The following is a 288,358-nucleotide window of genomic DNA, read 5'->3' as shown; positions in this document are numbered from 1 at the left end:
TTATTTTGATCCATAAATACATATATTATGTGTGGTATGCAAATCTTTAAAAAAAAGAAAAGAAATTCCATTCATTTTGAAAAAAAGTGACATTTAGCTGTGCAAGTAGACTAGTCCGATTTAAATTTCACTGAATCAGTCGATGTGGATCAGCTCCAATAACCAATGAAATTGAGAAGTGTGCATATATTCAAAGTAGTTTGTGGAATTGAATCATTCATAACCAGCGTTGGTCTTTCCAGCTCACCCACACTTCCTTTAAACCTGCTAATTTTAGCTGCCGGGGTTTTGGTCGGGGAAACCAAGCAAGCTTGTGGTACGTCACTGTGAAAGAGAAGGAATAGCGTTATGTGTGTCATAGTGTTTATCAGTTGTTTCATTTTGTTTTGGAGTAAAAACAAAAGCTGCTTTTGGCCTGGGAAAGATGTTGTTGATGATAATCTGCATGTCTCTGTCTGAAAACACACACACACACACACACACACACACACACACACACACACACACACACACACACACACACACACACACACACACACACACACACACACACACACTTTGAGGACACCAAGACAGGACGATGCCATAGAGAGCTGGAAATGTGATCAGATCATATCAGCTGTACGTATGTTGGGCCTCTCATGCACAGACCACATGTGACAGGAAAACAGAGAGCGGTTTGCCCACGTGGAAACACTGACAGAGAGCTCCGCGCTGTAGAAACAGAGAGAAAAAGAATTGGCATAAATACAAGACATCAAATCATTTTTGCTGTAATCGACAAACTTTCACCCTGGCTTTCGTTTCTGGTTTCCACCGTAGTAGCTCGAAAAAGAATCGAAAGTAGGCAAGGATATGAATGAAGGTGACAAAGAAAGGTCCTTCTGACAAAAGTCTATGTTTTGCCACTTCACTTGAATTTCAAAAAAAAGATTAGGATCTGCTTTCCCCTTAACATCTGAATGTGATGTCAGTTCCTCTCTTTTTGTATCTCAACACATATGTTCACACATGATATACATTTTGTGATCACCAAGACAATACACAACCTTTCTTTTTAAGTAAAAAGGGAAAAGTGAAAGCAACTTTCTCCCTAAATTTGTAATTTATGAGAGGGATTAGACAAAAAAAAAAGCCAGACAGAAGAAGTGAGGATTGTTTAAGTTTAAAGTCTCCTCAGCTGGCATATTACACATCGTGAATTTCCAGTACATGAAGGGGAGGGTCCCTATCACGTCTCTGCTTCTTCCCCCGCCTCCTCATGTACTTTCAGTCTTTTCAAACGTGTTTCCTCTTTAACACACTCACAGGAATGTGATGTAGCCTACATGACACACGTCCACCGTATGAGTGGTAGAAAAGTTGTTTGCATGAAGCCAAAGTGTGCTCTTCTCAGTGCTGGAGAAGAGGGGGAGGAGGGGAGGGATAGAGAGTGAGAATGGATGGGGAGGCACCTTGTCTTCTCAGAAACAGAGCAGTATGACTTGGTTACTGGGTTACCACAAGCAAACACTGCGGGCAGCGAGATTCTGGGCCAGTTAGGCGGCACCTATACGATATGTAACGAGGATAGTGTGCAGGATTACAGTCATTTAGGGGAAAAGGGTCTCTGTCAAAATCCCCACTGGTGACACTCCCTTAACTGTCGAACAGAAATCCAATTCATTTCACGACCCTGCACAGTCATAATGTTCATTGATTGGACAGGTGGCTTGTTAAGAAATGGGTCTGTAATATCTGTGTGAGTCAATATATGAGACGGTTTCTGGCATCACTGCGACTTTCAATGAAATGGTCGCAGATCATTGAAGGACAAACTGGATGGTTTGGCGTATTTTAGTGAGATATCTCAACAACTAATGGAAGAATTGCCATGAGGTTTGGTACAGATTACCTAAATTCCCAGATGATGAAACCTAAGGACTTTGGTGATCCTCTGTTTTCTTTTCATTCACCAGCAGGTTAAAGTATTCACTTATCCAGTGAAATGTTTTAACGTCTCTTGGATTGATTGGCACAAACCTTTATACAGATAATCATGGTTCCCAGATGATGTCTCCTAATGACTTTGGGGATTTGCTGACTTTTTCTCTAACGCCACCATCGGGTCAACATTACATCTCATCCAACACTTTTGGTTTATTATCAAATACCAGAACTAATGACTTTCATTCTCAGTACTTGAGTTTAGTGCTAATTAGCTAACGCATGCTAACATATGGCTTGACTATGTTGTAATTCTATTATGTTCTGTACACATGACATCTATTGCACTTGTGGCTGTCCTGGGAGAGGGATCCCTGTTGCGCTCCCGGAGTTTTTTTCCCTTTTGTTTCCCGTAAAAGGTTTTTTTGGGGAGTTCTTCCTTTTCTGACGTCGTAATGCTCTACAGATTGTAAAGCCCTCTTAAGCAAATTTGTGATTTGTGATTTTGTGATATACAAATACATTGAATTGAATTAAAACACTAAGATGGTGAACATGATACCTTCTCAAAGAATACTTCCCCCACAAAGTGACCATTTGTATGTCAATTACTCACCCTGTGTTGCCTTGAATTCTTGAAGAAAACTTTGCTTTTCTCGGGTGCTTTCACAGCGAACAAAGAATCTGAGAACAGAGTAAATCCTTACTGAACTGGCCAGGTTTAACAACAGCAAAACTATATCAGAAAATCTGTTTACAAACTGTAACCCAACTTGAGCAGTATAATCCAAGTCTCATTTATCAATGCTTAGTGCTGCGCAAACACATGCATCTTTGTTAAATCATACTATTTAAAACACTTCCTCCTTTACTGTCTCCTGTGTGTGAGTCCACGTCAGTAGTTGTGTCAGAGTTTGCAAACTGATGCTTTGACATAGTTTTGCTGTTGTTAAAACCTGGACCTCATTTACCCATTTAGGCTCATTTTGTGGGTAAAGTACTACTTTAAAGGAGACATTTTGTGCTCATTTAGAAGCATTTGTTCTACAACATGTTTTGATTAATTCACTTTATTTGTCTCACACCGGCTATCTGAATGTACCTGTAGTCAATGACGCAATCACGCGCCCTTTTTGCTTGTTTCAACAGAAGTGCGTTGCTAGGCAACAGCTTGGGTCCATGTTTACTTCCTGTCAGTTGGTGTCATTCACACACAACGCAACCAGATATAAACTGGGACACAATGACAGACGTTTAAAACTGTGAGGCGGTCTGTGCATTGTATAGCTGTGATCACAACCGTACGGAAATCACGAAGGCTCGTTTAAAGGCACCGTTTCTGAATACTGCGTATTGCTCCATGGATTTAGGGTTTCGATACTTTTACAGTATCTATATAGCATCTAGACCTGCTTTATAATAAATTAAAGTCTCATTTTTTACAATTTAATGTGATCATGTTAGCGTGCTGATGTTAACATTTAGCTCATACCACCAGTGTCTCTACAGCTTCAAAGAGCTGCTAGCAAGGCTGTGGACTCGTACGCTGTGTCTCAAATCCACTACAAACTAATTCTGAGCAGGTTTTTTAGTATACAGAGTTTCCACACTGGAAAAGTGACTTTGTTTGTAATAAACTCAAACCAGACCAATGTACACACAGGGGAATGTATGTATTTAATCTCAAAGATATTTTGCTTTCTATTGTTCAGGTTTGACTTGCAGTCCAGAGACGCTTTTTTTATGGATGTCTGACATTGCTCATATTGTGTCACTTCCTAATAGTTTAAAGAAGTGTTAATTATTTTGCATGCTAAAACTGTGTAATGTGAGGATTCGTACTCTATGGATTAGGGACACAGCTTCTGTCTTATTTCTTGAGGGGAAATAAGGAAACTCTTATTTTTTTGAAAGTCCTCTTTATTCATCCATCCTTTCTCTTTCCTGAGGCGATAATGTGAGCAGAGCCGAATTACACTGAGTTTTAACTGTCACATACACACTTAGAATTTGACCTCAAATGCCCTTTTACTTAATTCATCTGCCGTTTTATTAAATCTCTCTGAATAACACATTGAAATAGTTTCATATGAGTTTGAAGAGGTTCATCTTTTACACAGTACATTTCATCTATTTTCCTTTGACTTGTTACATATTTGAATGTTTAATTGATTTCAAATAATTCATGATGTCAAACTGCTATTTTTTTTGACATAGCTGTGAATAATCTGTTCAAAATCCAAAAAGTGAATTCATTTTCTCTTCTGTAGGCAACATTTACATAAAAGATAAATGGCATCTTACTGCAAATTGCGTGCTTTTCTTTTTCTTTTTAATTGTCATTCTGTTAGAAGGGGGATTTCAGATGAGTCACACGCAAGTGTATAAAAGACAAATACAGAGGGTGGAGAGCAGACAGAAGAGAAAGAGAGAGAGAGAGAGAGAGAGAGAGAGAGGCACTCAGCGGAGGAGATGGAGAGAGACACCTGTTGCTGAAAGAGGAATTGGAGACCGGTCAGTAACTACCTAACTACCTAACTACCATTACAACAAACAGACAAAATTACTGTCTGACAACACCTCAGCTCAGATTAGTATCTCCTCAACCAGAATCGAAAGACAACCGCACCTGCTACATCCTGCTAGACCTCGTGACAACTCTGGAGGGAGATGATAGAAACAAAACTTTGCTGATAGTTCCAGCTGCTTCGTCACACCTGGACTGTTTCAGTCTTTTAAAACTCGGTGAACACTCGTTCACATACCGGATTTAAACTCTTCAATCTCACAGAACCCTAGAGGGTCGCAAACATATTTCAAAGCTACATAAATGTATTTAGGAATTTCAGAAGGTACCAAACATACCGGGGTGAATTACAGGGAAAGGTAACACTGATGGTGACAATCCTTAAGATTTCAGTCCTGGTTGATTTAGAATTTCTTCTCGCAGTTTTTAGAATAGTGTGCAAAGTAAAAAATTTTGTTTGTATATGACAAAGAAAAACTGTAATACAGCACAAATTCTGGGAATGTTGCAGTAGACACCCGGTTTGTAATATTGCAAATATGTAAATATTGCAATACTGTCATCAGTTCACTACAGGCTCAATCAGCATTGTGTTACCTCCTTTGGCAATAGATAATGACCTAACAGACATTGATTTAAATGAAAATCTTCAAGATTGACACTTTAAATGATGTCTCTTCAAACTTCAAACTTAAGTGGTTTATTAAGTTAAGGGAAATATGAGGAGAGTGGTGGGAGAATTGGGGTTCAAATTTGCTAAATGTGTATAATGTGTATTGTTTTCTAATGAATGAGGCAGTGGGTGAGAGTGTAGAGAAAACAGAATTTCCCCCTCAAAGTCTTTTTTGTTAATATAGGTTAATCATTCTGATTGGATTTTTTTAAGTACAAAATGTTAAAATTGTTTTATTCATTTAAATGAGAGGCAGTTTACTAGTTCGTCAATACCGTTGCTGTTGTTACTGTTACCTAGGTTACCACAAAAAACAACAACAATGGCCAGTTATTTTCCCAGCATGATGAGTGCAGCGGTGGAAGAAGTACTCAGATCTTTGATCAAAGTAGCAATACTCTGTTACAAGTAAAAATCCTGCTTTCATAATGTCATTTCAGTAAAAGTATAAAGATACAAAAAGTGAATAGACTTTAAATGTTCTGTGTACAGAATGATTTACTTGAATCATAATTATTGAAGCATCCGTGTGTACATCACTTTAGTGTTGCAGCGGATGAAGAAGGGGCTTTAAAAAAAAATCTCCATAATGATACTTGTGAATGAAACAAATGCAAATCTCCTCTTAATGCCAACCAATGCTAAGTGTGTCTGTCACCCCCTGCAGGATGTCCTCAACAGCCTGAACACCAACAGTGAGGTGGGCCCGTGGACGATGAAACAGCCTTCAAATCTAGTCCCAGGTTGAGGTTAATGCTAATCGTGATAGGGGTTGTTCATTACCAGACACCTAACATGTTAGCATTAGCTTCACTTTGGGAGATCTCACTTAAAAAACAAGCCACCAACGACTACATCCAACGCTTTTACCTCTGATGCTGGTTTACTGGGACGAGGGAGTCATCATTCAACCGAGGAACGATGCCCAAACAGACAAGAAGTGAAACAAGAGTGGACTAACACACACACACACACACACACACACACACACACACACACACACACACACACACACACACACACACACACACACACACACACACACACACACACACACACACACACACACGCACACACACATACAGGGCTATCAGGATCTCTGTAAAGATGTCAAGATGCTGCAGTCGTAGTACATTTAAAGTTCACAGCATATCTTTTTAATATATTTTTATTTGATGCATCACAGATTGGAGTTGCAACCTTTGCAACATGATTTGTTTGTAAACCCACATACAGCACTTTGGTTTATCTAACCTCCTCTCAGGCATGTGCAGATTGACTCCTTTGTGATTTAATGGAGTATATGTTTCAGGCTTACAGCACAACGCTGCACATTATAGCCTACACACTTAAAGAGGTCTGATCACACAGATTAAATGTATAGCTGTCTTGCGTTAAAATAATGTATCCTTTTGAAAATCATATATCACTACAAGTGTTTCTTTTATTGGTTTACTTCATAATCTATACGAAATCATGTGACAAATGTGAAAATAAATGCATCGTCACAAAGTTGAAAACAATTACTGACACATGAAAATGCCTATGTTTTTCGAGATATATGGCTTTCACAATATGATATGAAACAGACCATAATCTGTCCTCTGTTGTGCTCAATTTACCTATTGCGAATAAATTAGCTCCACCAGAGATACCTGTATCTAAAACTGAGACGTGCAGAGATGTGTTTTGTGATTCAGGTCCCTTCGTTTCATATTGGATATATTCATTTTTTTTATTGTGGGTCTTTTGCTTTTGGTAAATTGAGAAATGCTTTGGACAAAAACTGGGTTTGTACAGTTCCCCTGACACCTGAATGAGCCTGGTTATTCTGCTGAATGAATGACAAGTAAAGCAAATAAAAATAAACATCTGAAGTTTGTCGCACTCTGACCTGTATCATTTTGTGTTTACATGAGAAAACATCTCTGCATCTGTTTTCTTCTGTCCAGAAAAAAAAGAATTATAAATATGGAAAGGTGCTGCACTTTGAACTCACATGCAGCCCAGTCAGTCAGTTCAAGACACAGACTTTGTGGGGGCTTTTAGTCTTAGTGCAATCTTTCAAACCACTTTGTCAGTTCTGATTTTCTGAAAATGAAGGGATTACAGCCATGGCTCTTTAAACGCAGAATACACAGGGTTTTAAAGAAAATACACTCATCCCAGCCCATCCATAATGATGATTTTACATACATTGATCCACAAAAGAATGAAGCTCGGGCACGCAGTATTTCTCAATCTCATATGGTTAATGTTTTTGTTTTATTTAAATGTATTAAAGTCTGTGTATTCTGGGTAGAGCATGTTCATTTATGGTAATCACTGAGTCAGAGCTTGTCTCTCTGTTTGTCACCACATCAATGCCCCCCTGCAACAGGGGAGACCACCAAATGCACGATCAAACAAATCTGTTCTCCCGTGTCCTGAACTTCCTCAAATGGTTACTTCACTGAGAAGAATGAAAACTTTGAGTTAAAAAAGTAATACAAACAACGTTTTAAAATATATATTTAAAGGCAACTCTGATGAAATGACCATGGTAAATAATCATGAATGCAAACAAGAGTTTTCCAGATAGACATAAAAACCCATAAACTGTTCACAAATCACTGTTTGTCCCCAAGAAATCCCTTATATCATAAACCATCGGTCAAGTGAAGTCGCTTTTATTTATATAATTCAATAAGTTGTCTCAACCGGCTTTACAGTCTTTACTTCAGCTGAGGAACAACTCATAACAAATATTTTAACTTGTAAATAAAACAGTTGAACTATTAGCTCATTGAGGTGAAACTGGTTTTGGGAATAGAAGGAAAGAAATTAAATTGTAGCCAACTCTTTTTGCAGGTGATCTTTTTTATATTATATTTCTAAAACGTATTGAGAGGGGAAACCAAACCCTCTACCATTTCCACCAATGAAATAAAGCCTTTAATTGATCTCATACTTATCTCAGTATCTTAATGTGAAGACAAACTGTGCCAACCAGCCCCGGTCTCTCCAGTACGCATGAGCCAGTGTATATGGGCGGACCGGTCAGTCAGCTGATGACTGAAATACTCCTCACAGTCTCTGTCCCCAATACATGCATTTCGTCACACGAATGATTTTCTAGCCAATTACGCACAATGTGGAAAATCTCTCACAACTGCAGGAGAAAGACTCGCAACTTGGAGGGAATGCGTCCTGTGCGCGCACCTGGAGCCGCCGGAGACATGCAAAGGCAACACATTTTAGCCGCTTTCCACTCTGTTTTATGATACTGAGCCGCTTTGGACCTGCGATTTATTCCTGTTATGGGGAGAATCACATGCAGCTGCGCCGCCGTGATCCTGCTGGCCGTCATCAGCTCATGTCGTGCAGTCACTCTGGAGTCCATCCACTGGAGCAGCTCCAACACGAAGTAAGTGCACGAAGCAGTTTCACACTTGAGAGATGGTGATACTTGATGCTGCTGCTTTGTGCTTGCAGTTGATCCCGTTAATCAGAGGATAAAACCATTTTACTGAAAACCATCAGACCACAGTTTTGATATGTCAAAAGAGTGACTGCGAAAACAATTCGCCCATCGATCACAGACAACTTTGATAATCGATGAATCGTTTCAGTTCATTTATGAAGCACATTCTGTGGCCCTAGCTTCTCAAATGTGATGCTTTGTATCATTGTAAATTGAATGGGCTGCAACTAGCTGTTATTTTCTTTACCAATACATTTGTGGATTCATTTCTTGATTGATTGATTCTTGTTTAGAGTTTTACAACGTCTGAAAATTCCTTGAGTGCAAGCAAGATCTTTATTTAGTTTGAAACGACCTAAATATAATCGGTTTACTGTCACACAAGACAAAGAAAACCAACACATTCTCACGGCCGAGAGGCCAGAGGAATTATTTTAATATTTGCTTGAATCGATTATCAAAATAATTTGTGGTCGACGAATCGTTCCAGCCTTAAAATGTAATGTCTTTGTTTCTTAAACAAAACATTTGAAGGTGTCACCTTTGGGGCCTTTCCTGAACTTGATTAGACATTTTTCTTTGTTGAACGAAACTGATGCTTTTACACTTCATCTTATCTCACACACAGATTTAGTCCGGGTCAGGGTCTGGTCCTGTATCCTCAGATCGGGGATAAGATGGACATTGTGTGTCCCCGGGCGGATGCTTCCTCGGGGGGAAAGGAGGAGTTCTACCGAGTGTACCTGGTCTCCAGAAGCCAGATGGAGAGCTGCACCATCGCCAAGACGGACACGCCGCTGCTGAACTGCGACAAGCCTCACCAGGACGTAAAGTTCACGTTCAAGTTCCAGGAGTTCAGCCCCAACCTGTGGGGTCTGGAGTTCCTCAAGGGGAGGGACTATTATATCACCTGTGAGTCACTGTGTGCAACCTCACGGCTCATGTTCAGCTCGAACATGATATCAGAGTGTATGTTTCTGTGCACATGAACACTTAAAAATCAGTAGAACACCTATCACAAGCCGCTGCTTCCTACAGGTGGATTCAAATCAATGCTAGCAACTGTTTCTTTGTTCCTCGTGGGTGAAGAGGAAGCCATCATCCTTAGCTCCCTCTCAATTTGTCAGTTTGCGTGAGAGTCAAAAACATTGTGACCTCGTTGGGCCGCTGCCGGTTGGGCCGCTGCCGGTTGAACCAGCATCTTAGTGGCAAATGATGCATGAGATAGAGAGCAAGTCTGACAATGTAGCCTCATCCACTTCACCACGCTCTGACAGCACACTTCGCTCTGGCAGGCCAGTGTGATTCCAAGGGCTTACATGCCCCAAATCACACAAGGCTTTTATAGCATCAGGCAGATTTGATGGGAGCTTTCATGGCAACGTGGCTTGTAAACTGTGAGATGTTGTTATCTGACCTAAATGCTGCTAACAAGTCTGTGTGTGTGTGTGTGTGTGTGTGTGGGGGGGGGGGGGGGGGTAGCGATGGGTTGAACAAGAGTTCTTGGTGTGTGTTTGTGTCTGAATATATTTAGGCAATTTCTATGTAAGTTAAAATTGAAAATGTTCTCATTTCACTTTGTCCAACACACGTTTTGAGAGGTGAGGCGATTAGTCAGTTCAACAAGAACATTTTATCTGTAACTATATTGATAATGAATTAATAGTTTATGTTCTTGCAAAATGCTACATCTTCTCCAGTTCCCGCTTCTTAAACATGAGGATTTGTTGCTTTTGTTCTGATTTTGGAGTGCTGATCAGACAAAACAAGGAATATTCAGACATCTATTTGGGCTCTGGGAACTCATGATGAAAACAATGTATTCATTATTATTTGGTGCAGCCCTCGTGTGTGATTATCTGGATACTGCTTGTAACATCACAGTGTAGCTACATTCTGTCGCCAACGTGTTGCAACATTCAGCAACTGGCTAAACCGTCTGCAAAGAAATCATAATGGAACTATGCATTGCTTGATAATCTTATATGATGATGGTTGCATGAAACATAAAATGTGAAACATTACTCGATAATGTTTGCCTCCCCTCTGTCTCTCTCTGCATGTCAGCCACCTCTGCAGGCTCTCTGCAGGGTCTGGATAATACTAATGGAGGGGTGTGCAGAACCAAATCCATGAAGCTGGTGCTGAGAGTCAGCCAAAGTAAGTACTTTGTGTGTGTGTGTGTCTGTGTGTGTCTGTGTGTGTACAGCTGGGTGCGTGGATGAAGGAGAAACTGATTAACTGACAAATGATGCTAAAGGAACAATGACAACAATTGTTTCACTCTGCTTTATAAATGTGTAATGCAATAATATCCCTCCTCTCTGGAATGATTGTTAAGTAGTCAGATAATCTCGATCATCTATTCATTCTCGAAGAGAGATTGCCGTCATGAATTATTGCAAATCCCTAATTCAACCCGCTGGCATCTTAAGGCCATAAGTATTATCCTGCATGCGATCATACGGGCTGTCAATCATCTTTCCCCCGCTGTATAAACTAGCCACTAGTTTTATTTTTTATTTTGTGCATCACATTAATAATGCAGATTATGAATATCTTCACTCCCATTACTTTAAATGTCCAAAAGTTTGATCACAGTATCAACACATACACATTGTTTTCTTTCTTTCTTTAACTATCAATACGTTGTTATGGTGGTGTGGTTTGTTCTTCTATTCGACACGTTATCTTGTATTTGATGAAACAGGCATTTAGCAGATACATTAAACAGATGCTGTGTTTCTGTGTGTGTTGCTAAAAACTTTAAAAGCATTTTTTTACTGCTCCAACGTGTAATTTGTGACCTCATGAATGTGAAGTGATTCATTCAATTATTTAAGGATTTGAGATGAAAAATATGCATTTTGTGTGTCTCTCAACTGATCATAACTGCAGATATGGGGCTGTTTTCCTGCTGTGTTTACAAACCGCAACTGATGTAAACAAAGCTTTTAACAGCAACAGAAAACATTAATAACTCAGATTTACTTGTAATCTCGTTTTAATCTCTCTACACATTCAAATTCCTGCAGTTTCCAGTCTTGTGTTTAGATTCGTGATTGGGTCACGACACTTCTGTTTAGGTCTGGATTTATGGATTCATGGATTGAGCATTTTAAAACTGAAAATCGAATCATGTAGTTAATTTGTACATTCGTGCTAAATGTGGTGTGAGTAAAATTCAACTATTGCCAACAGTGAATGAATGCTACGCAGAAATGTTGATGAATGCGTGTTGTCCTTATAAATTTATAAATTAAATTAAATGAGTAAAAAAATCCATGAAGGAAGAAACTCCAATTTAGTTGTATCCATATCACTTGAAGGCCAATGTATATGTACGTTTACTGCAGTACGTCTCTTGCTTGCACTTGTTCGGGAAACTGCTCAGTGACATTAGAAAATGGTGTTAAATGAATTCCTGCAGTTATTCTGTGATTTGAAAAGTGCTGTGTGTTCCTCTTTTTCTGCAGGCTTCGATCATTTAACTCAAACTTCCATCTTACTACACTTTTAAAGAGACACTCCAGCAATTTACTATTGCACTTCCATAAAGCTGAGGGACTTGTGAGGAAGTATTCACTTGTTTTACTGACGCAAAAGTAGCAACAAAGCAATGTAGAAATACTCCATTACAAGTAAAAGCCCTGTAATAAATATCCTTCTTCAGTAAAAGTACAAAAGTATTATCAGCAAAATGTAAAGTGACATTAGTAGATGGCTAATACCAATGCACCAATGTGTAATCAGCATCTCATATTGTTGTCTTGTTGATGTGGAGCTATACCTTTACCTACTTTATATACAGTTTGATAGTTTTACGCTATCATAAAACTGTAGAAATGGTGGAGTGCCCATTTAGGTTTCCCAAAATTCCTTTCGTAAAAAAACCCATAGAAGGGATTTGAATCGGCTGAATTCTGGTATGAATGCTGAGAAAGTGAATGCATTTGTGATTCCAGTCAAGAAAGAAACGAGAGTCCCAGTCGTGACTCAGAACACAACTTTTTGTGGTCTATTTAGGTTAGTGATGCACTTTTACCTGAATGACTGCCAGTGGAAAATAATCTCTTAAAGGAAAACCTCTTTTTGCTTTGATCCTGACACCAAATACTAATGATTCAACAGACGTCAGTATAGTTACAATAGGAACATTTTGACATAACCCCATCTGCACTCATCACCATGCGGGGAAAATTAGGAGATGCAGCGTTTTGCTGCTAATAGTCATGTGTTGTTTTATTTTGCAGACGCTTCAGATCCAACTTCAACCCTCCAGGAGTCCCCCACTCGGTTCCCACCCACACGACCAAAGTCCAAGTCCAAGGACCCCTCTGCGAAAGAAAAGGAGAGTAAAAGCAAAACTGGTATGAAGACAAAGCAGAAATGTTGCCTGGAGAATACGTAGACGTGTACCATTAAGTTCTGACATGTTTGATCTTTACAATCTTTAAGATTAGACATATTTTTGTATGTTTTAGCCTGTTAACAACATATTGCAAAAAGGTCAACAGTCTGTGTTTAAAAAATAGGCTGAATATTTTCCAAAAATAATGGGGCGCGGCAGTCTTCAGCCATTGTTAACCAAACATGAGTAAATATTTGTTGAGGACTAATTTCAGCCACAAAGCAGGAAAGTATGTGTGGAATTGAGTCAAAATAAACTGCAGTGCCCATATTCATCCAAATGAAGAAGCTCAATGCAACAGCGGGACCGATTAATGTGTTTCTAATTGTTTCTGCTCTTTGGTGCAGAGGAAACAGGCCAATGACATCTCATCATTATTGGTTTCAGTCTTTTGTTTTGTTGACGAACAGAAATGAGATTTATTCTTTAGCTTTACTGATAAACGTCACTGATTATGTTTTTTGTTTTCTTATTTTCCCGACACTGAAGGAAAGGAATAATACATTCAGTGAATTAAAATATTTGTGATTTGGGTTAAACGGGCACAAACATGCAAAAACACGAATATAGTCTTTTACAGACGGATCTTTTTTAATTACATTTTGTTGTTGATTTGATCCAGAAAGGGAAATATTTGTACTTGCTTCTGACATCTCCATCTGCATATGGAAAACATTTATAAAGTATGAAGAATCCTATAAATTGTAACGACGCTGATATACTTAATATATATCCTGTCGCTCGAAAAGAGCCTAATTAAATTACAATCAAACCAGACAGCATACAGACTGAATATGTTTGAGTGCTGTTGATGCACACTATTCTATCACAATGCAGTTCACAAAGGAATTGGAGGTGCAGCCCTTGATGTGTATGTCTGAAATTGAATTGGCTTTCCGGTTTGATTGAAAACCAACATCACCCATACTGTATCATATCTTGTTAAAATGACTAAAACCATTTGCCGGTTCCATTTTCCTGCTTGTTCCAAAACCTGCTTGTCCCCAAACCTTCTTATTCGGAGAAAAGCAACATGTTGTTTACCAGAAAGACACTAAAGATTAGAGCATATATCCTCTGGAGTCGCTTTGCCTGAGGGTTTTCATGTTAACATATACTGATCAAGCTGCACAAACTGTGAGGAATTCATTTTAAATGTCTGTGTCGTGTGCCCTAGTTCACTCTTTCATCTAATTCTCCTCTTTTCTGTCTCTCTTCTGCTTCTTGTGACAGACTCGGGCTCAGAAACGGGACAAACAAATCCCAGTGGCGGCGGTGGCTTCGAGCCAGGCCTGTTGATGTGGGTTGTCTGTGGCTGTGTGATCCTCCTCCTGGTCGTCATAATTATGCTGCTCGTGCTGTGGAGGCACCGTCGCCGTCGCCTTGTCCCAGAGAGCCAGCAGTCTGCCTCCGTGTCCCTCAACACTATGGCCGTGGCGAAGCAGGACAGCATCGGCAGCGACTACAACGACTCGGACCGCAGCGATGTTGTCTTTCCTCTGCGGGCTTCTGACAGCATGATGTGTCGTCATTATGAGCGCGCGAGCAGCGACTACGGGCCCCCTGTGTACATCGTGCAGGAGATAACACCCCAGAGTCCCACCAACATCTACTACAAAGTCTGATGTCTGCTGCTCTAATGCCAGTCTGTGGCTGGTAATCCTCCACTGTCTGGGACACACAGACACACATCCGTTGCTTTAGGTTGAAAGTTTGTAGTGCTTGATGGGAAGAAATGTCACGACCAAAAGTCGTCATACATACATCAGAGAGCTGTCTTGCACTGACCACATACTTCACAAGTGCAAACCTTTTTGTTTTCTTGATATTGTGAAGAGAGACAATCAGAGAGGAGCTTTATGTGTCATATCGTTCCATTCCACCACATTTCAGAGGGAAATATTCTGCTTTTTCCTTCACTGCATTCATATGGCAGCAGCCAGTTGGTCGTTACTTTGCAGATTAAGACTTTGCATAGAAAACATATCATGAGTTTATATAATAAGTTGCAATTTACCCAACAGCATGTAAAGTGGAGCTCCACCTATAATAATAGTAATAATAATAACATAATATAGTAAACATAATATATATCAGTATAACACTAGAGGCCCTTTTTTAGATTACTTTACTTTCAGTACATTAAATGAAGTACTAATAATATTTACAAACAAAACTTATGAAGAACTTTGGATAGTTTAAGTCTGTCATCACTAAAATGAATCAAGGACTGTTTTGATAACTAATTCATTGTTGAAGTCAAACATTTCCTTCTTTCAGCTTCTCAAATATGACGGTTTGCTGCTTTTCTTTGTCTTAGATGGCAGGAAACTAAATCATCTTGATTTGAAGGTTTTCAAGATTTTCTTTTTACTTAGGTAAAGCATCTGAGTACTTCTTCCACCACAGCAAAATGACAATTTGTTATGTTTTTATTTCTCAAACAAAAGAAATATATTATTTATTCACTTCCACCGCCCATGGCAGCCTCATTTGAACAGTAAATGTGCTTTTTATTGATAAATCTGCAAAAAAGACTCCAACACACCAAATGTGAGAGCACTTAAATGGGATTTTCTGAATTGTGTAAACTTTGTTTGAAATGCTGTTCAGTGCAATGGATCCTTCTGTTCCAGGCTGCTTTGTTTAGACAATATCATGTCACCTTCTGAAAACACAACTCTTTTCATGCAGTGCCCAATTTAAAGCTGTCCTTAAACATGGGACATGGTTTTGTTTCTCGTTAAAGGGGTGAAAGTTGCCCGTCGTCTTTTCTTCAGAAAATAATGGAGAAATTAAAGTTTTCAGTTACAGTTTTCCTTGTGGTTACAAAATGACTAAGACTTCAAGCAGCACCACTGTTTGCATACAGCTAGCTTTGCGACCATCATGGTCCCCTGCAGCAATTATAGCCACTGTGTTATATTTAAAGGACTTTCAGATGTTTTCATAAGTGTTTTAGCTGTGGTTGGTGTGACACAAACTTTAAACTCAAAACTGTTTTCTGAATGATTCTGGGTGGGTAGACGCTGCCGAGCATATCTCGTCAGTATTTAATGGTGCTCATGGGATAGTGATTGCCATTCTGCAGTGAACAGCACCATGATGAGTTTTTGTTCTCCATTAGGTTGAATCGACAAAAAAAGGACAAAAGATGCTGAGAAGGCTCCGCATAAACATCTCTGATTGGTTCTTTCTCCGAACCATTCACTCATGAAGATGGTTAACAGCTCTAGTGTCATCTTTGCAGTTCAACACGTTTGTGTAATCTACCTGCAAGCTATGAAACTATCTGCAAAGGTAATGAAAATATTTTGATATAAATATAAAAACACTCAGCATTTCATTGTCCCACAGTGTCTCCTGAGGCTCTGTGCACGGCATCCATGGGTGAACATGTTTCATGCTCCTTCAGCCACATCATGCCGCACATTTTCAACCTGTCAGCTTCCATGAGCTTCCTCTCCACCAGGGACACTGTTGCCTCTGAAAGCCAGACTAGAGGATCTCCAGAACATGTGCTCTCGACTGCATCCGAATACTGCTCAGCTGAAATTAAACCAGTTTGAATCAGAAAATATCAGTAAACTGCCATTTTTTTTCTTACAACTGGCAGGAAAACATTGGAGTGAACTACAGTTATGTCTTCCACAATGCATTACTTTTCTATTTGGCCTGTAGCCTGATATATATACTTGTAATAAAGAGCTGCAGATGACAGGCGTGGATGGCCTCATTCTTAACCTGCAGCAAAATGCAGTTTCCCCTCAGGCGAGTGATGTTTTTAAAATATCTGAGAGAATTAGAAAATGTGTCAAAGATAACATCATTACTTCTTTCTATAATTTACTTCCTTAATAGACCAACGTGTCACTGACAATTTTAAACCACTCTGGGTGTTTTCAATGGGGAAACACATTCGGAGTCGACAATGATCCATGTCCAAATATACCAATTTATTTTTTGATCACTTTGTACAACCGCAACATGGCTCTAGTGTCTTGCTATATTGTGAAAACACAATATAACACAAACAGGCTTGTGACTCTGAAACACTACAGAGCGTGCATGTGTGTGTGTGTGTGTGTGTGTGTCTTCCCACCCCCTCACTTGAAGTGATCCTTGGTCCTGAGAGATGTTTTTGTCCTACGTGAAGCTTCACAGCTGAATGGGCTGTTGTCGGGTGAGGTGAGTTCAGTTGACCTCGGGATCATGCAAAGACAATGGTGGCCGAGCTTCTATAGGAAGAACAAAACAGAGAGCCCCAGGCTCATGGCCCCTGTTGTGGGAGGGGCTTGGCTATGGTTGTCCATTTTGGAGAAAAGGGGCAGAAGTGGACTGTATCAGATGGGATGTTTTGGAAGTACAGGCTTGAATATCACAAGTGCTACCAGCTTGTTTTTTTAAGTTGCCCATTTCACCTGGGAAGTTTGCTCAGTTTTTTAGTGCAGAAATAAAAAGATCCCATGCCTATGTGTTGCTGTATTGTCCATATGCATGGCTGTTTTATCTTTATCTTTGTCCCAAATAATATAAACTATCTAATATAAAGTGTCCTGAAATGCTTTTGCTACTGATACCTACACATCTTTAACTACAATTTTGCAGAGAGCACAGAGCTTTACCAGGAGGAGGGAGGTCTAAAAAGGAGAGCTGTAAGCTTTTATCTGACCCCATGGGACGATGTGAAGTCTGCAACCTCCCTGCATCCACCCACCCCCCAGCCCACTTCCATATGCAGAGGAACTAGCCCCACCACTGACTTTGTGTGGGGGGTTGGGGGTCATGACTGACGCTCCCACTCCCAGAGATGTCAGAGAAGAAGAACAGATATTCTGGTATCAGGGGGTATCGTTTCATATTTGTTGGTCAATTCGAGGAGTGAGCATTGAAGCTCAAATCAAATTCGCCTTTTGTTGAAGTGGACTTGCAGCATCTATGTCTGAGGACAACCGAGTGTGGTTTACTGCAACACCAGCATGCAGCACACAATTGCACACAGCTGCTGAGAAAACACACATCCATCTCCTCTCAGTGGGTTGCATAAAGATTATGTATTTTTCACCAGAAACTCCAGGAATGGGGAAGTTGTGGTAAGTGCTTCCTCTTACAGTTGAAATGCAATCATGTCTTTTCAGTACAGTATTTAGTTTGCCAGTTCCCTCTGCTGGCCAGATACCATACTGAACCACACTCATGCAGTATGTTTGTGACGGTTCACAGGATTCAGCACATTTGATAAAATCACTGACGGTCAGCAGCCGATTGTACACTCCTCACACGATACCTGTGTTTCAGCAAACCTGCATTGAAGCGACTCACATTTGTGTGGCTTCTCAACACAACACATCACGAATAACAATGGGTTGTTGTTATTCCAGCTAATGAAAGGTAAAACCACTTACAGCATTGCATCAAACCCCCATTGTACTCTTAACTACTCAAGGGGGCATTTAACAGGGGGGGGGGGGGGGTTCATGATTTTGAGGGGGATCATCCCTTATTTCTTTGTTATAAACTTCAATGAAAATGGACTGGGGTGTTCTTGATTAACACTTGTTTTTTAATTTATTTAACTGTATTTACATCTTTGTTTTGCCAACAAAAACATAATAGGAAGGATTTGTGTTACTTCTTCTGAAAGCTGCAGGAGACACTCATATATAGCCCTCAGGACTGAGGTTCCACCCACGACCATTTGCTCCAGAAGAACTCTTTTTTGAAGAAAGAGTTTTTCAAGGGTTCCTTAAGACTAAGGGTGTGAATTAAGAACTATTTTCAATAATTCCTTTTGAATTGTTGATTAAAGGATCCTTCCACCCCTCACATCCCCAAAAGATGATTGTTGATTGATGATGATTGTGAACCATGGTTGTTGTGGGTTTTGCTGCACCACATCATCCCTGGCCCTTTGTAAACTCTGTGAAGAACCAGGTAAGTTCTTCTGAAAACCTCTTGGAACATTAGAATATTATGGGTTGGACCTACAGGTTCTTGTTAGCACATCTCGAAGGTTATAAAAGAGATTTGGGGTTGAACCATTCCCTATAACATGGTTCTCTGTAAAAGGGTTCTGCCATGGGGACAAAAGGAAGAGCCTTATATGGTTCTAGTAAGTACTCTAGAAATAAAGGTGCTAACTAGAACCATACAAGGTTTTCCGGCTATTGCCTTCAATGGTGGAAGGATTTTTCAAAACTAAAGTTAGCAACACTGGATACTGTGAAAATGTTTATTATTATTATTTAAATTGAACCACGTGAAAAGTTTAGAGGCTAAGTCTGTCAACTCATACACATCTGAAACATTAAGGGAAAGGATTTCGTATTGTATTCTATAAATGATAAATGGAGTAAAAGGCATACTTCCCACTGAAATATAGTGAAGTGGTTTAAAGCAGCATACAATGGAAGTATTCAAGTCACTCAAGATTGTACTTACGGTAAGTACAGTTTAGAAAATATTCTTTGTTTCATGGCAGCTTTATACCATATCTGATATGTCAATATCGACCTCATGTTCAATCAATCATGTTAATTAGTCAAATGATCTTCAAGATGTTGTCTCGTAAAGAACAGCTGTAACTCTTTTTGATCAAAGTAGATTCCAAATCTCTGCCATTCCCATCATAAACATATTGAAAAAAAACACAGAACCTCGGGCGCTTATATTCAGTATAAAACTCAATTTTGCAGAATGCAGCAAACACCTGATACATAGGAGGCTCGTATGGATTTATACTTTGCATCTCACTGCAAAGTATTTTACAATTCTGTAATTTCAAACATTCAAATGAATCTTGTTAAAGTGCTCTGAGAGATGTTCCCTTGAACGAAATGCAGAAAAGGTGTTGGGTATTGAGCCTGGGCCCTACATCTGAGGCCCCAGAGTTTGTTGTAGTACTCGACTGCTCTTCTGTTGTGGTTTGAAGGCTTTTGCCTTTTGGTTGTGATGCACCACAACATCCAGATGTTTTGTTTTAAATCTGAGAAGAAAGCAAGAAAGGTCAGGTAATAAGCATACGGTGCAGCTGTGAGCACAACATGTTCCAAACATTTTGGTTTATCTCAGTGATGAACTCAGTCAGAACAATGATTGTAAACATTTTATGATCCTAATAATTTGAATTACACTGCACAAACCAAATGTATGTAGTTTTCATCATTTGGGTCTGGTGTATAGCTCCTAAAACTACTTTGAAGGTAAAAATATTGCTGACAGAATATAGTTAAAACATGTTTTACTAATTTAAAACAATTGTTCCATTAAATACATTTAAAAAACTTCTCTATCTGTTTAATTTATGTATTTAAATTATTTGGTCATCAGATCATTTTTTGTATCATTATTTCAGTTATAAATGTTGTTTTGAATCAGTTATTGGAAGCTAATTTTGTTAAAACTGTATCAACATTTGTTGTATGAATTTGCTGTAAAAATATTACTCAAACTAATTAAGTAAATTTAACTTTGCCCCAAAACAGACAAATCTGACATCACTGACAATAGACATTGGTACAGCTGTCTCTTTGTAAGGCATTGCTAGGCCTACGTACTTTTGTTGTTTGTGTCTGTAATTTTATGTATTTGTCTCTCTGGACCATGAGTCTGAAATAAAGTCTATCTATCTATCTATCTATCTATCTATCTATCTATCTATCTATCTATCTATCTATCTATCTATCTATCTATCTATCTATCTATCTATCTATCTATCTATCTATCTATCTAATTAACTGAATGATGTGTCTTTGAACATTCAAGAAAAAAACGTTATTCTATACACCCTACATTGGGTATTTCAGACTGTACAGCTATAACAAGAAGGTCCTTCCCAAACAGAGCTGTTCAGGAATGAGTCCTGAAACACAAAAATAATGGGTTTGAAATCTAACAAGATCTTAAGATACTTTCACGTTTTGTTCTATGCTATAAAATATATCCATAAATATACCTCTAAAAGTTGAAGCTTTGACGTGTCTTTAAAAAGCCACTTGCTAACAAGTGGCTAAAAGAGACATCACACCATCGTCACATCATCACGTGCTACGTCAGATTGGTTGAAAGGGCCGATTAGAGGCAACAAATGACACAACAAACCTCAGTAGCTTGCCAATAATTACTGTAAGAAATGTAGTTATGATTGTATTTTGTGATTTGATCTACTGACATCATAAGATCTTAATACTTGATCTGTAGATTCCTCAAACACAGAAGACAGCATCTCTTGTCATGTTGATGCTGTCACGATGGCTGGTGGCCTGAAAGTCAAAAGTAAACATTAAGCTCATGGAGTAAAAGTCTTCTTCTGACGAAAAACTTGTCAAAGCTGCAATTTTTTAAAACATGTGGCTTATATTACGGTAAAACAAACCCCTATCATAGATCCTTGATGGAACCAGCCTCATGAAACATTTCAATACAAAGTCATCAGTCCCACCCAGCAAAGAAATATTGCGTAGCACGTTTTGTTGACACTGTCATAGAAGTGTTAATAAAGTATGTTTTAGCCAGTGCACAGAAAAAGGGGCATCTCAGGGGGTCCAAGACCCCTCTGAAAGCTTCACGAGCAAAATTTTAGGAGGTCTCCAAAATCATAAAAAATTATTTGTAACTTGCAACTGTCACTATAATGTCCTTTTAAAAATTGACCGATAAGTGAACATAAAAATGAATTTCGAATGAATTGAATATATATTTATGTATATATTTATAGATGTAAAAAACTGAACATTCTAAAGTTATCTATTAAAGTTGCCACAGAGTGTATATGAACTATTCAAAAACATGCAATTATTTCATCCTGTGTTTGTGGAGAGAATCACAGGATAACATACCTCTGAAAGTAGGATAGCCTGCAACCTCAGCCCCAAGGTTCTGCTCTTAAGTGGAGAAGGTCCAGCAGCCTGGGAGTGAATTCATCCAGCTTGGACATTAACTATGATTCAAGGTGCATCGTTGTGATTCTGTGAAACTCATTCTGCGTCTGAAAAACAAATAATCAAACCAGCTATAGCCTCAAATTGAATGAGTGTTCATCATTTTATATAATTTGAAGAGCTCCGTTCACAAAAGCAGCTCAGTGTAATCAGTCAGCATGAGCTGCAACCCCTGTTTAGAAGCATACTGTACACTGAAGTAGGGCGGTAAATCCATCTCTCCTTCTGTGGCCTCTTGTACTGAGGTTAACTGTACAACTTGGTTATAAATGTTTTTTTACCTAATAAAAGTAAATGTCTTACCTTTGGGAGAACAGCAGCCCCTGTCCCTGATGGTGGCAGATTGATGTCCACGTGGAGCAAAATACCGTGGGTTGATGTGTAAGTTGATTAAAATCAAAGACCTCTCAATAAGTGAAATTAATCAGATTTCTGCATCTTTTACGTTCCTGGTGAAATACAATTAGATTCTACTTCGAGATTTGCAGCTGATTTTATTGAAACAAAACTGAGTCAAATCTATTTAATAAATCAATGAAATTTGTTGGATTCAACTCGAAATCAAAACTCCAGTCTTTTTTTTTTATTATGTATAGGTTACTATTTTTTATATATTAAATATGAACGAAGCCCTATCACAATTTTTACAGTGAATACATATAATATATCTATAAAACACACATATATATATATATATATAATATATATATATAACATTACTTTATCCTACTGTGCAATAGACATAATAGTTTATAATGGTTGTTAAATAAATTCAATGATTAAAAGATATGTAAATATTTAATTTTATTAGTTTATTAAGAACACATAAAATACCAAATGTTTTGTATCTTTAAAAGTGACCGAATCAGTTTTCAACATCATGCAAAACCTGTTAGATTCCCGAATGAGAACATTAAATAAACAAACATTTTCTTTTTGTTCTCTTTGTATGGAGGCCAACACAAAAAAACCCGAACTAATTAATATAGATGAGCTTCAGGTCGATACATGTGAAAACAACACACTGTGGGCTAATTTGAATGCGTTGTGGAGCAGCAACAGGTTAATTAGTCGTTTTATTTTATAATTATACAAGCATCGAGGGCATTTAAAGCATAAAATGTGATCACTATAAATATGAATTAGCTTCACTCCTTCACTATTATTTTTCATTGAAATATAAAACTTATTTTGAGATTAATTATATTTTTATTAGCCTAATGCAAAACTCAAAATGAACATAAAACTCAATGGCTTCGGAGGATTTCTTCCCCGTTACGCATGTGTGTATATTTCCTTTATATTTAAAGACGTTAAAGCCGCGGTGATCCCCGTCTGTTTCCCTCTCCTTCCTCCAGAGATGTGGGTCGGAAGTACCGTAGTTTATGTATGCTAATAGGGAGAGTTGGGGGTTGTAGCTCGATATTTACGTTCAGTGGGAGCCGCCCTTCATTCACCCACATGGTTACCAACTGGTCGCCTTCGCGCCACTTTCCCAACCCCGCAATCATTTTAACCAGCGTCTCTGGGTTATAAATCGGCTCACGATCGGCTCGGACCTCACTTTATGTTCCGTTTTTGTCCGCGGGTAGAAAAGTTTTCGGAATAATTGCGTATTTATTTCTCTCTTTTGTCGGTAAGAGACTACACGGCAGCCCAAGCAAGTGAGCGAAGATGGTGGATTTCGGCTGGTGAGTATCTACTGAGCGCATGTTTATCGGCAAGGAAGTCTGGTTTGGGGTTCTGTGGGTATCTCCGTTTCGCTGACTCGATTCTCAAACGATGTGGTTTACGCGTGTTTTTTTTAAAGTGTCTTTAATATCACACTGGCGGGATATCTAAACATAAATGATATGCTGGCGATGAAAACAGTGTAACGTGAGGCGCATGGCAGCCCCCTCTGCTCCACCATTGAGGGAATGAGGGAGATTTGAAAAGCTGTCGGGAGCTTTCTCCGCTGCGCTTTAGCAACTAGTTGACAAAAAAACAGGCCTCCTTATAACAACCCTCGAGTTGGTATAAACATGCTAGTCCGATATCTGAAAAGTAAGTTTGTAAATCTGGTTAATTTGTTGCTCAGTCTCGAGTGCAGTGGTGTGTGAGTTAAAGTGCCCCCCAGAACAAAGCAGCAGCACATGGGGCAGTTTTAGGCCGCGCGTTTTAGCTCAGCTAGCTTAGCCTAGCTGCACACACTGAACTGTCTTATTGTAGGGTAAGGACAAACAATACAATGGTGGGCATCATGTTAACGTAAAGTTAGGCGTAGATAAATACAGCCGACCCAGCGGGACAGATATGCTGTTTGTGTATTTTCAAAAGTGTGCTAGTTTGTTGTTTGCTAAGCTGCTAATGAGTGTCGCCCAAACTCTTTATTTTATGCGCTTGCAAACCACATCTTTAAAAAAGCCAGCCATTTTACTGACTGTATCCCAAACTGCGCCTGCGGCTTCTCTAAGTAGTAATTTAAGTCATTGTAACGTTAAAACGGTTTGCCATGTTTTCTTCGAGCTAGCACATTAGCTCGCAGCCGCTAAGCTACCTTCCCAACCAGTGCACGGCTGCTAGCATCTGTTCCTACATGGATGGAGCAGTGTTTTTGTTTGCGGTCCGAAAATGCAAGCCACTGTGGCTCCGCCAGTCTAAATGGACAACACGCAATTCTACATTGGCGTGTAGCTCTGTTTGGTTTAAAGTAATTTATGCTAAGGTTGGCGCACTTCGAGGCGCCATGTTAAAGACGGGTGGGGGAGGGGTGAACAACACCGTCCCCTGCGCAGGCGCCCCCGTGTCGCAGGGAACGCGGGCCGCAGGCAGTGCTGCTCATTCATGTTTTTCAGTGACCTCGTGCTGCTGCGATAAATCATAACATATTGTACCACAAACTACCGCTCGTACTTATCGACCAATCAGCGATGGTGGTGCACAACTATGACTGATGGAAATGCGAATTCCGCGTTTTTTAATCACGCACGTGCTCAGGCATCAAGCAACCTGCATATGTAACTTGTTGCAATGCCAAAAAGTCGTGTTCGTTATCTTAACAAGCTATCCTGTGTCGTTTTTTTTTCATTTTCAGATCCGCTACGAAGTGCAGGACCTTAATCCAAATGTGCCACCTGGAGCCATGTGGCCATCGCTCTGATGGTGCTGGAGGGCAGCAATGCTGTAATCGGTCTGTGTATTGTCAAAGTGCTTACAGTGCAGGTAGTACTATGTGATACCTACTGCAGTGGAGGCACTTACAGCAATATCCTGACACTGATGTGCCGATTATCTGATGTTACATGTCGTGTGAAGTACTGTCTTTGTGCTAAGGTGCATCTAGTGCAGATAGTGAAATAGACTAGCACCTACTGCCCTAAGTGCTCCTTCTGGCATAAGGGACTGTGATATGCGCCACCAGACCATTTCTAATTTCCAATTGGGCTCAAATATCTTGCAGTTCTCTGCTAGTTTTGCATAGTTGCACTACAAGAATAGATGAGTTGTGCAAATCTATGCAAAACTGATGGTGGCCTGCTTGCTCTCCACCTGTTACGATTTTTTGGTTTTGGGGTCTTCACATTAAACACAATCTGTCATAATACACATGTAACGCTGTTTTGAAAACCAGGCGTGTTTTTTCCGGTGCTCAAGTGAGTCGGTTTCAGCAGTACTAAAGTGCTTATAGTGCAGGTAGTGTATTTATCCTATCTACTGCAATGTAAGCACTTGAAGTACTTCTAACTTACTGCGTCTTTCTGAAACTCTGATGTCCATAATCCCAGAAGATCTTTGAATCGTTGCATGGTCAGTTTTGCTGGTTTGCATTCAGCTTTAACTGGTGTTTGCTGTGCAAATCCATGCAAAACTGACTAGGTTGATGAACCATCTTCCACCAAATGGGCTTGCTTTTCATCAAAACTGGGACGTGTATGACATTTTGGATATTTGGAGATGTCCCTTCCTGTGCAGGTGGGGATTAGTAGCAATGCTGTGTACCTGAAGGTATTGCACTTGTCCCGGCCTGTATAGGAACAAGGAGATGGAGCTGACCCAGGATCACGACCCAAGTGATTAGAAAACTGCTGCACTCATCTACATGTCCTGTAATGTTTTGGCTGTATGAAAAGTGTGTGATTATTGATGGGTTTTAATTGTTGTGTTTCTTGAAATAGAATACATTTTAAACACACTTTTTTTTCTCTCTGACTGCTTTATTATTCAAACCTCTTGATTTTGGGTGAAACTGGAACTACATGCGGTGGCAAAATGTGTTTTGGTCAAGAAACCTGACTTTGACAAACCTTACTTTTGATTTCTGCAACCCGGTGAATACTTTACCAATGTTGCATTACAGGAGTGTTTTTCACCACATTAAATGAGTCACGTTTCCCGACTGGGCCATGTGCAGCAGATCTAATTTGCGACGTGACGTTCAGCAGCATTGATAGTCTGCTATGAACACGAGGCAGGATCACAGCCCTGACGGCAGTCATATGAGCACATGTTCAACAGCAGTTTTGCTTATACTCAGGGGGGAGGGATTTGTGAAGTTGGGCATTCATTTAGCATATTTAGACTTTAATGCGAAACAAAAAACATGCCCATGAAAATAAAATTACCATAAAGTGTATTTAAACTGAATTAGTTTGTCTTGTTAGACATGCAGGTCACAACTTGAATGTGTATAAAGGTTAACTAAATCCTTCTGAATATACTGAAATCTTTAAATTGGTTGGTATTTTCTAAGGAGGAAAACGTAACTGGCACATTCCATAAAACGCACGTTTATCCTTTCTAATTAATCATTTAATGACACATGGTCATCATCAAAACCTCAAATTTCAGTTTCATGTAACTAAGGCGATAGTGGTTTGATAGAATAATTGAAAAAAAGGAAATTGTTTTCAAATGAAGAACTATTTAAGATTGGCAACCTTGTGTCACTTAATTTACTTTAGCGGATTTTTGGATAATGGACAAACAATCTAACCTCGTTGGCATGACTCGACACATGAATAAATCCCTCACAAATCCCCTACACGAAGCCTTATTGAGCTAATTTAATAGGGAAAGAAATTCAGAAAAATATATTTCAGTTCGGTTCTGAGGTGTTTTGGTTTTTAGATTGAATACCTCACTAGCCTACACAGTTAATAGATCTTTAATCGTCATAAAGAATATATCAGTCGTAAAATGGAAGTCGGGGCCAGTCCGCTAGATGGCGCCGTGAGGCCGCAGCTCAGCTGCACGTTGAGCCGCGGAGTGCAGGTACGGTTACGGGTTAGGGGGTACGGTACCGCCTCTGCTGTCGGTCCAGCCAAGTTGGACAACATGCCGCTTTCAAACAGATCCGTCACACCGCTGCAACTTTCTCCCCGCGTGTCCGGATTGAAATGATCTGGAGCGTTTCCTCGATACGAACGTTCACGCCGCACAATCGACGCTGAATCCTGAAACCTGGGATGTGGAAAGGGACTCACCTGAGCGGACTAAATGTTCAGAAGAAACCGTAACTTCTAAACAAGCGTCTTTTTTTTGTAGAGTATTCACCCTGCGTTTTATTAAAATGGGTGATCTGTGGGCGAACTGCGTTGTCTTCCTGGCGTGTTGCTCTGGGTTTTGCTTTGGAAGCCCGAACAGATGTGACGAAGTGCGGAAAGTTTTCCAACTCAGACAAATTGGACCAAATCAATTATTGCCTTTAAGCCCCAGACCAGGTAGGTCATGTTTGAGTTAGTGTGTGTGTGGTTTGTTTTTTTCTTTCTGCAGTTAAAGTCTTCTGAACCAGCCAGTAATACAAATCAAGTCACATTTCTTCTTGATCATTTGCCCATTTTCCTAATTTACATCTTCTTAGCAGCCAAAGCATGTCAACCCCCGATTGAAAGAAATATGCTTGAGAAGTCACTCAACACCTTATTACCGTTCTGTTGAGCTCACTGACTGCACGAACCTGTCATTTTCTGGCTTCTTGAAGTACTCTTTGTAGTCACAAAACACTCCTTTTAAAAACACATTTTAGAGGCGTGTGTGCAGTCATAATGATAACATGGAACACGAGGGCCTTTAGCTGTTTAAAGTGCATCTTACTGTGGGACCTTTCAATGAAGATTGCCTGTTTGGAGGAAATACTGCATCGGTCTTAAATTACTGCAAGAATAAAACTCACAGAAGCTCTTTCAGAGTGATCTCTGATCCTTGGTCACATTATTACTTTAGTTTATGTTCAACACTGTTTCAGGTTGATGATACATGTTATTTGTTATTTAAAATACTCTTGCAACAGGAATATGTTTTTAATTATATGTAACCAGAGTAAAGCTGCTGAGGTTACTTGTTGTTCGTGACGAAAAAGAAACCAAAGTCGGCTCCTTTTGGCTGTCTAAAGCACATAAGTGGCTTGCGGGGATAAACGGGAATTCTTTAATAAAGTTAGGTAAACTAGGCTTCACTTAACTTTCTGAACACCGCCCATAATGTAATTCCACATGACAAGATTTAGGGAGGGGGGGATTATGGGTGTGGATATTTCATGCGGGCCATCATTGACTGGACAGCTTGCTGCTGCTGCTGGAAAAGTAAATCTTAATGGTGTTGACTACCCTGCCACAAACTGCTCCCTAAAAGCTTCGCCACCTCTTTCCTCTGCGAGGAAACTGATTACATTTACAGAAAAGCCCTCAAATGCCTCCTCAAACCTCTAACTACCCCTTAATAATGCCATCACCGCTCCTGCCCCATACAGAAGAAGCACGTGTGGGACTACATCTCTGTGCTGTTTCTCAACTGAAAAGTTCTTCCTCTGAGAGGAATTGTGGGTGCCTCCTGTAGTAGCGGCGATAAGCTCCTGATTCAGTAGCTACTAACCCTGTAAAAACACATGCTCCTGTTTATAGCTGCACCTTCACTGACCTCTCTGGCAACGTCACGCACATCCTCCAAGTCTAAACGCATCTAGACATTGGGAGGATGTTAATCGTTTCCTTGATGGATTCAGATTAAACACGCTGAAATACAGCAGATACTGTAAAGAGAGATAGCGGGAGGTAGAGTCAATCCAAGAGATTTTTTGAAGAAGGTATCTATAATTGACCCGTGGGCTTGTGAAAAATAACCTCCAGATATTCCAGGAATCTGAGGAAGATAGTTTGCCAATAAGAAGAGCCAAACAGCCTTCAGCTTAGGTCAGAACACAGCGAGTCAGACGTCTGTCACCGCAGCAAACAAAACCTGCTCTTTGTGGAGATAGTTCTGAGAGCATTTAGGTGAAGAAAAAGAAAAGGAGAAAAAAAAGCAAGACCTGGGGCTCTTTCAAGTTGTCTTATCTGGGAGAGTTTAAATTCCTCCACGTGTGCCATCGCCTGCACTGCTCCCTCCTCGCTCTTCCTTGAACCTCGCAGGGAGTTGATATCGTCTCTGGCAACAAGCTCTGCACGCTCTGCCTAGGCATGTCAGAGGGGCTTTTGCAGGAGTTTTTGGGTCTCTTTTGAGATGTTTTGATTTTGTGTGCAGATTGCTTCCATTTGTTCCTAGTGGAAAACCTGAGACGTCACTTAACGCTTACGCGACTCAGATCTCCTCTCCGGGTCTACGTGTTGTGGTTGCTCAACTAAAGCGTATTTAAACTTGTTGGAAATGTGCCCTGCTTTTTGTGTAAGGCATGTGTACTACAGTGATGGTTTTAAAATGTTTCATATGACAGGATCAATTTGTTGATCACCAATGTTGTTCATTCAGATTTCCCCATCATGTGCTTTTCATGCACCGTGTTCTTCGTTTATGTGTCTCTAAGATGATGATGATGATGATCCCCTTTCCTCTTGCACCACACGTTGGCTTCTGTAGTTTTGATTGAAATCTCTCTGCATTGGCTGGATTGCATGACTTTAAACTCCTAGTGTTGTTCTCATGCGGATGAATGCTGCTAAAGGAAGCTGCTTGTCACTTTGAATAATTCCCCGTTCGTCATACAGATAATATAGAAGACAGTGAGACACACTCACTTATTCAGGCTCGCCTTCGGGCAGTTCAAGGTGTCAAATCCACCTGACTTGCATGTCTGTGGAATGTGTAAAGGAAATTGGAGCCCCCCTTAAAGAGAGCATGTAAATCCCCCTGCTCAGTTTATGCCTCTCACGCATTTCATTCAAGTCACAGAGGTAAGCATTGTTTTCTCTGACAAATAAATAGCCAGCGATGTTCGAAAAAAAAACTCAGACTGTCTATTAACACCATGTACCTGTTCTGAAAAATCCCAATGATACAATTTTATCTTGTTACATAATATTCAGTTTGCTGCACAATAATAAGATTCTATCCTATTTTCCAAGTTTCTGTTTCCTATTGTAAAGAAAAAGATGGTAGCTATGTTACATATCTTTGCAAACAAGTTGAATCAAACATTTATTGTCAGTTCTATTTGACGATATCAAGGTTATTTTACATTATTGAGTATTTTCTAACAATAACATTCGTTAATATTTCTGGTGTGGAACAAAAAGAGCAAAGACGTATGTCATTTTCGGCTATGTGGATTAGGAAATACTGTCGCACCTTTAGGAACAGTTTCGATCCTAACCCACTTGTCTATAATGGGTTAAGATCATAACATTCAATCTCAATGGCCCTCAGGTTCAGACCTTCAGGTGTGCATGTCCAAGAACCTGACCTGCTGCACCAAAAAGATGGAGGAGAAGTACCAGGTGGCGGCCCGCAGGGACATCCAGAACCTCCTCCAGACGTCCAGCTCCGGCCTCAAGTTCCTCATCTCGCGCAATGTGGCTGCTTTCCACGGTAAGAGTTAACTGCTGTGTGTGTGTGTGTGTGTGTGCGTCGTCATCGCTGTTAAACTTCATAAACGTGTGCTGAGATGAGAGAGCAAATGTTTACGTGGATAATTGTATGCGTGTAGATGTTTATGTGTCTCTTTGAGTTGGAGTACACATTTAGGAGTTCGGGTTTGTGTGTGTGTTGTAAAAACACTGGATGAGTCAGTGAGTGTGTGAGTGTGTGTGTGTGTGTGTGTGTGTGTGTGTGCGCGCAGTGAGGCTCCACTTCAGCTCAAACAGAGGAGGGTCTGTCCTCCTTCCAGATCTACCGCTACACTGTGATCCTGAGATTAGATAGGTTAGCTGTTCTTGTAGCAGACTCAGGAGGCCGTCTGTGAGGGGTGAATGTCTGTCAGGGATATGTACTGGTTTTTTTTTTTTTTTTACTAATAGCTTCTCTTCCTATGCGTCCTGCTCTTCTGTGTCCTGATAAGAAAAAATCAAATCCTCATATTTAGAGTGCTGGGACGCAGTCGTCATCGACGCGTCCTAAGCAGGCTGCCATCCATCCCCGCATTTGTTTTCAACCTCTGACTCTTATTGTTTTCCATTCCTCTCCGTCTTTTCATTCAGCAGCAACTGACAGTTAACATACAGGCAACAACTTGCCTCTGTGTGCTCCCCCCCCCCCCCCCCCCCCACACTTCTAGCCGATGGCTGTCATGTGACGGCTGAAACGAGTGGGCAACAAATACAGAGCTTATGACTTGAATGTACAGTCTCAGTCAGACATATCATTAAGCCAATTCACTTTAACGATGTGTCTCAGTATAAAGGCGGGCTGTTATCCTACTCCTAAAATCAAATGATTTATAGGAGAGCCTCCGCATGATCACGGTGTTTTAGCCGAGGTTTACAGGGGCAATGCCCTGTTTGTGTCCTCTGATGTTTGATGTGTCTACTCAGGCTCAGAAGGTGAACTAAATACTCAACATTTATGATGACGTTCATGAAGCATGCCACCTACTCTTAACTTAAAACATAGTTGCAGACAGCTTTATGTTAGAGGGCAGGGTTATCCATCCATCCATCCATCCATCCATCCTTATGCCAGGCTGGGTCATGAGGAGCAGCAGGCATGGGATGGTATTCCTGACGTCGATTTTGCAGCTCTTCCTGAGAAACCCCGGGCCAGAAGAGATATATATAATCCCTCCAGCGTGTTCTGGATCTATACCTCGGGGCCTCTTACTAGATGGATGTGCCCAACTGGTAGGAGGCTGGCATTATTTTATATATTTAATATTGTCAAATCCCATGAAAAGAACAAAACCAAATGTTAGTTCATCGCTCAATATGTTTTGACTTCTCTACCCTTTCTGAGGCTCTCAGCCCCAACTGAAGATGTAAACCTTTAAAAAATGGCTCACAAATATAGAGTTTCTTCAATAAAATTTCCCAAAACATGACGTTTTTCGCAAATTTTCCTTTAAACAGGGGTATATCTCCAGCAGCAGATTAAAACACATTTAGTGCTCTAGTGAGTATTTACATTGCACAGAAGAGTAAGCTGAATCAGGCTTTGGCTGCCCGGACAATACTTGTTACCATGAGTTCATTGTTGGTTTTGGTCTTTTCATTTCAAGTGATAAAATGCTGCAGGGGCTGGTAGCCGTCTCAAAATACTCCCAAAATGAACAGCACTCACATGGTTTCATCTGTGGAATGGCAGCCAGTGTGCTCTCCTGTCAAACCAAACAGAGTTTCTTGTCAACATCGCCTCTCATCGGTCAACAAACACTGGCGGCTGCTTCCAACATCCAGGCTGCGTAATACAAGTGGCAACAGACGCTCAGCAATTTGAGTCTCATATCGGAGTCACGCCGGCAGCGTACTCTGAATCTTACATTTCGTGGCTTGTACGAGATTTTGGAGAACGTGCCGCATTCACAAATCTTCTCGTATTTAGAATTTCTTCAGTCCAAGCGCAATTTACGAGTGGTCCAGACCTGTCGTGTGCAATTCACCTGCTGTTGTCCAAGCCCAGGTTTTTCACCAATGGATTTCATTACTTTGACTTTGAAGCCATTTGAAAACCGAATATAAATGATCCTTCATAATTATGTTGACATTATCCTGTTTGAATTATAGACTAATACAATCCTAGATCTGTTCTCACAGACACACGATATCACTAATTTAAATTGGCAGTTGTATAACACTGCAATGTCAATATCTCAAACGGCGAAACGATTTAAATGATTTGACGCCCCTCCCGTTGCAGTGATCAATCACCCTGCTGTGGTGAGATGTTTTTCATCTGGAGCCATTTCTTCTTAATTTCAGTGACCGTACGGCCCTCAGGTGACACTGCATGAACAGCACTCGTTATTTATCCACATTTCTTAGACTTTTAGCAGGTCCCTTAATTTTGCCGCTGACGTTGCTAAAAAAACGTGTTTCTTGATGGATCTCTGGAAGCAGGACTTCAAATTAGGACATATGGGGCAGGATGTGTAGCCTTATATGGTATAACTGGGGCGTTGATTATGCAAATTTATAATTATCATGAACGCACGCTCATTTACGCACAGGTGCAATCCTCATGTTGATGCTGTTATCTGAAGTTAGGAGAGTTTGCTGAATCTGACGTGGGTCACTCGTACGAAACCGCCGTATGTAAAATGTAAGAGAAAGTTATACATGAGGTCGACTCAACATGTTGAGTGTTTCCCTCCCCCATTAAACATTTGCGAAACTGTTTTTTAATATTTCAAATCGTGCGTTTACACCCGTGTTTGCTTTCTAGAAGTCTTCTTCTTTGAGTTTGTTGACGCGTTACTTAGTTTGCTGGCACGTTACCACCAACACCTGTTAATCAGGGGAATAGGGTATCCAAACATAACTTCCTGTGTAAGTTATTAGATCACACATATAGTTCATCATAACATGGCTGGTAAAATGTGTTTTTTATTGATCATAAAGTCAATCAAATAACACATACAAATGTGTACGTCAAACCCAACTATCCTTCTCTGCCTGTTCCATATTGTTTGTCCGGTTATTGAAGTAAATCTGTGCTGAAAGCTGATGCTTGTTCAAATGTTGATGCAGACTTTTTGTCTCATAGTCTTATCTGTTTACACACACACACACACCCACACACACACACACACCCACACACACACACACACATGCACAAAGCCAGAGAGAGAGAGAGAGAGCCACCCACGTGGCATTGTTCTATTTGGCCGTAGAGGTTTTAAGAGCCTTTGTCACATGGAGAAAACTCACTGTGGCACCATATGTATGGGAAGCACGGAGGGACAGAAATGTCTGGCAGGTTCCGAGATCTTAACAGAGTGGGGAAAAAAGAGCTGTTCTTCTGTTCATGTGCAGACATAAAAGAAACACAAGTCAAGCATTTAATCCGTCTTTCCTAACCAGGGAGTGTTCAATGATGCTGAATTAATATGACTGAATTGTTTGTCATTCATCTTGTGTGAATGTGAGTTTTGTTTTGGGTGTTTTCATATTGTAATTGAAGTGGAAATGAGCCAAGTACTTTACGGATCATTTTAAAATTGAAAATAAATTTGGATGTTGACTGGCTGCCCTCAGCATCAGGATGACTGTTCTTCTTTATCATAAACAGAACGGGAAGAAATATTTCTCTCTTAGGAGGTGGGTGGGTTGGGGCTCTGAAGAAAAAGTCCCTTGGTTTTAGTCTCTGAAATGAGTGGCAGCCTGCGCTGTAATTTGAGAGACAACAGAGAACAAGCAGAGTGTATACTGCATTACAACCACAGACAGGAAGATGGACGAGTTAAAAAGGGTGAGGCTAATGTGGTCATTTGTTTTGTGCAAAGCCTTCAATTAGGCATCTTTACATGATGCAGCTGAAGGGAGAGGAGGGAGGGAGAAATTAGAGGAATGTAGATGGATAACAGTCTGAAACACTCAGGAGACATGGAGAAATAATACGAACCAATAAAAAGCTATTTAAAATGTTTTTTTCCTGGGGGACTTGATGTTTTTTGCTTGTAATGGGCCATGGTTCTAAAAAAAAAGAGAAAAAATCAAGGGCACATGTTGAAAAAGTGCCCAATGCTTTAACATAATGAGTAATAAAGCGAAAACAAGTGCTTGAGATGTTAATTACGAGTAGAGCTTCAAAGCACAGCTCATCCCACAGTAATGGCTCATTACATCTTTCTCTTTTCTTCAGAGGAATGCGCCTCAACATTTTAATATCTGGTCCTTAAATGAACCGGACCGCTGCCTTTTCATCATTTCACAACCAAAAGATAGCTGAATAACTGCGGTAAAAAAAAAGAATGAAGACGAAGTTGGTGGCATGCTGTCAAGCAGACGGCCTTGGGGCTTTCCAGCACATCGCTTTTTTTCTCCCATCTTGCTCCTGGTCTGTGAATAAGCCTCTCAGGGCTGCATGTTTTCATTCATCGGTTGTGAGGTTCCTGCGTCGTCCACACAATGCACAAATATGCAGCCTGCTGAGCAGCGCTTCGGGGGAGATCTTTTTTTTTCTCGCCCTGTGCAGGTTTGTGTTACATCCATGGCAACCAACCTGTGCAATCCCAGTGCCCCGTGGGGCAGGAGTCAATAAAACTCAGAAACAGAGCCCACTATGAATCAGCTGTTGAGATGCCCGAGAGACTGTCTGAGGAGGGGCGCTCGAAGCATAGCAAAATCACCAGATCAAAGGAGTCCTTTGGGACAAGCTTTGATTTGAGAAACTATTAAAGAAGTGTATTGCCTTGTGCTGACTGCACAACTGAAGAACACTCCAGCTTCTGTCAATAATAAAATGAGTGTCCTTTCTTATGTGACGTTAGAAGGGATGCATTTTGTTATTACCTGGTCCCTTCTGGTGTGACTGTCAGTCATCATCGTCCAACTGAACCTGATTTCACGAGACGATGGGAAGATCAATATCGCACTCCTATCTTTTTAAGTACTGAGTTTAAGTCCTTCGATTGAGACATCAAATGCACACTAATTAACAGCTCTATCTTGCTCATGTAATCTATACAGAAATGATAAAGGTGACCGTTTTCACGTGGGGTTCAGTGCTTTAAATGTTTCTCTGGATTAAACACACAACTAGACACAATGGGTCAATCAGTGAGATGTAGAGGTGTTGGTAGACATGTTTTTGTTTATCTTCGGACAGAGCCAGGCTAGCTGTATCCCCCTGCTGCCAGTCTTTATGCTATGCTAAGCTAACCATCTCCTGGCTCTTGCTCCGTGCATGAACAGACAGAGTGTGTTAGATCTTTTCTTCCAACCCTTGAAGAATGCACTTGTGCTGCATGTGCATACACACTTTGTGCAAACCTAAAGGCTGTAAGTTGATCAGTATTTCTTAAGAACAAAGGCAAACATTTGGAAAATATAAAAAAATAGACTAGAGACAGTTGTCCAAAATGTGATTTTAATGTCCCAGAATTCATCTTAAAGACTCCCCCAGTGTTACATGACCACTTGATGAGACTGGCTGTTATCAATTGAATGCTGCTGTTACTTTACTGTGTGTGGCATGAAGCTGTTGTGACCATTAATACTCTGTGGCTTGTGGTCTTCTTTCCAGTCAATGTTTAATTTTGGGTTCTAGCCTGGGAAAATACAAATGTTCCTGTCAACATGAGACACAGGAATACAGCAGACACAGTTGGCCAAACCTTTGCTTTTCTATTTGCTCTGCTTCTAATTGTGAGCAACTGTTTTGTCAGCAGCACAAGGGGTGCCGATGAATGTAAGATCAAACAGTCTGGCCTGAGTGCTGGTTTTGTTGAAGTGGAAAACTAACCTGTTGTGCGGGACTTGGTATTTGCGCTCATAAATGCTAATTGTGTTTCTGTTTACCAGCCTTTTTGAAGGATCCACTGCTCATCTTTAACTCTTAGAATTGAAAGAGGAACATATTTGAATGGCAGTGGCCCCACAGCTTGACTGAGAGGAGACCACAATCAGCTGTCAAATTACAGCAGCACAGTCTGTGCCAAACAAGGAGGTCTCAGTGGGGGGGGGGGGTAAAGTTGTTTTGATTGCTGCTGATTAGACAGATGATGTTTTAGAGGGGTTTTTTTTGTTGTTGTTGAAGAGTTTCTATTTTAGTGCAGACATTCTGCTTAGTTTATGTCCAGTAAAGTATGCACTCAGTTGGCTAACTCCATAACCACTACATTCGGAGTTTGAATTCTATAAAAGAACATTGTTTATTTTATTGAAAAAAAAAATCATGCAACAGACAGTCAGCAAGTTAAAACAGGATTAAATTTTGACCTCATTGTGTTTTGAAATGGGTTTATTTAGCTTGAGAAGTAGGATGATTTAATCAACCCACATATGAACTCTTCATCCTCCCATTTTTACTTAAAACTTAAAAATCACCAAATTTGGAGATTTGATGCCTCAATGAGATTAGACAGCTCAGGGGAGGTCTGGCACCGTGTAGTTCCTCTTTTAGCATTCTTCATGTGGGATAGAGATAAAGCAACGTTGGTTCTGGATACAACTACATGTTAAAGCTGTTTTGTTTCTTTTTAAGAATTGAAAGGGTGAATCTATTTTCGACATGCTTTGGCCCCGGGTCCTTTGGAGGCTCCCAAAGGCAAGGCCCTACATTCATTATTTGCAAATTAGCTTGAGCCTAGTGAAAGTCCTGTGTCCAAATTTAAATGGCGTAATTTTACATCGACAAAACACTAAAAACACAACTTATAATTGTTATTAAGAGCCAGTTAAAGCTGAAATCCATCAAAGTTTTTGTTAAAATATCATTTTTTTGTAATATATAAAAATCTAAATATCTATTTTGTCGATTAGGTGAAATTAGTGGGTACGACTTTGAAGTTAGCGCAGTTATTGCTGCTGGAGTTACTGTCCGTACTCTGCTATTGAGAAGTTAAGCTCAAGTTTGTCAGGTGGGACTTTTGTGATTTACAATGGCCGTATCTTCTCACTGCATCACTGAAGTAAATTAAATCTTTTCATCCATTTCCAATGTCTAACACATAAAGGGTTCTTTTGAATTACATGGTGCTTTGTGTAATGGGAGTAGTGTGAACTCTGGCCTACTAACTAATGACATCATTTGGATTGTCTCATTTGACTAATTTCCACTGTTGAGTACCGTAGTTCAAGTCTGAATTTTGGATAAGCACACTTCTTCTGTGTTAACTTTTAAATTCCAGCGAGATGACCCCTCTTCAGTGGATATCCCGAAAAACCTTGTTCTAAAAGCAGAGCCACCACACTTACCTAACTGCTCCTTTACAATCCACATTTCTCCAAGAGTTTCACGTTCACAAACAGTCATTTCTTGCCAAGGACAGATATTGTGCTGTGACCAGCCCTGCATCACTGTAACACAGTGTTCCCTTCCAGTAAACTTTCTATGTTGGTCACAAATTGGCAGCTCGCCTCAGTCAGGGAAAATCTGCTGCTTTTTATAGGACTCTGCATTTTAGGATATTTTGTCTTGAAAATTAACATTCCTTGTGTTACAGTCCCCTCTAGAAACACCAGACTGCCTCACATAGAAGTTTCTTTTGCTCCTGCACTTTGTTCCAGAATGAAATATCTCATCAATTAGTGAATGGAGCATCATGCACATTAGTATAGAGGCCTACAGACTTTCATGGTCCCCAGAGAATGAATCCTGTTGGCTTTTATGTTCCCCTTACACCAACAGGTCAACAATTTGTACTTATCCTGTGCGATATCTCAACATCACTTGGATGCACCAAATGTGTGCAGACATTTATGTCCCCTGGATCATGAATGACTCTGTTGACCCCCTGACTTTTCCTCCTTCCATTTGTGGTTTTAAGGGAAATTGCTCTGCAGTGTTTTGAGTGAATTTGTCCAATACTTTTTTGTTTATGACCAATTATCTGCAAAATGAATGACATTCCCATCAGTCTTAAGTGTACTTTATGTTTGGTGCTATTTAGCAGATGTTAGCATGCTAACATGCTAAGTTAAGGTGACCGTGGTAAACTTACCTGCTAGACATCAGTATGTTCAGCGCATTTCCCCCCCGATAATTCAAATGGTATGTTAGCTTGTTTTTATAGCGAGCATGATGTTATCATTTACCTCAAAGCACAACTGTGCCGCTAACACGGCTGTAGACTATTTTATCTTGTTAAGCAAACCATTACAAATAACACTCTGAGTGCTTTTTGTCAAGTATTAAAAATATATATCACACTGAGTCCAATAGTAGCCAAACATGCAGACCGTCTAAGATGAATGTTGAATACATGCATAAACTGAATATATAGTGGTGGTTGGATTTATTTGAAGATTTCATATGTTGATTCTCATAGCTGGTCTTGAAATCCTTTCTAACCTGCTCTCTGCTCTTTTTGTGTTGGACCTTTAGCAGACTCTTTGTCCACCGGGTCTACGGCTGGGCCTTCTTTGTTGTCACTCGTACAAGAGGAGTGTGTGTTGGTGTTGGTGTGTGTGTGTGTGTGTGTTGGTGTGGGTGTGTATTCCAGCCAACGCAGGGGCCTCTCCTCCAGATTTCCACAGAATTTGGGCTTGGCTTTGTGATTCAAGGCTGGACAGTTGATCCAGGGGAGGACAGAGAAGGGTGAAAGAATGCGAAGGAGAAGAAGAATGAGCGAATGACGGAGAGAAACTTGGGAGGATGCCAGATTCTATTGAAAGTCTTTGCATGGTGTTTGAAGTCAGAGGATGAGGATTTAGAGGGAAGCAGGATTATTCAGGGTCAATACCCTTCACAATCCAAGCGTTTGGACTGCTGCGAAGAAACAGCGTGGTCGCACAAACCACGGCTGCTCTTCCCTCCATCTCCTTTCGCAGCCTCTATGTCAGATGTGCTGGTTAGCGTAGCACTTTTTTAATCTTGTTTCTAATCAGTTTATGCACCACTCTCTTATAGGTGATAGTTTAACATTTTGGGAATATGCTTGTTTGTTTTCTGGCAGAGAGTGATATGAGAAGATGAATACAACTCTGTTATCATGGATATATCAAGAGGACTGGGTACAGCTATGGAGGCGGGCACCGTTCATTCCTAAGAAAGTTTATGTGACGTTTGTCTTTCCCAGACCTTCTGCCGATCTTCTGAGATTTTCTGGTTGGTCTCGGGCTCGCTTACATGAACGGGAGTTCATTATAACTCTGGATTCATCTATCAGTAAATTTGACAACTTTTAGGACAGGATTTAAATAAGGGCTATTTAAGTGTTGGTACTAGGAGGTTGAAATACTGCAACAAAGAAAGGAAAAAACTAAATCTGCTGATGTACATATGTGAATGAAGATCTATGGGAAAAAGTATTTTTGGGCCCAATGGCATCATGAGACTGACCCGGAAGTTGTAATAATACGATTTGGTCACCATGTGAAATTGGCTTCAAAGCCTGGAGCTGGCAGCTTGTCTGTTATATACGAAGTTACCACCATTTGGCTTAGCTGAGCACACATACAGAAAACGGGGAAACGGCTAGTCTGGCTATGTCAAGACTAACAACATCTGCTTACACCTCTAAAGCTCACTCATCAACATGTTGCATCTCGTTTATTTCATCCAAACAACAACTGAACACTTAAACACAACAATTTGATGTTTTTTCAAAGGGGTTATATACCACACAGTTTCTTTTCCTGAAGTCTCTGCTGGTTGCCTATTGCAACTGTTCCCGGCCCAGAAATAGTCCGGCACATAACCTCCCATGTTTTTCTCTTCATTGTCTTTTGTACAGATTAAACAATCGAGGAATAACGTGTTAATTACTGAGCTTTAGGATATTTGCTACCATACTCCTACCCGTCTTTATGCTAAACTAAGCTAGCTTCAAAACAAAGATCAATTCTCCTTCAACTCTCAAACCATAAAGCAAAACTGGCTAAATATGTGTCATTAATCAACATGTTTTACTTTACAAATGTTAAAGCATATCTCTCTCACCCTTCTCCTTCAGTGTTCTTTCAGTTTGCGTCTTTTAAACCACAGAAGGCAGTTTTATGTTGTCTTTTTCTATAAATAACTTTTTAATACCCAGTATCCTCATCTGACATTCCAAGAGAAACCCTTGAGTGCTTTTATAGTGTCGGACCTAAAGCTAATTGCTGACTCTCCATCATCTTGCGAGACTGTGTGTGCGGTTGTATTTTCAGTCTACTGCTGCTCAAGAGATCCAGTTCAGTTGACACACTTCTTCAAATCCAGCTGTGTCCCAGAGGTGGACATCAGCAGTCACACACACTTGCTAACATGAACACGCACACTGACTTCCTCTGTCTTACATTTTGCTCCCGTCTCTTTCAGACACACACTCCCCGCACTGTAGCCACTCACTGCATAGAGATGAGCCCTAAAAATACACACACCAGTCAGCACTTTACATTGTTTGTCTCCTGTGTGCCCGTTTGAAATGGAGATTTATGGCTGCTGGCTGTTGTCTTAAGGCCATTTTCTAGATTTGATGATACAGCGCGCTGCTAAACAGGAACTGTATCTGTATGACAGATTTACACCGTTTTTTTATCTCCTTTTTTAGAGATTTACAAAGTGTTGAGCTGTGTGAAGCCCAGCGGAGTCATATTCCGGTGTGATGTTTGTGCAGGAGAGCTGACAGTGCAGCTAGGAAAATGTACAACTGTTGGCAGTGTACCACAGAGACTGAGCTGACACTCACAGCTTTCCACACAAACCATGTCACTTTGATTTGGTGGTATGTTAAGTGAATGGTTCAGGCCATAATGGGCTCTTTTTCTGGAAGTAGCCCTCAAGTTAAACCAAAACTCTCGAAATAATGTAGATGCTCAACTCAAGCCAGACACAAATTCAGGCTGTACTCTGGTACCTCAGAACATTTGACTGTGAAAAAGGACTTTCCATAACTGATCCTAAGAGGAAACTGCTTCGGTTTTACCACAAACGCTGCAGTTTCTATGAAAACATCAGTGTCATGTTTTTCTCTCAGACTCTTGGCTTGTTCCTCGGGATTGTGCTTCTCTGTTTGAGTGTAGTTGGAGAGGAGAAATCACCTTTTCTGCCAGCCTGACGGAAGGAAGTATTTCCCAAGTAAGGAAGGAGCCCCCAGGGATTAGTCTGTAGTCGTCTGGGCGATGAAATCTTAAACACAGCAACACACCAAGCCTACTGTATGCTCCCACTCTCCCCTCTTCTTCTCTTCCTCCTCATCCTGTCCTTCTCCCCCACATAGCAGATATAATGGCATAATGGTCCTTCTTATCACGAGTATCCTGCCATGAGTGACAAATGAATGTTGTTTTTACTGCTGGGAGTCCAGTGTCTGATGGCCTGTTCTCTACAGCGCATGAGACAGTTTGATAAACATATAGAAGTATCTGTTTTCTCTACTTAATTCAGACTAAACATGACACAATTTTACATCAATGATTACGTGATCATTTTGACATGCGTGTGCCACAATTAAAGATGCTTTCACGTAAGCTTTGCCACTTCCCTGTGGATTGTTGACACAATCTAATCAAAACTCCAGAAGCCGCAGTTTATTTCGTTTTATTCATTCGTAAAACATTACATGTTCAATATTTTCAAGTATACATGGTGTTTTACAAAATATGCCCATTTGAAGGAGTCACTTTTGCCTTTTGTGAAATTGCAATACACATTTTCTTTCAAAAAACATAGTACAATGGTGAATCAACAACATAATGGTTCCTCTTTTGTAGGCCAATCAACAAGGTGAAATAACACAGCGTACCAATTTCAGATCCTTGAACCTCATGTTCCATATTGTCTTTTTATGAATCTAACGTAATTATCCAGTTCAATGGAGTAATCGGCGGTGTGCTGTGTGCATTCGGCCTCTATTCAGGCTTCTGACAGCCTTCACTGGCATCTAAGAGCTACCAAAGGCCAGCCACAGGAAATCCTCCACGCAGCCTCACACAGAGACAACATTGAAAACTAATGAAAGCTTTATTATAGTATTATGATTTTCACTCCGGCTCTTAAAACGGTGTGGAGTTCGAGAGCCTCTTAAACTGTGGGAGACCCTACAACGGTGGCAGCTCGCCCTCTGTCTGTCTGGGTTTCTATGTGTGTGAGAGTGTTTTCTCTTTACAAGTGAGCTAAACCTGACCAGTGTTTTTACATGTGCAGCATGTGTGAAAGGGTTTTTGACCTATACACATGCGACACACACACACACACACACACACACAGACACACACACACACACACACACACGTATGTGCGCACTCACACACTTCCCTACAAGAAGTACTTGTGCTCCACTTTATTGACCCTCTCTGCTTCTTTTCCTGAACGGCATATTAAAGGCCATGTTCACAGCGGAGCTCTGTGCTCTTTGAAGTGCTCAAGAGCTGCAACAGATCCTCAAATATTGACTTTAAAGCCTTCTGGAGGAAAGGGAGAGAGAGAGCGCAGCAGAGGGAGAGATGGAGAGGGAAAAGGGTACATGCATAGACAGATGGAGAGAAGTGTTTTTTTCAGTTCAGGTGGGTGTTGTCAGATTCATTACAGGACGACTGAATTTGCTTTGGCTAAATATGTGTTTGTCAGCTGTTAATGTAGGGAGGAGCGTGTTTATTGATGCGGAGGAGGAAGTACCCAGAGATAAGGGCTGATGGTAAGTTGAGCCGGCCTCCAGGCAGGATAGATTAAAATGACTAACAGTCTTAATGTGCCTCTCATCTCCTCTCTTCTCATTTTCTATATTTCCCCCCTTCCTTATCTATCATTCCTTCTTCCATTTCCCTTCCTCGCAAGTCCTCTCCTTGTTTCCTCCCCTCTTTCCCTTCACTCCTCCTTTCATTTTTCTCCTTTCCTACTTTTGCCTCCTTTCCTCCCCTTCTTCCCTTCCCTTCATCCCTTCTTATCTTTCTTTCCTCTCCTCTCCTCTCCTCTCTAGTTTAAATTAAATTAATCATATTTCACCCCCCTCCGTCCTTTTTTGAGAAACCCAGAGCCAAGGCACACTTCTGTAACACCTCTGAGCAGACGACTGTTTTCAGTTATAAAACAATGCCCCCTTTATTGGATCCGAGGACGGAAGGAAAAAGAAAACATCCCGGGGCTTTTAAACGTTTCTCAGGAACCCTTTTCTCTGCCATTTGCAGGTCAGAGTGGTCAGTCTGTTGGTGTTTGCTGTGCTGCTGCCCAGTCGAAATTGGAGGCAGAGGGTCGAAACTTAGAGAAACACTTTGAGATTGGACACTTTGATGCAGACTTTCCCTCTTTATGTATTTCTCCCCTTCCCCCTGAGAACGTGCCAGCACATGTACCAACACACACAAACACAAACGTGAATAAAAGGCCCAGTTTTACCTTGTGGTTTGTTTGTAGATCCGAGCAGGCCGGTACACTGAGCTCAGTCACGCACACTGAATAACGCTTTGTGCTTTACCTCCATCTGCTGTTGAATCGGGACAGTCCTTGTTTGTTTGTGTGTACAATGATGCAAAGTCTGATTCATTTAATCTCATTTTGTGTCATTTCATCATGAATAATTAGACTTCTGAGCAGCTAGATGCAGCCAGGTGGAGTTTTCAGACTCTTCCTCAGCCCAAAAAAAACTCTGTGTTGTGTGGTAACGGCGCTGCTTCCTCTTCATCACAAACTAACACGCTTACTTGTGTGAAAATTTGTCATGCCAGAAAAGCAAAACCTGGACAGTGCAGCATTCAGTGGATACAGAGATTTACAGGCTGGTTTATTTTTACGTCATATCTTTAGCAGCTTAAGAGTCCGTTAGTTTGTTCAAATATCTCGGACCAGACCAGCTTCCAGTTTACAGCTTGAGAGGAAGGCATGTCATGTATTAAAATAGACCTAATGTATTACCAGGTGAATCTAAAGCAACTTTGCACACATTTTTGGAATTGGTGATTCACATAAAGGGAAAATGAAAATATATTCTTCAATCTTAGGCTGGATAAAATGAGAGCCTGATGGACATAATCAGGTGGTAACACTTTATTTTACGTGTCAGTCATTTCTGATTTACTTCCTAATAATTTCGAAGAAGTTTCCTAGAAACTAGAAATATGTAGTTTGGTACAAATCTTTCGGGTAAATAGTGTTCAATTTGTACACTTGTAATCAGTGCACAGCAGCTCTGCTGAACATGTGAAAATGTGTCCACAGACAAATTCAACTTATATCAAGTGAAGTTGAATAATAAGTGAAAATGAATATACAATTGACTTGGGTTGAAAGGGAGCTGTTCTTTTTAAAATAAAACTGCTATTTACCTTATGATTAGTACCAAATTACAATTTATTATTTTTTGGGAAACCTTGAAGTAAATGACCAAGAAATGCTTTGGAAAACGTCAGACCCATAAGATAAAATGAGTCCCCCTGCACCATCAGTGTCGGACCTTTTCAAAAAATGTTTAGCCACCGCAGACATTTGTGCAGAAAACAATCATCATCATCTATCTCCATCCTGGAACAACAACGTGCGGGTGCTCTAATATGCCCCCATGAAGAAGCCATAGTTTCTGTTGACTGTACAGACTGTGCCGCCCTGTAAGTCATTGACTTTCATTGTGTGTCTCTTGCTCTGGGATGAGCTGAACCCACAGAGCCACTGACTCATCCTCCCTCGATGGAGAGTGGCCTTTTCTGCAGCCTATCAGATGTCGCCGGGCTCCTCTGTTGTGGTCGCGGCCATTCACAGAGGATGAATCACATTAATAAAAGCCATCTTTGTTGCTCAGCTGGTGGCATTTGAGTGCTCGAAACCTGGAAACATGGGAAGCTTCAAACGCAGGAGCTGATATCGACGCGATCTGTTAACGCACATTACGGCGCACATGTAGGGATGCGCGATGCAATGTGATACATTTACTGTATCAACAATGCTTCTGCTTATTCTGTCTGTGTCTGTGTGTGTGTGTGTGTGTGTGAGAGAGAGAGAGAGGGGGGGGGGGGGGCAGGAGCTTTGGTCTGTTGTCTGTCTCAAAGGGATCTTTAACTACAAAGGCTCATCTTATTTCTCATCCAGCTGCCTGATCAGTTCCCTCAATGACGTGTCTATGAATACAAATATTCAATAATGTTGATGCCGTATATTGACAATAACTGCACAAATGCTTGCTTAGCCATCATATCAGCTATTGACCTTGTTGAAATCGTTTTACCACTTTTAGTTTTTGGAGTTGTAAATAGTTCGGCAACGCGAGTGTGATATGTAAACGGCATCTGAAGGCCATGTTTCACTATTTTAATGATTATTAAAGACTTGCTTGCTCACTATATTTGGTGGTCACGAAAAGTCTCAGGTAAGTTATTCTCACTGCCAGCACAGTAAGGTGTCATAAATCTATCTTGACATATAAAATAACTCTTCATTTGTTTGAATGGTTAGAATTTCATTTGTTTTATTGACACTCAAAACTAATTTCTTCAATGAGTAACATCCTCTGTGCTAGTTTAGGCTAATCAAGTGATGTGAGTACCTTGGGATGTGTGAAGATCTGCCACTTTAGAAAAGTAATATTCCTTGACTGTACCGCAACGTTTTTACCAAAGTACAAAATACAAATCTGGATAAGTGGTCTGTGTCTGTGTTTGGAGACAGTGGGCAGTAGTTGGAGGGAGCATGCAACACATGTTTAGTCAGTTGCTTTACTGTTTTCTCAACGTCACACTGATCCAATTTCCTACATATGCTCATTAAAATAAAATACACATGTCTCCCTCTGGTGGCGAACTCAACACTCTGCATTTTCTTATTGGTTCACATCTTCAACTGGTTTAATCGATACCTTTTGTGCTACCATCACTGTGTATTGCATTTCTAATGGGGATTAATAATTGTCTAACGTCTGCATCTGATGTCTGATCTGCTAAATACATGTGAAGATATCACCGCTACCTCCCAAACCAATCACATACAGAGATCCATAGAGACAGAGCGAGAGAGAGAGACAAAGGTGGCACAGTGAAGTAAAATAAAACCTATTTTTTTCTAGTTCAGTGCCAACTGCCAGAAGCCCTGCCCTTAAGTGTAACTCATCACTCGGTTAGCTACCCCGTCACAGTTAACCAGATCACCCTACATTAAGGAAAATGAGAAGTGCAACAATTATGGGAGAATGGGATCAAATTAAAAGCCTTTTAGACATGGAGGAAAGCTTGGCTACTGAGGAATTTAACCGATGGGGCTTTGTGATTGTTATATAATAGCCAATATATCTGGATGATAACCGAGCTGTCAAACATTAGTTGTTCATCAATCACAGTTTGTTTGCCGCGCCAGCAGGCGAGGGAGAACCCCATGCAGGTTGATGGGTGGCATGTTGTAATGGTGTCTTATGAGTCAAAATGATGATTGAAAGTTGCACATTCTTCCCTTTTAAATTCTTCCATCCACATTCATCAGAAGGCACATCACATTCAATCCAGTGAAATGTTCATAAAATCGGATTAAATATGAAACTTAAACCTGCATGCATGCTAATTGTTTAAGATCCTCTTTTCTGTTTGTATACTAAAATGACTCATTTATTAACAGCATATTTTAACAACCATTTACTTATCTATGCTTTCATTTCTTAAATTGTACTGTTTGTCTTGTCTTTATGCTTTTTTATCGCGCCAGGCCAGCAGCTGCTAATGTTTTTCATTGCAAAATTAGAGTATATGAAAACACACACACACACACACACACGCTCCACCCCTTTAACTCTTCACCTCACATTAAGCATGATGCCCACCATGTGTCCAGCTGTCAGTGAAGTGAAGCAGACCAGACTCTCAGTAACAGAGTAAGAAGCCACTCCACAGTGTGCGAGTGTTTTCTATCACGCTGGCTCAGCCTCTTCTCAGTGTTCCTCCCGCTGCCAGAAATGCAAACATGTCTGCCCTCCTCTTATCAGCCGGGTCACTGACACTCAGAACACACACAGAACAAAACAGGCTTCCTCATTAGGTCTGTTTATTTTTTGTTAAGAGACAAACACACCAAGAGGTCCTCGAAAATAGGATAACAAAAAAAAGTCCAGTCCAATTAAGGGATTAGAAACATTATGAGAAATATACATACAGAGTGAATGAACTAGGATAGATATCTGCAGGTGTTTAGTTTCAGACCTTTATTAACTGTCTTTTTTTCATTTAATTGTTTATTTGGAGCCAGCAGACATAAGGTGGCAAACACGACATTTAGATATTGTTGTCTAATAAAGTTGATATGGGGAACATTAGCATTCATTTGGAGCCATGTTTGTGGCCACTTCTCGAACGTAAGTCCAATATTTATCTTCTTTTAGCTCTGTTTTTGGTCTCTATCACCTCCTAAGATAAATATCTTTAACTTCTATATGCCCCACTATATTCACCAGCTCGTCACTAACTTTGTCTGGTACTAATCAGGTTCAGTGAGTTTATCAGAGCTCCTCGGCTGTAGACAATGTTGATAACAGCGGTGACGGCAAACCCAAATATCAAAGTAGCAGACTTTAACACCTAAACAATGAGCTGAAAAGCACTCAAACGCTAAGGAAACATAGTCACTTCATTCATTGTTGACACGAAAATATTGATTACAGCGGCTTTAAAGAAACCGGCTTCAAAATGCGAACAGTGTGTCAGATAGGCTTGGATAATTCCATCTAAAAAAGTGAAGAGATATACCTTCTTCCCACTCTGCTACTTTTTCTTCTGTTCCTTTCCTCGTGTTATCTCTGTCCTCAGGCTTACCCAGAAGCCTGGCCGCTGGTCTAGGCCTCCAAGTGAGAGACGCTGCTTCATGCTCTCTCTTTGGTGAAAAAATAATGTCATTAACGCTGCCCGGACAGCTGGCAACTTCTGTGTGGGTGTTCTTCCGACACAGCAGACTTCTTCAAACGGCAGAATTGCTGATCAGCGTATTATCCATGCCGTCTTAAGTTTTGCCTTCATGGACCTGTACGGTGGGGAAGTCGGTAAGTGATGACGATTGCGTCCTAGGAAGCACAGGGATAAACCGGTGAGATAAAACCAGGATAGATCTGTTTACTACTCACACATTCGTTCGGTGGTTTGACAGGTGGGATTCATTAACTCCACAATCTAATGTGGTAATCCCCTCCTGAAGCACGCGCCGTAATCCCTGTGGGACCCTTCATAACTCTGCCTGCTCTGCTTCACACATCCGAGGGCCGTAATCAGCTCTAACTGTACTCCACAGTGTACACATTTCTCTCTCCGTTTCTCTGCTTGTCTGCTCGCCTGTCTTCTATCTGTCTATTTCACCCACACTGCTCTTTCACAGCTGCCACTCTTGTCTTTATTCATTATTTACACATCCCCCCCCACACACACCACCAGACTCTCAGCCCCCCCCAGGCAGCTCCAGGCCTTCACCCTGCCCATTGCCTTGCAACTCATGACAAGCACATGATGTGAGAATGGCCATGGCTCAGGTATTAGCTGAGACAAAAGCAAAAAAAAAAGAGAGGCAAAGGGATAAAGGCGAGCTTGTTGCACTGGTGAAACATTTTCTGTTTCGGTTGTTCCTCCACGTCAAGTCTCCCGTCTCCCGACTGCAAGCGGTCCCACACAATGAAGCAGATGTCGAATGCCGTAACACTTCATAATCCGTACACTTTCCCAAACAACCGCTCCTGAAATATGCACGCATAGAAACACACATTGCTTACCGGGTTACACTGCTGTGGCAGGCAGAAGAGCAACATCATGATACTCTTTTGCCTCCCAATGCAGCGGCCTATTAGTGTCCTTCACACAGACGTTTTATCAGGAGTCGACAGACTTTTTTTTGGTCACATGCAGCTTAGCAGAATTTGCTTGACATTTACTTTCATGGTGATAAAAAAATGTGTGGGAGGAAAAGCATACGCTGAGGATAGTGAATACATGTTTTTAGGTTGAAAGTGAGCATCTTATCCTTGTAAAGCACAGAGTCAGTTATGTGTGTGTGCTTGTATGATAACAAGCGTGGTGTCTTGTCAATTTCTGGTGTAAGCGAATGGTATGGCCATTATTATAATTGCTTCTTCTTATAATTCATTTGTAAACAAAAAGAAATCATCCCCCTTGTCTCTCTGAACATTTCTTCTCCCTCATTTCAGTCTCTTCAGCTCATGTGTGTCTCTGTTTTAGCCTCTTCAATCCAAGAACCCCAGTGACACAATGAGCCTTTATACTTACACGCTACACCAGATACTGTAGCTCTGTTTATATTATATCGCAGCAGCTTCCACACTGATGTGTTGTATCGCCCTTCTTTTCCATTTTTCTTTGTCAGCTCAGCTTTTGATTAGAGAACAAATCGCTTTTCAACATGCACTCTACCCCCTGTGGGAAGACGCTGGGAGCTTCAGCTCCTGCTGGGACCCCTGAAGTCTCTCCTCTTTTCTTCTTTCTGGGTTTATGGAAGTAGAAGCTATATAACGGCACTGTATTGTATTCAGTCTTATTACAGTACACGAGTCTCAGCCTTTAGTGTTACCAGTTGGAGGATATTTGGGTTTTCATGTCTCTTTACATTTCTCAACGCGCAGTAAGAACAACTCTGAAGCAAGATAAAGAGGATGTGTTGAAATCCCTCTGTAATGTTGTCTTTCTTTGTTTCTCTCTCTCTCCTGGTGTCTCCTCACAGAAACCTTTGAGGTCCTGATAAGGCAGGCAGAGAATCACACGAATGCCGTCCTACAGGAGTCGTACGGCGACATGGCTGTCCAGGCCGTGGGCCCTGTGCGGGAACTCTTTACAGATATCAGCCTCTTCCTGCTGGGGTCTGAGCTCAACGTTGATGACTTAGTGCAGCGATTCTTCGACACTCTCTTCCCGCTGGTCTACAATCACCTCATCAACCCAGGCCTCAGCGACATATCGCCAGGCTACGCCGAGTGTGTAAGGTCGTCCAGCCGGGATGTGAGACCGTTCGGTGGGGTGCCCGGCCTCCTGGCCGACCAGATCGCCCGCTCTGGGGTCTCCGGGAAGCTTCTCCTTCAGGCACTGCACCTCGGCATCGAGGTCATCAATACCACAGACCACTTACAGCTGAGCCGGGAGTGCAGACGGGCCCTGCTCAAGATGCACTACTGTCCTCACTGCCAGGTATGCGCGTGTCTCTGAAGTGAAGTTTATCGATCTAAATGAATGAAAGTCTTTTCCAGCATCACTGATCCCGAAGTAATTTGCTCCACAGGGCTTAACCCAGTCCAAGCCCTGCATGGGTTACTGCCTCAACGTGATGCGGGGCTGTTTGGCAAGCATGGCGGAGATTGACAACCACTGGAGGGAGTTTGTTCGCTCGCTGGAGGGCCTGTCGGCACGGATGCAAGGACCTCAGGATTTGGAGCAAGTGCTTCTGGGAGTTCACACGCTGCTGCACGATGCAGTCGGACACGCTCAGAAAAATGGACCGCGCCTCTCAGCACAGGTCAGATCATCTGTGAGGAGAGATTTATATTGTTTAAGATGGTAGACTTGAAACTGTAATGAGGCTCTGTGGGAGGTGAAAACCGGTACCACCAGTAATCGCCAGAAGAGATAAAGGATAAAGCAATGTAACACTTTTCTATAAAGCATTATGAACAAACTAATAATCCATTGAAATCTGCTTATAAAACACTGTATATTTATTGTTATAAGCACTCATAAATACTGATTTATAACAATAATCAGAATGATTATACGGTCAAGTGTCATAATACTTCATGATTGTTATATTTATAGTATTCTCATAGTTGTAAGGTATATAAATATATATATATATATATATATATATATATATAGATATATTATAATTATACAGTGCTCAGCAGATTTGAATGCATTATAAGTATATTTAAAATGTATTATAGACACACAGAAAGTGATACACTGCTATTCCAGCTCCCAGCAGTACCTCAGATAAGTATGTGGTGTTGCGCAAATTACTTGTATGTGCTAACCTACTTGGCAATACACATGATTGTGATTCTGAGACCCGAGATGAATTGCGTGAAAATGCACATATCACACACAATAGGTTGGTCAGACCAGAGCAGGCCCAAACTCTCAAAATGCAGCTCCAAGGCAGTCAGAAACGTTCGAGTTGAACTGCCATGAAACAAAAGTAATCTGTTAAAGTCCAGTCATAAAGCATTAACGTGTAACTCTCTGTTCCCACATTATGGTGTGCTGAAACGAATGCCTCAGGATGTTTTTTCCGGAACTACACTTTCTTTCCTGCTCTGATAGATATGCCACAGCTCCATTCAGTGGTTGTCTAGTGTCACTGCTGCTTGATAGGCTTCACATGTAGTACATTCAGAGAGATGATAGGCTTGGCTGCACTAATGGCCTCAGTATCAACACCCAAATAAATAACTGTATGACAAATGCCAACACGAAAGCATGGAGACCATCCTAATGAGAAGAAGATGGGGATGGATCGGACATGTGTTGAGAAAAGATCTTGCTGATATCACAAGAACAGCCTTACATTGGACACCAGAAGGGAAAAGAAAAAGAGGCCGACCAAGAAACACACGGAGAAGAACTGTGGAGAAGGAGATGCAGAGCCTAAAGCACTCATGGGGCACCATCCAGCGACTCGCCCAGGACAGACAGGAGTGGAAGACTTTTGTTGCTGCCCTACATGCCAAGAGGCATAAAGGGAAATGATGATCAAAACCCTGTCACTCAAGCATTAAAATAAGGCTTATTTGTCATGCACCAGTACAATTTCCCAATCCTTAAAATGCATGTTTCTCCCTCAGTGTTTAGACTTAAATCTGGGTCTGTCTCATCGGGTAATAGGTGCACAAACTGTGTGGTCCACCAAGCAGGCGGCCTGCGCAGTCAGCCAGCATCCAGCGCAGCAGCAGCAGAGCATCCATCCCTCTTAAAGCTCTTGTCAGAGCGTCGGGGGACTCGCTCGCTATAAGGAGGAGGTAAGTGGGTGCAAGACGCCAGATGTGTGCATAGAAAGAAGTGCCATTTTCCAATTTTAGTGCGTTAAATCCACAATCAATTTGTAAAACACCTTGTTAAACAAGTTAATTATCTGTGTGCACCGTCTGTGGATGCTTTTACAGGGAGTTTTTGAACAGTCTACGTCTCTACCGCACGTTCTACGGCGGCCTGGCGGATCAGCTGTGTGTGAGTGAGCTGGCCTCTGGTGACGGGCTGTCCTGCTGGAATGGAACCGACATCGTAAAAAGGTTTGTTTTGAAATGAGTCAATGCTACAGATGGGGCGACACATAAAACAACATCACGCGTGTCTGTATGGTAAGGAGCGAGTCACCACAATCCTTCAGAACAGCTTCAGTGCTTCTTTGCAAAGCTTCACAAAACACATTGGTTTAAAGTCTCCCACAGGTCAGTGGGAGTTTGAAAATGATTCACACCATTGTCCTCAAACCACTCAGTCACCATTCATGCTTTGTATGAAAGTCTCTACATGTGTTATGTTTTTTCAGGTGTTTTTCATCAATTTGTCTCAGAAATAACTTACAAAGCGCACTAGATCGATGCTTTTACTTACTTCACGTGGATGATTGACCCTCACCGTGCAGAATGACATATGTGCACAGTTTCACAGTCGAAGATTGTTTTTACATTCCTCTGCTGAAGGGGAAATTGTACTCACCTTAAATCTGAGTTCCAGATGATGTGCAGCAGGATTTAATAAAATCCCAACTGGTCAGGAAGCCTATTCTTGTCCAGTATGCAACTTATACATCTCATGTCCAGCAGTGAAACTTTTGACTTTTGAAACAATCTTTGAATATTCATAGTTTTTTGATTTTTATGTAAATATGTCAATCAAATATGTCAATCAATGAGATTTCTGATGAGGTAATAATGTGCTGCCACCAATGTAGAATTCATCCATTAACTGTTAGAGCTCACAGACGTAGATCTTGGATATGAATGGTTGTGAACCGGAGCAAACAAACTGTCCTCTTTCATAGTATCAGTCAGCGGCCTTGTCTCCATTACATCACAGCTCTCCATCTCACCCATGCTGTCATCACTCAAGGACCCCCTTATTTATCCTCAGTCTGCGGTTGTTCCTCTTAACTGTCAGCCGCTGTCAGCGCTGTAGAACTGGCAAGTTGGCCCGTATTTCAAACTACGGTGAGGTTGTAGTCGCCAGTTTGGGTTAGACAGCCCATTGTAAAGGATGACAGCTTTGTTGAGATCATTTCACAGCTGCTGTGTGAAGGTAAGAAAGAAGGAGGGTGGAAAAGAAGGAGGCCCTTCACAGCCTTCTTAGCGACCGGAGAGATTCACAGGCATTCTGAAGGATGTGTGGTCGGGTGTTGCTCATCAGAAATCGCATTACTATGAAGACAGAGTCTCAAGGTTAAGTTTCATTCTGGCATTGACAATTTACGCTTTTAATCTTTTTGTTATTTTCCGAAATAACACCTCGAGTTTCCATTACAAAGGAGGCAGCCATCTCTGAGTATAGAGATGTTTCTCATGTGCTGGAGGAAGAGGCAGGCCAGCAGGCTGTCTATCATCTCTGCCTGCAGCTTCTGGGAAATGTTTATGGTCTGTGGGCTTCTCTCAGCTCTCTAACCCTCCTTCCTCTTTTCCTCATTCACACCAACTCTTATTTATTGGGACTCGTTCACCTCAGGTTCACTCACAGGTTTTCATTTTGATTTGGTCATTACCAAAAAAAGAGTAGAGGAAGAGAGCTGGGGAATTGAGAGACATTAAGAATCTGGGGAGACGTGGCTCAGGGGAGCAGAGTCCCTGCAGCTTAGCAGATTTCCTGCAGATCTACAACCCTGTGCTGCTTTCTATTAGCCTAGAACCATAGATGAGTGGCTGGGAGTCAACACAAGCTGAGACAAAAGCGATAAATAACCTCCTGCCTACGGGTCATAACCCAACATCCACCGAGAGAGAGGGGAAATAAAGTCACTGCTGGATGATTTACAGAAGCTTATTGAGGCCTCAGAGACCTTAAACGATTGGTTCAGATTCATTCTCTCTCTCTCTCTCTCTCTCTCTCTCTCTCTCTCTCTCTCTCTCTCTCTCTCTCTCTCTCTCTCTCTCTCTCTCTCTCTCTCTCTCTCTCTCTCTCTCTCTCTCTCTCTCTCTCTCTCTCTCTCTCTCTCTCTCTCTCTGTGTATGTGTGTGCTGGTGCAGATTGTTTTATGGTCTTAAAGGAGTAGTGAGTTGAGATTGAAGGAAGATTTAATGCAGGTCCTCATCTGGGTAGCTGGTAAACAAAAAGGACAATCAGATACGATCATAGAGGAAGGACACAAGTTGCTTTCATCTCAATGTCTGTGTGAAGGAATATGATAGGGTGGAGTTCAGGGGGGAGTTGGTAAACACATTCTTTCTCTTTCTGGTTCGTCCCTCGCTTACACATTCACACTGGGAGGGAAAGAAGATTGGACATTACATTACAAAGAAAATCCAATTTACCAGAATTGCAGGGCAAAGGGCTTTATATCACACCTAAATACTGTTTTGTTACCATCAGAAATGTGTTTGTTGAGTACCGAAAGTTGGTATCTAATGCTGCATAAGATTTGCAGTCTTGTTTACTTATTTAGTAATCCAGTATTTACTGATTTAAAGCTAAATTTGAGCATTTTTAGCAGTTGTTGGTCACTTGTGTTGGGAAAACACAAGCCGTAAACAACAATGACAATTATCAGCCACAGAAATGGCACCAAGTCATTGCCTTGGAAAACACAAGTAAGTCCTAAGTCTTTGCACTCAAGTCCCAATCAAGTCCCAAGTGGAGACTGACAAGTGCTGAGTCAAGTCCCATGTCCTAAACTTTGCGTTTTGAGTCCTACACCCATGCGTTTTGCATCCTGCCACTTTGTTTTTTGTTGCCCATTGCATACCTTTTGTACCAAATTATCTTTGGTCTTTGTCTATTCAATTTTCTCTAAGTAGCATCATGTCAGCTCTTCATGGTCAAGTGGATCTGGGGAATTAAGTGTGGTCTTGCTGGGAATGTCAGTTGATTCATGGCATACTTTTAAGATATTGTGGAGGAAGTCACTCTCCCTCTGTGTGTTGTTGTCAGAGCTTCTCCTTGCTTTGTTAACATAGCCGGGCCTGCTGCGCATGCGTTTAGTGCATGTGAGGTTATGTGAGCGTGTCCCACTGCTCTCATACGACAGTAACGGCCGATAACGCTGTTCCGACCGTCAGCGTCATCGTGGAAGTGTAGCACCCACCCTCCGGTTCCCCCTCAGGTAAGCACGGTTAGCTCTGTCGGCAGGTTTGACGCAGTTTGTACTGTTAGCCCTGTTAGCATCGTCAGTCGTGAGCTCGCCGTTGACATGTTGAGCGCCATTTAGAGGCAATTGAAATGCTCCCAATCTCGTATCGTGCACCTATTAAAGATGCTAAACAATCTCCATAGAGGTGGGTAATCATTTTCTGTGGATTCATCATAAATGAGTGACCTCTTTCACATACAACTTAAAAAACAATTAAAACACAGATGTCAGATACTGTACTGGCACTAGTATCATAAAATAGAATTTGCAAAGATTTATTGGTATGAAGGTTGGGGGGGTATTGTTATGTCCTTGCATTTTTCCCCTTTGAAGTTTTTAAAAAGTTCTTGTGATTTATGTCACTGTACAGCAAGAGGTAAAAAACAACCAGTTAAACGTCCCTCAAACTCTGGAAGTGTCGGTGATCTTCTTTTGTTGGAGACATTGTCCACGTCTTGGCAGAAAGGTTAACGCTTTCCCACATGCTTTCTTTCTCTATCTGTCATGGATACACACACACACACACACACACACACACTGAAGGAATGCCATGTTACCATGAGCTGCAAACGCACACACACACCAGCTACCATCTTTTTCTGTGTTTATCTTTTGCAGTAACAGACTGACAAAGACCAAATTAGTCGAGGGATTACAGGGATCCTCATTCCTTTTCAGCTGCCACAGCTCTACTTTCTAATTCAGTTTGACAACTGATATTAAAACTTATATGTGAGCGTGTACGAGGCAGCACATTTATTTTGGAATGTATTTTGCCATATTCTTGTCACCCATACAATGAGAGACAACAACCAGGAGTTATAGCAGTGCTAAAAAGAGTGTGATGTGTTATTCATGATTACCTCCTCCGGTGTAGACTCGCTTTAATTTATCCCCACCTGCAGTTTGGTCTCACGGCTGCCAACACACACCAGGTGTTCGGCGGTGAGTGTACATTTTCAAAGAGCCTTTTTTCTAATTGAGTACAACAGTTTTTTTTTTTTTTTACAATTTCTACGATAATAAGGCAACTGACCTTGCATGCTGTTGGAATTTAACTCGGGAGGAATGAGCACTGCGGGATGAATGCTACAGTTTTGAAAAGATGCCTGAGGACACGCGAGTAGATTTGAGGGTGGCCTTTCGTTTAACAGGCCACCCTTCATGCTGGAGTGGCTGTCTGAGCACTGACCTTTGACCTTTCCCGTGTCTGTTTGCTGCCCGGTTAATCTTGAAGAGGCTAATCGCATGGTAATAAGAGCCCTGGAGTTGCAGTGCAGGCCTCTCTTCAATGTGTGGCCAGTTGCAGAGGAAAGGTCTGATTCTTTAAATCTAGGTCTATGCTGCTCTGCTCATATCTATTTTATTCTTTTCAAATGGCGGTTTCATCATTTTCCTATTTCGTCATTCGTCTCATTCTCGCTTCCATCCCCCCACTAGACGTGGCGCTCAGGTGATTTGCCTTGGCTTAACTGAAATGACAGCTTTTAAGCTCTGCTAATAGGAATCCACTGAAGAAGCATCAAGAGCTTAGGTTATTCCGGGCTACTCGGGGAATGTGCCTCCTCATTTGAGGGTTGTCTGAGCCTCACTGCGAAACCCACATGGTGTTCCCATCAGGACAGCATGTGTTGAATAATAAAATATATCTTCACTCTGAAACTTTTTCTGCTTTTTTCTGCTTTTTTCTGCTTGTGATCCCCCCCCCCCACAGCTATTGCTGATTGACTGTACTTTTTACACAACAGAAGACCCTCTCAAATCCCAAATAAATGTATTTATATTTCTGTTATTGCGGTCTGTTCACAAGAGGAAGTACACCTTTCCGGGCTGTTATCAAAACTTGTATTGTTGATACATAGCCCATATAACTTTTACAACATGAAATATGTCCTTTATTTGGTGATATAACAATGCTTTATTTTTATTTATGTAACTTGTCAGCTTCGTTGAATGTGCATGCCTACTTTGTGGCAGAGGAAAGGGCATACTATACTCCCAGACCTTCGTATACATCAGGTTATAGAAGATCAAAATAATGATTTTTACACATACAGCAGTGGGACCCCAAACAATTAAGAAGTAAAGCCATTTTCAACAAAACACAAGGGTTAAAAATAAATACTTTATACTACATGTGCATATATTAGAGAATCTCCATATACTGCCTCAAATATACATAAAAACACAGCTGGTTATCTTTGCACAGGGCACATATTAATGCCCTCTCCTCGTCCGTTAATAAACCTGCTGGCAAAGCTGTGGCTTTCTGTCCAGTGAAATGACTGTGGTCATTGCAATCGTAAATCCAAGCACTTTGGACGCTTCGTGTCTGTTTTAGAGCGGTCGTAGCTCTCTTTGACCAGCAGGTGGAGCTCTGCACTTTTGAGTTACACTCGCACTGGAAACACATGCCAGATTGCTGATCACTCCACCACTCCCCTCTGCATCTGTTTTAATGATGTATGGTGGTGGAGAGGTGGTTCTTATCCACGCTGTCCCTGACAGTGACAGACAAAACTGAATTTAGGTGATAGACAGACACACTGCAGAACATCAAGTCTCAACGCCTCCTCCTGCATTCGTGTGATGAACTGACATCATTTTGAACGGAAAGGAATAACCTTTTAAACATGCGCTGTCAAACATATTATGCATAGCTGTCCTCTTAGTCACTCTCATGCGAGGAAGTAAGAGAGTTGTTTCCCCTCCATCACATGAAAAAAACCAACTTGAAATGAATGTGGTATAGAATCCCCAGTAAGGCAACAGTTCATAAAGTGAAATACAAATATAGCTTGAGGTTTTTCCTCTCTCTTCCTGTCTGGGAACAGACTTGGCAATTTAGGTGTCTTAGTACACAAACCGTAATAGCTTTGTTTTGACGCATTCTCAGTCTTAATCTTTTGGTGCAGTCTCTACACACAAGCAGTAATTCAAAAAGTTACACATCTTCAAAGTAGACAAAAGAAAGAATGACAGCGATGGGTGGGCTGATTGGACAGTTTTGATTAAGGGAGAGAGAGAGGAGGGAAAGATGAGTCAGAGGAACAGGAGAGGGGACATTCTTGAAGAGCTCTGTATTGCGACAGCTGGCTACTGCAGATAACCACAAAACCACTGGAGCACTTGAGGTCTGGGTGCTGCATGGCTAGAGTTCCACTCCAACATGACCTTGTATCCTGCCTGGGTTTAGACGCAGGGGCTCGGTCAGAGTACCACATCCTGACGATTATCCCGAGTGACAGAATCAAGAACTGTCTGGCCGACTAAATTGAGTTCCTAAGTCCTTCTTGTATGCACGTATAGATATGTGTGTGTGCGCGCGTGTCTCTGTCTGCTTTAAAGCCCCCCCCCCCCCCCACACACACACTCGAATTATGCATCATTGCTCTGCACAGATCCATTTTCAATCTAGCTCTCTGGAAAATGGATATTTAATTTATTTGTGCTCATAAATGATCCCTGATGTTGCTACAGTAACTTCCAGCGAGGCCACTGCAGAAGAGACAGTAAATTCTGAGTTTGCTGGATGCAGGTGGTGCATGTATCTGTGTCTCCTTCTAGTCCCATTCATTTTTCAGTGTATCCACTCCCTTTTGCTTCTCAAGCATGGATCCCCCACCCCCTCCCCTCCCCACACACTCCTCCACCACAAGTTGGACGCCTGCCTCCAGCATCTGGTGCAGATTGTGACCCTGCAGCATGCCAGGTAGCAGGACATTAACAGCCAAGGCCTTATTGTCCAGTGATGAGCTGTCAGAGCACACACCCTCACCCTCGTGTGTGTGATATCGGCCCTGCCTCCGTCTACCGTCGAGCACACGCGCTCGGTCCCCGCGGAGCACTCTACCTTTTTACCTTGGATATAAATCAGAGGCTGCTGGAAAGCGGGGAACAAAGAGTTGGAAAAAAAAAATTGAAGTTAATGCTCATAAAGAGGGAGCAGAGGTAGCGCGTCTTTGGTGGAAAAACCCTCTGTGTGAGCGGGATCTATTTGTTTCGTCATAAAAGAAATGTTAAGGAAATGGAGGTGACAAAATGTGATTTCATCACAAGGACACAGCCGTATTGTTTTGATGGCAAGAGCTGTTTGCCACAGTTCTTAGCAGGAAGAGTTTGGCACTCCAGAAGTAAACAATAGAATAATGGAGCAATTTTAGTCATGGAGGACTAGAATGAAGCTCCCGATATTTCCTTTCTTGTTTTCTTTTGTGTGTGGAGAGTTGGTTGTGCATCCTAAGTATTTTTCTCAGCGACTGAGACAATCAGAATGTCGGCCTGAATGCAGAAGAAAATGGCTAATGTTGAATTCAACACTTTCATGCATGTCTGCTCATGAATTAGAGTTGTGTGCCGTCCCATCAAGGGCTCCTTATTTCACATCAACTTAATGGCTACATGTTGAGTTCTGCTCCAGAAAATACTTAATTTCTCTCTGAGCGGGAGTGTGGCTGGAAAGAAAGACTCTCATATCTTTGTATCATTGTGCTGGGTTATCTCACAGCTGCAGGCTTTTGACAATGTGTGTGGTACCTTCTGTTCCTTTGATTTTACACTAATTTGTCAACTAAACATGCTTTCCATTTACTGCCACAAAGTGAAAAATGTGGTCGTCATTAAGTATTCATTACCTCTGCAATTTGTTTCTTCTTTGTGCACTTTTAGCATGGAGAACTTTGTGAATGCGTAGGTAGCTCGCATTTGGAATATTGACAGTTTTAGAAGACAACCTTTATGCTGTTCAGCGTTTTATTATTCATGAATCCACAAACAAGCATTACAACCAGTAAATCTGCCCGTTATCCTCCAAACGTTCTTCAAAACGGTACATTCTGCAGTATCAGTTCCTGATATAAAATGATCGTCTTTTCTGTCTTTATCAGGGAGTTTGTACCGACAAAAGACCTCTTTATAAGTGGAGACCACCTTTTAGCTCCGAACCGAAGCTGAAAGCTAGGTGTGAATATGCTCTCATTAATCTCACCTCCCACAGTAAAAAGGTCCGAGTCTGAAGGCTCCCTGAGAATAAATCTAAATCGCTCTTTCATTTCTCTGTCTTAAACACAAATGTCTCCAACAACAATGTGGCACTCTCTTAGCATTGTCCCTGTAATGTTGTCATGCAGTTTCTATGGAAACCAAGCCATAATTTAATAAAAAAAAATAAAAAAAAGTTTCACCTTCTCTGAGTCTGCCCTTTACCTGACAGCCAAGATAAACGAGCAGGGTCCTGGGAGGAAGGCAACACAAACATGCATCTCTGCTCAGTGGCCCGTGCTCATTGGCTCTCTGCTGGAAGCCCTTATTTACCTTAATGCTGGGAGGTGGTGGTAATGGGGGGGGGGGGGGGGGGAGGCTTGAGGAGGAGGAGAAGGTGTGTGTGAGAGAGAGATTGTGATTACTCACAATACCTCCCATCATCAACCTTGAACCGTGCTGCAATAAAAAAGAAGAAGAAAAGGAAGAAAACAACTCTTTCTGGCCCCCATAATGCCAGATAAGGGTCAGATGATGTCATATGTCACCTTCAGCTAATGAAGGTGATGATGACATGCATGAGCGCCGCATACGTTCACCATCTGCTCGGTTCCACCGCGCTGGAGCTGCTCCCCGCAATGCTGCAGAGAGGAGTCGAGGCACGTCTGCATCACAGTGCGAGTGTCCCCCGGCGCCGCCGCCTGCATCCCGATCACTCACCGCGAGTTTAATCACGACTTCACACCACAAGCTGCTAAAGTGACCAGTCTCTGAGGCCACTTATTTCATATGACCTGAGCAACCATTGGCCGGCTGGTATGGCAGTGGTTGCTGCCATACCAAATATTGATTTAGTAAATGATGTGTTCAATTGCCTGGTGGGCTTTCTTTATATATTACACATTAAATACATTTTTTCTGCTTGCCTTTTAAGAGACAATAACAAAATGTCAAAATAAAACACGTTAGGATCCTCAATAAGACGCAAACATATATTTTTAGAATATCAATGTTATTAGAATACACAAGACAATAATACTAGAAAGGAGTCTACAGATGTATCTACTGTAGTAAAATGTAGAAATGTTATCTAACATTTGTGTAGTATGATTCATCTCCACTGAGCATTAGGTTGTTGCAGTAACAGCAGACCTAACGTTTTAATAATTCACGATGTGGCTTACTTTAAAGAAATATGAGTCAGTAAGTAAGAAGACCAGTGTTTCAAACAGTGAAAATAATGTTTTCGTGATCGATCAACCTGCTGATTCTGTTCTGTGTTTGGTGTATAAAATGTCCGGATTTCTTTGTCCAACAAACATCCGGAACTCAAAATGGATTAAGTTCACACTGATATAAAAGCTGGATCTAGAGAATTTAAATGATTAATAATTACAGTTAACACAATTGTTAAGTTTCTATGGATTGGCTGATCGATCACTCAACTAATCATTTCAACTTTATTGTAAAATGTAAATAGGAAATTCAGCGTGTCATGGATTTTGAAGATTATCACAAACTGAGAAAACATTTCAAATTCATCTGTAGCGGGTCGGTCTACTGATACGCTAATATGATTGACTAAAAGCATCTTTGGTGTTAAATATCTGTTAAAACTGATGAATGAATATTTGTCATGTTAGACCCTGTAGATGTGTTAATTTTAATATGGCATGTACTTTGATTCACACATAATGTTGGAGCTGAAAAATTCATTGAAAAGTTGATTGACAGAAAATGTCAGCTGCTAAAATGTGAATCTTTTTGGTTTTCTTCGTGCTCTCTCTATCGAATGGTAGACATGAGGTTTGAATGCTTCGTTTTTCCCTATTCTGACATTTTATTGACCGAACGATGAATAGATTCATCCAAAAAATAATTGGTGGATTAGTTGATAATGAGAGTAATTATTAGTTGCAGCTGTACATAATGTGACTGATGACACATTTGCAGATTTTAAAATGTGCTTAAAGTAGATAAAGTCATCCATTTTTTCCGAAACAAAGCTAGGAAAAGGAGAAATGGCTGAGCACATCTTGTTCTGGCAGCTTAATTATGAAGAGTGACAAATCACAGATTGATTGACTGATTGGTTTTATTGTCTTTTTTACTTCTTAAACATCAGTACATTTCTGCCATATTCTCTTGTTATATTGTCCATTAAACAGAAATGCCAAAGGATGTATATTTTCCAGACTCCCGCAGGTGATTTTTCTTTTGTGAAGTTTGTCATTTTATTCATTGCTTGCGTTATTACTTCAGAGAGAATTGTCTTTCACATTGATTACATTGGGAAGAGAACGCCACTTAGTTGCCGCTTCAGGATATGAACGTTTTGATTGGCAGGCGCTTGACTCCAGCTGTTGAGCAGGGTGTAAAAAGGCGAGTGTTAGTGACTGAAGATGATCTTCAGATAACATCAGGTGACCTTTGAGAGCAGCCGAAACTATCGGTCTCCACAGGGATACTCTTCACCTCTTGCCATGTCTTGCCATGTTTTTTTCTTCCTCTCTCTCGCTCCCTCTTTTTCCCCTCTCTGTGTCTGGTGAGTGGAGTTTCTGCGAGTTGGCAGCCTGTATCTGATCCTGAAGTAATTTACTGGTAGCGATAAGGAAGTGGTGTGCGCAGCCTTTCGCTGTAGTCCTTTCTGACAGGGCAATCTGAAGCCCATAGAGAACAAATTGGAGGAAAAGTTTGACTCCAGATAGAAGGGAAACACGCAAAGTTATTATTGTACACATTCAACAAACTGAGATTGAGTGGGGAAACAATCATCGGCGACTGCTGATTTAATTTTCAGTGGTGTGCGTTTATTCCATTGACTTTGGGAGTGGGAATAACCGCAGAGTGAAAGTGAAGGGTGGAGTGGTGTGTGAATGAGTTGGCTGAGAAACCTCCTGAAGAGCTTTTATTTGCACAGTTTCGTTTGTCCGCTTAATCCTGATTTATAATTTTGTTGTTTACTATGAAGCACATTTTGTGATAAGACAAAGAAACGTTGTCTTTTTTGCCTTTGACCACACAAGCTTGCATCAGCTGATATGTGCGTATCATATGCAGCACGTGTGTGTGTGTGTGTGTGTGTGCGTGAGTTGTGTCGTGTCCAGTTTCGCCCAGCAGAGTTTTTTTTTTTCTTTCTCTCACAGCCAGGCAGAGCGGGGTCATTGCCTCAGGGATATGTTAGAGAAATGCTCCTCTGCTGTGGGCAAGAAGATATATGAAAGAGACCCTAAATCAAGACACAGGGCCCCATGAATCATGTCAGCAGCTGAGCTGAAGAAGAGGGATGAGACCATCTGTAGCAGCATATGAATGGCTAACTGACTCACAGTGGTGTTGACGCAAGCTGAAGAAGTGTGAAGAAGTTGTGATGATTAGCGCTGCCGCTCGCCGCATAGCTTGGACACCTCCTTCAGTCAAAAAGGAGCAAACCCAAATACGCCGCATGCTCCATTTGTCACTCTGACGTTTTACAGAATTGGACGGGGGGATTTTTTTTGTGTTCTAAAATAAGATACATTTTATAACACATCTGTAACACCTAAAGCCAAGTTGTGTGAATTGTTTGCCAGCTTCTTCCTGAAGTTTCTCAGTTTTCCCCCTCTAGCCTTTTATTTATTCACTGATTGATTGTATTGAGGACATTGCCAGGTGGGCTTCTGAGCTACATTAATGTGCTCCTGGAATATGTCTGTCTGGTTGTTTTATTTGACGATGTGTCTGTGACTCCTCTACAGACATATATTTTGATGATTAAGGAGAATGGTGGGATCACATATGCAAAAACCCATCTTGTCAGGCTTCAAGTCACGCTTGTGTGACCAGTAAGCCAGAGCAAGGACCGATCCACGTCCTACTGGCAGCTACGGGCTTGTTTTCATGTGTGCGGCGGCGAGGTTAGCAAAGATGCTGCAACACCATCGGTTGTATTACAACCGGAGAGTATGTATTCTTGTTGAAAGAAGAGCAAAGAACGACACTGAAAGCCGAAAGTGCCAGCCTTTTCCAAACAGTTTACTACACGATGTCTATTTGGATCTGTAGATTTCCTCCAAATTCACGAAAATGTAGCATTAGATAATGCCTCATTTGCATATTTTAACATACAATTTCAGAAATCTTGTAATACCAAAAATAATTGTCTTAATGTGTCAACTGGGGACGTTTCATGGCGACATAGTTCTGTTTTTACCCTATTCACCTGGAGTGTCTTCAAAATGAGGTGAATTTCACAATACATATCTTTAAAGGCAGTTTGCTCAAAATGAGTTTTTTCTCAGACTTTGAGGCAGAAATCTCCTCTTCAGTAGCACTTGCACGCGCCACACTTTCCAGTTTCATTCTTATCTCTACATGTTCACATATCATTCATGCCTGATTTGTAAAATCGACCTGATTTGTTTGCAAATTAGCACATACTTAATTCGATAATGCATCATTTACATATTTAAACATTTTCAGAAAACTCGTACAAAGAATAATTGTCAATTGCAAGTAATCAACTGGGGACGTGTTCATGGGGATATCTATTGGTGAAATTCTTTGCCCTACTCTGCCTGAACTGGAAGTTATCGAGGGACGATTAGGAAACTGTTAATTAGACAAGTAGATGAGGCAGCTTGACGTAAACAACATCATGAAACAGATTAATTGATCACAACACTTACATTGTAATCCACACCCAGATGGGTGTCCATCTCCTGTTAACTTAATCTAAAACAAGTAAATACTAAATTCACACTTAGGTTCAGGCTTGAATAAGAATTAATTATATTATACTGAAGTATAAACTGAAACGAATGATTCCTCTAAAGTGAAATAACAGTCCAGGCATTGTTATGACATTTAAATTGCACAGACACTAACCTGTCGTATAAGCACCTTGTGGCATCGGTAAATGAGTGTCTTTGAGGAGGGACCGATTCGCTGTGCCCAGCGTTGAGGGCATGTTATTAAAGCGCAGTAACAAGACGGAGGATAATCACAACTTCACGGCCAACCCGTGGGCTTATTTTTTTTAAATTGCCACATAAATGAACCCATCAAACTGTTGGCACGCAGTCCACGCTGAGGGAATGAGGTATAGACGTGTAGACAGTTTCAAGCTCGTAAACTGCAGCTATTGTAAAGTGCTTCATGTAATGTAAGTGAAAAGTTGTGGTGGAGGATAATGTACAATCTTCCTCAGATAAATTATGGTGATGAGCTTCACTGAGTGTGAAGAGTAGACCTGTTTAAGGCTGACAGTGGGAGGATGAATTCCCCCCCCTAAAGTCCACAGCCAACAAGCATAACATGGTTTATACAAAGGATCAGCTCAATGTTTTACTTGTGTTCTTACTGTTCGTTGAATATTTTGTTGAGTTGTTCTAATGTATTAAATTTGCTACAAAAGCCCATGCATCAACATTTTTATTTTGGAAACTGCACATCACTCTCACATGAAATGTTGAAAGCGTTTCTCTTTCAGGAGAATGCACACTGCAGCTGTGAGCACAGCATCTTAAAGCTGCTGTTTGTTGAATGCTTCCTTAATTACAAAGCAAGTTAAACAGTGAGCCATACGTGAGGGGAAAACATATTGACTGATTTAGCATCAAACAGAGAGAGATTGAGGGATGGGCGTAATTGTGATGGATCTTGGGGGGGGGGGGGCTGCTGCAGCAGTTGTCTGAAGGGGTGCAGTTGTATTACTCTCCTGTGATTTGCCATACAGAGACGAGTGTGGGTAGATTCTGTGTGGAAGCGTGAACACAGATAAGCCCATCAGAGGATGAAGGGAGAGACGTTACGGCGTGTGATCAGTCGACTATAAAATTGACTTAGACTGAGCAGTTTTACTGTCTCTCAAGAAAGATTGGTGATATGATATCGAAGGAAAATGTTAAACAATCCTACTATTTTTTTTTTATCTCTTTCACTCTCAGCGCCACTGCTCACTTTGTTTTTAGTGTAGCCAGACAAACACCATCAGTTTCCGGGTTTATATGTTTTCAAGTACAACGAATCTAATGCAACGGCCCGGCAATACGTTCTACCTTCATGAAAGTAGTTATCCGGGCTGATGTGGGAAATAAAAGGATCGACCCACCTTTTACCTCAGCTACTGTATCACAAATACGAGGGCCACGGTGGATGTACGTACCAGTAATCAAAATATAACGGATGTTTTTAAACTGCATCACGTGACACTAGAGGGTTACCTAGAGCGTCGCCAAACCTCCTGAGCTGCTTCTGTACTGTTCTGTTTGTTTTGATCCCTGCGCATAGCGAGAGTGAGTTGTGGTTTAATGCTTATACAGTTGTCTCAGTGTTCACACGAATTTGCAGTGTCCAAGCAATGAAAAAAACAAACAAGCACTGCTAGAAATCTCTGAGAAAATGAGTGTCAATAGGCTCAGTCCTACCACAGTAAACGCCGTCAGTTTCATTTTGTTTTACCTGGTTTCGATGTTCAGCTTTGGCTGACACTGTTTGAGAGAAGTGTTGATTCAATTACTGTTTTATTCTTACAGTAAAGTGTTCTCATTATTTATATAAGAACTCTTTTATTTATATCGACTCAGGTAGATGAAATATTGGAAACATGTCTTTTGGATTTTCTATTTTGTATCATGGATATATACTGTATATACCGTTTTTAAGTCATACTGTACTGCTACTTTTGATGTATCATACTCACTCTTGCCATTGAGTGTTTTGCAGTTTTGCCATTGTTTTGCCATTGAGTGTCACTCATCTTGAAGCTTTCAAGAGCCTTAAGCAGGTGTATGAGCTCCTTTACTATTGACAGCAGTTCTTTCCTTTGGCCCATTCAGCCGCTGTTACGCTGAGTGAAAAGAAGAATGAGGTTGAGAGCAAAAATAAATAACCGTTTCACAGGGGTAATTAGGTTGTTGGTGTTTTGGTCCCTTTTGCCAATGTGTTGTTTACTGTTGTGGATCCACAGCGTCTGCAGCTGGAGAAACAGCAGATGTTTCTTCTTGTTTCTGCCACATAGAATCTGAAGCTTTAAACTGGGCCCCAGTAGTGTCTGAGTGGGACCTTGAATTAGAGTATGACATTACATACTGAGTGCGGATCAATGTTTATCACATCTCGTTATGATTATGTAAGTTGAATTCATATTAATGATCTGATTTTTGTCATGCTGCCCAGTGCGTACCTATTCTCCCTTAAAGAATAGGACTGAATGAATGTAGGTTTATTGCAAGCCCTTTTTTTAAACTGTGAACAATGACAACAATAAGCCATGTTATGGTTTTCTTGGCAATGTACAGAAAAGGTAACGGATCTGTCGGCTCACCTCCGTCTATTTTAAATTGCTGCGGAAATTGTGTGCTTCCTCGCGCTCATATTTTACAATAAATGACTGATATAATTTGCAGACACGGAGAGTTGCAGCATAGCTGAGCATAGCCCTGACAAATTACATGTTAATAACCTGCTTAAATATCCCAACACAGTGGTGCAGCATGCTCCTTCAAGCCTTATTACAATCTCTTCGTGCTCCTTTGGTTCCATTGCTGGACTGTTGCCATGAAACGCTGCCATTGTGAGAGGAAGTCCAATCATTGCTCAGGTCTTTACTTTAAACCTGACATCCTGCCTCCGATATTCGACAGCCTGGAAATAAGGGTGTTACTCTAGGCTTGTTGATTTGTGTTTGCGTGTTTACAGAACTCCTCATAAATCCATAATCGTTCTTTAAATATTTCTCTTCTGCATCTCCATGAAGCAGGTGTTGGAATTTGGACAAGCTCGGTCAGTGGATGAGGATGGCAAAGACGACTAAGCCTCTTAGGTTTTGTGCCAGAGAGGAAAATAGTTTTTCATTAGAGTGATGATTTTGATAATCTCCACTGGATTGAGACCAAGAATTCAGTACCAGTACATGAAATTCTGCAGGATATTTGTTTGTGTTTTGCACTAAGTTAAAACAGATGGAAAAGATACAGCATTTATGCATTGTGGAGGAAATACAGAAGAGCATTATTTTGAATGTGAGCGTGTTGATCATTGATATCATAAAAACTCTGATGGCTCTTTCATTTGCTGCCCTGCTCTTACCACATCTGTTTAATCCTGGACATTATTGTCTTTATGGGGCATTAACACCTTTTTAAAAATCCCCTCTTTCGGTGACCATCTGCTTTTATGAGGCCATTGTACAATGATGGCATTGTAGCCAACGTTTCTGTTTGTCGCTATTACCTTCCATAACACTCAATTATTTAGGAGGCGTTCCTCTGCCTCCTAATTTGAGGGCTTCCGATTTCTTTTTGCCATTAACAGCGTGGATGATGCAGTAGCTCATTTGCACACATAGCTACTTAGCTTTGTAGGGGAAATGATCGGTACAATATGACACGGTCTTTACAACCCTAATAATGGATTTCTGTGTGTGAGGTTGGTGTCATTTTGGGCATCCGTGTTGAGAGGTGCGGCGCCATATGCTTGCACATGTCATTGACTTTCATATCATCACTCATTAACACCATCGTGTGCCGGTAGCCTCGTGTTTTTATTGAAGGAAACGGTGTTAAAAAACAAAGTCATGTACTGACTTGAGCCCTGATGTTTCCGCATACTGTCTGTTCTACCAGCTCACACTCCACTCTTGTGCAGGGATCATGGGTCTCTGTGCCATTTAAAGAGCATGTGTCGTGATTTTCCTAATCAAAACATGGATAAACAAATAAAGTGCACCTCCTACGCTGTTGTGTCATTGTTAAAGAGAGCGAATGGGCACATAAACCTGAAGGCAGATGCTTTATATTCAAGTGAATAAGTCAAAGCATAAAAAGTTTAATATTTGATTCATGTGACACTGGTCCAACTCCATCCCTTACAAAACATGTTTATATTAGTACTAATGTGCCTTTCCAAATACATTTGGAGGAAGCATCATTGCTGCCTGCATTACACTTATCGCCGATGGGAAGTTTGTTTTGGAGTTCCACGACAAAATCAACAAATTCAACACACGCAGAACAACACTATCAGAACATAAAACCAGTAACACACATCATAAAACCACCAATCATAAAAAAGAAGACATAGTTTGATGATCCTGTCGAGGAGTCGTATGAATGAGGGTGAGGTGGGTGTTGTGATGCACAGAGAGTTCAATGTGTTGGTAGGTAGCAAGGTTAGGGAAACATTGTGCTTTTGGTTTAGTATGGAAAAACTCATTGTGTCCTGTTTAGTGCTTTTAAGTATTTAACTAAGGCCTCGATATTTCCTTAACCTTTTTCAGTTCACTAAACATAACCATAAACAAATGTTAATCATGCTTTTGTTGCCCTGAGAGGATAAATGGAGGGAAAATAAATCAGATGCAGTAAACATTTTACAGATACTTTAAATATTCATATTCCTTGTGATGTTCAATGTTGATAAAAACAAAATAACAGTAATACCTTTGATATTATGCTCCCTGATTGGTGCTCGGAAGTATGTGACATCGCTATTGCCCAACTGCACCCTGTCCACTTTAGCTCATTTAAAAGAGCCCAGACAAAAGCACAAATACAGAAATCTATCAACTGAAGGAACCCAAACCTTTCTAATTGGAGTAGAATAATAACATTTTTCTTCCCCTTCATGTTGGACCACATTTTTCACATGAAGAAGCCGATTAAGAAAATATATGTTTTGGGCCTTTGAAGCCTAAAAGACATCATTACTTGCTGTTTTGATTGTTCTGCATTGGACATACAATAGATGAAAACCCTGACCCGACTCTTTCGGCTGAAAGCCTCCATAAAGAAAGATCCTTACCTATAAATAAGCATGAATATGAAAACATTTAATATGAACACATACAGTTGTTATTGTCACACACTTTACCCTACAGGACAATGTAGATAGGCATCTGTGGCCAACAGTGTTTTGTCATTATCATAAGCTCATATTATGCAATCTTTTTTGTTTTCACTCTGCCAATCTTTCCTCCATCATTTCTTCAAAATTGCATTTCACCACCTTGAGAGTGCACTTACACATTCTGTCTTTAATTTGTTTTAGTCTTGCAGATGTTTGTGATTATAAATCTGTAATTAATCCGTCTCCTCGAAAGAGCAAGTCCCAACATCTCGGTACAACGGTGCAACTACAGATTCCTCACACAAACTGCCCATTACCCACCGACCAGTTACCAGACCATATTAATTACCGCTGCCGCCTTGCTCACACAGCTCTGTCTGGCTAATTCCGTAGTGTCCTCCTGGCACAAGTCAATGCAGCTTCAAGGCTCAGGGCTTCCTCGTAATTGGAACAAACATGGCAGTAGTGATGTTTGGAGCTAAATATTTGCCAGAGGCACTGTTGACTGCAGTTGTATTATCCTCTTTGTCACAGCTCTCAATAAAGGCACACCGTTCGAGATACACATACTGGCAAACCTTGTAATCCTGATTATAATAATCCTTTATGAAAATACCTTATTACATCCTGTCTGCAGAAGTTTTGTCAGTCAATTGATTGATCTGATTCATGAATTTGTTCATGAATAACAATTCCTCAAACAAACGCTTGACTTAGCGCACATGTTGTGGAATATAAACACCTATTATATATATATAATATACACCTATTTACTACAGGATGTATGTAAATGTTATGTATTATTTAAATGTGTGTTACCATATTAACTCTGGGTTATTGTACCAAACATATGCTTGTTTGAAACCTGGTCCCCTTGTTGATTTTACACATTAAACTGCATATGTTCCATTGTCTTGCCTGAAGAATTTTCTGTCCTTTTGAGCTTAAGTGAACATGCTGCTGCTTTGAAGGGGTAGACTCTCCCAGATCCTCTCTGCGCTCGGCAATTAGCCAGACGGACTCTTGTTTCCTTAGTGACAACTGGAAAGCAGGTATTGCCTTCTAGCCTGCTAACCACAGGCCTGCTTTGTTTCTCACTCAGCCAACCGTGAACATTGTGCATGGTCTACCTCCTTCATCTCCCGAGCCACTGAACTGCTCTCTCCATAACATTTTGATGAAGGTGCTCTCAGGAAAAATACATTTCTGCATTTAGACAGCCTTTTTCCGTTTCTACACCGCCGTGTAAAAAACATTTGATTCAGATTTTAGATGAAAATTTGAATGAGCAGAATTGTCTCTTTCCCTTCTTGTTTCTTTACGTTTGGCCTGTTTCCCATATTAGGCAGGAAATCATTGGAAAAACTGAGTGTTTGTTTATTTATCACCAAAGTAATTATACATGTGAACTCACAATTGAATGCCAGAAGGTGTGAAGGCAAATACCGAACAGGCATGCTCAATTGCAGCTCATGATTGATACCGCAAAGGCAGCAGAAGCATACTAACCTGCTCGTTAAATGATGTCGTGAACATTCGGCAGCCGGCTGTAAACTGTTGACAGAAATCCCAACAAGCTGATTGAAACACTGCATCTTAGTTTGTAAGTGTGTCTTTTAGATTAAGCAAATTTAGAAAAAAAAAAGAAGGGATATATACAGTTGAGTTGATGAACCAACAGAGAATCATCATCTGATCCGCTCAGCTTTACGGAGCTTTATAGTTTCAGCTCATTGTTTCAATAAATGGAGTAAATAATTCCGTCAGCAACAACTCTGGCGTGTACAAACTTAATTCTGCAGAAGCAAACTGCATTATATTTTGGGTGGCCAGTTAGGGCTGCATGCTCAAGGACCTCTCGAGGTTTTGGCGAATCACGCTTTCACAAAAGAGTTCTTATTTCCTGTTTATACTGCCTCTGACTCCCCACTCACTGTTCACCCTACTGAGTACACCTTTGTAGGTATCAATATTATTATAATATGTATTATTCATATTCCCAGCCATTCTTTGCCACAGCCCTAATCAAAGGGATACAGATAAGAGAGAAGTATTCGCAATAGAAAGGATTAAATTTGTCACAGTAGCTTGCATCTTTGTTTTATGCACAATCACAGTATTACAATACACTGGATTGAGGAAGAGCCATGTTCCTCTTGTGTCATGATTAGAGTAAATTACTTTGACGTACCAATCTTACTCTGTCCCGAAGTCAAGGAATAAGACAAAAGCCGCCTCAAATGTCTTTGTTCCAGACGTGAAGGTTTTGCACTTACAGACAAATGTAGTTGGATGGGAGAGGGATAAGAGCCAAGAATAAAATGATTGAAATTTCCAATCTGGAGCTGAACAGCAGTATGAGCAGAGATGAGATGCAAACCAAGAATCCCTTTGGGGGTGAAGAATATGGATTCTAGGATCCTGCTGCTGGTCCACAGGGACGCAGGCAATCGCTCAGCTGTTTGATATCCTGTTGTAGGTTGTGCTTGATGCTACTGTGGGCTTTTTACTCACCCTGAAGAATATCTGATGATATGATCAATGTTGTTTTCGTTATTTTATCTTTGACACCTTTTAAGGAGCAGACCTTTACTTTCAGGGGTTGCAACTCCCGTAGAGTCCTTGTGTTGCATTGCCAGCCCTGCAGCCTGTTACAAGATATTGTATGTGTTCAGGTTATGGATCCCAGTGGCATAATGAAAGATTGCTTACTGAATGCAAGAGGAGCTGCCTGTATGTGTGTGTGTGTGTGTGTGTGTGTGTGTTTATGGATACAAGTGATATTGTATATATTCCTACACATTTAACTGCACTAAATACTCACTCACAAAAATAATCGTACATGTGGTTTTCAGAATATAAGCTTTTGGTTATAACATACAGTTTTTAATAATACAGGCGGTCCACATTTTCATTGAGCGAAACTGGGCACAGATGGCTCTAATGTAATCTCTTAAATCTGCTATTAATCACACTGTTCAGAAATGAGGGAAAAGACTGCATGAAAGGTCATGAAAAGTTGGATTTGTAGGATGGTGCCTCATGGTAACTATATGCAAGAAGTGCGTTTAGCTTAACAGGTTTACCTTTACCAATTTATTGTATTGCCAAACCCAACAGTGACTATCCTCATTCCAATTTCTACGCATACAATCTTCATCTCAGCAGTTGTGACCAGGGATTCAACAGTCATAGCTCCAGTATACACGGTTCAGGTGCAGTTCAGTCCAAACACATCAGCCTCAAGCCGGAGGCACCTCTGCTGCAGTGAGCAAACGGGGCCTTCACTTTCACACTTACATTTTGGTCAATGCGCACAAGGAGCCAATTATTCAGAGAAATCATGTTATGGCAGAAAGAAATCGGAGAACTTGTTGACACGCACTGCAGTAACCTGGTTACTCTAAATTCCAACATGCAGCTGGTCAACCCACAAGGTGTCTCCAGTCTCTTACAATCCACTCTTCTTTTTATATGAACAGAACATTCCCCTAATTTAAGAGAGATGTTTTTACTCAATTTTGTTTAAAGAAAGGTAGAACCACCGTCTTTGATCAACCTCAATTTCCGCAGGCGAAATTGCCGGTCACTTGGCTCGGAAAGTTATTTCCTCTTGCACAACCCTTAGCAACGGTAAAGCAGTAAAGGAAATGTACTGACCATCAAGAACACACACAATTGGAATCATCAGGTTCAATATAGATCAAATACATCATACTATTTCAACCAAAGACGTTTGAAAGGGTTTACGTCCTTGAATCCAGGCTTTTCATGGGATGGTGTCAACAAGCAAAAAGGCCAAGACTATTCCCTGCATGCAGACTCTTCAGATGCAAAAAGAATCCTCCAAGAATACTCCAAGTGCAAAAGATGTTTGCTGATAAGTTCAAGTAGTTGGTAAACGATTGGTCATTGCTGTTTGCCTGAAAGCCTGTTCATGTATGTATACATCTTGAAACCAAAATGTTCACTTTTCTCTCGTCTTAGTTTTCTCTCTTATATCGTCCTCTGATAAGTTTGCCAAAAAAAATGCATTCTAAAAATACAAATTTGGCCATTTGCATCTGCTCTCTAAATTACCAAAGGGCTGTTGTTGTGGACAAATTTGAGATGTTCACTTTAATATTTCATTTGACACAGCTGCCAGAAGAAAGATAGCAGCCACTGAGACTGAGAGGACAACGGCCACACACAAGAGAAGAGTGAGCCTAATAAGAAAAATAGTGGCGACAACACACGAACTGCTGATAACAAATCTAAAGAGACACTGAGTGGCCGCTGTATATTTCCAAAACTAATCACATTGAGGAGTTCCAATTTGCAGGAAATTAACATCAAAATTGCATCTGAAGGACCTAGACATCTTGACTAAATTTGAATTCTGCCACCAACCTTTTCTTTTAAATAAATTAGACACCCAGGCTTGCTGCACTTTATTTATTCATACATTTTCGTTCCCTTTCTGACCTTATATTGCTTGACGAGCTCAACAATTTGTGATAGTCGCTACAAAATCACCCACAAGTCATTTAAGCCACTGCTTGTTTTTTGATGTTTTGATGTTAATTCTCTAATCCAGATATTCAAATTCAAAGAGACGTTGGGCTAACACCTCGTTTGTCTGCTCCGTCTGACACACTATGGGAACAGAAAGGGACACGGAGGACAGGAGTATGTATGATTAGCTACTAAAATGTTTGCGGATCGTTGGCAAAGTGTCTCTCCACACACAGCGGAGGCGAGACTGGTGAAGTGAAGATAATGTGGTTGGTACCGGTAACAAACAGGCTCGGTAGTGAACAGTGTTACATTTGTAGAATTTTATTCCAGTGGTGTCTGCGAATGTTTGTTTCCGACTCGTGTGATCTAACCGTTTCCAATAATTCCACATTACAAACACGATTGTCTCTCAAATACACACACATGAGACTTTTAGTAAATCATCACATGCACACATGTCTTGTCTTCCGTAAACCTTTTTACCCTCCAAACACGTACACACACACCTACACACACACACACACACACACACACACACACACACACGCGCACACACACACACACACACACTCACACACTCACACACTCACAGGGATTTCTGCAATGAGTGACTTTACCTTGATCTACTTTGATGAAGCGATATGCTGGAGATTGAGATGTGATTGAATTGTGCTCAGTCACCGGCTGCCATGGTCAAAGTCATTACAGCTGACAAACTGTGTTCAAGCTAAAGAGTGAGGAGTCCTTGATGTGAACTGACTGAAGCCTATTACGAAGCTATAACAACAATGAACTGCGTTAGAACAAGGATTAATGACGCATATTGAAACGTTAAAGCACAGATCACAAATGAATAGTTGAGTGTCCTGTACTCAGTGTGGTTTAATAGTTTAATTTCTAGGAGAGAGCACCAAGAGCTTGATATGTTGTGTTTTGTAAAACCATACACGTAATGTGCAGCCTTGCAGCACTGCAGCAGAGACACATCTGTTCATGTTTCCCCCACATCACGAATCCTACTTTAACCGCAGGGAGAGCCTACATATGAATAATGTCATCACCTTTGTGTGAGTTCAAAATATTGATCATATTTTAGTATTGCCCGTGACACTACAGTACCTTCAAAGTAAAAGTACCAATCCTACAATGTAAACATTCCACCACAAGCAAAAACTCTGCTTTTAAAATACAACTGAAGTAAATGAATCATATTACTGTTGCATTGGTGTGAGCAGCATTGATCTCTTGTAGCTGGAACTAGTTTTAACTCGTTTATATACAGTTGGGCAGTTTAGTTTAGCCGGTGGTTTCAACATAGATAACGGAGTCGTGAGATGATTAATGGGAGAGCAAAGTAGAAAAGTCAAAGTTCTGCCACACAAATCTGTCTACATTTTCTGTACTTTTCTCTAATCTTTACCCTTCTGTGAAATATTGAAAGGTGTTGCCATTTTGGGCCCTGAGCATTGAAATTATACCACCTGAGACGTTAGAGGTGAAATGTCTCTGAGCTGGAACTGCTAACAAATCACATTAGGCCCAAACTAGACTCTACTTTTGTAACAAACCACAAGACAAATCGTTTGTAGCCACGGGTTTAATCTTTAACAACGCATGGTGTTTCATCAGCTCATCATTTACTCGTCTGTTGCTTTGTGTGTGAAGAAAATTGAGTTAGGTCTGACTTGTACAAGAATGAAACAACGCTCAGTGTGACATTTGATTTTCAGATTCACAGCTCACTCAATAATCGGTGTGTTGGAGTACTCGCAGTATATCGAAGTTTTAAAATACTACTGAAGTAAATTAACAAAGCATGGTGTTTCATTAGCTCGTCATATGTTTTGTGTGTGTCTTAATGTGAAAAGTAACTGGTACCTACTCCTGTCAAATACATGTAGTGAGTAAAAAGTAAAATATTTCCCTCTGAAATGTTGTGGAGTAGAAGTACATAATAAAATAATCTTTCGTAAGTGTGCTTCATTACTTTCCACCACTGGCATTTCAAATGTTATGCTTGAACCTGACTGATAGATGTGTGGAAATACTTACTGTGTCGTTTGTACTTTGCTCACAGCTACACCCTGCGTGTTGTCGGCAACGGGATCAAGGCTCAGAGTGCCAACCCTGAAGTCAAAGTGAAGGGAGCAGACCCTGTGATAAATCAGATCATTGACAAACTGAAGCACGTCAATCAGGTGAGCCCCTCTTGTTGTCTTTAAATACACTATAGGAAATCTCTCTTTTTTTGTAGTTCTCACACCACTTTAAGTGTATGAAAAAAAAAGACGAATGTCTCTAATTCCATCCCTCATTCTATCAAACATATGGTATCTGCCTCCTCAGGCAATATGCTAATTCTCTGCGAGTCTTTGAGTTTATGGAACATTAAGTATCTCTCGGTAAATTCTGGCTTGTTTTTCAAGGTACACAGAAAAGAAACAACTGCTCACAGAGCTGTAGCCTCTTATTCATGACCTTTGAATAATCATATCATCTTTCATATTACCAGTAAATACCGGCTAATAGAAAACTAGCCTCAAATGCAAAAGCATCTCCAGGCAATGAAAAAAAAATCAATCTTTACGCAGTTAGAAAATCATTTTGTCTGGTTTGCGTGTCTTCATATTTACAAAATTCTTTTTCTGCTCTTTGTCAAAATCAATGTAGCTTTTCTATCACCCGGCCTGCACGTTTGTGCTGCTGTGGCTCCTTTCAGTGCTGTTTAACTCTCAGTATGATGAGATTAGGGCAGTTTACTGGAGCACTTTCTCTTCTGCAGCTTCAATAACAGCTGCTGTAGCAGCTTCTGGGTTGTTGTACTGTGACAGCAGCTTCACATGTCTGTTGCTTTGGTTTCCCAAGTGGCAGTCTGAAGGCCAGGTCATCTCTCTTGACCCGGTGCTGGCACCCCCTCCCTGACTAATTCACACCAGCTGTGGGATGTCAGAACACATAAATCGATATCATAACCATTTGAGAGCACCTGATCTGCCTCGTTGACATTCACTGCGTACATGTCTTTCTCTCTGTCTGTTTTTTTGCCAGCTGCATCTTAAATGTGCTTCTTTGCGTACGTCCTTGTGGTTTTGTGAATTTTAACCGAGAGGAGAAAGACTGTTTTATGCGTTTAAGCTTAGAAAGCTATGAAATTGTTCATCTGCTGCACATGATTTACTGTTACCATGAAACAGATCACGATCGTCAGATCAGCAGAGCTTATGTAATCATTTATAATCTTCTGAGAGCAAGTCCTTCAGTGACTGTAAACATACTCAGTCGTCTGTTGCTTTGTTTTAAAACTGTTGCTTTGTTTGAACACGTTTGTGGCGTCACGAGCAGCGATGAAACATGACACTTGGGCTCAACACTTATGTGTAGCTCATTATCAGTTAACTCACCCATCTGAGAGGGAAATATCTGGTGTGTGATGAAAATTGAGTTAGGTCTGACTTGTAGCAAAGATACAAGAATATAACAACGCTCACAGTGTGACATTTGATTTTCAGATTCACAGCTCATTCAATAATCGGTGTGTTGGAGTACTCACAGTATATCGAAGTTGTCTTTTTTTGCTTCAGTTTTGGAATAATTTTTTTCAGCCCTTTCACAGTTGTCTTTGAAATCTGTTGATTTTTTGAAGAAGTCTCTTTAACAATACAAAGACAGTGACAGAGTAGATGCACGGTTTCTTTCAAAAGGTTGTGACTGGCTCTTCCAGCAACATTTCTTCCAAGTTTACTTGGAAATTAATAGATGAATAAAAAGAAAAGTGTGGTATGAATGTAATAAAAGTCAAACACCTTACACTGACTTACTGTCTGCCAATTGTCCTCAAAAAAATCTGCCAATGTAAATACATAAAAAATTTGTTCAGCAAAGGCAACATGGAATTAAATGATAACGCAACCTCAACGGAGTTTCAACCAGAGCTGATTTACAACGTGTTGTCTTTCTTTCTGTTATATGATGTATTTTCTGTCATGAGCCCACCTCCCAATAAGTTGGTCTGAAAACAAATTAATGTTTATTATTAAAAGACATTGTCAGATTCATATTTTTGACATATTTTTGACTCGTGCAGCGTCAGTTGGTTGGTTGATCGACCACTTTGATTCACAGCTGTGGATTGCCGTGACATTTTACACGGACATTAGCCTTTGAACCCTGACTTTCCATCCAACACATATCAAGTTAAAACAAAGCAAAAATAAACACATTTTGTAAAGGCATTTATGGTTCCCAAATGATTTATCCTGATGACTTTGGTTGATCCCCTGACGTTTCCTCTGGTGCCACAATGAGATTAGTGTTTGATGGATTGCCATGAAATGTGGTACACACATTCACATCCCTCTCAGGATAAATTGGAGTAACTTTGGTCCCCTGATTTTCCATTTCACGCTATCATTCGTCAACATTTTTATCGGCCCAATATGACCAAATACCTGCAAAACTAACAACATTTCCATCAGCCTCTGCTGCACTTAGTGCTTAGCAAATAGCACGCTAAACTGTAGTGAACAGGTAGTAGACTCTCAGTTTTGTTTAGACGTGGGGGCTGGTGAAATTTAAACAGTAGTGAAATATATTCACACATAAACAAATTTAGCTATCTTCTAAATACTCTCATTAGCATCCTAACAATTATCCAGCTACATACGATTGATAGCGTCATAAATTGTCAAGGCAGCTGTATAAAATCACTGGCGTGACCACTGTTCACGCCCTCTGTGAAACCAAAAATCAACGTTAAGTTGTAACGTAACCAAAGTTACATGACGTACTTAACTTAAGTTGCATACGTAATGTACTAAATGTGACAAATGTCCATATTTTAACATAAGTAGTTTTGTTGCTTCTAACGAGCGGGAACTGACACATGCAAAGATCGTACGTCACAGTTTGAAGCTTAGGGCCACAGACCAAGCTGCCATATTTGACGAGTTGAGAGTGTTGACAAAAACAGAGCTATCTCACCCATGTTTGACACACTTCAGCAAAGGCATTACACTTATATTACCCACAGCTCCAACAATCCCCCACCGAAGTAATAACAAACTAAAGAAAGTCATAATTAGTCCCTCAGAATATAAATATGAAGTATGAAATGAATTCGCTGACGGAATTAACAACCTGTTAATTAAAAACAACACAAATGCAACACAGGAGTATTTTTAGCTGTTAAACAGATGTTCTTTCAGTAAGTTCATGTTAGGTGTAAGAATAAAACAAGAATCTCCAAAAACCTTCTATATCACTTGAAACACTCGGAGATTCGTGTTTGTTACTCTGTAAATTGCATCCAGTCATTGTTAAAGCTGTATTTCGTGTTTTCATTTCTGAATGAGAGATTCATAAGAGATCTTTGAGGCACCAAATCCATCTTCAACAATTTTAGACAAGATTTGGAGACACTGACAACAGATCACAATTTTACTCCAGCTTCTAGATTTTCCTGCTAATCTTTTCTGTTTAATTTGCTGGTTTAATCTGAATGTGGCCAATTTAAAACCTTGTTCAAAACTGATCGGCTGAGGTGTGATGGCTGCCTTCAGTCGTGTTCAAAAAGCTTCTTTCTTGTAAAATTGAGAGCCCTCAAAAGTTAGATGCTTGTTGTCAAAATCTACTTGTGTTGAATTCAACACTTGCCCTTTTGCACAAGTGCTGTTTGCCAAATCCTCATGTTCTGTGCCAGCACTGCCTCCAGCACATGCAGACAACATATAAATAAAGACACAATGCCTGTTCTGCTGGGTAAACAGTGAACCTTGTCTGTTTTAGTCATGATGAAAACCTACAATTAATTGTTGCAACATCTCGAGTACACTCAAGCCAAATTACACTCAAACAGAAGTGCTTTGTTGTGTTATGTCTAAACCTCATGTCAGATACATATTGCACTGATTTGTTTTCTCCCAGTCGCTCTTGTGGATAAGACACTTTACAGAAGCCTGACACATACAAAGGTTGGGGGGGGGGGGGCTTGATCATTCATTGTAGATATTTGGTAAAAGGTTCACAACATATGGACACAGAGGGCTTCGGTAAAACAATGCAGGGTCGTCCAGCTAAAAACAAAATTGAACCTGGTTCAACTTGTGTCTCATTGGACACCATCTGGTTAGGTACTGCGATGGCCAGTGAAATACATGACAGGGCAGATTCGATAGATTCAAAAATTTCCACAGTGATGACTTTCAGAACCACAAAATGTTCTCTGTGCGTATTAAAAAAGGCTGTTCGGTGTTTTGTCATCTGATACGCCTTTAATCAACAACTCTGTTGCTAAAATTGGACTTCCTGGATTAAATTGCATTGACTCATCTGTGCCTTAAACAACATGTCCCCACCAACGCTGACCCCTCCTGGGAAACCAGGATTGTTTTTTCTGTTTGTAAAATATTATTTTTATTGTAAAGTTTTATTTGCGTAAACTATTTCTAATTATTATAGCTGAGCTTTATGATATATATATATATATATATATATATATATATATATATATATATATGGGCTTATGAATATGGATTGTTATTTTTTGAATAAAAGCACCTCATCAGGCTGGCTGCCTGATACAAAGAAGCGCTGCTGCCTTAAGTACACTCATGTGGTTGAGCACAGGCTTTCTGAAGCAGTGAATGCTTTTAAGAGAGCTAATTAATCAACACGGTCCCTGTGGACTCTGAAGTATACTGTATTGTGCTTTAGATTCACAAAAAGTATAAAAAAATACATCTATTTTATTATCATACGTTGACATAGAGGAAGGTGAAATCTTAAAAGCGATGTTGTGTCTAAGAATTGCAGACTTCTATACAATACATCTGGTCCTATTTATTCAACAGCTTGTGTGTTCACAGTCTTTGAGTCTATTTGCATTATCGTCTCATTGGGACTTGATTTACAAATATTTTTGATTGGCATCTCATTAGCCTGTGATGTGCATCAAAAGTGTCATTTAACATCCATGTTCAAGCCTCAGATGTTATTCCCCTGCTGTCTTCAAGGTGTTTTTCAGACATCTTTTGAGGCACACAGCAAGTTGAACAGAATACATGACAGGAAGTGGTTATCATGTATTTCAATGGCAATGTGGCTGTTTATGATGGAAACTGGGGCTTTAGGGAGATATGTTGATCATGTTCAGGTGTAAGATGCAGCTGGTGTAAAATGGTGATGATTCGACATTTTAATGTTGCGGTTTTTGTTTTTTTGAGTACTGAATGCAAAGGGAGGAAGCATAGAGATGTGTGTGGGGGGTTAATGGCAGCTCGGCAAACATCAATTACCTATACCAGTGCACACACTCATTCAATTGTGCACATGAGTGCCTGGTATACACCACACAGTATATTACTTCTATGAATCACTAAGGTACTGCTGCACCTTGTTAATAAGATGCAACTTACCTTAAAGTACATGTGCACGAATGGCAGGTTGCCTGTTAAAAAGGCCGGAGAGAAAGTCTAGACTGAAATATGGATGAAGGCAAAACGTGAAATTCTGTAACATTTTAAAGGCACCGCTGTGCATTTTATAAGGACAAGAGTGATTTGTCCACACAAACGTTGATATTAATGTTTTTCATGTCAGAAATGTTCTTTACTATTTATATTTATTCGCCCCTGATCTTGACCAACTGAAGTGCAGAAACTGCTCACAGTTTCCCGAGAACCGAATGGAAATGTATCATTGCTATTCCACAGCCGAGGCTGCGGGAAAACACAAAACACCAATGCAGCTATTGACAAATTCATCGTGCAATCTAAGTGTACAAACTCGAGATTTCATCATCTTGCTCATCAGCAGCTCTTTCCTATGAATTATTTGTTGGCTCCTCTCCTTCTTGCCTGTCCTCTCCTCTTGATGTGGTAAAACCCATTAAGAATCTATAAGTAGGCCCTGTCCCTGTGTCTCTCAATCAAAATCAGGAGCAAGCAGCTCCTCACCCCGTCTGCAGGCTGAATTATTTACCAATCATTGATGTGGTGGTTGACCAGCAGTTTTGTTTGTGAATTATTCATGCCCTCTCTCCTCTTAGTCCAAAGCATTAACACTGAGAATGTATTCACATTTTATTTTACGCGCTCCGAATGAGCATACCGCATCGTAACATTTGGCTGTTATAGAAGTCCGGTTAACGAGTAGACAGTCTTGATTATAAACAACATCCTGTTCTCTTAAAAATTATTTCATATTTAACACACCACAGGCGCCGAGCGTGACATGACATTGTTCGATTGAATCATGTTGGTATCCAGCAAAGAGTCTGTAAAGTCCGATATGACAGGGCTGTGCAAGCAAGTCTTAATTGGAGACAAATCTCAAAACCTGCAGTATAGCCTACTATAATTAATTTTTTAACCAAAGTTGTAGCTCATTAATGTGTTTTTGAGGAGGAATGAGCTATATCAGGCTTTACATGCTAGTATGATCCCTTCTTTTTTGGTTTCTGAAAATAGGATCTGATGGTTAATTTGAATTATATTATTCTAAAATTCACATTGCTATCCATCCATCCATCCATCCCTCTACCCATCCATTCATGTCCGGGGCCGGGTCGTCGGGCAGCTTGGAATTTCGGACGTCCATCTCCCTCGCAATGTTTTCCAGCTCCTTTCCTTTCGGATGTCTGAGCTCCTCACCCCGTCTCTAAGGCTGAGCCCAGCCACCCGATGCAGGAAGCTCATTTTGGCAGCTTGTATTCACAATCGCATTCTTTTGGGCACTACCCAAAGCTCATGGCCATAGGGGAGTGGGCTGAACGTAGATGGACTGGTAAATCGAGAGCTTTGCCTCCCGACTCAGCTCCCTCTTCACCAAAACGGTACAACGGCCACATCACCGCTGACGTTGCACCGAACAGCCTGAAAAGGACCCCGAGATTCTCTTAATTCTCTCGATCGGGGCAGTGACTCACCTCCAACCTGGAAGGTGCAATCCGGCAGAGAACCATGGCCTCAGACTTGGAGGTACTGACTATCATCATTACTGTATATTGTAATTTCTAGTCCGGACTCTCACTCACTGATGTGCTTTGCTGCTGCTGTACTGGGTCTGGATCAACACCCTGTCAGTGTTGCTGCTGCAGTGAGGTAGATGAAAAATGACAGTGTGTGTCATGGGAGCCGACTCACGTCCTGACACTTTTCTCCTCTGCCTGGCAAATAAGATCATTGTAAGATCTCGACTCCACCCTCTGTTTACAGATAGTAGAGTGTGTTCAAAGAGAATACCGATGAGCTTAAAAATCCGCACACAGCGTTGTTCATCTATCTCTGAAGGTGTGATTCGTTTTGCCACGTGACACCCGGCACCTCTTTAGGATATGTACCCTATACATACTCTGCTCTGTACATTTTGATAAACTATAAATATATTACATTACTGACGCACAATCAATGTTTGAAACTTTGAATTCTTTGCAGTTTTTTTGGAGCTACCTTCATCTGCGTGGAAAATAGTTGTGTAGGCAGGATAAATGGTGATAATGCCCTTACTTTTACAAGATACAGAGTAACATGGCCATCACCTTGTTCCATTACTGTAGACCCAGCTAGTGTACATACCTTAATGGCTTGAGGTCACAAATTGAAGTTGACAGCTGAAATAACATGGTAAGTATTAGACTGCAGCAAAGGAGACCTGTTTTCTCTAGTGCATGCTGTTGTTTTAGAAATGCTAGAACAATGGCGTGGTTTATTATTTTTAATGCTTCTATATAGAGGTTGGACAAGTACATTCATAGCCAAAAAAACATGATGTAGAGTTCAATTACTCTTATATTTTACATTTATCTGCTTTATTTAGTTTATTCCAAAGGCAGATGCCAATGTTAAGTGAATCTGTGTACTGTTAATAAATAAATAAATACAATTGTTGCACTGTGGCATTCTCAACCTTGGAAAATAAATAAAAAACACAATGGATAGTATAATTATGTGATACCAGGGAACACACACAATAAAAAGCACTATACGCATCATATGTGTGTGTGTGTGTGTGTGTGTGTGTGTGTGTGTGTGTGTGTTTGTGGAGGTACTATTCATTATTCTGACTACCTGTGTGAAGAAACTGTCTCTGAAATTGGTGGCGCGGGATTTAATGCTCCAGTAGCATTTTCCAGATGGCAGGAGTTAAAATAGTGTGCGGGCTGGATGACTGGTGTCCTTGATGACGCTTTGGGCTTTCCTTATGTAGCGGGTAATGAAGATATCATGGATTTGTAGCAGGTCTGTGCCAGTAAATGTCTTGATGCTGGCTTAAAATTGTTGTGCTGCAGGTTCCAGTGCTGGGCAGTGAAACCTGCTTAAGCATACACTGTGATGCAGCCTTTCAGAATATGCTGTCTATGGTGCAGCGATGAGAGTTAAGCCAAGTCTCAGCTACCATCCTGAATCTTTTGAGACACCTCACAGTCTTTGTTGTGATTTCATGAAAAAGCAGCTCGTATTATGAAGAAGTTTGTGATGGGTACCGTGGTAAATATGAAATGTATTAAATATCTCAGGTGGCCAGGGTGGGTATCTGAGGTAACCAAAGCCAGGGAAGACAAGAATGCATAGAACTATAGCTATATCTGTCAAAAAGAAGCAATGGGGAACTTTCTGGTGTGCGATCGCTCTAGCAGCTCTGTGAGGCTGCACCTAGGCAGGCACAGTCGTGCTTTGAGATGCTAACGTCCTCACAAAGATGATGTTTACATGCTGATGTTTAGCAGGTATTCATCATCTAAGTTTATTGTGTTAGCGTGGTAACATTTGCTAATTAGCACTAAACCCAAAATACAGCTGAGGCTGATGGGAATGTTATTCAGGTATTTGATCATAAACTTAAGTACTGGAAAAAGTGAAATTTTGACATGATGTTGACGGTGGAGGAAAGGTCTGGGGTTTGCCACAGTCAATAGGATTCATCCCCAGGGCACCGTGGATAATTGCACCACATTTAATGACAATCCATCAGATAGTTGTTGAGATATTTTTGGTTGATACCAAATTTATGTAAATGTTATTGGTGAAATGACCAAACATGGCCTCAAGAGCATTTCAATCAAAAGAGCCATTTCCAAAAGAAACACGTCAACTGTGTCTTATAGGCTTAAGAAATCATGTTAGTTTGCAGTGGAGAAAGTTCAACCACATTCATCTGCAGGGGGTCCGCGAAAGTTTTGGTTGATTAGAAAATAAAAAAAATAAAAATAAATTCTCTGAACATGAATGTGTCCATTATTTTAATAGTTCAGTATTGTATGCAAGATAACAGATATCTTTATGCATGGCAGTGGTACTAATAGGCCATCACTCATTTTTCGTTTCCACATTAAAATGAAAACATCAATTTGAAGAGCTTGTGTGCAATATCATGCAATTGACAGACAATGTTGATATTGGCATTGGTATCAGCTGACAAGGTATGTTGATAAAAGGCAGTGGCACGGCCCCCCTACTCACTGTACCTGTTTAAAATGAAAACATGAATATATGAACCTGTGTGTTATTTGAATAGCTTAGTACTGACTACTGAATGCACAATAAAGAGGTCTGTTTATACGTGGCACTAGGCCCATTTAATATAAAACACAATTGTATACAATATATATAGTCGGGGGTCCCTGCTCCATCTCTTTATCAGTTTGGGGGTCCTTGGCCTGAAAAACGTTGAAGACCCCTGTGATAATGGAATACTGGAGTGTTTTTTTTGACAATAAGAAAAACAAATATCGTTTGCCTTGTCTTGTTGGTTCCTGTGCAGTGGAATACACTGTTTTGTGTGAGCGAGTAACAAGAAGACAGAGACAGACCGACTGGTCACAATAAAACTCCATCTAAAACATTTCTTTGTCTTGTCTGGGCCTGTAGCCTGGGCTGCTCATATAGTTTGTTGTCTAATCTGTTGGTGTTCCACTCCTCCCGTAGTCATCGCTTCTTTATCCTCATTGTTATTAACGGCAGATTTTTCCCAGATTGTGTTTCCTGCCAGCGTAGTGGTGGCCATGGTTATTTGCTGGTGCAATTAATTGACATTTTTACAGAATTGTGAGGTGGATCACGACTGGGATAACTTAGATTTAAAGAGGTTGAGAACCACATGCTTAAACTGTAATAATTGAATTTCAGTGAAGTGCATACAGAAAAAGGGAACTTGTGTTTATCTACTAATAAAACAGGGTAAATACAGATATAAAGATATATTTCCTGTAATAGCCTGTGTCAAATAATGGTCAGGTTATCCTCTTAGCTCAGATTGATAATTACAACTATTTAAGAATTGTACAGTAAATGGAGGTTTGTGTAACTGAATAGAGAGCTCATGAGATAATATGCTGTGTTCTCTCGTACATGCACGCCCATACGGATGACATTTCCATTCAATTTCAACATCTAGTTGAAGCCATTATCTTGCGTACTGCAGAAAATGTGTTGCTCATCATTATCTCTTGTGGTGTTCGCTCTTAATTGGTGCAGCAATTTAAAAAGGAAATGGCCAAGCAGGGGGTCTCATTGTTCAGAAAATTCCTTCTAAATGCACAGTATTGTTATATGCTTGTAAGCAGTTTTGTTTTTGAAAGGAGTAACTGGTATTTGGTGGTCATTAACTCTCCACACGCTGCAGTAACAGCCAGAAGCCTGCCCAAGGATGCCTACTCAGAGCAGTTTCTCATCTGGAGATGCATTGAACGAAATCAGAGCTCCTGTCTCACAGCCAGTGTTAGACAAAGCCCCATGTCATTCACAGAAGTGAGGCCAATAGCACAGTTCATTGTGCATCAGAGAGAGCAGTACAGCTGTTCAATACAATCAAGAGCTGTTACTCCCCTGGCCCTCAAGAGTAAAAGAATCAAGTAGGCTGGTGATTGACAGACTTATTCGAACACAACAAATGTTTCCCCATCTTTTTGAAAGTGTGTTTGCTGTGGAATATCATTATAGAGGCTTAAATAATGAATTACTACTGTTTCACACAAACCAGAATAGCATTTCTTTTAATATAGTGCTTTGTTTCGAGTCATTTTATTGTCTAATGGACAAGAACAAGAACAACACATTGCTGGTAATGATAATAATGTATTTTTTTAGCAAATGTTACTCCTAAAGGAGTAAATAAGGCAGCAGGACGGTGTATGTGGGATCGACTCAAAATGTAATACAGTGTCCGTATTCATTGTAATAAAGGAACATGGTCCTCAGTGTAATGCTCACTGATGTGTTCTTAAATAGTTTTGGGGTTTCAATGGAGATCTACCGCACAGAGAAATAAGCGATATCAGGCTTTGACTACACAGACAATGCTCGTTAGTGGCATTAATTCATTGCTGTTTTGTTCCTGTGTTGTATGTTTTTGACAATAATGAAAAACAAATATCGTTTGCCTTTTCTTTTTGGTTCCTGTTCCTCCAAAGTGTGTGTGTGTGTGTGTGTGTGTGTGTGTGTGTGTGTGTGTGTGTGTGTGTGTGTGTGTGTGTGTGACAAACCAATTTATACAGAACAAAAAATATTCTTCTGGTAAAGTCAATTTTTTTTTAATATTTCAGGTTTATTAACTCTTGTTATTCCCCTCATAAATATAATGTTATAGTTATGAACTAAATAAAGTTGTAACTTGAGACTTGACGCTCTGAGTGAATGAGAATCGAATTATGTGTAAAATAAAACATCCCTTTTCCCTCCCAAACATTCATACCTCTACACACAAACATAATAACTTTTCACCTCGCCGCAAACTATGAATAAGTGGCTCTCAGGTAGCATATTGTTTGACATGTGCAGTCTACTGCAACCATTGCAAGATGCAGTTTTTTTGTGCTCAGAGTTGACAGCCTTTGAACCCCACTGAGCCCCTCAGGCAGTGCTCTACCTTCTGGACTGTGAGGCGCAAAGTTCAAATTCAGTCAAACCAGGATAAATCTCAGGCACCACAGAAACTCATTGTTCTATGTAATGTATTATAAGTGTGGTCAGGCATAAATGGAAAGAAAATCATGGCAATTACACACATGGAAGGAGCGCTTAGATTGCCCAAACTCTCAATATTCTCCATCTTCTAATCTGTCACCATTGAGGAGCTGAGACTCAGACAGGCTAATTACCAGCACCGAGGTGTCCGAGCTCCACTTCTGCTCCGCCGCACTGAACCACAACAGTAATTAATTAGCATGGACAATACCTTTCTGATCAACACAAAGCATTCCCTCTTGTTTCCAATAACGCACCATGAATTCAAATGAGCCAATTAGCGTGTGCATTTCCCCTGGTATCGAGTTCGCAAAGTCTTTGATTGAGATTCTGCGGCACAGCAACACAGCAGAAAGTTTAGCTGCCCTGCATTCGACACATACTATACATCCATTGAAGTGTAGGTGGTGGCACTCAGCATAAGTGTCGGCTTACTATTATTTTTTTTTTATAAATAAGGGAATTTAACTGCAGATTTAGTTTTAATATTGAAAGCATAGGATGCAGAAAAATATCTAGACAAAAGTATGTGTTAAAATATGCCCTTTGCAGTGCAGTTATTCTGTAGATTCATAGTTTTTTAATTACTTAGAGGACTGTGGCTCATGAGCAGCATAATCGGCAGTTCTTTTGCATTTTCTCCCCTTTTTTCTCTTCATTTTCTGAATGCATATTCTGAATGCATATTCTGCACTATCCTTGCCATGAGAGGACCCTGTTCACTTCGTGAATATTGAATGTAATATTCATATAATATATAAGGTTACTACTTTAAACTAGTTTACTTTTGTAGAAAAATATGAACATGTTATGAACTAAAAATGTGTCTTTTTCTTTTTTCCACAACTAGCTGTTGCAAGGGAAGTCCATTCCTAAACTAGGGTCACTGGACCAGATTGAAACAGGAAGTGGAGACACGGAGGGACGTTACAGCGGAGACTGTGATGATGAAGACGGCTGTGGTGGTTCAGGTGGTGGCGAGGTAAAAAGGAAAGTCTCCAGAGTCTCCAAATGTAAGTCTCACCTTTTTGTAATTTTATTGATCAATTAACCATGTGAATAAATTGTAACCTATGCTGTTATATTTTGCCCTTAGGAGGGAGAGGAAATTAGTCAGAATATAACATTTGATTGGGGATATATTCTAATTGATATTCTTTAGGATTGGCTGCAATTGTTTAAATTTGCATGTTTGTATGTGTGATTGCATTTGGTTTTTAATGTATATCTCTTATCTTTGGATGAGGTTCAGAGTTTTATATGGTTCCTGAAAAAAAACAAAAAACATAAATTAATTAGATAAAGAATAAAGGAAAATAATCAACTTTCACAAAGCGCACATAAATATAACGGTGGCAAGTAATATGTATGTATGTTCGTATGCCTCTTAGTTTTGAACACATGCATTCAATTATTCCTTTTACTCATCTACCAAGTGAAAGTTGTAGAAATAAAAAAAATGAAAGCTAGTTTTTAATCAGTGAAGACATTCGAAGGTGCAGTTGCGTACTATATTTTGATAAGACTTGCTCCAGTCTCCATTTTATGACAGCCATAATAATAGTCGTGAAAGATAATAGTTGCTATGGGGGCATTATTGCAATCAAGGCCCGTTACTTTAAAAATGATTGCTCCTCAGAGGCTCAGTAACCCCTGATGAATCCCAGTGGCGCAGGCTCTCCTCCTCATTTTGTTACCTGTCACACCCCCCTCTCAGCACATGGATTCCCTCCTCCCTCTCTCCTCTACTCTCCATCAAACATGTTAACAACCTGATTAATCACCTTTCTCATTTTGCCTACGGCGAGGAAGGGGGGGGGGGTCATCCACACAAGCCGTTCTGTCCGTGTAAATGTTTCCTTTACTGCTTGTCAGTCTGTCTTGAGGCTTTAGCAGCTCAGGCTCAGAGAAGCTGCTTAACAATCGCTCATCTGAGGCTGTAGAGAGGCACTGGCATTTATCACCCATTACAGTAGAGCTGCCCTTTCCTTGTCACAGGCCAGATCAGCCTGTCTCCCATATTTATGACCCACTGTCTGTCGCGACCTCTGTCGAGCATCTGTCCCCCTGCTGCTTGACCCTCACACAAATACCGAGGATTCCCCACCTGAACCAGACCTCTGGCCAGTCCCTGCAGGTTTCTACCGTTTTTTTGCATTCATTGCTAAAAAAAGAAAAGAAGGTTTGGTGACTTTGTAGTGGCTGTTTGGTGTAGGGTTTTAGTCTTTGGGTTTTATTGTTCTAGTAGAATTAAATGAATTAGTGTAACTTGCAAGCCAAGGATACAGCAGCACTAAAAATACAATGTTTTATTGCTCTCTCTTACTGAAAAAGGAGTCTTACACAATATAAAGCAGCTTCAAAGTAGTATCCATTGTATTTTATGAAGAGGAATACAAATGATGCTATCATATCAAAGGAAAGCTCTTGGACTCCATCATTAATCGGGCCCTTACCTTGAGAAACCAAAAATAAATCAGTCAACTTAATATTTTGGCACAATTCAAATAGAAAATACAGTATTTTCCAGGAAATTTTATCCAAAACACATGTTCAACCTGCAGCAGTGAAGGAAGATCACAGATAAACAAGGAACCCACTGGCCACTGAATTATTCTCGAGCAGCATTGCTTGTTACCAACATAGACATGTAACACCTTCAGAAATGAACAGGTGTGTGACACAGGTTGATATTCACGTGTTAAACCCTCATTTGGCACGAAGAAACACTTGCCAATAGTGGGCAGACAGAATCTTAGAGTCCTCTGTGGCTGAGAGTATTGGAAAATAGCACACATATCTGTCACAGAGTACATAGTAATCCTTTAGTTCAGTCAACCAACTTGCGTGGCATGGATTATTCTGTGAATGTTGGATATGTACAGTATTGACATTAAACCTTTGACCTCATCACGCCCCACAAGGACGGCCGCACTAAGCTCACAGCTGGAAGTAAGGAGTGATGAGAATTTACTGTCGGTATGCCTGAGTGCTTGTTGATCTCGGATTTGCGGGGCTGTGTTTGACCCCTTTTGTAACTTTCCGAAAGGACAATCCAACATCCAAATTGGTTCAGAACTTCTCCCTCTAGTTTTTCATTTGCTAGCTCGTCATTGAATGCTCTCCAGGAGAGACTGTCTGAAAATGTGCACCGTTATCTCATATCTAAACGATATTGTGTTGCCCCTAATCCTAAATCATTGAAACTCAAACCAGGATGTTTCCATAATCTAAACCATATTTTATATATATATATATCACCACATCATAAAACACATTTACTTTTCAACACTACTTTGCAACGGTCAGATCAGAAAACTGTGTTGTTCTAGAGGTCGTGAGCAAACAGTGGTATATTGTCATAATTTGGAAGACTTGTTGTTTGACATTCAACATATCGACATTGTTCTACATGGATGGAGAATGTAATTCATTTAGTTATATTTGTTGCTATAGAAACACAGTTGATAGTTCTGAAAAGTTACTATGTCTTCCTGCAGCACCAGAGTTGATAGATTGGCTCCCATGAGGCTAAATCACATTGGTGATGATAAACTATGAAAGAAAGTTGTTAGTTTTTATTTCAGTCTGTGTGCAAAACTTCAAAACAGAAAGCTGTAGAGACAGAAATACAATATTAAATACAATAACAGAAGCAGAAACAAATGCAACCACAGAACTTGGAAAAATACGTGAAGGTAGGATAAAAAAAACTATGTGCTTATAACATAACCAAGCACATGATCAACACTCAGAACTTTAAATAACAAAGTCATTCACAAGTCACAAGCGCATGAAATCGCAGGGTAGCAGTTCGTTTTCAGAATTGTTTTTCTCAGTGTTTATAAAGTCTTCAAATCTTTGACGATATATCATTTACAAGAGCACGTGATACATTTGAGTCTATCAAAATGAATTGAATACAGTGATATTGCCATCTCAGTGGCAAATACTGAAACTAATTATCCATAATCCCCCTCCTTTGTGTCTTTGATGTTTATCAGCAGAACATGGTGACGAGATGAGGATGATAAGGAAATAAAATAGGATAAGCTCAATACTGACAATACAACCCTGATTTAAGGGATTATCCTCGTTTAGCAGAATCACTGTTGTGTGAGAATGCTATGTACGTGACAAAAAGCAACAATGTGAGCAGTTCTTCCTTCAGAATTATTTCAAGGATTTTTGAATGTTTCGTACCGGTAACTGCAGCAGGGTAGTGTTTCCTGCATTGCAGAGCTACCTGACCGAGTTACTGTCGAACTACAATTAGGCTGATTTATTTTTTTTTGGAAACCCAGATAATTGTTGAAAGCACGCAGTAAAAGGAGAAAAGGATTGATTCAGTTCCCACTGTTAAACACAGAGATGCACTTACTGCTCACAGCTTGCCAGGTAACACCAACAAAACAAAAAACAATCAGGAATCCAAGACATACCAGAGAGAGAACATGTTTCTACAATCTTTCATTCATGTTCCTCACACATTGTTGCAGTTATTACAGACCTGCCAATTGCTTCAACAAACACATACATCAGTCCTTAATGAACTGAAATGAACATTTAACACTAATGAGAACTAGCACCTCAATGTCAAAACTATTGTCAGATCACAGTGTTGTGTATTGCAGCCTATTACTGTGCATGTAAAGCATCATAACCAGGATCATGATTGCCAATTATAACAGACATAATTGGAATACTCATTAAGAAAAACCATAATGTATCCCATGTCTGTGGAGCTGTGTTGGTCCAGACTGTGGATGTGTTTGATTTGTGCATCTATAAAAAGGTTAAACTCCTTTTTATGTCAACGAACAAATTTAGATCTCAGTGTAATTAGACACCTTCACACTCCCAAATAACAGATGATATATTTTAGCTTTGATATCCAGACCTCTTCCCATGTTGGTAGGTGAAACAGAAGAGTCTCACATGTTTGGGATGAGACAATGATCTGCTGCAGCCCCCCTTTGTGACTTAGCCTGATGAGGTAATTATACACCTGGTTGAATCACACTAAAAGCTTGCCTAGCTCAGACATGAATATGATAAATAAGGTTTGCCATTATAGCCATGGTGGCTTATTAATCACTACACAGTTTTGAAGTAATAACAAACAAGTCTACAGCCATGCCCAGCCTCACACGATATGCTAACGTCAGCATGCTAACAATGCTCCCATGTAGATGCTAAGGAGATATAATGTTCACCGTCACCATCATTCAGCTTGTTAGCATGTCAACACGTTAGCAATTTATCACTAAACACATGTCTTTTTGCAAACAGTGGGTCATAAACCAAAGTATCAGACTGCATATTTATCCTGAGGGGATCATGAATGTTGGTACCAAAGTAAATGACAAATAATGAAGCAAGGCAAGGCGAGTTTATTTGTATAGCATATTTCAACAACAAGGTAATTCAAAGTGCTTCACATAAAACCATTAAAAGCATCAAAACACAAGGCAAAAGAAAATGAGATTTAAAAACAATTAAGAACATTCATTGCATTAAAACATTTTAAAAAAACAAACAGTGTAAGAAATAAAATACAGTAGTAAAATGCAGGAAATTGATTAATATATTAATTGAATGTGGAACCTTTTTGCCACTATTCATTTCTTTCAGTTTACCTTCTAAATCCCCTCGTAACATTTTAAGTTTAGCGGCACTTAATGAGCCATTTTCTGGAAACCCAAACTCTTCTGACCAGTATGGAAGACATTCCAAACATGACTCTCCGTGTTTCTGTCGCATTAATTCAACAATCGGACCTTCCGGTTCCGCTGATTTTGAACTTTTTCCACCCATGTTACCTTCTGGTGTGGACGTCGACGTTATCTTAGTACTGTTGGGCTCTGACCATGTGGCTTAAACATGTGCTGTGGACAAAGAAAATCAGGCCTTAACTTTTTCAAGCAAAGGTCTCATCCTGATTTGTAGTTGATAAGAGCAAAGGGATTTCACACTCAGGTGTGAATTCCCCCCCCCCCAAATAACCATGGTAACCGCGGCAATCTCATTGGCCGAGAGCCAAGAGACCCCAGGACCCCTGTGGTTCAGCCGATGTTCTATAAAACTCTCTGCTGCCCCCACCTCATAGCTTTTCCCCCTTCGACCTCGGTTGAGTTAGGAGGCACACAACCGCTCTCTTCGCCCGGACCTTCGTCCTGGACGCATGAAGACACATCGGCCTCTCCTCCCCCCCCTCCAGCACGACGAGGCCACGAGGAAGCAACGGCCCTTCAACCCTACTCAAACCCTGACAAGCCGTTTCGCTGGATGAAACAGCCCGCGATAACGAATCTGCTTCAGCGATCAGTTCAGCGCTTTTTGTTTCTTTTTCTTTTGGTGCACACATTCCGGCGAAGGAAAGACGACAACGCCTCCCTCCTTCACCGACGATTCCCGGTAAGACGCACGCCGTCAGCCGAAATTAGATCACCCTCCCTGCCGCGAGGACAGATCACGTCTGCGTTTGCTCCAGCCGAGCCACGCCACGACAGACCGAAACAGCGCCAGCTCGACGCCGCGCTGAGAAGCACCCCCCCCCCCTTCCTCTCGAAGAAAAAGGACAACTTTGCTCACGAACCCTTCAACGTTGCAACGAAGCATCTACAAGTAAGATTCTTGGCATTTGGGCATAGCTTAGCTTAAATTAACTTAAGTTTAATTCAGGCCATTCATTTATATGTTGATATTCCCGTGTTTTTGTGTGTTTAAGACTGTCGCGTGATATTGAGGTATTACGCAATCATTACGGCGCAGAGAAGCGCCGCTGTATTTGTGTATCAACTATGACTGTTTCTTTGGGATTAATTTCATTCATTGTCTTCCACTCCGTGTGGAAGTTCTCTTTTCATTAACTCGACTCGGTGAGTGAGCTGAGGTGCGTGGTTTATCACGGCATAAGTTACCGGCAGTTCTCAAGACGACAGCGGTATATTTATGCGTGATAGAGCCAGCCAACTCAGGCTCACTACAACGCGCACCGCGCGCAGAAGTCTGATTCATGAGCCCCCACCTTTTTTCTCTTTCCTCCTTTCACGAAACACACACACACACAGCTCCGAATTCTACCCCTGGGGAACCTCGTTCAAACGAGCGCCTCACATCACGTGCTGCCCAGGCAAACGTGAATTACGCACAGCAGCCCCATTCTGCCATTTTGTCCGGGTCCCTCGACTCCGCCATCTTTGTAGTTTCTAGCTGTAGTTCTTAAGGCCCCTCCCCTTTGGCCAGCGTCACTCGACGCCGCCATCTTTGTAGTCTTTAGCGTAGCTGTAAGACTCCTTCCTGTTCACCCACAGACCCACACACACACACATACACATACACACACAGACATACACCCTCATCCATTTTATTCATTCTTTAGTTTAGGCATATAAAATTGTATGATAATGTTTGTTGGTTGCAATATTAATTGATTTGATCATTTATTATTTTGATTCAATAAACTCTGTTATACTTTCAGGAGCAGTCGTCTGTGATTACTTGTGCATATGTATTTGATAAGACTGTATGTAGTAGCCGGTGCTCGAACTTAAAAACCTTCACTGTCACTGAATGTATAGTCATACGCAGACTATTGACATTATGAGTGACTACTAATTATGAGACTTAGTTTTATCGTTTGGTTATTGGTCCCTGTTCGCAGGGTGGTGCCCCGTTTATATTAATAATCATTAATAATTGTTACATACATCAATAATTCTATTGATGTCAAGAATTCAGTTTCTTAAATGCTGATAACCCAAACACGCTCCTTTAGATCCCAACATAATGGTGCCCCGTGTGAGGGCACGTTATTCCAGTTCTGTTACAGTATATATGCACAGTAATCCATAATTATTTTTGAATAATTAATTTTCCAAAAAAATATTTTTTCCGAAAAATTATTTTTTTTTCTTCTTTTGAATGATCCAAATTCCTGGAACTTATTTCCCAAAATAGGTAGGCTTTGATCTTCAAAATCTTGTCTTATTGTAATTAAATTTTTGATTTTAAATCCAGATTTTTAATCTTAATCTTTAATTCCCTTCTCGAAATTTTATTTCGTTTCCAGGTTTAATTATTTGTTTCATTTCTTAAAACTAACAGCCAGCTGTGTAGTAGATTTGATCGTTTATTTGTAATACCTTGCTTGCTTTCTTAAATCCCTCCAAAGAAGTTACACACAGCTGTCACAGGCCCAAAGTGCTAAACCACATTAGCATTTTCGCACCTCTGGCTGCAAAGCAGTAGTGATACCTCAGAGCAGCAACAGTAGAAACGTAAGTCACAGAGCTAGACATTTCACTGTGCGCCTGCATGAACCGTAACACTAACAGTAATTAACATCTAACAGTAGAAATCCTAAGTTACAGAACTAGACATTTCACTGAGAACCGTAAACACGAACAGTTTCCGTTCTAACACTAGGGAATTAACAACCACTGGGAGTCGTGCTCATTAGAGAGAATGAGCGATGAGAAATCCCTCATTCCTGGAGCTGTAGCTCCAGAAGACACCGCATTACGAGATGCAGTGGCTGATGTCCTCGGACTCACAGCAAAGGAAAGAGAGTACTTTGCAAAATACACTGCTGTCCTATGCGACGAGCAATTAGAGCAGCTGGTGGCTTATGTAAATAACCCAGCAGGTAACAGAGAGCGCCTGATTCAGAACGTAATCGGCGAAATACTGCTCATCTACCATCAGAAAATGCAGCTGCAAGCTGCCCGAACCCGGGCACAGAGCGACGAGCAGCAACGCGAGATCTGGACACTCCGAACAGAGGTTCAGGAGTTGTCACGTGACTGTAGAGCCCTACAGTCAGAAAATAGTAGCCTGCGCAGTGACCTCAGAGAGGTCAACCTAGAACTCTCTAAAGCATCAGAGAGTGGTGACAAACTGAAAGCGCTTCAAGGTGTTCCAGCAACCCCGGTAGGTACTGCTACCCCCTACCGAGCCTTTCAGCCCAGTCATTTCTTGGTCTCGGCTCCCTCATTCCCCGAGACCCGAACCACCTTGCATTTCTTGAAAGCGACATCCCCAACCAGGAGGAGAGAGGACCAACACCAGGTCCTAGTCGGCCCAGGTGGCTTCAAAACCACCTCAGGCGAACGCAATCCTCCACGCAGTTCACGCGCGCGACAAGAACTGACCCCATCCCCCTCAGGGAGGGAGGATGATAGTCGTTACCACCATCGCGAGTATGGAGACTCAGACGACTCGGACGGCCCAGGCCCCATCAACCTTGGAGGCCTGCGTACTCGACAGATTGAGTCTCTGGTAAAAGACGTAGAGCGCTTCAATCCCGATAATCACGACTCGAGCATCGATGACTACCTAAGGGAGATCGATCGCTGCCTCCTCGACCTATCGCGCCCCTCATCGCGCAAAAAGCTAAAGCTAGTGTGGAAAACCACAGCGCGAAGCGTCCACGCTTTCATGGAAACGCTCCAGCCGAGCATCCGCGACCGCTATTCATCCCTTTGTCACGCCCTTAGGGAGGAGTACTCCTTGTACAACGACCCAGCTTCTGCCACCCTCTGCGCCTTTGCCATTTCCCAGGAAAGGCTAGAGTCTCCGAGAGACTACTTCAGGCGCTTGATATCTGCGTACTTCCAAGGACGTAACGCCCCAGGTCTAGAAGAAGACCATGCCTTCAAGTCGCTATTCTTGCACAATCTCCACGACAACGTGAGATACGCTGTTACTATGCACTGCAGAACGAGTAACCTCACCATGCCAGAGATTAGGAAATACGCGCAACTTGCATGGGAGACACGCGGACGGCCGACAAATCGGTACGAAGACACCGCCATAGTCTTAGGCATCCAACAGTCGAGCGACTCCGACCTAGCGTCGGAAGACGACGAGAGGACTTGGCCTAGCGAGCCCTGGTCACCCCCGAGGAACAAACAACCCTGGCGGTCGAAAGACCAACGGAACCAGGGGGGTGAAAGACGCCCTCAAGCGCAACCCATCAGGTAACGCTGACTCGCAGCCCACCTGACTAAGCCGAGTGACCTTTCCCCCTGCTGCCAAGTCGACATGGTAGGGGGGGGGGAAGAGAACTCAGCACACTTCCGGAAACGACCACTCCCATTTCGCACCTCTTTCTTCAACCTTCTTGGGCGACCTTGTTCGCAAAGGCAATGCCCGTTATGTATAAATCTATACATATTCTTCAGTCCTACTGGGGGGTCATAACACTCTTGCTCTACCCGACTCCGGGTCAGAAACGAGCCTCATGTGTTCCCCCACCTTTTCGCATACACCTCTAGGGTGCCACAACCTTAGAGGCCCTTCGAGCACCCAAGCTCGTAAGATCTTTCGTCAACTAAGCCTTCTTCTCCTGCTCTGTCAGCATGAGCCACCTCCAGCTTGTTCAACGAAGCCACCGCCTTCTTTCAGCCGAGTCATCGCCCGGGCCTGTCAAGTCGCCAGTGCCGTAGGTAACTGAACTTGACCTGTGCGCCGGACCTGTCTCCATCTCTAAATAGGAGGGTGGGGGGAGGGAGATATCACCAGCCCGCCACACACACTCCAGAGTGAAACTGTTCGCGACGTTTCCCTGAGTGCTGACGGTAACGTGGGATATCCGCCCTCGCCACTTGAACAGCGCGAGGGGGGGTGGGCTCTCTGACAACAGAAACTTAGAGAGATGCACTTCACAGGAAGTACACTCTAATCTCGCCAGTGCCGAAACCAACCGGCAGAATGGCAGCTTACTATTGACTACTAACGTTTAACTGCATGCTCCAACTCACCCTGTAGACATGCACTAACCGCTAACACATCCAACTTGAACCAGAACAGTTGCATGACCTGAAAAACGTTCATTGCGACTGTAAACTGATGCTCCACTCTCATAGAGAACCCTTTGCATGCTTTATAGACTCTACCAGAAGTAACCAAAGAGGACATAACCTCTGCCGTAGCAGTCAGATTTAATCCAGGACCTCATCCGAGAAGGCTCAGCTGTCAACAGCTGGAGCAGCGAAAGACCAGCCTAGCTAGTCACACTAGCCGTGCTAACGAAATCTGTAAATCTGCTACCACTACTGTTATGCAACCCTCACAGGTACCTCTGGCCTATAGTCTTGGCAACGCAACTCCAATATCGATAGATTCTAAAACTTAGACACAGGACTCGCTCTAAATCTACCGATTAGAGAGAGATAGACGCACATATCATGTACTAATAGATCCAGAAGCGACAGACAAACTGGATTCCCTCCTATTCATAACACCACGTAGCCAACCTACGACTGCTCCGCCGACGGACTCCAGTACTGTCTAGGAGTTGAACCAGTAACCACTGTTTGCCCCTCACCTGCTTCTTGTCTTTCTATTCTTTCCTTCTCTCTCTTTTGTGTTTTGTTTTGTTTATTTGGGTTGTTACTTTCTTTGACACTGTGCCGCAATGCTAGATTATCACAACATCATAATAGCGATTGAATTATTTGGGAATAATGTTTTGCTCACCTATGATTTGAATTGTGTATGATAGTAGATGTAGGTAGAAGTAGTTAAAGTCATCTGCCCAGATGCCAATGAACTCTGACCAATGAACTCTGAACTTGAACACCATGAACTTGACCACTATGAACCTTGAACTCTATGAACAATGAACACTGCCTGTTTTAACCACTGCTTTTGGTCTCAGGAACACTTGGACTGTCTCACCTCTTCAGGTTTCCCCACCACATGGATGCACAGGCCAGCCCTTGGTTTGCTCTAAAGACCGAAGCCAACACCTCGCTCTTCAGAACAAAGGGGGGATGTTGGGCTCTGACCATGTGGCTTAAACATGTGCTGTGGACAAAGAAAATCAGGCCTTAACTTTTTCAAGCAAAGGTCTCATCCTGATTTGTAGTTGATAAGAGCAAAGGGATTTCACACTCAGGTGTGAATTCCCCCCCCCCCAAATAACCATGGTAACCGCGGCAATCTCATTGGCCGAGAGCCAAGAGACCCCAGGACCCCTGTGGTTCAGCCGATGTTCTATAAAACTCTCTGCTGCCCCCACCTCATAGCTTTTCCCCCTTCGACCTCGGTTGAGTTAGGAGGCACACAACCGCTCTCTTCGCCCGGACCTTCGTCCTGGACGCATGAAGACACATCGGCCTCTCCTCCCCCCCCTCCAGCACGACGAGGCCACGAGGAAGCAACGGCCCTTCAACCCTACTCAAACCCTGACAAGCCGTTTCGCTGGATGAAACAGCCCGCGATAACGAATCTGCTTCAGCGATCAGTTCAGCGCTTTTTGTTTCTTTTTCTTTTGGTGCACACATTCCGGCGAAGGAAAGACGACAACGCCTCCCTCCTTCACCGACGATTCCCGGTAAGACGCACGCCGTCAGCCGAAATTAGATCACCCTCCCTGCCGCGAGGACAGATCACGTCTGCGTTTGCTCCAGCCGAGCCACGCCACGACAGACCGAAACAGCGCCAGCTCGACGCCGCGCTGAGAAGCACCCCCCCCCCCTTCCTCTCGAAGAAAAAGGACAACTTTGCTCACGAACCCTTCAACGTTGCAACGAAGCATCTACAAGTAAGATTCTTGGCATTTGGGCATAGCTTAGCTTAAATTAACTTAAGTTTAATTCAGGCCATTCATTTATATGTTGATATTCCCGTGTTTTTGTGTGTTTAAGACTGTCGCGTGATATTGAGGTATTACGCAATCATTACGGCGCAGAGAAGCGCCGCTGTATTTGTGTATCAACTATGACTGTTTCTTTGGGATTAATTTCATTCATTGTCTTCCACTCCGTGTGGAAGTTCTCTTTTCATTAACTCGACTCGGTGAGTGAGCTGAGGTGCGTGGTTTATCACGGCATAAGTTACCGGCAGTTCTCAAGACGACAGCGGTATATTTATGCGTGATAGAGCCAGCCAACTCAGGCTCACTACAACGCGCACCGCGCGCAGAAGTCTGATTCATGAGCCCCCACCTTTTTTCTCTTTCCTCCTTTCACGAAACACACACACACACAGCTCCGAATTCTACCCCTGGGGAACCTCGTTCAAACGAGCGCCTCACATCACGTGCTGCCCAGGCAAACGTGAATTACGCACAGCAGCCCCATTCTGCCATTTTGTCCGGGTCCCTCGACTCCGCCATCTTTGTAGTTTCTAGCTGTAGTTCTTAAGGCCCCTCCCCTTTGGCCAGCGTCACTCGACGCCGCCATCTTTGTAGTCTTTAGCGTAGCTGTAAGACTCCTTCCTGTTCACCCACAGACCCACACACACACACATACACATACATACACCCTCATCCATTTTATTCATTCTTTAGTTTAGGCATATAAAATTGTATGATAATGTTTGTTGGTTGCAATATTAATTGATTTGATCATTTATTATTTTGATTCAATAAACTCTGTTATACTTTCAGGAGCAGTCGTCTGTGATTACTTGTGCATATGTATTTGATAAGACTGTATGTAGTAGCCGGTGCTCGAACTTAAAAACCTTCACTGTCACTGAATGTATAGTCATACGCAGACTATTGACATTATGAGTGACTACTAATTATGAGACTTAGTTTTATCGTTTGGTTATTGGTCCCTGTTCGCAGGGTGGTGCCCCGTTTATATTAATAATCATTAATAATTGTTACATACATCAATAATTCTATTGATGTCAAGAATTCAGTTTCTTAAATGCTGATAACCCAAACACGCTCCTTTAGATCCCAACAGTACAATGCAATCGTCACTGCAAAGTTGAGTTTCCTTATATATTGGAAAAACTTCACAAAAACCTAGTCTGAAATTCACCTGCAGTGGAGAACAACTAAGAGGTTTTCGTCCATGCTCCAACCCCAACAGGCCTCTTATACTCTAATCTAGCCCGGCATGGTTCAGCTGCAGACACTGTGACTGCTTGCAGCGTGAGCGTTGTACTGCAATAAGACATCTGTCAGACACACTGGCAGCAGTGGAGACACCAATCGATTTCTAGAAAGTAAGCACAATGAGGGGAAGGAGAGAGGCTGCTTTACCATGACTCTTATTAATTAATAGTGTGTCAGTAGGAGACTATTTGATGTTATTCGGTTGTATATTACTGAATGTAGCTGTTGCATGTAAAACTCCTCCACTGTCTAATCTTAAGAGATTTTTCCCATGACAATATTCAACAGGGAGGTCTGCATGTATTTAGTAAAATCAATTTTCATTCCTAATTTACGGTGTTGTTTATGTTCCAGCTCGAAATGAGAGATCTGACAGAAAGGGAATTACACAAAGGCCACCTTGGTGGGTATACAGTAAAAGGCTTATCACTGGTAGATAGATCTTTATCCTCATTACAGTGTGAGATCAAATTAGGTCACCTGCTGTGACTCCTGCCCTTCTCTGTGCCGATAATAATGGGATCAAAATCACTTACAGCAGTGTGTCTTATAAGCTTTTGACCAGTAGGCCTTACTGGGTGGTCTCCTATGTTGTCTGATTATCACTCAATTATATTAACCGACTGGACTTACACCTAAGTGATTCGTCAAAGACTTTCATGTCTCAGGGAGATTGTACCATCATACCTTTCCAAATAGTTTCATGGTGAAATGCTGTGTGTCAGTTGCTATTTAAATGCTGAGTATCAATGAATTAAATTGTAAAAATAGTAAAATATGCATCTCTAACTAAATAGGCAAACTGTTACAGCTAGTATTTCTTTAATCGACTACATTGTTGCTAGAGTTTGTTATCATCAACAAAATGATGATGGAAAAAAACTATTCCCTGTGGAAAAAAATATGCAATTATTTTCAGGGAAAATTGTTAAAAAGCAACAATGAAGAGCCTTATTGTTGCCACAGTACTAATGATGTTACACGCGAGAATGGAAATGCTGTTTGTTTGTACGCTGCTTCAGATCAGGTTGTGTTGAATGTCCATTTCATTGACCGTGCTCTCATTAACATATATTTATACGCATTTTGAAGGATGACATTAGAAAAGCTGAATACAAGCAGCAAAATTCTATACAACTTCCTCAATTGTGAAAAACAAAATCATGCTCATTTGAGGTGGTTTTTGCCGATGTAGAATAAAGGGTTGATGCGCTAAATGGATTCTGACATAGCGAACATCCAACTAAAATGACTGATCAGCTGTTTCCCCTGTCGGCATCTCCTTTAATATTCCCAGAACGTGAATGCTTGTCTTTGTCTCCGGCCAGCATGGAACATGGCCAAAGGGCCAACTTCTGACCAAGCTACGCTCCAGCCGAGTTTATTCGCTCCAAACCAGTTGATGGAAACACGCCATCGTCCCATTTCTTTTTTTTTTTTGCGATATTTCAGAAGTTCGCTTAAAATTTGCTTGACAATTGAATGTGTTGTGACATTGAGGAGTTGCGGTAGCTTAAGCTGCTGCTATAGTTCTTGTGGAATATTATCTTAAGCAGCTAATGTTGAAAAACAACTTTGTTAAGATTTGGGACCAGAACTGTAGACTTGTTTTGATTGCATGAAAGGATAATTATGTAGCTCCAAAGCTCAGTGCCCCAGAACCATACCATTACAATCTTTCAGAGCAGGAACCAGTCACCTTTACAGAAGCAAATGGGTCCTGAAATGATTCACACCTACTGGTTGGAGTAACTAATAGTGTTGCATTAATGCCGAGCAGCACAAATGAGCCAGTTACTAACTGCAGACCTCCCGTGACTGTCAAACACAAGGCAGGACTATGCTGATCATGAAAGGTACCCACAAGGGAATAGCACCATCCAACTACTGTCCAACATGGAAACTCCTTTCAGACACCACAGTGTTGAAGCTGAAGGGACATGTGTGTCAATACACAAGCAAAGCTCAGCAGGGAATTGGAAACAACAGCAGATGCCCAAAGCACCAGCTACTGAAGACGGAGCTGTCACTGTACGACTGCAAGTTGAAACAGACGAACCCAAGCATTCTGGATTAGAGGGTGGCTTAAGAAGTATTCCTTTACGTAAGTAAAAGTAGCAGTGCGGCACTTTGAAAACACTGTATAATATGTAAAATTCCTGTAATGTAAATATATTAATTTAAAGTATTATTAGTAAAATGTACTTAAAGTCTCAAATGTAAAAGTACTCAGATTGTAGAAAAAGGGCCCCTATATGTGTTGTCGCTGTAGATTGGATGAACAACCATGAAGCCAAAGACTTAGTGCAGCACTCATGGATCCCTGGAGCGTCTTGCATACAAGGTCAACAACACACTTAAGAGCTGTCATCAGAAACTCAATGGACTTGTGGACAAATCCACTAAAAGCTGTTCGATCACAAGAGTGCCTGACGTTTGCGGCTCCATACCAACCCAATGCCTCCTCCCTGCTACGATTAAGCATAGGTTTTAAACCTTTCACAGATTACCATGAAGAGTGAATAAAGGTTCATGAGAGGGGCTACCATCAGTCACCTTGTCTACATGCAAGCCATTAAGCTGAATGACAAGAGGATCTACAGGAATCACACTGGCGGCCATTTGGAGTGGAAAAATGTAGCTGGGTGGAAGCAAATGAAGGGAGAATAATTGGAACTGAAAGGGTCGAACTATCAAAAGGCCACATCATAGACTGGACTCAGGACGGCTGCAGGAACTAAGAAAGGCAGCAAAATCCAAGGTACATAAGCAACACCTCGGTATGCCCTGCTGTTGGTCACAAACTCAGCTGAAAAAGGTGAAACTAATGCTGTTGATGTCAAAAAACAGAAAATCCTTAAAACTGTATGGTGGATTCGACCTGAAGCCCATCAGCCTTCTCCTGCAGCTGGAGACAGTGGAGGTGAGCGCAAGGACACTGAATGAAACACGAAGCATTTGTGAGTACATTAGTAAAATGGCTCCCGTCATCGGCAGACGGATGAGGTGGCTGCCAGAGATTGCCAGAAAAAGACACCATCTGCCATTAGCAGGGTCCTGAGCCTATGGAGCAAAGGATTAGATAACCAGAATGAATTAATTCAGCATTTTTTAAGAGTATTCCAATTACATTTTCACTCGCGTGCAGGTAAGTGGTTTTTTTTCTTTTTAGAAATTGCCAATTAATCATGTTTATGATGGTATTTTCACTCTGACCTTAAGCAGTATTTTGTAGATACTTGGGAAACAGACAACAAAGCCTAACTTTGTTTTTAACCTTAATATAAAACAAGAAATGTCTACCCATCGTCCTAATATACTAGAGTACGTCTTTGTTTTAAGAATGAAGAGAGACTCAAGTTTGAGCTGCCGTAGTGTCTTTTTTGATCAGACAGTCAACCCCGCTACACCTGGATCTATCCTACAAGAACTACATTGAGTCCCTGGTTACTCTAAACACAGGTTTATAGTTACTGAGCAATTCCTCAAAAGGTTCTTGGTCCTCTGGAAAACATCCTTTGATGGAAACACCTTTCGAGGCTCAATGCAAAATGGTTGGGCTAATTACAACGGATGGTCTCTTTTGATTTATGAACTAGAAAAAAAGAAACAAGGAAGAACAAGTTGCACCGGCCTTATTGGCCTAAAGAGCATCATGCCCCGCAGTGGTGGACTGTAGCATCTAATGTTTAGGAATCGTGTTTCAAAACTCAATTTCTTTTTATACCACACTCAAACAGCAGAAATAAAATCTCGATATCCAAAAGATTCATCTTGAGCTGAAAAACCTGAGGGAAGGTCGGTTCAGGAGTCATTGGCCAAACGTACGCACTACTTCTCATAACACCACTGGCTGTTCCGTGTAACTTTTTTTCTGCTTAACTAGTGGTGGATAACTCTAAAAAGAATCCAAGATTGGTTGCTCTAAGACCTGCAGTCTCTGCGGTAGACGGTGCTGGTGGACACTCTGGGGAAAAAAAAGGAAATATGTGACTGTATAATTTCAGCCGTACAGCCTTCAACCCCTAACAGCTATACATGTGGAAATGCAGAGTAACAAAATCCATCTAACATACTTTCAAGTTGGCACCATTACTGGAAAGATCAAAGGCATCTTCCATTCAATTTAAGGCTTAATCTGTTCCTCAAAGCTATCAACTGGCTTGAGTATGAGCCTGGCGAAGTTTCTTAGGTAACTTTAGGCCGACTTTTGTTTTTAAGTGTTATGCATGTTATGTGCTCTATGTTATTGTTGCTTTCTAAAATGAATTTAGATTACCGTGACACGCTCTAGATTACTAAACTGCCTTAACATTAACCCCACTGCCCCTACTCATCCACAGATTGTTCGAGGTTTTAGCTTCACTATGGGATTAGTTTATGTAATCAGTCTCTTGTGACTCATCATGAATGCCTCCCCCGTTTGCTGTGGGCTTATCTAACTCATACGGATAATCGTGCACCTTTCTCCAACTCAGCCTGTTTTTAACTATTGGAACCGATAGATGTTAGTGACTCATCATAGATGTTTTTTTATTAAACTAAAATTAGGGAGGTAATGCAAGTATTACTGTTGGTGAAGCTGTGCATTCTGACATGATTCAACATTTAAATATCTGAGATTTAGTTTGTAACGGATATCTACAACAGTGTTATACTGCATTCAAATACCTAAGGCCTAGACAGGCGGGTCTAGAGTTACACTTTATCAATAAATTATCTTGATACAGTGACTAATCAACTAGCAATAGCATAGATTGTAAATCACAGACATGCTGTATGAGCAGACTATATTCTACTTTCCAAATGCTTTTCTCTTTGTTTTATGTCTTTGTTCAAGTACACAGAAAAAAAAAGGAAGATTTTCGTTGGGTACCCTTTTACATAAATAAGCCACAAAGCAGGGCAGATGAGAGCATGCAGATTAATATCTGCTGTGTATTAACATATGGTCACAGCTCAGATTGGGTCCTGTTTCAGATGAAATACATCACATCTAGTGTATGTGCCTTGAACCTCATTGCCTGTTTTAACTCAAACCATGCTTGGATGAAAATGAAATGCAATTGCTTTCTGATTTGCCACAGTAAACACACTGACATTTTTATTGTAAGATAATAGAAACCTTGCATTTCCTTTATCATTTCTCTTCCAGGTGTTTGTGTTTTTTTTAAAAAATCAAATCGTTTTTTTAACCACAGTAAGATGTCATTGTCTTAAAATACACATTCCCGTTTTTCAAGCATTTTCTCATACCTTGCATGATTTAATGGCTGGCTTAATGAGCTGCGGCTTGCATGTGGAAGGACATCTCATCGTGTTAATGAACCGTGAAAAGGGCAAGCACATTGTGTGAACGGTTTTAATAATCAGCTCGGTGTCTGACACGCAGCCCATCTACCAAAAGTCTGCTCTATCAGTAAGCACAGATGCTGGACGTTTCATGAACACAACTTATTCTTGGATGGCCCAGCGACCACTCGACTCTGACCCTCTTCCTACTGCCCGTCTACTCCTCGTCTCTCCGGCTCTTACTCGCTGTCTGAATGCTACTATATTGACTGGCTACAGTTTCTCTGTCGCAAGTTTCCGATAATGATTTATCGTAATGAAAAATTAAATTAAATCTTTTTTCATGAGACCATGCCAGTATGAGCTTTACCATTCCATATTTAGATTTTTCATTCGGTAAGCTCTAAGTTTCTCACTAGGTTTTCCTTGTTGTCATTCTAGCAGTGTGACAAGAGTATAAGAGTCGACCGCCACGCTAGCAGCTGTGTGATGCTGTACTTATTGTGATGCTGACATGTTGAGGTTTAGCAGGTTTAATCTTTACCATGTTCACCATCTTAGTTTACCATTTGCTCATTAGTATTTCACACAAGGTACAGCAGATATGTGTCATAAATGATAATTAAACATTTGACCTCTTGGTGGTGCTAGATTAAAAGTCAGGGGACCATCAAGAATTACAAATCATCCCTGGGCGAATGCGTTTTCCAAATTACATGACAGTCAAGTATGTGTTGAGACATTTCCCTAAAAACTAAATATTTGGGTAAATATAAGGGAAATACCAAAGTCAGTAGTATTCATCCTCTGGGATCCTCTTTTCCAAATGCAAAGTTGTTGCTAGAACGGGGGCGTGAACAACCAATAACAAACTCTCACCTGTCCTGAATTCGGCCAATCACAACTGTTTGTCTCCACTCATGGGGACGTACGGCGGTGCAACCAGAGGATATTGCACTGCTATTGGTTGATGTCGTCGAGGACATGGCTCCCAAGGAGAGAGCTAGTAGGGGGCCGCAGATTCTGGAGGAAGGACTTGTAACCGCTCTTCACATTCTGTAGCTGTTTACTGTTGAAAGGAGAGCTCTGAGATTATTTTTTACTTGTTACTCTTTGAACAGCAGCACCAGTGAGTGAACTCTCTGTGTGTGTGTGTCTGTTAGCACGTTCGCAGAGCTTAGAGAGTTGGATATTGCAGCTTGTGGCGAAATGTAAGTTGACTTTGCATGACCGACACCACTTGTCAGCATGGTGACATATGACAGGCAGGTTTTGTCTCCTTCACTCACTTCATCCTCAGACCTGCAAGGTCATCCTTAGATGTGAATCAGCGGCCCTCAGACCCACGCGCTGCTCTCCCATCATCCCTCCTCTCTGCCCTGCCAGGCAGAAAAACCCATCCACACTATTTCTGCTGCAAACGCCCTCAGCTCACACCTCTTTCTCAATCGTATGCACACCCACAACCACAGTCATAAGCAATGCATGGACACAGAAACACGTCAGGTGAACCGATGAAAATCTGAGTCGCCCAACAGGAACAAGTTGTTTGAATCTACTCAGGCTGATGTTCTGTGTTGACCTTCAGTGATAATGGATGAGAAATAATGGAAAAGGCTGATATCCAGGCAGGAAACATGCCTGCAGCAGCTTGGTGTTTGTCATGGTCACAAATGAAGACAGGTTTGATGATGTTACACTCTGGGGTTAAAGTGTGGTTGTGATTTATAGTTGTATTTTCTTTGAAGACATGTTTTTTCAATGGACCATTGTCTGGCTTCAAATGAATGCGTACAGAATCCTTCAGTTTAAATAATATGCTTTTAATTGCCATGTTCCAGGTCGGCAGCAGTGCACTGAAATAAGAAACAGCTTTTTGTGGCGTTCGGATGCTTTACCTTGTCTTTACAAAACTCTTCATTCTCAGTTTCAAATATGCTCCAATGTTATCTCTTCTTTGAGTAATAGTGAGCATAATCAACATGTGGTCAAACATTTCAGGTATTCATTTTTAAACAGCCTGTATGCTGTTGATCAAATAGAGGCTACAGCACAGATTTATTTTTAGTTTAGAGGGTATGATGCGATTTCATATTTATTCTCATTATTTATCTACCCATCATCCTCCTCATTGTCAGTGTTTTGGTTCATTTTGTAAAAAGATGAAAATAAAATAAGTTTCATGAAATCTTAAGTCAAGAAGTAAAAAGGAAATATCAATGTACTGTGTCAAGTGTTAATTGTAAAACGTTAATGTTATTTCTGGCCTTAATTGCATACATATATGTATAGGCAGACCTCCCATTGCAGCTCATCTCAAAGGTGCTCTGAACTCTGTGACTGTGTCTGTGCAGGCCAGTGAAGTAGACAGAAACCAAAGAGTGCTTTGTAACACCACCCGTTATCTTGCTGGAAGTATCCTTTCCAAAGAGGGTAGACTGTGGCCACAAAGGGATGCTCCTGGTCAGCAGCTCAGAATGGTGTAGCATTTAAATGATCTTCAGTTGGCTTCAAGGGGCGTAATGTGTGCCAAGAAACACAAGATCCTATCCTAAGACTATTTACAACAAATCCTCATCAACATGTCGGAACAGAAATCAAGGGTTTTGAACATAGCAAAGGCTCTCCACTATTCAATCATCTAGGTTTGGTGAACAAATGCCCTCAGCAGCCTCATTTCCATCCTATTAGCTGACAGAAGTGGAACTTTGTAGGGTCCTGTTAGTGGTGCAACCCACACATTGTGAAGGTTCAGGATGTGGCACTCAAACGTTCTCCTGCACCTCGCCACTCCTCTATTCATGTATCTGTGGCCTTTTTTGTTTGCCTGAACAACACTTGCCAATTGCTTGTGGCCTCTCTCCCCGACGCGATGTTTTCCCCACCAAAGTGCTACTGACTGCATATTGCTCTTCACTATTTTGATCACATGAAACTCTAAACGTGTGATGGATGAATATCAGGGCAGAGGCTAGATTTGGCACCAGGATGTCCTTCCTATTCTTCTGATTAATCAAACTGTACCGACCTCACTTCATGCTCCTATATGTTGATTATCAACCACTCCATTCAAAATGTAAAGACGTTGGCAAGTGCTAATAATAATCTGAAGTGCATGTTTCTCTTTTAGCTGAACTCAATCAATATTTGGGCAAAAACTCTCTCTCAAAACTACAATCCTTGTTAAAACAGACAAATGAATCTAAATGAACAAAATGCAACTTTTTGAGCTGCAGAGGCTGAATACAAGACGAAGCATTTGACAGAGATAACCATCTGGACCAGAAAATGTACCAGTGTCAACAGCACTGCAACCACACGCTCATATCAGTACGATATCAGAGAGCTGATATGTGTCAGTGATCTATGATCCCCTTGTGGAAGTCGCTTTTTTTTCCCCGGGTTTTGCCTCTTCAAGACCCACAATGACTCATTTTCCACGTCAGAGTGATTGAATGTCAAAACACTGGGAGCATCTCTCAAACACTCTCACTCCTCTCAAATCACTATCTGTAACACGCAACACACACACAGTCCACCAGCAAAAAGTATAAATAGGTACAGCGGCAGTCTTCTGTCTGAGTAACATTGGGTTAAGTCCAGTGTTTGGAAACAAAATTGTTCCAATTACATCTACGATACAGTTAAATGGAAGTAGCATGAATCTATTTCCATCCATCAACTACTACCTATTAGATCTATGATGATGTACGATCCAATAACGATAAAGTGGTAGAGGTTATTTAAATCTGATTTGAAGATTCAGCTTCGATTCAGTAACAACTCAACTCAATTTAACTCGGATTTGATTTAATATTTGTAATTATACATTTAAATTGGATATGTTAAACTGTGCATTGATGGAGGTATTGGGTTTTGACCAGAAGCTAAATTGGAACAAAAGAAAATCAATCTCTCTTTACTTTTTGTTTTAGTTTTATTTGGACAAAATTCTTCAAAACTACTGTAGTGCTTGCTTCCACATCAGCTATGATAAACAGCAATAAATACAAAATTAGCATTTGATATTGCAGAATGCATACCTCATCACTATCATTTTACGTTGATTTATGATTTATGACTGCCATCCATTATACACACTCTCACTCTTGACACAGTTTGCAAAGCTGGAATATAGATACATCTTGTTTAGAGACGCTTTCAACTTAAACCAGTGCTCTGAAATCAGAATGAAAGCAGGAGTGAGACAAATGACTAGTATGCTAATAGAGTTGACCAAATGTACTGCTTAATAGGAGCAAAAGTCAGTCAAATATTCTCACCTGTTATGTACACCGGTTGAATTAGTTTAGAGCCTCAAACGCCCACCACAGAAGTCGAATTTCTGCAAAATCGGTTGTCATTCGATGTTCAGTTTGATTGCGATCATGGTGCCTGATCAGCGTTCAACAATCTGGCTTTCGCATAATCAGATGGATTTCTGTTAATTTCGGTAAGCCGTTTTGCACTTTGAGCAGTTTCTGCGGGCTGATTTTTTTTTCAGAGCAGATCTGTGGAAGCTATGATTCCATCTGGCATCCGTAAAATCCACACAGCACCTCATACTTCAGTAAAACTTCGTCTGGTAGGCTTGGTTGGTATTCTCTTCTCCTATTAAAATACACAGCGGCGGCTGATACAATTTAGTTATCAGCACAACTACTCTGAAAAGAAGACATTTAGATCGAGCTTCCTGATGGATTGGGGTGCTTGTTGTATGAAAAGCGACTCCGAAAGATTTGCAAAAGATGTTAAGTCAGTATGCTACAGATGTTTGAGAATAAGCCAGCATGTTAATGAGAAACAATGGTAATGTTGAGTAACTGTTTACGTTTTGATGAAGAAACAGTAATTGTAGGTTTCCCAATGGTGCAACATACACCTGCACCACATACACAAAGCATTAAGCAGGCAGTAGACCCCGCAGCTGAGCAGCCCAGCAGAGTAAAAGACTAAAGTCCTTTTTATAGCAAACAGGTTAACTCACTTTTGTGCTTCTTCTTGGAGCAGGAGAAAATGTATTCCATCTCATTTCAAAATTCCCATTTTCATTTGAATGCCTCCAATGAATGAATGAATGAATGATTTTGTAGTAAAAGGCACACATGCCAAAACTGGAGCGGTTGGCATACACAGGGGATTTTTCTGTTTCTATAAAAGGTTTTCTCCATTTCTTTTCAAACACCTTTGAGGGGTCGAGGCTGTGCCTACCAATCAGAGAGACATACAACATGTTGGGAACAGCGTATGATTATTGTCCTGAATCCTGAATTACAGTTGCAGTATTAGTCTACATGTGTTTATGTCTGCCATGCGTGGAGAAAGCACAGTAATAAAACAAATGCTCTGGGTCCTCTTATGTGCAGTAAAAACCTGGGTCAGCTTTTGCAAGCTTTTTAATGGTCTCAGCTTTGTCGCTGCAAAAGATGAATGACGAATATTTACTCACTAGTAATTGTTCCATCAAACACAAGAGGCTAATGTTCTGATTTAAACACATTTAAGGCGGAGTTGAAAAAATAAATATACTATCAGAATCCTGGCCAAAGGATGCATTTTTCAACAATAAACATGCAGTTCTGACAGGCTAACACAACGCAGTGGAACTATATACATACTTTTTCCTCATCACTCAAGACCAAAATGCCTGTAGAATAATCAAAGTACGGTAATGTCTCACTGACCTCAGCTTGTCTGAAATTGATTTCAATGCTACACCTAATTGCAAAGTGAAAATGAAATACAGTCATAGATAACGCTCTCTATCAACACACACATTGAAGGCATTTCTATTATCTCTCCAATTGCATTTTGAATTATACCGTTGGAAGCCGCCTTGACTTTGTCGTTATTATGCATCCCCTGGAAACAACTCCCAAAACTCTACACACTGCAGCAGAGGTTTCATCATGTTTCACAATCCTACCAGAAGTTCTGTGGATCCTGTGGGTAATGCTTCAGAAAGTAACATCAGAATTCAATGGGAAATATTTTTTGTCTATGTGAATATAAGGAATTGCCCCATCAAGGTTTGGTGCCACTCTGTGCACCATCAGCAGCACTTTTTGCATGTTCTCGTGTGTTTTATCTGTTTCTCAGCATCTAAATATATCAGAAGCTCTATATGAATAATAATCTTTGCAGCAATAGGCAGGTTGGTTAGATGAGCCTTGGCGAAGACGAGCCACAGGATGTTTTGCTCCAGTTGAGTGGATGTGATAGAGTTTAGCTCTGGATTAGAAACTCTTTTCTGACCCGGCCTTTTTCAACTTATCTACAGTTGCCCCGTGGAGCTTTATTAGCAATTCCCTGGAGGAGGTGACTTCTTCAATGTTATCATATGTCTCACCATGTCACCAAATCAGTCTTTTACTTCTTTTTTTTTATAATTGAAGAACTAAAATCACTGTAATGAAGCTATATTGATGCATTTATTTTAATATTATATTTTATTGATTTCATGCTGTATCTATTTTTTATTCAAAAGCCTTGAATTCATATTCTCAAAGAAAGACACATACTGAGGCAATCCTTCACCAGGGTGTAGCCCTTAAACTTACTGGCCCTTGTGTTAGATGATTTAAGTTATCCTCATCTTCTTGAAGGCAGCAGAGCTATCGTTAATGTGGTAATCTGTTTGACCTGTACATCAGCTGTCAACATGTCTCCTGTCAAAAATGGCCACAACATGAATGAATCTAATGAATGCATATAGGCTCGCACATATTAGTGCCTCCAGTACTGACAGACTGCTTTATATACAGGAAGTTCGAACATATTTTTTTGGGAACAACCTTGAGTGATGCATCAAAGGGCTTCCTGTCACCGAAATCTTCATCATGCATCTAATCCAATCATTACATTTCACTTGAGAGTCAACAACCAGGAGTTTGATAACCAACATGATGAAACCACTTAAATGACAATGAAGAGTATCCTTTATCACAATTGTAATGGGCCTCTTCAGGCTCAGTTACAGCCCTTGAGTGTTTGTCTGTGTACAAACATGCAGACAGAGTAACAGTTAAAGTACAACAAATACACGTTTTCTGCATTTCAACAGTATTGACCCAGATTATTGTTGCATCACAGTTACTGAGTGCCTGTTGATCACATTGGTTCTGGATTTGAAAGGAGGATTTTGAGATGGCATGTAGTGATGACTTTTACCAGACAATATTCTTTTTTTTTTTTTGGCTTATTGGCAAAATATGATGTGTTAGGGGTTCACTGCATGTAAGAAAGTGAGCGAGAGTGGGCGACGTACAGTTATGAATGTTTGAATGCCGAGCTGGCCAACACTACTAGAGTGTGTATGTGTTGAGTCATAAAAAATAAATACGGTGACATGATCAGCAGGGACTAGGCTGGATTCAGATGGACCGGGGTGAATGAGATTGAGATGTCACTCCATCCCACGACAAGATAATCTGTCCTGACTTTCTGTCGCTTTGGTCTCAAAAGGTGTCTGAGTCAGCTCAGACTCTGTAGCCAAAAGAAGCTGCGGCGGTGCTGAAATTGGAGGAATTATGTAATGTTCTCTATATTAGTGAAAATAAAGAATATGACCAATTTGTTTCAGATTTGTTTTTTATCGAAAAAAGTCAGCAATTGGAGAATGTTTAAAAAGAAATGAAGAAAGTGTAGGATAAGCAACAGATACTGAAGTGACTGTAAAGTGTCTGTGTCCTGTTCCCTTTGGAGCGGCGTAGTCCTGTTCGAGCAGAATCTGAGAGGATGTAGATCCATGATCTGAGTTGCAGTGGAGTAGAGGATTATCTGACTCCTGCAGGTTTACTTGGCGTCCCACAATTTGCAGACATCAAGACATCAAGATCCATCTCCCAACTGTCGATCAGAGTCTGGCGCGTGTCTCCATTAGCGCCTTGTGGCAGATGTTTTCCATCCACCATCCATCGCTTAGTGTCACACATCCTTAATTGGGCATGGTAATTATCCAATCGCACAATATTAAGTGTCCCATTTGTGGAAATGCGGTTGCTGAAAATGAATAGTTATTGATTAGCAACACTGACATTCAACTTACTCCTTTTCTCACATTAGCCAAGCATTGATTGCTGGCAGCACTTCCTGTGTGCAAAACTGTGAATCGACCGGATTCCTAATGTGCGGTCCAGGCTTGACCATTAGAACCATCCATTATCACGCTCACCATCCACATAGTTGTCACTGGGGCTTGGTGGGAAATTGGCAAGGCAAGTTTATTTGTATAGCACATTTCAACAACAAGGTAATTCAAAGTGCTTCACATGAAACTATTAAAAACATAAAGGCAAAAGTAAAGGAGATTTACATTACGCTGTACTCAATCAACCATACACTGCCGCAATTCTGCAACTACTCGCACACAAACCACGTCTGGAAAAGATCTCTGCCGATCTGCGTTTTATCGTGTACGCTTTGCACGAACTCGGTCCCGAAGGAAATGGCGACATATTGTGCAGTTCTTTTCTTCACATGAAACCATTAAATACATAAAGGCAAAAGTAAAGGAGATTTACATTACGCTGTACTCAATCAACCATACACTGCCGCAATTCTGCAACTACTCGCACACAAACCATGTTGGCAAGCAAACATGATTGTGACTGTGATGCAGAAGCAGATTTAGATTCTCTAGTTTCTGTCAGCAAGCTATTGCATAATTAATTGTTTATGTGGCAGCAAACAGAGAAGCAACTTATCTCTGTGACAAATGCATTGTTTCCTTGTGGCTCCTTTGAAATAAAAACAGCTCCACGTTTCACCAGTTTGATGCTTGTAAAGTGAAAGAGCCGCAGTAGGAAATGCTCGGTTTGCATTAGCAGTAATACGGTGTCGCATGTACAGGATACATCTTACGTGAGACTCATGGATTCTGTACTTTCCGTAGGTCCTTTAGCGATGATATTTAAAATCTCTTTTAGTGGGTTTTTCCTTGAGAAATTCAAGACACATTCACGAACATATATTATCGTTAGGTTTCATTATTTTATTCTTTTTGTTCTTGTCATGCCATTATCAAAGTCAAATACAGTCAACTGGCACAGCTGCTTCCCTTCCAGTTGCCTTCTGTTGAAATAGAGACCCAGTCAGCTGTGTGCAGCCTGATTTCATTGCTTATACCGGTTGTCCGCACAAGTAATCTCTTTATGTTCTGCATTTATGGGTATCCTGGGCTTGCTGGGGGTCCAAAGTTTGGGGGAGATCTATCATCGTAACACAGGTAGGCAGTTTAATAACGCTGGTCTGGGCTCCTGAAAAAAGCCAGGCATTTATTTAATGTAACGTAGGCAATGTTGGGGGCTGACAGATGGCCCAGGCAGGAAAAATGATGTCCTGTTACAGGCCAAATTCATATAGGACAGCAGCAGGAATGTGTCGCCCTAAACGTTCTATAAGGATCGGAGTGTAAATGTAGATGAAGATTGTCACTTGTATACATTTTTGGAAATATGTTAAATATCATAGGATTTTAAAATGTCTAAATTCCACTCCTGTTTAATGAAGCCTCCATTAATTCGGGCAGGATATATCACTGGTTTCACATGAGCTGAATAGCTGATCTTAAGAATCCTACTATTTTGTCTCGCGATTTATCTCTACACCACTAATAGGCTTTTCAGAATGCACTTAGGGACGTCATTGTTTTTTTCTGATACATGAAGTGTGACATCCCAGGAGCTGCAAGATTTTTCGCTTCCACACACAACTCCCTCACCTGCGTTGTTATATTAGGAGGAGGAGGGTGACATTTATAGTTTTGACCTCATCCACATTCTTTGTCAATGTAAATACATTATTTTGCCAGCTAATATCCAAACACACACCACCTACTCAGATGTTGCTCTTCTAGCTTCCCACTAGATAATGTTCACTCACAGCCAGTAACACTGACACCTTCTTTTACTTCAACTTTAACTTTATTGTCCAAAGGTTAAATTTGTCTTACTGCCAGGCAAAGCACAGAACACACGCCGACTTGAATATAAATCTGAATAAAATACATAAAAACAAGTAAAACATATTTTAAATCCACTGTGCAAGCTCACATAAAAAAATGTGCATCAGTGAGAACAGAACACCAAATCAAGTGCACATCCAGCCATCATCATCCCACCCAATTATCAATGATTAAAACCAGAACACCATCATGACCCACCGATATTATATTGAAGACTCATCAGCATTGGCCATGAGATGAAAATCATTTTGATATTTTAGTGTTGCGTCTTAACTCCCAATCGCCCAACATGCACAAAATAATGTTTTCACATTAAGAAACACACAATTAGACAACAGCACAGAAAGAAAAGTCCTTATATTGCTAAATCCTACACAGTCAAAAATGCAAATCCTTGATGTACATCGAACCAGTGCAACTCCTCAGCAGCAGATGAATATTCTTAAACATATCCGTTTCCTAAATCATAAAACACTCAACTTTTAGTTGGGTTTAGTTTGCTCAGTCCATTGTAATAACACCATTGAGTTACTCTGCATGTCAAACTGTTTAAACATGCCATCCTGCTAACAGGATGTACAAATCTTATTGTAGTTCAGGCAGCACCAGATTTATCTTCATAGAGGGTATTCATTAAAAAAACAGGAGGGTTTGAAAAGGAAAAGGTGTCCTCTGCAACTCAGTGCTTCCCAAAACAGCAAATGTTTTGGGAAGTGTTTATACTTTGTTTTGCTCATAAATATGTCAAATGAAATTACAAAGGCATTTAACACAAATTGTCATCCTGAAGTACAAAGTTTAGGCACTCTCGGAGTTCTCTTGATATTTCATTGTATTTAGTTCTCTCAGATATATCTGATGTTTGGCATACTCCACATAGCTTTTGCCAGAACTTACATAGTATTGCTGCATAAAATACTTGCTTCCTCTGTGTGCTTGCCGTGTCCACCACTTCACATTGATGCTCCTTATTGAGTGGAAAGTTTGCTGTGGCAAGAAGCACGCTTGTAAATCATGCATATTGGATGAGACATGCAGCAGATGAGCCTGGGCCCTCCAGTCAGGCCTAGCATTAATTAAATATCTATTGGCCCTGCTTCCGTACCTCATTTCATGCCACATTCACACCTTGTCTGGGCTTGTTGAGAAAAAGTTCAAATGAAAGTTGTGGCCTTGCAGCTTCATATCATTTATGGCACTGCTCAGCTGGAGCATCATGGTGTTTACACTAGGAATACTGACTTGACTTCTACAGGGAGTGCACATGTTGGAATGAAACTTACAGTAACCTTTTCTGTTACTTAATATGAGAAATGGTTGCAGCTGATTGCGATTTCAAAGCTTCATTTTGTTGATAAAATGAAACATTGCATCAGATGGTAAGTCAGATAATCGTTGATATAAATGATTGTCATTGTTTTGAAGGAATAATAATGCATTGTATATGCACCACTGGACATTTATCTTAAAATAATTCTGCATAGATGCTTAGTGATGAAATATTAGCCTGCTGTCATAAACTGCGGCTGTTTCCCTCCCGAGGATTTCTGTACATTATACAATGCTGAAAGGTGCTGTGCATGATGGCACAATATATACAGGGGTTGCAGAGGACAAAATTATTTTGGGCAAGTATCACGTATGTACATTCCACAATGATCTTCATAGAAGTATGTCTGCAGGATGAATTTAATCATATTAACGTACTTACAGTTAATTGCAGTATCATTATTATCACAGACAGTTTGTGCCCCTGTGCTGATCTTACACTTATCAGACCTCCACTGTTTCTGTGGCACCATGATCTTCATTACAGCGTAAATAATTTGTCTTTATAAATGAGGATTTAGAAGAATTTATGACAAAGAACCAAATGCTTTGAAACTGAGTCATCAAAACATTTCTGTGGTTTTTCCAAAGTGTACCCTTTTTTCCTTCATTATCAGCAGCCACTGTGTTCAAGATTGCTCAAGCAAGCCTGATTTTACAGTCTGCCACACAGCAACCTTTTTAATGCAAATAAACTACAAAATGTCTGTTTTTCTCCTCCGACTACCCATGTGGGCTGATTGTTTGTCTGGGTTTGTTTGTCTGGGTTTGATTGTCTGAGAACAGCTCGTAAATGCAATGCATTTTAGTTGTTGACTCCCAACTGCACATGTTGAAGCAACCTCTCGAAACTGACAAAAAGACAACAAAACATCACTGTGATGGATTATTTGTTAGAATTTATTTGAATAAGTTGGCCCCATAGTTTACAATACCCAATGCAGCTTTTTGAGTCAGTATTTGCACAATATCTGATATTGGTATTAGTACATCCCTAATGAAAATTGTAAAAAGTTTGTTGAATTCCCTTCATTCTATAAAAGTATTTAAAAAAAATAATAATTTTGTGTTAAGATGAATTGTTTTTTTCAGGCAAGGTTGGTATTTAAACAGTATTTTCACATTGTTTAGTCTTCTTGGCTTATGAAATGATGAAAACAGCCCGACAAGCAAACACCTGAATGGAGCCAAAAATAACATTTTGTGTACCGGTAATTGTTTATGTGCCACCAGTTTTTTCACTGTACTGTAGCTTTTAACAATAACACAAACAAAAGGACCTACATTTGCATACAGGCAATGCAAGATAGATTCTCCAATGGGTTGTATCCAGAAAGGAAGTCAAATATTCTCATAAGAAGCTCAGATTTCTAAAGTCAACATCAATATGTACAGTGTATTTTGAAAAAATCTTTACATGTGCTCATGTTTGGGAGGATGGTGATGACTTCTAAAAGATCATATTGCAACAAATATGTAATTATTAGCTAATTTGAAGAGTTAAGTGTTGAGGAAAAAAAAGGCAGGCCATCACATCAAAGTGTTGAAAGCAGGTTGAGCCTCAAAAAGTAGAATAAGAAAAGCTAAAATCAACTCACTAAAAAAAAATATACCAACTAGTTTGATTCACAGAGCTTTAGAAAAAGCCCATACAATAATGTATGAAAGCGTCGTTGGAAGTTGATTGTGCAGCATGTGAACTTCCACGAAGTGCCATTCTTCCTGACTGAACCATTGTTGCCTTTATTTGCCGAAGCTTAATCCTGTTATTAGTAACGGTCACTGGCAGTCAATTTATTGTATTGTATAAAGATGTCATACCTTTTTCTGTTCGGTGCTCAAAAATGACACGTATATATGACCAGCCTTTGATTTGAGCCTATTCAACTGAGTTAATGATCTCTTTGGCGACACTTTATAGAACATCAGCAGCAGTTCACCTTGGAGTCCCTTTGATGATGTCTAAGGGATTCTCCTAATCCTTGGAGGGTAGGGTGTAGGGCCCTTTCTTCCCGCTGAGGGGATGAAGCCACTTAATGGATCACAAAGTTCATCAACTGCAGGGAGAGCTTGACTGTACCGGAGGATTAGGTTGAACCGTTAGACTGGAGTCCTCTGGGGGGGCACACACACACACACACACACACACACACACACACACAATAAAAATCAGTTGCCAGTTTATTCGATAAATAGTAGCTAAAACTAATATATTTAAAAAATTTTATTCAATGTTTTGTTTTCCGTATTTATTTCAGTGAGGGCAGACTAAGTATTGTGCAATACAATTCAACATCATCACACACGACATTCTTCATTATATGTCACAATATCATAGGAATATATGACTATATGGTTTCAAAGAGCCAAAATAAAACAAAAAAAAAAAACTCTACAGCAATGATATCAAGGATTCCTATTTGTATATTATATACTGACAACATACTTTTAATTTATATTATATTCCATTTCTGCCAATAGATCCCCATAAATGCTACACACTGATCCGTTGAGCCTGCAAGGTCAGTAGAGATTACACATACAAATGATTCATAACCAGTGTATATGCACTTGGTGGTGAAGTGGCTGCAGGCTCATGATGTTGCAAGAGTAGCAAAGACAATAAATGCAATTCAAGTAAATACTTATTTGTATTCAAAGCTGTAGGATTTGCATATAATTGCTATCATAATAGCTTAAAAGACGTGCACATCTGTTCTATCAAGCATGAAATGCATTAGTCTATGAAAAGAAACATACGCTCTACTCGTTTACTTACTTATTTTTGCATGCTGTAGTATCAAACAGCTTGAGAAATTTAAATCATGAGCTTGATAATTATCTGGGTGAAGGCAGAGGCAAATCATCAATACGTTTGGCTTGGACCTTCCTCGGCAGCATCTATTTAGATAATTCACAAGAATAATTACAGCATGTCAAAGCTTATAGAAAAGCCAAAAGACTAAACTAGATCCTTTCGACGTCCAAAAACTATTCATACCATTAGGATTTCTTTGAGGAGAAAGATGCGAACAACTTTTTTATGAACTCATTTTTTAAAAGATGAATTCATGCAACAATGTATGAGTTTACAATAGATGAAAAAAGAAAACGACTAACAAACAACATACTGGTTAGAAATGATCATAGTCATGATTTAAATTTAAAAAACAATGACTGTTGGTCCAAAACAGTGGTCGCTTGTGTCCAAGTCAACCGCTTTGTTGATCCGTCTATCTTCCCTGACCTCATACCTCAGCCTTATTTGGGACCGTCTCGCCCACTGAGTGAGTTTTCATAGTGCAGAGTCTTCTTCTGTAAATAGTTTGGTGCCAAATTGAATAAAAGTGTATAAAATTGAATACCAAAGAATACGCTTTAGACTAAATAACAGCGAGGATTCAGTTTGCCAACACGGCGTTCAAAATTGTCACCATCAGTGTTTCCTATCACATTGATTTACCAATCGCCAATGAATCCCTCAAGTTGCCCGTGTGAGAGAGGACATGCAGACTTAAATGAAGCTCTAGCTGTTTTGTGACCTCCTTGCGACCATGCAGCTTCTGTAAGATCTTCATCTTCAGTGAGGCGAGCAGCCATCAGTGGCCTAATCACCCATAAGCAATTCCACAGCTGGTCTGATGAATTTGGGCCAAGCCTCTTGGTGTGTGATCCCAGGGAATAATGCTCAGAGCTGCCTATGTTTACCGAAAGGTTAATGGAAGGTTAATAAGAGAGGGAACACTGCAAATTCAAAAACCGTATTAGGCAAAACGTCTTCTCTGAATAGTGTAATATCGGTTATGATATTGCCATGCTAATTATTAGACTCTCTTCCCAACTGTAAGATGTGTTACTCAAACTGTTAAATAAGTCTCGATCGAGGTGTTTCATTACTACCTGTGAAACTGATGGTAGTAAGCCTCTTGGTTTAGCAATCTCCTCCTTTTAATCAACTATTTTCTGACTATCTGTGCATGTTTTATTGTTAACACAATCTTGAGTGGGACCAGTGTGTTCCAATTGGTTGCTGATGTGGTTGACGTCATGCTGAGCTCAGCATCTAACTTTTTCACAATGCTGCACGGCTGAAACAGAGAGCAAAACATTCCTCTGATTCTCATTCACGGTGCATCACCAAAGTCTTCCACAAGCTGCTAGCTTGGTGCTCTGAAATACAATGACGTCACCTTTTTCCAACCAAGCCCCGCCCACTTCAAACCAGTTTGACAAGCTAAAAAAAACCCCCACAAAATACACAGAATCTGTCTTGTAAAATGAGCAAAATTGTTATAACTTAACAGAAAATGTAATATTCATATCTGACTCCATTGCTGAGAAGAGGGTGACTGAGAAAATAGGTTTTCTGGACCTTTAATGCCACCATTCATATTATATTTCTGAACATAGCTGGATTACCTTGTCCTGTTTATATTGTGAAAGAGGTTGTCAATTCTGTGTTGCATGAAGTTGAATTAAGTGTGTGTTAAGTCCGAGGATATGAGCCGCTGCTGGTGAGGAAAAAGAGACAAAGGGCAGATTTGCAGAGACCTTTACCAGCACGTGTCAATTTGATCAGGCCTGTATGTTTTGTTTTCCTCAGTGGAAAACGGAACTGCGCATGAAACATTTAACACATCCCCTCCTTTTGTTAACACCCTCTTACTCCATCTGATGCAATTTTAACATGGTTGTTTTGAGCTTGTCTTATATCATTCGTCGCTGGGAATGAAGGTCTTTTTTGTTTGTTATTGCCAGTTCAATTGTTCTCATTAGGTCTAGGAAGTGATTAAAGATTGTTATGCCAACAATATTACTTTGTTAGTGCATCTCAATCGCCAAGGCTGTGATTATTTATATTATTGATTTATCGATTAGTCATTTAAAAAATGTTAAATTATGTATTCACATTGCTGTTTGATTCAACCCATTCAGCCCAAAATATTTACATTTCTCTTAATTTTGTATATTTGAACCCTTTCTAACATTTTCAGCTGGCATGTTTAGTGATGTTGTACCTTGTAGATAGTTTTTTCTCTAACAAACCAAATTTATGGGAAGAGGTTTGTCCAAACAGCAGCCTGTTTAGAAAAGGTGTGGACACAGAGCGGATGTAGAGCTTTGAGTTTCCCAAGCTAATTTGTATTCTGCCTGTGTGTGCAACCTGAGAGTGACTGACTGGTGGTCAGAGCCTAGTATTGACTGCTCTGAGGATGTAATAGAGGCTGGGGTGATGGGATCCAGGACATGAACCCTCTCACTGTGCCATGTGCAGCAGAGCTATACAGGATATAACCAAGGCACTTAATCATTCTGCTGGCTCCATGCAGAGATGCACCGGGCTCTGTGTTTTAGAATAATGCTTCTGCCGTGAATTAGATTCCATTGATCCTGCTTTTCTCCATAATTGCACAAACAGGATGGATGCGGGTTTTATTGGGGGTAAGACCAGACATTTGAAATATGTTAGCTTTAAGTACAGCAGGTAAATTAAATCAGACAAAAGGCAGGTTGACCTGATTCAAGGTGATTGAACTATTAAGGTGTTGTCAGATGATGTTTATCTAAGGAGTGCAAACTTGTGTCTGTGTTTCAGTTATTCTTAGCCTTACTGTACAAACTTTTACTTATCATTCCACTGATTTACTCTTAATGTGATTACTCCAATGTTGTCTGTTAAACACAACGTAGTTACTTAACTGTGCTAAGCAGCCACAAAAGGTATCCGTTTTATTTTCTCTGCCCAAATAGTGTGAGATGTGCTGTCAGTAAACACACTGTTTGTGTTTACCAACCTGGCCAGTCTATGATTGCTTTCCAGTAAGCTTACAAGAAATGCAATAAATTTACCCACAAGGACTCCAACTGTCTCTGCAGAGAGCAGACACACTGAGACAGTTAGACATTTTTAAAATGCGTTTTGACTTCTTATTCATTGTGATAAGAGTCTGTTTTTTAAAAGGTCAGCTTGGTGATATATTTTGCTTACCGGTACATCCAACAAGTCCCATTAAAAAGATCAACAATGAATACATTGCAATTCTTCCTTCTGCCAGCAAAGACTGTTAAAAACAGCCACGCTGTTGCTTTATGTGACATTTTCCTTCATAACCATTGACGCATACGCTGTACATTATTTTTGAGTTAATCACATACACTAACCTGCTGCCATAAATACCCACAAGTGTACACAATGTGTATTAATCAGCCACCTAAAATAGTCCTGAATGAATGCACTTTAGTTTGAAGAAAAGTTTTAGGAAATTGCTTAGCATTTTTAAACTATATATTTATATATATTTAACCGTTTTGAAAGATTTACATCTTTGGGTGGACCCAATAGGACTGAGGCTGAGTGTTACAGACCTGTTCGTAATACAGCCTTAACATGGTGCTTGTTGATAATAACAAAACAGACCAAGAGTCATTGCTAGCATCTTTGTGAGGCTGTACTGTGCAGCAATGCTTTTGGCTAAATGCTAATATTAGCATGCTAACATAGTTAAAGTGACAATGCTAACATGCTGATGTTTAGCATGTATAATGTTTACCATGGCTGCCATCTTAGTTTAGCGTAGGGTATATTTTCAAATCCTTAAAACGGGACCCTTAAGTGCCGGTGTTAACTATACGGTACAGTAAACACAAAACACAAGGATTGTATCGGTGTAACACAATTATTGATTGTCAGACACCTTCTAAATCAAAACAGAAGGTGTGCACTTGTGCAGGCTGCTGGCTAAATGTGACACATTTTTTTTTTTTAAAGCAAAACGGTCCAAATCTTTTCATGTTTTATAAATAGGCTATAACACTAAAATGACTTCCGATACTAAACCGTCTATCAATGGAGTTTTCAAATGTGGACAGCAGGCAAATCAGTGTTGAATTCAGATACCTAGTGCATTGTTTTATTTGGTAACAATAAGTGGGACAGAACATGATAAACGGCTATGTAAGGCTGAAAACAGTTATAGTATTATTAATTTAAATGTGGTGAAAACCTCGCCAATTTGTCAGAGAATTTTAGTGTTTTGTCAGGACTCAGGACACCCAGCTTGAATCCGGGACAATCCTGGACAAACCAGGACGTCCGGTCACCGTAGTTTAGCACATTAGCATGCAAACATTTACTAATTTGCGCCAAACACAAAGAACCGCTGAGTTTAATGGGAACACATTGGACAACTGAGTCTTTGAATTGATTATGGCTGGTTAATGAACCCTCTTGAACCATTCAGGTGTTGCACACTAATATTGCATCCTCTTCTAGCACTGCTATACAATAAACATGTGGCAGCAAAAGAATTCTGATATTATACCTCTTGATTATGTCAACACTAACAAAGAGAAAGAAGAAAACAGTAAGGGAGCGCACATGATGGATCAATCATCATAAACTGGCTCTTCATTAAATGCCGTAATTGTACAGATGGCGTAAATTTATGAAATTGTGCAAAATTACATGATTTTTGTGGATAAAGAGTTGATTTATTCTGGTTTCTCTGGGCATCTGAATCTAATTGAAAGGAGATACCTTCTCCAGCACAGAGCTATATTCAATTGTTCTGTTTGAGAATTGGAGCACTCAGCCTTCTCTCCAAGAGGTCTCAGGTAGTTTCTCTTCATTTAGCTTCTCTCCTCAGTTGATCTTGTTCTTGTATAAACAAAACAATTCTGGGGAAAAACAACTGGCGCAGAAATATGCATGTCTTTTTTAATAACACTTATCCTGCTTGTCATGCCGTACATGGATTTGGCTATACAGTGTTCAATAAAGAAGCTTATACATGCACGCACCCCAAGCGTGCATGTTTAGTGGGTCGTAAGTGATGCGTATCCATGTATGCGAGTTTCAAAGTGTGACTGGTATAATTTAACTGATCGTTTACTCAAGGCCTTCTGTATCATCGCCGACAGGACAAAGTGAAAGCTGTTGTGTCCTCTTGCTGTTATGGTCTTTTGAAGCGATGGTGCAGGACAAAGATGTTGGTTCACGATGAGGACTAGGGATGATGTAGCACTTGTTCAGGGGAGAACCACACAGGCAGCTAAAACAAGCCATAAACATCTTCATCGGAGACATGGCGACAGCATCCACCCATCTTACGCTGTCTGATTTGATGGACAGGATAGGGGACATAAGCATCTGTTGTGGCAGCCATTTTTCTTTGTGTCAAATGATAGAAGACAGGTTCTTGACATAGGCTGCTGTTTTGGGAGCCCGACAAGATTAATTGAGGTACCAGAAAAGATGACAACATTTGTGGAGCGTGTGTCAGGCAAGCTCCTAAATGCTGTGTGTTTCAGACTCTCCACATAAGGATCTAATGTGAAGGAAATGCAACAAACATCTATTGTCACACATGACACCCTTTTAGACCTCTAGTCAAGTTTGTGACAGGACAGTTCAAAATCCAAAAGCATTATAGCCAGAGATATGGTATGTCATCCATACATATTGCTACTAAAAATAAAGAAATTAAAATGTCTTCAATGTCATCACAACGAGCAGCAACAATAAGTGACAGTATATGTCACGGGGCATGTTGAGGACTCAGGCGCAGACAGTCAGAGTAGTGAACAAAAAGGGTTTTAATAACTCATGAAACAAACCAGGCAATCCAAGGACGAGACAAGGGGGGAAATCCGGCAGGACAAGGCAGGACAAGGCAGGACAGACAGACTGGGAACCCGGGAACAGAATGAGCAAACCGGGCCGGTAGGTAGGAAACAAAACAATGACCTGGCAGTAAGTGTGTGAAAGACAGGGGTTTAAATAGTTACTAGAACAGGTGAGGAGAGTTGTGCTGATGAGGTGAGTGTGACTGGCAGGTGCACTGAATGAACTGATTAGGGACAGGTGAAGGAAGTGAGGAGCTACAGAAAAAAACACACAAAACACACAAGGCAAAGCCTGATTGTGACAGTATATCTTCGATAGTTGACGTTGAAACACATTTATCTTGAAAAGTTTGTTTGTAATTGAGATGTTGTGAGTGGACATTTATATAATATGATCAAAATAATTGTTCTCAAATGGCAGCCTCACTGAATGTGCTTCAATCAGTAGAAATTAATCCTGTCAAGTTGGACACAGAAGCGCCAAGATATTACTTCAGGCCCCGGGGCTATGGACGTTTTGGCGGTCCTGGCTGTCCTCCCTCCACAGTATGCCACGACACCATTAATTGAGAACACCCGGTCAATGGACAGTGACGAATACCTGAATGGAAAACAAAACTCATCAATACAAGACAACACGTCAACAATAAGTCAGGACATCGCGAGGTTATCAGCCACGTAGGCCTGTGTGCACAGTGGCAACAAAATCAGTATTTTCAAATTTACATTGTCTGATATTTGTGCCATGAATAGCCATGAAACCATTTTTTTAAATTTCTTTTGTTAATCATACGCAAAGACATAGTGACAAAAAGGAACAATACTGTCAAAAGTTTCAAATATATCTGCGAAATAACCAGAACAGGGAGTTATTGATGTACATTTGCGCAAGTACAATTTAGGGGCTCTGATACAGTAGTATACTTCACTGTGCGATGGCTTCATTCAAGTTGGGAACTTTTTGTTTCATGTCATCAAAATATCAACTATCGTTTCAGCTTGATGATGAGGCCCGTTTGATGTGATCAGAATATCATTTAAATTTGATAGTTTATCTGACATGGCAGAGCAGTGAAGTCTTGCTCACATCGGCTGATCCACCTCAGCTGTCTCGTCTCATTCATGCTCAGTTTCATTGGTTAATTGATGCATCATCTGCTCACCTACCAGTTGACTCGTAACATCCAAACACATTCGTGTAGAAAGGCTCAGATCTCACTGCGACACTACTTTGCCGATTCCAAGCAGATCCAAAGTAGATCTGTCTTCAAATGATGAATACAATAAAGTTACTGTGGTCAGATTCCATACCACCTGGACCTTTTACTTCATAATATAAATGACCAGCCTTAAAGAGAGCCTTATTTTTAATGAGTGCTTTTACGTTCAATAATAGACACTGTATATATTTTTTAAGAACACTTAAAACTGAAACACTTTCCCTATATCCTAATCTGAGACAACAGATAATGAGCACAAAAACCATTCATGTCACGCTCTATACAGTTTGATTTCAACCGTAATGAATGTTATAACCTAATACACTGTTTTCAGCAAAAAGCTGCCGTCACCAGGGAGTGATAGAGTATGAGCTGACAGTTTCCATGTAAGAATCCTCTCCATAGTAATATTAGTCCTGTTATACTCAAACGGGCCAGCTGAAGATTTGGGAAACAAATCATTATAAGATGGAATGCCTACCGTCTTATAATCACACAAAAGGCTTTTTCCATCACTACGCTGGTTGGGTGTTTTTTGCTGCTGCACTTAGTGTGTATTGATCATTGTTGGTCCAAGTCCTCAGGAATCAGTTTCTATTGATTTCCCTTCAGCTGTAAGCCTCTCTTTCTGACCTGTCTCTTTTTAGATAAAGCACCTTTTCAGATATCCTAACCTCTCTGCTAAGGGTTTACTAAAAACATGTCATTGTTGCCGCACTTTCCAGGCAAATTTTCTAAATCATTTGTACTGGGATCCAACAAATAGGACAGACCATTATAACTAATATCAGTCATTGGCTGATGCAGACGTAATTTAGCAGGAAACACTTCAGTAGCACAAGAGACATGCTCTGTGGGTTTTTTATATTGAGGATGTACTTGTGCTTTTAGAGGGGTAATATGCTCATTTGCCTGGACCTTCATTATCATTCATAAAAAGATCCCACTTACAGCCAGAAGATTCAGCAGTGATGATGGTTATTAATAGCCACAGTGCAGTCTGAGTCAATACTGTGTGTGTGAGATATTAAGTAACATGTACATGTCTATGTTTGTAATCAAGTATCATGAGCCAAATGAAGAGACCTCCATTGCTTACATGCTAGTTAAAGAATTCATTTCAAGATTTCAAAGATTACCTTCAATGCACAGCTGAGTGCTACATTAATCCCAACGAAGTGGAGCACAGTCTTTTTGCAACCTATTTTTTTCCTCCTCCAGTCCTAATAGTGTACACTATTTATTAGATAATAAACCAAAAATTGGGATTTATCAAGAAATGGCTGAAATTGCAGTGCTATCTTTTAAATGTTTTTCTTAAGTAATAACTAAATAGCTTTTATGCATTTATTTATTTCTACAGTCATACCTCTAGGATATTAAATACACTGTATAAAATATACACATTGGATATGCCGGTCATATGCAAATTATAGTCTCTTGAAGTCAGACCTGTGCATGTGCATGGCTTTGTTTGAGGTTTCACTCTCATGGTTTCAGTGGTGCAGCATTTATTCATCTGAAAGATACAATCTGTCCTTCTGTCTACAACTTGTTGCTGCTTTAGAAACCTTGAAGCTTTAGTAAGAGGAATTGATTTAGGTGTTGAAGTTCAATGCTCTTGGGTGCAAAACTCATACAGACCATCTGCGAGCTGTAGACCTTCAAATAGCTGTCCTGGGGACTCTTCGGCGGTGAATCAATAAGCAGTGAATTTCAAACCACACTCAGATGCTTCAACGGCAGTTCATTTATGGGCCCTTACATGTGGAAGAGGCAGTTAGTATTAAACATTTCCATTTCTACATTCAAATGTCGCGTATTCTGCAAGTTACTATAGAAATCAATAGGACCATTGATGCAGTTTAATTTGAATGCAAACAATGACATTAGATAAGGTTAGATTGGATTAGACTTTAATGATCCTCTGAGGAAAATTCAGCCATTACGCCAACAAGTGATTGTTGTGGATCCCTCTTTGGAGAAAGTAATGGCATGCTATTTCGGCTGCACCATAAAAAGAATTGGAATTGAAGAGTTCAAATGGCCTCTGCAGCTGGTCTTTTATTCTGCCAGTAAGATAACAAAGCCTTTATAGACTCTGAAAGGGTCTGGGTTAGACTAATCCTGCCCGCGACAGACTTGGGCATTAGAAACTCCAAAGTCCTGGAGCAACTGTTCATCCATCGGGGTTCAGGGTTCAGCTCTACTTTTTTTTCCAGTGGGGATGAACCTGGATGGAGTCTGAGGTATACAGAGCTAACATCAGCTGGGCTAAAGAGAATGCTCCATTTCACTCAGGAAGGGACACTGAAGTTCCCGCCTCAATTATTGACAGCAAGATGGATGTTGACAGCTTGTGTGGCGCAGTTGTCTGAATCAACATCTCTTTCTGTTAAGGTGTAATTTTTAAAGGTGTAGATGGGTGGGAATGTTTGAGTTGAAGTCCAGGCTATTTGAAGGTTAGGGGGAAAAAGGTATGCTGTTGTTCTACATTTAAACCTTGAACTCATTATATGCAATATGTCCAGTATCTTGTCTTGGTTAAGTGTTGTCGTTACACTTGCATTCTTCACTATGAGTTCTGTTAAGCAAAAATAAAATCAAAACAATACCTCCCGGAATAATTAGCTTATCTACCTTATTTCCCTGTGTCCAACCTTACCTACAGTGTCAAAGAAAGAGTCCAGCTGTAATGGATTGACAGCTACTCACTAACAAGGGCTTATTGTTATTATTCAAAGGTTTGTTTGGGTTTACTGATGCACCTCTTAAAGACAGTTAAACCAGCGGGAAGAGTGGTAGGGTGACTATGTGACTGTACTGACATTCTCTGCTCTGGTAACATATAATATACAAAGATGGTAATAAAGAACACAAGATTCTGATTTCTGTTTAATCAAAATCAGTATATCACTTCGGCATAATAGTTTGTATGAAACTGTGAAACAAAGTAGGGAGAACAGACTCATGCGAAATGCTAGCAGTACTATAATCAGCAAAAGACGTGCTATGAAAAGCAAATGTCAATACGTAATTCATAATGATGGCAGAATGTGACAAAATACAATATGTGAAGGACTAATATATGACATCAGAAAATGCATAACTGCATACACTGTGCAACCTCTGCAATATGTTTCTGAAATAGCACGGTGGCTTTGAGCTCATTAACTACAGCTCTCTGGAGAATGCGATTGCTAGTAAAAAGCTAATGTTCGGCTATAATCGAGCTACACCACGGTCGCATGACTTCATGTCACCACCACTAATCTGAGGACGGACTAGTGTATATAGCGTGATAACGTTTAGTAATCTCATTTAGCTGCTTATTAGCAAACCGTATATTTTAGCATAAAATCTTCCTAATTCATGGGTGGAATATTGACTGACATATTTGATATCGTAGAATAAAACGTTCAAATCTCTCAAAACAGGTATCTAACCAAATACCCATTCAAAGAAAGTATTGATCTCGAGGGCAACAGCAGGTGAAAATTAGCTGACTCATTTGTAGGTTTAACTGCAGCATTTTATTATTAATCAAGTTCTTAGAAGGTTTGATTGTCTTATTTCTGCCGTTGCACTGGTTGTGATGTTTTTGTAGCTCAACCAGTCAGGATCATTATGTGGAAAGGTGATACAAAGCAGCATGTTATCTACATAGATATGTTATACCTCTCTATCTCTCTTCAACCATCTGTTCTGTCTTTTCTATCTCTGATCTTAATATACAAATATATAATGTATAATGCAAAGAAATCCATCTGTTGATCAATTCTTTTTTTAAACTACTAAAAATGTGTACCGGTAATTACCGTGTATGCCTTCATCTCACCACAAAAGGCTGTTGACACAAAGGAGCACCAAAGATGCTCTCTGCTGCACCTCTGAGGATAAGATGGAGGTTGAAGATGCTCCCTAGTTGCATCAGCTCACTATAAATAGGGTGGTTGAAAACAAAAAACACTCCCTTAATGGTTTGCCACTAATGTATTGCAGCTGTGAAAGATGTGGTGTAAACCTTTTAGGCACTTGGAATTCATAGAATGGTTTGTAATCAGCAACTTTCAGTTTGTAATCATAATTTTAAAACTGTTCCTGTTACATCTGCAACTACTAATGTTCTTGTGATGTTCTGTATCAACAAATTCCATGAAACAACCAAAACCCAAAATGAATTGATCCTACATTCCAGTAAATCCTCTGGGACATGTGAGCTCCATTGTTGTCAAAAAAACAAGTAAAACACAAAAATGAGCCACACTGGTTGACATCTTCCATCATTACAATGAACGTGGGCACTGTTATTTATTTTGAGTCAATCCAGCATATACTTCTGCTGCCATTAATACTCATTAGAACACCAAATGCTCATTAATCCACTTCTGAGAATAGTCCCCAACCGATAAACTGTTTACTCCCAAAAACAGCAGCACCCAGTTGCTGTAAAAATGGCTTTAACCTACTTTAAAACTGAAATATATGAAGTATGTCTGACCCATTTTTAGGTTGAGATGTGTTTACGAGTGCCAAAGACAGGGGAGGAAAGTCAGATAGTATTGAGATTCTGGCTAACACACTGTTGGTTTTGTTTTTTTCATGGAATTTGTTGACAAGAGGACAAATATAGAATACATCATCCTTGTCCTTTAAGTTAACATGGCAAACAGCACTACCTCTTCCATGATGTCATGTTGATAACGAGTATCCGCCTGTTGGTTTCTGCTCTCTCCCCAGTGAGTCCAGATGTGACCGGTGATCACAAACATCATCATCATCATCATCGTTATCCACCTGCCGATGATTCAGAAGTGGAAGGCAGATCCAGGAGCCTCGGACTTGCAGGGGCCATCTGGGTCTTGATATTGCCTTGTTTTCATATGCTCCTGGCCTTGTAACAGCTGCCGTTTTGCAGCATGACACTTTCAAGACTTCATTTGAAGCTTATTTATCAAGAAATGAAAGGGCCAGTGGACGTAACAAGCTCCGACATGTAACGGAGCACCACCTCCACACAGTGCAGGACACGGTAGGAGTGAACACTAATAAATGTGTGGAAATTACAAGACATTTTGGTTTGTGGAAGACAGCATATGGTTCAGATTTGCAAATATTAATTATTTTTACCTGGCATTCATAGCCCTAATAATAATATTATAACAGCCGATTTAAAGAATAACTACAACGTCTGTTGTAAAAGTTTGGTCTTAATTTAATGTATGTGCAGGAACAAAAAGAGAATTGGATACATCTGCTTCTCTTCACCTGTATTAGCTGCCATCCTGTCCAGAGTCATATTTAATTGGTATATTTCGATTACAAAATTGACCTGTAATGCTACTGCTGAGAGAAATTGTGAGGAGATAGGTGGGTAGGTGGAAGTGGGGGCAAGAGAGAGAATTCATACTCCTTTCTTCTTTATGAATAGATTAGTTTCTTCAGGAGTCTATTATCATTTCAAACTCAAGCCTCCTCTGCCTTCACGGGCCTGGATGGGAGCTGATCGCTCCTGGAGCCACTGCCGAGGAATAATCCAATTGCTCCTACCTCCTACCTTTCAGCAGGCTTCTCAGAAAAGGAACATTTATTTGTTTCATCTGCTGTTTTTTTGGCTGACATATGCTCAGAAACTACTTGTAGAGCTCAATAAATAATACTATTAAGATGCTGCTGAAGCTAAAATTATACTCTTTAGAAGCAAATTTCACGATTAACATTTCATATATACAGGATATACATATAGACGTTACAGAAATAAACAAGAAAAACATTAAAGCTGCTACTGTAAATAGACGACAGTGTAAAAATTAAGTTAAATATTCAATTAGGGCTCAAAACAGCCACAGGCACAGTCTCCCCAGTTACTCTGGTTGATCATATATGATCTTCGCCTGCAACTTTCCTCACGCTGCATTGTTGTCATTAGTCATTTTTACCTTTATTTTTACAAGGGTTAGACTTTACTAAAGTCAAGGCTGTTCAGGCACTTGAACCACTTGAGTAACTTGGAGCTTTTTCAACCAAAGTCTCAAGGCTTATAAATGATAACTTTGAGATTAATTATATTCATCATTTCTTAGTCTATTGAATTTAATATCTTGTAAATTGGGCTTTTGTGTTTGGTGCGAATCACAGACTACAATAGTTACTACCTAACAACCTTACCACAGTTGTTTAACTACCTAGCAAACCAATTATAGTTGGAACCATCAAAGTCAGTGCTGTTCAAAAGAACAGCACTGACTTAATGTGACTTAATGTGACTTAATGACACTATTAAAGAATAGTGTTCAGTCTCTAACTAGATAACAGGCAGCCGGCACAGAGACAAACTTGCCTTGAGGCAAAATAAAAGATGTCAGGTTATACTGGTTCTCCCGTACTGAACGGAAAGAGTTGGATTTGATGTCTTTATGTGATTATTATAGCTCCATATTGACACAGTTTTCCAGAGGAGGGAGAAAAGGGGCCATATGCTGATGATGATGCCGATGCCGTGATGATGTGCACTCATATCCAGACAGGTGTCATTCTGCAGGCATTGTAAAGTGTCAGAACCTCTTGAATAACATGTTTACCCTCAAATATCGTGTTTGGAGTGTGAATGCATTGTGTGAAAAATACATCCCTGTAATAAATGCAACTCTGCAGGACTTCCTTTTACAATGGTTCTTAAAATATTTTTATCATGGATTTAATTTTCATTGCTTGGGTTGTCTTTTTTCAATCTGTTAAAACATTGTATTAACTAAAGTTATTGATGGGATCTTGGAATGCAACAATATTGCTGAAAATAGGTCAGACGTTGAAAAACCGATCAGACTGGTTGTAAACAGGACCGTTGCAATGATTTCTAGCGACATTACCTGTACGTTCAGTGTTGCATCCGAATAGAGCGACTGATTTTCTGCCTGCTTCTATTTGTTGCCCTGTTGGGACCTTTTTTTTCCAACAATGTCACTACGTTCTCAGATTTCAGCAATTGTTTAGATGAGTGTGAGTGAGTGCTTTTCCAAAAAGTTAAATAATTGTTAGTTTGTAATTGAGTGTTGAATGTAGTTGTATTATAACTTATATGTAATAGTTTGTAATATCTTAACGTGACGCCTGTTTTCCAGCAGAATTCTGAGGTTTTAGGCCGTCATCCATGCTTTTTCTCCCAACTGTCCTTTTACTGAATAACACACCTCGACTCTTTCTTAAGGAATCCCCAAGTGTTCCCAGGTCTGCTTTCTTGTGGCTTTAAAATGATTTCTTCTCCAGTACAAGTCACTGCTTTTCCTTGGGAACTGTGAGTACTCCCTATAACTGAAATTCAAAAGGCAAAACCTCGGACATTTAATCAGAGAATGGTGTATGTTTCTGTTCTGCCTATTCTTTAATATATGTTAGATTACATGTCAATAATATTTTTTATAAAATAATATAAAATAAAGATAATACAATATTTCTTGAGGTTTGGCCAAATTCTGTCAGCAATGATTAAAGGTCGTTACCTTATCTCGAGTACGTCACTCTGTCAAGCCATGATCTCATCTCGACACCTTGAATCTGTGATCTCACTCTTTCGTTGTGGCTGAAGCTGAGAGTTGGAACAGGGATTGAGCAGAAAATTGAGATCTTTGCTTATTTACAGATCGGCTCTGTCTTTACAGCCGAGGTAGAGCCGATGTCAATAGACCTTACCTTGACATCTGATAGAGGGAGTGTCTGTCAGATGTTGTTTTTCACAAAGTGCGACGTCTATCTCTCATAGTGGGTAGATGTATTAATTTATAAATTCAGTACCCATCAATAAATAATGCATCTTACAACAGCCCTAGTTCTCGTGGTTTCAACCACTGATTTTACAAGTCATCGTCATCCAAACCTTTTATTTTTAGGATCTTTCCTTTAATAATAGAAATGACAGTGATCTTAGTACACGAAGATGCAATTCAATTATATATCTTTGAATAAATGCTTTTCGGTGATATTCCTGCTTTATTCCACAAATGTTAACACACAGTGGCTGTATACTGTATGCTCCACAACATGTATAGAACAATCACACTCTTCCAATCATACCTTGTGTACAGCCCAAAATCCATAATGAGTGGAAAACAAAATATGTTTTTTTACCTAGTAAACCAATCAATGAAACCAAAAAGCTGAGTCATCTCTGGATAATATGACAAAATGTAGCAATATTTAGATTTAGGTCACACCACATCAACAAATCAAAATGATTAATGTTTAATTCTGTCAAGGCTCAAAATGCATTTATTCTTTGTAGAAACTGCCTTTTGCATTTTTCGTTACAGGTAATTGGGAGTTGAGAAACCTGGACAATAGGACTGTGTTCACTTTGCACTCTGAGGCAAAGAAATAAAAGGTGTTAATGAAGTCCTGTATTTTAAAAGAGGTGAAGACAGGTATTTTTTGAAAAAAGTGTGTCTGAGCTGGGTTGAGTCCAATTACCACACACTTTGGTGTAAAGCCTCAGATAGTATGGACCGTTGTCTTTGGAGTCTCTTATCTCTGCATACTGAAGAAGAGCTCCTGGGACCTTCTAAGGAGAATAGTGCTGAGCACTGCTTAAACGTCTACGGAGATTAATTTCATATTCCCGTCGAGGATTCTGTTTCACTCAAGACTGTTACTGTGACCTTGACAACAGCTGACGTTTAGACTCAACTAAGACGCAGACGGGGCTTTGTATCATTCTTGACGTTGTTTATGGAGAAGCCAGTGTTTTCAGAAGCTTAACTCTGAACACGGTATACCTTTCAGTGAGTCAAGGAGATAGGTTGTGAAACATGAATGAGGTCATTTTTAACCAAGGAAGGGTTATTACAGATTGACATTTTCCTGATCAAGTTGTATATGGCCTGACAGGCACTTTGTATTTTCCTATATTAAAAACAGCAATCTTTTGAATTAATTTGATATGCTTTCTACCTTTTTTCTATAGCTTTGCTTCATTTCCTTATGACATATTCAAAACATTATTTGTCGAGTACCTTGGTGAATGACTAATGGTACATTCCTACAAAACTACAGATATTTATCAAGCTCATGCAGCTGTACTTTGTATTTGGTGCTAATCAGCAAATGTTAGCATGCTAAAGTAAGATGGTGAACATCAGCATGTCAGGTGATTCTGTTGGCACGCGGACGTCAGCATTTAGCTTGTTAGTTCAGCCTGTTGATTCTTAGCCATTTTTATTTTATTTGAATAGCATCAACAGCAAATACATGTACATTAATTAATGTATTATGATTTATCAAGTTTTTTCAATTTTGCTTTGCTTTCTGTTTATGACCATGTCTAAAGGAAGATGTGCATCATAAAAGTGTCAAGTGTCATGTCTATCATGCACCAAACACTACTGTTACAAACTGAAGTAGGGAACCGTTGTACTGATGCCAACAGGTGGAGCTCAGGTCAAGTGCTGCTGACGACCCATTAAGTGAAAAAATGCAGAGACATGATGGATAATTACAGCTATGATCCAACAGTAACGTTGAGAACCTACATTTATTCATTCGCTCGATCGTTTCTATTAATTCATTTCATTTTTCATTTTGAGACAGAAAGAGAACGTCAAAGAGCACTTAACCGAGCTACCTCGCTGCCCTATTGGCACTTTTTAAATTTCTTGGTGTGTGTTTTCAGACATTAACGGCCAACTGAAGATAGAATGGGACACACTGACACACACAGACACACACCTCTCACCACCCAGAGATAACAGCCTGTGCCTTCTCACTCCGGTTTCGGTGTTCAAGCCTTTTTTCTCAAAGAGAATGTGGTAAACAGCCACATCAATATAGTGTTTTCCCGCTGTCTACCCACCCACTGCCTCCAGATTATCCGACAGGTCTACAGCAAGGTTTCACAATGAATCCTATCATCCCTCCCATCCCTGACTTACCTCTTCACCCATCTTCTTTTTCCATCACTCTGACTTTCCTCCCAGCTGTTTCGCAACTCAGTCTCCCACTAAGGCGAAGTTCAGTTTAACGATACAATATTTTTCTATTTCAGCATCATTTTCAATCTTTCCTTTTCACACTTATGCATTTATCGTTCATTAATGAGGGGGCATATAGATACATATATATAAAATGCTGGGTTTATTCTCCATGGGAGGAGAACTGGGATCAGGTGTGAGGATAAGTGACAATAAATAAACTTGAAATATGCGTGCATATAACATTTATGAAAATGTAATTTGATGTACCGCTGTGGTGTCAAGTGAACTTGCTGTCTGGTTGAACAAACTCTAACAGCTAAGAAACACCAGAAGGTGACAGAAAAGGACACAATTTAAGAACAATTGACAGAAGGAAATAGGATACCGGATATTGAATTAGTATCAGATCTCAAATAGTGACATGGCTGGAGACACACAGGAGTAAATGGTACAAAAAGCAATTTCAATGAACTTAATAATATTACCTACCATGCTGTGCAAAAGTACCAAAACAAATATTATTCACCGGTTATTTTCAGAGGAAAGAGGTTGTTACAAATGACATCAGAAAGCGACTAACTCCTACCTATTGTGCCAGAAGCCTGGAGAGAATGTTGTCTTATCTTCATAGTCTTTCTCACCATGTCTGCTCTTGGAAGGTCAGTTGGCCACACAATGCAGTATTGTAGAGCACAATTTGGCGCACGGTGAGACGTTAAGACATTCTGTCGCTAATCCTTGAAATGAGGAAAATACCATGTGCAGTAAATGCTTTTTGTATTTGGAAGGAGGAAAATACTTAATTAAACTTCCCCTTGTTTACACTTTACTGCAAAACAAAAAGCTTCCGACATAATTCACTAAATGCTTTTAAATGTCTTTGTCCTAAATCAAAAACTTGTCATTTGATGTTCTGGGGGAAGAGCTCCATTTTATTTACTGACCTACTTACACAAGCTCACACAAGCATGGCTGCCACTACTAAGACCATCCCCATGGCCACTGACCCATTTGCCAGACATGCCAAGCCTTCGAAATTTCAAGTTTTCAGATCACATAAGTCATGTTTAAATCACTTCCCTAATATTTCTCCTCTGCCGCACACCGTCGGCTAATAACCCCCTTCTTCCGATTCCCTCCCACTTTCTTTTCCCATCATTTTCTGGTGCACGGTGGGTGTGTCTCTTAACATCAGTTCGTGACTGAGGTCTGACACATCCTCTCACTGCCACTTCCATTAATGACACAATCCAATACATTATTCATGCTTCTTAATTATGTGGTGAAGCAGCAGCTTATACTAGTGAGACATTTTGTAGATCAAGTTCTCGGATGGCAATTTCAACATGATTTTTTGCCACTGCATACAAAAGCAAAGTCAATAAGAAATGGCACTGTATGAGATGGAGAGGATGTGGTGTTTTCAACTACAAGCGATTATATTATCTTGAATATTTTAAGAATCATGCAAAAGAACACATGCAGATATAACAGTGCATACAGTGTGAAACTCACATGGAAAATTATATTAAATAGGACATTATTTGCAAAACCTCTTCTTTTTCAGAGAACAAATCAGTGTGGTGACAAGTCTAATATCTACTGCAGATTTATCTCTTTCTCAAGTCAAGTGCTGGGTCAAAAGGGATAAAACCCATTTCCTTTCTCTTCTCTGATACGTGCTAATACGCAGTCTGTCAGTACTGAGGTGGCAAGTCCCTCAGGGAGGGTTTTGCACTGAGCTATTTCTTGTCTGTAGAAAGATTAGGGAGTGTAATCTCTGTCTCTGCTATCCAGGACTGTTCAGTCTTTATCCTAAATCCAGGGAGAGACAGACAACAGAGAGAGAGAGAGAGAGATAGAGTGAGAATTATTTGAGAACCTTCAAAGTATTAAACAAGAAAAAAAAAGTGTATTTGCAAAAGAAAATGATTGCAATGGGGTTAGGTCGTTGCCAAAGGGGGGGGGGGGCACTTTTTCGAATGAAGCTAGATGGAAATACATATTCACAAAGACTCTTCATCCTCATACAAAGCAGTTAGAAAGTTAACCATTTTCTTCCCTGATGGGACATACAGCTTTGACGATCCGCCTCGATCGACACCTATCTTGTGCTGCATGTTGTGCCTCGTGCATCTCCTTTAACTCAGCTGTCACAGTTCATCACCAAGTTGTTTTTGGCCGACCAAGCTTCCTTTTCCCTATTGGAGTCCATCCTAATGCAACCTTTGGGATTTGATCGTGGGCCATTGTGAAGACATCTTATTCATCAAATTCGGTGGTGTTTGATCTCCTGCACCAGGCTGTTGCACGAAGTCCTCTTGTATATCTGACTGTGCATTTAAGATCGCCTCAGGCCAGAAAATGTTGCAGATGCATCCATTGTTGAAGGCATCAATTTTTTATATTCATGTCAGCATTCCAAGCCATACAACACTGGTTTTGCATTGCTATTGTAAAGTCGGACCATTGATTTTAGGCTGTACTGTTTTGACATTGCACCTTTGAGCCTTCCCAAGCCTTGCTCTGATGTCCTTAATGTGCCATACAAAGAAGTGCACAGTCTTGTCATTCTTGAATTGCAGGTCTCGAATGAGCCCCTCAAAGACAATACACACAGACCAAGGCCATATCAATATCACAGGAACCAGGTGAGTGTTAGTGAAGCCTAAACACAGAGAAAACATCAGCATCTGATCTTATTCGTTAAAACATTCAGTACATTATACAAAAGTCCAAGTATATAATGAAGCCTGTCCATAAGAAAATATCATACTTGAGATTCACGCTGAAATATATTTATGTCTTATTATTCTGTACTGGGTTAAATCCATTTAATTGCTCAACTCTTTTGGGAGTGAAAATTGAAAACCAAGGTTTAATTTCATAGGTCTCTATTTTCAGGGGATTTTCAGCGTCTCCAAAGCCCTTGCACTATTACATGTCGTGTAAAAAGCAATTACAATCGGTGCGTCAATGAAATGTGTCATCAGAGAATCCATTAACAATGTCCTCAGACCTTAATATTTACAGTCACCACCATACTTTCAGAGGCAACACTGAGTTTCACGGGTTGTGAAGGACAATTAAAAGACATTGGTGTCATTGTCAGATCTGTATGGTTTGGAAGTCTATTTGAAGCAATTGTGATTTTACAAAGGTATTTATTGAGTACCATTGTATTTTAATTGCATGAGAAATGCTAAGATGCTAAGACAAGCTCTTTTGCTCCCATGTCATTCATTTAACTAGTGCGACGTCTATAATTGTACGGCTGCAATGACAAAGTTTAAAAATGTGTGCAAGGAAAACAACACAAGATTGTAATCTACAGTTTTCTCTGTTTAAAGAGATAACTAATAACATACTAATACAATGTGTGTTCCTCAATATAGTAAGCTATGTCTAAAATGAATAGTTTGTAATTTTGGGAAATACATTTATTCACATTCTTGCTGGGAGTTGGAAGAGAAGATTGATACCGATCTCTTTTATATATGCTAAATATGAAGTTGCAGCCAGTAGCCAGTTCGCTTAGAATAAATCCTGGTAACAGTTATCCTGGCTCTGTCAAAATATAAATCTGCAGAGAAGTACCTTAAATGCTTGTTCATTAACATGTTGTATTGCCTGACAACCTCACAGTTATAGTAAGACAAAGGTTTCCGGTTTACACTAAAACAGGGTTTTCAAACTCAAAATTGATACAACTTTGTCTCCCCATTGTCTTTATACATTCATGTGCCTCCCTTCCAACAACCTCCATGGAAAAAGATTTCTCACATGCTTTGGGGGATGTAAACAGGAAGTATAATCTTGACATGAAGTCAGTGAGTTGGCTGTAGAAAACAACTTGAGCCTTGTGAAAATCAATGGATAATTATTTTACAAGTTTATGAAGTTCTTAGTAAAAACAATTAAATAGCCCTTATTAAAAACAATTAGGTCCTAATTTTAAATTCACTGATTGACAAATCCAGAGCAATTTCCCGAGTTATATTAATGTCGTTCAGACCAAGCTGTTGGGATGCTAAAGGAGACGGAAGGTGATGCAGAAGAAATTGATCATTTTATACCCGACAGTTGATCTTTTTTTGGCTTAATGCACTACTGAGACAGCTATGTTTAAACACACTCATACATCTCCTCAACCAGTAGATCATTAGCCTACTAAAAGTGCACGCATCTCGTCTTTGACATGTAAGATGCTCAACTCCTCTTTATATGTTTAAATTGAAGAAAAGTATTTGAACTGCTGCATAAATTGTCCAGTTGTGTTAAAGTCAATCAAAAATTCTGAATGTAAAGATAAAACACAGAATACATGGTGTCAGTTATTTAAATAAAAATATATGCCAGCAGATCAGATGGTTCAGCTGCACATACAGCACTCATACTGTATTTCTCCAACTGTACAGTGAAACAGAATGAATTCTTTCTATGGTCACAGGGTTTTACCAAGAGCAATCTAAAATTATCAAGAGGATCCCGCAGAAAAGCTCAGCTCTCTCTCTTTGAAATCTGTGGAGTTTTTTTGTACTTCATTTGGAATCCTTTCACACTGCTTTTCCATTATTGAAGCACATAAATAATTTTACAGACAGAAAAAGATATTATAATGAATAATTCTGGTTCACATGTGAAGCTGTTTCGTGTTGTCCCCATTGCTGTTGTCATGTGAAAATTAATAAATTGATGTTTGGGGGAGCCACTAAGATGAATGCAATGTGACAATGCAGTAAGCTTTATTTCTCTGTCTTGTTTTGTCAGCCAGACGTTCTGATGCCTCCCCTGACAAAACGTGACAGCGAGCCAAGTTTGACAATTTATAGATTACAGGTAGCAAATAACACATTAATCTCAGCTGAGCTTGACACTACCTGTTTCTTGCCTGTGTCCCTTTCACTCATTCTTTTGGTAGGGGAGGGGTCTTCTTCATTTCTTGTGCGCTGAACATTTCCATTGCACAACATTTCTGTGATCTAGGTCCTGTAATCTGATGCAACATTTGTAACACATAATGGACAAATAGGTTCTAGAAACTTAATTACCTTAATTACAAAGAGAATTTATAGAATTTGACGATATGCATATTTACCGACAGTACATTTGAATATAAGGTATAATGTAGTTCTTTAAATATGGGGATCAATGTAACCCAAATATAGCCTATAGCATTCATGTAATTATGTAACACAATGTATTATTTATGTGGTCAGTGATAATAAATAAATAAATTGAAGTCTCTCTCTCTCTCTCTCTCTCTCTCTCTATATATATATATATATATATATATATATATATATATATATATATGTGTGTATGGCAGACTAAACTATTTTATACAATTAATTCTTTATATGAAATTGTTTTATGGCATATATACCATTACATTTTATGACATAGCATGATATTTTGACATTTTAATGGCAGAGTATACTTTTTTTTGCGGACCTTTTAGTCCATACCATACTGTGACATAGAATGACCTTTGATTTTTGATGATCATTTTTGTGACATTTTATGGCGGATTGTGACATTTCTTAATTACATTTTTATGGCATACTATATGATGGCATTGTAATGATTATGAAATGTTATCTTATACTTTACTACGGCATATTTTATTTACTTTTTATTGCGATACTATACTATGAATATTTTTATGACATTTTATACCATACATATATTTTTTAAACATTTTTCACAAGATTGTGAAAAAAAGTATATTTTATTTGTATGACATTTTAATTGCATACTGTACTTTGACATTTCTTAACCAGCTTGCTTCAAGGCCTCCACCATCATCCCTGTCCCCAAAAAACCAAGGATCACAGGACTTAATGACTACAGGCCCGTCGCCCTGACCTCTGTGGTCATGAAGTCTTTTGAGCGCCTTGTCCTGTCTCACCTCAAAACCCTCACCGACCCACTCCTGGACCCCCTGCAGTTCACCTACAGAGCCAACAGGTCTGTAGACGACGCAGTCAACATGGCCCTTCACTTCATCCTCCAGCATCTGGACTCCCCAGGAACCTACGCCAGGATCCTGTTTGTCGACTTCAGCTCTGCCTTTAACACCATCATCCCGTCTCTGCTGCATGACAAGCTCTCACAGCTTCACGTGCCCGACTCCCCCTGCAAGTGGATCAAAGACTTGACAGGAAGCAGCACGGGAAGCTGGGAAACCACGTCTCAGCCTCCCGGACCATCAGCACCGGTTCCCCCCAAGGCTGCGTTCTTTCCCCTCTGTTCTTCTCCCTGTACACCAACATCTGCACCTCCAGTCACCAGTCCATCAAGCTCCTGAAGTTTACGGATGACACCACCCTCACACTCATCTCTGGTGGGGATGAGTCCGCCTACAGGTGGGAGATTGACCATCTGGTGACCTGGTGCGGTCTGAACAACCTAGAGCTCAACGCTCTAAAGACAGTGGAGATGGTTGTGGATTTCAGGAAGAATGCAGCAGAATTCAGAATTCAGAAGAAATTCAACCTGCCAAAGACAATGATGGTGCACTTCTACACAGCCATCGTTGAGTCCATCCTCTGCTCCTCCATCACAGCCAAGGACAAGGGCAGGCTGCAGCGCATCATTCGCTCTGCCGTTAGGGTGATTGGCTGCAATCTGCCGTCCTTCAAGGACCCTGAAGCGAGCAAGAAGGATTGTAGCCGACCCCGTCTTCAGTTGGACTCATCAACCGGTCACTTGCATATCCCCTCATATTTACAATTGTCACTTTTACATTACACTTACGTCACACTTGTTTAAAGTGCTGTTATTTCTTTGTCTGTGCACTTCATTTTATTTTATATTTTACTGTCAATTTTTATATTTTCTATTTTTTGCACTGTGTTGATAGTTTAATGTTATGCACCATCCACCATGTAAAATTCCTTGTGCAACATACTCGGTTCTGATTCTGATGACATATTCATTGCATACTATATTATTACTTTTTTATTATATTTTATTGAGATACTATTTCTATGACATATGACTTGACTTTTGCATATTTTATGACATTTAGTGCCATGCTATACTATGAAATGGACGATGGATTTCATGACATACTATAACATTTTCATGACATTGCATGGCATTATGACATTTCATGATTTGGCAGACCCATGAACACAGATGTTGGACCAGCTCCCTGACATGGAGGAATGTAATGAAGAAATGCTGACTTATTGTGCTAACTTGTTCTCTGTTCATAGTCCAATCCACACATAGGTGAAAACATCTCTACTTCCAGAAAAATAAAAGGCAAACTAGCCCAGTTGGCAGGGATCATATACCAGGTCCTCCTCACCATGGCGAAGTGGTGGACATTGCAGAGCATACCACGATGGTGCACGCCAGTCACAACAGATTTATCCCTAAACCAGTGGATGCCTTCTCAATGGAAAAACAGCAACACTGCAGGATGAGCCAGAGACACTAAAAAAGGAAGCCAAGCACTGACCAGGATCAACAACAATACTCTGTGAATAATCAGAGCAGCAAGGGCTCAGACTAGCCTTTAAAAGAAAGAATTACAAGGAATATTTTTGGATTGAACTTGAATGTGACATACTCAAAAGCAGTAAATTAAGTAATTGAATGAACAAGATTAAACAACTTTGCATTTAAATCCCTAACACCTAGGTAACATAACCACCAACAAATAAAAGGTAATTTTAAAATATCAGAGAGGTTAAAAGTCTTTAATAGTTTTAAATGAGACACAGTGCAGTCTTTGTGTGCTCCGTCTTCACCGGTTGGCTCGAACTCTGTCTACCGTGGCAGCTGCTCACTCTTTCCTTTTAATAGCTGGCTGGAATGTGTGGGGACGATGTTGACACCTGAGCCTGAGCCTTTTGTGGCAGATCATGGCATTTAGTGTACTCCTGTGTATTTGTGCTTGCACCCTGACATGCATGAATGATGGTGTAGTGGGAGGTCAAATCCAGAAGTGCGTATAGTTACCTTCCAACAAGGATTAGAGAACTGGTTAAACCTGGTTATTAACAAATGAGAATAGATTATCATGACCTTTTTTCCTGACCCTAGATTAGGAGAAAAGGAAAAGTTTTTAATTCTACAGCTTGCTCAAAAATGTCTTAGTCCTAAAACGGTGATTTCCCTTGGGTAAATAAACCATAATTAGACATACGATGTTTTGAATTAATATGCATATTAATACATACAAATATTGAATGTTTTGAACGATGCATCAACCTTTATGCCTCACGTGGAACATTTTCTTTATTTTCAAATTTGCATTGGATCTGTCGATGTTTATTATGTTTAAAAGTTTTTACTGAAGGTTTGCTGTAAAAGTAAAGGAGATTTAAAACATACATTGAAACAACAATCAATGTCTCCCTGAGACATTACGCTGCACGCAATCAACCATACACTGCCGCAATTCTGCAATTACTCGCACACAAAGCACGTCTGGAAAAGATCTCTGCCGATCTGCGTTTTATAGTGTACGCCTTGCACGAACTCGGTCCCGGAGGAAATGGCGATATATTCTGCAGTCCTTTTAAAACCATTAAAAGCATCAAAACATAAGGCAAAAGAAAAGGAGATTTAACAGCAATTAAGAACAGTGTAAGAAATAAAATACAGTAGTAAAATGCAGAAAATGCAGGAAATTGATTAATATATTAATTGAATGTGGTTCAATTAAAGGCAGCAGCAAACAGAAAAGTCTTCAATCTTGATTTAAATGAGCTGAGGGTCTCAGCAGACCTGCAGCTTTCTGGGACTTTGTTCCAGATATGTGGAGCAGAAAAACTGAACGCTGCTTCTCCATGTTTAGTTCTGACTCTGGGAACAGAAAGTAGACCGGTCCCAGACGACCTGAGGGGTCGGGATGGTTCATAAGGTAGTAGCAGATCAGAGATGTATTTTGGCCCGAAACCATTCAGTGCTTTGTAAACCAACAGCAGGATTTTAAAGTCAATTCTTTGTTGGACAGGAAGCCAGTGCAAAGACCTCAGAACTGGGGTGATATGATCCACCTTCCTGGTCTAAGTGAGGTCTCGAGCTGCAGCGTTCTGAATCAGCTGCAGCTTTCTGACAGACTTTTTACAGGTAAGGCTTTTAACTGGATTAGACAATGCTTGACATTTAACGGAACTCTTGTGTATGTATAAGTCCCAAGCTTTTTATTTCCCACATCAGTTGATATCTTACCGGTAAATGGTTTCTACAGGACAGCAATCATGAAATGGTGACACTTATAGACACAATAGAGAAAACTAGAGCAAAGTATTTTTTTAATAAAATGTTTATTATTACCTTTGTATTATTTTCTGTATACAAGAATGTGTAACAAAAGCCAAATAAGCAATCCATTTGAGTCTTTTATAAATGGTAAGGCATGTCTGCATGTATAACCATCAACTTCAGTTCCCCCTAAACACTTCAAACAGCGTGCACTGACAGCTCCAAAAACCTCCATGTGCTCCTTAGTTATCTGATTTTGCAAATCACAACAGTACCACACTCAGCATATGTTTTAGCAAAAGTGCAGCAAACGATTAACATCAAAACATTCTGTAAAAAACCTCAGCAGACCACGATTTTACTACTTTTTCCAGTTTTTTCAAATGCCAGTGAGAACGAGCGAGACAAATAAAGGGCTCACATACCTTAAGTTAAGCATTGAAGCATCTCAGACAGTGATACTCTTTGTCAGACCAGGGTAACGTAGCTTGTCAGGAGAGAGGAATACACAAGCCAGTGGAAAATGGAAAACATTCCCCTTGTAATGAGAGGAGCCTGTTGTTTGTACCAGTACAAGCTGTTTGGAAAAAGTATTTTCTCAATTTTCTTTACTGTATTTCAAGAACAGCAGTACAGACCTGCGTTATCTTCACTCTTCCAAAACTCTTGTTGTTGCAATGACAGATCTTGTGGAGGCTCTTGCGGGTGCATTTTACCTTTGTGTGGCTACAGATGTTTGCTGAGTTTTTACGCTTTCAAAAACTTAAATGTTAAGTTTCTCGCTCACTTCTGACCCTGACTCAGAAATATCTGCCTCCACAAATGTTTTTTTTTAATACTTAAAAACTGAATGTATGTGGCAGTGTTTGACTGCAGCAATGTATAACCCACTGACTTGCAGTTCTAATCGACTCTTTTCTCTTTCTTCACTGTTCTTTGTTTCTCTGTCTTTTTTATTCAATTATAGAATCACCAAATTACAAAGAACATCCAAATGCAACTGTGTTACTGCACAATTTAATCTAGTTTTGGGGAACAATATGACACCAAAATAAAAGTGCTGACAAAACAACTATTTGTGTTAAATTCTAAAATGTAAGAGTTGATGTATTCTCTGAGAAATGTAAATGCATGAAGCATCTTTTAACTCTTCCTGAAAGGGTAGGGTGGTGGGCTCTCTGTGCTCATGTTAAGATGATTCGGCTGAGGACTCATGAGCAATCCAAAATATCAAAGACAAAAGTTTGACACAGCGTAAGCCATGTAACTTCTGGGAAAACAGTATTTGAGAGTTTGGTAAACTGTGTTTATATGTGTTTAGTTTCCCCTGGTTCTGTCTGATACAGGCTTTGACCTCGAAAAGGCTCAACAGGCTTACCCCGCAGCAGCATGCACGGAAATTTGCATGTACTTTTTCGACCATCACAATAGATTAATTGACCCAGATCCTAAAGATGCTGATTGCATTCTGGCCTAGCATCTACCTCACCATTGTGATTGACACAGCAACGGGACCAATGAGATAAATACGATGAGATGAAGATGGTCTCCTCTCCCTCTTGCTCCAGTACCACAGTGGCAAATGTTGCCTAAACCAAAGCATCTACACTTTTCCAGCTATGGATACGATGCGCGGAGGTCTCCCGCAGGTGATCATTTCTCTACGGATTATGTTCTTGGTGGTCTTCTCCCAATGCTGCTGCCTGGCTTTGCTGATGAGTACCTTTTCCTTTGCTCCATTCCATTGTCTAAGACCTTTTTGGCTTCCTCTTAGCTACATGGACTGTGTTTTTGTTTGGAGAATTCCTTTAATATTTGTATTACTGCTGAGCTGCTGTCTTCCTCGTCAGTGACTATGTCATAGCTGCGATACTGGTATTGATATTTGATAATCACATTTCTATGTTATCTTTATACTTCCTGAATTTTATGCTCATCTGCTTTATGTACAAGTCTGTTTGAATGGCATTTCGTTTTTTATCTTTACCAACCAAAATATACGTAAAACCAAGTTATTGAAACATAATCTTTCTGTCATTAATGGTTTAATACACTCAACAGTTGTGATATTGGGGAGGACCTTTTTGATCAGGTCAGTGTCATCTATCCTCAGGCTTCGGTTGGATAGACTGTCTTCTTCCACAACTAAGGTTTATGCACCAGGGATTTAAATAGCCTGCTGGATTTGGTGGGAGGCTGCTGTTCAGCCACCTTCTCCTAAAGCGGTTTTCCGCAGGGAGTGAGATGACGTGAAATGTTTCCATCCTGCAATGGGAGTTCCTGTGGTGATTTGGGTCTCTCTGTGAGTCATAGTACACTGTAGGAATATTTTTCTTTAAGGTGCTGTCTGTGAAGACAACCATGTCGCTGCTGCAAACTTTGGCAATGTGGATATCAATCTACTTTAGTTGTTTGCTCATCTGAAGGGACCACAAAGCCTGATTTGTGCCTTAAAACATCAGATAGTTTGACAGGTCTTGACTGTTGCAGCTTGATGCTGAGATCACTCTTGTGTCCTATGCTTGCTTACTCTGCTCTGTGTAATGTGCAGACTCCTTCAGATGTTCACAGCAGCTGTTCATTTGTCACAACAATGCGTTTGGAGACTTACTTATTGGTTATGTGAAAGCATTTCAGGTGCTTATGAGCTGATGAGATTGGATCCTCCATCCACACTCCATCATAAGGGTGGCAGCCTTAAATCTTTATGGAAAAATCTACATTTGTTCCTTTGTTTGTTTTTTGTAATGCCTGCATCATTTCTGGAACCTCCTTTTTTTGTGTGAGCAGAGGTCATGTCCATGGTGTTGTATTGGAGTGCAAACTATTGGCCTTGCTCCTTTAAGAACAAGTTATAGGTACATGACTGTTGAGAGTTATAATGAAGGTTATGAATAGTAACGCTAGTTCTAAAAGCACAGTCAGACCTCAGCACCTTGCTTCTTTTTGTGTTGCTGACTTTGTACATGCCTTTTAAGAAAACCTGACCACAGGTATAACTTGCAGCCAGACAGGATGGTGGGTATGTTCTGATTGGCCAAACAAGAACATGCACATTTCATTGTGGTGCTCCATAAGATGTGAGTGGGTAAACCTGTAGAGCCTGTCAGAGGGCTGAGCTTTCATGAGTAGGGTTAGAATGTGTAGTCTTACATATATGTAATATAGACATGAATCATTTCCATAAATAATTAAAGCATGGGGACCAAGAAAATAAACGACAATGTCATTAGCATTACCTAATATCCATAATATATTCTGAGAAATAAAAAGGAAATCTGAATTGTTGAAGCGGATGTTAAGTACCCAAACCGAAAAAGAGTAAATCCGGTAACTGAATATCGTTAGCAGGCAATTGTAGTATAATGGCTTAATGTTTACAGGTGATATAACTCATAAGAACAGATAATACATTTATAAAAATGTATCCATCTACCAAACCAGTAATATTACATTACAGTACCTCCCAGTGAAATACATACTGCAACTGTTTATGAGTACAATATAGTTAAATGATCTGAAAATATAGATAGTCTGTCTCTATGGGGTGGATGTTTGCTCTAGTTCTATAAACGCATGAAGCCGACAAAAATAATCTGTGCAAAGTAGTTCTCTTAGTGCAGTACATTTGCACTTTTCTTAGAGATAATTAAATGTGCAACTATAAAGTGGCTGTAAGAACTGCTGTTTCCTGAAGCCACACTGATATGACCAAACGGGAAACCAGGTGAACTGCTAGCACTGCACAATCCTGTACCAACCAATGCCAAAAACTGTGCAGCCTGCATACAAAAAAACCTAAAAACAATGTTTTTTGTCAGTTCACATAATTTCCACGCATGCACAGTAAGACTTTTGTCTGAGGCGGAGGAGACTAATAGGGCAAAATGTGTGTTGTCTCATTTGCACAATTCCATTCTACAAAAAAAAAAGAAAAAAACAATCAGATCAGATGATTTTTACGTTCTCAAAGAGAGGTATGTTCTTTAAAACCCACTTTAGAATAATGAGGAATCAACACATTTTCTTTTTTTCAGAGATGTGAAAGCTGGTTCAATGATGGCACCGAGCATTCTTTGGGGGACGAGCAGGTTGAAGCACTGCACTCACTTCCAGTCCTACGGTACCATACCACACAGTAAGCCATTCTCGACAGGTTTCCAAGAGCTTCTACATGTCCAGTGAGGGAACAGCAGTAGAACTTGCTGTTAAACATACTGTACGTGTAGTATAAAAGTCAGTCATCGGGCCACACTCGTGTATTATCTCCATTGAGTCTGCAATGCCTGGAGTGGGAGTGTGAGGGCGGCCATCACCAGCAGTAGGGAGGGTCCGCAGGAAAATGACTTGCCTGCGGCTGCTGCTGCGCGTACATCACTTCTGTCGACTCCGATCACAGGAGCCTCTGCTCCGACAAAAACAAACTCTGTTGTGCAGCCGTCAGAGCAGCCGCTGCCACTGCCAGAAGTACTGCCCTCATCACCTGCGGCAAACAAAGAAGATCACACAAATTGAAATTTACATGAAAATAATATCGTCACAAGCAGTCATTCGTTTGGTTCATGGCAAAGGGGAAGTGAGAAAGCCCTGGTTACAGCAGAAAGTGGCACTTCAAAACTCACCCACGGATCCTAGAGACATAGGTGGTGCTACAATTTGGTTATTGTAGTATGTTACGTTTTTTCATACGCTAAGTATCACCATCCAAATATACTTTGATACGTACACCAGTGAGTGAAAATATCACTGTCATTACGCTGAACAGCAAACTATTTGCAGCAGAGGTATCACTTCATGATTGTGTCTGTGGCTTTTATGTTCTTTTAATAATCTTTTGTGCTCTCTTAATAAATATATATTAAATACATATATGGATTGTGCCTTTAAGTTTGTAAAGTTGTATTGAGCTACTACTGTGTTTTAACAGACTAGATCTACTCTTTGAATACTAATTCACTTTAATTCTCCAAACACAATTCCAGGGATGTCTTATTCGGTTGAAATACATTCATCTTTTCTCACTGTGGGAGCCAGAGTAAAATCACTTTCCACCTGTTTAATGTGGACCAAAAGACGGTGAGAAAAGAGGGCTACAATATGATGGGATTTCAGATTTTCTCAAATGATTTATAAGCACTTCATTGCTAACCTGACCTGCCAGATGGTTTGTACCACAGAACCACTTTCGCAATATAGGTGGCAGATGATTGGATGAACCATTTGTCAATCAAACTCTTTCCGAAGTGAAGAGCAGCAAAAACATGTTTTCCATCGAGAAAAACCTTCAGTGTCGTTCTTTGCTTTTCTTTCAATGAAGAAATACTCAGCAGGTCTACGCTAACCTACCAGTAGCCGCCATTGTTATTTTGAACAAAGAAGCGCCTCTCTCTGTCGTCTCACACACACCTAAGCCAATAGCTCCTCACAGGATGCTGATTGGTCCGTACTCTGGCTTACCAGACATAAACAAATTACTTGAAGCCTGACAAGATGGAATTTCTCATCTCTTGCATGATCTTGTGAAAACGCAATAATCCAGCTGCTGTGCAAGGTAACTTAATTACTAATAACCCTAACAACCACTGCAAGTGTGTGACAAATGATGCATTTAATGAGAAGGGGGCGCAATGAGGCCGCATATGTTCGGGGCCCAGACTGTCAGTGACGATGGTGATTGAGTAAGGTTTTAGGGGAGAATGTATTAAAATGAACTGACTTCACTAGAAAGTTTCTTCTCATCCTGAGTGCCTGGTCTTTGCAGGTGACAGAGATATTAATCTATGCAAAACATCCTGTTGCAGCAGTACTGGGTTTTCTAGTGTCGAAGAAGACTACACTCCTAACAAACATGACGTTGTACTAAAGTCAGTGGCAGTCGTCATGCACACACATTTCATTTTGAAGCTCAGAGAATCTTCCATCTTGTCAGCTGAATGGGATCCATAATCAGGAGGAAAGAACGGTGACTGTCATGGCAGCATTGGAGATGTACATCTTCCTAAACATAGCCGTGGCTCTCCATCAACGTCTGTTTCACCGTACCTGCAGTGATTTATTCTCCCAATAATGTCAGACTTGCCTCAGTGCAACACTGATGCACCCTGTGGAGTTGTATGATGAGTTGCTACGTGAATGACACCTGGGATCTTATTTCAAAACAGTTTACAGTTTGTATTTCTGCGGGGGTTTTGTGTGTAAGAGAAACTTTTCTCTCTGTATTTTACTGTAAATTATTATTATCTCGTCTCCACCTGCACTTGCAAACACCTAAGGGATTGGAGAACTTACTTGAGTCCTGGAAGTAGATGTCATTTCCATTGTAAGCATTCTTTAGCTTGTTGGTCATGACACGTAGAGCCATGATCTGCTGTCGTATCAGTGTGTCAGGCCTGGTGATATCCACATCCACCTCTGGGTTGTTTACCTGGTTGGTTAGACCCTCCTTCACCACTTCAGGGAAATATCTGGACACAATCACACAGCATCAACTTGAATCACCTAAAATCTCCAAATACTGGAAGCACTTTTTAAATGGGCCTTTATGGGAATATTTTCTAGATGTATTTCAAAACGTCTGGTTGATAAAAACGTGTCTATTGATGCCATATTTATTTCATTTGCTTGTGTTTTATTTGTTTGCAGCATATGTGGTGTCAAAGCGGTGAGGATGTTGCTGTCATTTGCCAGTATCAGCCCCTTATATACTCGCTTGATACTCTAAATCTTACTCATCCAGTCACACGCTCACTACTTCCCAAACACATCTTGGACAGAGCAGCAGCCACAGAGCACAGAGCAGCAGCCACAGAGCAGCACATCACCAGCCTGTAGTGTGGTGTGAACTGCAGCTGAGACAGCGTGGATGCCATCAGATCACACACACCTCCACGCCTTTCACTCGCCTACCTACATACATTTGTTTGTTTGTTTTTGTGAGAACTTCTGAGCAGAGCTATCACCTTTTCCCTCTCATTTCAGATAAACCGGAAGCAGGAACTTCCAACATGGCCACTTGGCCAGGTCTGTGTGGAGACTGCAAACTCGCATACTCACAGTTGCGGGACGATTTTCACCGCCTGGAGTCTGAAGTCCGGAAAAGGGAACAGCTGATCGACGGATTCGTATCCGTAGCAGCGGCCCAGGCAAAGCATATCTCTATGCAATCTCAACTGGTCTCGGATACTGCGGACACTATTCCCTGGCTACCCGGCCCTGCGTACGGGGAGTGTAGTCGGTCCTCCGACCACGAGCTGAGAGGACCTGCTATATACCGACCCATAGCTCCACTCCGAAACCGCCCTCCTGGACGGAGGTGGTACGCCGCGGCCTCCTGAGAAAACCAGCTGGGGAGTTTCCGTTAACCACCTCCAACCATTTTGCAGTCCTGACGGAGAATACTCCCTCCCGGGCTTCCTCTACCATTCACCCCTACTCGCTGGCGCAGACGGAGGTAACGTAAACTCAACGGTTAGATGCAAGGCTTAGCGAGATAGAAGTACGGCTCCGCACCATGGAAGCTAAGACGCTAGTGACTGCGGGCGTAGCCGATGCGGCCCAAACAGACGTGGCTCCCGCTAACCGTCTCCCTGCAGCCCCCGAGCAGCCGGGGGGCCGGGTGACTGCTCCCGGGAGGCTTAAACCTGGGGCGAATTTTTACATCTAAACCTTCCACCTGTCTCTTAGACCCTATACCGACGCGGCTGCTTAAAGAAGTGCTACCATTAATTAGCACAACTTTATTAGATATCATCAACCTGTCTTTAGTAACAGGTCATGTACCACAGTCCTTTAAAGTAGCTGTGATTAAACCTCTTCTTAAGAAGCCCACTCTGGATCCAGAGGTGTTGTGCCAACGATAAACCGATCTCGAACCTTCCCTTCCTCTCAAAGATCCTTGAGAAAGCAGTTGCAAATCAGTTGTGTGACTTTCTGTGTAACAATAGTTTATTTGAGGATTTTCAGTCAGGATTTAGAAAGCATCATAGCACAGAGACAGCTCTGGTAAAAATAACTAATGACCTTCTAATCGCATCAGACAAAGGACTCGTCTCTGTTCTTGTCCTGTTAGACCTTAGTGCTGCGTTCGACACTATAGACCACTACATCCTGTTGCAGAGACTGGAACATTATATTGGCATCAAAGGAACCGCACTGAACTGGTTTGGATCCTATTTATCGGATCAATCTCAGTTTGTTTATGTAAATGATGAAGCCTCGATGAAGACCAACGTCAGTTATGGAGTTCCACAAGGTTCTGTGCTTGGACCAATCTTGTTCACCTTATATATGCTTCCTTTAGGCAATATTATTAGAAAACACTCTATAACCTTTCATTGTTATGCAGATGATACTCTATTATATATATCGATCAAACCAGATGAAACCAACCAGCTTGCTAAACTGCAAGCGTGTCTTAAGGACATAAAAACCTGGATGACCTGCAACTTCCTGATGTTAAACTCAGACAAAACTGAAGTTATTCTACTCGGCCCAGAACACCTCCGAAATCAGTTCTCTAATGATATAGTTTCTCTAGATGGCATTGCGCTGACATCCAGCAGCACCGTCAAGAATCTTGGAGTTACCTTTGATCAGGATTTGTCTTTCAACTCTCAGATAAAACTTATTTCTAGGACTGCCTTTTTTCACCTACGTAACATTTCAAAAATCAGGCACATCCTGTCTCAAAGCGATGCAGAGAAATTAGTTCATGCATTTGTTACCTCTAGACTAGATTACTGCAATTCCTTATTTTCAGGCTGCTCTAATAAGTCTCTTAAATCTCTCCAGTTGATCCAGAATGCTGCAGCTCGTGTACGAACAAGAACTAAGCGGAGAGATCATATTACTCCTGTATTAGCTTCTCTGCACTGGCTCCCTGTAAAATCTAGAATAGAATTTAAAATCCTTTTACTTACCTACAAAGCCCGAATTGGTCAGGCTCCATCATATCTTAAAGAGCTTATAGTACCATACTGCCCTACTAGAGAGCTGCGATCCAGTGATTCAGGGTTACTTGTGGTTCCTAGAGTCTTAAAAAGTAGGATGGGAGCCAGAGCCTTCAGTTATCAAGCTCCTCTTCTGTGGAACCAGCTTCCCGTTTCTGTCCGGGGGGCAGACACACTCACCACATTTAAGAGTAGGCTTAAGACTTTCCTCTTTGATAGTGCTTATAGTTAGGCTTGCCTTGGACCGGCCCATGGACAAACTGGTATAAGCAAAAACTACAGGGGGACTTCCTACACTGAGCATCTCTCTCCTCTTCTTCACCTCCGTCTGTATGCATTGATGTCCCATTAATGCTCATTACTAACTTTACTTCTTCCCCGGAGTATTTGTGCTTTCTCGCCTCACAGGATGACCGCAGTTTCATCTGGACACTGGTTCTTCAACCAGCCATGGCCCTGCTGACACCTACTACGATCTTCATGATTAACATTATTAATCGTATTACCGATACCATTAATGCACAGTACTGATTTTGTCTCTTCCCCGGAGTCCTTGTGCTTCCTCTCCTCAGAGGTTTCCATGGAGCATGGTTTCATCTGGACCCTGGTCCTTCGTCCTACCATGGCCCTGCTGACTCCAACTGCTAATATCACTTATTATTACTCACATTACTATTTCATACTACCAATACCATTAATGCACATTATTGACCTGCTTCTTCACCAGAGTCTCTGTGCTTTCTCGCCTCACAGGTTCCTGTGTATCCGGGTTTACCTGGACCAGGTGTTGCCTCCTGTCGTGGTTATGTCATACATTGAATGTGCTGTAATTACATTGACTGTGTTGTAATTCACTGTCTTGTTCTACACATGACATCATTGCACTTCTGTCCATCCTGGGAGAGGGATCCCTCCTCTATTGCTCTCCCACAGGTTTCTTCCTCTTTCCTCCCCGTTAAAGGGTTTTTTTGGGGAGTTTTTCCTGTTCCGATGTGAGGGTCCCGGGACAAGAGGATGTCAAATGTGTACATATTGTAAAGCCCTCTGAGGCTAATTTGTAATTTGTGATTTTGGGCTATACAAAAATAAATTGAATTGAATTGAATTATGCACCCATTGTGTCTTTCACTAACTGAAGTGTGTTTGACCAATACTTTGCATCCTATCGCCACAACATCACACACAGATAATCTGTCGAAATTGTGGAACTTGTGTGAATATCTTATGATCTTGGTGTAACAGGCTGAGAACTGAGTGAAGTAGACCAACTGAAATGAGATGGATTCATAAGAGCTACTCTTTTGAACGAAAACAACAACAAAACCATTTTAACTGAAGCGCAATAAAAACAAATGCACTGCATATGTATCATTTGATTCCATATGTTGATATGTCACCATTGAACCATCTTTTTCGTATTTAATTTGATACGTTCTATCCAAAGTCAAGTTTGCAAAGTCAATGTTTAAGTAACAGGAGAATCGGCTGAATTCATAACACACTGCTAACATGGTCTAACTTATACTGATGGTTTATCATCACTGGGCAATCAAATTACTGTCTAGATTTAGAGCGATGCCTACAAATGTCACTGGCTCAAACAAGATATCTAGCATGTCTTTTATTGCACCATCTGGTGATTTTGTCACTTGGAGAGGGCCAAAGTGATGGGGTGATACATTTTCTCTGCCACCGTCCCCGGTTCACTGTCAGAGAAAACAACTCACTGTCCAATCTACTGCATAGCTCGGCGACACTCTACACGCTGCAGTGGTGATAAGAGGTGTTTGAAACTCCACAGTCCTCTGAGTATTAGAGCCTCGGAGCTTATATGGAAGTTTTCCATATAAGCACTAACCATTGTACTTACACAGAGACTGTTAATCTGGGAACACAGTGTGGGTATTTTAATCCCTGGCAGGCAAAATGTGATAACTGTGGAGTGGGGTGACTTCGCTGCGGTTATAAAGAGTAACAGAAGTCCTCACCTGCCCTTCGTGTGGCTGTTCCAGCACTGATCCTCGTCAGACTCTGTGAGCTTCCCCTTGGCACAGATGTCATCTGGCAGGTTGGACCAGAACTTCTTGGACTCTTTCAATTTCTCTTTGATGTCAATCACCTGCCGTGGACCAAAGCAGAAATATAATATGTATTAGGGTTGATCATTTTGTATTTTAAAGGCTGAGAAGTCAGGATGAGAAGTGACACCGATTTACGCAGTTCTCAGAATTTAAAATTGATTCCACTACTTTCAGTTAAAACATAAAAGAGAGATCAAACAAACACAAATACAGCAGACTCCAACAGCTACATCTCTGTATAGGAGTGTGAAACATTGCAGTTCTAAACATTCATGTGGCAGCAAACGTGTATGTAAATTAGTTGCAGTACCCCTTCTGTTCCTTTATTCCATCAGGAGAGAAGTACTTTTGGGACTGCGATTCTTTTTCTTCCCATTTTGCTTCCTGTCCACTTCTATCCATATTGTGTTAATTGTTGATTCATACAAGACAGACTTGGGGTTTAGAATTTGATATTTGGCATGACCTGTCATGCTCATGCCATCAGCTGACTGATTCCATCTGGACTCAGCAAGAAGTTTGAGGGGGTGACCAGCAAACAGGCGAAAAAAACAAAAAACAAGAGGACTCATCGTGTACAGAAGCACATTGTGTCCCTTTTGTCGTTCCATTCTTTATGTATGAAGCTAGACCAGCAGCCTGTTAGCTTAGCTTAGCACAAATACTGGTAACAGGGGGAAACAGCTAGCCTGGCGCTGTCTCAATGAAACTAAATCCGCTGACCAGCACCTTTTAAAGCTACCTCATTTACACAATATATTGATTTAGTTGATCCCAAAAGAGAAAGTCGAGAAAACACAAGATGCTATTTTTACATCGGAGTTATAAGCTGCCCTGTTTGTTGGCTGCAGTGACTTTCTGGAATGTCAGTCATTCAGCATGGAAGATTAGTACAGCTAAATTAAAAAAAGCCTGAATGGAACTAAAAAGGCAGGTTTTGTTCATCTTAAAAACTCAAAACAAATAGAGAAACAAATTCCAAAGGTATTAAATCCTGCATCCATAAAACAAAGAGCCTTGTATTAGACAGCAAGTTGATGCATTCATGTTGTGTGTGTGTGTGTGTTTTGGTGTCTTTTAAAATATATTTTGGCAAGAAAGAACATTGCTGATGGGTCACAACCTTCTCTGTGAATTGCTATTGCTTTCAACAGGGTTGGAATTTTTTCTGTAAATTGTTTTGGAATTGAACCAATTTCAGCCGCTGAAATCTTCAAGGCTCTGAAAAGCTTAGACTGTTAAATATCTGTCTCATACAATTTATACCCGAATATTTCAAAAACAACATCTGATTTAATGCAAAGCCCAATGCCTCTATTCTTAATAGTAATATTACAGCCGAGTTGCCAAAGTACACAAACATATATTGATATATTTTACCTTAACTTTAGAGAATACTTCATCAAGTATTTGGATGAGATATCTACCGCAAATATGCCCTCATATGCATTGCAAACATATTTTCACCTCTTTAGGAGATTTAGTTATACAATGTAGTTAATTTCTGCATGATTTATATTAGAGTTTTTCAGTTAGTTAATTGCAATTAACCCTTTGCTAAACCATCCTTAGTTACCGTTGCACTACTGGCAATAATATAATTCTGGCACAGCACATTTACAGTAAACATTGACAGCGGTGGCCGATTTACCATTAAAATTCAAAGTAATTCTTGAAACAATGGGCCTTTGTTTTCACACAGAAGTAAACAGAAGCATTTCTACAACCATTGATTTTATCAGCTGAATAGACAATTATTTCAATAAGATGTTAGATTTGAGCTGTATGGTTTGTATACTAAATCCTATTTTAAATGGGCGATAGCCTACTGTCTCAGGAAACAAGTTCTGCTGGAGTTGTTGGAGCGTAAATCTCAATGAACAGGCTCTATACGGTATGTACAAATGTGTGTATGTATGTATGTATGTATGTATGTATGTATGTATGTATGTATGTATGTATGTATGTATGTATGTATGTATGTATGTATGTATGTATATAATAATATTAGAACCCACCAATTTTCATCTGACGATGAAATATAGCCTCTTGCCCCCAGAGGCTTATCTGTCGTCAGACTGCCCAAATGAGCTCAGAGTTTGTTGGAATGTAAACTTCCCAAAGCAAAAAGAAGAGCAGGACAGAGCCAATAAATTTACTCCAAACACGGTTATACACGGTTATAGCAGTGGATATGTCAGTTCTGAAAGTATCCTGGTACCCTTAAAAATAATGTAGTATCGAGTAGTAAAAAGCTCTTTGGCTTTGGGGAACAGGTAAATACTGCCGGTAGTAAGCTAGTTAATGCATGATAATGCAGTTAGATACCAAATATCACTCTTACGACACCCCAAACACATTACTTGGGATAAAATATAAAGCTATGACGAGTCAGGTGATGGGATTACCAATAGGGGGTTGTTATTGTGTTCTGTCAAAAAGAAAACAACTTAAAATGTACAGTGCTTCTTGGGTTCAGATCTTTAGTCAACATACATGTATCTATGGACGAGATACAATTTGTCAGTCCTGGGGGCACTCTGCATGCTGAAGCAGTGTGCTTTGTTGTGAAGGACGTGGAGCCGACTGCTCTGCTGTTTTAGGCTGGTGGAGAGACAGTTGAGAGAGATTGGAAGCTATCAGGTTCGTTCTACCATGCCTGAGCTAATAACCCAGTGAGCAGCAATATGTTTTATATCTTGGTGTAGCCTGTGTTTCATTCAATAACGCCTTTGCTGAATAGAGTAAACACCTCATACAGTATAAATGAACTCTGCTTTCTTGAGGGTGCTGGGAATTTGACAGGTTATATAACTACTTTCCCATTATGCTAAATATTTAACAGTCTGACACATCTACATGCACCAGCTGTTGTTCTGAAAACAATCCCTCACTGAGATTTAAAAATGAATTTAGTAAAGGTGGGAAATGGAGTGGTCAACCTTGTGGTTCATTTAGCACCACTCACCCCTTCCCCAATCCCGATCCCACCTACCTGGCAAACTGAGTGATTCATCTCTTTATACCCATTTCCTACACTCATTTATTGTGCTTCTTATAGTGAATTTGCTACATGTATTGGATATGGTATAATCCTATTGCATAATTATAATCCCATTGCTGCATATTATATTTCTACTAACTGCTACAACTTTCTGTTCATGTTTTGCCACTTTACCACCCACAGCTCCTACTGCACTCCCTGCTGTCTTACGATTACAAATCTTTCTCTAGAATTTCTCCTCCTGAGGTTTTTTCATGTATGTCATAAGGTTTTTTGTGCTTTAATAAAGAGTTTATGCTGGGTTGGGAACCGTTGCTCTTGTGGGTCTGGAAAGCCGAAACAAACAGTTTAGTCACCATTTTTCTGTCGCAGTTTTTCATGCATGTAGCTATAGCTAGCTAGGAAAATGATGTCAACATTTTAATACAGACTGCTAAACTGATTGGTTAACATGTTTCTCAAACCAGAGGAAACCAAGCCCCCAGGAAGAGCGCCAGCCTTGAAGCAAATTTTACATAGTTGCCAAATGGTGGAAGTACAATTTACAGGTCTGTCATGTGATGCCATTGAGCTCAGAAAGATGATTCTTTATAGACTCACATAAGGAAAAGGAACAATTTTTGTTGAGGTGAATCAACCTCCCAGTTTGAACACTTAAAAAGCCCTTATTTAAATGATTAGGTCCTAAAAGTTGCAAAATGCACAAGTAGAAATATCCAGAGTTATTTTCCTTCCCCCGTTCATGTGAATGAGCCCATGGCAGAGCGGCGGGGTTAAAGGAAATGCTAGCGTCCGTGCTCTATGGGCTCGCTCTATGGGCTCGCTCTATGGGCTCGCCAGGATGCAGAAGATCACCGGATGAGTATTTCCATCTGAAGTCAGGAGTCATACTTGTTTTTTTCTTTATGCGCCAATGAGCAACTTTCTTAGGAATAAAGCCCCTTGCCTTCAACGCTTTATCCAGTTTTCTTTACATCCATTGATGAAACCAGCGTCAATGGCCACAACACCAGACCACCAAACTTAAAGTTCTGAAAACCATGTAAAAAAATAAATTCTCATCCCATTTATTTATTCTTGACCTTCCAGTTACAGTTAAAGCCCTCATTATTCATACAAAGTTCATGTGGACACCAGTAATAGCCACAAAAAGCCAAATACCACACACACACACACAACCCTCATCATGTTCTAGCTACACTGGGGATTTTGGGAGAGACATGTCTTAACGAGACATGAAAGGGCCTGTACCAACAGGATGCCACTGCAGGAGACTGCCCTCACATTTGATGTGGTAGTCCTGTCATGGGGACACGTAAGCTTGTAAGGTTTAACACATCCTGGGGTGGCTGTCATGATGGCCCAAAGCATCCTGGCACTGACAACGCAATATAGATCATATCAGAATGTGCTTGGTTGTTATACTTGAACCTCCAAATTTATAAATGTATGTGGTATATTCTGACAGCCAAATGACTGTGGAGAAATTTATATTTATGAACATATCAGTAAATGAATCCATTAATGATTCATTTGGAAATTCATTTGGAAAAAGTAGCCAAAGCGGGTGTCTACCTTATCGTTTTAAAACTCATGCTGTGACGCCGGAGTAGTGTGGACGCTCTGTAAACATAGCAAAAGATATGGATTTTAAAATGGAAACGGAGTAGTGTGGATGTAGCCTATGTCTCTGCCTAGAACACACAGTGTCCATTAACAAAGCATATCTTAATCAATTTCACAAAAACAATGTGATCCACTTTGACTCACTGTGCTATCTGCAAAACAGAGGTAATGGCAAACAAACTAGAATCCCCTGGTCAAAGGTGCCTGTGCCTATATTCATCTTTCAAGTCTGACCTAGTAATTGAGAGGGCTGTTGGTCACTGGCTTGGCTGTATGTGTAGTTGCACTCCATGGGCATTTCACAGACAGCATGGAGAGGAGGGATGATAACAGTGACCCAGTTGTTAATTAAAGCTGATTAAACTATAACCACATGGTTGCATGAAGCACATTACATGTGTTTTAGGATTAAACATTCATAAATAAAACCAAAGGATGTTTTTTTCTTTGTTAAAGCTTATTTAGATGTTGCTTATTTAGTTTTAAATATTGAATGTCTTCAGAGTCGAATTTACGATTGACTTCAAGTATGAGCTTAGCTGATGTGCAATTTCAAATCATTAGAGCAAATACCACCCATATATTATACTTAATTGAAAATATAAATTAAATAAATAAGGCATACTAAATTGAATGTAACAATCTGTTAAAAAATGAGCAGTTCATTGGATTATCTTCTGATTGATAATGATATTGCTACATGTTCATTTGTACACGAGTTATTCTAGCAACAACAACTGATAGTTGAAGAACAAATGGCTTATGTGTTTGGATTTCATGAGCAGCATTGTTGAATGGTTAAAGTAAGCCAAATATTGCCGTTCAGCATTCATACGTCTTGAGCATTAAGGTGAAAGCCATCCATTTTGAAAGAAATATCTGTGACCCCAGAAGACTTCATGGTGAAGAGGACAAAAAATATAGACTTGTAGCATTCATATGACTGGAGCGGTGAAAGCCATCCTTTTAAAAAAGAAATATATGTAACCCCAGCCTGTAACTGTCAGTGAGGACACTGCATGCGGACACCAGCCTTGTGACTAGCATACTGAGTGTGGGATAAAATAAAAAAACGGGTCTGCAGGAGGTGGACTACATAGCTGTTATTGTACAGCTATAGTACAATAAAAAAATGTAAATGAAAACCATCTTTAGTATGTAACTAAGGTTTACTTTTAGCAATGACAGAAGCCCTCTTTGCTTTGGGACTTCTGGATGTTTGTAACAGAAGTAGTTTGGTTTTATCCAGGATCTAATGTTTCTAACTGTGGAATCACTGATCATTAAAGCTGATGGCCAGGATGACGGGGATACTTTGGGGCTATTCACAGCGTTCAGGAGCTGAATTATTTGAACTGGCTCAAGCTAAGACAAGTACAAGGTAGCAGCGATGGCCAAGGTAATAGCACAGAGAAATATCGAAGAGTCTGCACCTCTCTGGCCAAGCCATCAGGAATATTAAATATGTTTTGCAGTTAGATTTTTAGAGGTGAAGGGGATGGAGAGGAGAGTTGAGCCCAGCTGCTGTAGTGTTGTGGCAGGACAGTTTTTGTTCCACATTGACCAGAACAGTTATCAAAACCAGATGTTGAATTGTGTGGAAGAATTGCTGACATGGGAAATAACAAGCCCTGGTCAGTATGAGTTCTTAAAAGGAGGCAGAGTTTCAGACAGGATAGGATGGTATCAGAGGAGCAGTTTACAGGAAGTTACACATGAAGTCTCTCTAAACTGCCAAATAAACTTTTAATATAGGGGGTGTTACACACAACTATTTAAACTGATGCAGACAAGGATTTAGATCAACTTATGTCTTAATTACATGTAAAAATATGTTGTTGCCGCTGTAAAAGCGATAGTTTCTAACTCTCACAAAAGGTTTAACAGTTTAATGCAATATTTTCTGATCATGTCTACAGCTAATTATGTAATTGGTGGAAGTTTTATAATCATAATAATATACCCCACACATCTGTTAATTTCAACAACTGGAAGTCGGTTTCGTTAGTATGCAATTCACAACTAGTCCTCATGCCAACTGCTTTGCCCAATAACCTTCATGATTTTATTAAAAAATAGTGCTGGGCAAGTTAACGTGTTATTATCGCGTTAACACATTAATTAATTGACACCGACAATTATTTTATCTCGCATTTTTTTTTATTATCAAGCGGACATTTTTAACAGAAGAACCGGGCAGCGAGCAGTGAACAGCTGTGTTTGTGTGGCGTCACTTCCTGCTGCTGCTAGAAAACCACACATATGAAGGTATAGTCAGAGAAAGAAAGTAGACATCTTCTATGTTGTCTAGGTATATGCCCAAACCGCAATTGTCTCCAACTGAATGAATGCGCTTGTTAGAGAACATGATATTGCATCAGTCATTAAATAAACAAGGTGATTCCTCATTACATCAGCATACAAGACGCAAGATAAACCTTAATTATATTATTATTTTTGTCTTTGATAAAGTATGATTACTGTCCTATTGGACACAACTGAACTCATGATAGCTAAATCAGTAAAATTGGACCTCAAATGATAAGGGTACGGTGCAGTTTTAATACTGCATATTCGTGCTAAGCAAACTGTGACCTGACTAATGTAAGCACAGATGGAAGTTTCATACACAGCTGGTTTTGTGTCCCATCCCAAGGGTAAACACAGCGTTTGGAGGAAAGGCTTTGTAAACAGATGCTGCTCTGTAAGGTAAAGTTACTAAAGCAACTTTATAAAGAAATTGGTTGCAGTTTTGATGCATTAACATCTAGACTCAGGCAGGAAGAACAATCTAAAATCTATGATACAATATATTCAGTTCCACACTTCTATAATTTATGGTATAAATGATTTTAAATCTCTTGCATGTGGGTGTTAATGACATGTTTCATTGAACTCTTGAGTCAGGAGACTTTAAATGTCAAAAATGCAAATGTTTCCATGTGTTTGGCCATAAATTGAGTGGCGAAGTGCCCATTGCATACTGGAACAGACTCAAACCCCTTCATCAGTACAACAGTAATGAGCAGAAATGGAAATGAATGCTGAATAATTTACAGTTGCGAAGGCAAAAAAAACACAAAAAAAGAAAATAAATGACTGTAATTTGCTCCATTGGACTTTTTATTCACTCTAGTGTCCAGCCCAAACATCACACAAGAACACTGCATAAGAAACAAATCCTCTGTAACTTCTACCAACCCAAATGAACCGTAAGATAGAATAGACCGAACACTGAGCAAAGTGAACTTCTGTAATCTTGGCACAAACTTTATCAACCAAAGCAGAAATGGCAAATAAATGGACAAGATACTGTTGCACTGCTGGAAAGAATAGCTGTCTTGATCAATCTTAACTAGAGTTTAGAGTTATGTAATCTTGATAAATATGCAAGACTAGTGTGCAGGATCACTACAATCCCTCCACTTTCTAGGTCACATGGACACCAACACAAGCCACTTAATGGCATTGTGGCTTGAACCAGTCTCTCTGCACTGAGGGATTTAAACTACATCAAGCGTGCTTAAGACTTATTCTAAAAAAGTAGGAAAAACTCCAAAGGGAAGCAGCACAAAATGGTCAGTTCCTCGTTGTCTCATAGCAATTGGGTTAGCTTACCTCAAACACAATGGTCCTGCATTTTGTGATTCAGGGCTTTAAATAATGCACTTAATAGGATTTCCTTGGACACACTGTGGTTCAATTTAGCTTGTTTGCCTACCCACATAGATGAGTTTAGCTCAAACGGTTCTGCTGCGTTGAAGCAACACCTTCTACCTTTAGGCAGGCGTGCTAACCACACTATGTCATGGGGAACAGTGGTTGGCTAAACAGCTTTCTGATGAGCAGTTCAGCAGGAGCTGCGAAAGATCCCAGTACATGCTGTGGCTTTCTGGCAGCGCCTACTGACAAGCTGCTCAGATGGTAAAGTAGCCAGGTTCAGTGGACCAGTTTGAGCCCAAATTTAGCTTTGAGATGGGAAGTTACTCTAGTTTACACTGAAATTGAAGATAATGTGACGCTAGAAGAAAAGGGTAAAGACTGGTACCTGGTTCAGGCTTCCTTTGAGTAAATGTGTGAATAATTATAACAGAGATTATTAGATCCTGTCTGTTAGTGATTTGACAAGAAAATTGTCACTCACTGCAACAAGACAGAGTCTTTGGTTAATTAATCACAATGTCTCCAGGTTAGCACACTGAAATTACTACAGCAGTGCATCCCAATGCATACTGGCCACACTGTAGGTATTCACATGCAGCAGAATGTTAATTCGCCATCTACTGCTGCCTTTAATTGAACCACATTCAATTAATATATTAATCAATTTCCTGCATTTCTGCATTTTACTACTGAATTTTATTTCTTACACTCTTTCTTTAATGGTTTTTAAATCTCCTTTTCTTTTGCCTTATGTTTTGATGCTTTTAATGGTTTTATGTGAAGCACATTGAATTACCTTGTTGTTGAAATGTGCTATACAAATAAACTTGCCTTGCCTTACTTTATATGAATATAAGATACCACGGAAAGATGTTTTGCTGTTGTTCCCAATATTGTACTTTAGTGATCCCAAAAGGAATTCTAAATGGCACGTCTCCAACACATGTCCCTTGGTTGCCAGGTTTATTGTTCATCATTAAATTTATGTAGAAACACAAAATCAGCAAAATCACCTCTTAAGAATTCCAAGTGCAAAACAGTCAACAGATAAAATAACCCGTTTCTATCATGTCTAATAGCAATAGCAAGGAGTACGGTAAACTATGTCGCACAGGGAGATGCACACTTTAAATTTGAAAGTCCACATATATGAGGTGTTGATGTTAAGAAGGCTATCATTGACGCTCATTACGTCAGAGCGAATGAGACGGGAAATCTGACAGGAAGTCTTTGTGCCAATATCAGTCAGAACACTGTTGATTTTGTTGGTATGAATCAAGCAGCCTTATTGTAGTGTAAGATATGTAAGTGAGCTGCAGAAGCCGAGAAGAGCCTGAAACTAACTGGAAACTACCAAACAACAAAACATCACCATGGTTTTGTAATGTACCGGTACCTCTCCCTGCAGCATGAACCATACTGTGCTGTCTACTACAATCGGTGTCTAGCCCTGTTTTTCTTTTTCAGCAGTAACAGACACGCTGACACGAGTTGGTCTTCTTTTCATGCTACCTTTTTGCTCAATTATATGTTTTTGTGAGAGATTGGAGCATCAAAACCCCCAATAACCATAAAATAACATGTTTCTGCTTGATGCATCAGTTGGTGTGTGCAGTGCTAATTTAGCAAAGCATGAAAGTACTAAAAAGAAGAGGTAAAAATTAACTGTGAGGAAGTAAAGCAGGTGGGGGAAGGCATGGATGTAATAATAAGTTAAGGGATGACGCTGCCTTTAAACTCTGAACAGTTAGAAGGTGGCCACATTGATCTGTTGTGTCTGTCCACATACATTAATCCTAATTCAGACAGGTCTCTGTTGAGCGAACACAGCTGATTACACATCAGTCTCTGTCAGATTTCCATCTCTTTTGACAGACAGAATCACCTCTGGACAGATTCATCGACCTCTATTACGGCCATGGAGGTGACAGCTGAGACAATGCAGTTCACAACATCCCATTATTTTAAACTCATCATTGAGAGGTATCAAATGAAGACTTAAAGTGAAGATTTTAAAAATTAAAAAAACTAAAGTGTAGGTAGATTGCAGGTTCCCCAGCTCACTTTTTAAATGAATAACACTGAACAGTAATTTCTTCATTGGAACATTATATGCATAAATCCTTGACAACATGTTTCCTTCCCTTCTATGGCCAGCAAAGCCACTTAACAGACAGTGAAATCCAGTCAAATATATTACAGGTTGGTTGCGTTGTTGGAGCTGGGGCAAACATCAATCTCTGGCCATCACTTCTCTCAAGCCAAAACCCGTAAATTCACACAAAAAGGAGCACCAATTGATTTGGAATCAATTATGTAGAAAGGTATAATGTTACAAACTGCACAACACATACCATCATCAGAACCACACTCTCAGGTGGCACTCTTCCATTTTCCATCAGCCACAGTCATTATATTTAATAGTCAACTTCTGACACCACAAAAGGATTTCGTAATTTTCCCCCAGATCTTTGTCAGCACAATGTAGAGTTTAGAGACCACAACAGCACACGCACCCTGGGGTTGTTACTGCTGCTAAAACATTAGCTCAGCATGCCCACGATACTGAATTAGCATACCAGAGTGATTAACTGGTGTTCACACTTTTTCTTTTTTCGCCTGCTGATCAGAAATTGTCTATCAAAGAAAAAAACTGGAGAGAACCGATCAACAGTACATGGCAAAATTTCATTAGAGCTGTAACGGGATCCATTTTATGGCACGACTCATGGATTTAACCAATTTGGCCGTGTAACCATCGGTCATAATTGGCAGTTGTGTCTGCAATTGCACTGGGCGGAGTGATTTCCTCAATGACTGATTACTCTGGTGGGAAGAAACTTTCATGAGGGAATAGAGATTTCGACTCCCATTCAGACGCTAAGGGATGTTCAGCTCTGTGTCTCTTTCCATGCATTCAAATTCACAGTGTGTTTCCCTAAATCTCCATACAACCCTTTAGTCCTCTCAGTATAGTGTGGCTACAATAACACATGCACACTAACGTATAGGTGGTGCCCAGCAACACTGGATTACTGTGATTGATTGAAGAAATAAAATACCGATTTTACACTTCCTGAGAAAAATGGCCATTGCCAGATCGTTTCCTAGCCCTGGCGCTCTGCTAAAACAACGGGAAATGGAGCGTGGAGAAAGGCCTGGCCACTGCTAATGACCGATTTACTTTCTTCCCAACTGCATCCTCATTTCAACAGTGCTCAACAACAAACAACCCATTAGAGAGGCTCAAAATATTTAGAAATCTGTCAAAGAATTCAATAATGGATTCTCCTCAGGACATCCATCACATTTATTTTGCGAGCATTTTTGTAATGGGGAAATTCACAGTACTGTCCTGTCAGCAATGTTAGTTGAAGCAGAGAGCAACGTAATTTCTGTCAGATGTGTATCATCAGGCATCTGTTTATCATTGGAAAAATAAATCCCTTGCGGGATGAATAAAGTATCTATCTATCTATCTATCTATCTATAATCGTGGAAGATATGCTCCAATACCATACTGTTTACTGAACACTTTCATTTATCTCGACAGTAAATAAATAATGTGATGAACAGAAGGAATAGTTACGTTTCTTCCTATCATCTTTATATGAATGTAGCATTTTACCGGCTGGACCTAGCATCTTGTTTTGAGCATTATATTTAGAAGTGTCTTCAAATGAATGGTGGTGTTTTATAGAGAACGAGGCGAAGGGTCTACAGCCGTGTTAGCAGCTCTGTGAGGCTTTACTTAGGCTTTGAGCTAAATGCTAACGTCAGCTAACAAGCCGATAGTTACCAACTTTAATGTTTATCATGTCCATCATTTTAGTTTACCATGTTAACTGTACAACTCAGGCAGGATGGGGGATGTTATTAATTCTGCAGAAATCGGGTCATAAACAGAGAACTGAAGAGATGGTTCTAAAGGGAAAAGTCAGGGGATCACCAGAGTCAGTTGGCTTTATCCTCTGGGGAACATGAATGTCTGTACACAGTATCATGGCAATCTTTTCGATGAGACATTTCAGTCTGTACTCAAGCAGTGGACTAACCAACCGATAATGTTATTCCTAGAGCCGTGCCACTATACCATGGCTGAAAATGTAACAAAATCAGCTACAATATTGATGTAACACAGCCAGCTCGTAGTGCAGCAATGCTTCACGTTTAGATTTAGCAGTGGGTTTGTAGCTGACATGAAAATAAAATATCTAAAATCCACCTCTTTAAAAGTAAACCTGTGGGCTGCCATCAATTTCATATATAAAAACAAAAACAAATCAATACACAACAAACTATATAATATATGCAACAAGCAAGAAAATCAGTATTTATGACTGAGAGAAGCATTTCTTTGAATTAGAGGGGCAAGGTCATTCAGTTCCAGTGATGAATCGGCACCACAGGAAGACAGATTCCTCTAGAAACACTGTGGGGCCATACCATTAATACACATTATACAGTATCATACAGTTCATTAGGACTCGGTTTTATAGGGGAATAGTCCAGTAATCTCACTTAAATCAAGAATCACAGACAAAGCGAAACACACCCAGCCAATCATAAATCAAAGCACACAAAACCAGACTACATTGTTTAAACCAGTACAACGAGCTGTATTTACAGTAGATATTGACAACATGAAAAACTCCTACATAAGTCAGCTACAGGACTCTTTGTAATAAACCCACTAGCTTTAAATGGTTTAGCAGGAAACGGAAGATGATATGTATCTGCACTTGTATCTAATTCAGTTGTGATCTGAGATGCAGATGACAACACTGCAACACTGACAATACGATGGTAGGGATACATTAGCACAAATCACCTGAAACCAGACCGAGACTGAGACATGCAGCGAATACATTTGAAATGAAAACGCTTGAGTAAATATATAAGGAGCGATGATGACTGACAGCTTTACGGTAGCACATAAACCTCAATGCTCAATGGTAATCACAGTCAGACTTATTATACCTTTTGCTCCTTATTTCTGTGCCTGAAGCCAATATATTTTTTTAATCAAACGAGCTGATATCAGACAAATCCCGCCACTGAACGGCACCTTTTGACCTTTCCGTTATTCTCAGAATGTGTGCAGAAGTTGGTCCTATCACTGATTATGTAATTGGCTGCTGCCTTAGCAAACCAGACTCTAATTACATGCAAGATTTTGCTCTGTGATTTCACATAAATCTCACCTTCTGTGTCCAAGGTTTAAAGACTTTAGAAATAGGCAAATAAATACAACTATAATTACCCTAATGTATTGAGTGCACTCATAGGAGCGTGCTACTGTTTCAAGCATTCACTACATGTTGTACATGTGCAGTTGTGTATGTTAACATGTAGATCGAATATATTTAACAGGCAGTGATAAATAGCTTGTTGTCTATTTTGGGAAGATGTTAACAATGTGTTAATGTGTGTGTTATTTTTATCTGAAATAATTTATGTTGCACCTATGTATGCCAAAAGTAACAGATTGCTGACAAATTGTTTGATAGATCAACTGAGTATTGCCAAAGCCCTTCAGAAAAGCATTTGGCATATTCAAGATGTAATTAAAAATGTATGTTCATCAAATAATGATAATCAATTAACAAACATTCATGCACAACATGCAAACACAAGAGAGCATACTCTGTTTCTGTACATCACAGCTGGTGCACAAGCTTATCCCAGCATGCACTTGGGAAAAAAGCACGGAAACACTCAGGATTCTTCATTAGGTCATCACACAAGCTAACATATGCCCAATTATTTAAGTCTCCAATCAACCTGAGGTGCATGTATTTGAATGGTGGGACCCTAAAGGAAACCCAAAGATAAAATGCTAAATTGAAACATGAGGAACAATTGAAACTCACAAACTGTTCACTGTTAGGCAATAACAGTTCTAACTACTGACCTGCCATGCTGCAAAAGTTAAATTATGTAATCAAAACAAGAAACGGAGAAATTCAGTTAGCTCAGCTTACTTTAGTTCAAGAATAAAAATCACCAAAAATAATTCAACCAAAGTAAATAAAAAGCCATTTAACAAACAAGCAATGTTGGGCAGGTTGATTAGAACACCACAAAACAATTGACTCATGAATGTAAGAGGAGGAATGAAAGGCTTACACTGTGTTGCATTGTCCTCCACACAACCCTCTGGGAGCAGCAGATAAATGAAGAAGAAAGAGATTTAATTGGACATCGGAGAAATCGGGAGACAGAAAGAGAGGAAGCAAAAAGTTAATTGACAAATGGTGCACCAGCCTCATCTCACTATGAGATTTAGCACCTCAAACCTTTATACACAATGTATTTCCTCCTGTGAAATCTGGTTAAGAATCTGCAGCCATCAAATGTGCAAATATGAAAAACAGCAGCGTTACGGTGAATTAGTCTAACGATAAAAGCCGTTACTTCATTCAATGCAATCACTTCTGCTAAATATATATGAATTATATTAGAAATGCAGATACAGAGTACGATTAGTGAGGCATATTTAGGTGAGTGAAAGGTCTCAAGCAACTCAACTCATTTTTCTTAGAAGACTATTTTTCTCATCTTTTACAAGAAGTTGGCCTGAGAGCATGTAAAGATGAATTATTAAAGGTAACGTAACCTGTGGATTTTCTGTAAATGTGCGTTTTGCCTTTTAGTAATCTTTTCCTTTCACACATTGTTGATGTGTGTGTTATGAAGCAAACATTTTGGTTTGGTTAGTTCTCTCTTTTTTCTTCAAACAAGGCCTGTTTTTACACAACTATTTTAGCACATGTTAGCATTTTATGACTACAGCTAGCATTTGGAGAGGATAGACTACTTACAAAGACCGACACAGTACATTCTGCAGCTTTTAATCTGCCTCTCTACTTCTGCACATTTTACATTTTAATCCTGTCAAACAACTTGTACGGCAGAAGATTATCAACTGCCTTTTATTTAAAAGAACAATAATGTATTTAATAAATGGATTTGCCAATTGGACAGAAGATTACATAAAGAAGCATTTGTTAAATGGTTTGGTCGAAGGACAAATTAGTGACATAAACAATATGGTTTAATAATATCCAATCCATGGCCTGACATGTTGTTATTACACTGAAATGTTTTTCACTGTAATTTATTCATAAAACCAATGTTGTGAAACATAAGACATTTGTTAAGGGGAACAAATCTATCAAGGTTTTTCAAGATACGGTGTGGTACTGTTAGAAGGACAGCGTATCGTACAGTTGAAATGTTACAATGAATGTTACTCATTTATCTCCGCTTATACCACAGAAGTTCGCAGACACGACCACAAGTGAGACGTCTGGTGTCTGACCTCAATATAAAAGCTCATTTTAATCCATTGATCAAAACTGACTTTTATCATTTGCTCAACATAGTGAATGCGAGACCTCTTGTGCGCTAGCGAGATACAGAAAAGCTTGTTCATGCTTTTGTTTCTAGTCGTCTCGACTACCGTAACGCTTTGTATTCTGGCCAGCCATCATCATCGGCAATCGCAAAACTACAGACCAGTAGAACACTGCTGCCAGAGTTTGAACAAAAACCACTGGCACCCTGTATATTTTATAACTGATTTTAAGATCATCCTATCGCCCTGCCCCCCCTTTTATATCACGGTCTTTATGATCCTCCACCCAATGCTACTTTTAGCACCCCCCCCCAACATAATTTCTGTTTGTAGTTTTTAGATGATAGAAACACACATTGTCTACTACTTGTCTATGTGTATAGTTTTTAAACCTGTTTGTTTTTGATGGTTTTGTTGCTGAATTGTTAAGCCCTTGGTGCTTCATTGTGTGCAGGAAAGGTGCTATATAAATGATGGTCATTCATTCATTTAATTATCAGTCCACCTTTTAACACTTTCATGTAAGGCAATAATAACAATTGATGATGCAGATTGACATAGAACAATGAAAAACGTGTTTATAACATAATTTACTCCTTTTACAATTTAATTATGATGAGATTGAATATATGATATTTATTAGACCCGTTATGAGCACCTGGAGACATCGCAGCATCACATATTTTGTAGCAAAACGGGAAAAGATGTACATTGTTTGTACTTGTAGGCTACAGACATCAGAGTTTTGGTTTGTGAGGCCTGATTTAATACCTTGTCAACTTGAGGGCCTCTGTGTTGCTGTATACTGAAGCGTGACACAGACAGCCTCCTCCTCGTTGTGTTTCAGTGGCACGGGCTGGTGAAATGGAGCTTTTTATAGCCTCAATTAATGTCTTAGGATTTGTCATTATCCTGAAGTTTTGTTGCTGGATGTCAAATTAGTTTTAGCCTTCTCAAAACTGATTCTAAGAGCAGCACACATTCTGGGATAAAGCACAGTTCTCATTTTTTTGTGGTAAAGTACATTTCCTTATTGTTCTAATGACTCTTTTCCTGCAACAATACACACTCTGAGGAATATGTTGGAAACAATATGTCCAGGAAGGTTGGTGAAAAGCATGTGCTCTCTGCAACGTCTGGCACTGAGAGTGTAAAAAACAAAACTTTGGACTTGAGCCCTGGTAAGTTAGCTTAAAGCTTAGTCTGCCTCCACCAAGTCTATTAAAACAATTCTGAACACACTTCTGAAATTCAGTTGAGCTGCCAAAGTGTCTTACAGAGAAAGAAAGAGTGTTCAGCATCATCTTCTGGCTTCTACAATAAAACCATCATGAACTGGCTGCTTCAGACTTAATTCATCTTCAAAGTGAGATTTGAGATTTATTTTAGAAATGTATTGCATTTGTATGTTTTCTCATACAAATGATTTGACCTCAGATTATTTTCTACTTAGCAGTTATCTTTCTCTAGGAACCGTTAAATGCCTATTTTTACATTTAACACCAAAATGGCGTTTAAATTTATTTTATTTTTTAAATTGAATCAAATGTTCATTTCTTTAAACACGTTCCAATTGCAGTGTACAGTCCTGGTTATCCCGTCTGTACATACCAGTCTTTCCAGGCTGGTTCCAGCTGCTGTGGTTGGCCTCTCTTCGGGGGTGTAAGGTCTGAAACGAGGACTGAACACATCTGAGATGCCGCGTGCAGACCTGCCTATTCCTGATGACTTCGGCTGGCCACACCCTTGAAAAACCTGGAATGAACAGAGGGAGATATAATTACCACAGAGAGGGGCAAGCACAAAGGGAAAAGGGAAAGAGGTTACATGGTGTTTAGTATTTACTGTATCTTAAGGGAAATAGTCTGGATGTGCAACATTAAAACAATATTTCATCTTTGTTGTGAAATGTGAGTTTCTCAATGCAGTGCTGAATAGTTAGAAACAATGTTATCAGCAGGCCAGAGCTGCATGAACTCTACACTGAGCCAGGGCTAAGTCAACTTCTTTGTAGAATACACATCCATTTCGATTCCACCAAAGTTGTTGTTGTTGTTTGCTTGCACCACTGACATTTTTTTCCCTCGACAGCTTTTGCTCACAGCACAATTCCTGGTTTGTGATTTGAGATAGAAAACTGTACAGAACGTCTAGACCCAATGCTGTCTATTAGTGCCCGAGTCTGACCCCCAAAAAAGAGGGTTTAACTCTTGATATGCTGTCACTCGAATGCAATTGAAAGCCATTGTTACAGTACAACATAGCTGCTTCAAAATACAAAATAAAAACCTGACCTGGATTTCTAGGGCCTTGTATTTTTTGGCCCAGACTGCAACATGTTAGCATAAAAATACAACATAAATGAGCAAAAGTGATGTTGAGTGTATTAACCATTATCAGTTAGTGTTTGCTTTTAATGTGGCCAATAACATATTCTAATGTTCAATAAACACATGCCATTCTAATCTACAGCCATGACAATTTTGGCTTCGGAAAATCTGGAATTTCTGTATTTCATAAAATATTTCGTGTTAGATGGCTGAGTGATACTCAGACAATAATTGTACATCAGAGAACACTCTGCTCTGTGACAAACACTGGATATCATAAAGAGACAGTTATTCAACTCTCCCAAAATGAAAACTGAAGTTGTGTTGTTAATAGTAATGCAAAAATAGAAATGCTGATCTATTATTAGCTGAACTGATCAATGTGTTGATCATAGTGGTTCATTGTGCGAATAGATTGTTTTCAGATGGCTTGGTCTCTACAGGCTCAAACAACAGACCGCCAAACCGCACAGCTCATCAGCATTCCTCTCCGGTCTGTCTGCCGGCCCCTGGCTCAGTGTGTGATGGAGCATTCTAATGTGCTGCATGACTGTCATGACAAGAGGCTGTCCTTTCTATAATATTTATCAGTTCTTCACCATGATTACAATTCCGCTGTCCTGTACAGTACATCACACAAGCAAACCGATTTTCAAATGAATGGTGCGCATGGTTAAAATGTGACTGTGGGGAAAAGGTTGTAATCTCTCGATGCAATCTGCCAGCCCATCACAGCCTGTCAGGGATGGAGGGTCAGGTGAATAGACAATGGGTAAAAGTTGTAAATTGCAGCCCTCTTGATATGGAAAAGAATGCGACATCTAATTCACACATGACCTTTGTAGTTCTGGCATGAAGATGGGCCAGAAAACACCAAAGGGTTTGAATGAATTGTTGAACTGAAAAACCAGCCTTTCGACAAGAAAGACAATGACAAACCATTCTGTGTGTGATCACATCTTGAATGTGCTGCTTGGAATTTGAAACTGAAAAGCAATTTCAAGTCTACAGAGAAAATTAGTTGCTTTTCTTGCATTTTAAACTGTCTCCTAATATCGATTTAAAAGACTACTTAATGACTAAAAGACAAGAGTCCCTGTCCTGCATCCCAGGTGTGGATAGGTTTAGACCCCTACACACACAACGAGTAAACACATCCTGTCTCAGGCTTCGACACGGTGCTGCCATAAGTGGATATTGTAAAGATACAACGAGAAACATTTTAGGATTTACGTTCAGTATCACCATTCTGTGACAAGAAAAAAGCTTACTGTGACGTAGTATCATCTCAGAACCCTTGCTTTTGTAAATTAGTAGTATTTAATAGTAGTATATAAAGGAGAATTTTAGGAGACAGGGTTGTGTGTTGAAGCACTGTGTTCCAAGAGCTATCCAAGGCTTCCAACCATGCTGTGTTTACATATAAACATACAGTATGACGGTATTTTCACCTACATCATGTTATTTCAGATGGATAAATAATCCTACAATAACTAGAAATAATTAGGTTGAGGTACACTCAAATAACCCACTTACCATGCTTATTATTTGCTTGGTTGAATTACCTGTTTCTTTTTCTTTTCACATTTTGCAAAGCATCATTGTACTTGTCCTGTCTATTGGTTTGTGTTATGTACATCTCTGTTTTGCACAAATTAATTAAATAAGAAAAATTACAAAAAAATGTAAAATGATTCAAGTCTAAATTAGTTTATGTCTACAATGTTTTCTATGTAACGGTAAGTTACTTTTAGAAGCGAAACACATCATAGGACAGTGAACAAAGATAATTCAGAAGAGAGCACCTTGGCTGACACTTGCAAGCTGTTGTCCTGCATGGTCATGATGGCCTCAGAGATCTTGATGTCAACTGGCTCTACAACTGCTTCAATGTTGAAGGGTCCCTCCAGTCTGTCTGCCGTCAGCAACATAGCATCTGTCAAAGCACAGAGGACACATGTCAGCTCAGAGATATTAAACACTCACACACATGCATTTTGCTACGGTTTACATGCGTCAATATGTTCACATCATCTCTGAGCATTGCAGGTACTCAGTGCAAAACCCCCAGGGTGCTTTGCTTCATCATGTGTCTGTGACATGGCTCCAAGTAAGAGAACAAAGAACGCTCCCTTCTCCAAATGTGTTGACTGCCAATAAACACAAAACAAAATGAACCTGCCAGTACCTTCATCTAAACAAACAAACACACATTGAGCAACAAAGACATATTGGGAGACACTGTTTGTAAGAGGATGTGCGACATCATGTGATACACGTACAAATAGCTGACACATAAAACAAATCATTGACTTGCATACATGACTTGAATCCATGCATCACTCCAGCTCTGATTTCTTAATCTTTTTGCAATAGTATTTCTAAATTGTGAAAGTATATCAATGAATGCGTAAAATCATTACCTTTTAATTACATCTCAGACACTGAGTTAGTTCTTTCTGTCAAACATGAATTCCATAAGGCACCATAAGCATGCAACACATCTAAAGGCAAGTGATGAAATCAAATACATGCAGTGTTGTGTTTGTTGTTTCCTTGTTTATTTTTCAAAACCTCACATCGCATCTGATCATGTATTTAGAAAACATGAACAAAAAATATCTCCGCTCTTATAAACAAACAGGTAGCAACAGTCAAAAGCAAACGAAAGAACAAACAAATAAAGGGATCATGACCTTATTGCTGTGGATGAGTCTTGGCCTGAATCAATACCGAAAACAGAGTAACCACCAACCTGTTAGGATCTCGGTCTGACCTAGTGTGTGCTCCTCTGTTTTTCCCCCTGTCAGTGTTGTTGGTTGAAGGCCATGTGCTTATGTTTTGTTTTTGTGTCAGCCTATAGTTTCCACCCCCGAGTTCCATCTCCAACCACGCCCCTCTCCCCAGGCTCAGCTGTGGGGAATTCCGGTGATCAGCGCCGACTGACTTAAATACCCCCAGCTGTCCTCCGGCACGTTGTCAGTCCGTACGGTTACCAGTCTGGTTCTCGTCGCCGTGAGTTGGAGCAGTGTTTTCATGACGAGTGATTTCTAACCTTTCTGGCTGTCTGCAGCACTCCTGCCGCGCAGAGTCGAACCCCGGGAATTCACCTGTGCGCAGAGGCCGATCCGAGTAGTACCACGGAGTTCACCGGTCGGCATCCCTTGTTTTCATCCCGGACCGTTTCCAGCCGTGAGTAGGTTGAGTTTCCCTCCCGACTCCGGAGGCTGCATCATTCTTCCTCGGTTGAGTTTCCCTCCCGACTCAGGGAGAACGGACAGGCTTTGGCCACTGGACACGTGCCGTAGTCTGTTTGGATATTGTTGTCTGTTTAAGTCTGCAGCTATATATATATATATATATATATATATATACAAAATAAAGATCTTGAAGGATTAATCTGCTGTGTGAGCGTGCGTTTGGGTCCATCTACTACACCACCACATAACAGAACGGACTGACCATGTCGGACCCAGCCGCCGCAGCAGAGGTTCTTTCTGTGGATCAGCTGCAGAGGGAGATGGCCAACCAGGGCGCGCTCCTCGGGCAACACCATCAGGTTCTGCGGGACCTAGCGGACGCGCAGCGATCTATCGGGGCCCAGGTAGCGGAGATAGGAGGCCTGCTGCAGGACTTCACGCTACGCCATTCTCCTCCCTCGGAGCCGGTCCCTGAGGACGCATCCAGCACCCGTGAGTCCTTTGTTCCCTCACCGGTGCCCTATAATGGAGCGTCCGGGGAGTGTAGAGGGTTCATGCTCCAGTGTGGATTTGTTTTTAACCAGCAGCCCCGCACATTTGCTTCGGACAATGCAAGGGTGGCCTTTACGGTGGGGTTGCTGCGCGGCAAGGCGCTGGTCTGGGCGGAGGCTTGGCTCAACAGGCGCAGCCCAAGCCGGGTTCCCTACGAGCTCTTCGCGGAGGAGTTCAGGAGGGTATTTGACCACCCAGTTTACACCAGGGAAGTTGCTCAGCGCCGGCTCAGTCTTCGTCAGGGTTCCACCAGCGCAGCGGAGTACACGGTGGACTTCCAGATTCTGGCCACGGAGTCCGGTTGGGACAAGGAGGCGCTTAAGGGGATATATCGCCACAGCCTTTCGGATCTGTTGAAGGATGAGCTCGCAGTCCGGGAGGAGCCAGAGTCTTTAGAGGAGCTCTACACTCTGGTCATCAAGATGGATAACCGTATCCGGGAACGCCGCCGGGAGAGGAACTTCCGGCTGTCCAATCCGGTGCGTCAGTGGGGTTTCCGTCCCAGCCTTCAGTTCCCGAGCCCGTCCGGACGGTACAGCTCTGCACGCCCCCATTCTCCTACCTCGGCCCCTCCCCCCTTCGAGCCGGAGGAGCCAATGCAGCTCGGGGGGACTAATCTCTCTCCGGAGGAGAGAGAGCGACGCATCTGCTCAGGAGGCTGTCTGTACTGTGGTGAGTCGGGACACCGCAGGGCCGTCTGCCCTGTTCGACCAAAAGAGAGCGCTCGCCAGTAAGAGTGGGGATGCTGGCGAGCGATGCAGAGAGAATTCCCCCTTCTAAGCCTCGTGCACTGTTTCCTGCCACCCTGAGTTTAGCTTCTGGGCCTGTGCACCTGTCGGCACTCATGGATTCTGGGGCTGAAGAGAACTTTTTGGACACTGAGTTTGTTAGGCGTAATGGGATTCCCGTGGAGGCGTTGGAGTGCACTCAGCTAGTGAGCGCACTGGATGGCAGTTCACTGGCGGAGATAACACACCAGACTCAGCCTATTTCCCTGCTCGTGTCCGGTAATCACAGCCAGAAGACCCGGTTCTACGTGTTTCCTACCCCTCAGACACCCCTGGTCCTGGGACTTCCCTGGCTTAAGGATCATAATCCCCAAATTGATTGGGCTGGGAGTAGGATCACCGGCTGGAGCTCCACCTGTCACTCTCGCTGCCTCAGATCTGCGGTCCCCCGGCAAGCTCCTCCCCCCAGCAGTCCTGAGACCGGTCCTAGCCTCGCCGCCGTGCCCCGGGAGTATTGGGATTTAGGAGAGTCATTCAGCAAGGAGCGGGCTCTTTCACTCCCCCCTCATCGCCCCTACGATTGTGCTATTGACCTGCTCCCGGGCGCCCCACTTCCCACTAGTCGGCTATATAATCTCTCCCGGCCAGAACGCGAGTCTATGGAGAAATATATAACTGAGTCAGTCGCTGCAGGAATCATACGTCCCTCGTCCTCGCCTGTGGGAGCGGGTTTCTTCTTCGTCTCCAAGAAAGACAAGAGCCTCCGTCCCTGCATCGATTTCAGAGGTTTGAATCAAATTACCATCAAGAATAAATATCCTTTGCCACTCATCTCGTCTGTTTTCGACTCCTTAGCCTCAGCTAAGATATTCACCAAGCTGGACCTACGCAACGCGTATCATCTGGTCCGAATTCGCGAGGGAGACGAGTGGAAGACGGCCTTTAACACACCTTTGGGACACTTTGAATATCTGGTGATGCCGTTTGGATTGACCAATGCCCCTGCCGTCTTTCAGGCACTGGTTAATGATGTCCTCCGCGACTTCCTCAACCGTTTCGTGTTTGTGTATATTGACGACATTCTGATCTTCTCCCCGAATCCCCAGGAGCACACTAACCACGTCCGCCAGGTGCTGCAACGACTGTTGGAGAATCAGCTCTTCGTTAAGGCTGAGAAGTGCGAGTTCCACGTCTCCTCTGTGCAGTTCCTGGGCGTCTTCATTGAGGAGGGTCAGGTGAGAAAAGACCCCGAGAAGGTTAAGGCCGTAACGGAGTGGCCGGTGCCCACCTCGCGAAAGAAGCTCCAGCAGTTTCTGGGGTTCGCGAACTTCTACAGACGGTTCATCCGGGACTACAGCCGAACGGCAGAACCGCTGACGCGACTCACCTCCTCCAAGGTGTTGTTTTCATGGACCCCAGAGGCCGACAGGGCTTTTTCTGCTCTCCAGGAGCGGTTCGCCTCGGCTCCAATCCTGGTCCACCCAGACGAGACACGGCAGTTTGTCGTCGAGGTGGATGCCTCCGACACCGGAGTCGGAGCCGTACTGTCTCAGCGGTCAGTTGCCGACTCTAAGCTTCATCCTTGTGCTTTCTTCTCTCGTAGACTTTCCCCTGCTGAGAGAAACTATGACGTGGGCAACCGAGAGCTGTTGGCTGTCAAGTTCGCGTTGGAGGAGTGGAGGCACTGGCTGGAGGGATCGGTGGTCCCCTTCATCGTTTGGACCGACCACCGAAATCTGGAGTATATCCACACGGCGAGACGCCTCAATTCTCGCCAGGCCCGTTGGGCTTTGTTCTTCGCCCGCTTCAATTTCACCATCACCTATCGGCCAGGTCACAAGAACACCAAGCCGGATGCACTCTCCCGTCAGTTTGCCCCGGAAGAGGGGAGCTCTACTCCCGACACCATCCTGCCTGCTGCGTACGTGCTCGGTGCTGTCACCTGGGAGATCGAGACGGTGGTACGTGAGGCCCAGCAGGCTCAACCTGACCCTGGAGGGGGCCCTCCGAATCGTCTGTTTGTCCCTCCGTCCGTCCGCTCCCAAGTCCTGCGGTGGGCCCACGACTCGCGTCTCTCTGGTCACCCCGGCATCCGGCGGACTATAGACTGGCTCCGCCGCACCTTTTGGTGGCCGTCCCTCGAGGAGGAGACCCGTACGTATGTGCGGGCCTGCACTACGTGCGCCCGGAACAAGGCCTCGCATCGACCCCCCATGGGGCTACTACGGCCACTCCCGGTTCCACAACGTCCATGGTCCCACATTGCTGTGGATTTTGTAACGGGTCTCTCCCCGTCAAACGGTAACACCGTCATTCTGACTGTGGTGGACCGGTTCTCAAAGGCGGCCCACTTCATTCCCCTGCCCAAGCTTCCATCGGCCCGTGAGACCGCTGACCTACTAGTCCAACACGTCATTCGGCTTCATGGCATTCCTGCGGACATAGTCTCGGACCGTGGCCCGCAGTTCTCATCCCAGTTATGGAAGGCATTCTGTCACACCCTCGGCGCCACGGCCAGTCTCTCCTCGGGATTCCATCCGCAAACTAACGGCCAGACGGAGAGGCTGAACCAGGAGCTCGAGGCCATCCTCAGGTGTGTGACCGCCACTAATCCCTCCTCTTGGAGCCATCACCTCCCGTGGGTTGAGTACGCCCACAATTCCCACACGTCCACTGCCACCAGACTGTCCCCTTTTGAGGCCTCCTTGGGCTATCAGCCTCCCCTGTTCCCTAGCCAGGAGGTCGAGGTGGCAGTTCCATCAGTCCAACACAATGCCCGGCGTTGTAGACGGGTGTGGAGAGAGGCTCGGGTGGCTCTGCTCCGCACGGCTGAGCAGAATAAGAGAGTGGCGGATCGGCGTCGTGTCCCAGCCCCGGCATACCATATTGGAGACTTGGTCTGGCTTTCGACCAGGGACATCCCCCTACGCACCGAGTCAAGGAAGCTCTCCCCCAGATACATCGGTCCTTTTCCCATCATCTCCATCATCAACCCGGTATCGGTCAAGCTGCAGTTGCCTCGCTCCATGAGGATTCACCCGGTCTTCCATGTCTACCTCCTCAAGCCTGTTGTCTCCAGTCCCCTAAATCCTCCGCCAGCAACCCCTCCACCCCCCCGTCTCATCGAGGGGGGCCCCGTCTACACGGTCAATCGCCTCCTGGATGTCCGCCGTCGAGGTAGGGGGTTTCAGTACCTGGTGGACTGGGAGGGTTATGGACCTGAGGAGCGGTGCTGGGTGCCACGGTCCAGGATCGTTGATCCGGGGCTCATAAGCGCCTACCACCGACAGCACCCCGGTAAGCCGGGCGGTTCGCCAAGAGGCTCCCGTTGAGGGGGGGGTACTGTTACGATCTCGGTCTGACCTAGTGTGTGCTCCTCTGTTTTTCCCCCTGTCAGTGTTGTTGGTTGAAGGCCATGTGCTTATGTTTTGTTTTTGTGTCAGCCTATAGTTTCCACCCCCGAGTTCCATCTCCAACCACGCCCCTCTCCCCAGGCTCAGCTGTGGGGAATTCCGGTGATCAGCGCCGACTGACTTAAATACCCCCAGCTGTCCTCCGGCACGTTGTCAGTCCGTACGGTTACCAGTCTGGTTCTCGTCGCCGTGAGTTGGAGCAGTGTTTTCATGACGAGTGATTTCTAACCTTTCTGGCTGTCTGCAGCACTCCTGCCGCGCAGAGTCGAACCCCGGGAATTCACCTGTGCGCAGAGGCCGATCCGAGTAGTACCACGGAGTTCACCGGTCGGCATCCCTTGTTTTCATCCCGGACCGTTTCCAGCCGTGAGTAGGTTGAGTTTCCCTCCCGACTCCGGAGGCTGCATCATTCTTCCTCGGTTGAGTTTCCCTCCCGACTCAGGGAGAACGGACAGGCTTTGGCCACTGGACACGTGCCGTAGTCTGTTTGGATATTGTTGTCTGTTTAAGTCTGCAGCTATATATATATATATATATATATATATATATATATATATATATATATATATATATATATATATATATATATATATATATATATATATATATATATATATATATATATATATATATATATATATATATATATATATATATATATATATATATATATATATATATATATATATATATATATATATATATATATATATATATATATATAAATACAAAATAAAGATCTTGAAGGATTAATCTGCTGTGTGAGCGTGCGTTTGGGTCCATCTACTACACCACCACATAACACAACCTGCCCCCTTTGAATTTCCATTAAAACAATGTGATATTTTGACACTTGATAGGCTCAATTCATCACTGCTATAGGAAACTGACAATAAGAAAATATAGTAAGATGTCACCGGCAAAGTTATCTGTTGCCGTCTTGTCACTGTTGAAGTTTCATTGTTGCAGCACAGTTCAACATTCAGTTTCTAAACATCACCAGTGAGCTGTGAGACAATGTGGGACTTTGGGAGCACTCCTGAGTCCTTCAAAAAAATCAGGGCAAGTATTCCTCGTACACAAACAACAAAGCAGGTCATTTGTCAGTGCCTTTCATTACTGTAATGCTCAGGAGTGTTTTCTAATCTGCCACCCTGTGGTTCAGCTAGGATTATGTTATGAGTGACTGTTGGTAGGAGATGGAACATGAAGACCCATTTCAAGTGTCAGAGCTGCACACTTTGTACTGCTGTGACTGTTTGACGTTGACTTAAGTCTGTTTAACATTGTGTATTGTAGCCTGGTGTGTAAAAATCTTAGGAGCCTTGTGGAATTGACACATAAGATCATTGGAGTAAGTCAGGTATTGCTCTCACAATTACAGAGTAACAGGCCAGCACTGAAGAAAGCCAAAACCTTTCAAGACTGTCGTGACCAGCCTTCGCAGAATGAGTTTGAGCTGCTGCCCTCAGGCCAGCATTTCAGAGTGGCTGTCATGAGACCTAAGGAACATAAAGTCTGCTTCCTCTCAGTGGCTATTGACAGGGCAGGACATTAAGCTCACCCGCTTGACTGAGCAGAGTGATTTAGAGGACAGGTTGAGTACAGAGGAGAGAGCACTAGCCCGTTTAAGGGGAGGTGAATTAAAAGCATAACGATTAATACTCAAACCTGGTATTGCCAATTAAGATTGAATTAAGTTGTAATAATATCCAAGGGCCCTGTTTCACCTGATCAGAATTGTGCAACCGTTCACTGCAACCCAACCGCATCAAAAAGAGGCATGTACAGTGTTTCTAAACACATGTACATGAAGTGAAAATGTGTGGAAAGTTGACAACAGAATTGGCTAAAATCTGGTGGACAGACCATTGGCCTATGACCAGCTGATTGGATTTTGGTGGTGATTTTAAATCTGGATTCGACCAGATCAAACAACGCATGCGTTTCAGACAGAACTATTGTTGATGGTTGGCAATCTGGTCGTTAACATTCATCAACAATAACATGCTATTTCTTTAGGGGTTCGAACCCAGAAGACCGATAATGACAAACAACTGAAACATCATGAGACAAGAGAGCACAAAAGACACCAACTAATTATTTTCTGCCGTCACTGCTGACTCCTTACGATATCAAATATGGCCAACTACTTTTGGTATATATGTATTGCAGCATTCGTGAATACATGTATGTTTTAACTTTGATTTAGCATTGTTTTGTTTAGGTTCAACGTTTTATTTCAATTTATTTTACAGTCTTTTTCTGATCTAATGCTGCGTGTGTTTGTTTTATTCACACTCTTCCATCAGTACACTGCGATCATTTGGAGAAATCCAAGGTTGGCAGAGCCGAATGATGACTAGAATTTGAGACAAGAAAGCAGCTCTTTGGGATCGCCACAGTGAAATTTAGTGAAGCTAAATAATTCAGAGACAGCTGGCCGACTCAATTCATGACCAAGGCTACAATACTATATCATATCTCCTACAGATTTTGACCAAAACTGGAGGAATGACGCATCTGAGCATTGCGATTCAAAATTGCAGCTGTTGGCCGTATTATGCTGTTTAAATGAATGGATGAATTTCATTCTTCATCGCTATAACTGCAACATCAATCAAATTTTGACAGACAATATCATGCATCCTGTTACTGATTAGACAAAGACAGGAGTGTATCACCTATGAGGTGAAAAGTGTTGTTTATTATATCATACAAGTTATGATGCGAGGACATGTTAAACCTCACAAATCACGCATTCCTAAACCCAGCCCCAATCCTGCCAATAATCCAACTTCTCGAACAAAAATTATTAATTATATCTTATAATTCTAAAACATTTTTTTAGGTTGTGCATGTTGTAATACAGGCCTGTGCAGCACTTCGCAGCCTACTAGTGAATAGAGCTACAGACAGACCCCACTCCTCTGTCTGGTAGTAGCTGTACCTTTGAAGAGCACTCCTCTTTGTTTACTCTGGAGTCTCAAATTGGGCGTGATGCTTGGTTAGATTGCTATCAGGAGCTGGCTGGAGGTCACGCCGTGGGGCCAACCCAAATCCTGTGAAGTCTTCAGCTGCCTATGTTTAGCAGAGTACTGCTCTAATGCTACCGCAGATAAAGCCTCAGTGGAACACAGTCAGAGTAGAGGAGAAATTGGCAGCGAATCTGTAACTCATTCTACAGAAGACTCAATGAGCTAAATTATATCCTCAGCTGAGTTCTGACCACCTAGTTTTCATAGAGCTTAATGAATCTTTGATGGATAGTGAGAATAAGTCAGCCATATGAATTGTTACTTCTATATGCTTAAATAACTTCTGAAATGATGTCACATACGGGAACACTTTTTCTTTAAAAGATGGGTTGATGATGAACAGTATCTTAAAGATTAATCAGTTCCAACAATAAATCATTAGGAGGTCAAAGAAAGGCACGTGTCATAGTGCACGGGCTGTGCTGTAACCGGGTGAGGGTTCCGGGACAAGAGGATGTCAAATGTGTACATATTGTAAAGCCCTCTGAGGCAAATTTGTAATTTGTGATTTTGGGCGATACAAAAATAAATTGAATTGAATTGCTGTTTCACTTCTGCACAATGTTCAGTTTCTAACTCATAACATCTACTTCATACTACCACCTTTTGTTAATTATTATATTTGCCTCATATTTTATACTTTTCTGTTACCCTTTGTCTGTTTCATCGGGATTTCATTTGTGGAAATCATTTTAAGATTTCTAAATCTCTGTGACAACAATTGCTTATGTTATAACAGGAGTGCATCAAAGACACAAAAGTAAATCGTTTTGAAATAAAAACAGGCGAGAAGATATATTATGTTTGTACTTCTGTTATTGTTCATTGACACTTTCATGTAGAAAAATGATGTGATTGAAGGTGAAGGATAAATCCAAAGAGTTACCTTTCAGAAGAGATTAGGATTTTATTTAAACGTGTTTAAGTACCGGTAACTACTTTACTTAGGGTATCTTATTTTCAGGCTTGCACACAATAAAAGTGGTGATTGCTGTTTTAAAACCTGTTTTCTTTATAAATGGTTTCTTAAAAGCTTTTCTCTTTTCCCCTTTATCTGATATTGCACTTGACTGATATACATCGTATGGCATCAGTTTCATGTAATGATTCAATAAGTCTTTTGCCTTTGATATTAACAGATACACAATCGATTTGCAGCACCATTCATCCATCTGTCCATCTATCCATTGACTGGGGTTGTATTGGCATGGTTGTTTACTGCTGGCTGCATGGTGGTTTTTTTTAGCTCCAGGCTTCATGCTCGGCTATTTTCTAATGGAAAACTCTCCTTTTTTTCCCTCACCCAGAGGGATTTGGAGCGACTCCAACAAACTACCCGCAGAGTCTCTTGGGGGACACAGCCGTCATTCATGTGTGAATCTATGACAAATGAACAACTTTTATGTGAAGATGTTGAGGAATGAATCAAGGGTTCCTAATTGTCAAGGGTATTTTTAACCCTGTGATTTATAATGTTGTGACTTTTTGAATGTTTTATTTATTCCGCAGGTATTTACACCATCTGACAGATCAAATTGACTTCATTTACTGTTGGTCACTGCTTAGTCAATACAATTTTGTTGCAGTGAGTGGTGCTGGAGTGTTCAATAAATACACCTACTCTAAGATCAATTTCTGTCACACACTACTCGATCCATCCTGAGCAGGTACCTAGAAAATCAGTTATAACATATGTGCTCTCTGGTTTCCTGCCTATTGCTGAGAAACTACTAAATATTGACAATAATAACATTGACAAATTGGGAGTCTGTGGTATCTTTCACTTCAGTCATAATTTTACGAATGTAGACTGGCCCAAGTGAAATGGGAAATCCTACTGGGCTCTGCATGACTGCTCTGGAATCAATGGGAGGACCAGAGTGTCACGTTCTCGTGCAAACCCAGAGTACAGAACCGGTCCTATCAGGATGAGCCTGTGTTCAAAATCATGCTTGTCTTGTCTTTAGGATTTAATAGCATATCACTATCCAAATGATGTAGCTCCAGTGTCACGTAAGGTATGTCATTCTCTATAATCGCAAAGAGGCTGTAGAAAAGGTGTTAACACTGACTGCTTAGTGTGAATCAAAGCAGTGACACAGTTTGTGTAATATTTATCAAATACATTTTGAAATAGCTTGAACTTAGTAAATGTATCTTTCCGGAGAGCATCAGCAACAGTTTGTTTGTTGCAGCAATTGCCCTTCCGGTGTTAGTGTGAATTTATAATGGGATAACTGTTAACTGTTGAATTGGAAATGATGAACACATTGTAAAGAGAATCACCACCCTGTGCCCACAAATACGAGTCTGCCCAATGCTTCTGCGTTGCAGTGATGAAAAGGGAGAGAATAACTTTCACCATCTGCCACTGCAAATTGGAGAAAATGTCTGCAGACAAACACTAAGCATTCAACAATATAAGTTGATGACATCCTGCATACATTTCTGGAGACAGACGAATATGCCATTACCATAAGTGGTGTTTCTCCACATGCCGACAAATTGCATCCATAAAAAAATGTCTTATAACGATGTATAAAAACAGTGCATGATGTCACGAAGACACCGGAGCTTGTGTGTTGAAGATTTTAACATTCAAATAGAATGGAGCAATTCATAATTTCTTTGTTTTTCTTGTAATAATGATGCAGCAAAAATAATGAAGCGACAGTTAATAGGATAACACTTCTGATATGTAATTTTAGTCGTCAACAAATTCCCTTTGAAGTTATTTTTTTCCCTCCCAACAAGTGCTTTTATGTCCGCAACACAAACCACTGTTCTGAGTGACATAATGAACATAGCCAGTGTACAGTAGTTTATTTGAAACAACAAAAACAATTCTGCAACTGCATCTTTGTTGTGCAGAGTAGCTCCGTGTCAGGGAGACATCATTGCATCACTGAGCATGATCAGGGACACAGTTCCTTGTTTACGTGCTTTGCTAGTTTGACGAGAAGAAAACTCGATTTCTGTTTAGTGGAGGAACGTGTCCCCTAAATATTGTACAACAGCATGGCTCTTTGATGTGTTGTCTGTTGCTGCTGTCTCCTTATGTCACAGCAATTATTGCTACTCAGCACAGCAAAGACTTCATGGAATGGCTCTTAGAGATAATGCCAGTTCAAAGTACACTATGTACACTTAGAATTATAGTAAAATATCAATATTAAAAATATCGATTCAATAATTCTTTGTGTATTTGACTTTAACTCTTTTGTCTATTTTTCATAATTAAAATTACTGTTCCACATTTCCAGTTTTGGGCAGCATCATGACTGCATTTAGTATTGTTGAAAGACCTGGGTTTGATTTCCGACCTTAACTGAAAACGTAACTAATGGATCAGAGACCAAATATTGATTGGTGAGTGTTGAATATGGCTGTTTTAGCCTTAATGACCTGGTGGCTCATCCAGGGAGTCTCCCCGTCTCTCCCTAATACATGATGTTAAAGGCTCTCTTCCTCCAAGAACATAAAATGCCTTCAGAAAGAATACAATGAATTCAAGTCAATGCATTTTACATCCACTCCATAAACATATGCAGAGAAAAGCATTATTTGCATTATTGAAACTATCTTGTTAATCAGTTTATTGTACTTGTTTTAAAGTTGTAATCAGAGTAAGCAAAACGATTACTTGATTAAGAAAGCTCACTCACCCATCAGTCTTCAATGTGTTAATGGCAATGTGTAAATTAGTTGTTATTAAAAAACAAAAGACAAATTCACAGTCAATTTCAGGTCATAGATTCAAAAATAACTTTTATCTGCTTCTTAGGCAATTTTTGGTGACCTAACATGTTCAATAAGATTATAGACAAGCTATAAACTATCCTAAATTCTACAATTTCCAGTCAAGTTGTATATAAAGTATCATAATTATTAAACAAGCAATGGAAGACGTGCAGATTATTTTGTAGCAGTCAGGCCCTAACACAGAGACAGAGACTTACTGGGGTAGAAAAGCCATGGATTCATTTTTGTCCCAACAGACCACTGAGCTCTCTGACCCTTCTTTGAGGGGCTCAGTCCCAGTGAATGAAAACACATGCAATAAGAGATTACAAACACATTTTGTCTCTGCTGCCAACACGTTCTACAGTACAGTCACTCATTTGTCTCATGTTATGTACCACAGGAAAAACAAATGGCTGAAACAACTTCATATCAAGCAAACAGACAGACACGAAGTGAGGAAACTCCAAATTAGCTTCAAGCCTTGCTCCATCACGTTTAACACGTCACGTAAAGCTTTTGTTTACGTTGATAAGGCGCGTTATTATTAAGTGTAACATCACTTTTACTCCCAGGTCTCTCAACACAAACACTGCCAAAACCACTCTGCTAAAACACGTCTCACGTCACTTTCCTGTAACAAGTTTTCCAGTTTGCAGCTGCAAGAGGTGAATCAATTGCAAAAGACTCACTAACTTGCCAACATATCTGTCTGTCTTTTGGGAGTCTACACAGGCATTCTCTCGTGCACTTAAAGCTGGATTGTAGCTCACAAACAAATATTTCTTGAACGATTTCATTTCTGTTTTATTTACTTTTATGTCTCGATTACCATGTCTGTTACTCCTCACATATGAACTCTCATATTTTTTACATTAACACTTATCTTTAATGCTGCAACTGCGAGCCACGACTGCTTCTGCTGTGGCGGCAATACAACTATTAAATAAATCATAACTGGACATCAGCTGTAGTAACTCACAGTATTACGAAAATGAAATGTTGCTTGTATATAAAGTAAAGCTGCGTAAGCATTCCTGACACATACAGGAGAGCAATATCTTGCAGATTCTGCACAGCCAGTAGCAATTATAAAGAAAATATACTGGTTCTTGATTATGCTGAGGATATGAAGATCACTTCCACTCGGCTAAGTGAGCCATCCCGCCTTCAGCTCTCTGACAGGCAGGAACCCACCAGTTACAGAAAGTGGTTTCATCCAGTCATGCCTGTTACTGAGACCATCATGCTTGATACTCAGTCAGCATGAGTGCCTCTTTGTATGCGTGTGCGTGTGTGTGTTTGCGCCTGGTATCTGTCTCTGATTTCAGTTAAAGATGTAGGACTTTTTTTATGCCATTGGGGAATCTTAAAGACCACTGAATGTAATAATAACAGTGAGGAAGGTAGAACATTTGTAGACAGTTGTAAGGCTACACTGTGCAGCAAAAGCAAAGTGCAAGCTTCGTTTCTACCGAGCTATCTTTATCATTTAAAGTAAAGCCCTAGCAGGGTGTTCATCTTCATCATCTCACAGATACCAAAGAAAGTGCTTTTTTGGAGGACAAAAAACTATATTGCATTGAATTGTCATGAACTGGAGGGTTGTGGGGAGGTCCAGTTACACAATCCATGCAATTAAAAAGAAATGAGCAAATAAAATCAATGAGGATCGCTTACACTGTGGTATCAATGGACTCAACAGAGGACAACACAAGCCTATTTCTTAATTAGGATAACTAATGCATTCACAGGCATGTTGTATGTATCAAACAAATAATTACAAACTGAAAACAATAGATGGCTGGAAAAAGGGGAAAAAAATTTAAAATAGCAGATACATTTTCCGTGGATTTCTCAACGCAACTCTACATTCTATAGGCATAACCCTCTGGGCTGTTGCTATTGGGTTCATCCCTGCGCCCATGTGCAGTCGTAAAGATTTTTTTGCGCCCTTGTGGCCTGTGTGGGCCTCTCTCACGTCCACACTTGCAACATATAATAGCCATGCAACCATAGTTCTTCTGCCAATTTAAACCAGTATTTCTTCAGCTGGAGTAGTTGGAACCAGAGGGGCCCACGGCTTTGAGGGCTATGCCTATACTTGTTGAATTTGGAGATACAACAGGTATAACTAATATATACTAATACTAATAACTAACGTTCTATTTTGTTTAGGCTTCAACCTCTAAGAGCTGTCGCTATTGAGTTAAGGGCGAATCCGATGTAGTCTATGCCCCATTGTGACACCACTGTCCACAAGCAGACAACATACACCAGTTCACAAACAGTAGATGCCACACATAGAGGCTAACAGGCACAAAGCATGTCTGACTCCCTTTAATAAACACTTCACAAGAGGAATCACAAAAAATGCTCTTTCAAAAATTGTTCTCGACCAACATTTGAAGAGGTTAACACAAGAGGCAAGGGACTTGAGCTATTCTCTACACACCAGTGCTGAAAAGCAGACCATCTACCCACATAACACGCTGTAGTAGAAGGGGACAGCCCTGACCTTTCCAAGCCCGTTCAGTGGCTAGGCCCGTAGTGGCTGGTCTATCTTCGGGAGGTGGTGGATCACACTGTCCAGCTGCGACAATGCATCTCTGAGCCATGGGAGTTGCCACGGTTGCCCCCCTGCAGTTGCACCATGGAGGAGAATCATGACATGCTTGTGCATTCTGGTGCAACCTGAATGACTCTTCTTGAATGCCGGCCAAATGGCAAGGAATCAGAGCAACATGCAGGAAATGCATTCAGGAGAAATCTGGGCCAGGGTTGGTGAGAGAATGCATCCACTCCTGGAGGTGATTGTGTGTGTTCATGGAGAACCACAGTGTGCATTATGTATTCTCTTATGAGGCGAACAGATCCGCCTCCACCTTCCCAAACCTGTCCCAGAACATGTTTGAGACTCAGTTTCCAGTTTCATCATGTGGAGCAGTTCCAGTGGGACCACCACATGGCTTGTAGACCTAGCGTTGTTGTTTTTCGTATTCCAGGCCTAAACAACTGCTAACGTGAGCCTAAACTGACAGCATCCAGGACCAGTTTTTACACGGTGTGTTAATACTATACGGCAGATTTATTTTACATAACCTGTAATCCCACAAAGTAATGTCACTCAGCTAATGATATGCTAATGCTTGGCATTCAGTTACTACTGTTGGTAGTAAGCTAGTGAGCAGGACATGCCAACAATTGCAGCTTAAGTTAGAGCAGATAAGACAATCCTTACACTTCTGCTCTTGTGTTTTTGTTTTTTTGTTTTGGAACGCCATTAAAACCCTTGAAACTTTTTCGATGAAGTATTGCTCTTACTAAAGCTACACGCACATCGCTTGGAGAGATCCACAGCCTGAAGGGCAGCGTGCCCAGTTACGGTTGAAAAGCTATGATTGGAAGATCACTGTTTGGTTTGGGCTTTACAAAGACTCAATCAAAACCTTCCATTAATTTTGCCCATATGCAGCTGAAAAATTTAAAATGGCAGTAATCATGGTGTAAGCCTGAAAACCTGCAGTACTGTGAGAACAGCACGTGTCCTTCCTCTCCCTCGCTCTCTGAGGGTATTTTAACAAGGTGCTGACAAGAAAAATGATAATGATGTGTCTGTCATGATGCAGAGCTGGGTAAATTTGTCACGATGGCAGGTGACTGATGGTTTGGTATCACCCATTGGCCAAATGATGAATTATTTCCCTGATCATTCGAACAAAGACACACACACACACACACACACACACAAAAGTCAGGATGCCTAAAATCAGTCAGCTCAGGTACGAGCAGGTAAATCACATGCTTCCTCAGGTTTATCCTCAGTGTTCACAGACAAGTCTGTCTTCCATTTGCAGTCTGAAAGCCTTAAATTCCTTACGGCAACCTTTACAAACTGTAAACTACTGTACTGTGACTGCAACTTTGAAATGTATGACACGGATGCTGTAATCTTTCTTCTTTTGCGTAATGAAATGTAGGCTACATCAAAGTATTCCCCCAAGTTATTATTGTTTCAATGTTGCACAGATTTTAGGAATAAATACAGCAGTGGCACATTTGTTCTTCTCTTTCTAGTAATGCTTGTACAACTTGCAGTGTGATATTCACATCTTCATATTCACTCCTTGTTCTGGTATTTGTGTGCATTCAAATCAGTGGTTATCAATTTGTCAGATTGCCTAGCAGGAACGTTCAGTGTCACGCTTGTACGTTTTCTTGATTTGTTTAGTATTATAGTTTGTTTTATAAATGCCTCTTGTTCTTTTAAAAATATTCTGTGTGAAGTGACGGTTTTATGACTTTGTACATTTATTAAGGCACTGAAGAAAAAGTTGACTTCACTGGCTTAACATGCTTACAGCTGAAATCATGTTCTGTTTTTATTGATTTTTAATTGGTCTCTATTCCTATTCAGTTATTTCCAACAATAAATAAAAAACAACAACATACAGTATATCATATATATCATCATATATGGAAGAAAATTAATGTTGTTTCATTTTATCTAGTAATGTGAAAAATAAATAAAAAGCTTTACATAAGTACTTGTGAATGTCAACGGTACTTTAGGGGGAGACAGGAAAAAATGTATAGCAGTGTAAAATAAAGAGGTAAAAATAAGCTTGGCAGTGTTCATTTTCTGTTTTCCTCGCTCATATTTCCACAAAACAAACCGTAGCCATACGAGGTGCTGTACATACCCCATGCAGAGTTTAAGATTATACGCAGCCATTTTGAATCGTCACAGAACCGGCTTACTTGAATTCAAATCAGACAGTATTCATTTAACAACTGCACCACCATTTTCTTTAAAAAAAGGTCTATAAATGTTGCATGTCTGTAGGTCAGTAAATATACTGCACCTTATGTAGCTCTGGTGTTATAATGAAAAGTGAGCGTTGTGCAATGGGTTGTTAGCAGCACTGGTTCTGAAAGACCAGTGAGTTTCTACGCATAAGAGTTAATCCATTTCAACCTTGTGGGGGTTTTCTGCTGGCTACGTGTTGCGCTGTGGTAGTCAAAGCTAATACAGTCTTCAAAATAATTCTGTCAGATTGTCTTGGTACAAAATAGCTAAACACATGGACCTGCGACGCTAACTACCAACACATCTTCTTCCATGTTTGACCGGAGAGCGTGAGCGTGTCATTTCACAGCAGAACGAAGGAATGGCGTTATTTAGAGAAAGTGTTTGACACTGAATTTGAATCCAAGGGAACTAACTGAAGATGTTTTGTTTATACTATTTTACGACATTTAACTAAACGTAACAATGCATTTATAATGTAAATATAGTATGAATCATTCAACTTTTTATTTAGTGTGTCCTATCTTTAGAAATCTCTCTCCAAAAAGAGATGTTGCAACTAAGACCTTCCACTAAGAATGAGGTAACTATGTGCATTAGAGAGAAACACATGTATCTAGTATTAGTTTAGGCAATTTGGCATTCCACTTGTAATAAAAGCCCAAAAATGATTTGTTACATAAATGTCCCTGATTCAGCCGGATTTATAAAGATTACAGACTATTTTCAGAACTCATCTTGTCCCTTGCTGATGAAGATTAAAACGAAATAAAAAGCCTCGACTTTCCTTTATACTGTGGTCTTAAAAATCAATGCTATCAAGAATGACATTTAAGCATGAGCATAGTCCACAGGTAGATGTCATTGAGGGTTCTTAAAAATTGAACGATGTGCCTCCAATCTAACCTTCACTAATAAGTGATGATTTGAATGGATGACAGACTGCGTATGGGCTCAATCCATACATTTCTATAATGCATAGATGTGCTCCAGTGGCGAGAACTGACCTGCGATACATGTAGAAGTTGTCTCTGAAAGGTAAATCAATATTTCTTGTAAGCTGCATTGTAAGCAAACCAAAGTTCCTTAGCAACAGATAATGAATACAAAATGTCAGTAGACATCAACAAATTTGTCTTTCATGGAGAAAACAAACGATTCCTCTGGTTCTATATTTCTAATTATGATACCCTCAACATTGTCTTTCCAAACCTAAAAACACAGTCTGCACCAAAAATGTGTTAAAAATTAAAAATGCATTTTTTTTAACACCCCAAGAGTGTCTTTGTCTGACCAGATTCATCATTCTGTTGCAACAACAGCTTTTCCCATTACTGTCAAGCAGAGCGTCCCTTTGCGGCAATAGATTTGGCTCTTCACAACCCAACAAGACACTAAATTTTTAACACGTCATAAAGCTGTGAGACATCTCATTCAGTACATGGGGGCCTGTGTTGATCTGAGACTTCAGACATGCCATCGGAGAGAACAAGCGGTACGTCATCTGATGGTTTCTCAAATGACAGGCCTGTCACAAAAAAGCTTAGAAGTGCAGTTCACTTGACACACAGTCTTCAGGGATGTCTCTGAAAAAATGTTGCCCCATTTAAAAACAAAACAAAAAAAAACCTGTTAGTGTGGGTGGGAGGATGGGATTGGGGTACATAACAAATAAAGCATTGGACTACAAGATCCAGAGGGAACACTATGTGCCTCCTTCGTATCCATTTAACAGGAGGGCTTACAGCATCCAGCTACTTACAGCCTTAGCGAAGTGCTATATTACTCACTGAGCTCAGCTGGAAACACTATAGAAAATGTGTTTGCCTAGGATCTGCTCTCCTTTATCAATCCCAAACAGCAGGGACCAGAGCTCTAAGCAATATGCCATGGTTCCAGCAACAGCAAACGACATTTCAGGCAGAAACAAAGAAGGAAAGGTTTCACAAATAAGATTTCGGTTTTGTCTCTGTAAATCCTTTAAAGCTGAATCCGACACAGCACATCCGACTGAATTTCCACAGACACTATTCAAAGACACTGCCTTTGAAAAGTAACATATAGACTCAGACGTACAAGTGTGCAGACAGACAGACAGGCAGACAGACACACAAACCTTGAAAATAATTACAAAGAGTAAACGAGAAGCAGGTGGAAGGACTCAATTTGAATCAGAATGTTTTATTTCTTACCGATGTAGAGGTTCCATTCAGCATCTAGGTCTGCTTGGTTCGCTAAACACCCCCTCATAACGTTGTGACAGTAGTTGTGACAGGGTTTCAGCCCCGGCATGCTGCGACAGTATGGACAGTACAGCATCTTGGTCAAGGCTCTGACACATGCTGGGATTACATTCACCTGTGAAGCAAAGAGAAGTTCCTCAGTTAGGTCAAGTCTTTTCAAGCGCATTAAACCTTAATAGTTGTTTTAGAACATGCTGTATGATTCCTAAACGGGAGAGAGAAGTTGTCATAAAACGGTAATATTGCACACCACATTTTTTGACATTTCTTTATTTCTCCAAAATATTGTGAGGCTTCCACAGAAACCAAGCATCGGTCGTAAGAAATGTAATTCCCAATTGAAAGTTCAGGGGCGGGGAGAGTCAGACGTATTTCAACTTTTGACAAACATCGCCGCACTAGATCACATCTTCCGAAGCTTGAAATGTGAAAACCCACCAGATAAAACAGTTTGACAAGACAATGTTTACAACTCTGTCCATCTCGATTCCTTGTGAAGGCTGTGCCTTTTGTTGTTGGGCCATGTCATTGCACCGGCTTGAGTGAAAGCGACAGGATTCTCACATCTGCTTCCCTTCAGAGGAGGGGATGCAGAACAAAGAGTACATCTGATAATTGGCCTGTCAGCCTCTGTATTCATCATGCTTGACTTTAGACTTTTTTTCAGCACACACTCTGTTGGTGTGTGTGTGTGTGCAGGGACGGTTGGCAGATCAGTCAGTGGTAGTGATAAGATGGATACAACCGGACACCATATTCTATACTTAAGGTTTGAGATGTGGCAGAGGAACATCACAGGAAATTGTCTGAAGAGCCAGTTAACAACATAAATTAAGTCTAATTCCAGAGCAATTTCATGTTCATTCATCAGTGCAAAACACTGATTAATTCAGGTCAAGTTAAGTTTTATTTATTTTGTAGTCTAAAATCACCAATTTACCCTCAAATTTGTAGAGCCTCAAACACCCTTTACTCTGAAGACCAATTTATACTTCTGCATTGTAGCTGCGCTTTAGGTGAACTGTAGATTTGTGCTTTAGCCTCCGCTGCAGCCTGTCAGGTACCTCTCCATTAATGTAAGGGTGGAGATATCCAGCGGAAATGGGTGGAAACCAAATGGTCTGGTTTTCTCCGGTCGGTATAGCCAGTGCATGGTGTTGGCTCAACTGTTTTCAACATTGCGACCAGGTCACAAACATTCTCATATTACAGCTAAACAGTACACCAAACATGATCCTGAAAACATTTGAGGCAAGAAATAGGTAACGCAGTAACATCATTTTTATTCATATTTGATTCGATTTATTAGCTCCAACTCCAACATGATCTGCTCAGTTTCAGCAAAGAACTGTGTCTGGTTTCAGTCGCCATTGTTTGAAGTACAAGAAAAAACTCAACAAAGTTGCATAGAAAATTTACAAAACAAAACAATGATTGCAGAGCGACGCAGACAGACCAGCGCAAAAGCATAAATGTGTCGACCACTTGTGCAGGTTACACGTAGGCTTTGCACAGAGCCTACATACAAAAGATTTAATCATGACTCATTTTGTGTTTGTTCTATTTTCTTTGTCATCATTATTATTGTTAATTTGACTTTTATTCACGTTCATAATGTTTGAAGAACGAAAAAATAAACAAAGACAGCTGACACAAAGGATGGTGATATAACTACAGCTGAAGATAAAAGTGATAAGAACCTGAAAAAAGAAAAAATGAGTGCACTTTAACACTTTAACACGACATGTCATCATTCACACCCATTCCTACACTGATGGGGCTACCATGCAAGGTGCCACCTGCCTATCAGGACTAACTAACTTCACAACACACCCCTGGAACAGCCTGCAGGAGCAATTTGGGGTTAAGTGTCTTGCCCAAGGACACGTGGACATGGACTAGCAGAGCCGGAGATCGAACCGCCGACCCTCTACTTGAAGGATGACACTGTTCCACCAATGAGTCACAGTCCCCCCCTGCAGAGTGCCATTGATTGTATTGGTACAATGGCCAGACCACCTGTGTGTGCATATGTGAGATGAGAGATAAGGAAGAGGAAGAGAAAGAGACAGAGATGTACACTATTAGTGTATTTCGATTGCTGCTTGGCAGAAGGACCAAATTAACCATTTTTGACATTTACTTCAGACATCACGTGATGTCTTGTAAGAGGGCCATTCAAATAGGTTGTTAGCTCTCAATTCCACCGCTGCATGTCATCCGCTGGCATGTGTTTGCATACATTGTTTATATCACTCTAGGAGTGTGCTCACTTTTCATTTTGATTGAACACAGTTTACATGCCTGTGTTTTTCCATATTGTCATTGGTTCTCTGCTTATACATCAGCCTCCGCTTCCTGCTCCTGTTTGTTATTAAATGAATAAATTGTTAAATTGACAATATGTCTTGTTTCTTCAGACTTCAATCATCCAATCCACCAAACAACACCAAACAAGAGTCAATGGCAGAATAAGCTGTTTGGCATTGGCAGAGAAAATTTGGTAAATTGTTCATGGGAGCAACCCACATACGCAGCTCTGCTGCTCATCCCACAAATGCATGTTCCGTACAAATGTGGCACCATTTAAAAGGGAAAGGAAAACAATAAGATTCATTGCCAAGAAGCATTGTTACAACAAATAAATAATCTGTACCAAACACAAATGTCCTTACTTTTTGTGCTATGTTTTTGATTGACTATAGTGCTATCAGGTGTCTGCTATCAGCCTGCATGGACCCTTCACAATCATTTGGTTTAATGCACAACATTAACTAGCGTTTAATTTATAACATTTCTAATTATCAGGTAGTGCTTGAGGGAGAACAAAAAAAGGAACAGCAAACAGCAGAGAAACAAACAGAAAGACAGATACAGAAGAAACAGATCGAAAACAACGGGCAAGACACAAGCAGACAAACAGAGGGAACAGGCAGGTGGCAGGAACCGAAACAGAAGAGAGAAACAGAACCAAGCACATGCCAATCACAGTGTTTGCTTTGGAGAGAGCTGCCTCTTAATTCCCAAAGAATTTGTCACTTGCAAATACACATTTTATGGTTCTACAATGATGCATTTTGTTAAAATATATGCAATGTTTTGCTAGCAGATTATAAAAGCAGCCAAATTATCATTAATGAATGAACTGATTTACAGTGTTTATCCGGCCCCGGTTTATCCGGTACACCAGTCTGCTGTACCTTCGACTGGGACGAGACAGTTTTTAAATTGCACTTCCACCTCCGCCCGCATGCTCATGCATCTCCAGCTATCTCTTTCTCTTTTCTCTTTCCCGCTCCCCCATCAACAACTCAAACCTTACAGATTAAATATAACATTTTCCTATCAAGCTATTTGAATCATTTTATTTCACAGGCTTATTTGCATATACATACATTTGTTATGGTGACAGACGGAAGAGAGAGGGAGAGCTCGTCCCCTTTGTGTTCACTGTTGGCTCAGCTCCACCCAGTCCCTGTACATGGGCAAGGACACTAAATCCAGTTTGAACCGCCATCGTAAAACAACAACTAGTTGACAAGATGACTTTGGAACACATTCCCTTGATAAATTCACTGTTCTACTGTTATGGTATAAATTATAGCAGCACTACAGTGCATCCTAATGAATATATAGCAGGCCTATACCATATCATCTACTCATCATCCTTAAACCATTACAAATGTAATTTCGTACAATTTAATACCATCTTACTTTTTTTCTTTCTTTCTTCCAACTTGTACAATGAAGTGCAGTATATATTCATAAGAATATATATACATATATATATATATATATATATATATATATATATATATATATATATATATATATATATATATATATAAAACAAGTTCTGGGATTAATCTGTTTCTGTCATTTCAATTAAACTTGGCCCAGTTCATGAAAAGTCTATTAAAAAGACATGGATAAAACACTGGGAGAGGTTTCCCAACTATAGACCCGTTCTGACTGCAGTCTTTACATTTAGTGTGACTTTTTAGTGACAACCAAATAAATATATTCCATACTGCAAACAGGAAAAGTGTTTTAATCTGCCCTTGAGCTTTGTGAGCCTTTACCTTGCATTAAAATAGTGCCTCTTAAGGCAATTATCTTACAGGGATACTCTTACATCATTGCAGTTACTGTCCTCAGCAGTTACTGTATGCCCTGGATGAAGGGTAATCTGATAATCTTGTTAGCATTTATTTACAGTTGAGTGGATGGAGTGTTTAAATGCTATGATAACACCACGTGGATAGCATGTTTGAGTGCAAGTCAGTGTGTGGAGGAAGTATTTAAATCCTTTATTAAAGTAACAATATTGCAGAGAAAAAAATATTACATTTCAACTGAAAGTCCAAGAGATGCTTTCTTGAACTTTCTTGGCCGATTACGATTTCTTTAAAGTCTCACCTGCCAATTCTGTTTTTGCCGATTCGATTTTTTTCACCACCGTCCTGGAACCATATCCCATAAGTCAGTCAGCCGTCAAAAATTCTAATCCTTTTACTTTTTTAATGTCATCTATCGTGGTTATTTGCATAAAAACACAATTCAAATAATTAGGACATAGGAGATTTACTTAGATGAAGAAATATTTTGGCATTAGTGGTTCTAATTATATGTTATAAACTGGTTAGAGCAAGTAACCAGGTCATAATTCCTTCACTATTTTTTTAATTGCTGTGAAAACATCTTTAAACAACTGTATTTGTTCAAGTTTCTCACCAAGAACTACATTTTACAAGATTACATTTGAAAGCATCATGATTTACTGAGTACTCATTTTAACTGAGTAGAGCTTGAACGTAACATATTGCAAGTCAATGTAACCTCAGTTAACGTTAGCTGTCCAGCTCCGTACTGTCGGCAGACGAGCCGTCACTGTGATTACTCTGTGCGTATTTGATGGGAATGAATTGTAACATAATGAGTGTATAAATTAGCTGTTCCAAGCGATTTTACGGTTGTTCCTCTGCGGCTTATGTTGGACTTGCAGTCGTGACAAATTGCAAGCTTTATGTCTTCTTCACAAAATCGGAAATATGAAACTGAATGATCGGGTCATCTATGTAAAAACACCTCAATGTATTGAAAGTATCAAAGGTACTCGTAATGCAGAAAAACTGACTTATATATATGTATTGTGTCATTGGGTTATCATTACGTTAGCATTTGTAAGTAGCTTTTTATTGTTGTAGTTGGTCGAGGTGACGCTACCGGTAATTGTTTCTGTATACATATGTATATAAACGTTCATTTATATACAATTACTTCGTTTGATATTTAATTCGTACCTAAAGTAACGAAGGGGCCATTCTGTAGACTAAGTACTTTCACTGTTTATACATTAAGTACATGTTGCTATACCTTTTCTTATTCATTTAAATGTCAGACTTGTACGTGTAATGGAGTATTTTTACATCGTTGTATAAGTACTTTTACTTAATAGCAGTACCCAAGTGAATGAACTTGGGAACTGCAAATGAGAGTGGGGTAAGGAATAAACAGCGGCCATCTCATTAGCCTGCTGCTTCAAAAGAGAAGCTTAAAGATGCAGTCAGCATTTCAGCCAGACTCCTGATGTGAGCATTAACTTTATTGAGGATTGGAAATGTGAGATTATGAATCGGATGAACCCCAGCAATAATAAAGCCAGCACTTCTCATTTCATCCCATAAAAGGCCACAGTCGGGAGCCGTTACACTCACCTGAATTCACTCTCAGCAATAAGACATTATTCAAGATAACTGAATCATTATAATAAAGGACAAGGCTCACTATCATAATGAGAGATAACTCGAAAAGACACTCTTGGAAGACATCACCTTGTCTATCCGACAGGGTGTTGTCATGCACATATGGCGTGAACTCCCTTTAGGAGCAACAGAGTGGGAAGAGCACAGAAGATGGCAATTGCTTTGTGCCACAATGTAATGAAGTTGTGAGAAATGACAATGACTTTGCTAGCTACCAAGGCCAATCAAGGGGAACACTAGTGGGACATTGAGTCTGTCGCCAAAAAATTGTCTCAATAGTTCCGTCATAATTATTGTGACATGCTGCGCTGCTTTGCACTGATTGGACATGGATGTAAGACTGCATTGGTGCCCCAATGTCCCCACTCAATTCCACAGCCATTAGTGTCAATGGCAATATGAGTGATCTGTCACTGTGCAAGTCAGAGCTACCATCTGCTACCAAGAGAAACATGTGCCTGGTCTCACCAAACATCTGTGTAAAAACTTGACTTATTTCTTCCTAACTGAAGGATTACATTAAAGATTGTTGCAATAAAAATCTGAAATGAATTTCATGTGTTGGAGAAAATTCATTACATCAGCTGGAATAAACTCACAGAAGGTAAGTCCTTTATACACTACACATAAGCTAATGCTTGTTATAGATATTGCCAACATGTATTTCCTGAGGTCTCAGGTGTGGCTTATCAGCTGAGGATCAACATCCTTAAAAAAAAAACTTTTTTTTGGGTGGGGGGGGGGGGTTTGTCCCTTTTCTGATGCGAGGGTCCAAGGACAGAGGATGTTGTATGTTGCAAGTTTGTGATTTGTGATAGTTATCAAATAATGATGAATACCAAATTGAATTGAAATAATTTTAGTTGCCTGAACCTAGCCACGCGTACTTAACCGTTTTGTTCTTATCTAAAACGTGTCCAGTACACTCTGGTTTGCAATTAAATGTGTGGTGTAAACCAAGTCATATCCACAATTAGAAATGAAGTGCATATATAAAACAAGATAACCAAATGGGTAAACTTGAGATGCATATTATTCATTTGGTACATACAGTCACATGACAGTGTACAAGTTGTCAATGGTCTGTAGCACTGTACTTTCATTAATTACATTTCCTTTCTGTGCGTCTCTGTGAACTTTAGTTTCCCTCCACTCACCATGTTAAATATAAGATGGAGCCAAAGACAATTCTGGAGAGGCTGCACTAAAATCACTTGCTGTCAAGTCAATGAATGTCTGAGACTGACAGAATAATCCACATGTGAGCAGCTGTGCCCCCACAACACAACACAGCAGTACTTGGTGATCTACCCTGACATGTACCATGTTATGTGGCATGTCTGGATCAGCAGTTAAGACTGATTCTTTAAGTTACCAAGACAAGTGCAAACATGTTAAAAGCCAGCCTGTGCTGCTCGATGACTAGGCACAGCATACATTGAGCCATTCAGTATCTCTGGTGGGTACAAGATCTGCATACACTGTATTTTTATCCATCTGCCGTGAAGCCTCCTGGACTAAAGCACAGCACTCACCCTGTGTCCGTCAGACTCTGAAAGTCTACAGACCAGCCTGAATGTCAGGGGCACACAGGTCTCACGTGGCTGTCAAAAAACCTCGGAACAAATGTCACAACATCGGTGCTGACAACCTTCTCTAAGTGCTTGTTAAATAAAGATGTGGTGCCATACACTCAAGGTGCAAAAAAGTAGTCATAAGATGTGATCTGGGTCACATCACAGTCAACTGATGCGACATATTTTCAATAGTTGTTGGATTTCACATCATGACATGTTCGAATTCAATGGATGTTTTCCTACATTTTTTTACCATTTTCCATCCTTTTGTGTTTGGTCAACTGAAGATGCCCTCCCACTCTGTATCAGGCTGACTAAGTCTCTGTCGTTTAGAGTCTTCAGTGTCAAATTGAAGAGCATGGATATATTCATATGGTATATTTCTTTATTATCCTTTCATATCATGTCCTTGTATTTTAGACCACACGATTCCTCTGATTTTTTCCAACATTCTTCAGTTCACCACAGATCAAAATCCTTTAATTAAAAAGGACATCTTTGGTGCAGCACATTTCCCAATGACGTGCCAACCTTTTTGAGCCAGTTGCCATCTGCCATCACAGCACTGTGGCTGAGGCCTTATCCCCAGCAAGCTGTGTGAGCTGTGAGCCAGGAAGACAGGAGACAGAGGGAGGGAGGGAGGGAGAGAGAGATGGACACATTTGTCCAGTGCATCTGTAAGTGGGCCTTAACTGAGAAACATGCATGAACCATACTCTCTTATGGAGGAGATCCCATAATCTGCCTTGAGCAGAATCTGCCGTCACATTGTTTTAGTCCACTTTCTGGTTGTGCAACATATTCATCACAAATACAAATACTGACGCAAGTAAGACTCTACAAGATCACATCACGGACATTGTAATATATTCACTATGTTGATTAAAAGAATGCATTTTGTCATTGTGTCTCTTCAACCAGTCATGCTGTTTCTTTAATTTGTGAAAGAATTTCTACATAGAGAAAAAACACAACCAATTCCATTGGTACTGCTTTGCTTATGAACAGCTCATTGGGATTTAGTTATACAATATAATTTATACCATAAAATTTCACTGAACTAACTTTTATTTCATATTTTATAATTTTTTATTATTTTCATTATTAATTAATCTGCCAATAATTTTTTCGCATTAAGTTATTAATAGTGTCGTATATAAAATGTAAGAAAATATTGTGAAATGTCCAACCCAATTTGAGTTCTACAGTAGGTGGCGTCATTAACAGTCATCAATTTTACCCTAGACCCAGTGAAACAGAAGCTAGAGCGTCTCTAGCTTCTGTAAAGTGTACAGTATCAAGAGGGACTTAAATTAAATCCTTCACATTTAATTGGGCTGCTATAAAGTGGACAAGCTTAGAATGTAGCACGATACGGAGCTACAGAGTACTGTGGCTGCAGACACTTTTTGCATTTACTTTTAAATGGGTGAACAATATGAGCAGGAATGTGATCTAAAAGGGTTAAATAGGCATTTTTCATTGAATCTCAACTAAATTAATTTCAGACTGACTCAGAGTGACACTGTTGTCTGAGCTTGTATGCACTTGCACTGCACTGTATTGCACTGAATGTACTATTTTAACCTGGCAGCGAGTTGGCTGATAACTCATATAACTGTTGGCTGATAACTGATATGTGATATTTCTTACATTTCAGCAATCGGGCAGAGCAATAATTTAAGGTAAATGTTGTCTAAATGTTGTGTAAAGATTAGACACAGCCTTGGAGCTTAATGTCAAATTATCTGGCAGTTCGTGGTCGGAAATGAGTGTATAATAAGATCAACATGACAGTGTAAGCCATCAGGAAAAACAAATCCCTTAGTACAAAATATCTAACTTCCTTCCAACATCACGAGTAAGTATGCACCATGAATTAGGCTGGCTTCCTGTGCGTATGCAGAGTGAGTGATAAGTGCTCTAAATGCCTGAAGTTTAAACCTTTCAAAAGGACCAAATCCCTGCAATCTTCTCTGAGCAGGTCTTAATATGGTTGGACTGTGTTTTAAGTACCCCCCGGATAAAACTCTTAATGGTCATCATAAACTGTAATCCAGAGAGATTCTGCTCTTAATCCAGGATCGGGGTCCAGGAAACTGTTCAGTGCAAGTCGAGTGCAATCCCATTTTATGGAGCGATATCTCTCCTGTTCCGACTTGACTGCATGCAGAGCTGCCGGTTACCAGTAATTATGTATGGCTCATCATCATCAGTGCACAATCCTGAGTTAAAGTAACGTGGAAATTGAACAGACAGATGGTTGAAAGCAGCCATTTCATAAAAAAGGCACATTTTGTCATTTTGAAACCTCTGGTTTTCACGACTGAGTTGGTTATTTGAGTGAAAGCCTTAACGGTTGCTAGTACGATCCACTCACTGGGGGCCATGTACAATATGCAACACACATGCCGCAGTCAATTTCTATCGATTTTTTTATCACGAATCATAGGCCAGAAGGCATTTTAACTCCCAGACTTTGGAAAAAATATGCCTTGATTTCATTTTTCAATGGTGGTAAGATAGTTGTGGTGTAAGAAGAAGAAGAGAAACTCAGATGTTTTTGATCTATGTAGATCCAAAATGTGCCTCGTGTATGATTAATGAGATAAGATATCATTGTTGATGAACATTTGCAGCAGTGGAAGGTCAAGAAGGATCTTTCAATCTAAACTTTTAAGTCGACGAAGACACGAAATCGCTCAGGAAATAAATGAAAATGTTTGAAATTCCACAACAACTGAGCCTCAAACTGCTTCAGAAGATTGAGTGATAAGAATCCACGAGCAGCTACCAATGCATCAATAATAATAATGCATTATAATAAATGAGACAACACATTCAACTTTGGCTACAACTATTATTCCCATTACCTATTCATTTACTGATTATTTTCTTAATTAATTGTTTAATCTTTTGGTATGTAGCATGTCAAAGTCATTACAGTTTCCCAGAATCCACGGTAATGTCTTCAGTTGTATTGTTTTGTGGACTGTTTTAGAAACTGCTTCAACGATTAATCATTTGTCAGAATACTTGCAGATTCATTTTCTGTTGATCAAATAATTGATCAATCAAGTTACTGTTGCAGCACATTGAACACACACACATATAATCTGCATAATGAGTGCTTTTGATACATAGCTACATGTAAATATCTAATTCTAATGGTCATTTTTACATTGTGATATTATTCCTTTTAATTCAGTATCCACATCTTCCACCACTGCTGCATGATAATACGTTATACACGGTATTCCCACTTCCTCTCAGATGGGTTCGTGAACAAAGCTTTACAGCCTGACCACCGTTTGCCCAGAAGTGATTTGCTAAAATAACACAAACTGCTGAATGACCAAACACAGCAAAACACAGATTTCTGAAGAGTAAGTGCAGCTATAACACCACACAAATGACACGTTCGACCATGAAGAATATGAATCCCTGTTGCTTATGGATGTAAAATCAAACACAAAGTGCCTTGTAGTGGTGTTCTTACATCTAAGAAGTGAGAAATTGGTATGTACAGTACTTCAAGTGTTATAAAGAGATGCAAGTGGCTTTTTGTCACTGAAAGAACCACGGGTGATTCTTAGGTCAAGCTAATTTTTCACCTCCAATTCTACAGTATGCTTGTTCACCAACCTGACAGCCTTTAGCAATGCCACACTGTTTCCTGGCTCCACTTCAAAATTGATGAGGAACTAAGGAAAATGGGATTTCATCCAGAGTGAGGGTGCCTTTTAGGCCTAGGACAAATGTATAGAGGTGCTCATTTTAACTCTTCATCTTAAATAACTGCAATGCCACTGAGGAATGGTGAAAGGCTGGCTCAGAGGCAAGCTGAAGGACAATAATAAACAATGAACCATCACTGACTCTTCAGAGGCGATATATGGAAGCAGGGTACATACAGCAGGGAGGATATAGCACTTTAATACTACCATGATGTAAATTCCCACAACCCCTCATAATTAAGTGAGGTCTGTTGTTACAGGAGGAGGGTGATGATAGATCAAGCTGATGGTTCAGTTTCAGACACAATAATAATACAAGTTGGTCACAGTAAAGGTTCTGGTCTAATGATGAGGAAAAAGTAGATTTTGAATTTGAATGCTGCTTTTTTTGTTTGTAAAGATAATGTTGATTTTAAGTTTAAATTAGTCTATTTCACGTCATGTTTAGTGGCCACGGTTTTGTCATAAACTGACTACATTGCACTACATTAGATGTCTTAGTTTTCATTAAGCAATAAAGATTAACAGCAGCCAGGAGTGTTTCCTGTAATTGGCATTTCTATGAAAAAGTAAGTATTGGTCTAAGCTGAGTCACATATTTGGCTGTTCACTGTGTTTGTGAAACGCTTTAAGAGTTAAATTCAACACTAAACCCAATGTGTATGAAGTTCTATTGAGGGTTGGTGTTACATTGACTCTTGCTAGAGTGTATTTTTCGATATCAATGAAATATAAATAGAGTAAGAAAATTACACAATTGACAGTGTACACTTAAGCTTTATTTCAAATTAAGAGTTAAATAACTCAGGAAAAGGAAAACATTTTACACTGAAGTTTGGTAAACTTGATTGTGGAGCTGCAATGATCACATAATCAAAAGATAATTAATCTCCATTTGGTTGATCGATTAATGGTTTCATTCATTTCTCAAGCAAAATGGACTTTTATTTTTCATCAAATAAATACAATATAATAAATGAATTCAATATTTGTGTGGTTTGAACTGTTGTTTCAACAAAACGAGACATGAGAAGTCATTACCTTGGCGTCTGTAGAGGATATACTTTTTTTTGACATTTAAAATAAAATTCATAGACTATCAATTGATTAATCAACAAAATAATCAGCAGATTAATGAATAAAATGATAATAACAATTAATTGTAGCCCTTGTTTATTGTTGTTGACCGTGTAGTTTTTGTTGAAACAGCATTTTCTGTTATATACCGAGCGTTACTTTATTGTAACCTTACCAAACAGGCCGCCGGCGGTGCCATGCTGCGTGTAGACTGTGCGCGTACTATAATGGGAGGGTCTCTTTCCACCTGCCTGGAGGCTTGGGAGATGCACTCACAAAGCTGGCCACACCATCCCCGAAGCACACAACCAGCTGTTCAGTGTACTTGATGGCGGCCTTGCATTCTAAAACATGCCAACACACAAACTGGGAAAAGAAGATATAACTATGTCTCCCTATCCCCACATGTGGTGGAAGACAAAAAGCTCCCAGCTATAAAGCCCTGGACATGAAAGAACTCTTTATGTTCCTGGAAATAAAGGAGGAATTTGTCAAAGGGTGGCCAAGCTGCGATCAGGACAGAGCAGCAAGAAATTGGGATAAACCAAAAGGGCGGTTCGTTTACATACTCTCTTAGCTGAGGTCAGTGACGCTCAAAAGCTTCAAAGGAACCTTTCACAAAAGCTTCCACTGCCATTGGTGCGAAGCCTCCTGACCTCTTGCAAGATCTGCTGTGGCCAAAGAATGAATGTGTGGAAATGGCTGAAATAAACTAAACAGCAGCCTTGTCAGCCAAAGAAGAAACCGTCAATGTTCAGGTGGAGAGACGTCAAAGCTGGAACCACATCAGGCTCATGTGTGGCTTATCAGCTGAGGATCAACATCCTTAAAAGTTTTTGTCCCTTTTCTGATGCGAGGGTCCAAGGACAGAGGATGTTGTATTTTGCAAATTTGTGATTTGTGATAGTTATCAAATAATGATGAATACCAAATTGAATTGGAATACTTTTAGTTGCCTGAACCTAGCCACACGTACTTAACCGTTTTGTTCTTATCTAAAACGTGTCCAGTACACTCTGGTTTGCAATTGAATGTGTGGTGTAAACCAAGTCATATCCACAATTAGAAATGAAGTGCATATATAAAACAAGATAACCAAATGGGTAAACTTGAGATGCATATTATTCATTTGGTACATACAGTCACATGACAGTGTACAAGTTGTCAATGGTCTGTAGCACTGTACTTTCATTAATTACGTTTCCTTTCTGTGCGTCTCTGTGAACTTTAGTTTCCCTCCACTCACCATGTTAAATATAAGATGGAGCCAAAGACAATTCTGGAGAGGCTGCACTAAAATCACTTGCTGTCAAGTCAATGAATGTCTGAGACTGACAGAATAATCCACATGTGAGCAGCTGTGCCCCCACAACACAACACAGCAGTACTTGGTGATCTACCCTGACATGTACCATGTTATGTGGCATGTCTGGATCAGCAGTTAAGACTGATTCTTTAAGTTACCAAGACAAGTGCAAACATGTTAAAAGCCAGCCTGTGCTGCTCGATGACTAGGCACAGCATACATTGAGCCATTCAGTAGCTCTGGTGGGTACAAGATCTGCATACACTGTATTTTTATCCATCTGCCGTGAAGCCTCCTGGACTAAAGCACAGTACTCACCCTGTGTCCGTCAGACTCTGAAAGTCTACAGACCAGCCTGAATGTCAGGGGCACACAGGTCTCACGTGGCTGTCAAAAAACCTCTGAACAAATGTCACAACATCGGTGCTGACAACCTTCTCTAAGTGCTTGTTAAATAAAGATGTGGTGCCATACACTCAAGGTGCAAAAAAGTAGTCATAAGATGTGATCTGGGTCACATCACAGTCAACTGATGCGACATATTTTCAATAGTTGTTGGATAAGATGGATATTTTTCACATCATGACATGTTCGAATTCAATGGATATTTTCCTACATTTTTTACCATTTTCCATCCTTTTGTGTTTGGTCAACTGAAGATGCCCTCCCACTCTGTATCAGGCTGACTAAGTCTCTATCGTTTAGAGTTTTCAGTGTCAAATTGAAGAGCATGGATATATTCATATGGTATATTTCTTTATTATCCTTTCATATCATGTCATTGTATTTTAGACCACATGATTCCTCTGATTTTTTCCAACATTCTGCAGTTCACCACAGATCAAAATCCTTTAATTAAAAAGGACATCTTTGGTGCAGCACATTTCCCAATGACGTGCCAACCTTTTTGAGCCAGTTGTCATCTGCCATCACAGCATCAGATGGCACACAGGCTCAGGTGTGGCTTATCAGCTGAGGATCAACATCCTTAAAGAAAAAAGTAAGTAAAATATCTCAAATATTATTAAAATAATAGAAAAACATATATATATTTGATGTGAGTGTGTGTAAATAGTTCCTGCCAGTTTTTGATATATTTCATAGAGCAATGCACTGCAGCATCAAGAGCAAGCAGCTTTGGTTATATAATGTTTACAGTTTAAACATTGATGAAAAACTGTTGCATAACTTTCTACATTTAACATGGAATTATAAAAAATATCCTCTAAGCCCTCAAAAACACATTTATAATCTCCAGTGTTTGATAATGCTCTGAAAACATATTTAGTCATCAGAATCAAATCAACCAATTTCTCAAGCCAAACCATTAGCGACAAAAAAAAAAGAAAGAAAACTTTATTCATGTCACCGGATGAAATGTCAGCGTGGAACATGTTACTAATTTTCCTGATACCCTGTCTAAAAAGTAACAAAATGAGAGAAGCAAAGAGAAACACAAACAATACCACATCAGAAATCTCAGGGGGTGATGGGCTTTCATCTTCTCTCTTTTGCAAAGCTTTGCTCTCTGCTGTGTACTCCACCAGTCACATGAAAAACAAATGCCTCGTACTGACCCTCGCACCCGGAGATCAAGTGAATCTAAAAAAAACGTTTTCATATGGAATCAAAATGTTTTCTCTTTTTCTTAGCCTTTAATAAATAATTTAGATGTCATCAAATCTAAAGGAGGATGATGTTAAGTCCAATGAAGAGGTTTCAAAGACGTAAGAATCAGGAAGGTGTAGGTGGATAGACCATCGGTACAGTGCGGATAATTAAACTATTAAACCATGTTTCTCCTGTGTTATTAACATTAACCACAACATATGGACTAGAATAATGCATGGCCTCATAGAAACAACCCTGTGTTATAGAAGAGACATGTGCAATTGCAGGCAGTTTAAAGCTTACAGGGTATTTGTAAACGTAATACTTTATCTTAAAGCATAATGCAACACTGCTCAACAGCACACAATTGCTTACCAAAATGAGTATGAGGAGAAAATTAAACTCACCTTGGCTACCCTGTTGGCGACCTCCCGACCCACCATTAGCCCCTGGACAAACGTCCGGGCAGCGATGAAGGCCCTGGTGACCTGGGCCTTAAGTTTCCTTGGCACATCTCCAAAGGGCTTTAGCTGATCTGTGTATTTACTGACGCACTCCAAGTAGTCGTCTGTGAAGTGGTACTGGGCGTTGAGTAACTGGAACATGCGCTCCAGCAGCCTGGACCAGAAGTCGTTGAGCATCTCCTCCAGGTTGACGTTGCCCCCTGTGTAGTAGCGCTTTAGCTCAGTGAACAGGTCCTGGAACACCTCTGAGTTCTGCATGTACAGCTTCCCGTACGTCCTTGTGAACATACTGTTGAGAGACTTCTCAGAATTGTCCAGCAGCTCCAAGAAAAACTCTAGATAGATGGATGGTTTGGGGAGAGGAGGGAGAGATGGAAAAGACAAACACTTGGGTTATTGTGCCGATATTTACAGTATATAATGTCTTCTCCTACAATACAAACCAGACAAAAGGCTTTGACGAGGGCCGTTTAATCTAGTCAGAGCAGTGTTGTTGCACTTTAATGTCTCATTTCATGGCTCTGTCTGCGTATACAGCACTAATGTATAGCAGCCAACGATAGGTACTTGATTATGTGAAGAAAGTCAGTCCAAAGAATTAATAATTTAGTAGCAGAAATAATGGGCCACAAGGACTATGAATGATTAATGTAAAGGTTCTGATTGCATACTGTAACAAAATATTCATAAGTTTTAGACACAGACACTAGTATACATTATCAACTGGAGGGTCCACCGTTATTCCCAAACGCATTAGTTCCTCACTGAAACTATTTATTTGTCAACCGAGACAACTGGCCTCTGGACCTATAATTGAATATAGTGTTACAGTATATTGAAAGAGGCTTAATTCGCTTCGAATTATCTGAAGGGTATGTTTAACATAGGATACAAAATGAAACAAGCACATCTGTTTTATTTCTAGCATTATTTTTGTCGTTAATTCGTTAATTCAGTACACACACCTTACACTGTGTAACGTTGTCTATCAAACATAAAACTTCATAATAAATGTATGTCACCTTTCCTTAAAGCTAAACTCAAATTTGAAACTGTCTCAGTGGTCGTGGAGAAATAAACTATAATGATTCTGCCCTTCAAAAGAGGATGAAATCACCTTCTGTGACAACAGTGTCTCAGCTTCAAACCTCTGTTTCCCATGGCAACGGATGACTGACACCTTCTCTGGTGGTCATAGGCTACAATCACACCGCAAGCTCAGTTCTGATTCATTGCAGATTTTTGGTTTTTGTTTGGCTGTTCAAATTATTAAAAACTGTGGCCAATATCAGATTAAAGTGTGAATTGGTCACGGCTCTGAACTCACCCGCATGCGCAAAAAAACTATAACAAAGATACACGCAGTACACTGTCATACCTAAGTAACCGTAGATGCCTCTGAAATCACCTTTATGATTTCATTTATTCGTCGATGTGCAATGGAAGTCCACGAATTCATGAGCAGGCGATAATGACGATGAGGAGAAAGAGATATTTCTCAATATACTTAACAATAAAAGGATACAATACCACATCTTTTTTTTGAGACTGTAAGATATGTGATTTATATTGTTTTACATTGTTAATTACTGTAAACACAGACAATAAAATGCACAAGTGTAACTATAAGATTCCCCATTGACATTCATTCCCAGCAATTACATTATTGTTTCTTGTCATCTGCCCAAGTGGCTTTCTTCCATTAGAGCACCTAATCTCTTGAGCATCACTACAGCCAAAATAAAAGGAAGAAAAAAGAGACAAAAGCAGCATTTGTTGGTGAGTCGCACTGAAGCTGAGCAAATCAGGATCCCATGTCCCTGAGTACACAGTGTGTTGGAAAGATCATAACACATCGCTCCATGCACAAATGCCAAATATTTATCCTCCCTTCTTTCTAAACAAACACGCTGCAGACATTTCACATGTCATGCTTGCTAACAAAACCTACAGGGACTCTTCTCCTGGTCGGGTATTTCTGTGTGACATTTCTTTGTATTGTTTATGATTGCTGTCACACAGCTACATGGTTTACAGATTTACTTCTAACAATACATTTCCCTCCTGTGTTGACATGACGAAACCATATGGAGCGATGAGTAAGTTCACATGTAGCCTATTTTGTATATTGTGAAGGCGGGCTGTGCTGTATGCAATCAAGGAAAACTAAAATCGAAGAAATGTGTGAAACATTTAAAAACATAAGAAATGGCAATCGTCGAATCTCAGTTTGCAAATATTTTAAGATTACCATTTTAGGACTATTTTATTTCATATTTAATTTGTATTCAGTTTGATAAGAGGTCATGCCACATACTGAATTGTGTGGGGTATAAAAGTACATTTAAGGTACAGTGACATTCATTTTATTTTTATTTGACCATCCTTTTATATTTGATGGTCAGAAACTAACAGAATGCTGTAAATCACATTCTCAATGAACACTATCATGCTGGTAATCTTAAACCAAAAACATGAGGAGAAAGATGATTCAGACTAACATGGCCTCACACTGTACATCACACTCATTCATTACTGTGTGAATCATTCAATGATATCAAACCACAAGGGTCATTCTGGCTTTGTGTAAACTGTTTTGATGGGAAAATGTGTAAATTAACTTGTGATTATGTTAAGTGGGATAATACAAACACTCTGACAACAGCTGGGTTCAAGGGTCAAACTCTGTCCTCTGCATGATAATCCACAGTTCTGCAAAGTAGCTAAACCACCATTGTGAGTGCCTTAGAAACTCCCCGTAATATACAACGTCTTCATGCGAATGTAAAACCAGAGGTTTTACATTAGCATGGATTGTCCCTCCATTTTCAAGACTGGTGGGAGTTACAGCTCTTTTTTAACTGCACTGGAATCCCTTTTACTCACCTTTTTTGCAACTTGCTAAGCCAATCCTCTTTTGTCTCTAGTGGCACCTTAAAAAAGGTAGTAGATCAGTCCCTAGTCACACACTCCAGTTTCTTTGCAACTAAGTAATGTGCCATTACACCCACATTTGTTTAAATATTAAAAGCCCGCAGGGATTTTTCATAAAATTTTTCCAATTGGACCCAAATCAAGGACACGTAAGCCCCTGTGTATTGGGCATGCAATTTTGTATCTGTGTTACCATTTTAGTGGCACTCAAGAGAATTCATATCACAAAACAAAAGTAACACTGTATTAATCATATGGTTTAGTGTAGTTATATGTCAAACAATTGATACATATGTTTATCCGGCCTTTAGGGTTTTAATACTTGGAAACACGTCAATACATGGGTGTGTGCTGCTTACTGACACAATAGATTTAGGAATCATCCAAATCTCTCAAGAGATGAAGAAAAAATAAAAGGCAATACGGATGTTGCAAGAAGACAAGGATGGGCTTCAATTTCAGAGCTTAACAATCTCTATGAAACAGTGTTTACCAAAATATTTATCAAAAGTGTAATTTTTTGCTTATTTAACTAACTTTAAGATATATTACAATACAATACATAGATTGTGTAATATTGGTTTACATTACAAACAAACTGTAAAATGAAGCTATAATAAAAGTCTGTTTGAGTGAGAGGTCAGGGAACGGACAAAGCCCAGCTAACATTTTGAAACTTCATGATGTGAGAAGACAAAACTACACCTTCCTACTGAGTTTATTAATACACATAAAGGCACATTTAATAATGACAGTTCAACAGCCTGAGCAACACGTATTTGTTGACTTCCACTGTACAAAAACAATTTGTATCATTCTTCATGAGATAAGTCATTCTTCTTTAACTGTGTCGTGGTTTCTGAATCCCATCACCAAATGATTAACTCAAGAGTTTTACAAACATTTTAATTAAATAAAAACAAAAACAAGCTCTGTGATGCAATGTACTGTATTTTTTAATGAGTTTCTGATGTGAAGAACAATCCTCAAGGTCTTCAGGCTTTGTGAAATGAATTATTTATTTTTTAGAGTCTCTAAAAATCCAATAATAACAATAATTGTTGTTGTCTTGATTAATTGCATTGTTTTGTAACATTAAGTATCTTTAAGTTCTGTAAAGTTGTTGCTGACTTATGATCATTATTATTGTAATGCATCATTTTGCCACCTTCACATTTTTCCTAGGGGATAGCACGTTAAAACAAATCGTAATAATCAATACAAAAACGGTGGTAAAGTGAACCACCCCATTAGTGCCGGTCGTAATTGAGGCTGAACTGTGTTATTTTCATATTGCATACAAAATACAACACGTTTTAGTACCCTTGAAGTAATTCTGAGTGTAATGAATCAATTATTCTTGAAAAGTTGAAAAGTGCTCCTTTGATATCTGGCCTAATTACTATGAATAATTACCATGATTAATAAAGGTGACCTTTCTGTTGCTCTGATAATAACGCTTATTCTAAAAAAAAACGACTGCACTCACCCATTAATTTGACTTCACACTACTTGGAAATCCATTTCTTACCGGCTCAAACAATGGGATCTCTAATTCTGAGTGTGGTTAATTAAGACCAAATTTCAATTAATGGTCCAATAGTCTTGAATGACCTGAGGGTAGTCATTGTGTAAAGCTTAGCTTGGATATTATTACATCTTACATCGTTTAGCCTCGGAATGTAATGCTTTTTGAAAGGAGTCAGAGAGACCCAGCAATGTCTGTCTAATGGCCAGAGGATGTACAACATATCATAAAATGAATACACATTGATGAACACACATTTTTCCCCACATAATCCACAATATTCATAAGTACTTGGCATATTGACCCCGTGAACTCCTGTAAACACATTAGTAGACACTATGTCCACGTAATTACACCATTTAAAGCATATATCTACTATGCCACTACATTTAGAGGGCTCTTATCATCTATCCAATGTTATGTTTGACATTGTTTTCAACCTCTATCTTCTGCAGTTTGCTCCAGCTACAGCAGCATTGATATATCTCAAAGATGTCAACGGGGGAAATATTTTGTAACAACCTTACTCAAGTGCACCACTTCAACTGCAAGTTGACGGAGTAAACTGCTTCTCACCACTGGAGTACTCGGGGACTGCGGGAAAAGTATGGTTTCAAATTGCAGTTGATTTTCTCAAACCACTTCAGTGCACATGAACAACATGACCGAGAGGGAAAATGAGACATTGCTCTAGTTCCGTCGGTCCACCATTTTGGCCCAGACCGAAATATCTCAACAACCATTGGATGGACTGTCCCGACCATTTGTACAGACATTCGAGGTCCACAGAGGATGAATCACACTGACTGTAGTGATTTGATGATTTTTCCTTAGTACCACTTATAGGCTGACATTTTTAAGTGAAATATTTCAACATCTATTGAATGTATAGCCGTGAAATTTGTCACAGGCATTCATGGTCCCCACAGACGGAGTGAAAATTTGGTCCTCATAGGAAGGGGAGACGCAATATATTTTAAATTTGGGGACGATGGCACACATTTTCAGATAGTCGCTCCCGTAAGGCATTCATTGTGCTGTACTCAGTTGTTCAGAAATAAAAAAATGACAGAAATGGCTGTGTCAAGAAGGAAAAAAAGAGCTGGAGGGAGAGCAATTCAAACCCTTTTCTCATCTTGCACAAGTGTCCAATCATGGAGTGAAGTACGTGTGAATGTCGGAAATTGACAGAACTAGTCGGACAAAGCCACCCCTAGTCCGACATCAGAAAAGAGTTCGGGGAGGTGGTTTTCCAGAGCTATTTTACCATCAGACAAGGATACTGGCAACTTATTATTGTAACATTAATATAATCCAATGCAGACAAATACACTACTCTTCAATCTCTCGTTATTCATGTAAAATTCTCAGTAACATTGTTACTGAGAATTTACTGGTCACCTTCAAGGCTGACCAGTAAATTGTGCTGGACTAGCAGCTAACCACATCTCTGACCTTGTCAGCCCTTTTTAATCCAGATCCTCTTACAGACAAGGTTAGTGTTTCTTATTCCGGGTTGTAGACAAAGGTGTCACATTTCATCCATCGTTCCATTCAATGTGTTACCGTACTTGAGCCAGACATGAACGTATTTGATTTTGACATTGGGTAACGTGAACACATTCTCTCAAATACTGAGAACAGTTGTCCAGAAATCATTAATACATTTAAGAAGTCACATGTCATGTGACATCTTTGTAGTCCGACAAAAAGCACATCTGATGTTTATCTTTTGAGATTGCTGTCAACTCAACACAGCCAACACAGGATATGTGCTGTACAAGGTCACATGTAGCATGTGTGCAGAATACTATAGCAGTCTTACAATATACATCCGATGCTCAGATTGCAATATGCTTTTCCATCCTGTCCTTATCCGTATCTCCTTTGCTCTGTCAAACCCATCAATCACTCATTTTTTTCTGCTTCTTTCCATTTGTAATGACAAATTGCAATGAAAGTTAAAATATATTCTGTGCACAATTATGAACAAATAGAAATGAGAAACAATTCATAGTAAAACACCCTTTACACATTGCCTATACTGTTTATTATCAAATGAAAAAATATTTTTGTATTTATGATGCTTAGCTGTATAATACAGAAAGTTTGATTTCACCGTTACTCCAATTATGGCCTCCATATACAAAGTATATAAAGCACGCATGTTTTATTATATAGCCAAAACTTTCATCACAGGCCCCCAGTATATGTTAGCAGTATGTGCACTGTGTAGCAAAACAGTCCCCGGTAATTTACATCTCATTGTTATTCACAATTTAAAGCCAGCACTTCTCGAAACAAATCAAGCCATGCAGTTGTTGCAAGTATCTGTTGTGATGTAGTTTTCTGCAACATTCATTACCTGCACAAGATACTGAATATATGTGTGTGTGTGTGTGTGTGTGTGTGTGTGTGTGTGTGTGTGTGTGTGTGTCTTCAGCCTGTTGTGATAATATTGTTTTCTGATTTGTTTGCTACCCTGAACTAGCTGCAAAAGTGGACAAAACTATCCGAATACAGGTTTTGGTTCTGTTGCTCCTCTCTAAACCAAAAATCATTAACATTATCAATACTGTGTATAAAGAAGTAAGGCTCCATTGAATTTTAAATTTAAGATTACCGTGGACAATTTTCTTTGCAATAAATTATTTTCATGTAATTAATATTCTGTGTATGGTGGTATTTAAAAAGAATATAGTGATAGTATCCCATTTTACAAACTATACTAATTTGTCCAAAATATGTTGCCAGTGTGACAATGCTGCCCCTGTATTCCTCGTTAGGTTTGGTTCAGTATTATATAAAATATATGCATGAAAGAAAATGGCAAGTGGGAATAACTACTGGCACACAATTGTGAGCTTTCTCTTTCCTGGCTGTCTGACTTTCTCTCTCCCTTTGGACACATATTTATGCTTCAGCCAAAGAACAGTGTTTTCTTAATATCTATCCAAACTGTCTGTTTTGAATTACATTGCGAAATATGTTTTTGTGGTAACTGGACAAGTTTGTGGGACAGGACATTCCATGGTTGTATTTCTGAAAAACTCCAATCACCAAATTCCCTACTGTGACATGGTCACATGTAGCATGTGTGCAGAATACTATAGCAGTCTTACAATATACATCCGATGCTCAGATTGCAATATGCTTTTCCATCCTGTCCTTATCCGTATCTCCTTTGCTCTGTCAAACCCATCAATCACTCATTTTTTTCTGCTTCTTTCCATTTGTAATGACAAATTGCAATGAAAGTTAAAATATATTCTGTGCACAATTATGAACAAATAGAAATGAGAAACAATTCATAGTAAAACACCCTTTATACATTGCCTATACTGTTTATTATCAAATGAAAAAGTATTTTTGTATTTATGATGCTTAGCTGTATATTACAGAAAGTTTGATTTCACCGTTACTCCAATTATGGCCTCCATATACAAAGTATATAAAGCACGCATGTTTTATTATATAGCCAAAACTTTCATCACAGGCCCCCATTATATGTTAGCAGTATGTGCACTGTGTAGCAAAACAGTCCCCGGTAATTTACATCTCATTGTTATTCACAATTTAAAGCCAGCACTTCTCGAAACAAATCAAGCCATGCAGTTATTGCAAGTATCTGTTGTGATGTAGTTTTCTGCAACATTCATTACCTGCACAAGATACTGAATATATATGTGTGTGTGTGTGTGTGTGTGTGAGTAATGTGTGTGTGTGTGTGTGTGTGTGTGTGTGTGTGTCTTCAGCCTGTTGTGATAATATTGTTTTCTGATTTGTTTGCTACCCTGAACTAGCTGCAAAAGTGGACAAACTATCCGAATACAGGTTTTGGTTCTGTTGCTCCTCTCTAAACCAAAAATCATTAACATTATCAATACTGTGTATAAAGAAGTAAGGCTCCATTGAATTTTAAATTTAAGATTACCGTGGACAATTTTCTTTGCAATAAATTATTTTCATGTAATTAATATTCTGTGTATGGTGGTATTTAAAAGAAATATAGTGATAGTATCCCATTTTACAAACTATACTAATTTGTCCAAAATATGTTGCCAATGTGACAATTCTACCCCTGTATTCCTCGTTAGGTTTGGTTCAGTATTATATAAAATATATGCATGAAAGAAAATGGCAAGTGGGAATAACTACAGGCACACAATTGTGAGCTTTCTCTTTCCTGGCTGTCTGACTTTCTCTCTCCCTTTGGTCACATATTTATGCTTCAGCCAAAGAACAGTGTTTTCTTAATATCTATCCAAACTGTCTGTTTTGAATTACATTGCGAAATATGTTTTTGTGGTAACTGGACAAGTGTGTGGGACAGGACATTCCATGGTTGTATTTCTGAAAAACTCCAATCACCAAATTCCCTACTGTGTCATTCTTTTTTTTCTGAGAAACAGAATGCTGTACTCTATCATGTAATCATTTTCTGCACATGAGAACATCCTGACTAAAGACTATTGTCCCATTCATTGAAACATTCAGAAACATCTGCTTTCAATCATATCCGTGGTGATGTTGATGAATCCCAATCGTTAATTAATGAAAAGCATGATACCAGGACCTTAATTACTATGAATTAACATATCCTAATGACACTGGATGAGAAACGTCACATTAGTCAGTGAAGAACACCCACATTTAAAATCAAGAGGACCACAGTGGCATTGGTGAAAGTAACAAAGAGCTTCGGCTTCATCCTTCAGGGGCCTAAAATCCAACTATAGAGGCATTACTGCCTCACAGAAGAACAACCGATGACAGGAGATCTCAGAGGAGGTGAACTCGCATTATATCCTTTCAGAAAACCAAGCAAAAAGATTACCTTGACTTTTCAACAAAATGTAATGCAGCAATGCAGAGGAACGTTAAAGGCCACAGGAGAAGACACCAGTTTGTTCTCCCAAATTGATACTGGGCATGTTTAAGTCTCTGGCGCAGTTCCAAGTGAGAACAGTGACATCATACCCACCACTGAAACTCTTCACCAGCCGATGGACTCAAGGGAACAAATCAGATCAGACTGTGGACCGGGAGGAAGGAAAGTGAGTCTCCCCATGATCTCACTTCCCTTCAAATCTTTAGGATTTGATACTTTTGGGAATAACATTTAAAAAGTCCATGATTACAGAATAAATGAAACCAAAATGGGCATTTACAATATATGGCTACTTTTTTTCAAAACTTTGTACTAAATCCAGAACAAAAAGCATACATGGAATTAGAACATAAAAGCTCACATGATCTGTTAAGTTTGCACACATTTTACCCATGCTCCGAGTTGAATGTAAATTACAGTCAGCTATCACAACACATTGGTCCACAGCAACAGTCGATGACAGGCCACTGACACTCTTTTCACATTCTTCTTCAGCTTAATTTTTTCTTCTTCACAAATATGGCGTTATCTTGCTTGTGTGACTGACTTTGTTTCTAACATAGCATTCACGTGGCCAGCATAAAATGATTTATATTCTTCCTCTTTGCTATTCATAATAAGTCTGCAGAATAGTGAGTTGGAACGAGCTATCTGAGGAAAAAGCAGCGGAATAGGAGCACAATTTAAAGTCCACCTCCCCAGGGTAAATGGTAACCAAAGCGTTGAATTAATGTATTATATTGAAAGACAAAAAGACATTGTATTACATCTTCATGAAATAAAATTAACTATGCAATATCTACCACGAGACCACAGAAATGTGTCAGTTATCAGAGATTTTTTTAAATCATTTGACTCTGATCTCTACAATAAATCTGGTTGTAATGCATATGTTGTGCATAGCCCATGTTAAATTAACGTTAAAATTACAATTTACGTGGCTAATGTGACATAAATCACAGAAGATTGTATGTATATGACCTATAAACACTGTACCTCTATTACCTATCTATTTTAACTGTCTAGTGCAATTTAGCTGGAGATTACCATTGCACTCCACTCCTTGTTTTTGAGGTTTTATCAACATCAATACAACCAGATTTAAAGCTTAGATCACTTGAGTTACCTCTCCAAAAAGCACGTTTTACTGTACTCACTTAGTGTCTTTATTGGCATTTCAAAACTGTACATTTTAATGGATAAAAAGAAAGCTATTCAAATTTGCCTTCAGAGTGCTTATAAATATTGTTTTCCTAAAATGCAAAGGCAGTATTGCATTAACTGTTTGCATGAAAAATACATATACATAGAGTAGATACTGATTAAATGGTCGGTCAGTTCATGCATGATTGTTCATCAATCAAAATCAAATTCACTTAAAAGTCTGAGGGGAGCAAACAGATGAGTGAATATATGAATACCAAAGGCCTTGATCTCCAGACAATACCACTCTACTTTGATGGCAGTGCAATTCCAACCAATGACATTGTGTGCAATGATACTGTACGAAGCAACCAGGTGGTAAAATCCATTCCCACCCCATACATGATGCATATCACACTGAAGCTGACAGCATCAATACAAAGGGCTCGTAATTAAAGCCCTCTATTGTAGGAGGAACGGGAGGCAAGTTTCACACAGTCCATCAATCACACAATGGCAGCTCATTTAAAAGATCTTTAAATTTAAAGTTGCACCAGCTCCTGCCTTTCACAAAGAGCAATTGTTTTCTGACAGCTGAGAGAATCTCTGCTGAAATCTCTGGGAGAAAGGTTGAGTGCAGAAGACTTTTATGTCGAAAGCTGCATTCTCTGTTCTCAAAGCAATAACTCTGCCTGTACTTGATGCTCTGTGATAGCAGCAGATAGGGTGGGGCGGTCCACATATTTGCCTTGGATAATGGGCTTTTAGACACATTGGTACACAGCCAGCTAGCCAAAACAGAGACATTTCACAATTCAGCATCTGTTTGTATTAGGAAATGCTTGATAGCGTCCAAATGTACCATCTGGCTGTAAATAAAGGATGAGTGGATACTGATTCCAGTTTTCTCTGCAGATTGATAAATTAGCTGAAAGATAATTTGTATCCAATAAAGAGTAATGAAGGAATGTTATCACATACCAATTTTGCCAAACACTCTACACCTGAGTAAAAAAGATAGTACTAAAATAAAGGCACCATTCCATGTTATTGTTGCTCAATGCATTTACAATTCCTGGCCTTTGATAATCTGGGGTTCTAAAGCATTAATTCAAAGCAGAAGAAATTAGGTTACAGGGCTCAACATCAACAACATTAAGTAAACTCTGTGTTCGGGCAAGTGGAATGCCTCATGCTGTTGTCCGATCTGGCAAGTAAATGTAATCTTTATTAGAGGCCGATACTTGTAAAACAAAATGCAATCAGGAGATTGACATGAATGCTTTCTAGTCACTGATCCCTGATAATGCTACATTTTGTACAACATATCCATTGAAATGGGTAAATAGAGCTAGTTAACAGTAGCTGTAAGCATCCAATTGGCAACACTGATCTGCTTGGCTAAAAACGGAGCTCACAGCATGGTAACATTTGGAAAAACTTACTAAATTAGACACGTAGACCTATTCTATTGCAATTCATTCTCATCATGCTGCTCAGAGTAATCACAGTGACCGACTCTTCTGCCCTAGCACAGTCGTGCTTATGACGTTGCTAACAGCTAATGTACATTCAGTTGCATTATGATGCGTTCAAGCTCCAAACAGTAAAAATGTGTATTGTGCGAAGGTATATTACAACGTTATCACAATGTGTGCAAATGTAATCTTGTAAAATTTAGTTTTAGCGAGAGATGCAATAATACATTTTAATAATGTAGAATAAATACAGTTGTAGAAGAGGATGTTGTCACAGCAATACTAGAGAAGGAATTATGACCTGTTTAACTTCCTTACACTAGCTGTAAGCATACAATACATCAATAAAACTATTAATGCCCCCAAAACATATTAAAATATATAGATAATAATTTATTATTTATCATTTGAATTGTGTTTTTATGCAAATATAAACCACTACATATGTCAATAACAAAGTAAAAAGATACCATTTAGAATTGTTGACCTTTCTTTATCCAATTGTCCAAATCTCTGTTTAATGTATTTATCTTTTAATTGGCCTACATTTTTAACTTCGGACAAGTAATGTTGGCTATCGGGCGAGTAAAACACCTCAGCTACTTGCCCAAGTACAAGTGATTTAAAAAGCCTAAACTATAACTGAGCATTTCAGGGATAACGATTCATTATTCATTTTTAAAGAAGCTCTTTAAACATAAAATCAATAAATCACAAGAGCAGTATACATGAAGATTCACACCCTGGTATACAGTAATCATTGTAGAGCCAGGCCCATGTTGTCATTTCTCACAGGAAGAACTGCTGTCATTAAAGCCTGATGCCGTCTACCCTGAATTCATATTCCACAGAGCAACTGTTAAACCCCCATAGCAGAGGAAGAAATACTGCACGTTTCAGAGAAAGGACAAATCACTGAAATGCATTGGTAAAAGCTTTTTGCTTCTTTTTATCTTTATGTTGTTGCTGGCGATGCAGAGAAGCGACATGATCCAAATAGCAGATACTGTAATAAACTGGCTCCCTCAAGGCAGGCAATGATTGGTAATTCCAGTGACACGGTCAACACCAGTGCAGGAGTTGTCCAATACATTCTGTTCCTTTCTCTGTCTCTTAGTACATGAGTGCTTTACTAAATTACAGGTGTCTAAATGAGTCAAATATACAATATATATAGCACTGAGGAAAGAAACTATTCTTGAATTAACTCTCCGGGGGGGGTTAATGACAGATTATTGAAGTGTAATCAGCTTGGTCATCAATACTGTAAATGTTGATGGAGTTGAGATACTGGCGGTATGTGAAAGGTGTTGAAGTACTGATTTTATTATTATTATTTTTTCCATATTGTTCTCCCAAAACAATATACTACGGTATTTTGTGTGTTGATGCATGTGTAACCAGATGTAGATGGAAGCTCAGTAGGTCTAAAGTAATTTTACTATACAAGTAAAAATCTTGTTACAAAATTTCAAAAAGCATGTTTCTTACAATTCCTGCTATTATACAATTGGAACTGTTTCCAATTCAGAGCCGGTCCTCTGTACCTAAACTTATGGCCTGATGTTGGCGCTGGCATAAGAAGCAGCAGGCGACACAATAAAATAACATCTAAATCATTTAAAGAGAACACTGATTTGCGATTGCCCCCGAGGTGGATAAGACAGGGCTATGATAGTTTAAGACTTGCTGAATGATGGCGTGAAACAGGAGGGAGCTGCCTTTAAAATAAAGGACGGTGGTAAATTTTATGAGAGGACTGGAGCCGAGCCAAAAGGCACGGCTTTGGCATGGTAATGAAATAAAAAAGAAGAGGAGGAAGAAAGAAGTGCCCTTTGTGACTGGTCTCTCATTGAGCTACTTCTCCTATTCTACTTACCACCACTTTCACATACGGTAGTTCTCCAGGACTACCAAATATGATACAAACAATATTCTCAATATAAGTACGTGAGGAAACATCTTAACCCTTACATGGACAATAAGCTTGATGTTAAATGTTACCCTGAATATATTTTTAAAGATGAATTATTGGCAGATGTGTACAATAACTTGTAATGCAGTCAATGGCATTTACAATGGCTTATGTTTGTGTTTGCACTGCTGCAGCGCTTCCAACAAATTGTCGAATCGAATCTAAGTGACAGAATATCAACATTATCTGACAACCTCATCAAAAAGAGGAAACCATTGATGAGTGGAAGTGTCACAATAATAAATATGTTGGTCACAATATGTTTACAATATTCTTACTTATAGAAGATATTATGTGTTACAGTATATTAACTAATTGAATGTATTAAATCGTAAAAGTATAGTCACTAAAGGTATTAAAACACTGTAAGAATAGTTTGAGGGTCAGATAGGGAGTCTGGGTGGGACATGCAGCAAATGGAGGATGAGGACAAGCTGACCAGAGGCGGAGTCAAGAAATGTTTTGCAAGGAGAAAAGATGTTTCGCTAAAGGATCGATCCAGGGAGGGGACAGAAGTCAAATGGAGCCAATCACTGATCGCCACGGAGGGTCATTCAGATGTTTTATGACTGTTTCGGACATTTCCAACATATAAGAGACTGTTCTGGAGCGAATTCCTCAGACCACATCCGCTCTCGTTTTTCAGTACCTGAATTCAGACCTGTGAGTGAGATGCGTGCGTATGGTCTCTGTTCTCGAGAACATTACTATTGATAGTTAATTCCGTTTGTAAGTGAACTTTGTGTCGTACATTAAATATTGATATTGATTGTGAACCGGATCCAGTCCATTTTTCTGATGCGCGTGCGCACTAGGAAGCTCGCAGCAGAAAAGTCCCTGCGGCCTGCAGGCTCTCATCCTTTTGGTTTCTAAACCCTAACAGCACAACTGATGACACACCATGTACAGAAGAGCTCTGCTTTTCTTTTGTTAGGGAAAGAGAGGGACTTATCTGATAGACCAGGATTGATGCTAGACCTTAAAACACCCACTGATAATGTATTCTTCCTGATCCCAACCCACTCCCAGGTGAGTTGTAAGCCTCTCTCCTCAAAAATAACATCCATAATCACCTCTTCTTGTCTGCCTGTCTGTCATTCACTGTGCTTCACATTATGTGCAGCTGATTTATTATTATTTGGTTATTTCTAAGACGATGTTTATGTAAAAATAAAAGGAATGTCTGAAGAGAAAGCGATATTTCCATTAAATCTACATACAATATTACCGTGGACGTTTTCAGATACCATGGCGACTTGGACAATAATGAATACTTGTAATAACATTTTGTATTGTAAACACACATATGAAATTTAATTTGGTGATATTAAAACTGTCTTGCACAGTATGCACATTAGTTTGAAGTGTCTGACAATGGGACATACAAATACTAATAAAGCATTCAGTGCAACTCAGTATATTTGGAAGCACTGTGTGAAGATAGTGTGCTCTGAAAAGTAGGCTTATTGTTCCCATAAACTAACCCTAACCCTTACTATGTGTGTTAATATATCCTAGTAAGCTCTCTCAGATGAATCCAAGCTGCACGGGGAATTAACTTTATCACCAGAGATGGCGCAATACTGACTCTAAATTGGGCCTTTGGGGATCATTTTTTCTTCAAAACCACCTAGTACACAGAGATTGAACTTTGAGGAGTTCTTGTCATTATCTCAAAGCACAAAAATAATTGTCCTTGAGGAAATTAATTACCTTTGTGCACTGTTGCACTCCGTGTGGAAAGTGATTTAGACTAAATGAGAGCTGGAGCAGTCATCTCTTTCACCGTCCCTCATCATTTTTAGACTAATAAAGTCAGTTGAATTGGTGGGTCACTGAAAGTTGCCCGGAGCACACCATGTTTAACAAATAATTCGTTTTGTTCCTTTCCTGACAAAATGAAAAAACAACAACAAAGAAACCCTGAAGTTATTTCTGCTTCAGAAATCCTGTGAAATTGGAGGATAAAATGATCTCAGTCACGCACACGTTTTACCTTCAACTTGAAAAACAAGCAGCAGTTTCCATCAAGATGAAAATTAGTAATGTGAGGAGATTAATCAGTGACGGCTAATTGCACTACACTTCAAAGATTAACATCAGATTATGAAGGATGTGACAATTCACGTTATCAGAGCAACCTGTCAAAGCAATTAAAAAAAATCGACCAATATTGTATCCCAAAGCTTTTGTTGAACTCTGATTCAATGTTGCCGCAGCATATAAACAGTCTGAGGAAAGTTAAGGCCGGTTTGAAGCTGAAATTAGTATGAGATTTTAATTGGCTGATAAACTTCCCTCCACATTGCTGCATAACTGCACCGACCTCCATTAACACAATAGAAAACGCACCCTCGCATAATCACACACGTCAATCATTGAAACAATCAGGCACATCTGGATATTTCAGATTTAAAAAGAGGGGAAAAGAATAGGTTGCCATTTTTGACAGCACTTTGAGTTGTCAAACCAAATTGGACTGCTTCAAGATATTTAACACAACTTGGGAGAAAACATGCTTATGGACACTGTCCTCTTTTCCCTCCTAATGTACTGAGCGACTGCACTGCACCCACACCCATTGCAGTTTGATCCTCTTTTTTGTTGTGAATAGGGCCCATCAGCCTAAGGCTCAGGAATGGAGGGGTGAAATCCTCCACTTGCAGTGCCTGTTGTGTTTAGTAACCGAGGGCAAACGAAGGTGAGGTGTAGCCAAGGTGGCCGCAGGCTAGGGATGACTGCCAGGCATAAACTAATTAGCACGGACTGTGTCAAATGGAAGAACATTAGTGGGGTTGAAGTTACAAACAGCGAGTAGGGCATGAGCTTTTAGAACCAGTTTTGTTTGGCAGAAAATGTGGCAACTGTTTATATGTAATGTTTACTACATACAGTAGAGTATAGTCTGGTATTTTCCCATTAGAGACAGTGAATCCGTAAAAGTGTTGAAGGGACATATAGAGCTGCAAATAAGGTAAATAATGACTGTTTTACAATTATGTATTCGCTGATGTGCAGTGGGCCAGACAATATAAAAAAACAACGAAAAACAAACAAGGAGCAGCTTTTTTTTGGGCTTATCTCCTGGCCAGCAATTTTAATTCAAATAAATGGAAGTCATTTTGGAGTACGGTAAGATCCTATAATACATATCTACCGGTAAGGAAGGCTGCAGTCATGAATCAGAGCCTTAAAAAGCACAGAAACCAAATGTGTATGTTTTTCAGATCTAAAAAATTGGGTTTTATTCACAGTTGATATGCTCCTAAATGATGCAAGATTTGCAAATAAACCAAAGATAAGGCAGTAAAGTGTTCTTTGCAGTAAAGATAGACATATTACGTATCCGAAAGTAGTATTGGGTCTCTATTGAGGAAACTAAATGTGTTTTAATCAGGGTTAGAGCATTCATAATGTAACACTTACATACAACTTTCAATTTTCTTGTTATACTTCCATAATTATGAAAAGCAAAATAACAAATTTCATCATAATATGTAATTTGTTAGATTGCTATAAATGTAAATAACTGCAGGAAATGGCAGTATTTAATAGAATTCTGTTTGTTTGTTTTGGTTGGCATGACTTTCTTGTGCCCTCATCCCTACTTTTGATGCCAAACATACACTCGGTGTTTAGAACATCATTGCCCTGAGCAGGTGATGGAATTAAGTGCAGAGAATGAAGTAGGAGTGCAGTTGAGTGAGAGTAGGCAGCATAATCCCATTTGTGAACATTTACTTAGGCAGTCATTTAGGTGCCTCTCATTCAGTTGCCTAGCTGCAAGGGCCAGCTGCCATTAGTCACACCTCTGATGTTCTGTATTTTTCATTAATTAATAGGTTGAAAGTAAGACACATAACATAACCTCATGGAGAATGTGATTATTTGCATTTTAACTTGTGTTATCCATGCATGATTGAAAAAAAGCGTGGGATATTTATATTTTGTTTTTCCCCACTGGCTTCCATCATCTAATTGTAATTCCATCGTCTACTTCCAGTGACAAATTAGATCTTCAATTGTGCGATACTGGTCAAATTAACATGCTCTCCGATGCACAATATTCTTCTGTGATTTATCTTGAAGTCCAGGTTTCATTTCAAAACAGATCTTGATCGACCTTTTCAGAGGACCGCACTGCATTTTCACTCATATTCAAGCCACACAGCTGGCACAAGTTTGATGTGATGAAAGAATCCAAAAGGCCAAATCCTGTTTAAGTGGCATTTTGATGACATTTCTTTGGCCTGTTTAACCTTTGGTGAGTTTCAGTTTTCTTGTGCATTACATCGTATCCATGCAGACCCATTTCTCATTCCCTTCACCACCAAACAATAGATTTCTTATGACTTCTCACTGATCTCTCAACAGAGCCGGCTGGATAACTGGAGTCACAAATGCATCAATACAGTTGCAATCTCGAAAACTAGAATGTGAATTCACATGAACTGTTGATTTAAGTAATGCATAAATGGACTGTTTTGAATTTGTATGCATGCTAGTATCACACATACTGTAATTAAGCAACGGATCTTAATTTAGCCTGCTTTTACAAGGCTGCAGGCTGTAAACATGATGTAAGCCTGCTAACTCCATAGAGGACACAGAGGGATAAGCATTCTGAAGAAGAGCACTGTTGGTTTGGCTCTCTAAGGTTCATCTCTGAGAACGACTGTTTTGGACAGTTAAGTACGAATTTTCTTTTGTTTCGGGGGTGAGGGGGGCTGGTCTAAGAAGTAAATAAAAGACAAATGTGTTGATGTCTAGTGAGAGATGTGGTTTTGTATGCTGTGTGTGTGTGTGTGTGTGTGTGTGTGTGTGTGTGTGTGTGTGTGTGTGTGTGTGTGTGTGTGTGTATGTGGGTACAAGATTGCAAGAGTGCAGCACTTGTTTATACATTTTGAGAAGTTGAGTCATTGTCAGCAGCCAAGTTAGAAGTGCTGAATGCGATAAGGTCGGTTGCAATGTGAGAGCAGTTTTCATTTACACTGTTGCCGTCGCTCTTAATAAGATGGCAATGGTCGTTCTGCCAGTTCACCACTTGTGCCGTGACTGAAATATCGCAACAACTGTTGGATGTATTGCCATAAAATTGTGTCAAGATGTTCACAGTGCGAAGAAGATCCCCTGACCTTTCCTCTAGCAACACCCACTGGTCAAAGTTTTCACTTATCTTGTGAAATATGTCAACAACTACTAGATGGATTGACACAACACTTTGCAAAGAACCTCCCCTTTCTTCCATTACCGCCAGGTTGATATTTATGCTTATTAGTGAAATGTCTCCACAACTGTTATTATATGGAGTGCCGTGCAATTTGGTGCTTGGGAAGGGCGGAACACACTTTGTACTGTCTATAATTACCAGCTACCGCCATTCTGTTTTCGTAGTGGAGCCCCTTGTTTTTCATTTTGGCCCCGTGTTACCAGGTAAGAGCAGCCACACAGCCTGTGTGGTCAGCGGGGCTGCAGCCGCTGAGCTGCTGCGTATGAATGTGGTGTCCACACAGACAGCATTGCTGCTGCAGCGCTGCCACTGACATCGCTCAAACAGATCATTTTCATGGTCTATTTTTGCTGGGAAAAGATATGCAACACACATCGGAAAAACTCAAATGAGCAGAACCGCGCTGGTTGCGGCCCATGTGTCTCTTGTACTGTACTGGTCCAACAGCTTCTACGCTGTGTATTTTCAAACTCTTTCTTCATGTGGGCTAAGGGATGTAAAAGGTCATGTCAGCTATTGGTTTGAAAGATGTACATTTTTTTAAATTGTAATGTTATTTTTTTTTTATTTGAGCTGTGTTGAAAAACTTTGAAATAATAAAACAATAGTTAATGTGGGACAAGTATTGTTTATTGCCGAGATCCAGGTTGCTCAGCAATACAGTCACTCTAAACTCAAAACAACAGCATGGCTCTTGGTGACTCACTCTGAATAAATCATATTGATATTGTGGGGCAGGCTACTCATCCTAAGATATGTTCCTTTACATTGCCAACACAATAAAAAGAGGCAGAATCATGTTTTGAGTGCAGAATTCCTTTTAATGTTATAATAGCATGAAATAAAAACAAAAACAAAGTAGCATGATATTAATTTGTGGTCATATCACCCACCCCTATTTGGTACAAACCTTCATGTCCCTCACAGGATGAATTGTAAAAACGTTTGTGATCCTCTGACCTTTCCTATATGTTAAAATCTGTATTCATCCAAAACAGTGTTTATCACAAAATCTCAGCAAAAAAAACCCCATCAGCCTCAGCTGTACTTTGTGTTCAATTCTAGTACGCAAAGTACAGCATGGTAACACTCTAAACTAAGATGGTGAACATGGTAAACACTTAAACCTGATACAAATCAGCATGTAAGCAATGTCACTGTCAGCACATGGCCATGCTGGCATTAGCATTTAGCGTAAAGCACCTCTGTGCCTAAGTACATCTATTCCATACATCTGGGAATGCTTGGCTCAGATTTAACAAAATATATGTCATATGTACTTTTACTGCCCACACTGTGTCAAACTACAAACCTTAACATACATCTCATCACAAGACACAACCTATGCATCAAACTTTTCCCATTATTGCCTGCCTCAGTGATTGCCTGGTCAGGCAGGGACTCAGTCTCCCTCAGCGAGGCACAGAACCTTTTCTTGGCTAGAGCTAATGCTACAAACAATTCACAGCAGCCAGTTGGCTTATTTTCGTAGTTAATGAGGCTTGAAGAGTTTCAGGAATGAGAAAAGTAGAGCACGTTCTCACGCCTCACTTTTGCAGTGAGAAATGGACACCGTTCTGCTTCAGCACAAGGTCGTACTTTGCGTCAGATTTAATGAGACACCATGTGCATATTTGGGCATTCAAATAAATGCTGTGAGGCAGAAACAGGAAGCCAAGAGAAATTCAAGATCTACATTTTGCTCAACGCATGCTGAGGTAGTCTCCGGTCTGCACAATCTTCAACAGAATAAGCGTATATTGTACCTTAACAGCGCTGTATGGAAAAGTGCAGTAATCCGATACAGTAGGAGGGTGATATATGCCCAAAGATGTGTTCTCTTCCTTTAGAAAGCTACATGTTCATGTGCACATAGGACAGTTGTTAGATGAGACGTATTATCCCCACTGTACGCAACATGTACCCAAGTCTAGCCCAATAGAAGTAGGGGAACACAATAACACCCATGCCATACAACGCAGTCCAATAATACAGCCTTACACTCACTTTGTGATTTGAGTCATTTCTGTTGAAATTGTGTCAAACAGGTGTGGACTCAAATCTCAGGGAGTTATTGATGCTGTTTGTTGTCATTTTGATTACAGAAACTGTATTGTTTAGTGATGTCTTCTTGTTATTATCTTATTCATTGTGGACCAAACAGCCATCATAACAGCAAACACTCAAGACTGTTTCTTTTCTTTTTAAGTCAGTTCAACAGATTGTCTCCATTTCCCGACACTCTTTTTACGACCTTGCCTCCTGAACTGCAGTCCTTCACACTGCCGCATCATGACCAAGCACGGCTTTTTAATCTAATTCCACTCTTCTTGGTTAATGTTGTGGTATTTTTATACTTTTTCTGTTTTCTGATTCAAAATTACACAAAACAGAAAAGTAATGAGAGGTGCGAAAGACAGGATAGGGAGCAGGTTTGTTTAAGCCGATAACAGCACAGTCATATCACTATGTGGTGTGTGTGTGTGTGTGTGTGTGTGTGTGTGTGTGTGTGTGTGTGTGTGTGTGTGAGTGTTTTTCTGGATGCCCAGTTAGAGGTCTGCGCTTGGACAGAAATCAAAAAGATAAATGTTCTGAGGTTGACTGGCTGACACACCTGCAGAGTGATGGGTTCATGATCTTACTTTGTTTCTCTGCAGAATACTTCGCTGAATCTCTGCATCAAGTGACATCCCAGAGCAAGAACAGGCTGTCAGCTTCACGAGATAACAGAAAACTGCAACAGTACTTATTTCTCCTGTGATGATGGCGCCTCGCCAAGCTTTAAACTAATCATTAATGTTGATTTCAAGACACAACCCCTCATCTAGTTGACTATGTATTTGTTGAGTTTACTCACATAAGACAAAGTAGCATAAACATACAAACGTGAATTATTAATAGTAAGTATAACAATACATGACAAAGCTGTTGGCTTTATTGTCCTACAACCAGTATAACTACGATGGTTGTGAGCCCCACCAGCGTCAGTAAAGGTGAAATACTGTTTATTAGAAATAGAAACAAAGGTATCCTAATTTGACAAGAGGAAAATGTCTGTATACTTGTTTTGTCATGTTCGTTTAATGACACTGTAAAGGACACTGAACAAAAATGTGTGTGAGAATTTTGAATGCCTGTGAAAAATGCATTGTAATTATTGCTCTGCTGTCACATTGATCAGTGCTCTACGTTAGCATTCACAAAGCTCAATGTAAAGTGTTCTGTTGAGCCATTTCTAATGGCTCACTTAAATGCTGCATGAGCTGCTCTTTGAATGTCCAATTATGAGAAATCATACGGAGCATACTGATGTGTCACAAATACCGGTAATAATCCCTTTACTCAAAAATATGAATGCTGATGAAGACGGATGATTACTGCTCATGATAGGTGTACGTGATATCCTGTATATTAAATATTATATGTTGGATGCTGAAATTGAATTGAAATATAACAGAATGTAAGTAATATTCCCCAAGGAAATTAGTTTGAGGAAGTGGTAATCATATGCTGCGCTAAATCAGACGGATCCAGACGCATCTTGTTATCAATGATGAGTAGATGATTGAAACAATTGGCTGACTCATTAAATGCACGGCCTTGTTTTCCCTGAAACTGAACCGACTTCACATATCAAAGTCTGTTTACAGGTATGGTGCATATGTGAAAAAAGATGTGGCTCCAGAGGAAGCTGCGCAAAATCTGATAAATGACCTCAAGTGATGTTACTTGAGTCAGCGTCGGTTGGGACTACAAGTTTGAAAATCTGGGGGTGTGGAGTTAGAAAGAAGTCAGACCTCTGCAGCTGCTCCTCATCTCTGCTTGAGGCTAGCAGCTCCAGGCTACATTAGCCGCTACTAGCATCCCACATCCAAATCTCTGACCGAACTGTAGGTGACCTGGATGAATTGTGGGTAACGTAGGCTTCATGTTTTGAGAAGGAAGCGGTATGTGTGAAAACAAAGACAATATCTTTAGTTCTGCTACATTGATTTAGGTTTTACAATGTTATCCGAATACAATGCTTAATTGGGGGACTTATCTATTCTGCTTAAGAAGCCAAATATTATAGTCTATAAATGTAATCATTTCCTCTCTTTATTCTTTTCTCTCTCTTTATTTTAGGTGGGGCAGGCCACCTCCACTCTAAAATGCTCCAAGAAACCCTGGTATTTGCTACACAATGCGTTTATAATACATAGTAGATTATTTTTTTAAATGATGAATACAATAATATACTTGCTACAATATAATAATTAAACATAATACTGTGAAACCTCACCAGCAGTGGTGCCAATGCCTTGCAATCTAATGGCATTATCCCAGTAAAGCAGTGATGTAATTAATCCTGAGCAGTAAAATATAAAGTCGTTAACAACTTAGCCACTTACACATGTGGCTCTAAACCAAAACTCGGGGGCAAAGCTCTTGACTGTTCAGGCAATTATATTGACAAAACTTTGCTGAGAGCATCTCTGTGTCTTACAAGATCTGAGTTCAGTGTTAAGCATTAAGCGGCACTGGAGAAGTCAATTAGCAAGGCTCAGAAAATCAAAGTGATTTCCTCCCATGGATGATATTCACAGCCGTTAGTAGCAAGGGGCAAATTGGCTGCACACACCATTTCATTACTGTGACCCTGTGGATAAGCAGCTTTGTCTCAACCTGGCTGTTGGAGTGCCTCTTCCCATGAAAGCTTCCATGCAGAGCTGTGTTAGACTAATCCATCCTGCAGCGTGTTTCCTGAGTCTGAGTGAGGACACCGAGGTTCTCGGAAGAAGAAACACAGTCTGTGTCCTTGTGACTAGCTCATTTCTGAGATGAAGGTTGGGGCAGGAGCAGGACTGCAGCCAGACACTACACAGTTGTTAGGGCTGCACAACATTGCAATATTTAATTTTTTGAGAAATATATACAAAAAAGTGTCAAACACAAAGCATGGGTAACGAGAGGGGCTCTGTGTTTCAAAACGGTTCAGGTGGGTTTCCAACATCGCTGCAGTGCCCTCGCACTGAGAACAGTCCACCCAGGTGGACAGTTGTGCCTGGAGCCCTGCTCCTCCTTGAAGCATAGGCCCAAAGCGCTGGGCGAGGAGTGCGATAAAGCTCACAGTCGGAGCAGTGAGCTCACTTTTCAAGCCAACCTAACAATATCTGCTAGAAGCACAACGCCGCAGTGAAAATCACATACTGTGACCATCGCCGTTTTTAGCATTAGGGACTCGTTGAGCACGGCCCCACCAGGGGGCGCTGTTGTAAGAAGTTACAGGCTTTTCTCTATTTCTTGCCCAATAATGACAAACTCAACTTTGTCTACTTGATAAATTCTGTGCAATTTTTCATCATGTTCTGAATGAAATCTCTTCTAGACATATAGTTTGTAGTGTGTGTAAATGTATCTTTATGCCTGATTCCATTTGCATGGGGCACGACAGAACTGGCCTTACTGCACTTGTAGCTCTGGACAGACAAACCATATGCGCATGTATGCGGGCGTTCACTGTGAACTTTGAGATCGTGAGTGGGGCCTGTTGGCCAGGGCCCCTATAAGCCTCCCATTGGTTGATTTTAATGGAGCATGGGCGTACACGTATTTAACTACAGTACGATTTCGCACTTTACCCCTGGAGCAAAAACTAGAAATAAAACGTTTGGGACCACATCGACCAGCGACTTAATCATATCTCAAAAAGGAAAAGAAAGTAAAAGATAATTCAACCATGAGTGGTTCAAAAAGGAAAACTTGGTTAATTGCTAGCATGTATAAAAATAGCCCTGTTCTGCTTTCCATGTCTTTTTTAGGAAAGGAAACGGTCTGAACAGCAAGTGGATTTAAAGATTTGAAACATCTTTCAGAAAGGCTGGTAAAACACAAGAGTTGTTCATCGCATGTGGTCAAGTTCGGCTTACTGGGAACAACGAAAGTTTTTTTAGATGCATATTTGATGTGCGAGGGAGACTCCAGTCCAAGGAACCACTTCGATGCTCAACCCTATGTTAAGGGCACTTCAGCCATTATTCCAAACAAACTTTAGGATTGGATTGAATGTACAATGTTTACAAGGATGAGGTTGCTCAACAGATGAGAAATGGTCATGAGTAGGCTATTTGATGTTGAGAGATCTTAAACATTGTCCTTTGGTGGTCCTATATGTTGGGTACGATATGTCGTCAGGTCTTCATTGTGTGATATCAGATGGCATTAATCGGATGGAATTTTGTCATCTCTGCTAATGGTGATACATTGGACACAGCAATCACAGTGTCTCGCCTCTCACTCGCGCAGTGTATTGGTTGGAGTATAGTTCAATGTGATACATCTATGGTAGGCCTATAGTAGATTGCATCATCACATTTTTTTCTATGAATATTGCGTCACACCAAAATTTTCATACCAAAAAAGCATGCGTATATTGCAATATTACGATATATTGTATATTACAACATATCGTGCTGCACTAACAGTAGTCCCTCATTTACTCACTCAAGGACGTTAGGAGGACGTAGTATGAGAATATTGCAGCTTCAGCCTGCAGTCTCCTTCTCATTTTCAAAGGGAAAGCCAGGCTTATTTTTTGTCAATAAAGATGTTTTTAAATTTCCAATGTTTTCATTTTGACCAAGCGACTAGGATTCTCTGATTTTGGTTGATATGACTGACTGGCATTTTGAGAAAGTGTTTGCATCTGTGTGTTTTGGTAAACATCTTTAAGAGGAAGCAGGCGGACAACACTAAGTTTACGCATGGGATATTATTATAAATTATTACAATGTAAACTGTCAAAATCATTTTGCTGTACACAATGTTGCAGTGCTATACAGCCATTTAGCCAGAACCTGATTATGCATCTCTAAATTTGTATTTTTATCCTATTTTGTTTTATTAAAAACATTAAACATAAAAAATGTAATCTTGACAACTCTAAGTGGCGTACATTAATTTAAGGCTCCTCAGTCAAAATTATTGTTTTGATTAAAAATGTATTTTTGTACAGACATATTACTACAATGACATATTTTGTAGCTTCATTTCTCAACTGTATAATTTTTTCAGGACAAGAGCCATTTAACATGCAGGCGTGCTGTGGCCACGGACAGATCGTGTGCTCTTCAATCTGTACCTTCAACTATTGAAAATGACTGTAGGTCCCTAAAAAATAACTCAAGCGATTACTGCATCATTTCCCTATATTATATTGAAGTGATTTACAATATCTTGTCAATAACTACCTTGTTGTATAATAATAATTACCTTTTTTTTATAACATATGATAACCAAACCACAATTTGCTCTGCATTCTACATTTCAAGTTTTAACCCTTAAGCACATGCTGTCAAATTTAAACACCTCTTTAATTTCAATTTAGTGCGTTTATTTTCAGCACAAATGTTAACAGACATATACTTCAATAATTCCACTCTCTCTCTTTGCTACACTTTGATTAAAACATCAAAACGCTCCTACTGTACAAGTACTGTGTATATATGCGTAGAGGGAGCTACTCTGACCTTCCTCATATTCTAGTTTTTAAAATTCACATATTCATCACAGGTGAAGTGGTAAAATAGAAATCATGCCAACCTCGCGGTCACCACGTTTACATAATTTTTAAATGATGCATGGAGATCAAAAGGAGACGAAACAGTGGGGATCTACAAGGGAGGCAAATCACCACCTTTACAAGAGGAGGGAAATATTTTTTCATCTTTCTCAATCGACGGCATGATCGCAGCTGTAGCCCGAGGAAACTCAATATCCCGCGGACAGGATTTTTTTCTAAGTGAGTTTTCACAGTGTATATGTTTCAATATCTGACACAAAGTTTAAATTGAATAAATATATTGGAAAGGAGAATCACATTGAGCCAGGCCCGTGGATTTCCTCCTCATTTTTGCTACAGTGGCTTGTGGAAAGGTGTGCCTCTTATAGCCTCTCCTTGAAGCTCACCAGTGGGACAGAGTTAACAGTGTCCAGGCCATACAGAGCCATCCATCCTGAAGTACAAAAGTGACACCGGGCGGCAGCCTGTGCCAGATGATGGAAGCTGCCACCAACTCTCAGCTAAAGCACCGCTGGACAGACCCCATTCCCTCAGTCCCCAGAGAATTACAGTCTTTCTGACATTCACTTATAACACAGGGACATCAAAACAGAGGTTATTTATTTATGAACACTTCCAGGAACTGGTGTCCACATGGTTTTAGATTTCATAAGAAATTGACATGGGACCGTCACGAAGCTTTCAGCTTCATCACTGGACTGTAGGGGTTAAATCAATGTGTGCCCTGTCCTCGCCAGTGTCCCGCCCTGTGTGTAATTTAGTGTCGTCTCCTGTGTAATGAGGGTCTCGTACCATCAGATGGTTACCGGGTCCTGTTGTGTCCTTTGAGTTGTGACCATTTGTTTTATCCTGTGTAATGTGTCCTGTACTCTGAGGTGTATGGCTCAATGTCATATGGTTAATGTCACGATTTCCTCCAACTAAAGGGAACGCGCCAAGATATGCAGCAATGCGCCAACAAAGGCTGGAAAGCAAAAAATTGCTTTCTAGTAAACATCGATGTCAAAAAAAATGCAAGTTTCAAACTTTAAAAGACGAATTGCCTTTGCAAATATTTTATAAGGGAACAGCATACATGCATCACATTTGTTAGACCTCAAGGATACACACATGTGACTAACACTCATTATAAACACAACTTTTTTGTTTACACAAAAACTCCACAGGGCACCTTTAACGCCAGCTGGTTTCATCGGTTCGTCCTTGAAATAATTCATTTCATGAGACAATGTACATAACATGATATTGGTTCACCTTGGGAGGAGGATCATGAGGGAACTCGCGACATAAATGCAACATGATACCTTGCCCAAAATAAGAATATCACGATAGATGCAAACCCTCTCAGTACAGCATCATTTATGTCAAGCATTTTGGTACAGATTGTCTTTTTTTTTGGAACTTAAAAGAAAAGAGTTACTAACCAAATATTCAGAACGAGTTGCTATTTTGTATTAATATTCATGTCTATAGGACAGTTTCACTATTGTTATTTCTGTCCATAGATACGTCCTCTATTACATGTCTGTCCGTCCATTGAAGAGCAATCTCTCCAAAGGATTCATGTTTTTCCCGATCCAAACTGAGGGTTTAAAGATAGAGGGTGTCGCATGCTACACTGATTGCTAGGCCTTTTAAGGTAATGGGATTTTGGCCAACATAAATAAAACTAATTTGACTTGAGTTGACAAGTCACAAAGGACAATTTCTCATTTCTTTAGTGGTGCCGTAACATTTCATCTCGGACAAACAGTCAGAGAAGCTATGAAAATCGTATGGGCAGCATGCCATGACATTTTTTGAACAAAGCCAGAGGACAAACATTTTCAATTTTGGACACTCCATTAGTGTTCCCTCTGGAATCATTCTCACAGCAAGACGGTAACTTTGCAAAACGAATATTCTTTGATGTAATAGGCAGATTGTCATGAAAGTGTACCAACGTTCCCAAGAGAACCTTTGATTTGATGAGCCTTTGGCTTTCCTTTTGCAGTGAAATCCAGGGACCAAACTTCACATTTCATGGCTCCGTAACTTTATGAACAAATATGGTGGCCAGGATGACGAGCAGCTTCACACTTTGTCTCGTTTATCTTATCAATTAATTTTAGGAGTATTAGTACATACCAAGATACTCTCCATATTGTTGACTAATAGGTGCCGAGACCCCCACAGCACATAATGTATTTAGCAAGTTTACCTCTGCCAAATGTGTGTGGAGTGGGTCATAGCAGCCAAACTTTCAACTGGAGAGTAATGTCTAAATGGGGCCAAATCTCATCAGAATCTTGCACTGTGCATCAAGTGTAACCTCTTCATTAAATGTATTCATAGTATAAATGAATAACGTTGGCTATTATATTATGCACAAAGGATAATAGGAATTACAAATCAGTCCACAAACTCAAGTACTCAGTCTGTAGAAGTGGAGTTTGTGCATGGAGTAATTAAAAGTGTATACATTGCGACACTGAGTATATGAAGGATGATGTGTCAACATTTTGAGTAAAGAAATTATTTACTTTCTTAAAAGTAACAAAATTGGTAATTATAATTCTACAGTCGTTTATAACTTCAGAGCTGAACTGGGGCGAGTATAGAATAATGAGGACCTGTGAGATCCTGTTTTGATGTAACCACTTGATGTCAGCAATGAATCGTGGTAATTTTCAAAATTCTACTTGGTAAGTACTTCAATGAATCTCGAACATGAATAATACATGTAAAGAATCTGAGTTTGTGATGTCTGGGGACATTGGTAGATTATCAGAGGTTTTATATAGAGAGATATGTTAGAGCAGAACTGGTTCTGGATGTCCTGATTTTCAGTTCAATCTGTTTTAAGTCAGAACGTTTTCTCTGTTGTGTTTATTCACTGTCTGCCCAATGAAACTTTAGGCTTGAACGTCTGGAAGAAAAATGGCCTTGCTGTTAACATCCAGCATTTAATAAGTCTAGTCTGTGAAAGTCATACTCGTGGAACAAAAAACAACTGCACTGAGGCGACAACACCATAGTGTCTCTCTTTGAGGCAGAGTTGAGGAGTCACAAACAAAGAGACGCTATGAACAAAGGACAATCCATCACTGTGTAGTGTCATACCAAACCCCCACCTGTAGCATCGTGCTGAAACATATTTTCCTTGTCCGTCTGACACAAAAGCAATCAATCTTTTGAAGCTATTGATAAATGATCTGGTTCAGAGGCTATGTAAGTTGTAATATGTATTTGGATTGTCTAAACAACAACAAAAAAACACTGCTTCACCTACTTCACATTTAGATCTAAAGAATTTACAATATAATGGTTTTATTCTATAAATGGACCCAAATCATTTCTATTCATCTCTTACCGAAACCCAATTTAAGCTTTTTCTCAACCTCATAATTAGAAGATATACTTCATTATTTTACTATAATGCAGAGCAAATTACATTTCATAGAAGGTCTCTAGTTTAATGTTAGTGCTTCATTAATCCTTATTTGAAGGGCTCTTGGCTTAGAGTAAACATGTTATATTGCCTCGCCCTATGCACCAACCAGCAGCGCTCACCAAGCTGAAGCTGCAAGGTTTGGTTCATTGGATATGAAAGTTCAAAAGCATTTCATGATTCACAATCTGCAGAAAATCAAAGGTGGCCTAACATTATTGTATTTTTTTTGTTTTGTGGGGAGAAAATGGGTTTAAACTAAAGATAAATAACGGTGCATTAGTCTATGAAACATGTTGGTTCACAGATTTGTATCGTTCTCCCTGTTGTTTTTTAATGATGCTATGTTGACTGTGACTCATAACACTCCGATTTCATGGAAAAGCTTTTTTCCTTCTTTCACTAGACGCCACAGTATCATGCACAGAACCAATAGGATGACTACAATGAATCACATAACCTATGTCCCATTTTCTGCTCTTTCTTCAAATTACTCACTTAGTATTCTATGGTACACAAACAACTTCAATGCACTAAACAATTAACGTGAAAAAAAGTCCAGATAGAATTAAATGTTGAGCCCAGGAAAAGCTGTGTCTGTTGGTCTCTGTCTGACTACTGACATCTGAATTATTTTATTTTCCATTAAAACCTGAAAGGCGCTTCACCTTGAATTAAAATATTACAGACAAAGAATGAATCTGTGAAATGCAACAACTGGAGTGGAGTGTTCTGCCCTGTGTGTTTGACAGCTTACACAGTCCACTAGGAGCTGGTGAATGTGTAGGGACTGCAGCTTAGAGAGAATGGGGTGTTGTGTTTCAAGTCAGTCTTGGTTTAAGTCGAGTGTGAATAAGGGATCGTTGAAGTGAATGAGGGGCACTGCGGCTCTCAACGTTGAGCGGAGGAGCTCTACTGGGGCAGGATCAAAGAGAGCTCAGTCATCCAAGGCTGCTGTTCAACCCAGACTTTAGTCAACCAACCACACACACTAATCTCTTGCCGGGGTCTCCACAGAAAAGCATCAACCAAACTGAACCTAATGAGCATCTACCGTACAACAAGAACAAACAGAAAGCATTATACTGGAGATAGTCAAACTCCAATTCAGTATATTAACCTCTTAAACTCCCACACACCTACGAGTGGTCAAAGACTCTGAATATACAGAAATGCAGGGATGTATAAAATGCTGAACAAGAAGCTTCAGTTGATGTACATCGCAGCCATTAAAAGAAAAGAAAGGAGAGAGAGAGAGAGAGAGAGAGAGAGAGAGAGCGAGAGAGAGAGAGCGAGAGAGAGAGAGAGAGCGAGAGAGAGAGAGCGAGAGAGAGAGAGAGAGAGCGAGAGAGCGAGAGAGAGAGAGAGAGAGAGAGAGAGAGAGAGATCATGCTGGGGATGAAATACGATTTCCAGTAGTGGCTGGTGACATAACAAACTGAAGAAAAAGGGGGAAAACAAACCTTCGCGTCATTTAACACTTGTTGGCCACTTGCCAACTAGCCCTTAAACGTAAACTCTTTTTACGAAGATACTGACATTTTAAATATGTGATACTAGACCAGAATTCAAAGAGATGTGAAACATTTTTAATTCAATCAAATTCAATCTCAAAGGTCTCAATCTCAAATCCCTTGACTGTGCATGAGGGATCTTTTATGATGGTGCATCTCCTGCAATTAATCTTTAACAGATGTGACGCAACTCTCTCCCCCTCTGCCTCTTTCACAAATCCAGCGTTTCTCTGTCTTCATCTCTGTCTTGGTCTCTCCAGCTTTCTCTCTCACTCACATACATATTGTAAATATGTATCTAATGTCTTCTCCTTAATTCAGGTTACCTCAGGACACCCACTAGGCTCAGAAAAGAAGACTAATGCTTTCAGAGACTAATAAAACAAACCTGTTGGGGGGTGGTAACCTTAGTGAGCCAAAGAAATGCAGACCTGCAACACAGTAGAGTTGGATTGAGAGATTATTTCTCTCTGAGAGAATATAAAGCACACTGAGAGATGGGGGGGGGGGGAGATTTCTTGGCCAAATGATTGAACACTCAGAAAACCCAAACCTTAATTCTCGTGTGCAACAGTCATTTATAGCTTCAGGATTGCTCAATAATGCATCAAAACCCACAGGCCTCCAGGGGAAGCAGTCAGCAATCAAAAAGTAAGTTAAGGTTTTCATAATAGGGCCCTATAAATAACTGGGGACAGAAATGAGGGCATGTAAAATTGATGAGGGATGATTCAAACCCCACGAGGTGGAGGGAGCTTAACGCAAGGAGAAGGAATGTGATGTTGAGTGGCCTGGCGATATGGGCATGTGAAGAAGATGGAATTGCACAAGTGATTTGTGTCACCAGTGTCACTACATAACCGCACAGATATATGCACGTCATTCTAGAGGCACTGTCTTTGAAATGACGCTATCAATGTAGAAATAGGCTTTTACTGCACATTTCAAACAATCTGGCAACGCTTGCATAACATATGGCTACCAATTAGAGCAGAACCTTCTTTCTAAGTCTGTGAATTACATCTGTTCCACAGAAAAGCCTGAAAAAAATGTTCCTTGTGTGTTCTGTACAATTTTATTATCAATTTGTAATCAATACCAAGATCTAAGTTTCATATTCAATATTTGTTCAACTGTGATTCAATTTTATATATTTATCTTTTGTTGCCAATTGTCTACATGTGTCTAATAAAAGAAGGCAACGGAGCACAGAACTATTTTTCCGCATTCATTCCAACTTAGTTCAAGTGAGAGACCGAGTGCATACAGAAACATGACTTTTCGAACTTTAACAATATGGGTTGAAATGAGCATCTAAAACAAAACTCCCACACATTCTTTCAGAAATGTAAAAGATGGTGCGCCTGAACTCCTGCATCTTCTGCAGGAGTTCTTCTGTGTGCCTTACACTAACGTCACTCTTCTGTGTTTTGAAACTAGGTTTAATGAGGCCACTCAAGGCGATCCAGTATTTCATTCATTAAATGCCGACTGAATATATATATCTGACACATTAAGCGATTGTAGCATACTTAATCCAACAAACCTTATTTTTTTCATGAGCTTCTTGATCCAAATGCTGAAGAGCCTGGTTCTAAAATATTAAGCTGTAAAGCTTAAATTAATGATATGATATGAATGAAAGTTTTATGGCAGAATGTGACTGAAATTGCCGAGACACAATCAGCTGGAGAGAAGACGGATCAGTCTGTTGGCGTTGTGTGAACTACAGAAACACTCACGGTTGCGTTACAGACACAACTATTAATTCCCACACAAACCATCTGAGGTCCAGTGAAGACAACGGCTGCACGGAGCACTTTAACCCGACTACAGACCTATTTTGCCCTCATGTTTCTCACTGAATTAATTACTGACAGCTGATATGACCTGCCACCAGTAATGGTTGTCATTTGAACTCCTGTAAAAGTGGTTAAAAATGACACTCTGAATATACAGAATGTACGCTGGTCTTTGCTAATGAGAAAGAGAGATTTGTTAGCATTTCGCCGACATCAGTGTCTTTAATCTTTTACATTCACACGCTCCCTTGCATATGCAGGAAATGCTTGTACCGTGGGCTGACATACAGTAAAGGAGAGCAGTGTTGCCACACTAGCAGGCAGATGTGGAGAAGTCACAGTGGAGAAAAGAAAGGATCAGAATTTGATCTGCTTTATTTCAGCAGATATCGGATGATCCTTAGCATTGGCTCGGGGCATCTCTAGCAACCTTGCATACTGTGCATAACAGTGAAACCAATGATGCTTATACCTTCGATATATCTCGTATTTCAATAGAAATAGTTTAAAATAACTAAGTCAATGCTTCTGACATACGTAGTTCGAAGTTTTCTGTGTAAATGAATACATCATCACATTCATCATGAACATTAATGGAAATAACGCTGCTGTTTGTGATTCAAATGCAGGTTTTAACATATATACTGTGATAGGATATATTGTATGATCTAGATTCTCCATTCAAGCCCTTCAGCATTTCTATAAATATCCCACTGATAAACTAATATTGCTAATATTAGTAAACTAATATTGATAAACTAATATTTAAAACAAAAGCAATTGAATCCGACTCTACCAGGGAGATGCAGGTATTGTGCTCAGTAGATTGCCAGCCTGACAGATGGATCATTTAACACTCAGCAGTGACGAACTTGAAATAAACTATTTTTGATTGTTTCTGGCCAGGTAAAACGCTCATCTCTCTTATTTCAGCTATATTCTTCCTGGTGCCGGTACTCAGTTTTCAGTTTGTATCACACTTGATATCACATAAAGAGAAAAAAAATGAGTGGATTTTAAACATGCAGTTTGCCAAGGACTGATTCAACATTTATTGGCATCACTTTTTTTCATATTGAAGGCCCTGCATAACCCTCTACCATCTGCACAGAGATATGACTTCACATTACGTTGTAGAGTTACAGATGTCTGAGATACAGAAACGGCTCATTGGTTTTTCTGCTACTTAGCGTCACGGCTGCAAATTCACTGATATTCTTGAAACAGAATGTAAGACAAATTTGGTATTCACTGTCAATAAAAACGTTTTGTCAAAACTAGACACTTTGATGCTATGCTATTTCTTTGAAGCAGCTGTTGTGCTGGTTTTCATGTGTAAACGTGTCGTCTTTAGTGGTTATTTGCCTAAATGATTGCAATTGTATCAATCAAAATATTTATTTTGTTAAATTAGTAGTTTGTATCAAATATTACCAGCTGCTAGTGTTATAATAGTGTTATAAATATCATGTAACTATAAGCTGTATCAACTACAGAATCTACATTAGCAAAAGAAAAAGAAAAAAGTTAAAATTATTTTCACTTTCATATCAAGAATGTGTGACGTGCTAATCTCACCACATGTTGCTTACAGCGTACGAGTAAATGTTTCCAGCTAAACATATTTCATACTCTGATTGTTAAACTGTGCAATTAATATGCGGTTCACATGTGTGCGGGTCACAGATCCACTACCTACCTAATTACTGCTAACTGTTACACCACCAATACAAACCTGCGAGAATTCAGATTTATATAAAAGAAATATATATATGACGAGTGGCATGAAGACACTGTGACACCTTGATCTAACAATGTGCACCATGATTTTACTTTGACAGACAACTTTGCATTCAAGCATGCAGAACGGCAATGACATTTATTCAACAAATGTCTTGTTCTGTCAGTTTATAAACAAATTCACAGTGCCTCCTTTGGGACAAGTAGCACAAAGCACCATCTCATTGTGCAATGCTCCATGAGTCAGTCAGAAAAAGAATGTAGTCTGTGAGTGTTGAACAACAGAAATGATAGCTAGTTACACTTGTGAAAGTTGCATGAGGTAGCTGGTGGTGTGAGCCGAGAGAAAGAAAACTCACAAACAAGTTCACTGTACTGAGGAAGAAGAGGACCAAAATGTATGACAAGAAAACATTCTCTCACAGTATCATTAATAACAGCCAGTCATTTTCAGTTTGACAGTGCTTGTGTGGAAAATATTTACTTAATGTTGAAGTGTCTGGGATACAAATGAATATGTATGTCAGCAGATATAGCTTACCGTCAAACTTTTTATGCCTCGAGACAAATGTCGTCCTCATATTGCGGCTGCTTTCATCGACCAAGTTCTCGAACTCCAGTTTGCTCTCCTGGTTGAGTTTGTCCTCCATCTCGGCTGTGCAGCAGGTGTATCCCTGGGGACAGACACGCAGGTGCTCACCTGAGGGAGACAGAGACAGAGACGTTTTTTTACACCCATCACTGCCGCAGGATTCGGTTTTTCAAAAGGCTGAGCCGACTCTTTGATCAGAACTCTCCTGTGATTTTGGGACTCTCATCACCGAAGCTATCAAAGACGGACAGACCGTAACAAATGGGGAAGGATAATATTTATCCCTGCTATCGTGTGAAACGTAGATATAGCAGTGCATACACCTCATGCTGGATTTTCATGATATATCAGTTCAAAGCACTGCAGTAATGGCAACTGAGCTCATGTACATGAATGGCAGTGCATTCAGAAACTATATTCCTGTTTCTAGGAAGTGTGAAGGCTATACCAATAGTAGACATGTGCCAAAAATATCTGGACAACTGCATTCATTGATTGTTTTTTGGTCACTTGGAACCAACACAACAAACAGTAAACAATATGCTAACCCCTTTCATACTATAGTCATCGCACTTATGTAATACACTATTCAAATACATTAAAAAAAGGATTACTGCAGCTTTAAGCAAGGAATATTAGAATTTCAGAATCACAGCGTGTGCTCCAGTGCTCTCTCGTATAATACCAGAAAAATACACTCACTAGAGTGCAGATCTTCGGTGCGCCTGCAACGACCACTGCTGTATTGTGTGATTGAATGAATACAACTCACAAGACAAGTCATGCAATCGTGCAAAAAAACAAAAAAAATCTCAAGCTGTCTGCGTGCATAGCAACGGGTGAGTGGAGGCGAGGTACAGCAGTGTGTGTATTGGTAGTTAGCTGTTAGCGCAGGGGTCTCAAACTCATTTTCACTCCGGGCCACATCAGCATCATGGTCGCCCACAAAGGGCCGGTTGTAAATGTAACTACTCGTAACATATAGTTCAATAACTCTCTTCACAGTTTAAAGTAGTCTTCAATGTACTCACAACACATTTCCATGTCAAATGTACAGTAACCAGCCAAAGAGCTGCTTCTATGACTGTGTTTAAGTATCTCATAAGTTTGACTTTCTATTTCATAATTTTGACTTTCAATCTCATCATTTTGACTTTCTATCTCAGAATTATGACTTTCTATCATAGTTATGACTTTCTATCTCATAATTTCGACTATGGGGATATTTTTATTATCAAGTCTAACTTTAAAAAAAGAAAATTAAAAAAATATATATATTTTTTTGCTGGCGGATTCGCGCCAAACACACCAATTGACCATTTAACAACTGACAGTTATGAGAAAATGAAAGTGAGTGAGCTTCCAAAATCAAACACAGTCAGAGAACCCTGTGGTCTAAATTGGCCCATTTACATAAAATATTTTAGATTACAGGATCTAGTTTGTTGTAAATTCTGTCAAAAAGCACTTTGCGGTAAAGTTATAACTGTGGGCAGCTGGAACTCTGAGACTCATGAGACTCATGAGAGCTTATGGGACAGACTTGGGGGCTCAATCATGGACTTGTCAGTCAGAAGAGAAGACCAATGAACAAAAAACAAAAAGAAACAAACAGAAGATTGAGATTGCAGTTACTGCGTAAACATATGAGAGTGCACTGATCATTATACGTATTTTTTTCAAAAACATATTTCCTGGACAGCAACATTTGCGGAGCCGGCAAAGATGTTGCTAAAAAAAGGCAGCCGTAGTGCAAATCCTTTGGAAAACAATTGCCTGTCTTTGACTCGTTACTGATACACACAAATAGAGCAATTTTAGAGGTGCCACATTTGCATACTTGCTGTATAATCTTTATTCTGCTGCTCTACACCTGAGAGCATCATACATCATTATCAGAGGTTTAGTTAAAAAAAAAAAAAAAAAAAGTCTGGCCAGCAGTCAAGATTTGAGTTTTGAGAGTTTTCTTTTTTTTCAGTTCTACCTATTAACTTGTAAGGAAGAGACAGAGAAAATGACTGTCGCTACAGTGGATTGGTGCAGAAGAGACTCAGACTGTGGGACTTTTGTTTTATGTATTCGACTACACAATGCAAGTCTTGACAGTCCCACTGTTGTAATGCATGCATATACAGTAAGCTATAGATGAAGGAGCTCTGCATGGATAATGAAACAAGGAGGATGCACTATGTACGTGTTGGTACTCCCAAATGTGCTTAATCCTTAATCAGTCCTTAGAGAGGCACCGAGCTGCAGTAATGAGGTGCACCATCAACAGTTCAACACCAGCCTATTGTCTCTAGAGTAACGAACAAGCCTCCTGGCCGCTGAGACCAAACTCTCTAAAAACAACAAAATAAGCTGAAATGCAGAAGTCGATTTCCATTCGGTGATTCTTTAAGACTCTTTTGTTCCTTTAGTAAACGACAGTGCTGTAATCTTTTAGCAACGCAACAGCATTCCTCAACTGGCACAAGCTGTTTCCACTCTGTTGAGATGCAACCCTGTGTGATAATCCTCTTTCCAAGCGGTCGTCAGTTTAACGCATGCCTGCAGAGAAAACAATATTGTGCAGGACAGAGAGCTTGTGGTAACTGTAGCATAGTGGTATTATTTCATTGATATGTTTTTCCATCTTTTCGTTACATAAATCTCTCTTGTTTATCTCCTCAGGCGATGTCATTGTCACGGTTTGTGCTGTATCCGTTTTGCTTACATTTGAGCGCTCATTCACTTTCATTAAACGTGTAGTGCAACGTGGTCCATCATATTTTCTGGGGGTTGGAAAATGTTTACATTGAGGAGTGGGGGAATTTAAGGCTGACTTGGGGTCAGTTTCAATTGGCAAGCATCAGCTGGTTGGCAAATGTCACAGAACGTGCCTCAGGTCAGCTGTATGGACCTTGTTCACACAGCTGGATCAGAAACAGCTGTTTAAAACTATGCCACAGTAAGAGTTTGGCACAAGAGTATGGTTTATTGTCACAATGTTGGATAACTTTAGATGTCATTCACTCGCTGCATTAGGAAGCTCTGCAACTCTGAAGTAAGTTCATTTCAATTTGAAGTTTCCGTTGATGCAACAAATTAACTTAACTTGTCAAAGTAGGTAGAACACTACTGTTGGCAACTAAAGGTTGGCAAGAAAGAGAAAAAAATAAAATCAATAAAAAGTCCTTAAGTGCAAATGACAGCTAAAAGGAAACCATGGTGTTTTTAGATTTCAAAGGTTGCACAACCCTCTGTTCCTCTTTCAGTCTTGTTTTTGTATAAAGTATAATTTGACATATTCGGCTACTTTCAGCATTTTGAAAAGTGGTGATGCTGCTGTTATATCAACCTACGTAAAAAGGACTTTGTGATGAGCAGGTAGGAGTCTGAGCTGCATGTTTATGATCCTGTGACTTGTCACATGTTATTCCTTCTCTCCTTTTCTCACTTGTCTATTTTTCTGGCTGCTCTCCACAATATATAGATACCAAAATAAACAGCTGCATAGAGACAGCAGTAATGCCAACATAATAAAGGACAAAACTATTCCACATGTTCACTGATAAAACTTTCCTGCACGTTTTTTCCACTGTGTTTATACATCGTGAGCTCTACTCCAAAAAAACAATACAAACGTAAAGGCCTACCTTGGTGAACTTGGGGAATAATCGTCCCCAAATCTAGATGGGATTCTGGCTCACTGGACCATATATGTCCCGTTCTAGTGGGTTGCAAGATGGAATTTGAAACCAAGCTGCCAATACACTGTATGCTTGCAAGATCACAGTTGTGCTCAGACTCTGTCAGGTTGAGTTAAACATGTACGACTCAATACTAATAATGCCAACAAAAATAAAGATGTCGGGTGAAACGGTAGAAACCCAGGGACGTCTGTACGGGTCGGAAGCACAAGTGATGTTGCTATAAAAATACATTTACAAAGACAAATTAAACAAATAAATTGTGAGTGCCTTCATGATGGGCCTGAAGGAATCAAGGTAATTTATACAATACATTGGTTTAAATGAACTACAGTATGTAATGAAAAATAAAAATATTTAACAGCCACGAAGACCCAATTCCCAGCTTAGTCAAAGCAGTACGATACAATGTGATTTCATAATGTGCAGATCTATTTTATAGCTACTATATATAGTTGCAAAACTATTAAAGGAAGATGTGTGAGAGAGTTCCACTACATTTCCCTCCGTTCCATTATGACAAATATAATAAAAGAATGTCATTATTATAAAAAAATTAAATAATTTGGAATCTCAGTACCTGAGAATAATAAAAAACACAATCAGTCGACTCCGAACAATTAAGCCTTGCTGTTACTCTATCCTTATGTAGAAAATAGCCTCAGCGATGGATTTTGACAAATCAGAGCTCTGTTAGCAAGTGCAGCACTACGGCAAAAAAACAACAACAAAAAAACAGAACACTTTTTTTGACGCTAACATTTTTGTTGGCTGCAGGTGAAGAGGAGCAAGTAAGTTGGAGCATATCCATAGCATCTGTTAAAATGGCTTGCCAAATCAAAACTGGAAGCAATTATTTTACTGCTGCTGAAACTTTTGCACATTTGTTAAAGAAACACTTTCGGGTTCTACCTATTTGGTAACATGTGCAGTCTGTCAGCCTTTTGACGAACAAGCAAAGGATGAAAGAGAGAGTGGAAAGTTTGTTTTAACTGAGTGAGCAGCAGAGAATCACACACTGGATGTTAGCCTGCGGTGACAGAAGTGCGAATATATTAAAGAGGATACAAGTCTCACGTCAGGTCCTTCATATACAGATGATAAAAGCCTGCTTCCACTTAGATGTTCAACAACACAGCTGTATCTTGAACATTAGATCTGGCACATCCACCCACATTCATGATTCATTATGCCCCTAACCTAATCACAAATTCATGGATGAGCACACGCTAAGACAGACCAGCATACACACATACATGAAACATTTTTTACTCACAGGTTTATCTTTGACTTATGAGCAAATAGTTATGCAACCACTGTGAAAAAAAAAGCGTGGATTAAGGCCTTCGCTCATGTATTTCGTTTTCTAATGTACCACTCTGTCCTTGCAGCTGTCTCGACTGATGTCTGTCAGAGAGGCATCGTACGCATCTTTCCCTTTCAGAACGAGCTGATCAGAGATTTAAATGTATGTAATTACAGAAGGCAAGCTAATTATGATAAATACTAATCTTCTTCAGGGATTTTACAGTGAAACTTTCTGGCATGAGCTTAAATGTTTCCTAATCAAAAGGAAGTGAGGCATAATAAATATTGTGCAGCTTACAAATGCAATCAAACGTTGGTTGCTTTGTTCAGTTTCTTTGATGCACAGATGTGTTTGGCTCCTCTGGATCACAATCTTCATGGACTGTGAAACCTGATTGAAGCGTAGCATTGTAATTAGGTGAAATTGCTGACTACAGTTTCAGAGAATGCTTGCACAGGCCGGCTCACCGCTGATGAACGGCTGGAGAAAAAAACGGCAAGACAAAGCCCGTTTGACACGTGAAATCAGCCACAAAGACGCAGCTCCTTTCACAGAAGAAGAAAGATCCCCAAGCCATTATGAATGCTAATTTAAGATTATCGTGTGTGACACATATGTTTAACCACAGACAATCTGATCTGCTAAATAAATATAAGTCATTTTGCGAAAATGGATGGACCTGGAGGTATGATCGTGTGGAGATTTAAGAAGATCTAACGACATATGGTGGGCTTTATTCCACAGTTGCCTTGTATTTTGCCTCAGTTCCCTTTGGCTTTATGTCCCTTGATGTTAAAGAAGCACGGACTCCGCATGTTTGAGGTTTCATACACAGGCAGATGCTGCAGTCATGTCTAATGGGCTTAATCTCACATGGTAACAGCTAGCAAAAGCTAGCAGAAGGTGTTAACTGTGTACTATCTGCTAAAATATCCTGAAAAAACTCAAATGTATTCACTCAAGTAATATAATCAACACTTCCCTGAAAGCATGAAGTCCTTTGGCTCAGACAGTACAGCAGTGTTGACAGCACATGTGATGGGAGGATGCACTGTGCACGCAGAGGGGTGTCATTTATTGAATTCCTATTTCATGGGATGCTGGCAAATCATCTGAACATCATTTGCTGGAAGAGTGCACTGCTGAATGCAGCGCATGGTTATAAGACCTAGTATTGCCACTTCATGTGTATTTCCTACCAAATATGTAAAAGATATTTGATTGAAATTTGAAACAATGTAGCTGGCCACGTCTCACTAATGCACCTTGGCAGGATTTAGCTGCAGCCAGAGACTGTTGAGGTCCATGAGCATACAGTTACAAGTGAGTACAAAACCTGTTAGGCTGCAGATTACATATACTGGATTTTCGAGATTAAAGTAATGAATATGATATCTTTCTGAAATCTTTGGCCAATTTTCGATGATATTAAAACTAATGGCTATTGGGACTAAATAAATTACCTCAGCATTAAAGATTCTTATATAAGTTACAACTATTACAAATGGATGTAAAGGGAGGGCATGCTTTTTTATTTTCATACAGTAACAAGATAATAGATAATGGGTCATAAAGTAGAATTTGAAGTTAAAAAAAGTACTAGAAGCAGACTTCTCTAAAATGTTTTTGCTTCAGGTCGAGAAAAATCTCATGCATGATTATACTGCAAAGTAGCAGGGGGTTGGGAGGACTGAACAGTATACTGGAATGTTTAAAAAACTTGGGTGAGCTTGCTAAAACGTTTGTCTACTTCCACTATCGAGAGATAGAAAGCAGAGGCAACAAATAACAAGAACAAAGAGGAGAAGGAGGGAAATGTGTTTGTATAAGGACTCAAATGGTTCAATTCAAAGCAAATACACGTTTACATTTTATAGTAAAGTAGATATTGTTCAGTGTTACACATGGACATACAACTCTGACCCTGCTAAATGGCAGTCAGCGGGTGGGTCTGTATATTGTGTTGTTGCGCTGCAAGGTGTGAGACCTCAATAGTCAGAGAGCGCTGAACTCCGATTGGTCTCAGCAGACTCACGATAAGGCTTCAAAGGGAACGATGAGGATAAGGCTTCAAAGCTGAAGTTAGGAGGTCCTAAGGCTTCCACTTCAACATGGTAGATTGAGTTAAGTGAAGATTTAATGCAATAATGAAAAATAAAGGATGTAACCAATCTCACTCATAATCATACGGCATACATGCACTAATTGTCTTTGTCACAGCTCAGATGAAGCTTTTCTCTGGAAGGTGTGAAATGTCCTATTGGGTCATTTCACACTCATTTATTTAAAAAAGAAACATCACAAAAAAATGAATGTTTCATTTACCAAATACCAACATACATGGTTCCGTACAGCTAAATAACCACAGGGTCATGAATGAAATAGCGCTGGAGCCCATGGGCCACGTCTTAGGTCTTTTTGCTGCGCCGTTATCAACTGCTCCAACAACAAACTGAGGCTTTGAAAATAGCCACAAGCTTCTGCTTCATGAAACCACTTATATTTTCATGAATCTCCATTAAATCATCATGTTTTCAAGCTATGCATTTCTTCAGATTGCAATGCAAAAAAAATCATGGAGTTTGATTATTTAAATCATAAGATAGCAAGTAGTTCCTGTTGCGTTTAATTCCACACTGCACGTTTACATCTAGACCGCAGAGACGTAGGATTGCAGGGGCTTCGTCCCACAATTTCCAACTTTGATGCAACCGCTGGAGCTGATGGCGGCCACTTTAAACAATGCTGAAGAATACCAGAAGCTGTTCTCCGCTCCGCTAAAGTTGCCCACCCAAAACTGTGCTCCTTCTCACCCTCCTTAGTAGGAGAATAAATCTGAGCGTTTTCCTTCTACTAACCGGCACTGTATGTGAAATATAGATATGAAATAATTAACCCTTTGTGGCATGTCTTTAAAAAAAATATATATATATATTTTTGATCCCATTTTTTGGGGAGCTTGGGGCTCCCTGACACAATATCAATCATAAAATGTATGCCACCCCCCCCCCCAAACTAGATTTGGGTGTGACTACTCAAGGCAAAATTATGCTACGAGGGTACTGAAACACCAAGGTTTTGTCTTGTAAATATAATAAGTGGAATAAGTCAAACAAGCAATGTATGGATTTAGAAAGAGTTTATTTTGACAATCCAAACAATGACTATTAGAAAATATCAAAGAAATGAAATTACCAACACTGTATGTACAAAATCGACATACAAAACATGTAAATTCATTTGAAATGAACGTATTAGAAAAATGTTCAACGACGTATTTCATTTATTTCCCCCCAAAATATCCAATCTGTTTGTACAATGTTTGTGTATGATGAGCTGGCAGGCTTTAGGAGTCACAGGTGAATATTCCTAAAACGTTTTATTTATCCAAAAATGAACGCTATAGAATATATAGAGAATTCACAAAATATGCAACAAAGTGTTGGACCCATGAAAGAGGTCAATCTGCTTGTTTGAGTTTGTGTGGGTTAGGGTTTGAATCAGTGACAAAGAACACATGTCCTATTCTGTCCTATTCACAGTCCAGTCATGTGAACACATGTCCTATTCTGTGTGGAACCTCAAGAAGCAGTTATTGCTGGATGTGAAGCAGAGGTGGACATCACATTTCTGGCACTTGGCTTTTGGTGTACCTCTGCACCCTGGTACTTTGCATCTCCCCTTCTTTTCAACCATTATGATCCAGTGGGCTGTGGCATCAAGGCGCACATCAGGGACTGGAATTGGAGCAGCAGGTCCTCTTCTCCTCTTTTTCTCGTGCTCACCAGCAATTGTGGAACTGGGACGACCTTTCCTGCGCACCAGGCTCTTTCCACTCCTGCACAGGCCTTCAGCGATGTATGATTTGAAGGTGTAAAGCCTCATTTGTTCCTTCTTCGTCATTCCGTTCCCTTCACAATCTCTTCGGTAAAGCAGCCAGGCGGTCACAACGATTAAATCCAAAAAGTGGAACACCAGACGGTGGTACCATTTTTTTGATCTGATTTTTGTGCGGTACAGTGCAATAAGGGAGTCAAGAAGATCCACTCCACCCATATTCTTATTGTAAATCTTCACCATATCTGACATATCTGGTGACATCATAGACATTGTTTTTCTTTTAAAAAAATTAAAGGGGCAGTGTAAGGTCCACAAAGGTAGCTTGCTGCTGGACAGCAACAGTATGCCATGGAGGGTTAAGAGGATGAATATATTTCAACAACTAAAATACCGCCACAAATCTTTGACCGACTTTGTTCATATCTGGACTTTTAACGGTATTAACTTATTATGTTAACAGCACAACAAAGTAGGACATAACAACTACGACCAGCTTTTTTTATTTCACAAAATTATTTATTTATTTATTCATTTCACTGGTAGTTATACTTTGCATTCAAAATGAAATCACCCTTAACCCAAATTCATTATATTTGTGGACTTTAAATCATTGTTTTATTTGATGGCCTTGCATTTGGCCTTTGTGCTCTCAAACACTTCACACCAAACACCAAAGGCCAGGTGTCTATGCCCCTAAAATGATGAAATCCCAGGCCTGGTGACAGCACATGTGAGCAAAACACATAAATCAGATATACACCTTAAGATATAAGGAAACAGAAAGCTTTACAAACAAATCCAGTCCAAAAGCAGCACCATGGCTGAAGTAAACAGCTGATTGTAGAGGGTCCATCACTGAAAGACACATACAGTAGTACAACTACTCCATACTATTCTACTTGGGAGATTTTAAATGCTAAACAATTTTTCATTTTTTCTATTTCATCCCCCATAACAACAAACATATGTTCCAGGGAAAAGTAACAGCTACAGAATATTTCAGGGTAGCTGTGGGAATAGAGGAGGTTCAATACCCATGGAGGGTCTGATGCCAGGCAGTGTGAGTCACTCCCAAAATGATTCATTAGTCTACCTGGCCAAAGGGCAAACTGCATATGGACCATGCCATCTGGTATATCCCTTCACCACTCTTGCCAGCAATTTTAAAGTAAGGACATCCTCGCCAGAGCCTCATGCCAAACAAGCCAACAGATCATGAAGTCAAGAGAGGAAAATGTTTTATTCACCCATGCTGAAAATTCATAAAAAGGTGTAGTGATGCAGTAAATTAAATTAATTTCTGCAGAGTGTGGCAGCATCTATTGTACTCTGAGCTGGTCAGTTTTATTCCAAGTGTGCTTCCCTAAAAAACCTGTTATTATAAAGAGTATAAAACAGAGCAACACAGTGTGTACCATGCCAGTAACCCACGATTTGATTGGAATCTGGATTTTGTTTTTTAATCTGCTTCCAGGATATCTTAGACTGCTGCCTGTTAGTGGGGTTTTCACAATACAGAGCCAAGCTCAATAACAGGGAAGCACCATCTTGAATGAATCACAGTTATTATCATTGATCCACCAGCAGATTCCAGCTCCAGTCTCATACTGAACTGCCTGTGGAATATTGCCCCCTCTCTGCTCTTATAGTCCGGCTGTCACAGAGACTCATTGCCTTCAAATGAGGGCAGAGGCCTGCAGAAGTCCATACTTGACATTTCAATTCATTCAATTGAGTGTACTTGAGCCAGGTCTCCTATGATATCCATAATTCAGTTTTTCTGTAATTCAGTTTCCCAGTTTTTCGCATTGATTGTGTTTAAAATCTATCACTTCCTTTACGATACAGATTTACATACATGTAGCTATCCATTGCAAACACACAACATATTTCCCACAACAGTCAACCACAGAAAGACAATCTTCTTTCAACACAACCAAAATGGAGTTTTTATGTCTTTTAAAATCTGTGTCTGATGAATTATTGTACAACATTTTATAATTAAATGCACACTTTTTACTTTGTTTGATGCTGGTCTACTGCTTTTGCATCTTCAGCTTCAAAGTGTTTGTTATCCGTCAGTTGAAATACCCTGAATAACACGGTGCTTTTCTACGTTACACTAATGAGATGTTGGTGGCTGCAGGCAATCAGGAGACACCCGTAAGCACCGGTGATATTTGGGTTTGGTTAGGTGTAATCCGTCTCCACTTTTGAAACAACCTGATTTGTCAGGTATTCAATTCACTGGATTACCAGACACCAAAATCAAACATTCCTGTCTGGTTATTTATTTTACCCATTAGCAGTCACTGAATTAATTTCTCCAGAAAAAAGGTATATGATAATAGCAATATTGTGAAATATAATAATAATCCTTGATAGAGGATTTAATCCCTACCATCCACCTCCTACTGTATATCCTCATGTTTGTATTTCAATTAATTTTGTATAAACTTCGTGACTCCCACCACTTCCAATCTCTTGCTAACTAAAGAAGCACTTTTTAAGATAACATAAAGGTTGATGTTAATGACATGGATAAACCCATAAACATTAATGTACATTCACACTTACAATTTTACCACATTCCTTAATCTTATTATCACACTGAATTAGAAAATCTAATTGCATCATTGGTATTGTCTTGAAGAGGCACGTTAGATGAGCTTTTTGAGGTTCAACAGATTGTGTTGTGTGTTGAAGCAATAGTATCCTATCTGTAAACTAAAGGCTATTTAGGTCATTGAAAAGTGGCAAAAATGTGAGTGCATCAATTAACATGAACATAAGATATATGGTAATAAAGCTTGGTTAAAGGACAACTGGATTTATCTGACCAGGAGAGGAGGAGCAAAGTCTAGAATTTCTTTCAATGACAGCCCCTGAAAGTTTACTTTCTTTGGACTAAATGCTTCAGCCAAGTTTAGCACACTGGACAGTAAAGACTAAAGGGCTGGCTGAGCCTCAGCTCCCTGTGAAAGGTTGACACCACTATCTTTGAGATCTATTGATACAGCTTAGGCCCCACACACATTTGAACCAATGGCTGTCCTTTCTTTATTTGAGCTGCGGCCCATTAAAAGGACATTTTATCAGCTGACATAACCTAGATTAGAGGGCAAACGGGAGCAAAATCACACAAATAGAATTAAAGGTTGTTGAATGATGGAGGACTGTATGAGTACTCTATAATGTCATATAAAAAGGAAAAAACACTCTTGACGAAGGTCCGGAGGGACCAAAACGTTTTATGATGAATATATTGTGATGCTGAGCAAAAGAAGATCTGCTTTTCTCGAGGCTTAAGCGATGCTTTTCATACTTACGCCATATAATATGTTCTGTTTAAGGGTCAACTTTTAAAATCTGTATAATGGAGGATTATTGCATTCAAATACATTCTGGAAGTATGTCAGATTTTAAATGCAAAGCAAAAGTAGGCTACCAACTGTTCGATGATTCTCTGGGTACTTGTTTTTACTTTCTATGATATCACCACTTGCAATCCATTCTTCCATTCTATTAAAAAATGCAGTTCAGAAATGAAAAAATACTGACCATTAGACTGATTTATCTTTCTTTTTTTAAAGAGTTAATATTTGCCAGTTCCAGCTTCACAAATGTGAAGATTGTGTTGCTTTTCATTTTTCATATATGATTGTAAACTGAATATGATTGGGTTTTGAACTTTTGGTCAGATGAAACAAGCACTTTGATAACTTCACCATTGGCTCTATTATAACAGGCTTTTCTCATATACGTTCTGCCAATATATGAAAAACAGCTACTAGAGGGAAAACTGAAAATCATCAATAGGTGCAGCCCTGGTATGAATCCCTTCAATCTTAACATATGTAGTAATAATTCTGTAGAAGATCTGTTGTATTCTGAATGAAGCCACAATCATTCCTTGTGTGTAATATTCAGTTAACAATCCTAAACAGGGGACCTTCTGTAGCCTGTTAACTCTAGGAACGATTAATAATCATCAATTGTTATGACGAAATAACACACATGAACACATGAACCTTTTTTACAAGCAATATTGCACATGCTGTCTTAGGTGTTATTACTTGTCAACAAAAATCACAAAATTTGAGGTAAACTCAATTGCTGTTAAATCACATCTGTCTGCATGTTGAAGTGGGAAAAATGCATCAAGCTCAATTGATCTCACCGCTGTTCTGCCATCTGGATCTCCTCTTCATCAACCAAATCACCCACTTTCAACTATTTCCACTGGGGCTTGGGACCCAAATTGAATATGTCCAAACAAGATGACACAGATAATTCCCACAATCGCCCCAGCCATATGTTACCACACTTGGAGGCAGCTAAAAGGTTTTCTAACTTTGAAATAACTTCCAGAGTTGAAACCTTGCGTGACAGTAATGGATAGATAAATATATGGTTCGGTGTGGCGTGGAGCAGCGAGGTAAAGCTTGAATAAAATCAAGCTCAAGATTAGAATTGTATGGCGCACTTGCCAATCTGATGTCAGCCCTCCTTTTAGTCTGATGAGCAGCCTGTGTGCTTGAAACAGGACAGCAGCAAACGAGGCGTAAATAAACCTGTTAAGGTTAACCTGTTATGTAAAAGTGTTTTACCGTGTGCATAAATAGTGTTACAGAGAGTCCACAATTGTGTTGCTTTGTTTGGATTGAAATCCCAGAGGGCAAAAAATAGTTGTCTTTTCATTTCTTTGTCTCTATTTTCCTCCAAACATGTTTTTTGCAGAATTTCCCCAAAGATGAGAAGTGCTGGAGGCGTTTCATTTTGCACAATGACAGAACTGCGACCGCCAGGTTCTGAACTGAAAGACCAGTTGGGCTAAATGAGAAGCTATTAGTGAGTTGGAAATATGAAAAAGCAATATCTCAAATTGTAGACGAATGGCCATGAACCTCAAACCATGTTTCAAAGATGGGTCAAAAGAAAAGCTTGATTTATATCACAGGGATACCGTGCTATTGACATTCACAATGAGTCGGGAATAGCATTTTTCTCAAATGACTGTAGGTTAGTGGCATGGACATCACAACATTGCAGGGAATTCAGCAGATTTACTGTACGTATGTGAGTCATAAGTAAGGCAAGTCTTCTGCTGTGGTCATGTCATGTGGGACAGCAGAGATGGAAAACATCAAGTAGGCCTATTCATGTCATCGGTCATGCAAAAATGTGACGGTTACAAATGCTCTGCAATGACAACATAACACTATATCTATTTAATTGCCTAGAACAACAAACTTTGGCTATTGTGAGGCATCAATGTTTGTTTGGTTATCGGGCATTTCCGTTAAATCAGAGATTTCAGAAAAGGTTATAATTAGGACGTGGATGTTGACATGAACGCTGTTTACATTCAGAAAATGATAATCACGTTAACTCCAATATGACATGAATGCAGAAGTTACCTTCAAGTTTTGAGTCAAACCCAAAGATGACACCAACAATGTTGTTCACCAAAATAACATTTTCTGATTGTGAACACGGCTTTTTAAACACAGATCAAATATACCCTGAATACAAAATGCATCTTCAATGCACAACAGTTCAAGACTAAACCACATCCCAAGCAGTGAATATCAAGTTCCAAGTATCCATTAATTGTAGTCAGGCCACTTCAATTACTCTTTGAAATCTGATCTGCTGCTCTCACTTCGTCTGGTTCACAGGTTGGAGCATTCACGTTGCACTTTTTCCAAATGTCCAATCTGCCTCCTGCATTCTGACTAATTTCCCCTACATTTCTTATGCGGCTATTATCTGAAACCGATATGCGTACTTCCAGGTTGGCTCTTGTGTTAAATGTCAAAGGTAAGCCATCATAGTGGAGCTCCAGTCATGCATGAATTCTATCAAAGCAGACCTTCGTCATGGATAGTGCCTGTGACAAATTTTCCAAACAGAATTTACACCAGTGTTCAGGGTGAACCCTGTAAGTGAAAATAAGAACATAATAGCATATGAATTTTCAAATCACACCCATGGGAGGAGGCATTACACACTGCCTCATAAGGTGTTTCTGAATGATAGCAATCTGTGGCTGCTAAAAGCTTATTTTTACTCTCTTATACTCTTATGTCAAACAAGTTCATAATGATAAGGTAACATGTGCATCATAAGTCATATCAACCATGTCAAATTCAGGGAAGAAAATGTATGTTTTGAGAATACACAACCAGCTTGACTAAAGCATATATTTGATAAAGGAGTTCAATTCGTGTTTTTTTGTCCTGACAATTATGTTCTTCCTAAAGTATTTTATTACTAACTAAACATACTAAACATCAGTGAAAGGACTGGAGCCTACATATACCAAGATACAGGAATGTGATATCTATCGACAGACTTAAGATTGTGAGTAACATATTAAAGTCAGCAGTAACGTTATAGCTGTGAACGTGGCAGTGCTGCGTGTGTACAGTTTAGCCTCGAGTCCGTGATTAAATGCTACAACACCTGAACACCCAAGACAAGCCCCCATGTCCTGCTTGCAACCTGCAGGTTAAAGTGGAAGTGAAAGGAAGCAATCGGTCCAACTCAGGCTAACTTAAGGTGGGCTGACCTTTTATGGTGGACCAGCTATTCTCATTTTAGTCACAGTCTAGCTTTTAATTAAACATTACCAGATTACCTGCCCCGCTGCCCGCCATATAAATTGATGCACATTATCCAGTATATTGCATTTACTCAATTACAGGGTTTAGCTTGCTTTTAAGCTGCTGAAATCAAAGCATTTCTGAACCAACACACTGATGTGTTGTCAGAGTTTTGTTTACTACTAAGTAGAACCAATGCCCCGGGATTCACAATTGCTTTCATGCCAACTGTGCACACGTGTTCTTGATCAATATAATTATTAATTAATCATTAATCATTAATCATGTCCCTCAAAAAAGTTCAAAAATATAGCACTCTCTTGTCTTCAAGATGTTTGATATTAGTGTATTTCAGTTCATCACACTGAATATTTGAGGCTATAGACTGAAGAAGAGGAGACATATGGTGAGGTCACTGTGATTCATCATGCTAACTGGTGCGTGACTCAGTCCTAAACACAACAGCTGGTGGTCTGAAGAGCCCCAGGGTACGAGATGACCAGCCCACTCATTTACCGGCAGCTTACACAGGGGACAAGAATCAGCGGGGTTCTGGGAGCAGCAGACGAGGCTGGCTTCTTTTCAGATTCTAGCACCCTCCAGGAGCAAAAGAACGAGGACTCGCCAAGAAGCATCACAATGGCAGATGTTTCATTTGACACATGAAAAGATTCGAGGGCCCAAAAATATGTAAACACCGGACACAGGCTCATTAACCCATCCATTTCAATCAACCCTTTCCAAAATGCTTGGACCTCCTTCCCCACAGGCTTTCGATTAATGGAATTGGAACTATGGAGGCAGGAGATATTCTCAAGCCTCACCAATGTTCTCAGTTCTTAAAACTGTATTGCCACTGAGGTTACATGAGCTTGTCACATTTGTCAGGACAGCGAGGCCCCCTGGAGAAGCACTATGTGGCCCCTTTCAAGTCAGTGGTGTGAGCCTAGATATCTTTCACTGCAAGACTGCTTTACACGCTCATCAGCTGCAAGGATGGGTGATTTAAATGAACCGTTGGTTCACCCCTGCTGTTCTTCTTTCATTCCAGATGAATTCTAATGCCGTTGTGAAGAACTTTGCTCGTCCTACTTCCAAAAAACTTCATTACAAGCCAATTTGATCAAAAAAAGATATACAATACGTGGTGCCGTTATACATGCAAAATGCATCCAGTTATGCAAGCTATTGAAAGGCACTGTTGTAAAAACGGTGCAAAAGAAAAATAACTATTTTTATTATCTCAATTGCAAAACCTCTTTCACCTTCTTCTTCCTCAAAGTGTTGTTAATTATTTGATGTACATTTTTGAAATTGTTTTGCAGGGATCAATCATCATAAAAAACACTAACATCAGTATACTTTTTTTCTCCCACAGATCACTGAGTATAAAAGCAACATTGTGCCTGAACTGGAGTAATAAGGTAATGAGGCAACACAGGTTAAAGGAACAAAGGGCACATGCAGGTGTCATTATACCCCCCAGGGCATTTCACTGCAAAGTCTGTTATTTAACGTTATAATTAGAGCCCAGACATGTGTCCCGGGGTTAAGATCAGCCGTCTACATTTTTGCATTAAGATAAAAATAATAACGATCCCCAATTAGTCTCTCCACCTCAAAGCCGCAAACGAGATCACACTTAACTGGGTCATGAACTCTTGTAATCGGTATGAATTTACAAATTTATAATGAAGACAACATGCTTTCCTTGCATGTCTTGTCCTGGCTAACAACTACCGCTCTTTGAAAACACAATTTATAACAAATCCGAAGACTTTTAGGAGTGTTGCAAGCTCGGCACTGTGGTTGCTATTGTCTTGTTACTCGCGGAGGCAGAATCATCTATTCACTTGAGAGATGCAGTCATGCAGTTGGAACTCTCTTGTTACGCCCACTGCAACGCTGCTGTCATGAAGTCATTGAACTCGAATTCCAGTTTACTGATTGCACCATTTAGGTAAACACTGTACCGTGCTGCAACAGAATATTAAGTTGAAATGTTTTCCCTGTTGTCCCATTTGCAAATGTTGATCAAGTGCATATGACTCATAAAGCATATGCTCATTTATTAGAAATGAGAGAAGCGGGAGTAACACACGGCTTCACGCATGCAGCTCACTGGGAGTGCAAAGTCCTTGTTTACTTTATCACTGAATCTCCTGAACTAAACCCTGACTGAGCCTCCACTATTGCAGGGCAAAGGATAGCACAAAGGATAGCACAAAGGACAGCACAAAAGCAGCACCCACACAGCATCAGAGCCAAGCATGTCTTAATCTCAGCGAGTATGTTACACGCACACTGTATTCCAGTTATATTATAGCTTGGTTAGGCCATACTGTGTACATAACTGTCCAATATACACATACCGGTAATAAATAATCAACACCAGCTTCAGCAAATACATTCAAACTCAATGTGTAACTCGGGTTCTATTAATCCTGGGTGACCACCAGAGATGGCACGTAGTAACCAGATATCTAGAAGAAGGAAACAGAACTCTCCCCCCAGCCGTAAGTTGATTTCGGTAGGGTGCTGCCCAGATTGGAGAGAATGTGCCACTGCCTTATACTTCGGGTCAGGGAGTACAAGGCAATGTCAGAGAATTTTCTTTGCTCTAGGGAACAAAATTAATTGTTTTTTTCTGGAAGAAAGAAAAAGAACTGTTGCTGCAGAGAAACTGCAGACTGGGGCCGCAATCAATTGAGGGTATATCTACTTATTCAAGAAAGTTTATTTAGTGTTAAAGGATAAGTCTGGTGACATACCAGTGAATCTTTTTTAACAAAAACATTCCCATGAAAAGATCCCAACTAACAATGAATTGATGCCATTTACAGGTATAGACTGTGAAGCCCATGTCTGGCATAACTTATTCATCGGTGCATAGAGATCCATTTTTGTCCACAAACCTTCAAAATGAGCCACATTTTTGCACTGTATGACATTTAACACAGATATTGAATAGTTTAGTTGTCCTAAAAATGTGAAGACCAGCCAGACTCCACCAGGCAACAAATCCGCGACGAAAAATCGTCCCCAATAGATACAATATTTACCGGTACTTCTATTTGAGTAGAGTGTGAGTAGACAGTGTGCAGCTTTTTTAGGGAAATAACTAAATATTTTCAAAATGAAAGTACATATTCATGAGCTGTTTTTTAGGATTTATGTTTTCAGTAGGATTGAATGGGCTTGTAGCTCAAAGCCACATGCATGCTGGGGAATTCAGTATAAGTATTGACAGAATATTACCAGCCTTATTCTTTACTACACCCCCACACGGCCTTACATGAAGGTATCCAACATTCAATGTTTTGCTTCAACAACTCAGTGACAAAAGTATAACTATATTTAGAGTCCTGAATGATGTTCACAGGTCTTAAAGTTAGCCATTGAAGCACTGCTGTGGCATTATTTGTCCTAAAAAAACATCTGCATGTTTGGAGCAACTGCTCTTTTTGATTTTGCTACATCAAAAGCCCTCCACAACGAAGGCCTTTCAGGTCTAGAAACTGTCTATGTTTTTTTCTCAACAACAACAGTGTCATTGTCAAGTTGTAACGCCAATTCCACCACTGTTGTCTGAATCTGTTGACAGCGTCTGATGTTTCCATGACAATTTTGGCACGTTATGTTTATCCGTCCTTAATGCTTGTTTACTTCCAAGTCCCTGGGGGGCAGCTTATTTAGCAAATTTCCTCAGCCATGTGTACTTGTCTGTGTCTGAAAAACAAAAACCAAAAGTCCCCGGTGTGAAATGTATTTGCATCCTTGACACCTTGATATGACATACCCGTGTGGGTTTTCCCAAAAGCACTGTGTGGCGCTCATCTCTCTGAGCCTTATCATTGGTGTCAAGCTTGGGACTTCTATATTCAGACTACCCTCCAGAGGCAAAACGTCTGTGGGTAAAAAGAAAGACCATAGCAAGAAACACAACAGAACTCATTGGTTCTCCAACACACACACACGCTGTAATGAATGATGGTAGGAAAACCACAAACACCCTCTTAGAGAGTGATTAGCGCTGTCTGTGCAGTAAACAGTATGTTTTATATGGCTCCAGGTCAATCATAAGTGTCTCCCCTACTCAGACATTAATAGGAAAGCCACGATGTAATCATTCCTGCACCACACTCACCCACTGACAGAGGGATCCTAGGGGAATCACTTTTCCCAGTGGAGGTATACCACATGTGACTTTCCCTTCTGTTACCTCCCGAGGCAGTTTTTCTTTCACGAATGTATTAACAAAAGAAGCAAAGTTGAACGCTTCCTCTCTTTTTGTAGAAACAAGTATGAAAGGCAGCACGTAGCGATTCTTCAGAGCAACACAAACAGCGAGTCAGATCACTAATCCCTCAAATTCACATGGATTACATCCTACCTGACTCCCTCCTTGTATCCCACACAGAGTTACCTCTCAAGTCATGAGTTCAATACATGGCTGGTCAAGGATGCTCTCCATGCCTATATGCTCTCTTCTACCGAGTAGATTTGTTCTTCATACTTAGTTTCTGTGCTCTCACTTCGAATCCCTATAAACATACAATCACATCCATATTTTCTAGTTCGTCTGAAGGCTTGAGAGTGTTGAGATCCTTAATCCCACCCTCCATTACTGATTTAGGCCAGCGGTTGATTGAAAACTGGGGGGGGGGAAAGCTATAGCATTCTCCTACACTAGCCAGAGGCTTTTCACACTACTCAGAAAACACCATAAATGGTGCTGAGGAAGACTGCCAGGAAGCTTGCAGGCCATATGCATTTCATACATGAATGACTGCAGACGGCTGACACATTCTTCAGGTGACGACAACTGTCAAATATTCTCAATCGCCAGAACCGACAAAAGGTACAAAAGCACAGCTGGATGACATACATTGAAACTCATTTGGATGTTCAATGCATACAATCTGTCTCGCTCAATGAAAAACAAATCAAGTTTGTCGTTTTCTACCACAATAGACGTGAAAAGCAAAAGAGAGACCGGGAAAGTGAGGCTAAACTGCTACGCACACACACACACACAGAAATATACACACACACACAGCCTAATCTCCCTCACATCTCATTAACTGTTTTCTCTGAAGATGTATACAGGCTGGCAAGAGACTTATTTCCAATTTGGCAGAGCCAAGGGCATCTTAATGGGCTTTGGAAAATATGCCCTACAGAATATTTACATGGATATTTGCTAGGCAAGGGCTTTTAGAGTGGTATTCCCACACTTTCACTAAAGGTCTCATGTCACGCCATTATTTTGTGATTAGGCATCTGGAAGTGAACACATCTACAATCACCCCCAAATTTATTTCACATACCTGCCCGGTATGTAGAGTAATTAAGAATAGTTCACTGCAACAAATTCTGTCATTTTAAAAATCCTCAGCGAAATGGTGAGACAGATCGTTTGTAATTTCTGTACAGTTTATTGCTAAAAGGCTTCAAACCTGATTCTTGCAATGGAATCTTAAGGGAACTTGGCATACATAAACTGTACTTACAGCTTTGATTATGAATAAATTGTGTCATCTTCTTGAATCATTTGCAATTTCAACCAATTAAATCTAAGACCCTCAAACATTTATCTAATATTGAACAACAAGGGCTTAAACCTGCTTTAAAAATACATATGAATACAAGATTTTGTTGTTTTGAAGTTCTGCAAATGTGTATCTAAGTCAGCCTCTTGAGAATCTTAAATTCTGATGTTAATCAGTATTGTAAGATGGTTTATTTTAAGAGCTAAAGTGATCTCTGTCGAGAAAGCTCAAATGTTGACAATATTAACTGTTACAGAAGGTTCACGAGGGTCCTTCATTTAAGTACAAACAGCAAACTGCATGCGTCTGACAACCTGCAAAGCACAGATCACAGTCATAAGCAGAGAGATGTTGCAGCTTCAGGAATGATGCCGACAATGAGGACAAATGATGCCGGATTGTGTAGCAGGTGATAACTATTCTGTTAACGAGGGATCAAATAATATTCTTGAAAGTTGCTACCCATGAACCCCAAAGGTAATTGTTATTCTTGAGAAAAGAAATATAAGAGTCAGGCACTGCATTAATAGGAACTGCAGCACATCAAGTGATTTTGTTTCAAAGACGAAGCAAAGATCCGAGTCCACCCATGAGAATCCATGAGAAGCCGCTCTGTGTAAGTAGATGTTGATATTAACAGCAAAGCCTCGGAGCAAGACCTCCCTGGCAAGGTCTGACTGAGGCATTTCGGGAGCCGTTGTGTTTATGAACAAAGGGATGCCAATCAAGCAGCATTGTGTGCATGACACTATAACTAACGGCTGACACACGCACACAGGGGTGATCTTCACAGGCAAGCTGTATTGTTGGCTGACTGCTGTGTAAAACACCAGGCAGGCGAATGTACGCTGACAACATGGACACGAGAGAGGAGGAATCATAAGCTTGACCTGGCTGAATGAAGCTGTCCACCAGGCAGTTATCGGCATTTTTCAGCAGCGTGCTGGCACTCTTCCGAGACACATCAACGGTTTTAAAACCAGTACGATTTTTCTAACTGACCTCTACCTCCCATCACTCCCGCACTGTAAGCCATCTGAGGCTCTCAAGAGTCCTTAGGCAAAAAGAGAAAGTAGCACTCTTTAATCAATGAACTGAACCTCTAACGTATGTCTGCATCGGTGTCAAACAGTCATTTCAGTTTTAGCCCACCATCGACAGAATTATGCATTGACATTATTTTTCATGGACAATTAAAATAATAAATATCTAAAACCTGATTTAAAGTCGGTCATGGATTTATGGCTGGAGCGCTCTGAGCTCCAGCGCTCCCTCCCCTCTCCAGGTCTCGAGGTACGAGTGCCATTCCATGGGGTATTTAACAAATGTTTCGATTATCATCAGGAGCTAATCACATGCACACAGATATTTTCAGCCAAAGCGATATTCATGTGTATGGAGCCTCCATGCAGAATGGTGACTGAACAGCCATCAGCCACTATCGGAGCCCAGTTCCCCTGATAGCAATCGTTTGTAAAACGTCCTATCGGCGGTGATTAATCAGTTAACCACTTTACAGGTTTAGATAAAAAGAGAGCAAAAAGCTAGCATCCTGGTGCGATCCTTGAAACATCAATTTGGGGTTTCTGCTCTGATTGTTCAAGTTCTTTATGTTCTGGATAAGTTGTATGACTCTGACTGGAGCCCATGGGAACAATTCAAACACTGCTGTAAAATGTCAAAAATGGATGGCCTTTAGAATTAGATAGCAGCTGTGTAAATGGGCTTATTCTGACCAACATGCAAAGAGAGAAACCATCAAAGTCCCACACACAAAGGTATAGTTTTTATATTTAGAATAATTGTCCAATTTATTCAAGTTGTTTTAGATTTATTATGAACTCAAATGTATTCAATTATTAGCCTATTGTATTTAAATATGCAGAAACTAACATCTGTGTGTCACCGCTTAATTAAATAATGTAGCTCAGCTTGTCAGTGGCTGTCAAAAGAATTCGCTTATGCAAATGTCGGCTTACAACCTGAGGTAGGTCTTTTCCATAAGCATTAAACCTGTGTGTTTAGCATCTAGAGGCAAAGTAGCATGACATGGCAAATGATGGCGGGATGAGCGCTAACGCTGCACATGCAGCTTTCCACACGTTTGTATTAGCATAGCTAATTAGGCATAATTGAGTGCGTTCTACTATCCCATCTCCTGAGGCTTATATCGTACGCCTGTTGTATTTATGCAAAGGTTATTTGGAGACAACAAAATCAAATGACACACGGTGCACAGGCTGTAGATGAATTGCAATTAGGATTTGATCACAGCTCCAAAAACAGAGTGATCTATAACGTGGACACAGACCTCTGTCGTTGACTTTGACTTGCTGAGGTTCCAAGTAGAGGACGAGTGTTATGTGACATAGAAGAATAAAAACAACTCTACATAATCTAATAACAGTATGTCCAGGTATTTGCAAATAATTCATGAAACATTATCTGACACGTTTCGATCACAAACCATGACAAAAAGGAAATGGGGGTAACATCAGTAGCCACTACGTCTGTCTAGCTTGCGGTGCTTTGTCATATCAGAATAAATAATTGAATAAAAATAACAATGCAGCAGCATTGTTTTAGTTGATGTAAGTTTTGAACACTTGCATGATATCATGGAAAAAACCTCTGGACATTAATTATTTCAACCACAGTGTGTGTTGCCTTTATATTTGAGCCGTCTGCTGAAAATGTCTCCCTCTGAGTTGATGCTGAATATTTGTTGCAGAATAAATGTGGGAACAAAGTTTTCCTTTTTGCGTTTGCATATTTCACCACTGCTCTAGATGCAGATTATATCAATGCTGCATTCTATCAAGTGATTACTTGGTACATTCTGAAAAAGGTCTGACTTGTCAATAAGGGCACGGTCTTGAAAATTTGCCACATGGACTTCTAATTCTTAGATTAAATACAGAAGATGTATTCGTACTGCGAGGATCCCTCGAACACAGACACAGACTAACACACAAACGTTCAACCAGTAACAAAAGTATCAAATTCACATCCAGCCAAAACCCTGTTAAAGTGAAATAAGGCGGCTCTATGATCATTACTGCCTGACACTGCCAATTACCGATACGGTATCTCTATTTTGTCTGTACGAGGCAAAAGAGGGATTAACTTCAGGCCTCTCTGCTTCCCGTCTTCCCTCTCATGAAGCTGACTATGTTTACTGACTAATCTACTTTCCTGCTTTGACCATAAATGTGATTACCACCACACAAGAGATAATAAAACCCCATATCTCTGCTGTACCAAGGCACAAGAATTAAAACCTAAGCTCTAGCCTTGAGGAATATCGAAAAGAAGAAAAAAAAGGAACCCTCAGCAAAAAGGAATATTTCGTGCTGAGCGCATAGAGCCCCCTACTGGTAAACTGCATTCACTATTTGGCAAAGTACAACACAGCAAGAGCTCCATGATCTTCTGTTGAATGCCAGCAACAGGTATGCAGCTACTTTGAAAACATATCTTCTCGTGTTCCACTGTCGCAATGTCAATCTTTCACTGTCTCCATCTAAGAAGCTGTATTGGTGAATGATCTCTAATCTGGGGACTGCAAGTAAATGACGTACTGACGGCTCGCATGCAAGTCTTGGGCTGTTTAATTGGGTTTCTATCAATCTATAGCCTGTGGGTGAAGTTAACTCATTGGGGTGATGAAGTGTATGTGCTTTTACCAATTGCAATGTACTTTAACTTTACAGCAATGGATAGATGGACACTTGACAGGTGGATAATTTTAGCTGTAGATTTTAAATACATTGTTTGGTGTCGACTTAATGCAAGATAATAAATGAAATGCAGTGATTCATCATCAAGCAACTGTGGACACAGAGAGGATCATACTGAACTTTAAATGGGAAAAACAGATATTGTTCCACTCTACTGCAATGACATGCACGCAATAAGCCCAACAAACATACGGCTGCATCTACATTACAGTCAGACAAATCCTTTGGCAATGTCTATCATGAAACGTGGCATGTTGCCAAAACAGACTGGTACTTTTGACTCCATTTGGAGCCTCTGATTAAAAAAAAGGGGGGGGGGGGGGGGGGGGGGACCACGGTACCGGGCGACTTAAATGCTCAGAGGTTTGAGGGAGATCACATCGTTCAGGTTGTGTGTGTGTATGTGTGTGGCGATCATCATCATAAATGTTCCATTCGAAGGGGAAACAAGAAAACGGCACGTGGCAAACGGGGGCGACCGGTGCTTGATGAGTCGATTTCGCCTACCTGATATTTCCTGATGAGGCACATTGACGAGGCTGAATCCTTTAGCGTTATAAGCTTGCCTTGCCTCGCTACAGCTCCGCGCTTTGCTTTCAGCAGCAGATGACAGGGACAGCACCGACAGAGTACATAAGGCCACTTGCAGTCTCCACATCGCATACATCAGTGAAATCCTTGATAATGTTTTGCAGGGAAATATGAGCTCCGTCAGATAAAAAAAAAACACACACACTGATTGTCAAAAGAAAATGAGCTGTTTGAGGGATTCCTCCAGTGAGCAGGGTGTCAGATGTCCATTCAAACAAAAAATAAAAAAATAAAAATCACTCCTCACTTTAGATACTGGTACGTCCACCTCATTGCAAAAAGCTGCGTCTCTTCCCCCGCGATAACAGAAAAAGGACCCCGGCGAGCCCGACTGCTCCCGGCTTGGACAGATCCGTCTGAAGACAGTTGCTACCTGGTGCTGCTCTCTGTGCATACAACTTCTCCCGCAGACACAGCAGCAGCCCTGTCTGTGTTCGTGTCAGTGGGAGGAAAGCGCAACGGAGACGCACGCTGCACGGCGAGCGGAGCGCACAAGGGCAGGGCAAAACATGGAGTGGAGTGGCTGCGACTTCAGCTGGTTCGCATCCAGGAGCGCGTACTGTCCCCTGCCTCAGTGCAGCCTCCTTGGTAATGCGCACCAGAACTCATTACTGTGGAGACACGTGTTGGTGGAGGCGCGGGGACCTGGAGGTATAGTGTAAGCGGAGTAGATCTACACATCGCCCTGGTTATTTTATTGTCTTTTATTTGTGAGTACAAACTCACAGAACGCCAGCTGATTTGATGAGGCTAACGTATGGAAGTAATATGATATATGCTATTCAAATTGACCTCCAACAAACAGACATAGATAACGTGATCCACTTAGGCTCTCTTTCATCTCTGACAAGTATGTGCAACTTTTCCCATTTTTTTTTAAACTCAATTTCATAATTTTTAGGTGAGATCCTGACAGTTAGACTGTGTATACATTTTTATGAAATGACCTCACATCGTTGACATATTCTCATGTACAAAAACCACAATGCTTTCAATGGGGCAGAGGCTTTTGCTAGTTTTATTTCTATGACGACAATTTTAGTAGATTACTGTGAAAATAAACACTTGACCGTGAGCGAGCATTGTGACTCCCAGAATGCATTGCTTTTACAGCACAATACAGTAGGTTGCTGTTAGAATTTCCCTGTAAATTGACATCAAAGTCTTACAGTGTAATTTAACTTTACCAGCCACAAATAATGCATTACCTAGCAGCACAGAACCGGCTCGTCACACAATAACATAAATGATTAAAAACATGTTTTCTTCAACAAAGAAACTTTTGTTTGAAGAAGGAGAAAAAGTTGTCTCGTATCTCGTTGATTCTCTCTTGAGTATAAAAGTAGAGTGCATCTCATAATACCTCGTACAAACACTCCCACAGTGTGTTTTTGTGGTATTGGGAGCTACAGCTTGCTTGTTAAAATCAGCTTGAATATCCACTGCCAAAGTGCAATTTGCACTTCTGGGTTGTGAAACATATTTCTATTGAAAGACAGAGCTGCCCCGATGAAGAAGAGTGATTCTTAGTATCTCATTTTAAATATTTTCAGATTTAATTTTGCTTTAGAAGACACAAGAGATGCTGAGAGAGAAAGAGGGGGGTAGTGTGCAACAAGACGTGCCCTGAGGTCTTAAAACCCTTTACCACCTAAGCATCCTATCTCTGACTACGAAATATATGGCATTATAAATACTTCCGTCTTCAGTCAGAGTTAGTTTAAACAATTTCTAGGTGGTTGTGGGTAGTTTAGGTACCTTGTACATGGCTTGTCAGAAGCAAGTGTATCATTCAAGTAATGTAGGTTCAGATCCCTATTGTTCCTTCACCCACACTGTTAATGAGTCCTTTGTTCTTCAAACATTTACAAAAATAAATCACAATTGTAGCTCAGCTCAATGTCAATATCTTCACACAACAAATCCAGAGTAAGCCCTCTGCTCACAAAGAAACCATTGTTAGGTTTACGGTACACTCACTGGTATACGTACCATTGCCCTACAATCCGCTGAAACCGGCATACACACAGTCCCAAAGAAGCCTCTGGTGACATTGATGTGTCAGTTTGTGGTCTGGTCAGATATTTTAAATGATAACATGATGCCACATTACTAGAATAAAGGCTGTCTGTGAAAAGTCTGATCTCAGTCTGCAGTAGCCGGCCGGGAGATCGCACCAAAACAGGAAACGTGTGAATTTGCCAGTTGTACTGTACAGACTTCAAGTAAAGTGAATGGGAGACAAAGTAAATATTCACAGGACAGAGGTGTAATGTGACTGTACCTTTACCGGACATTACTAGTCAGTTCAGTTGCAGGGAAGTCGGCCACAGGGAGTGAACAGCCTTGAATTACCCAGCACAGGTACATTGATAGATGGGTCTGAACCACAGATGTTGTTAAAGCTCCAGACTGACTCAATGGGCATGAGCACAGCATAGGTCTAATGCTAGTTTGGGCTGGCTCAGGTTTTCTTTGGACCAGACTAGATATGCTGCTATCGGCCTAGACTGCGGGGGAATTCCTAGGATACACTGAGCTCCTCTTTCCTCTTCTCTATCTCCTTCTGTCTGAATTCATGCCCCATTAATGCACATTACTGACTTTGCTTCTTCCCCGGAGTCTTTGTGCTTTCTCGCATGGATCCTGGTTATATCTGGACCCTGGTCCTGCTGACACCTACTGCTACTATAATTTGTATTATTAATCACATTACTATTTATATTATCGATACAATTACACATATACCAAGGAAAGCTGTGGCATGTTGATGTGTCTTTGAGCAAGACACTTAACCCCAAAATTGCTCCTGTAGCCATGTCCATCAGTGTGTGAATAGGTGAATGATGGCACGTTGTGTGCAAGCGCTTTGAGTGGTCGGAAAGACTAGAAAAGCGCAATACAAGTAGAGTCCATTTACCACTACCATTAACGCACATTTCTGAATTTCCTTTATCCCCGTAGTCTTTGTGCTTTCTCGCCTCACAAATCTATTATACTTTTCCATGTGTGGATCCTGGTTATACCTGGACAATGTCTTGCCTCCTGCCGTGGTTCTGTCACATGCATTGAATGTGTTGTAACTCTGTTATGTTGTTCATTCTGTACACATGACATCTATTGCACTTCTGTCCATCCTGATAGAGGGATCCCTCCTCTGTTGCTCTCCCTAATGTTTCTTCCTTTTTTCTCCCTGTTACAGGGTGTTTTGGGGGGAGTTTTCCTGTTCCCATGTGAGGGTCCTGGGACAGAAGATGTCGTATGTGTACAGATTGTAAAGCCCTGTGAGGCAAATTTGTGATTTGTGATTTTGTGTGTTGCAGTGTGGACACGAGGAGAGGAGGAGTAGGACCTCACAACAGGTGTTTGTTGTTACTGGTAATCTTTCACTTCTCTTCCATTGTAGATCAATGTATGAATCTGTTGAATACAGAATGAAGGTGAAATGACCCAGGCCCAGCAGAGGGAACAGGACACCGTTAATAGATATAATGTTGTGGAATGGGTTTTTTTCTGTAATTTCACAGTATCCATTTGGAAATTTTGCTGGCACTGCTTTTACTGTTTTTTAAACAGTGTATGATTTCCGAGGTCAAGAACCGCCACAGTTCTTGAGTCAATCATATTTATTATATATATATATATATTGCGAAATATGATTGACTGATTTCATGGCAATGCACTGAATGCACCACAAGCATCACTATTACCACTCTGGTTGTAGGTGGATGTAGATAAGCCGCCATTACTGCGGTAGCACCAACTTATTACATTTTTTTAAAGAGCTTTAGCCAGTTAGGAAAATCCTGTAGAACCTGTTACAGTACATATTGAAAAAACAATCCTCAAATCCCATTGAAAAAAAGACTACAAAATTGATTGTGATTAACCCAAAAGTCTCTGGGTTCAATTTAGGTGTAACATGTTCACTTCCACAGTGCCACGGCAGAATTGGCAGCACCGCTTGAGAGCGCCCGATTGCGTCTACATGCATTAAGATGCATACTCCTTAACAAACTATCCATATGAGCTCCAAGAAGGACCATGGTGAAGGAGCTTCTTGAGTTTTACAAACCCATTTTCGAAACACCCTCGCCTAAAGGACACATTATTTCTACTAAAAAGGAGTCATCTTAATTGAGCTTTTTAAAAACGGTGAGACACCACCATATCTATTTTACCAAACGGTGCAGCTACAATATGTTAGCTAGACTACTCCCTGACTCTGAAATATACAAATTCCAGTTGCGGATGACCACAGCTGTAAGGTCAGAAAACACTTGTGTTTCACAAGTGTAACGTGCTGTTGCTGCATCTTTTGGGGACTTTTGTGCTGTACTTGAGAGTTCACATGGTGCTGTTAGTGCCACTTCTTGGTTCTTCTTCTTGTTTTTTCAGTAATGGCATAGCAGTAGAATGTAATTTCAAGTATGTATTCAATATTGCTGTAAGATTATTGAATTAATAACACGTTTAAAATGGTTTTAAAAACCAGCCCCAATCAGAGATGCAGAGTTCCCCCTGTAATTATATAATGACCGTTAAGTTTGACTTTGTGGAAATCTACACGAGGTTTAAAGGGAGCTGTTCATATTAGATAATTATAATCGATCTGGATTGATCTGGATTTACACAAAAAAAATCTAAGAAAGGACTATTAATAATTGTACTGTTACTGTCATTATTTGTAAAATATTTAAGAATATATATAGTGAAATATTACGAAAAATGTGATAAAATAGCTACCTGACTGTGAATTAAAGATGAAATAATCAGATATGAATAGGTAAGGAAGCACACACTTGAGTCAAATCATGAGTAAAGATGCCCTCTGTTTGGACATTTATATGAGATATACCGCAAGAACAAAAGATCTCTGCAGGCCGCAATCAGACAGAGGATATTACTCTTCCGTGTCAGATGTGGACATTATCTCGGTGCTGCAGAGGAGGACAGACTCAGTCATTTGTGTGATCTTAATGAAATGGAAAATTAAATTCATTTTGCCTCACATTATTCTTCATATAAGGCCCTATTTGAAGAAAAATATAATGGAAAATCAGTTTTTGCCTATAGAGGATTGTGAAGAGCAGCAGAGACTGAACATTAAACATCTGTTGCAGTGGCAGCTGGTGGAAAATGTTCTAGGTAGGGCCATCCTATCAATTTCAGCAAACATCCCAGTATGATTTAATGCAACAAACAAAATTAAGTAGCAAACACACATTATTACTTGGCAGTTAAATATTTAACATTTATTCCAACAACAAAAAAAGCAGTAAATAACACTTATATAATATAATAGAACATGTTTATTTATTGAGATGTCCCTATGGACCTTGTTATAGGAGGTAAAGATCAGGAGAAGTAAGCATGAAGTGTAATTATGAATACTGATGTTAAATTAAGCTATGATGAGTTTTCACTGTTAATTTAACATCTCTATTACATGTTGATGCCTCCATGACCAAGTTAAGCAGATGAGACTGAGGACAACTATGTAGAAGAAAAGATGTTCACTTTGTCTAATATGTAGCTTGACAGAGTTCTCCATGTGTGTCCTGGTGTTCTCATGTTTCCTTACCTCCTCATCCCTCACTCCCTACCCTGGTGTTGTCATGTTTCCTTACCTCCTCATCCCTCACTCCCGTAACTGTCCGTGCTGGATCCGTCCCCGTTGTTTTAAAAAGCTAAATAAATGATTAGCATAACGTCATCCAGCTAGCCAAACCTGTCTGGTGTACAGCTAGTAGTGAAGCTTCGCATGTACTGCTTCCCTTTCCCGCGAGTCTGCTGTCTGATTGTGAGGTCAGGCTGATCTGATATCAGCTCTTTGGCTGCAGAATCTCCGCCAAAGTTCTCCTCTCAAACGGGTCTTGGAGGAGTAGTGCTCGCGCTGGCTCGGGCTCCTGTAGAGACTTCTCCTGACGAGAACGCGCAGCTAGGGGGGCCAAATCGTTCTGGCCCCACTCTGAATCTATTTGAGGGCGCTGATTGGCTAAATTGTATGTCACTCATTGATATCTTGAATCAGCAAGCTCTTTTGGGCCAAAACGATTAGACCCCCCTAGCTGCGCGTTCTCAGACGTGTCGTGCACACAGGCGGAGAGCACGAGCAGACGAGCACACAGGCGGAGAGGACGAACATTAAATTAAATACAAAGAATTAAGAAAAATAAATAAAGACAACATGTCACAATAACTAGTTCATTAATCACAAATAATTTAAAAAGAAAACCAACATTCTGCACATTCACTGTTCAACTGATACTTTTTGTAATAAGTGATCGATGGTCTATGAGAGGGGCTTTTATTCTATAAAACCTGTTTGATATGCTTTTTGTTGGATTGATGGGGCCAAATGACTGACAGATTTTTTTAATGGCAGACAAGATGTCTTATCACTGTTTCGGGGATCTGTTCCATTCTATTTAGGAAGGCGATGCCAGTGAGGCATGAAAGGTGATCAAAAGCAGATCAAGTGTGTTTTCCCCCTTCACCATTGGTTTCATCTGCACAGCACTGTAACAGCCCTACTCAGCTAATAAGCCCTTGCTAATGAGGCCTATAGATGATACCCATGAGGTGATGCCGGTAGCGGATCGATAGCTCACTACGAGGATTCAGCACAGGGTTCATCATGACTCATACTCAGTGCACCACAGGGAAAACTGAGCTTTCACTCGGCAGATTTGCTGCTTCACAAATAAATAAAAAATGAGTTAATCCAATTTTAATGTGATATTAATATACCAACGTTGTATTTTAACTTTGAATCCATAGCAAGACAGACAGGTAGACCTAAAGATAGATGGACCAATCGATCAAAATCAACACATGAGTCAACCAAGAGGACAAACAGTTGACTGACGCCATCATCTTACACTGTGGATGGATGAATGGATGAATGGATACGGACATCTCACTAATGGTTCTACATGGATCCAACAGGCAAAGTGGCATTTCATTCATGGCCAGAGACGGGTCTATGAAGCAGTTTAGCCAATTGCTGATTCAAGATATAAATGAGTGACATACAATTTAGCCAATCAGCGCCCTCAAATAGATTCAGCTTGGGGCCAGAACGATCAGGCCCATATCTACGCGTTCTCGTCAGGAGAAGTCTCTACAGGCGCGAGCGCCGAGCACTACTCCTCCAAGACACTACTCCTACCAGGACACGTTTCTAAATTGATGGATGGTTTTTATGGTTTTAACACAAAATCTTTATTTTCGTTTGAAACATGCAAAAATGTAAACACTCATCAACAATACAATTAGAGGAAAATCATATTTGTAACCCTTTTTTTAAAGTATGTTTCTGTATTCTCAATCTATTTGCTTGCATATTTTGGTTTTCAATACAAGCATCAAAAAGCCAAGGCCTTCTATCTGAAAGAAGGAGCACATATTTGTCTTAAAAATCCATGAATTATAAGTACACAATTAATTATTCATCCCCTTGCTTGCTGCGCTAATGTGAACAAAGTGACCTTATTCTTCCTCTGTTTACAGTGTACGTCACATACAAGCTTTGGCATTGCATCCCACACTGCTTAAACCACACAGGGATTCAAAAGTAAAACGCACCGTTCAAGCAAACACAATACAATAGTGTCACTTGTTTAATATTTAATACAATGAGTTGTGCTTTTTATTTAAATGCATTCTGTTTTGTTTTTACATGCAGCTAAACATTAAGTAAGAGTTGGACATAGATGATCTTTAAAGTGTAAAAATAACAACAGTTGGCCAAGGCCATGAATGAAATGCCACTTTGCCTGTTGGATCCATGTAGAACCATTAGTGAGATGTCCGTATCCATTCATCCATTCATCCATCCACAGTGTAAGATGATGGCGTCAGTCAACTGTTTGTCCTCTTGGTTGACTCATGTGTTGATTTTGATGCGCGAGCTGCCTCTAGGGGGTGCGCGAGAGGAAAAGTGTAATGGCGGTGCAGTCCTGTCTCCTAAAAATTACGTTCCCCCAAAACTAAAATGCATTCTCAATTACGTTTTACCACGAACGTATTTTCTCCCTGATTACGTTTGTGTTTGACGTACAAATACGTTTCTCATCAACATATCTTTGCTGTACTCTAGTCTTTATGTTTCTGTGATCTGCCTCGCCTCTACCCCGCCACCCACAAGTTATTGACCCGCGGCCTGTTCCGAGGGCTGACAGACCCGACGATCGGGTGCCTCACGGCGGGGACGGCTGGAGACCTCGCGTCCCAGCGCCAACGGGTGAGCGCCCGCCACTCGGAACCATAAAACCAAGTCCCGGATTTCACCCGGGGGACATTCTGGAGGTATTGTGACCGGGTGATGTGCCTCGTTGCTGGGGAGGTATGAGCCGAGAGTGGCGGGGTGTTATGGAGGTATATATTACAACTCGGTGTTGTTCCCGTGCGTGGATGAGCGCATTTCTGCCGGAGACAGGCGGCGTGTTGTGGTCGTATTCTGACCGCGTAATAGGAAGAAGGAGAGGGAAAAATGTTAAAGAGATGGTGGAATGTATGATTGGAGAGAGAGAAGCGAAAAAGTTGGACGTGATCCCGGTGTCCAACAACACTGTCGCGCGCATCGATGCTTTGTCCGAAGACATCCTGGCTACATTGGTCGGTCGCGTGAAGAAGAGTGAGTTTCACTCTCCGCAAGTAGACGAGTCTACAGATGTGGCCAATCTGGCCAATCGTCCGTTACCTTCGTAACGTTACGTCCGTTACCTTTTCGAAGGCACGGTGCAGGAAGAGTTTTTGTGTTTTTTATCTTGTAAACAAACGCCACGCGCGAGCAAACTGTTCTCTCATTAGTCCAATTTTTATGCGGCTCTGTTGCTTTTTTTTTTTTAAGGTGTGAGTGTGTGGGGGGGGGGGGGGGTGGGGGTTGGGGGTGCGTGAACCCGGTCGGGATGTAGAAGGGGGTGCGTGGCCTAAAAAGTTTGGGAACCGCTGCTCTACAGCGTTAAAATGAACAGTCTCTAGTGTTTATCTTTGTGATAGAAGGACAGTAATTGTTTCATAATGTAGGCACCTTACAATACTGATTACTTATCAACCATCCCGACCCCTCAGGTCGTCTGGGACCGGTCTACTTTCTGTTCCCAGAGTCAGAACTAAACATGGAGAAGCAGCGTTCAGTTTTTCTGCTCCACATATCTGGAACAAAGTCCCAGAAAGCTGCAGGTCTGCTGAGACCCTCAGCTCATTTAAATCAAGATTGAAGACCTTTCTGTTTGCTGCTGCCTTTAATTGAACCACATTCAATTAATATATTAATCAATTTCCTGCATTTCTGCATTTTACTACTGTATTTTATTTCCTACACTGTTCTTAATTGCTGTTAAATCGCCTTTTCTTTTGCCTTATGTTTTGATGCTTTTTAATGGTTTTAAAAGGACTGCACAATATATCGCCATTTCCTCCGGGACCGAGTTCGTGCAAGGCGTACACTATAAAACGCAGATCGGCAGAGATCTTTTCCAGACGTGGTTTGTGTGCGAGTAATTGCAGAATTGCGGTAGTGTATGGTTGATTGCGTGCAGCGTAATGTCTCAGGGAGACATCGATTATTGTTTCAATGTATGTTTTAAATCTCCTTTACTTTTGCCTTTATGCTTTTAATGGTTTCATGTGAAGCACTTTGAATTACCTTGTTGTTGAAATGTGCTATACAAATAAACTTGCCTTGCCTTGCCTTACTAGTAAAAGCAGTTTTTCTGAAACAAATCATTACGTAAACATACTATGAATGAATATAAGCAGTAAGCAGTTAGCAGTAAGAATGTTATAATCACATCTTTTTATATCAACAAGGAATCTGGGGCCTCATTTCCTTTCATTTTAAAATTGCTTAGCTATTACAGAAAAATCCTAATCTAAGGATTTCCCAAGTTAGGAATCCTAAATTATTTAGGATAATTAATTTAACAATATATATATATTTATGTATTGTATTGAAAAATGGGGTTTTCTCTCCTCCATCGACATGATTAGTGCCTCCGATTCCTCATAGCTTAAATTAAACGTATTTATTTGTCCATTATATCAAATTAGCTAACCATTTACACGTGAGAGCAGTCACTTGTACATTCTAAAGATAGATATGGGCATGAGAGGACAAGGGCTGATTGCCGAATCAAATTTACAGATATTTAGGATTTCTTTCGACAATAGGACTGAGTAAGGATGGGACACACCCGTGACTTTAGGAATTGCTTCTGTGATTGGAAGGTAGGATTTAAATAATGAAACTTTTAATCAGGCTACATAATGTGTAATGATAATTACTGTACAAGAGGCAAAAAAATGTAAATGCAGGTTGATATAAGTTTAAGTCAATACTAAACTCATATTGGTCCAATTTGTTATATATGTCATTGACCATCAGTGCTGATAAATGCTAATGCTCGTTTGGCCTTTGAGACTTAAAAGTATACATTTTTTGCCATCAAAATAAGTATGACATCTATTTGTATTTTGTCCTTCTGGTATGATTTTATACAAGTATTTAGCTGCAGCATTGACATTGTTTTTAGCTGTGTGTGTACCAATAACAAGTAGACATGAACAAAGCCATTTGTTCTTGTTAACTTGTCACACAGACAAATGAATGTACACTAAAATTGCAGGTTTCCCAGACTTCAGCTGGGTTGTATTCTTATGGGGTGTAAATGTACATAGTTGCGACACAGCTTACCTGCAGTTATTCATCACAAAATGATTTTCTGTCTGTATATTTATTTATGGCTTTTAATAATGAATAAAGGGGAATGTGCAGGTTGAAAGATGGTCCAAGGAGCCAAGTATTTAAGCTGCAGTTTGTACACGTTGGGCTTTATTGAGACCATGAGTGAAGTCAGAAAAGATGAGCTACATTTGTTCTGTGCCCAACCCACTCTGTCCTGGATTGCAGGAGAAGATGCACAGCCTCCTTCCAGATGCAAATCATACTCATCACTTCAACACTTGAGGTGACGAATATGATGACTCTGATTTACGTACACAAGGCTCCGCTCATTAACGGCACGCTTGGGGGTGACACTGATTAATGTCAGAATGAAGTGAGAACTTGGTAAACCATATCTCCATGGAAATGAATGACTCAGGTGTGGAAGTGTCTTTTGGGACGCTCTGCATAAGCAGGTTTGAACGCGCCTGAGGGTTATGAGACTTATTTTATTCAAAGCAACAAGTTGGGCAAAAGAAGAGTCTGAGTACAGTTTGGAAAGATATGAGGCAACCTTCGGTAATATCTTTCTAAGGGAGTGCTGTTAATACGTGTCACGACAAGACTGTGTCAGGTTCAGTTGATTAGTCCTCCAGAATGCTGCTCCACTCTCGTCAAATCTCCTGGGGATTTAAGACTGAACCAAATCCACCTTCATATTACTCTTCATATTACTTTTCCATCTCACTTTGCCTGGTTGCCTTAGAAAACACATCAGGGTTTGTGCTGGCTACTGTATCTGCTTTTTCCGTCCATCTTTTCTGGGTGGCAGAATTTGGTGCAATACAGAACATGCTTAGCAATACTGTCATCTCTGAGTGGCCTTACTGGCCAGTCAAATGACATGGTTGTGGTCCTGCTCTTACAGTATCTAATTTGTGCTTGTATCTGTGTGAAATCAACATTAATTTCATTAAGGCAGCAGTTAATTACACAATTAGTTGTATTATATGAGTCAAGCAGCGCTTAAAAAGTGCATTTTAGAGATGAGATTTGTTAGGATATCAAATACAGCAAAGGTGAGGTAGAAATACTCATTAATGATTTAATGCACCCAAATATTTACCAAGGCTGCAACCCAATCCGTTAGAAAATGTTTGCTGATGAAATACAAATACATTTTGCAAAAATATGAATCGTGACTTTGGTGATCTCCTGACTTTCCCATGAGTTTACTTTTTTCAGGTGAAATATTTCAATAAATATAAAATGTTATATGAATATGAAATTTTGAACAGACATTCTTTGCCCCCCTCATGCTATATTGACAACTTTGGTGATCCCTCACGTCCATCTAGCTCCAACATTTAGATTTGTCCAGTGCTTTGGTTTAGGACCAATTACCTGCAAAACTAATGACATTTCCATCAGCCATAGCTGTGATTTGTATTTAGTCACGTTTGGCAAATGTTAGCATGCTAACAAGTTAAATGGTAAATATTAGACCTGCTAAATATCTGCATGTCAGCATTGTCATTGTCATTGCTGCAGACTTGTTTAAAATATGTGTGACATTCCTCAGACACTGAAACACA

General features: G+C 40.2%; 3 protein-coding genes across 3 annotated transcripts; 2 read left to right on the top strand and 1 right to left on the bottom strand.

The window, feature by feature from the left end:
• Positions 1–8,425: 8,425 nt before the first annotated feature.
• On the top strand, positions 8,426–14,625 carry LOC306792093 (ephrin-B2a-like; the record flags this gene model as incomplete). Its single annotated transcript, XM_079289100.1, has 5 exons — positions 8,426–8,532; positions 9,218–9,501; positions 10,657–10,749; positions 12,843–12,959; positions 14,234–14,625. The coding sequence occupies 5 exons, from the start codon at positions 8,426–8,428 to the stop codon at positions 14,623–14,625; spliced, it is 993 nt and encodes a 330-aa protein (XP_079145226.1).
• A 12,856-nt stretch (positions 14,626–27,481) lies between these two features.
• On the top strand, positions 27,482–136,736 carry gpc5a (glypican 5a). Its single transcript, XM_079295461.1, has 9 exons — positions 27,482–27,641; positions 30,556–30,717; positions 50,323–50,783; positions 50,875–51,108; positions 52,473–52,606; positions 52,751–52,876; positions 77,309–77,429; positions 90,040–90,202; positions 134,221–136,736. Exons 1-9 carry the CDS (start codon positions 27,491–27,493, stop codon positions 134,379–134,381), a joined length of 1,713 nt encoding a protein of 570 aa, XP_079151587.1. The 5' UTR covers positions 27,482–27,490; the 3' UTR covers positions 134,382–136,736.
• A 12,788-nt stretch (positions 136,737–149,524) lies between these two features.
• On the bottom strand, positions 149,525–276,504 carry LOC306796128 (glypican-6-like). Its single transcript, XM_079294903.1, has 11 exons — positions 276,339–276,504; positions 276,008–276,177; positions 250,709–250,867; positions 214,885–215,276; positions 199,354–199,519; positions 179,485–179,615; positions 176,961–177,104; positions 174,119–174,148; positions 159,604–159,734; positions 154,956–155,131; positions 149,525–153,150 (listed from the first exon to the last, which is right to left on the bottom strand). Exons 1-11 carry the CDS (start codon positions 276,362–276,364, stop codon positions 152,930–152,932), a joined length of 1,746 nt encoding a protein of 581 aa, XP_079151029.1. The 5' UTR covers positions 276,365–276,504; the 3' UTR covers positions 149,525–152,929.
• Between the last annotated feature and the right edge of the window lie 11,854 nt (positions 276,505–288,358).

This window comes from Melanostigma gelatinosum (genome assembly GCF_949748355.1).
Source record: "Melanostigma gelatinosum genome assembly, chromosome: 2".
Classification (NCBI taxonomy): domain Eukaryota; kingdom Metazoa; phylum Chordata; class Actinopteri; order Perciformes; family Zoarcidae; genus Melanostigma; species Melanostigma gelatinosum.
Note: the sequence above shows the minus strand (reverse complement) of the source record. Positions and strands in the feature narration are given on the sequence as shown.

Coding starts and splice junctions, on each gene's coding strand:
- gpc5a (XM_079295461.1), top strand. CDS start 27,491: ATGGGTGATCTGTGGGCGAACTGCGTTGTCTTCCTGGCGTGTTGCTCT. Junction 77,430..90,039: donor AACTGAAGCACGTCAATCAG/GTGAGCCCCTCT, acceptor TTCCACAACTAG/CTGTTGCAAGGGAAGTCCAT. Junction 90,203..134,220: donor AGTCTCCAGAGTCTCCAAAT/GTAAGTCTCACC, acceptor CTCTCTCCCCAG/TGAGTCCAGATGTGACCGGT.
- LOC306796128 (XM_079294903.1), bottom strand. CDS start 276,364: ATGAGGTGGACGTACCAGTATCTAAA. Junction 250,868..276,007: donor GCCTCATCAGGAAATATCAG/GTAGGCGAAATC, acceptor TGTCTCCCTCAG/GTGAGCACCTGCGTGTCTGT. Junction 174,149..176,960: donor GAACCAGCCTGGAAAGACTG/GTATGTACAGAC, acceptor TGCTGCTCCCAG/AGGGTTGTGTGGAGGACAAT.